The sequence below is a fragment of the Diceros bicornis genome, assembly GCF_020826845.1.
Source record: "Diceros bicornis minor isolate mBicDic1 chromosome 1 unlocalized genomic scaffold, mDicBic1.mat.cur SUPER_1_unloc_6, whole genome shotgun sequence".
Taxonomy (NCBI): Eukaryota; Metazoa; Chordata; class Mammalia; order Perissodactyla; family Rhinocerotidae; genus Diceros; species Diceros bicornis.
Window position 1 is genome coordinate 49,703 of NW_026690859.1, and position 288,358 is coordinate 338,060.

The following is a 288,358-nucleotide window of genomic DNA, read 5'->3' on the forward strand; positions in this document are numbered from 1 at the left end:
AAGGCCATCCGTGTCGGAGCCTCGGGGTCTTCCTTTGGAAGTGAGGTGGAGTCATTGCCCTTGCTGGGGTGAGGAGGCCTTGTGAATCAACGGGACATGCCAGCGCCAGTGTAAGGAAAGTGGGGAGAAAGAGAGGCTTCTGAGGTCCCTCACGCCCCTCCTGGAGCCCTCAGGTCCTGCTCCTTTGTGCCCTCGGCCCTGGTGGAACCACTACCTTGAAGACCCCAAAAAAGAAATGTGTGTGTTTTGCTTTCTGATTTCCTGCCTGGGGCTTCAAGGCTAGGACTGACCACCAGGGGTGTCCTGTGTCCACTCGTGCTCAGTGGAGCAAGTGGGGCAGGGAAGGGACGCCCAGGGCTCGTTCTGGGTGTTCCCCTGTCCAAGGCAACAGGCACTTTTGATTACTGGCATCCACGTCCACAATGGGAGCTGCTCAGAGGCGGGAGGGGACTCTGAGAGACTCTCATGATTCTGTCAGCTACTGTGGTGCCAGCACTCACCCTGAGCAGGGCCCATGTTAGTCCTGAGGGCAGTGCTGAAAGCACCCACATGGTCCCTGTCCTCCAGGAGCTCACAGCCTGGAGGTGGAAGGGACAAAATCATGAACAAATCCATGCGAAAAAGAAGAGAAGGTGCTACAGGACAATGAAGCAGCGTGCTGGAGGAGGGAGGGCCTGGAGCCCCTAGCTGGGTGTAAAGGCCCCCCCTGGGGACATTTGTGCCAAGAACAGAGGGACAAGAGGAACCAGCCCTGCATCTGTCTGCCAACAGCGTGCTGGGGGGAAGCTCAAAGGCACAGAGACTTGGAGGCAGAAGAGAATTTGACAAGAGAGGAGGTGAGAAAAGAGCCAGTGTGGCTAGAGTGAGCTGGGGAGGAGAGAAGTGAGGGAGATAGGATTGCAGGGCCAGACCCAGGCTTGGAAGGAGGTACTAGCTGTCTATGCTGGGTGACAGCATTAGCCTCACTTAGCACTTATGAGACCTATCATTGAGCATCTGAGAGTGTCTCTACCAGGGTCCAGGCTCAGGTCAGCTGGGAGGCTCCACGTCAAGGTCTAGCAGGAGGCTTGGGCTGTGTTCTCAACTCAAGCTCGATAGAGGCAGGAGCCATCTCGGAGATCATTCACAATTATGGGGGCAGTGGTAGGATTCAGTTTGCATGGAGGGTTTCAGGCCTTTTCTGTCTGTGGGCCTGGACCCTCTGCCAGTTCTTTGCATTAGGGGGTGCCATACAGAAGGAAGCTCATAATATCTGATCTGGCTTCTCCTGAATAGTGGATGAGAGAGACAGAAAGAGAGAGAGAAAGAGAGACAGAGACACACAGAGATAGAAAGATGGGTAGGAGAGACAAAGAGAGGAGACACAGACAGAGACAGGGAGACAGAGAGGAGAGACAAAGAGAGAGACAGAGAGACAGGGAGAGACCAAGAGAGATACAGACAGCCAGAGACACAGAGACAGGGAGACAGAGACAGAGAGACAGAGACAGAGAGATAGAATGAACACAGGAGAGACAGAACCAGGCAGAAGTCATAGACTTTTCGTTAAGCCGACCGTGAAGTGACATCCCATCACTCGGCCCTATTCTATTGGTTAGAAGCCAGCCGCAAAGTCCATTCTCATTGAGGAGCAGGGATTACATAGGTTGTGTGCCTAGTAAGTGGGAACACTGGGAGCCATTAGGGGGCTGCCCACCACATAGGCTGACATGACCGCCACTCAGGCACTTGGAACTGAGTCTAAACATAACAGGAGGCCCTGGAGGTTTGCGAGCCAGGAGATGATGTCTGAACGTCATTTCATTTCAACCCTCCCTAGGGACACTGGGAAACAGGCAAGAGGGGAAGTGCCTCTCCCAGACGCCCAGCAGACCCAAGCCTCTTTGCGTTGTAATCTCTGCTACAGACAGCCCTTTCTGTAATCCTTGCACTGCCAAGTCTGTGCAGGACCTACGTGTGGGAGCAGCCCACGGGATTCACAGACTCTGAAGGGACCTCTAGGTCTATTCACCTGATGACATCCCTAGGAAGTAGATGCTAGAATGACCCCCACTACACAGAGAGGGACATGAACACAGGAGAGACCCTGAGAGGAGAGGCCCTGAGAGGCGCAGGGTTGTCCAGGGTGACATCACTGGCAAGAAGCAGGAGCGGGACTGAATTCAACTCTGTGTCCTCAAAGCTGGGGCCCCGGTTGCGTCCAGACCTCCCCAGAGGCTGTGGGGTGGACTGTGTTGGTGTGACTGTGTCTGGACAGGGTATGGAGATGGAGAGTGAGCAGTCAGCAGCCCGGGGGGCCCTTAGGAAGGTCTTGTGTGAGGAGAAAGCTTAGGTAAGAGGATCCCAGGAAGTGACCTCACAGAGCCCAACAGACCTTGGAACCCTGGTAACTAGGCACCCACATCCTAAACACAGCCCCCAAGCGAGCTCACTTGTCTAACACTTGTCTAGAAGGAGCAACATATTTAGTTGCTGCTTCCCAATGACCAGGGGCCGGAGCCCCAGGAAAGCCCCCAAAGACTGATGCAGATGCTGGTGCCCCTCTCACGGCCGACAGCTCTTGCCGTTTACCCGGAGGGACGGAAAGGTAACACCGGGAGGCTCAAGGAAGGCCATTCCAAACCAGGCTACTACTGTGGTTCCATCTGGGCAGCCCTACATCCCCTCCCCATGTGTGCCTGGAAGGGCGGGTTCATGTGGGTAGACCACCGTGAGCAGGAGCAGGAGCAGTCGGTGAGGTGTTAGAAGCCTGGGGGTGTCGGTCAGGTTCAAAGCCCAGGTCAAGGCCGGCTGGGTGGGACGTGGAGTGTGGGGGTGGTGCCCTTCAGCCTGAGGTTTATCCCAAGCCCCTGAGGTGTAGGTCTTTCCTCAGGGGTAGAATACTGTGCAGACACAGGCGTGTGCCTGATCTGGGAGAATTAGGTCCAGAGGGCAGAAGCAGCAGCAAGGACAGCTGGGCAGGGCTCTGATGCCTCTGGGACGGAGCCAGTCACTGTCTTTGCAGAGCTCCAGACAGGAGACAGCGTGGAGCTAGTGGAAGGGGATATTCGATCCATCTCCCAGATGGAGGCGCCGGTGTCCCACAGGACTGAATCAGCAGCTACCGGGAGAGGGTCTGCAGTGACAGTGATAAAACATTCAGAGCCACCAGAGGACCCAGCTTCAATCCCGGGAGAAAAATTATATCCACCATGTCCTGCAGCAGACCAGGAGGCAGCTGAGGCCCCAGCGTCCATGCAGAGAGCGCCATCCTCTACCCAGGCTCCTGTAGGATACCAGGAGGCAGAAGAGGCCCAAACCTCTGTGCAGGGAGAGGCATCCCCTGCACAGCCTCTTTCAGGAGACGAGGAGGCAGCTGAGATCCCTGCCTCCGTGCTGGGACAGACATCTTCTGCACAGCCTCCTGCAGGAGACCAGGAGGCAGCTGAGGCCCAAGCCTCTGTGCAGGGAGACCGAAACCCTGCACAGTCTTCTGGACGAGAACGAGGGGCAGCTGAGGCCGCAGGCTCCGTGTAGGGAGAGCCAACCTCTGCACAGGCTCCTGCAGGAGAACAGGAGGCAGCTGAGGGCACAGCCTCTGTGCAGGGAGAGCCATCCCCTGCACAGTCTCCTGTAGGATACAGGGAGGCAGCTGAGGCCCCAGGCTCTGTGCAGGGAGAGCCATCCCCTGCACAGGCTCCTGTAGGAAAACAGGAGGCAGCTGAGGCCCCAGGCTCTGTGCAGGGAGAGCCATCCCCTGCACAGGCTCCTGTAGGAAAACAGGAGGCAGCTGAGGCCCCAGGCTCTGTGCAGGGAGAGCCATCCCCTGCACAGTCTCCTGCAGGAGACCAGGAGGCAGCTGAGACCCCAGCCTCTGTGCAGGGAGAGCCATCCCCTGCACAGGCACCTGCAGGAAACATTGATGCAGCTGAGGCCCCAGACTCTGTGCAGGGAGAGCCATCCCCTGCACAGGCTCCTGCAGGAAACATTGATGCAGCTGAGGCCCCAGCCTCCGTGAAATGAGAGCCATCCCCTGCACAGACAGCTGCAGGAGACAGGGAGGCAGCTGAGGCCAATCTCTGTGGCCTGGGAGCGCTGGCTCAGGAACCTCCCTCATTAGCACCTCCAGTCCCACCTGTTCCACCTGCTCCCTTACCACAAATTTCCTTCCCTACCCTGTTTATTGTATTTGTTTCCTTCCTGGTTCCTTTCATTGCTTTGTTTTTATTGTCTATATCTTTAATATTTAAAATAAATTTAACTTTCATCTTTTCACAATTTATTGTTTTTCATTTTAAATTGTACACCTCATGAGCATCAAGTACATTCACAATGCTGTGCATCCATCACCATTGTCTGGGTTCAGAATATTTCATTCTCCAAAAGGAAACCCTGTTCTAAAAGCACTCACTCCCCATTTCTCCCTCAGGCCCAGGCAACACCTAATCTGTTTTCTGTCACGTTTTTTTTTTTTTTTAATCTGTTCTGGATGTTTCCTATAAGTGAAATCATGCCATAGGTGGCCATTTGTGTCTGCCCACTCATTTTCACACGGCCTGGTAGGTTTTCCTTTCTGTTTTTATTTGAAATAGAATTTCTCTAATTTGATAGGAAAATCCCAGATGAGTCTAGATTTGATGTATCCAAGAAAGCCCTTTTGGTACATATGTGCATAATCTTGGGGTACAGACTGTTGTTCTAAGTGGGACACTAGGGCCAGAAGCCACACACGAAACGCGTTGCTCTTCGTGCGGAAAAAACAAAAACAAGAAAAGGGTTGAAAGCTGGAAAGACAAACCATAAACCGGAATGTATTCCTCATAACACAAGGCCAGGGAAAGGTTACGCATCCTTGTGGTCTAAAAAAACGCTCGAAAGTCAGTTTTAAAAAGAGATAAAGATCAAACACATTCTACGCCAACGAGAGGCGCTACACAGGGGCAGCCTGTGTCAGAGATGCGCGAGTTCCCAGAGGAGGAGACGGGCACACGGAGACACTGTGGAGACGGCACTGGTCCCCATCAGACGGGCAGGGTTCCAGTGTGGTGATGACAAGCCCTGGTGACAATGTGAGGAAGCAGAGGCCCCAGTAGACCCCTAGAGACAAGTGTGAAAGGACACTCCTCTCTGGAGACCAGCCTGCAGGACACATCGCTGTCCCCAGGGGCACGTCTGTGCTGGCGGTGCTGATCCCAGGACTTCATCCCACAGAAAATCCTGCCCAACTTTTCAAAGATGTATTTTCCAGACTATTCATCACAGCACTGGTTGCAATAGCAAGCAATTGGAAGGAACGCTACTGTCCATGGCGAGGCGATGGGATCCATCCGTCCCATCTGTAAGACCACTATGTGATATCAGCCGGGAGACACGCATCTATGAAAATGAATCTGTGTGTGAGAGAGAGACAGAGACAGACAGACAGAAAGAGAGAGACAGAGCCAGAGAGATACGTACCAAATCGTCAATGGGGTTCACCACTGGGGATGGGAATTGCCACTTGCTTCTCTTCTCCTTTAGGGGCCTGCGTGATGTTTCAACTTGATAGAATGTGCCTCTATTCCTCTTATAATTCTAACAAGATTAAAATCACATGGTTAATGTTATCCATTTATCACTCATCTTTGGACTGAAGTACATTATTTAGTTTTTCTTTGTAAAGGTTTTTATTACAAAGACAATGAACGTTTATTATAGTAAAAGAATGATTTCTAAGGGAATTAAGAATTAAGTGGAAACTGAGGAGTGCCCTTAATAGGCTGTGTTCACCGTTTCAGTCCTTTGCCTTTGTATGCACGTGTGTGTGCACGTGTGTGCATGTGCCCATTCAGCTATGTGCATCTGTATGCACATGGGTATGTCTATGTGCAAGTGTGTGTGGGTGTGCACTTTGTCTATCATGTGGGAAGGACTGCAGGGAGTGTGCTCTTCTGGAACCTGTTCCCCAGGGCTGGACCCTGGCCAGTCAATCCTCTTCCTCCTCTGCGTCGGCCTCAGAATTTCCTAAGAGCCTCTGCTGGGCAACACGGATCATTTCTGATTTTTCACTCCCGTCAGTGTGCTGAAAGGAACGCCTGCATCCATAAATCTCTACTTCTTTAGGACCGATCGCTAGAGGTGAAGATTCTGGCTCATAATGTAAACGCGATGTTAAGGTGTTGGTCACAGTCTCTGACACCCAAGGTCTCCCTCTACCCTGTGATCTTGTTTGGGAACAGGGAGTCCAGAGACCCTGAAGCAGAGACTTGAGGGAGGGAGGGAGAAGGAGGAGCAGCTAGGATGCAGGGGATGAAGGTACCTGGGGTGACCTGCCCAGCTGGAAGGCCCCGCTCCTGTTGCTTCTTTCCCTACCACTCCCCTCACCCCGGGCCCCGCTTGTACCACACCTGACTCAACTTTGGCCTTGCCCATGCCCCTCCTGCTCCCTAACTCACCTGAGCTGAGCAGCCTGGCCTGCCATCCAGGACAGATGATGATGAGAGTCTGGACACTCCTGCCTGCTCCCTCTCCCTCCAAGCAGAGAGCCCCATCCTCAGTAGGGAAAGCACATCTAGGGCAGTGCAGTGAGTCACAGGGACCTCCTTGAACATGCTCCCTCCAGGGGGAGTTCTCAGTTGCAACAGCAGGACTCACTTGAGCTTGTGTGAGCAGAAGTGACTTTGACAAGACACAGTGGAGGTGTCATAGAAGGTGCCAGAAGGTCAGAGCACAGGGCTGGAGGCCTTGGAGAAGGTCATTGTGCCCAAAGCACACCTCAGGGTCTTCCAGGAGTGATGGCTGCCTCAGACACTGTGCCAGCCCCAGCCCACATATCCAGCACATTCAGCCTCTGCGATGGAGGGGCCCTGCTCAGTGGGGACGAGTGAGAGAGCCCTGGTGACCTCGGAGAGGCACTGCCATTGGAGCCTCCGTTTCCTCACCTGTGAAGTGGGGTGGCAGCCGACCTTACATGGTGGTGTTAGACAAGTTCGCTGAGGCTGCACCTGGAGTGCCCTGCACCTTCTCAGATCTCAACATCTACTAGCTCTAATGAAGAGGAATCATGGGAGGAGAGATGGAGCTGGGTCCTGGATCCCCACCTGGCTGGCTGACTGCTGTGGGACGAGATGGGGTGGAGAAAGGCATTCCAGAGGAACAGCGGAGTCAGAGCAAGTAGGGCATGCCTGGTGGGAGATCAGAGTGGGCAGAAGCGAAGGGCCCCAGGGGGCTTTCAGTGGGGTGACATCAGCAGGAACAGCTCATGGTGATGAGCACCTACCGGGGCCTCTGTTCTCCTCTTGAGCTATCTCCTTGAATCCTCCCCACAACAACTTGGGGGAGGAGTAATTACTGTCTTCATTTCACTGATGAGAAAACTGAGGTTCAAAGAGAATTGCCCCCTCTGTGCCCTGCAGAGTGGCAGAGCTGGGATTTGAACCCAGTGCCTCTTAGGCCCCATGGGGCCTGCCTGAGAAGGGCTCCCCCATGCTGAGGGAGGGACCTCTTTTCCCTAAAGTTCTGAGAAATTTTGGTCCTGATGCCCAGAGAGACCTCACTCTGTGGGGGGATAGGCTGGTCCTTGGTACTGGGAGAGCCCACAGCGCCCACGGCTGCCATTCCCTGGTCACCATACCCAGCCCCAGGCAGACGGAGTGGCCCTGTCCCTTTAGTTCAGTGATGGCTGGAGGCCAGAAGGGTGCAGGCGCCAGGGAGGCCAGGACCCCTGAGCCCGAGGAGGCCGAAGTGCAGAACAGTGGTTTGGAATGATCCAAAGTCAGAGAAATAGGGGTCCTAGTCCCTGCTCAGCCTCTTTCTAGCTGCTGATGCAGGTGAGGCTCTCAGCCTCAGTTTCCCCTTCTGTAAAATGAGGAAATAACTTGGCCTCCTGATAGGCTGTTGGGGGACTTCCCTGAGGAATGGCTTGAGCATCTCTAGCCTGGTGCCTGGAGCGTGTTAAGAGCCCCCTGCCAGGCTGTCACAGTGGTCCTCCAGGGCACAGGGTCTGGGAAGTCCCTCCTCAGGTTCCCTTCCTGCTGCCCTGCTCCCGGGAACATTCAGCAATTTTTGAGGAGGAGCTGAAGAAGATCCAGGACCACACTGTGTTGAGGGTGACGGAGGCTCAGCTCTGGAAGGACAGCTGGACATGCTCCATGCCACCATCCAGGGCTTGTGCTCTGACCCCCTGTGAGCCCACCACAGATAAAGGCTCCTCTTGTGTGGATCCAGCTTCTGTGGTTTATTCACTTATTGCTTCATTCACCCAGTCATTCCTTCACTCATTCCTTCACTCACTCACTCCTGCACTCATCTACTCATTCATGTATTCGTTCATTGGTTCACTCACTCATTCAGCCAATACGATCTGGTCCCTGCCATGGGCTGAGCACTGTAACTTCACCAGTGAGTATGACCCAACGTGGTCCCTGCCCACCTGGAGCTCACATCCACTGTGTGACCTGAAAGAGGGCTGTCCCTCGGTTAGAAGTGGTGATGAGCACCAGGAATCCACTTCTGAAAGTAGAGGCCACCCATGCAAAGAGAAAAACGGAGAAAACTCATGCTTGGCATTTCATCGACAAAAAATAATAATTAAAAGTTAAGAAAAATGAAAATATCCTATATTTAACAAAATGTGGGTTCTAATCACAAATGTGCACTCATTCCTACAACCAATGAGAAGTAATCCAGATTGGACTGGGTATTTGTAACACATTTTTCCAGCCAATAATAGCATTTCAGTAAACCTGTTCCAGGGTCTCACGATTTTCCTAAGGCCTCTGTGATCCTCCAACACTTAAACCTTTCTCCTTGGAAGCCTCTGCCCTGTCACCCTCCTTGTCGAATGGCTCTTCCACTGTTCGGGGGCCTACCCTGCACGTCCACACTCGTCAGTGACTCTCCACGTTGTTTGGACAGGCTGCCCGCATTCCTCCCTCAGCCTCACGAGCTCCTGTTTCTTTGGCAAGGTTGGTGTTTTCACTGGGTGATCACCTGGCATCCTTCTTTGCAGCGGTTTGCATCTTCCCACGCTGTGTCTCCTCTGATGACTCTGGGAGGAAGGCCTTTAGTCCCCATCTTACAGATGAGGAAGCTCAAGTCCAGAAGGTTGGACGACCTGCTTCAAGTCACAGCCAGCGTGCAGCCTCGGCAGGGTTTGGGCCCAAAGCAGACAAGGATGTATGGCAAGTGGTTTGTTTGCAGGTGATGGAGGAGGCCCGAGGGAGGCCAAGGGGAAGGGAACATGGAGGAGGAGAGCCAGTGCGGTGGCTGATGAGGGAGCACTGAGGTGAGCATCCATCCTAGTCCTGTTAGGAGACGAGATCCCACCCAGACTGGCTCTGTCCCAGTGGGTGGAGGGTTTACCCCGGGGTCGTGAAGGCTTCTGTGCTACTGGCTGGCACAGGCTTGCAGGAGAGGAAGCTCCCGGTGCAGGAGAGAGCCCTCAGGCAGAGAGTGGATGCAGGTGCTCCAGGGGGACACTGTGGGCCTGCTGGGGACTGGCTCCCAGGGACTGCTGGGACTCAAGTGGGCTGAGGGAACTGAAGGGCAGCAGCAGCAATGTCTGCAGCGGGGGTCTGCACACATGTCCCACACTTATGCCCCCAGAAAGGCTGCTCTGCATGGCATTTCTCCACCCAGATGCGTAGTAGGCCCAAACCGCCACTCCACTCCACACTCCCAATTCTTTTCCACTCATCTCAGGTTACTAGAAATTCAGAATATTTTAGTTGCTGTTGGAACGCAGAGACTTTTGTTTGTCCTGCCCATGTTCTAACATTGCTGGCTTTTTAAAGCTCTCAGAGCTTTGACTCCAAAACAGCAAGATACTGAGGATCCCAGACAGCTTTCTGGAAGCAAGACTTTGTGCTTTGCAATACTGCCATCCCACCAGCTCTTCTCAAAATCCCTCCAGGACACAGACTCACAATCTTGGCTCCTCAGACTGCTGAAAGTATGCGCCTTCAGAAAGTGATCGGCATGGGACGGCAGGACACATTGAATGGTGGAGTGAGGAATTCAGCCAATCCTTTTCCCGGAAGCCATGATCACACCAGACGCACTGTCAGAAACAACCTCTGGGAAGAGAGCAAAGACATACAACCAACTGAGGAGCATTTGAAGCTGAGGGAAGAACAGTGAGTGTCGTGGTGTTTTTGCCCGGGGCAGGTCCCGTCCCCACCCCCTCAGAGTGACGGCCCTGTGAGCCATGCAAGCTTAAAGGGGGGTGGCTTCACTGTCAGAGGTGGCCCACTGATGTTGCCATGGGTGGACAAAGCCCAGCCCCTAAGCATTTCTGGAAACAGTAGCCATCTCAGTGGCAAGCTGACGTGGAAAGTCAACTTTGCAGCCGCCTGAGGTTGGATCTAGAAAAGAGCAGCGAATCAGCCAGGAAGGTGAGACGGACAACCACACAATGAGACAGACACAGTGGCCTTAATGGGCAGCACATAACCCCAGGGGCTCTGAAATATTGTGTGCTTGTGCAGGCCTGTGCCGAATCAGGAGAGACCAGGAAGATGGGCATTGTGGGGATGCTTAGAGAACTGCCACCAGCCTAGGCCTTGCCCCCAGGGGTTGCTGCCTCCCAGGAAGTCCAAGTTGACTGAGGGGACAATGCCCAGCCCTGTCGAAGGTCCCTGTCTACTCTGGGGTTCCCATGGAGAGAGGCCTTCCCACCTGCAAACTTCTCCCCAGGTCTTCTTCAGAGGCTGAAACGAGGTGCTCTCAGAGCAGAGAAGATGGTGAGCAGTGAGGAGAGGCTCCTGATGAGTTGGCCCACCTGGGGAAGGAAGCAAATGAGCTGGGACGGTAGACTGGTCCCTGCTTGCTCTGGCCTCAGCCCCCTCAGTGTACATCTCCATCCTGGAGGGGACAGGAGCCCAGGGTACCTGGGAGAGCACAACTGGGCCCTGACAAGCAACACTCCCAAGGAGGAGGATCTGAGCTCAACGTAGGATGAGCCCAGGTAGGAAGGGAGCCTTTCACCACCAGGACAATCGAGTCAAGGTCAGCATGCCCCTGCAGGGATGAACTCCCTGCCTGTTCTATACGTCCCTGTGGACCAATGACAGCTTAGGTATTGGCTTCTGACCAGCAGACCCAGCACAAGTTACAGGATGACCCTTCCCACATTCCACCACAGAGGCTGTCATTCTCTCTCACTCACTCTCTTGTGTTCCCTCGACCCTCTCCCATTGCTCCCCTCTCTCAGTCTGTCTGACCCCTGGACCTGGGGAAATACATGGATGTCCTGAGCTCCCCTATGCAGAGGCCCACACAGAAGAAACCAAGGGAGTGCCCTGGCCAACAGACAGAAAGGAGCCGGGCTGTCAGTGAAGCTGATCCTGACCGAGCCCACAGGAGTTAGCTTGACAGCACATCTCATCCTGGTCCAGGCTCAGTGGAGGCCACAGCCCCTACCTGGAAGACGCGATGAGCAGAGGCTCCAGCTCATTTGTGCAGGATTCCTGGTCCACAGAGATGGAGAGATAGCGAATATTTGCAGTTTAAAGATGCAGGGTGGAGAGCAGTGTTGTCAGAGAGGAGGAGACACCCCACACCATCTCCCAGTTCCCGGTTCTGGCCTGCCCTTCTCCCTCCTCTCCCCTCCAGGCTCTCTGCAGCCACAGTGCCCCCCTCTCTAACCTTCTCTGGCCAAACGCACTTCTGCCTGGGTGTCTCCACACCAGCAGTGCCTTCTCCCTGGCACGCTGATCACAGGTGAGTGCAGCGCTGGGTCCTCCTGTCATTCTGATCACAAAAATGTCACCTCAGTCAGGCCTTTCAGACCCTCCTACCCAGTGAGACCCCAGCCCTCCCTGAAGGACACTCTTTATTTTCATTCCAGTTCATGCTCTTCTCTTGCACGTGTCTCTGATTTTGTGCTTTTGTCCATCTGCCTCCAGACTGAGCTCCTGCTGGGCAGGGACCACTGGGTAGATTTCAGCACCACCCTTGGGCGGACCAGAGCTCCTGGCCCAGGGTGAGGGCTTAGCACGTAGCTGCTGAATGAACAAATAGGGGCATCTTGGATCCCTCCTTCCTACTTTTGCTCCACTCAGATGGTGAAGAGGAACACTAGTAATAGGAAGTGCAAGTGGGTCCCGAGGCAGGCGGAGGGTCAGCATGACTTCTGCATGACTCCTCCTTTTTCCAATTGCTCCAGCAAAGCTCAGTGGGCACCACTGACACAGGAGGATGCCACCTGATGGCCAGCACAGGAACTGCAGCCTCAGGCAGGGACAGCACAGCACAACATCAGGCAGGCATATATTTCTTGTGGAGAAATGCCTATCCAAATGCATTGCCCATTTTTCATTGTGCTATTTGTATTTTATTGTTGAGAGGTGAGAACGTATTATATATTCTCAATAGTAGACCCTTATCAGATATGTAAAGATCTGCAAACATGTTCTCCCATTTTGTGAGTCGTCTTTTCACTTTCTTTATCATTTCTTTCAACGCACTCAAGTTTTAATTTGATGAAGTTGAATTGATCTGTTTTCCCTTTGGTTGTTTTTTTTGTTGGGTGCCATAATTACAAAAACATTGGTTAATCCAGGGCCATGTTTTCTTCCAAGAGTTTTACAGTTTTAGGTCTTACATTTACATCTTTGATGGTAAGAAGATGTAACATTTTTGTATATGGTGTGAGGTAGAGGTTCACCTTTATTCTTTCACATGTGGATATCCACCTCTCCCAGCACTACTTGTTGAAAAGATTATTTCCTCCTCATTGTCTTGGCATCTCAAATAATTCTAGAACCTGTGGTTGTTGCAGGTGGTGTGACTTCAAGTTCCTTAGAATTATTCTTTACACGAAGGTTGCTTTTCTCTGGCCTTGTGGAGTTTCACCCACTGCATATGTAGACTGATCATTAGCGAAATAATCATATCAGGTATTTGGACTAGTTTTTTCTTTGCTTGTGGTGGGTATGTAAGTCCACACCCTGTTACTCCCTGATGGCTGGGTGGATCACATTGCACCATTGTTCTGGCCTGGATTATCGCTGTATCCTTCTAACTGGTTTCTCTGCCTCTATATTTGACCCACAATCTATCCCCAATGCACCAATTGGAGTGACCCTTTAAAACCAGATGTCACACCCTGACATTGTGAAATCTCTCCAGGTGCTCTCCATTTCTGTCAGGGGGAAAGTTCAAGTCCCTATGATGGACCTCAAGCCCCATACAGTTGGTCCCACACTCTCTCTGACATCACCTTTGGCCATCTTTGCCATCTTTGGCATCATCCCCTGTACCTCTGCCCTCTATTATGCTCCTGGTACATGCCAGGCACTCTCCCACCTGTAGACTTGCACTCTATGTTCCTTCCACTTGGAATCCTCTTCCACATGATGATTTCATGCCACATCTTCTTCACTATCTGTAATTCTGTGTTCAAATGTCATCTTGGTAAGGCTGTATTGACCATGTCATTTAAAATATAAGCTATCCTCTTGTCCTGACACTCCCTATCCAACTTGTTCCCCTTTCATTTTTCCCCTTAGCACTAACACCTTATAAAATAATATATAATGATAAGAATCAGTGTTCACTCAGGACAGGGAAACCAACCAATAGATTGAGCAGGGACAGTTTATATAATGAACAATTAACCATAAACCTTTAAAGGGAACTATAGAGAATAGCCCAGAATTACAGTAGAGTAGTTAAGAAAGAAACAAATTTGGGAGAGGACCCCCTCACCAAGGCTGCCTTCAGGCCTTGTTGGAGAAGGAATGATTGCAGCACAGGGACGGTGGAGAAGATTGTCATGTTTCCCAAGGCCAGTACCGGTCCCTGATCAGGGCAGAGCTCAGCAGGTAGGGAACAGCAGGCTGTGACTGGCAAACAGGAAAGCCCTGTCCCCTCCCAGGGGCAGGTAGGCTGAGGCTGGGATGCCTACTGGATTCACTGGGATTCCACTTGCAGGGGTGCCACTCATTCTCCTTATTAAGCCATTCAAGGGGATCCACTGAATCCACTGTGGATCACCCACTGTGGGTGAGTCCCTGTAAACACCCCTGAATTGTGCCACTGCTGGTTGTACTGCAGGAGAATTAGGCAATTTTTCTTTTTCTTTTTCTTTTTTTTCCCTGCTTGGAAAGATTTCCCCTGAGCTAACATCTGTTGCCAATCTGCCTCTCTTTTTTCTTCCTTCCCAAAGCTCCAGTACAAGGTTCTATATTCTACGTGTAAGTCCTTATAGTTCTTCTACATAAGCCACCGCAACAGCATAGTCAATGAGAGACGAGTGGTGTGGCTCGCGCCTGGGAACTGAACCTGGGATGCCGAAGCGGAGCGTGCCAAACTTTAACCGCTAGGCCATCAGGGGTTGCTCCAGGAAATTTTTCTAGAAAAAAATTGGAATCAAGATGTATAATTTATTTCTAAAAATTTCATAACATACTTTAAAACATGAAATGCTCAACATGTTTAAAAGCACTTTACCACTCAGTTTACCTTAACAAAGATATAGCAAACATTTTGAGAAATATACTTTCAACAGGAAAGTCCAATTGTAGCTTTATGCTTTTGTAGACCACTCCCAATAACATGGCTTAAAAAATATAACTGTAAGATTCTCTCAAGAAAATGTATTTCATTTCTATAAAAATCGTTCTTTACAGCGTCTCAATGTTTGTTTCCTACTGAGCTTCTCAATGTTCTTTAGGCTTAACAATATAGTAGAATCAAGCTCCTATAATCTAGCTTTTAATCCCGCAATGCAGAAAGCTCTATCTCAATGTCATCAATGACCTCTTAAATCACCGAATAATATTATTCCCATTTTATAAGTGCGAATACTAGGTTTTAAAGAAGTCAAGTTCATGCCCAATATTGTTTAGCTAGTAAGAGGCAGATCCTAGATATGACTGACTCCTGCTGTCTGATTCTAAAATCCATAAGCATAACCTCTAGGTATGCAGCCAAACATAACACTCTGTATTCTTGCAACAGAATGAATGCATTTGCTTTTTCCTTAATGTCTGTAACACGGTTCTTAACTATTCCAATACAGTGGTTTCTCCCTTTCTGTAAATTAGAGTGTTCTTCAAGTACCTTCCTTCCTCTCTGCTCTTCTCTATACATTCCCTCCACTCCCAGTGCTTGAATTCATTTAACAAGCATTTATTTTATTGAGTCCATACAATTCCAGACCCCATGGAAAAACAATGAAAAAAAACCAGCCCCTGGCCTTGAAGGATTTACAGACTACTAGGGGAGAAAGCCCTTTAAGCAAGTCCAATACTATTTTCAAAAATAAAACAAGTTTGAGTGTGCACAAACACAGAAGTCTTTCTATGCCACACAGCACGGGTTTTCAAGCCTTTTCTGAGGAGGACTACAGTTTTTTAAGAAATAGCGTTTAAAATTTCCAAAAGAGCATGCAAGACCTAGAACTTCCCTGATCCACTGTCCCCTTCCCACTACAAACCATGTTTTTTCTAAGACTCTTAAGAACATCGTTTGAAAACCACTATATTCTAACATCTTAATAGTTTTGCCTTTTATGCCTAGGTCTTTAGTCTACCTGGAATGGATATTTGTATATGGAGTAAAGTAGGGTTCCAATTTGAATTTTTTCCATACTGATATCTAATTGTCCCAGGACCACTTAAAGAAACGCCCCTCCTTTGCCCTCTGCTCTGTAAGAGAACTTCTATTAAAAGAAATCAAGTTTCTGGATACACGTGGAACTGGATTTGGCTTCTCTACTGTTTTCCACTGGTCTAACACTGTGCTAATACCAAAGTGCTTTAGTTACTATAGCTTTATGTATAATAAATCAGGATATCTCATAGATCAAGTCTTCTGACCTTGACCTGCTGCTTAAAAAATATCTTGGCTATTCTTAGTCCTTTGTATTTCCATATATATTTTAGAAAACACACGTAGTTTTCAGCTCTGTAATTTCCTGGCATACTGGTAAAATACCCACAAAACAAATCTATATCTGTGGTTCTCGACCAGGGCAATTTTAACACCCTCACCTCCCACCCCAGGGACATTCAGCAACGTCTGGAAACATTTTTGGTTGTCACAAAGTGGGGGGTAGGTACTACTGGCCTCTAGTGGGTTGAGGCCTGGGAGATGCTGTTAAGCATCCCACAGTGCACAGGACAGCTGCCACAACAAAGAATTATCCCATTCAAATTTTAATAGTGTCACTTTTGAGAAACCCTGTCCCAAATAAATCAAGGGGCAAATTTGCATGGGCCCATTAAAGGCCAGGGAACATCTACCAAAAACAATAATTTAGTTTTAGAAAAACTGAACTGCCATATGCCAAATGAGATTTACCCCAATTCATTAAAAAAATAAAATCATATTATTTGCATAGACCAAAAGGTTTATCTTCCTGTTCTCTACAGCAGGGACATTTGCAGGAAGCTTATTGGAGGGGTTAAGTCTTTAAAATACAACGTTATAAAGAAACAAGACATAGCCAGAAGATATTAAAAAAAAAAATTCATAAAAATCAGTAAGAAACAACCCAATAGAAATATGGGCAATCTGTATAGACAATTCACTAAAAGGAATATTCAAATGACCAATAAACATATATAAAGATTCTCAACCTCATTAGTCACCAGAGAAATACCAATTCAAACTCACAAGAACACCGTCCATGCACCAGAATGGCTAAAATTTTAGAATACTGGACATATCAAGTCTTAACAAGAATGCTGAACAAAGTAATTCCCGTATATTACTGGATGTAGTGAAGGGGTTGCATAAACTGGTTCAACCACTTTGGAAAATGTTGGCAGTCTCTACTATAGCTGGACATATCCATACACTATGACCAGCAATGCCATTCCTAGGGATATATCCAACAGAAAATACTTACCTATTTGCAAAAGAATGAACAAGAATGTTCATAAAAGCATTAAAAGCCTAAAGGAGAAACCATCCAAATGTCTAATAACTGCAGAACGGATTAATAAACTGTGATATGTTCATAGAAGGAAATAATATACCACAACAAGAACTACTACTATATGCAACAACACAAATGAATCCCCAAAATACAATGTTAAGCAAAAGTACGCAGACTCAAGAGTACAGATATCACTCCACTTCTATAAAGAGGCAAAACTCATCAATGGTGACAGAAGGGAGGAGAGCAATTACCTGCACAGAGAAAGGAGAGTGACTAGAAAAGAGCATGAGAAGGGGCTGTAGGGTGTTGGTAATGTCCTATTTTTATCTAGGTGGTAGATACACGAGTGTGTTTACTTTGTGAAAATTCATCAAGCTATATACTTAGGATTTGTATGCTTTTCTGTATTTAGCTTATATCTTATTAAAGAATTTGCTTAAAAATATAAAGAATACAACCCTGATTTACTGCATCTGATGCTTCAAGAGACTATTCTAAACAACCTAAACTCACAATGATGTTAAAATGCAAGTTGTGTATATATTGACAACTGATTTTTTACCAAGGCACAAAGGCAATGCAGTGGATAAAGGGTAGCCATTTCAATAAATGGTGCTGAACAATGAGATATCCATAGGCAAAATAAATGAACTTGGATCCATACCTGACACCATATACCAAAAATAACTCGAAATGGATTTTAGACCTAACGGTAAAACCTAAAACTATATTTGATAGAAAAACACTTGTATTCAAAATATATAAAGAACTCTCAAAACTTAACAATAAGAAAAAAAAAACAGGCAAAAGATTCGAACAGATATTTTATCAGAGAAGATATACAGATGGCTAATAAGCACACAAAAAGATGCTTAACATCATAAGTTACCAGGGAAATGCTGATTAAAACCACAATGAGATACAACACTACATGCCTATTAGAATGGCTGACAAGACTGACCATACCAAGTGTAAGCAAAGATGTAGAGAAATGGGAACTCTTGGACACTGCTGTTGGGAATGTAAAATGTTATAATGTATAAACAATTTGGGAAACAGTTTGGAAGTTTCTTAAAGAGTTAAACATGAGTGATCCACTCACTCCACTCTTAGGTATTTGCCCATAAAAAGGAAAGCACATGTCCATAACAAATACTTACATACAAATGTTCATAGCAGCTTTATTTGTAATAGCCCCAAACTAGAAACGACTCACATATACATCAACACGTGACTGGATAAACAATTTGTAGTATATCCACAGAGCAGAACATTACTCAGCAACACAAAGGAACAAACTGTTGATACACACAACATGGGTGAATTTCAAAAGAATTATGTTAAGTGACAGAAGCTAGACAAAATCAGTGTACAAATTGTCTGATTCCATTTATATAAACTCTCGAAAATGCAAACTAATCTATAGTGATAGAAAGCAAATCAGTGGTTATTTGGGAAGAGTAAGTCACAGAGGGGTGGGAAGGAGGGATAACAAAGGCGCATGAGGAAACTTTTGAAGGTAATGGATATGTTCACTATCTTGACACTGACTGAAAGTTTCATGGGGGTACACCTTATGGTGGAGGTCGTAACTTATCAAAGCATACCATTTAAATAAATGCAGTTTATTTTCTCAAGTATATTTCAATGAAGCTTTTCTAAAAATAATACAGGTTGTATATAAATATTGTAAACCAGAGTTCTTATAATTAGCTCAAAATCAACTCCATTCATTCACACAACAAATAGTTATCTAGCACCTACTATATGCCAAGCACTCTGCTAGGTTCCAGGGTTACAATGGTAAGCAAACTGACATGGTTCCTGACCTCATGGTGAACACAGTCTGCTAGGGGAAGCAGAGATTAATAAAAGATGCACACAGACACATGGATAATAAAAACTTCACAGACAAGTGCTGTCAAGGAGACAAACACAGTGAGATGACACAAAATAACAGGGAAGCCAAATCTGATCTAACGGAAAGGTCAGTATGGCTCCCTCAAAGAAGCGACATTTAAGCAACACCTAATGGAAGAGGAGGATAACAAGTTGAAGATGTAACTTTCCTCAGAAGAGACACTAACACAAGCAAAGGCTCTGAGGCAGAAGAAAGCATGACCCTTTGAAGGAATGGAAAGAAAGTCAAAAGGGCTAAGGGTCAAAACAGTGTAGACAACACTATTGGTCACCTCTCCAGTAACTATTCCATCTCCTCTTCCTCACTCCTAACAGAATCACACTTGGGTTCCAGCAGCCACCCTCCTCCACACATAGTCATGTGCTTTAGAGGAAGATGACTCCATTCTTGATTTTAGGAAGTGGATACTGTTGAGACTTAAGTCAGTCATGGCCACCTCTTTTCTCCCTGCCAGTGATTAGTTAAAGAATGGCATGAGTGAGAACAGGAAAAGAAGTTATTGCATGCGCTAAACAAGAGATGGTAGTTTGGAACAGGGAGTTGTCAATGGAGATAGAGATTTGCATGGAGAAATAAGGTAGAGCAACGTGTACAGGATGTCTCCTAGGTTTCTGGCTTAGGCAAATAACGATCAATCTTTTCCATATAGTCAAAGCCAGAGAAATATGTTTTAAAAATGAATAGTCTTATGTTAGTCTTAATATATTTCTCTTAAATAAACCTAATTAGAACTAGTCAAGGATCATACCTAAAACATATCTCATCCTCATGCAGGATACTGGCTTCAGAAGTTCATGCAAACTTATCAAGAATGAATGAGGCTAACTAGATTTTGTCTTACAATACTATTCAATGTTTTCTAAAATTCTAACCTATAATTAACAATCTTGCCTACAAATAACATCAATTTCTGAATATCATTTATTTTGCCTTGCCTGCTTCAAAAAATGTTTTAAGCTAGCAAAATGTCCAAATCAATTAAAAGCCAAGCCAAGAATAAAGTAGTCCAAGGATTTCTGACCACTCTTGTGTTCTCTAAAAATAATTCCAGAGAAATTAGATGGAGGTACCTAATCAATTATGCTCATCAAATTTATCAAATTAGGTCTCATAACAACAGTAATGAAGGTTCCTACTACAGATACCAACAGACCCAGGCAAAAATATAACCTACCTTGACAAGTTGATGAAGTGCCATTTCTTTCAGAAGGTGGTGTACTTGGACTACTGAAATGACGTGAAGTTCCTCGGTCCTCGCCATCGTTTGTAAAATTCTTTGAATGGCACGTACAACCACGTGACAATGGTACTTCAGCTTTTTCGCTTAAGCTTTCATCCGCTGGCTTCCCTAAAAGTGAAAGAACCTCTATTTATAATATTTCTAATTCAAAAAACATTAATCATCCTCTGCAGCTACAGTGAGCAACCACTCGAATTTGCCCAGGATTGGGAGGTTTCCCAGGCTGTAAGATTTTCAGTGCTAAACCTGGGAAAGTATCTGGCAAATCTGGACAAGTTGGTCACCCTATCTGTAGCATCAAATTAGGACAAGAGAGAAACACTTATGATGTCAGAGACATTTATAGAGAAATTATCATCAATTTGCATAACTTACAAAAAGATAATAGTCAAAAATTAATAATGTAATAAAGGCCCAACCACTTGAGTATTCGTTTATATTGAGACTTATTAAAATATCAAGCAGGGAGGATTAAAAGAAAGACCAAAAGTATATTCTTAGTTACTGCTATTTCTTTAAATGAATCATTCTGGATAAAAAGTACTTTATTATATTTTTTTCAAGTCCCAATAATCAAGCTGAATATATCAACCAAATATTTACCACGAAGAAGAGACTGTTGCCACGCTAAAGCAGCACAAAGTAAAACTAAGCTTTTCCCACTTTCTGTAGGGCTCTCCAACAAACAATGCTGCTTACTTTTTAATTCTCGGACAATCTATTGACACAAAAACAATAAAAAAAAATAAGTAAATAATTTACTTCATTAGGGTCTGTCTCCATCACAAGTACAAACACAACAAGAAGTAAGGTTGTACTTGAGGGAACATAGCAATAGCAGAAGGGAGAATTAGTATTTAGTTCAATCTAGACCTTATGCCTTTATCTTTCTCCCTAAAATTATGTTGGACTTAAAAGCATATAGGCATAAAAGAAATGAACAAAGCAATTTGTACCTTAATGATGCAAGCACCATCATTTCTGTAAAACTAGAGTACACTAATATCATGGATGAAAACTTAATGGAGGATACTGCTAGGGGGAGTGTAAATCGCTACAGCCACTTTGGACAGAAATTAACAATTTCTAGCAAAGTTGAAGATACCCAACACCAGGAAGTCCAGTCCTATGTATATATCCAAAACCTTTCCCACAGGAACATAAGGAAACATGCATAAGAAAGTTCATAGCAGCATTGTTTAGAATTGCAAAAGAATGTAAACCACTTAAATGTCTGTCAAAAGGAAAATGGATAAAAAAATTCTGGTATATTCATACAATGGACTACTACACAGCAATTAAAATAGATGAACAATCAATAAGGCTACTTCTTAAAAATAATGTTAAGCAACTAAAAACACTTCTGAACAAATATAGGTACAGTATCATATCATTGTACAAAGTTTAAAAACAGGTAAAGTAATGCTCTATATTGTTTACGGATACATACGTATGTAACAAAAGTATAACAACACGTCTAGGAAAGAAAAAGAATAAATTCAGCATACTAGTAATGTTACTTGCAAACAAGGTATAAAGTAAATATGGCAAAAGATTAAGATTGAACAACTCTGGAAAGTTGGCTTACTCGTTTGTCTATTAATTTTCTATATGATTGAAACATCTCAAAAAATATGGTGAGAAATATAGTATTCTGTGCAAAAGACAGTAAATACTTTGTAGAAGGTAGTAATTCCGTAAAGTAAATAGAAGTGCCAAATGAGCTGAGAATAGTTTTCAGAATATTCCCCTTTGCCTCCTAACCATATACAGTCTATAGCAATCAGGATTATTTTTTGAAAGGTTACATGTTCTTCCATGAACCCAGCAAATATTTTCAATCCATTTACTATCTGAGAAAATGAATGTAGTCACAGATTCAGTATACGTTATGAATTATCAGCATCTTTATCTTAATGAAGACTTAAGTATGAAAAATACTTGCAGAATTCATTATAGCAAGCTATGATGGACAAGCTTTACAAGGAAAGTTCATCTTGACCCCACCAACTGTACATTCAGACCATATTGAAGAGTCCTGCTTTCTTGTTTACTTAGATTCCTAACTGCAGCAGAAACGAAAATCAAGACTGAAACAATGCCATTCAAAGAAAACCAGATACCCAACTAGACTAGGACAGAAGTCTAGAAATAAAAAGGGGATTCCTAAATGTATAAACAAAACAAATGCAAGTAAAAAAATTTCCTAGTCTTAACCATCACAGTGGTTGAGAACATGTCTCAGAATCTGACAAATCCGGATTTGTATCCCTACTCTGCCAAAGCTGTGGACCAGGAGGTAGAAGTACGAGTTCTAGATCAGGTTCCCACAACTCAGATGTGTTTCCTTGATCATGTCTTCACTTCTCTAGACTAAGATCCTTATGTGTAATAATCCCTAATTGAAAAGCTGTTGTAAGGGAGAAAATGCCTTGGCACACAGTAGGTGCTTGATAATTCTGATTTAAAGGTCAGAAGGGTATAATGAAAAGAAGATGGGCTTTGGAGTAAAGCAAGCTTAAGTGTGAGTCCCACTGTGTGAATCACTGAACCTCAGTCTGTTTCTTCATCTGTGCAAAGGAGATAAGATTATCTACCTGATAGAGTTTTGACGAAAATTAGCCAGGCATTGAGTTAAGATTAAGTAAGGTAATGGATAGAACGTGCCTAAACTCCAGTATTTGACACAGAGGAGGTGATCTACTTTAATCCCCACCTCTTCTAAACCACCTATGCTTAATCTAGGATCCAGAGACGGAAGTCAGAGACTGTGCTCTCTTGCTATTGCGTGCAGAAGTCTTGGTACATGACTGCGTTTCTCTGAAGAGAAAGTCCGTGGATTTCTCATTCCCAGAACTATAGCCTAATAAAATAACTGAAAACAGAAGGGACAATGATATGCACTGTTATCAACTGAGGACTTCCTTGCAATAGTGGAAAAAAACGGCAAATTCGACCTGGGGATGGAGGGAAGGTTAAAGGGGTAATTCAACAGTTTATGAAGCCAATTATAGCCTGACCCCTAGCCTGTGTTCCAAAACAAGCTAAGAACCACTATTCTGAGGTATTTCCCGGTTCTAATATTCTGTGATTCTATCTGTGCAACTCTTGAGTAGAGATTTGGTGGACTCTAACCCCTTCACCCCAGCCAATAACGCAACGCCGGCTAGTTCCTCAGATACAGCCTAGAAATCCATCCCGCCCCCAAGTCACCGCAATCCCCCAGTGGATAAAGCACGAGCCCCCATCCGCCTCCCGCCATCGTCCCCGCCGCTACGAGTCAGCGGAGGGCCGAGGGGGCCCGGGGCCTCTCCCCTGGGGTCGGGACAGGCTCCCTCCGGCCTCCGCGTGTTCAGAAACCCGAGACCCGGGGACGAGGTCACCCCGACGGCACGCACGGCGGCCAGGCGAGAGCAGAAGGCTCTCTTCGGGCAGGCTGCGCGCCGCCCCAGGAGAGACAGGCTGGCCTGTTCTGAGGAAAACCAAGGCAGCGCTGCCTGGGCTCCAAGTCCCGGGAGAAAAGGAAATGGTATCTGCGAGCACACACTGTGGAGCCTGGCAGAGAGGAGAGGCCCCAAACCTCTCGCCTCCTCACCGGGCTGCCACTCCCTGGCTGAGCGCGGACTCTGGCTCCTCATCTGCTCCCTCCTCCGCTCTCTCCAGGCCTCCTGCAAGCGCTGTTGCGGACGAATTCCCGTCTCCCGCCCCCTCGACTCCCAGCACCCAATCACACGCCAGAGCAGAAACCAAGCAACCAATCCCAGCGTGAGGTTTGGGGGCGAGAACGCTGACCCCCGAGGGAAGCCTCCGCAATAAAAACCAACGCAAAGTATTTCGTGGTCCGGAGGCTAACGCTTGAAGAGGGAGGGACGTGAGCAGACCGCAGGGTTTAAAGGAAAACTCTTCTCCGTTTTGAGATTCTGAAACCGGCGACTTAACCCGTGCAATCGTTTCCTTGGAAACTCGCAGTCTCATTCTTCAGGTCTGTAGACCATCGAAAGGAAACCCTTTGAAGCCTTGCCGGGTTCTTCCCAGAGCGCCCGTCAGTGCCGCTCAGCACACGTTTCCGAACTTCATGGTGGCCCCGGTGTCACACAGACGGAGGCGGGAACTGCCAAACGCCTGAGCCCGGCCAGGCTACAAGGCTGGTTGACGAGTGGCCGCAGAACCTCAGGATGTTCCAGGCTTCCCCGGATAGCGAGTTCAACCAGAGCTGTAGAGCGCTCCCGCCCATGTCACTTCTGCTCCATCAAGGCTCATCCGCCTTCTGTCCCTCCTAAAACTGGGTTGTTATTCTTTGCCAGGAAGTACACTTCAGTTTCCTCAAAGGTAGGGAGTTAATCGTGATCTCTCCAAATTGTGATTTTGTCAATTTCTGAATAGCCTAAGCTTGGCTCCAATACTAGTGTCTCAAAAAAATAAAACGTGAGACAGTTTCTCAAGTTTGAGCACGTAGCTTGGGGAAAGGTTTGCTGCAGGGGGAGCAGCGGGAGGAGAGTGGATTTGTTTGCTTCCCTTTCAGTTGTACTGCATCTTCCCCAATTGCAAAATGTACAGTGCTAAAAATAAAATTCTACCTTTTAATTTAGTAATCTCAGGCTCAAAAATTTATCGTCAAAGAGTAATCCAAAAGAAAGAAAAATTAAAAATACTTAAATTGATAACATTGTCTATCGTAACCCTGAAAAAAGTCATCAACCTCCCAGTCTAGTAATAGCACCCTATATGGTTATGATACATCAGTTTGATCATTAGGAAGCCAATAAAATAATTATCAAAAGTAAACAACTTGCAAAAAAAATTTCATATAAAGTTAAATGAAAGAAAGCAGACTCCCTACTGGGTATTATGAATTCCATTATGTGAAAATATATATGCATAAGGAAAGATGGAAAGTATAAAAAATATAACTTACTGTTAAAACAGTGGGATGAAGGATAATTTATCAATACTTAAAAATATCTTCAAATTTTTATTCTGCTTTTACAATTTTTTTAAATATCAAATCGTTTAAGTAACAGCTCCAGGGAAACTGCTACGATTTTCGATTTTCCTCCGCTCAATTCCTAAGGCTCTCAACCGATTCTAGCCTTGTATGGCCATTTGACGTGTGTGGCGTTAACAGAAGTGGATACACATAGCCTCTGGAGCCAGACAGTCCTGGATTCCAGTCCCTTGAACTGTTCCTTTCAGGTGAACAGTAGTGAAAGAAAACAAAAAACTACAAGTTCATTTGATAAAGAATATGAATGTTTATAAACCAATATTCAAAATAGCTGCACACATCTGTTTTCACTTGAATAAAAAAATCACATTGTGACAAATTTTGTAAGCTTAACTTAAAATACATGAATATTAACATTTACTAATATAGTTACACATTTTGTTTACATCATCAACGAATGTGGTGAAAAACAGCATGTTGCTATTTAAACACAGCAGGTTTTGACCAGCCTTTGAAAACTGATCCAAGAATGTGCGCTGCATTTAGTTAGAAACCATTTATTTCAACCTTTTTTGAACTCCTAGAGGTTTCCTACTCACATAAAATATTCCAAAGCCTCAGTTTAAAATAAAATAAAACAAAACAAAAGAACACAGGACCGCTGTATTTAATCTTAGAAGACTACAAAACTGCCTTGTTTAAAAATATGAATATTCTTAAAGTATTTTTTAAGTGTATGCTTTTATTTTTCACATCGAAATTACTTGATTGAACATTAAGCATCTGATATCTCAGGGAAGGCCAGCCCAGTATCCTGTTTTTCAGAGCTGACTAGGTGTTTCTGATGCAATCTATGGACCAGCAGAGACCCATTTGACTAAAGAAGAAATAACTAATCATGTGTTCTCTAAACATTGCTGCATAATGGAATCAACTGGGGAATCTTAAAAAATAATACTAACGCCTGACTCCCAACCGCAGACATTCTGACTTAATTGGCATGGGTTACAATTGGGGATCAAGAGTTTTAACAGCTCTCCAGGTGATTTTAATGTGCAGCAAAATTGGGAGCCACCACAATGATGCAAGACACAATAGTGATCTAAATCACAATTAGCCACAAATGACAGATGCCTATAGAGGAGAACTCACTTTTAAAGAAGTTTCTCAAGTTGGAAATACATTATAGTTTCTCTCTGTTTCTTAAGATCAAATTTATGCTTTTTCTGAAAGTTATAATGACTCTTTAATTAGTAGTCTTCAGAGGGGATTTATATTGTTAAACACTCAACAATTTTTTTCAACCATTAAGTTTAGCTTATTGTATATAATCACTGCTATACACTTATCTATTACGTGTAACAATACACTGAAATTACCTTCTAGGCATCACGGTATTAAGAACCATCCATAGTTTATTGACTGAAGCATTCTCCACAGAACTCCTGAATTCAATAGCTGGTTCATATTGGATGTTAATATTTCTGCATATGGTATAAGTTCACTGGCAGAGAGTAGAGTCAAGCGTTCTAGAATCTGTATCATATCCAAATGTCTTACTGGGACAGCTGAAAATGCTAAAGGGGAAACTTAGCAGTCATAATCTAAATTCTATACAGCTTATCAAATAAGAAGTAACATTGCTCCATCAGACTACAGGCCAAACAAATCAAGAAAACAATGTTTCTCTAAATGTAAAACTTTCAATCCTAGCCATAGTTTTGACCATACTTAAAATAAGGTCCTTAAGAAAAATTCATTTAGGTGTACTTATTTCACAAAAAACAAAACATATCTCATTTAAGAAATCACATTAGTGACCCAAAGACAAGGTTCATTTCCTTGGTGATTCAGAAAGATTTTAAAATTTGATTGAAATATGAAAATATACCCAAGTATTGCCTTTGGTAGTCACATTCATTTGAAAGATTGGAATTTGTTGATATCTATAAGGGTGGCCCCCTTTATAGGTTATAAGCACTCAGCAGATTGCTGTTATTCAATAATATCAATCCTGTGCTCTTCAATAGAACAGACACTAACCACAACTGGCTGTTGAGCACTTGAAATGTAGCTAGTCCAAAATGAGATGTGCAGTAAGTATAAAATATACACTGGATTCCTAAGAGTTAGTATGGAACAACAGTAAAATATCTCATTAATCGTTTTTTATATCGAGCACCTGATGAAATAATATATTAGATATAATGGGTTAAATAATTATTAAAATTAATTTTGCCTTTCTTTTTACTTTAATGTGGCTATAGAAAGTTTCAAATTGTATGTTAAAATTATATGTCTGTCTTGCGTCTTATTTCTATTTGACAGTGGTGATTTAGAACACTATCCAGTAACCGCAAGTCCGTTGCTCTATTCCATGGCACTTATTTCTGACTTCTTTCTATCGACCTTTCACACAACCTGTTCAGTGATATAACGTAGGACCGATGAGGTAACAGATACAAGCATATCAGAAATAAATGATTAAAACTCCTTAAACTCAAAGAGAATTATTAAAATTATATTCACGAAAACATTATTATATCCCCAGGGAAATTCTGCATGATTTTAAGATTTCAATGATCCTAACATCTCTTTGCACTACTAAAGGGGAAAAAGGAGTATCAATCTACTACACCTTCTTGGAGTTGTTTAGGAGAGTGGTTTTTGGCATTATTAGTCAGGAGCATTTCCCTTAACAGGGCGTCAGTCCCTGTGATTTTTTCTTCACAGATCCAATCTTTCACAATGCATAAATAAGGGTAGTTAGTTACAAGGAGACATAGTAAAGCAGAATGCGACCCTTAAAAATTCACAGAAAGTCAGCTGGATTCTTCATTCTTAAACACAAAACTCATCTCTCTCCTCTCTCCCCCTCCCTTCTCCCTTTCACTATCAGCAATCCAAAGGAAGTTGCAATTCTTGTGCATGCATACGAGAGTTTGAGAACTTCTGTTACGTAGGTCAACCAGGGAATCTGCTTAGATAAAGATCCCCAAGTGATCTGATACAGGGAAGTTGGAAACTAGTACTTTTATCAAAAGTTCTCAAGCTTTCTTCCACTCTATCCCAACATAAATGTCTTTCATCAGGAAAAGTTGTTTAACATAGCCATAGTTCAAGAGTTGAGAGGGGGAGGAAAGAAAAAGAGGAAAAAAGAATGTCCATTTGGGGGAGATCATATATGATTTTAAAAAGGCCTCACTCAGAAATTCTGATGACTAGCGGTGTAGTGATTTGTATGCTCTGCTGCAGTGGCCCCAGGTTTGCAGGTTCGGATCCCGGGCACAGACCCACACACCACACATCAAGCCATGCTGTGGCAGCATTCCACATACAAAATAGAGGAAGATGGGCACAAATGTTAGTTCTGGGCCAATTTTCCTCAAGCAAAAAAAAGAGAGGAAGGTTGGCAAAGGATGTTAGCTCATGGCCGGTCTTCCTCACCAAAAAAATAAAAACTAAAAGAAATTCTGATAGGCTTCTATAGGAGAACATGTCCTCTCCTCCAACCTAGTTGACAATCATTGCTATACATGGGTAAAATTCAAGTTGCTCACTTTAAATACCTAAAAGTTCTCAGGCACTTTATGTATATTTTCTCATTTCACCCTAACATTCCTACAAGGTAAGCAATATTTTCTCCATTCTACTGTAAGGAAACAGGCTGAAAGACATTTATTAATATCCCAAAGTCGCACAGCTAATTATGTCAGCCAGTCGAAGCAGTACTGGTGATACCCACAAGAGGATGCATTTGTCTTCCTTCAAGAAGGGTTAAGGAAGCTCCAAAGGAATGGGAAATCTTCCTTTTTGTAAATCAAATGCTTGTTTCTAACCTTTTGCTTATACCATGGTTTGACCATTCGTGATTATTATTGTGTAATATCAATAATGAGAAAGTACATGATGATATTGTAAAAATGCCTGTTTAGATATATGAGATACCACTATGCCAAGTTCTTGGCACATAAATACTTAATATTTTTGTTACTATACTACTAGTATCATTATCAGAGTCATAAGTGTAGTAGTAATAATATTAGTAGCAACAATGGTACCTTAGATACAATCATCCACTTCTCATGCAACTTAAATCAAATCGTACCAGTGCTTAGTCCCAGTAGGGATGGTATCTGCTTCCTTTCTCATAGAAACTGCTTAAAATTGATGTTTCTGTTTGAAAAGACACTGTAACAATCAAAAGTGGTATAATTTTAAAGTTCAAAAGTCTCAATGCACAAGTATGTGTACAGTGAAGACTATCCCAGGGCCGGCACCGCAGCATAGTGGTTAAGTGCGTGCGCTCCGCTGCTGGCAGTCTGGGTTCGGATCCCGGATGCACACTGAGGCACCACTTCTCAGGCCGTGCTGTGGCAGCGTCCCACATAAAGTGGAGGAAGATGGACATGGATGTTAGCTCAGGGCCAGTCTTCCTCAGCAAAAAGAGGAGGATTGGCATGGATGTTAGCTCACGGCTGATCATCCTCACAAAAAAACAAAACAAAACAAAACAAAATTTCCAAAAACAGTCATACAAGTGACTGCTTACAATAATACAAATCAATCTACATTTCATAAGCTTTTCAATAAAACAGTTCCCAAATGCTGCCAAATACAACATAATTTATTTGCAATTAGATTATGCAAAGATACGAGTAAATAAATGAAGACACCTGGCTGAAGATGACCAAAGAAGGTTCATGTTCCTCCTTGAAACCAACCATAACACAGAAAGAAAAAGAAAATTCCAACGTCAAGGAAACAAACAAAAAAACCCACACTCAAATGTTATTAAAAAAAGGAAAATATTATAAAAAAAATTAAATTTCAAAAATATCACTATTTCTATGATAGTTTTACACTAAAACTATTATAGTAATTCTATGCTGTGGAATATTATAGAGCAATTAGAAACAATAAGGTAGATCCACATGTACTGTCATGAAAAGATTTCCAAGAAATATATTAAATCTCCAGACCAAAAGGAAAACGACAGGCACCCAGAAATCAACCCTGAAAGCACAGAAATGTATAACCTTAATGACAGAGAATTCAAAATAGCTATCATAAAAAAGTTCAATGAAATATAAGAAAACAGACAATTCAATGAAATCAGGAATTTTTTCACAAAAGAGATTGAAACTATAAAGAAAAATCTATCAGAAATCTTAGAGCAGTTAGTTAGTCTTCACTTAGTGCTTTTCGACATTTGATCAGTTTTAGAACAAATAGCAGGGTTCTTCCTATTGCACACTCTCTCTTTTTCCAGAGTGTGTGTGGCATGAGGGTGGAGGCTGCACGTGCAAGCTGGTCATGGGAAATGTCACTTCAGCACTGGTTTCTGGGCAGAACTGCAAGATTTAGGGTGGAGTTATTTCCTTCTTTCCTCCTTGTCTTCTGGGGTACCTCCTTCTCCCCACAGTCCCCCAGGTGGGCTCAAGCACCCAGGATGGCAGCTATGATGATGGGTGACCCGAGTTCACTTTTGGTTGGAGAGGCCTACAAAAGGCCAGCAGCAGCCTTTTGTAGGCCACAATTCACATGTGGTGCCTCAGAGAGTCTTTGGAGCCGCAGCAGCACAGAACATCTGATTTCGCTTGTTTTAGTCTCAGACAAACTGATACATGTGGTTTTGCAAGTAGTAGCATCAAAGGGAATTTGTCCTGCAGTTCTGAGTGTGCCCTGCCCTGCCTGGCTCTCGACTCTTCATTTTTCTTGCCACATCTGCGTCTGTGGGTGCCATCCACCTGTCTTTCTCAGCACCTGAAGCTCAACGAGAAGCGCACACTGGCCTTGCCTCCCTGGAGTCTTCAAGGGCGCCCTGCTCTATGATCACGTCCTTTGGGGCATTAGCTCTAAGCAGCCTATCCATGGTGGCTATCTGGCTGGTGGCTCACCCTGCCTGGATGCCAACCTGGTTTCCACCCTTCTCCTTGAGCGAGTAGTGGACACCCACCCCAGCCTGCAGAGACTCCTGCCTGGGCTCTGCCAGTGAGCCTGGGGACCACCACTGTGAGTTTTGCAGGAGGAAGAGAGGAAGATGTCCAAGTTCATACCCAACTATGTCTGGCCGTTAGTCCCTTCCAACCTCTTCAGATACTTAACCTGGTCATTTCCTGGGAAAGTAACAGGTTTGAAACATGATTCCAGGCCGATGCCCACACCAGGGAGCAGAAGAACAGAGTCTGTCCCCATTAGTCTTGTTACCAGAGGGGCAGGAGCTGGGCAGGGAGCAGGACAGAAGGAAAGACCAGTGCTGCTGCAGCTGCTGTACTTGTCCCTCTCCCACGTGTACCAGGTTTCCAAATGAGCCTGTGGGGCCAACACAGGCCACAGAGGAAAGGCTAGAGAGAAGCAAAATCCTTCTTGACTCTTCTTTTGGGTCCCCACGGGGCTCAGTGGAGGTCCAAATGCTTACCCCATTTCTAAGGAAGTGCTTTTGTGGGTCTTCAGACCTCCCCCCAGCTGATGGTCTCTGTCTTCAAGCCCCGGACAGAGGTGATGGTGCTCTGAGCTGACAGCTTGTGACAGCCCTTCAGGCCTGGCCTCTGAGGTACACTCTCATCGTAGGCAGAGTCCCCCTGAAGACAGCTCAGCCTGGATCTCCTCCCAGCATTCAAACCTGGTGCTTGGGAAGCATGCACAGCCTCACACAGCTCCCTGTGGCCTTGAGGACCTGGGAGTTGGCCAGTCTCTGCCTTTAGAGCCTTGGGACTGGTGTCGAGTACCAGTCTCTGTGAACTTTGAGCCCCAGGGATGCTCCACATGCCTCAGCTCAACCTCGCCCAGGGAAGACAGAGGCAGAATGCAGAGACACTGACAACTCACTCAAAACACAATCTCTCTTTTGGACTTCTGAACCCATAGGCAAGGTGGGACCCCAAAGCAGAGGAACCTCTCCTGGAAGGAGGAAACACACTACTGTGGTCTGGTAGCTTGACAACACAAGAGTTATCTGGAGGGGAGAAAAATGTGGAAAGATCAGATGAGAGTGACTAAAAGCTGGTGTCTAATGCACAGCTCATACACGTTTACAAAATTAACATGTCAGAACAAAAATAGCCTTGGTTCTCACAGCTCCTCGCCTCCTTCTGGGATTTACTTGCTGCTGTGGGATCCAGGTGACCATCCAGAGACCAAACGCAGCCCCGCAGGCTGTAGACATCAGACTGGAAAACCCTGCACCCTGGCATGGGAGGGCCACCGGGGGAAGATTTGAGCCCCTGGAGCCATTTAAAATTTAGGAGAAATCAGCCATGAAGACTTGGACACCATCCTCAATGGCAGTTCCTTGCCTTGGTCTGTGTGGATGCACGGTGAAGGTGGGTGCTCCTAGGCCCCACTGGGTGTCAGAGTCCCTGGCCCACACCAGGTGTTGTCCAGCCCGTCCCCAACACCTCCACTGGGCCTGATGAAAGAGGAGACCAGCAACCAGTGGGGTGCTTACCTGCTCCCCAAACCTGCTGGTCCAAGTTGCACTGCAGGGATTCCAAAAGAACAGAGGATGTTTTTGGGGGGAAAATAACATCTTCCATCTGTCATTCATTGCTCCTGACTAGACACATTTCATCTTTACAACTGAGACCAAATGGATGTTGAAGGAGTCCTGAGAGGAGAGGGGATGTTGGAGATGCATGACAGCTATTGCTGGGTTAGCCAGTGTCAGCAACACCAGAGCACCCTTCCTGTGACCCCATTCACTCCCATTCAGCTCTGGGCTCTCTGAAGTCCCAGGGAGCAGGGGCCAAGGTTGGGGCCTTAGGAGTCAGACGGGCCCGACCAGCTATGTGACCATGGGTCAAGTGCCTCCTGGATAGGGGGACTCAGGGAGACATAGTATGTGCCGATGTTCACCTATTATTATTCTTCTGATTGCTGTTGTCTTTCCCCACCCCAGACGAGACGCTGGGCTGGATTCACTGCACCTGCATCTATGGAGTGTCTGCCTGTGGCAGGTGCCAGAGGGGCAATGATGAAAAGGATGCTAAGGAATACTTTAGACCCATCGCAGGCACCACTCAGGAGGTGTGGGAAAGTAGAGGGTGGAGTTCTCAGGAATGGATTGAGTCTTTAGAATATTTGTCCCCAAATGTCCTTAAATAAGACAGACTTTTGGTGCTAACGTCCCGCATTATTAAAACAATATGACAAAATAACCCTGTAAGAATTGTGTTCACGGGTTTCCATATCTGAGGGTCTCATCTTGCAGGACCTTGATCGAGTGCCGGGCCTGAGAAATACAAGACTTGCTGCGAGTGGCTGAGGACCCAGATGCTAAGATGTGGGGCTCTGAGCCTGCTGGCTGGACAGGACACACTGCTAGCACGGGCTGTCTATGGGCATCCGATCCTTTCTTGACCTACTTGGTGTCAACGCCCATACTCTCTAGTTTTGGGGTGGGACTTTTTCTAGCAGTGACAACTTGGCCCTCAGCTTCAAAAAGTATGAACCAAAGCATATGCTTGCTTTTTGAAATGCTGGGGCCCAAGGCTCTGTGGCCGCCCCATTTGGCCGCACTCTTCATTCCCACACTGGAACATTCACGCTATGTCTGCAAGAACAAGCTACTCCCTACACATGCAGTACAGCAAAGCCTTTTTTCCAGGAACACACATGACATCCAGAGAGCTCATCATGGAGACACTGGGACCCCAAGGGGTTTGACAATGTAGAGTTCATCTTTCTTGCAGACACAACATTTCTATTTCTCCCTTTCTACTCCGGGCACCTTTTTTTGGTTTCTTACTCAGTTGGGTCCTTTGGGAAGTGACTGCTAAGCTGTGTAGGAGAGCGAGAGGGGTGTGGGGGCTGATGCCTGATATGAAGGAGAAGGAAGCCCAAAGAGGCAGGAGACCCTCCCAGGAGCCTCACTGGCCCAGCAGGGAGGTGGGAGCCATGGCTGCCCCTGGAGGAGCTTGCAGAGTGGAAAAGCCAGCCCAGTGCCCTCCTCCTCAAATCTCCCCATGTGCTCCATCCTGGGGCACTGCCCCTGGTGGCCTTCAGTCAGCTGCTGGTCTTGCAGCTCAGTGGCAAGCTCTCTTGTGAAGAGGCTCTGAGCGGTGCTCTGTGAGGACAACACAGCCCATCTGCCGTGTCATGTGTGCAGGTAAATGCCCCTGCTCACCTTTGGGGAGCAGATTCTCCGGGTCCAGGAAATGTCCCTCCTGAGGGGACACTCAGAAGAGGGAGGTCAGTGGTCAAACCACAGCCCCGACCTGCTGCAGCTGGTCCTGGGGCCAGTCTGACTGTCACTGCCTCCCCTCAGCTGTCCCTTCTCAATGCTACTCACCCTGAGTCTCCCTCATCTCAGTCATTCCCCGGGTGGGTGATGCCAGATTTCCTCCTGCTCACACGCTGGTCAAGAGGGCGGTGCATGTGCACTCATGGTCATTATGCCTAGGAGCAACTCGTCTGCACATACCAGCTGCCTGCCCACTGAAGTCTAGTTACGAAAGTGTTGGGAAGAACCATCTGGAGAAGGAGTCACGCTGGTCTCCTCCCAGAGGAACTCAGTTTGAGTCTGCCCAGCACTTCAAAGGCCCTGCCATCCAACTCAGCAGAAGTAAATGACCCACAGCCAAGAAGCTGGCCCTGTGGGGGCTCACTGACCTCAACCTTAACCTTGCTGGGGTCAGCCTTGAGGGGTCCCAGCCACAGGTGGGGGTTGTAAAGGCCACTAGGCCAGCTAAGGTCGCTGATCACTGCACTTTCGCTCCACATCAAGTTCAGAAACTCCACTCAACTCCTCCACTGTCCCTTCTGAGAGGCGCAGCCCCCGGCCACACCTCCTCCATCCACTGTCTCTATCCAGAATACTTTCATCATCCTATAAAGCTTCCTCATGCCTATTAGCGGTCACTTCTCACTCCTCCCTCCCTTCCCCACCCCCTGACAAACACTAATCTACTCCCTATCTCTATGGATTTGCTGACTCAGGACATTTCTTATAAACGGAATCCTACAATATGAAAATACCTAGCATGATGTTGTCAAGGTTCATCCATGTTATATGTGTGTGTCAGAACTTCATTCCTCTTTATGGCTGAATAATATTCTATTGCATGGAGAGACCACCTTTGGTTATCCATTCTTCCGTTGGTGGACAGTTGGGTTGTTCCCACCCTTTGGCTATTGTGAATAATGTTGCAATGAACATGCTCATTCATGGACTTGTCTGAGTCCCTGTCTCAATTCTTTGGATCATACAAGTTTTGTAGGCTCTCAATGCACCTTCCAGGAGTTTTCTCTTTCCCTTCACAAGCTGTACGTTTCATTGTCCTACTGTCTGACAGACCCAGTCCAAGGACACTAGAAAACTAGTTTTGCCATTGATCTCGAAGTGCAAGGGTCACAGGGCTGAATTTTTTCTTTATGAGCATCTGGACCAATGAGGGTAATTGACTACAAATACTAGAGGAAATTCTAGCTAATTTAAGCAGAAATAAACTACAAGGTGATGATCCTGTAGTTCACAGAATTTACAAATATCTGGACAATCGTCCTGGAGAATGTACAGGAAGCAGGGGGCAGTGGGACACCCCAGCCCCACCCTAGGAAGAGCCCAGTCAGTAGGCCACTTTGGGCCTTCAGACATGGGGCTGAGGCCACAGGTATCATTCTTTAGGATCTGCGCTGTGTTAACACAGCTCCCTGACAACACCTTGATTTCAGACACCTGGTCTCAGAACCGTGAGAGAATGTTTCTGTTATTTTAAACCACCAACATTGTGGTGATTTGTTACAACAGTCCTAAGAAACTTACACACACACACACACACACACACACACACACAGGCCAATCTCATGCTCAGGGGCAGTGCTCTCCACCTCAGGCTGAATCACAACCCATTGAAACGTCCACTTGAAGACTGGAGAACAACTCCTGCCCATGGTCCTGCAGGGGCTGGGCCAGGTATCTTCACATAGACACACCTCCTGTACCTTTTCTGTGCAGACCAGCCCTGCCTCCTTGTCTGCTGGACAACGGGACGCCTTCTTGACTCAGCTGAAGTGGTGCTGCTCAAATCACCAATTTCAACAGACTAGTGTGGTTTTTCTAATTCATGAGGGTTCCCTCTGGAGGCTCTGGGGAGGATCCATTTTCTCACCTTTTCCAGCCTCTAGAGGTCACTGCATCCCTTAGCTCCTGGGCTCTTCCTTCAACTTCAAGGCCGGCAGTGTCCAGCAGAGTCCTCCTCACATCATATCACTCTGACTCTGCCTCCGTCCTCACGTCTTCTCTCCTCTGACCCTCCTGCCGCCCTCTTCCACTTGTAAGAAATATGATTACTCTGGGCCCACCTGGACAATCGAGGATGGCTCCCATCTCAAGGTGAGCTGACCAGCCCCTTAATCCATGAGCCCTTTCATGTCTCTGCCTTGAAACCTAACATATTCACAGGTTCAGGCCCTTGACTGGATGGGAAGGGCATTGCATGCAGTGTTGTTAGAGAATCAGTGAGGATCCGTCTCTCTGACATGAACAATTCCAAGGGCCTCTGGGTGGGGCAGTGCACACAGAATGCAAATATACCTTCCTGCCTACAGCAGTCATGGATGGAGTCATTGGTGTGTGAAGAGCCATGAAAGGGGAACACAACTGGATGGCTGACCCTCCTCAGTAGCAGCTGGAAGACGTCTCAAAAAAGAGATCCCTGAGCTTTGTGGTGACCATATGCATGATGCACCCCAGCAGGGGTGTAGCATGGTTGGGGCTGGAGGGTTCACAGAAGGTTATGGGGCCTGGTAAAGTTGGATTCACCCACCCCTTGGAGCAAGAACTTGGTAGCAGTGGGAATGTTCTGGAGCCTTCCCCCTGCCATGCACTGGCACACACACATACACATGCACTCACACACAGACACATATGCAGCACAATATGCACACACAGAGACACATACACAACTCTGCACATGCACACACTCAGAAGACACACATGCACACATGCGTCTATGCACATACACGTGGATATGTGTGGGCACGAAAGACATATATGCACGTGTACACATGCTGCATACAAATAGAAAGAAACATGTGCACAAAGAGACGTGTACACAGGCATACCCACATGCACACAAACACACAAATGCACCCACACATGCACAGGAGCAAGATGATGCCATTTACATTTGGTAGAAAGTTCTGGGAGCAGAATGGAGGAGTAACGAGGGACAGGGAAAGCAGAGACCACTCAGGGTGTGTCAGTCAGTGTAGTCACCCCAGTACTCACAATACTGGAATGGGGGAAGGGCAGCAGTAATAGAGGGAGGAGGTGGATTAGGGGCGTGTGTGGGGCCAGCAGCCCTGGTGGTATGGGTAGCAGACATGAAGGTCAATGTGGTCTCCCAGGGTCACTGGGGTCACTGATGGGAATACAGAACACAGGAACCGGGGTATATTTGAGGGAAAGGAGATCAATTAAGCCTGCAAGGGGGTGAGGGGGCTGCAATGGGAGCCATGGGCATCCTGGTGGGGACATTTAGAGCAGGCTGGACACTTTGCTTGTAGTTCAAGAGGTCTGGTAGGAAACAGCGGGGTGGCGACATCAGCTCCAAGGTTGGAGTTGGAGCCTGGACTAGGACCAGCTCTCTCAGGGGAGCTTGGAGTGACGGAGGCTGGTCCAGGATCCTTGGGGCTGGGGCAGCAAAGACCATGGGAGTAGGGGGTACATACGAGGAAGCCATTGCTTTATCTTGCTAGCTCTTAATGCAGAGGTGTACTGCTTCCCATTCTGATAACATGCTCCCTTCCAGATAAGCTTTCTCAGAAGAAATCAAACCCAAGAGTAATGATGGCTAATTATGCAAAATTAAGAACATAAATTCACAGGATCCCCCCCCCCGAAATGATTTATTCACCACCTACATGGCAAAAATGAGGGGCCTTTATGAAGATGAGGGAGGGGCAGGATCCTGTCTCCAGGTCAGCCAAGGGCCAGACAGGTGAGCAGGGAGCAGGTGTAGGGTCCCCCACCCAGCCCTGCAGCTGTCCCTTGTGACTCCTGGACTGAGACTGCTCTTCGTGCTGTGAGCTGAGGGACCCAGTTTATTCCTACCCACACTGTGAAGGTCATTTGAGAGTCTCTGGGAGGGCTGGGCAGTGGGCATGTGTGTGTCCCAGGTCAGCCACCCGCACTGGGTTAGGGTCTCAGTCCTGTTGTTCAGAACCCCAGGTGGACTTGGGCCAGAATTTGCTCTCTTGTGTCTTTGATGGTGTCTCCCAGGCAGAGCGGGACATCTTCCTGCCCAGCAGGGGAGAGAGGAACTCAGTGAGGCCTTGGACAGATTTCCATCCACAATGGGTCCCTGCTAACCCCTTACTCCTGGTGAAGTTATAGCCAAGTCAGGTAGCCTTTCTAAGACATAGTTTCCTCAGAGGCCAAAGTCATGTTTTGGAAGAAACTTTGCATATTATAAGCCCATCTATAAATGTGCGGACTGTTGTCCTTATTATGTGTTTATATTTTGCAAGACTACTGCGCTGGGGTTGCCATTAAAAATCAAACACATTGTTACAAAACGTGTTTCCAACTTCAAAAATCCATGGTGCTGTTGGAACAATATTTGAGGTCTGCAAATGTCTAGGTGCCACCCAGTCCCTAGTCACTACCCTCCCACAGGGACCGTCACATCCTCACCTCTTTGTGAGCCCTCTGTGCCTCTTGTTGCTACTTATGTGACCTGGACATCCCTGACACTCAGGCCTGGGCTCCAGGAATCCCCAACTGTACAGTACAAGGTTCCTGCCCCCTGTCTGCCCACTTGCCTCCCTATGCCCACTGTCCCTCTCTGGGAGCTGGTCAACTTGCTGGCCTCAGTCTTGTCCACCCGGGCCTGAGGACCGAAGTTCCCCTCTCTTTGCCTTTTCCATCTTAAATTCCCATGTCTAGGTCCTCCCTCTCCCCTACCCCTGAAAAGACTGGTCTCATTCAGTCCTGAGAGTGGTCCTCAGCCTCTCAAGGAAAGTGAGTCCCAGCAGACCCAGGAGTGAGGTGGGAGCTGGTGCTGGGAAACCAGATCCTGGCGGTTGGTCACACCCAAACCCTGGGGAATATCATGCAATGTGTGCTCATCATCAGAATGAAACTGTACGTGATTTCAGGGGAAACGGTTTGGCAATAGTAATGGTTAGAGAACCTGAGGCCTTCAACGGTGTCAGGACAAAGGAAGGTCTGGACACATAATCATCATAATTTTCATCCCATGTTCCTCAATTAAATTAATGGTCGGATGGATGCTGGATGGATGGATGATGAATGGATGGATGAAAGGGTAGTTGATGCAAGGATAGTGAGTGGATGGGTGAATGGATGGATGGTTGGGTGCGTGGATGTGTGGTTTACAGTTGGATGGATGGATGAGGGATAGATGAATGGATGAATGAATGGTGGATGGATGGATTGTGGGTGGATGCATGATAGATGGATGGATAGATGGATTGATGGATACCTATGAGGCCAGGATTAATAAAGCACACATGGACACCTCTAAGGTAATAGGGTCTAAATTCACTTGACCATCACTGTGAGCTCCATGCACACTTGCTCCATCCTCTCCTCTTACTTGCTCACACCTTCCTTGATCTGGGTTGGGGGCATGTCCAGTTCTGAGAGGGATCCAATTCCTTTTACAGTTCTCCTCTCAAAGGGCCCATTAACTGCCCCTCCCCTTCAGGATCTGAGGGCCATGGCAGTCTTATGGAAATCTTACAGGACGTTTCCTATTAGTGTCAGCTTCCTCTGCTGATCAGACGGGAGGGTGGACCCAAGCTTGGGGACGCATGGCTGTTTGCCTCCCACAACTTCCTCAACTATTTAACCTCTCTTTCCCTATTTCATCCAACTTCACAGTCCATATTCCTTGAGCTATGGACATCTGCTCCGACGTTAGTCATTTTAGAGACATCTGGGCTCAATTCTTTCAGTCTTTTACATTATTCTGCCTAAAGCCCTTATTACAGACATCCCTTTATTCCAGCTTTGAGGAAAATGGTATAGAAAGCCCTGGGCTAGACCAATAACTTCAAGGAAAAGTGGCATCAGCCCTGCTGCCCTTCAGCTTCACAATGAACTTCATGGTCATTTGGAGTTCATGATGCACATCATGGGGGTGTTCTTCTCTCCCCTCCCACTTCCAAGCTCCCCAATCCTGAGCCTGGGGTCCTGGAAACAGGCCTCACCCCCCACTAGTGCTCTGCAGCCAGGCCGCAGCCTGCCAAGTTGATCCAACATCCTCTACATTATTAATGTGCTGGTTTATCTAGCAGACGCAACACAATAAAGATGGTGGTGATGGTAACGAACGTAATGGTGAGTCACCATCGTGTACTGAGAACTAATTCTGGGGTGGTTCTCTGAAAAATGCTTTACCCGCCTTACCTCATTCACATCTTGCAAAAGCCCTGTGCTGCGGGTACTTGAGGAAGGGGAGTCTTTGTACTTCTCATGTGAGCTAGAAATTCAATAGATTGATAGGTATTGGTGATCTCTGAGCCTGGAATATAAGCTTTGGACTGGCTTCTGTTGAGACAAGAAACAGAGGTCTCTTGTCTACAGGACAGGTGGGCAAATGGGCAAGGGGCAGACAGTACCGCTGTCATCCTGCTGTAGCCAGTGGGGCCCAGGTAGGCTCACCTGTCGGCTCAGCACTGTAAGTGGGATGGGCGGGGGCGATGGTCAGGATATTCCCCACAGTAGGCTGACAGCCTCTTCAGGATCCTGCTGGGCGGTGTCAGCAACATGAGCTTTATGAGTACTTAGAATAGGCCTGAGGGGGCAATTCTGAAAGTCTGTTAATGAGAGGCCAAAATTCCCATCCTTCAGGGGCAAGAGGAGATAGTCAGGAGTTTGAATGTTTCGTAGATCATTCTCTCTGCCCACCACACTTGCTGGGTGTTGTTTTATAACATCCTGGTCTCTGGAGACACAAAGAGAAATCAGATGGAGTCTTCAGCCCACCTTCACCGTCTCCTTGAGCAACAGATGGACAAGCTTGTCCCAAGAGGAATGACAGTCCTGCCACCTGCAGCCCGCAGCCTCATCATGCTTGAGATGGGAGGACTTCACCAAGGAGTGTGTTCCTGGCTGAGATTGGGGGAGGAGGAGTTTGCAAGATTCATTGGACAATCTCCTGACCATTGATTCTATGAGGCCACATTGGTACTTCCTGGGGACATTGGTGGGGGAGGTCATAGAGGTCCGTGAGCTCAGAAGATCATGGCAGTGGAGGATGATGAGAGGTGATGGAAGGGGTTACAGGATTGACCCTATACTTTAATTTTGTTTGAGTAAAGGTGGTGCAGAACCCCAGGCCAGGCAGGGGCTGGGACAAATGGATAGGCTAGTGGCGCTTCCCTGGGTTGGGGGAGGCGGGATGAGCGTTGAGTGAAGAATGAGGAGGGTGCCTTTTGGTTTCAACAGTCGGGGCTCACCCCCTGGAGACCTTGGGATGCTTCCATCACCAGAACAGGGCTCCAAGGTGGCTTTTGTTGTCCAGGAAGCCCAGCGGATGCAAAGTATTTAAAGTGCCCTTTGTGGAATCATCACCTCGAAATTCAAAACCTGTAAGTGGCCACTGGCTCAGCTGCATGGAGGGCCTGGGCTTCCAGGGGGCAGCATTTCTGCAGGAATGTGCCAGGTGACCACCTAGATTGTGACTTTGGATGAGGACTCATGTGATAGAGCCCCCTCGCCTGTCCCTTGAAAACCTCAGATCATCAACTAGGGAGACAGTTTTCCCGCTACTGCTCAGAGCCATCAGTCATCCCGGCCGGTCCCCACACACAGCTCGTGTTCTTTCCACACCATATCCACGAACCGACTTTCTCCAGTTTCCCAGAGCCCAGACACACTCTTTGCTGGGCAGCCCTCCACCTGTGAGCCTTTCTCACTGAAACTGGCCCCATCCCCAGGGACAGGACACCTGTGCTTCCCCTAACTCACAGAGTCATCACTCTCAGGGGACACGACACCATGCTGATACACTTCAATCATCTTCTCTTATTCCATCCAGAGACCCAGTAAATAAATTTGGGGTTCAGGTCAGCTGCTCCTAAGCTCCCTGCAGCATATGGGAGTACTTGTCAAAACAAGCCTCAGGGAGCCTTGACTGATGGCAGTGATCTGAGGCCGGCAGAGAGACCTGGGGTGGACAGCATCCCTGCCAGCGACCAGACATTTGTACTCTCTACTGCTGGGGATCTGAGCCTGCATCCCTCCTGACCTCGCAGCTCCCTGCACTGGGGCCTGCCCCACCCTGTTCTCCCTCCTTTAGACATTAAGACCCTCCGGAACTGCATGAACCCCAACAAGTCCAACATGACCCTAACCCATGTCGCTTCCAGGGTGGAGACCCATCATCAACAGCTGGTTTATCCTGGAGAGGGACCATGGCATCGTTTACTTCCAAGACAAGATGGATGAGTAACCAGGACATGCAGATGATGAAGCTCCTCACTGGGGGTCTCCACAGGGCAGGAGGGGCCTTAGAGGTAGTGGCGTGGCCACACAGAGTGGGCTGCCTACCTGGGCCAGCACATCTAGCAGCTGCACTGAGCCTGTGGGCCAAACTGCACCCTGTGCACTGATGGGGGAGTGTGTGTCTGTGTGTTCACCTGTGTGTGCACTTCGAGGTGTGGGTGTAAGGCCGCACTGTCTGTCTCTCCACCACCACTGTGTATCGACCCCTTTTGGTCACTCTGCATCCACCCAGATGATCTTTCTGACATCCTGGACCCTCAGGCCCTGTCCTCCGCCCACCTTCACTCAACCCCCACCACCCACTGCCCTGGCATCACTCTGCGCATTTAACTATCTCCACCATGACCAACACCCCCATTTATGGCCAGCCCACTCTACCCAGTACCCACCATTGTCTCTCCAGCCCACCCACTGGGGGTTCCCTCCTCTGATGGGTCCTCAGCCCACTGGGTCTCCGTCTGCCAACCTTGCTCCACGTTCGCTTTCCTTCCCCTATGTCACGTCCTTCCTTCCTCTGCACGCATTGAGCTCCAGGACAGCCCCACGCTCCTGTCCTGCAACTCAGTCCTGTTCGTTCCATGGTCCTGGCAAGGTGAAATGCACCCTGGGACCCAGCTCTGCACCTTCTCTGCACCTGCCCCAGCTGTGAGAGTGGCAGAGGCTGGTGCAGAGCGAGGGCTGGTCCCACCATCACATCATGATGGCAGACCACAAGGTCCCTTGGTACTGCCCACACCCCTCCCAGTGTCCCCACGTCACCTCACTCCTCCCCGCTCTAGGCGCATTTCACATGTCCCTTCTCTCCTCAGCATCCACCCCTGCTTCCCTGTGCAGGACAAACCTTTACCGCAAACAAGGCTGAGTGCACGGATTGTGCACACTGTAGTGTGCACGGCTCGGTGGAACAGGTTGTGGGTATGGTGTGCACACGTTGCCAGCTGGGAGAGGGCTGAGGTGCAGCTTCTGAGACTCAGACTCCCCCAGGGAGAGGTCAGGTCCCGGTGGCTGGGAAGGGCAGACACCCTGGAAGGGACAAGGGCCACACAAAGGGACTGTCCCCTCTCCAGGATGAACATCTCAGGGGGCTTCAGGTTCTAATGGGCCAGGCTAGGAAGATGGGACTCCACTCAGGAGGGGCTGGCGGCTGATTCAGGTGAGGGGGAAGAGAGTGTAAGGTCACTGGCTCTTGGAGGCCGGGCACTGACAGCTTGAGCCCCCTCCTCTTGGTGTGTTCCCCCTGCAAGCCATCAAATGCAAGTATGTCCCACATGGAGGGGCTTTAGCAGGGTGGACAGAGCACCCCTGAGCCCAGGGAGTTCCACAACATCCCATCCACAGAGGGCAATTCTCTGGTCTCCCGGTCCAAGGGTACCCTTTCATGTGGAGACTTCAGATAAGGGGACCACCCCAGGGGCCTCAGCCACTCAGGCGGCTCCTTGGCTCAGGTGGCTCCTGTCCCAAATAGAAAAAAGTACAATGAAGAAAATAGACAGGACCCATAATCCCACCACTATATCCACCTCCCCTAACTGCCAGGTCTGGTCCTTTGGGTTTGAGTGTGGATCAAACTGGGAAATTCGTTTTTGGCTTTTCATGGCATTTCCATCACCCTTCCGACTCTCCAATGTCCACGCTGGAAGGACTAACCAGCTAGAGAACACCCGGTTAGTTAACCTCCTGTATTTATAGAGTGGCAGGAACTGAGATGGGGAAGGAAGGAGGAGCCCCAGGTCTTTGACCCTTCCTCCTGCACCTCAGCCTCAGCTCTGCTCTGTCCCCGAACCCTCACCTGGAGCATGTGTCTTGACTGGATCCCTATCCTGCTCCTCCCTCCGCCACAGGCCATTGTCCACCAGCTCCCAGCCCAAAGAGTTAAGGATGACAAGAACAACTACAAGAGCCATTATTTATGGAGTTCTTGCGCTGTGCCAGCAAGGAGTTAATTATCTCACTGAGTAAGAGAGAGGTTCCAAAAGTAACCCATTTTACAAATGAAGAAACTGAAGCCCAGAGATTTAATCTCATGGCCAGGGTCTCTGAGGTAGGAAGAGGTTACATCCAGGATATAAATGTAGACACATAAGTCTGGAGTCTCGCACTAACACGTATGCTTTGGGACTAATCAGTAAAAAAGTTTATAATCATGAGATTGGATTTGCAAGTTGGAGCATAGCATACATACCAGCAAATACAGAAATCATACTTGCATTTATCCGTGAGTTATCCAAAGGGAACACAACCGCTAACCAGTACCCACAAAAAATAGAACATGACTAGCCCTCCAATGGCCCTCTTATGTGCCCCTCCCAGTTCACTGCCCTCTCTCCCCCAAGGGGAACAAATATTCTAACTTCTGAATTTGTTTTTCTTGTCTTTGAACTTTATTTAAATGGAATCATACAGAGTGTCTTCTTTGGTGTCTGGCTTCTTTCATTTTGCTTGTAAGATTCATCAATATTCTTGAATGTGGCTGTAGTTAATTTTTATTTCTGTATAGTATTCCACTATAAAACATATAACCCATTTTATTTATCCATTCCACTACGGATGCGGGATGAGTTGTCTACAATTTGATGATATGCCAATAAATGCTGCTCTGGACAACTTGTACATCTTTTGGTAAACATATGAACATATCTGTGTTGGGTATATACCTAAGTGTGGAATTGTTGGGTTATAGAGTATGTGTACGTCCACCTTTAGGAGATACTACCAAAGAGTTTCAAAGTGGATTAAACAGTTTGCACTCCAAGCTGTGTATAAAAGTTCCAGTTGCTCTGCATCTCCACCAACGCTTGGTGCCGTCAGAGGTTTGATTTTAACCGTGGTGGTGTATGTGTAGTGGTAGCTCATTGTGGTCTTAATTTGCATTTTCCTCCTGAGTAATAACGTGGAGCCCTTTTCCATTTCATTGTTCCCATTTGGTTATCGTTTTTTTCAAGTGCCTTGTAAAATTGGCCCTTTTTTTCTGGTGGATTGTCTGTAATATTTTTATAAATTTATGCGAGTTAGTTAAATATCCTAGATAAGAGTCTTGTGTCAGATAAATAAATGGCAAGTGTTTATCCCCTTTGTGCCTGCCTTTTTTCCTCTCTTAAAAGTTTCTTTTCACTGACAGTTCTCATTTTTAATAATTTCCTGTTTATCTTTTTGTTCCTTATGTTTACTATTCTTTGTGTTCTGTGAAACCTTTGCATGCCCCAAGATCTTGAGACTGTTTTCCTAAGGTACCTACTAGAGAAGTTCTTGTAAAAACCCCCGTTTAGATTTAAAATACACCTGGAATTGATTTTTGTTGGTACAGCCGCTATGGAAAATAGTGTTTCTCAAAGATTAAAGATCAGAGTTTTCTCAGAAGATTACAAATGGAACTCTCATGTGATGCAGCAATCCCACTACTGGGTACAGTTCCGAAGGAAATGAAATCAGTATCTTCAAGTGATATCTGCCCTCCCATGTTCACTGCAACACTTGTCACAATGTTACCGAACCAAAATGAGTTTCCTATTTGGGGAGTTGAAATCAAAGCCTTTAGCAGAAGTAGTTCTCACACAAAGTACAATTCATTTGCCGTAAATAAGGGGACCATAGGGAATCACTTCCAAAGCTGTGGCTCTCTCAGCAAGGGAAAACAAGTGCCTTTTATTTTTGGTAGGGAATAAATAGTCAAAAGGAAAGTTTCGTCATCACGTATAGAGGTGAGTACAAGCTATCCCAGTCGTAGTTTGAAAACATGCTTTCCCGTATATTTCATGTTATGCTAATAAGGCTTAAGCTCCTCCTGGGGTGGAGATCTTAACATTAAAATGAAGCAAAAGTAACTTTCGAGACTTCTTGGCCCATCTGTGCAGGCGTTGCTTTTGCAGTGGGGTTTGGACTGGTTCATGGTGGTTGGTGATTGCGTCTCTTAACGTAACTGAGAAACAACTTTGAGAAAGAGTTAAGGGGCCGGCCTGGTGGCATAGTGGTTGGGTTTTGGCGCACAGCTTCAACATCCTGGGGTTAGCAGGTTCGGATCCCTGGTGCCGACCTATGCACCACTCATCAAGCCATGCCGTGGCAGGCGTCCCACATATCAAACGGAGGAAGATGGGCACAGATGTTAGCTCTGGGCCAATCTTCCTCAGCATAAAGAGGAAGATTGGCAACAGATGCTAGGTCAGGGCTAATCTTCCTCACCAAAACAACAAAAAAGAGACAGTTAAGCGCTTTCGAAACTGCCTTTGAATTACTTGGGGCAGTTAGTTGGTGACAACAATAGCCAAGATATGGACACAACCTAAGTGTCTGCTGATGGATCAATGGATTAAGAAACATTACATGTATCTACAATTAAATAGTATCCAGCTTTAAATATGAGATAAATCCTGTCTTTTCTGGCAACACGGTTGAACTTGGAGAACATTAGGCTAAACAAAATAAGTCAGACACAGAAAGACAATCACTGCATGATCTTATTTACATGTGGAATCTAAAAACGTCAAACTCGTGGAAACAGAGAGTGGAATGTGGCTACCAGGGATGGAGGTTGGTGGTGCGAGGGGAATGGGAGATGTTGGTCAAAGGGTACAAACATTCATTATAACATGAGGATGTTCTCAAGATCTAATATAGAACCAGGTGACCAGAGTTAATAATAATGCATTTTATACTCAAGAGAATTGATCTTAAGAGTTCTTAGCATTAAGAAAAGGGGGAGTTATTACAGGAGGTGACGGAACTGTTTGTTAGCTTGATTGTGGTATTCATTTCACAATGTGTACATACATCAAATCATCACACTGTACACCTTCAATATATACAACTTTTCTTTGTTAATCATACCTCAATACAGCTGGAAAAATATTTGTGCTGACTTCAGAAAATGCTTACAAGTTAATGTGAATGAGGAAAACAAGAAGTGAAAGCACAAATGCAGCAGGGCCTGGGAGAAAACTTGCCAAATGTTACCCGTGGGTGATACTGGCCTAGAGCAAGTTAACTCGAGGGAAGCCGTGTTGTAACTTAGAGTAACCTCTGACTAGATCACTCAAGCTCTGTGTGTTTTACCTTGCACATAGCCTAGGAGATAAACAGCTCTGGGAAATACTCCTGGCTGACACACGTACCTCCCAAGAGTGATAGATGATAACTTTATTCTTTCGAGTTTCTTAGGAACATGACGACCTCCTCAGGAAGATCATCTATGCCGGCATCCATCATCAATGACAACTGAAAGACTTGGTGTGATGTCTCCAGTCGCCAATGCCAGATGGTCAATGTTCCTGAGCCCCCTCACAGCCCACTAGTCCCTATAGAACTGCCACAGATTATGTGCTTGTTTAAGATGGTCTCTGGGACATGAGTCCATCATCTTCCGATTTTGCTAGCTAATCGAGTAAATCCCTTTTCTGACCACCGACTCATCTTGTGATTGATTGGCTTCAAGGTTGCAGCGAGCAGAAGGAGCCTTTGCTCGGTTACACGGGCAGGGATTAGCAGCGATTATTAATTTCTTCTTTACACCTTTCTCAATTTCTCACGTTTTTTAAAAGCACATTCACTTCACCAGGAGAAAACCAACAGCAATTGTGAGTCACAACAAAAGGTGGAGAGATGAGAGTGTGCACCCCTAGCCCTACTGGTCCCAGGAGGGCTGGAGAGAGAACAGTGGGCAGTGCAGGCAGCCCTGAATCTGCTTGGCCCAGGGTCTCCTTCCCCAGAGCCTTTCAGGTGTCCACCAGGCCCCACCAGTGTGGCTACAGAGCTCCTGCTGCAGGTGGCCCCCATCAGGGTGAAGCCCTGCTGAGTGGTGGCCTCTGAGTGACCAGAAGGACCTGGTTTGTGATCTTGGTCACAGGTGGGCAGGACCAAGGAGGGTTGGTAGCTCAGTTGGAGAGGGGTGGTGGGAGCTGGACAGGGGCTGGGACAAAGTAGAGCTGGGGCCTGGGAGGGAGTCCCAGCAAAGGAACCAAGGGTTGGCTAAGGGGCAGGGCTATGTCTGAGAGATGCTGAGGAGCACAGGGGGGTCACTGGGGCTCAAGGAAGCTTCCCAGGGCTGACAATGACAAGAGTCTCCCTCAAGGTCACACAAGGCCCCTGACCCTGTGGCCTTCAACTCAGCTCCAAGGCCAAGGGTATCCTTTCTTAGAGAAGGTGAAAGGACCAGAGCACTCTGGGGCTCTAAGTGTTTCAAAGTCTTTATTAATATGCTCCAAGTGCAGAGTGCCCATGCCCTCAGGGACCAGTCACCTGTGCTGATTAGGAGCACCTTCTTTATCCCCAGTGATCAAGCGAGGTCAGAGCTAGAATATCCTTCTCCTGTCTTCCCAGGGGTTCTCACCTCGGAACCCTGGGTGTGGGTTGGGGGTGGCGACAATTCTTCAGTCTGTGGCATGTTCTGCCCCCTTAAATGACAGTGGTCTCCCCCGTTCATTGGCACAGCCCAAAGAGCCTCCACACATTTCCCAAAACCCGGGAGACACCACGCCGCCCAGGGCAGGGTGAGAACCTGGCCAAGCTCAGCAGGTAGAAACTCCAGGAACACTTTTCCTGACCCTGAGTTCCACACCAGGTGTACTTGCTAGCTGAAGGAGGGCATTGGTGACACTTTTTGCACCTCCAATTCCCCATATGACATGCGGACAATGCTGCTCTCAGGGTGGGGATTCTGTGCTGTTGAATGAGATCAGTGCACATGGAGCAGACAGTGCAGCGGTAGTTGTCAAGGTGAGTAGAATCAACACAGGGAGGGCAGATATGGAGACACGACTGCACTTGCCTCTCCAACTCTCCTAAGGATAAAATGTGGTAAAATTCATGCCTTCCCAATCATCTAAAATACCAGCGCCCACCTTGAGCCCCTATCCTGTCCTCCCCACAGCCCTGTGAACTCTACTCTGGGCCATTCATGGGACCAGGGAGTTCTGGGACTCAGGGCCAAGGTTTTCCCGGAGATTTCTCATCTGGGTGGTGGTTAGGGAGGTCCCCGCTCCCTTCTGCTCTGTGCTTGTTGCAGGACACCTGGGGCAGCCCTGAGCTGGACCATCAGTGATCTGAGGCACTGCTCAGTGATCTCCTTCACTCTGCTGGGCTGACAAGGGGACCTGCATCTGGCAAGCTCTGCCATCTGCGCAGAGGTGGAAATCCACGTCAGCAAAATGCCAGGGCTGCCAGTGCCATTCTCTTCTTCACGCCTCAGCTCTCCTGGGCACCACCATCTTGCATGACCTTTGCCCTCACTCCCCAGTGGAAGAGCCCATGGCAACGGTTCCTACTGTCTGAAGGCAAAGGCACTGAGGGCAGCCAATAGCTCAGGGAGGCCTGAGAACTGAGTCCTGTTGGTGTTGAGCATCTATGGGCCCTGGCTGGACAGACAGGTGCACGAGAGGACAATGGTGTTCCTGGGCCCCGCTGCCAAGAGACGGGGTGAGTCAGTGACTGGAGCCCCCACCTGGGCTCCCAGGTGTGTCTTTGCCTCTGTGCCTGTCCCTGGTGAGGAAAGCTCACACCCTCTGCACCACCCTCATAGCTAGCCCCTCCCTGCCACATCCCTGTACATTCCAGAGTGGTGAGAGCTCAAGGAGGGGAGAGTGAGGGACGGGGGAGCCCTGACCACCCCTTGTCCCTCACCCCCAATTAGAAACATGTGTTCTGGCTCAACCGTCAGCATGGCCTCCACTGGTTCCCAAGAAACCTCTTTCTCCCTCATCCCCCAACCCTAATCCATCAGAGAGATGTGCAGTAACACCTCTGCACCCCCTTCCTCCACGGGGGTCTCCAAAGCACCCCAGCAGGTGCTGCCCATGCCACTGCCCTCATCCCAGGGCACACATCTGAGCTGGAGAGGCATGCAGACCTCTCCTCCCCAAGATTCAAGGGGTCCAGAGCCCCCCAAGAATCAGCATTCTCCCCCTCCCACCAACTCCAGGCCACAGGCCCCTTGAGGGCAAGGAGGGAGCCAGGTGACCCAGAGCTGCCCACTGTGGCCTCTCCCACCAGGCAGCATGGCCTCGGGGACCAGTGTAGTGTCCAGAAGAAGACGAATGGTCTTGTGTGCCTTGTCCCCTATGAGGGGACAGAGGAGACCATGGAGGTCAGGAGAGAAGGCTCTGGGGAGATAGGAAGGGCCAGGCTCCCACCCCAAGCCAAGGCACCATTTGCCTGATAATCAAAGATGATCCGGCCCACCCACCTGGCAGCATTTCCATGGAAGAACTTTAGGAGTCCCACGGCCACCCTGGGCCGCCTTTCTGAGCCTCTGGATCTGGATGTGGGGACAACTAGGGCCCTTGCCGGCCCCAGCTAAGAGAGGGGCCTTGGGGAGCACCCACATGAGAGCAGAGGACTCCAGTCCTGTGACTGAGGAATTTTTGCTGCCACTGTCTGAGTGGACACTGGGCAGGGGTAGGAAGAAAATAACCCCAATATATCTGTGCCTACTGTATGCCAGGGCAGGGAGCAGCCAGTCACTGCTGTCACATCCATGGAGAAATGAAGTTGGTGTCGCTTCATGAGCGGAGCCTGGGGGAGGATGACAGAGTCTCCCAGCAGTGGAAAAAAATGAGCTTTGGCCTTTCAGGTTCCTGGATACTGTGCTGAGGGAGGGGCAGCAGTCCTCCATTCACAGAGGCCTCCTGGGAGGGGAGAAACCAGGATGGTGGACGGTGGTCGGCCCAGCAGAGGGCAGGCTTCCGAAGAGTGGCGGGGCTCTCCTGAGGGGAGTGGAGCGCGGCTGAAGGAGAGACCTTTTCCTACCTCTCAGACTTATCCAGATCTTTTCTTTCTTTCATTTTCAAATTAGAGGCAGCAAAAGGACAAGCTTAACTGTCTCTCATCCTCTTTCCATAACTTCAGCTTTGATGTCCACCCCTCCTATGATGCCTTCTCTTTCGGGAAGGTAAAGGCAGGAGCTGGTGGCTGAGGCAGCTTCTGTCCTTGAGTTAGGCGGCACCAGGAGCGACTGGAGTGGAGGTAGGAGCCGGCGGCCCGGCCCCTGGCATCTGTGGGCAGCCTGGTGGTGAGGGAGTTTGTGGCTCTTGCTTCAAGGTGATGGGAGGCTGTGAGAGTCAGGAGTGCAGGGTGGCCCCTGCCCTGGGGGCAGGACAGTGTTCTGTGGACGGCCACACGTGTGTTCATATACACACATGTATGTGTGAGCATGTGCCATGTCATCCACATTAGTGTGTGTGCGAGCACACGTGTGTAGAGCCCAAATCCTAGCTGAGGGACTGACCCATCCAGTATTTTGAGGCCTCGGTAGCATTCTTACCCGGGGGCTACATGTGGAGTTGATGGGGGTGTGTCAGGCCTTGCATGCAGGACTGCCCCAGCCCACTTGACTGTGTAATTCTGCTCTGTGGAGGGGGCAGAGGTGTCCCCAGTAGGGGCTCTGCTGTGCTCTGCGAGGCCTGGCAGTCCATGCAGCCCAAAGGGGCTAGACCTACTGAGCCGGCTCTTCAGAAGCATGCAGTCCTCAGGATACTGTTCATAGGGAGAGGTTTTGGGTGCTGGTTCCCCCTCGCCTACTGGGGCTCGTCCCTGAAGAGGGTCCAGCAAAGTTAGAGAAGGGGTGGGAAGGGGGTTTGAAAAAGAGGCCAAGTCGATGTCCCAAGTCACAGGCCAAGACCCTTGAGTCTCCCTGTCCCCGCCTCAGTTTACCTTTGCAGGAAATGGTCCAGGGAAGAACTGAGCAGGGTGGGTTCCATGCTGGGGTCGGGAAGTAAGAAACAAAATCCCACACCCCCCTCTTGCTCTATGCCAAGATCATTTCCATTATCCTGAGATGGGGTGAGTGGATGTTAGGGGTAGAGTGGAATTCTGGGGGGTCTTGCCATGCCCAGGACCTCGTCTTTGGGGGTCTGGCCCTCACCTGGCCTGCCCCAGGTCACCAGCTGTAGCAGTGGCACTTACATCTGTCCCAAGGTCTGGAGAGGGGAGAACCGGGCAACCTTACACCCTGGTGGGAACCCTCACGCTTTCTTTATTTCTTGAAGAAACACAAAACCCTCAAGATTCATGTACTGTGTGATGGAGAGAAACAAATACCAAATGTTCCCCCAAAAAGACAATGTATTTTGTATTTGTAAAGTGTTAATTAAAACGGAGAAAAATATGTTGGCTGAGGGCGTCTGATTTTGTGCTGCTCCAGGGCCACATCTCATCTCTTTCCTTCTCCATTCCATGGTCGAGGAACATGGTCAGGGGCTGGGAGGAAGGCAGAACAACCTTCCCGTCCACACCCAGCATCTGAGAGAGGGCACATCCCCAGAGCGAGAGGGGCTGTATTAGTTACCTGATGCAGGGTAACGAGTTGCCCCAAACGTAATGGATTAAAATGATTGTTTATGTGTCACCATTCCTGTAGGTTAGGAATTCGAGAGCAGTTTGAGCAGTTGGGTCAGGGTCCCTCAGGAGGCTGCGATCATCTCAAGTCCTGGCTTGGACAGCAGGATCTACTTCCCAGGTGGTTTATTCACAGGGCTGGAAAGTTGGGCTCAGCTGTTGGCAGGGAGCCTGTTCATCTCCACATTGGTCTCCCCATGGGGATGCTTGAGTGACCTCACAATACGGTGCCCGGCTTCCCCCAGAGCAAGGGATTCAAGGGCCAGTATAGGAGCCAAAATGGTTTTTTGGCCCCAAGTCTCAGAATCCACATGCCTCTGTCTCCACCATACTCTGTGAGCATACAGCACCGCTCTGATTTGACACAAGAGGAGAACACACAAGGGTGTGAAACCAAGAAGGCAAGATCACTGGGGCCATCTTGGAGACCGACTGCTATGCCCATCCATCCTCCCAAACATCTGGCTTAGGTGGGCCTGGGGGTCAGGGGGCCTGCGGAGCAAGACAGGGCCTTGCTGGTGTCAGGCAGAGGATCAGGGGCTGGATTCCGGGCCACAGGGCCTCTGGCCCAAGCCTGGAGCCCTACTGTGGATGTCACACCCCCAGGAAGGTCCGTGGTGCTAGAAGCCCAGGAGGTGATGCCTCCCAACAAGATACCACGGGGGCACGAGGGAGAGCTCCATGCCCAGCGTCCCTCCCTACAAGGGCTCTGGCATTTGGTTCCTGCCCTTTTGGCAGGTAGGTACTGGGGATGCCCAGGCAGGACAGAGGTCTTGGACCTTGGACATCCTTCACTAACCCTCTCTGACATTTTCCACGTAGGGCCGGTGTGACCAGGACAGGGCTGAAGACCTGAGCCTGCACTGAACCCCACCAACCTCCATCCCCACCCGCCTCACCCCCGCCCGCAGGACAAGCAGACTTGGTGTCTGAAGGGAGTGACAATGGGGTTGAAGCTCTCTCACCACCCTGAGCCCAAGAAAGTTCTGGATGCTGTGAATGCTTTCCCTTCTGGGGTCCTCAGACTACGCCCCCTCATTCCTTCAGAGACCCCATTGGAGCTAGGACATCCACAGAGACTCTTGATGTCCCCCAAACTCTCAAAAGTTACAAAGGCCTCCAGAGCCCGACCTCCATTTCCCACCACTCACTCACAGTTGCTGTCACTCGGACGGTGCTGGACCTTGTACCAGATGCTGGGGACCCCGAGGAATGAGGGGGTAGTTGTACCACATAGACAATACACTAAAACCACTGAACTGTACACTTTAAAATGGTCTTACGTTATGTAACCCACATGTCAATGTTTTAAATATATCGATGTCGTAGAAAAAGGAACAGGAATGGATGCTGGGTGTGAAGGATGGCCAAGGAGGTGCCACCCTGATGAACATGGGGGCACCGGGAGGGTCCTGATGTCCAGGGAGAACCTCGGAGAGCAGGCAGAACCTCTGAGGATCCTGTAGGGAACAGCCCTTGTTGTCTTCAGGGCAATTAATACTCGGTGTCTTGGACTCAAGATCACCGAGCGTGTCATGTATTACGTGGTAAAAGTGTCCAAACTTAAAAAATTAAATGAAGTCCCCAGTGATCCCACTCCTTAGGTATACACTCGAGAAAACTGAGAACACGTTCATACAGACACCTGTATGTGAATGATCCAAAAAAATAAAATGCTGGGCCAACATAAAACTCATACATGAAGTTCTGGCATTATTCATAATTGCCAAAAATTGGAACCACCCAAATGTCCACCAACTGTTGAATACAGTACAGCAAAACAATCAATCAGTAACCTCCCAGATGATTCTACCATACAGGCACGGTTGTGAGGCCCATGGTGAAGTGTAGAATCTGCCCAAAAGAATCCCCTCATGAACATGGCCTCCTTCGCCTGCTCTGGGGGCAGGCAGCCTCATCTTGATTTCCTAGTTTGAGGCCAGACTCATTAGAGGCAGCCTGCCGCCCGATGCACCAGCTGGAATGAATGAGTCCTTCTCACCACTGCATACCCTGCACCTGGAAACTCCTGGCGTACAGTCAGACAGGAACAGGGACCCAATCAGGCCTTTACTTCATCTTCAGTGTTCTCCCGCTGTAATGAGGGTGGATGACTTAGCTGTGGAACAACTTCAAGTCATGAGCCTGATCCTGTTCAGTTTCCGTCTCTGAGGGTGGACTCACATGAGGCATTTTTCTGCTGGGCACAGATTCCTGTGCACTTCTCTGGCAACAGCTGGCACCACCCTACCAGAGCGACAGCAAGACCAAGTCTCTCTGCTCCTCATGGGCAGCCCCCACACCAGCTACATCCCACTTGTTTGCCTCCCTAGCAAGACAATGGACTCCTGGTTCAAGGAGGTGACCACACTCTCAGGATTTTTCCTTTTAAACTTGACTGCTCAGCATGCCCTCAGTGTGGCCCCAAGAAAATCACAACGAGAGAGACTCCAAGCACTGTCTCCAGCTCAAGCTCAATCTGGGCTGTTCCGTGTGAAATATCAAGGTTTGTGTGGAAGAAAGGCTGGGTTTCTTGGTCGCCGCAGCATGAGCGCCTGAGGGTAGCTGGGTGATGCACCCTGGGAGAGAGAAGGCAAGTGTGGTCTCCTTGGGGGAGGGGATACATTCCTGGTGCTCAATCATGGGGCAGGGCAGGCCCCAGGAGAATGGAGGCCTCACAGAGCCACCCCAGTCCTGGGGGCCACCCCCAAGGCCATCTGAAGTGGTCTCTGGGAAGGTCAGGCAGCATGGTTAGGCGGAGGCACCTGAGCAGATCCCATGCAGCCCCTGCGGGGAGACCGGCCCTCAGAAGGTGTGAATAACTCTGCTGCTGGTCAGGAGGTGCTGGGACCTGAGTATAATGTGAGAGAGAACAGTGTAGATCTTCAGAAATGCAGCCCGAGTGTCTACCCTGTGCCAGGTGCTCAGCGAGACTGTCACCTGCACTGCCAAGTCAGAGCACTCTTCCTGCCGTGTGGTACTCAGCGTTTGACTGTGTCACATGAACACAGTGACTGCACAGTAGGTGTTTCCTGACCTCGTGAAAATGTGAGACAACCACATATTCAAGAAACAAGCTTGATCAGGACAGGACTCTCCTGTGTGAGTCAGGGGTGGAACTGACGAGAATGGCAGGCCAAGTGTTTTGGATTCACTGATGTCAGGTTCTGCCTGCCAGCAAGCAGGGCACCGTCCCCGCCAGAAATCATCGAGTGGCAGCCTGTACGCCCGGCATGTGGTCAGGGAACAGAAGACCGAGACCTAGGCCCCTGGGAACGACTATCCACTGAGGGAGACTGTGGTGGCCACCGTGTGATGAGAGTCCCTCCACCTTCTCAGGCCACACCTGCCACTTGAGCTCTGCACTGCCCTCCTCTACAGACCCCAATACATGCAGAAGTACAGAGCCTGAGTGTAAGAAGTCAGGACAGCCAGAGGACACATCGGAGTGGCCCGTGGTCACTGTATTCAGGGTGTCCTCACACACTCACTGAAGTGACAGGAGCCCGGAGCCTGCAGACAGACTTTTTGCAGGGACAAAAAGGATAAATTATAGCAACGAAGCTAGTGGTGTAGACAGTTTCTGTGTGTTTGGGCCTGCCGAGGTCACAGGGAACCAGGAGAGCCAGCGGCAGAGGGAAGACCCGATGGAAACAGCCCCTGAAACACCAAAGTGCCTCGAAACACTCTGCAGTGGGTTTTTGAAAGATAAATCCTTATTGTATTTAAATTATACATTTCTTTTGCATTTTTACAAGTGTTTTTTAAAAATGCTTTTCACAATTTCAAAAGACATTATTAAAATCCAGCCTGCAAAGGAAATACTTAGGCCTGTGTGTGCACACGGTCGCACGCGCACACACACGCTCTCTCCGCAGTCTTTCTCTGGAGGGAACATGAGAACCAGAACCGGTGGTGCCTCTGGGACAAGAGACGGGAGACTTAGTTTTCATAAGACACTTTGTACCAAGTACATATGTTCTGTGTTCAAAAATATCAATAGCTTTGTTTAGAAGATCTGACTTAGTAAACAGTAAGATAAACTACAATTTAAGACAGAACGCTTTAACTCTGAAATGAGCCTTTTGGTCTAATTGCATCCTCCCAGTTATGAAAACCATTATTTTTCACTTTGGTGGCTGCGGTAAGGCACTCTAAATATTAAATATCCTGCTTTCTTTTAAATGTGCTGTAAACCATTCCTCCAAACGGGCCTCTGCAAACAGCTCCTGGCATGCCAGCTTTGTAATTTCAAGATTTCCCCCTTGGAAGCCCCTCTGGGCCTAGTGGAGCCCAGCCTGTAGCTTCTGCCTCAGTGAGGTCCCGGGGGGCCTCTGTTTTCCTGCTCCACGTGCCCGTGGACAGCCTCTGACGAGGCCTTTTCCAGGGCACCCTGGGACTGGAACCCTTGGTCAGGCTGTCCCCTGCTTGCACAGGCTCTTCACTCACAGCCCCAGGAAGGAGCGCAGCACCAGGGAGCCTGCAGCCTGAGAAGCTGCTGCTTGGCGCTCGCTCTGGCTCCTCACCACTACGCGGTCTCTCCTGATGCCCTGGCAGAGGGTGCGCTGGGGCAGGAGGAGGCCAGCGGGGACCTGGGAGGGGAAGCAGTGCCCAGGGACCTGGTCCTGGCCCAGCCACACACTGGACACTGCTGCCACTTCAGGTAGTCTGCTCTGTGGGCACGCACTCACGCCCATCCAGTCCAGCCTTACGTTCCATGGCAAGTAACGGTCTTCCAGGCAACCGATTCCCAGGCACCCTCGGATGTTCTTGCCTCACACAAACAGCTCTCCTTTGTCTGTATAGAAAGGAAAAGGGTGGCTTGGCTGGGCTAGGCCAGGGGCAAGTCACCAAGAAGAGGAAGGGTCATGAGAATAGGCTTTCTAGAACCAGGTACAAACAGAGCCCAATGTTAAACTTCAATTTCTACCAGGTATTAACGCCTCCTTTTGAAAGGAAAGGTATACTATACCCAAACCAAAGACATGTGCAAGCCCCGAATGAAGGTGTGTCCTTCACATGGAGAAGAGCACATGCACAGAGCTGTAGGCCCAGGAGCCTCCTGGACACGGCCCACTCTGCTCGCTGCTTATGCACGCCCCTCACTAACAGTCATGGCCTACTTTGCTCGCCCCTTATGCACATCCCTCACCCACAGCCACATCCGACCACACCCTTCCCCCACACTTCCCGAAGTCTGAACACACTCCAGTCCTGGTCATGCCCTGATAGAGGGAGACCTCCATCTGTCATTCCTTGTCTGGGTTTCCACATCTCGGGAGCATTTGGTCAAGGGACACAGGGTGACTGGGCACCTCTTTGGGCCGGGTTGATGTCTGTGTGCTGAGAGCTGGGAGAGGACAGTGAGTGAACATGTATGGTTCCTGTCCTCATGGGGCAGGAGCTAGTCAAACAGTTAGAAAGAAACAAACGATCAAACCAATATATACGTGTTTACAAACAGTAAAAAGTGCCAGGAGGGACAAGAAAGGACAGAGTGCTCTAGAGGACAGTCCAGGAGAACAAATTTAGACTGGGCTCGAGAATGTCCACCTCCAGGATGGGACCCCAGACCTCCTGGGGCAGCCTCCCGCTACCCAGCCTTTAGATACCACTTCCATCCACATCAGCTCTAGGCATTCCTTACCACAGAGGCCCCATTTAACCACCTCCACCTGAGAAGCAGAAGAAGTAGACAAGACATGGAGAAGCCAGGACTAAAATAATCTGACTGATTAATAAGGAACCCCTTTGTTCCCATCTGCCAGACGCCCTCTGGTCTAACCACCACCCTGGGGCCTCCACCCTCAGATTTTACATATTTAACAGAACAATTCAGTCCGGCACCCAAAAGGTTAGCAGATCTCAGGGGAAACCAACCAAGTCCAACTCCCAGCTGACCACATGCAAACGCTGGGCACAGAAGGGGAGATACCCAAGCTCTGATGCTCCCCCTACTGAGGTCAGTCACGGCACTTGGAGGGTGGCTGTGGGGTCTTGGGGGAAATCTAGCAGGGGATTTCATTTTGGTGTGACCCAAAAGGTCCACATGGCATGACAGCAAACAGAAAACAGTGTACTCTAGTTGAATACTTTGCACATTTCATACGGATTTCCAAGGATGTGACTCTGCACAGTTTAAGCCATAGATCATTGATACCTCCAGACTGAGTCCATAATGACTCTCATTTTTTAAATCAAAATAGATTTAGAAGAGTCTGGCACCCTCAAGACATTAGCATATGGAAGTGCTGACTCCGAGTGACGGTGCTGAGGGATTACCCTGGTCATCACTATGACCAAGGGTGCTGTGCACACAGTCACCCCTCCACAGTCCACGCCACAGCCCATGTGTGTTACAGGCCCGAGATCTGAACATCAGAAGACAACTGAAGGGCAGTCAGGACTCTGGGTCGGGGGGCCATTGGATAGTCCTCACAGTAGCGTGGGGCCAGAGAACACAAACGAGGATGACCCAACTCATTGTCCCGGCCCAGACGCTTAAAGAGAAAACAATAACTCACCAGAGATGAGTAATTGAGATTTACAAATTAACATTCTTAGGTGCAAGGAAATAGCGAATTTACGTGAGGATCCCCACAAAATGAAATTAATTTTCTTCAGTCTTACCAGTCAGGTCAACTAAAGACTAGCAGACTGACCCGATAGTTACTGTGGTGGAACGGGAGAGGCAATGAAAGAAAGCGCATATCCGAGGGCGGGAGGCACTTGGGTGTCTGATGGCTTTGTAACTGGGCAAACCTTCAAGAACAGTTCCATTCCAGCCTTGGCTTTGATCATTCTCTCTCGGCACTTTGGAGAAATGAGGCATGTTTTCCTCCACAAAACCCCAGGGCATCTGACAAATCAGCGTCCTGCCGTCTCCCATTCCTGGGTCGGGTCAGGGTTTGGGCTAGGCCAGAAGTGGGATGAGTCCCACACTTTCATTTCCCAATGGCTCTCCTGGGGATTCACCAAACCTCTGCTGGGTTCCCCAACAACCCGACATCTCGAGGGTCGCCCCCCTACCACCGACTGGCGTCCTCTTGATAAAATTCGCTTTCACATGACCCCAACCACAAACCAAAGGAACCAAGAACAAAACTCCAGGATGAAAAAAGACACACAATATACAACTTCAAGCCAAACAACGTCTGGATGATCTTCTCTCTGTAATTATCCACGTGGGGTGATCCTCCACTGGATGGATGGACACTGAAAGCTGCCCACGGCTTGGGGTGAACCCAAGAGAGTGCAGTCGGCCCGTCACTGGGGCCACACGAGCTTGGCCACTTACTGGTATGGGGAGCAAAGCAGTTGAGTCCACAGCAAATGCGGGAAAACTGGACTTCTGGGTTGAACTCCATCAAGCTGAAGAGAGTGGGTGGAATCACTTCCGGAAGAGCAGTTTCCACTAGGTTTGGTCTTTTGCCAAGAATTCCGTAGCCTCAGACAAAAACATGTCCTTCTACATGACAGTAAAAACAGCGGTCAGTAAGTCAAACCAAGTGCAGCCCTCCTCACCAGAAATTCAAACTGCACCACTGAGATGCTTTAGATCCACAGGGATTGTTTTCTCCTCCTTGATTGGCAAAAACACATTAATGACATTTGGAAAAGAATCAGTTTATTTTCTCCTCTTTTAAATTCTTACTCTGGGCGTATGTCAAGCAAACTAACCAAGCTCAGAATATAAACTTCCCACACCTGGAGGGCAACCTGGAGGGGCCTAGTCAACAAACCACCCAGAAACCCCATGTGAACACAGGAGAGCCTCAGAAGGACAGTTGTCCCCCTACTAACAGCTCTAAGTTTCACACTGACCAGGAAAGCAAGCCAAGTACAAAACAACTTAGGGCCAGATGCCGAAAACCATCAGAAATGATGTTTTGCTTATTAAAAGTGGAATACCCATCAGTGATGCCAGATGTTTCATCCCAGGGGCAAGGACCTCAGTGTCGAAACCCTAAGGCTCTTCTCCCTCTGTCTCTGTTTCTTGGTGCAACCTCTCTGGAGAAGGCAGGGCCGGAGTCTCTGGCCCAGGCGACGGGAGGGGGAGAAAGCAGTTCCTTCTCCACTCCAGAGGTTTACTACAGAATTACTAAGCTCTGGGCTGGCTATTTGTCTACAGAGAAACCAGGGCTACTATCGTTCTGTCAAGAACGTCACCCTCACCCTCTATTAACTGAACTCACTCTAACTAGGTCTTCCCACAGCCACGTTCCCTCCCTCAGGCTGAGGTCTGTGCCTGTGAATCCAACAGACACCGACCCTTCGCCATCGACCCCTCTAGATCTTCCCAATGACCTGCCTGCAAGAGGCTCTCACCATTTCATACAGCACAGCCCGTGTACCTACAAGCCATGTGCTTAACGGACCCCACAACTGAGAAGGGCAAGTACCGGGGGACATTCACCCGAGTCACAGGAAGGGTCCATACTGAAAGGAAGACAAACCAGTGAGAAATTGGAAGGATTCTGGTGAATGGAAGGAGCAGATAAGTGCCAGGACATTCATTCACTCCACAAATATGTCCCAAACAGCAAACATAAGCTAAACATCTAACTGGTGATGGGAACATGAGGGGAAGGAAGAGACCCGGTCCCTCTCTCTGAGTTCAGTCTAGTGGAGGAGGCAGAGGTCAGCCAAAATTATAACCCAATTAATGTGTGCTGACTGCAAGGATGGCAGGACAGGGGCCTCTGTGAGGAAACTCAGGGAGCCTGAAGTAGTTCATGGGCAGGAGTGTTCAGGAGGCTTCATTCTATCCACGCAGTCTGAGGGATGAGTAGGAGTGTGGAGGGGAGGGGAGAGCACAGTATTCCACGTAGGGGAGACAGCACCTGCACAAGGAGGGAGCGGCCATGGCCCACTGAGGGAGTTTAAACAAGGGCCGAGTGGATGAAGCCAGGGGACGAAGGGGATAATTTGCAAGACGCCAGTGGGGAGCAGGGAGGGTAGATCATGCAGGATGCTGTAGATCACGGAAGGGTCTGGTCTTTATTCTAAGCACAATGCGTAGCTGGTAAGTGTTCCAAGTAAGGAGTAGACATGATTCCTAGAGGGGAACGTAAGTGGACATGGCAAACAGTGGAGAAGGAGCAGGTGGGGGACGAGCAGGGGTTCACTTTTAGACCCACTGAACTCACAGTGCTTAGAGATGGCCAAGGGCAAACGTCAAGTGGCACTGAGAGATGTCTGCACCTCCCAAGAGCAGGCTGGGCCTCAGCTGCCAGCTGGAGAGTCCTGAGCACACAGACGGTGACTGCAGCCACAGTGAAGGTGAGACTTTCTGAAGGAGAAGGCAGAGGAAAGGAGGCGAGCACAGTCCTGCCATGGGGACCTCCGACATGGGAGGTCCTGGCCCAGGAGCACAGCCAGGAAATGAGCCCAGAAGTAATGAGAAAGGAAGAGAGCCCTCAGAGAACCCTGTCACGGTGGCAAAAGGAAGACTGCTCTTCACCAAGATGCTCAACAAGTCATAGCCAATGTCAAACGCTGCTGAGAGATCAAGAAAGGGAAAGATTGGACAATGGTCTCCAGGTTCTTTATTATTGTTTTCAGCAACATGGAGGTCACCGTAACCCTAGCAAGAGCCACTCAGCAAACTGATAAGGGTGGAAGCTGAGTGGAACAGGCAGAGGAATGAGAAGGAGATGAGGAAATGGGGACAGTAAGTCAATGCAGCTGCTGAGAAGTCTGGCCTAGAAGTGGAGGCAGGAGGTGAAGCGAAGAGGTGGGACTTGGGGGAATGGGAGGATGTGGAGTGCTCCACACAGGGCCTCTTAAAGTGGAAGACACCTGAGTCATGTGTAAAGACTGATGGCGAGGGACGAGTAGAGAGGGAGACGCTGAAGTTGAGGGGAAGAAAGCCCAGCAGATGGAGTGAGGCTTCTGAGGAACGGGGGGGAGATGGGATCCAGGGCACAGAGAGAAGCATCAGCTTCAGTAGGAAGAGACACGCTTCCCCCACCGCTATAAAGGGAAGGGACCCAGGGCAGGGACAGGTAGAGGCAAGTGTGCAGGAGTCCGAGTGGGAGACTGAGGGCTTTCACAGCTGACGGCATCTGTTTCCTCTATGAAATAGGAGGCAGGTTCTTCTGCTGAGAGCAAGAGATAGGAGGGTCAGCGGTCTGGAGGATGAAGTGTGGCCAACTTAGCTTTCCAGCAGGATTTGATCTTGGTGCCTCTGCTGAGGGATAACTTTGGAAAGGCAGATTCTAAGTGCTTTGGAGAGACAGATTCTAAGTGCTTTGGTGAAGACAGCGGAACAACAACAGTCCATAAGTTGACTCAAAAGGAAAAGAGGGGTTTACTGATCCAGAAAGTGTACACTTAGGTGAGTGAGGCTGACAGAGCTAGTGCCTGGCCTCTGCTGCCTGGCTCGCAGAGAGCTTCTTTACCTAACTGTGCTCTGGCAAGTGTCACTGGAAAGAAATCACTGTTGTCAATGACAGGGGGAGGCTCAGGCCATAGTCAAGATCATGGTTGTGGCGGGCTACTTCTAAAATGGCCCCTAGTGATCCCCGTCTCCTGCTGTTCACACCCACGTGTACTCCCCACACTTGTATGGGGGCTGGACCTAGTGACTTGCTTCTCGCATGCAGAAGGCCAACAAAAGTGAAGGGAGGTCACTGCCCAGATTAAATGAGAGAACACCGGCTTCTGTCTCACTGGCACTCCGTCTTACCCTCTCATTTGGTCACTCTAACGGAGCCAGCTGCCATGTTGGGAGCTGCCACATGGAGAAGCCTACTTAGCAAGGAAACGAGGAAGGCTTGTCCAGCAACCATTTGCTGGACTACTACCAGCAAGGAATTGGGGCCCCTGCATCCTGCCAACAACCATCAGTGTGCTCCTGGAAGCAGAGCCTTCCCAGTGGAACCCTACGATGACTGCAGCCTTTGAGAGACTCAGAGCCAAAGACCCAGCTAAGCCCCCCAAGATGCCTCACCCACAAAATTCAAGTGGTACTTCTACCCACTGCTGCTGGCAGTATCATCTGGTAAAACTTCTGGAAAGCAATTTAACAACACATTCTGACAACAATAAAAATATCCTACTCCTTTGACACGCCTGGGATTTATCCTAGAGCAATAATCCAAACGAAAGAAAAAGTCACGTATGTACAAAAGATAAATGTCATGATATCTCCAATGGCTACTGCACTCCGCCTCCAAAGAAGTATGCCACCTGACAAGAGGGAAATGCTTACGTAATTATTTAATAAAATAGTTAAATGAATAATTAATTATGATGAATTAAATTGATGCTATATCATACAAATATTAAAAACTGTAACTGTGAAAATATTACCACCATGGAAAAATGCTTTATGTAAGTATAAATGATAAAACAAGCATATAAAACCACACCTATGGTGTGATTACTGTATACAAATGTGCACACGTGGGGCCCAGCCCGGTGGCAGAGTGGTTAATTGTGCACGCTCCTCCGTTGCGGCGACCCGGGACTCCCAGTTACGGATCCCGGGCGTGCACCGATGCACCACTTGTCAAGCCATGCTGTGGCGGCGTCCCATGTGGAGTAGAGGGAGATGGGCACAGATATTAGCCCAGGGGCAATCTTTGTTAGACAAAACAGGAGGATTGGGTTCGGATGGTAGCTCAGGGCGAAACTTTCTCATCAAAAAAAAAGAAAGAAAAGAAAAAAAGGGCCGGCCCCGTGGCTTAGCGCTTAAGTGCCTGCGCTCCGCTGCTGGCGGCCCGGGTTCGGATCCTGGGCACGCACCAACGCACCGCTTCTCCGGCCATGCTGAGGCCGCGTCCCACATACAGCAACTAGAAGGATCTGCAGCTATGGCATACAACTATCTACTGGGGCTTTGGAGGAAAAAAAAGTAGTGCACATATGAACGAGGACTGGAAGAAAACACTAAACAATGAACAAAGATGATTTCATGTGCTGGTAGGATTACTGAGGATTTCTAAAAGATTTAGTCTTATATTTAATGACCCTCCCTTCAGACCAATATCAGAAACAAAAAAGTTAAATATACGAGCTTGAGAAAATTTCTCAATCATTCCTCCCTGCATTAATCACATTCTTCTCAAATCAGTAAACATCAAGCTCCTTTTAGGGGACACTTGTTTTATATTTGAAAGCCTCACACGGTTTCCTGTCTCTGCTGAGAGAAAGGCTCACAGCTCCTCTGCTGAGGGTTGGCTCTAATCCTCTACCCAATCCTTTATCGGTTCCTTTCCATGGGAGCCAGGGGTGAGGGCACTGGGAAGGGACAAACAGAACAGTGGCGCCCCAGGAAGTGATAAGAGAGGTAACAGTCAAATGAAGGCAGGTGGTTCTAGCCCATGAAAGAACCACCGCTCACAGCTCCAGACTGCACCATCCCAAGGGGGTGTAAGGTCCACTACCTGTTTGCCCAGCTGCGCCCCAGCCACCAGAATAGAACTCTCCTTTATACGTTAGGAACAGACTATTGTCCTGACCACTGGCGACCTATCAGACAAACAGAGGGAAGGCTGATGAGAAGAAATCCTTGGAAGACCAGTGTCCTGCTCAAGGGACCCAAAGTACGGGAACATTCACTACTGCTCCTGAGACCCGAGGGGGCCGGATCCAGGCAGGCTGCACCACACAACCTCCACTTCTTATTCTTTCTGACTCCACTGCAGCCTGGTTTCTGCCTGCCCCTCCACTGACGTGGCTCTTGCTAAAGGAAAGGGCGAGATGTCCTAAGGAGAAGACCCAAGAGCTCCTCCATCCCAGTCCATCCCTGAGGAATCACTCCCTCCTCCACAAGCCTTTCTCTTCCCCATCCCTCTCTTCTGCCTCTCCAATAGCCTCCAATCTTGCTCCCTAGCTCAGCCTTACTCCTCACCCTTCAGTGTTGGAATCCTTCTCCAAGGTCAGTCTTCTGTCCTCTTCTCTCCTCCTCTTCACACTCCCCTGGGAGGTTGCATACGTTTCCAAGGCTTTCCCTGTCACCTGTACACTGTTATCTCCAATCCCGACAACTCTACTGATTTCCAGACCTGCTTTTCTAACTGCCTAATGAAAAGCACCGTTTACTAAATGCTTATTATGCCAGGCACTGTGCTAAGTCAATAACCAAGAACACCTAATAAGAAACCGAATCTCAGAGAAGGTTGGTAACTTGCCCAAAGTCATCCAGTTAATATGTGGGGAAGCAGGGACTTGAATTCGCATCCATGGGACTTTCAAGTCTGTGCAAGAAGCACTATACTCTACTGCATACTAAAAGCAATTTCACTCTCTACCTCCTCTTAGCTTCTCTCTCCCACTCAACCCAAGCCTCCCCTCCTCTAGGACTCCCGATCTAGGTTGAGAACATCAGCAGCCACTCATTTGCCAGTGGAGTCAGGCTCCACTCCCTCTAGCTCACTCCCTGGACCTCTTATCAAGCTCCAAATCTGGTCAATCCTCCTTACATGTCTCTCCACATGTCCCTTTTCCCCACACTTTCCCAAGTGGCCTTCATCACCTCCTCCCCCAACCTTAGAAAACCCTGCATCGCTCACTCTCCACCTGTCTTCCAGCCTATGCCACAGCACTCCCCTGTAAGCATACCAAACTCCAGCCACGCCACTTGCTCTCAGCAGTTAAGGTCTCCACCTGTCTCCTCCCCTCTGCCATGAAAACTTTGCTACCAGCCATCCCCAGTCTATCTGGTAAATTCCTCCGCCACCTCCTTCACGATGCCTTCTGTCCCTTCCATTCCACCCCCGGAAGACTTAACGACTCCCCTTTGCTACTCTTATAGCACTTTCTGTATGCATTCATTTATGTATTTAAGTATTGATTATAGCTATCTACCATGGGCCAGGAACTGCCTCAGGCATGGGAATAAATGGTGAACAACCTAAAGCCAGCCTGGAATATACACAGCGCCAGGACACACTCGGGTACAGTTAGTTTTTTCAATTGTCTCTCCCACTAGAGTGTTATCCCCCCCAAACCTTATTCAACTTGGTACCCCATGTTCCAGTACTGTACATCCTGGTCTACAGTAGCCAGGCAATCATTTGCATAAAAAAATTTATTAACTCAGAAAATCCCCCTAAGAAATGTCCCATCACCCCACCCAAGTTTCCCCCTTTCAAAAGTGCCCCAGGGTGCAGAATGATTGGCTCTCAGCCCACGCCTCTTACCTGGACCACCTGTCCTTCGAAGGCCTGCGTTCTGTGGACTTTGTGACTTCCGCTAATGGCTGAGGGCAATCTGGAGAGAATCAAGAGATATGTTCATGGTAAGCACTGTGGGGTTCTGGCCTCCCCTCTGTCATTCCTCACTGGCGGCCCCACACACACTCATAGTAACTGTTAGGGAAACTCTCTAGGTTAAAAAGAAGGCAGAGTTAGACTCAGGTGCAAAGGTAAAATAATACAAACTAAATGGCTTTGTGACTTTAATGTGCTGCCAGAGCTGAGAGTGGTGTTTAGACCAACGAGCATAACGCGAGGAACTAGAGAGAAATTTTTTTAAAGACCAACAGAAATATAACTGAAACAGAGGAATTTTTGAAGTTAATCAATTTGGCTAAAAATAAAGAAGGAATCCAAAGAAGGTCCAGGCATCCCAATCAATGTTCATGCGCCCTCCCTCCCACCAGGCTGATGCACGAATCTCCCCCTGAGATGGAACAACACCCTCCACAACTCTCCGGGGAGCGCTCACTGATCCTCTCAGGAATGAGGAACCTGGCTTTGTACGGCTCTATGGCTCTATCACATAGTAATCACTCCAGAGATGTTTAATGCTCAATACAACTTGAGGAGGGGTAGTCCTTGTGGGAACTCACCTGTAAAGTTCATTTTCCACCACCTTCCTTCCACATTGTCCATAATAGCTGTTGCCCAGGCTGAAGACTAAAGAATACCACCACCAATGAAATCAGTTCTACAGGTTCAGGGAATCTGAGGATGTCAGGACTGGAAAGGGGTCTGGAAAGCGGTCCTAGTCAAACTGCTCACCCAACTGCCACTGGGTTTACTTCTCCAATATTTCCAGCCAGTGCAGGCTCACCTCCAGGCATGCTGGGGTGCAGACATGCTGCAACAGGCTGGGCCGCCTGTACTTTCCCTCTGCTTCCTCTCTGGGCCCTCGTTCTGCCTCTCAGGAATTCCATGAGAGGTCAGCACCTCCTGTGATAGGCCTCAGCACCCCCCAGCCCTTCTGATTCCACAGAGCCATTCCTCCACCTGGTTGGAGTCGAGAAGTACGGGCGTGGGGTGAGGCCATGGTTTTGCCTTTACAGGAAGAAATGAGGCCCAGGAAAAAGCAGATGACCGAGGCAGGGCCTTGACCTGGCACCCCAGTCGGCCTTGGGCCACCAAGTCCAGACCACTGCTTCCAAAGAAGAGAAGCACCCGGCCAGCTGATTGCAAGTGGGGGATGGGAGGGAGACAACAGCTGAAGCCAAGACAAGAAGGGCAGCAATGGAACAGCTGCAGCTGGGTGGCGCCAGCCAGTCAGAGCCTGGAGGGAGGGCGGGGTCTTCACTGAGGACCCCCGAGGCCAGCCCTAGGCCCTGTTGGTCGCTCATGCACCCATGGCTTGTGCGGTGGTGTGGGGGGTTGAACCCAAGCCTGCAGGGCTGCCGGAGCGGCCAGAGGATGAAGGGCCCATGGGAGAGGTAGTCAAAGTGGGCAGGTGGCACCACCTTACTCTCCTCAAGTCCCTGGGGGAGAGAGAGGGAGAGACAGACAGAGACAGAGACAGAGAGAGAAATGCAGAGAGCAAGAGAGAGATCCTTGACCTCTGAGTCTCTGCCTCCACCGCTGGCTGGTGCCAACTCACAGGCCATCCCACTTCCACCCATCACCCTCACGATTTTCCCGGTGCCAGCCCCACCACAGAGAGGCCAGTTCCTGGTAGCATCTGTGCTGTCCCTTCCGGACCTGATCCCAGTGCAGGGGAAAAGGTTCAGAGAAGTCTTTACCTGTCCCTCTGCATGACAATAGACTTCCTCCCCTCTCCCATTCCACAGGCCCACCCACGACATCTACATTTGTCATTAGCTCGGGAGAGGATGCAAGATGAGAATCTCTGCTATCATGTGGGGAGACTCAGTTTCCCGTGTTTCCCCCATGGACACATGGTCTTCAGCTGGGTCTGATTTTCTCCAGACAACCTGTCTTGTTAAGGATTTGGCCAGCCATAAGAACCTGAAGGGAAAGGGCGGAGGGCGATTCTCTCTCTGCCCCTGACAGCCCTGAGCTGGGTCGGTCCCTGAGACCTGGCCAGGGGCAGCCCATCCACCGGCGCACTGTCCCAGGGCATCCAAGGGCAGGCTCGGCGCCAACCCCACACTGCTAGCTACTGCCACGACCATCGTCCTCCTTGGGAGGCCTGGGCAGGACAGAGACCCGGCTGTGGGAGGCCTCCAGATCTCAGGTCTGGCACATCGCTTGCCAGGCTGTTTCCTCCTCTGACAGGGGCCCAGCACATGCCCCAGGAGACTTGGCACCGATCCCCAGGGCTATATCCTCCAGAACTCGTCCCCTTGGAAGGGGCTTGGCCCAGGTGCCAGGTTCAGCTGGTTGGCCAGCCTCCTTTGGAGAAAGCAGGCAAGCTGAGTCAGGCTTGCAGTGGCCCTGGCGAGACACCTGGGACCTCAGGCAGAGGGCCTCCTGCATGCCTTTCATGGCAGATTTCTCCCCGGAGTCATGGCCTGTGCACTAGGAAGACCAGGCCTTCTTGAATCCAGGGAGGAGTCTGGGACCTGTGGCCAGAAGGGCTTGGCCAGTTAGGCCCTGGCCCCCAAGCCCTGCAGTGCCATCTGCCTGTCTCGGCACTTCTGACTCCACAGAGCCTTTCTTACACCTGGCCTGGCTGCAGTCACAAAGTGCAGGCGTGAGGAGAGGCCATGGCTTTGTCTTTCCAGGAAGAAATGAGCCCCTGGACGTAGCAGCTGGCCCAGGCAGAGCCTTGAGCTTGAAGCTCAGTACGCCTGTGGCCATCAGGGCCAGAGCAATGCTTCCAAGGAAGGGAAGCGGCCTTCAAGCTGAGTGGGAGTGGGGGATGGGAGGGAGACAACAGCTGAAGCCAAGTCAAGAAGGGCGGCGATGGAACAGCTGCAGCTGGGTGGCGCCAGCCGGTCAGATCCTGGAGGGAGGGCAGGGCATTCACTGAGCAACCCCAAGGCCAGCCCTAGGGTCCGGCAGTCGCGCATGCGCCCTTGGTTTGTGCGGAGGTGTGCGGGGTTGAACCCAAGCCCGCAGGGCTCCTGGAGCAGCCAGAGAAAGAAGGGCCCATGGGAGAGCTAGGCGAGATGGGCAGGTGTCGCCACCTTACTCTCCTCAGGTGCCCGAGGGAGAGAGACAGAGACAGAGACAGAGAGAGAGAGAGGGAAAGGCAGAGAGAGAGAAAGAGAAAGGCAGAGAAAGAGAGAGAGATCCCTGACCTCTGAGTCTCTGCCTCCACCCCTGGCTGGTGTCAACTCACATGCCATGCCACTTTCAGCCATCACCTCCACGCCTGCCCCGGGGCCAGCACCACCACAGAGAGGCCGGTTCCTGGTCACCTCTGTGCCGTCCCTTCTGGACCTGACCCCAGTGCCAGGGAAACGGGTTGGAGAAACCTTTATCTGTGTCTCTACATAACAATCATCTTCATCCCCTCTCCCATTCTACAGGCCCACACACGACATCAAACTTTGTCATTAGCTCAGGAGAGGATGCAAGTTGAGAATCTCTGCTATTGTGTGGATTGACTCAGTTTCCCGGGTTTCTCCCATGGACACATGTTCTTCAGCTGTGTCTGATTTTCTCCAGCCAAACTGTCTTGTTAAGGATTTGGCCAGCCCTAAGAACCTTCAGGGAAATGGCAGAGGGGGATTCTCTCTCCCCCTTTCCTCCCCCTCTCTCTCCCCCTCCCTTGCTCAGATATTTTCTCACAAAACAGACAGTTTTCTTATCTTCTTCCCTTCTCTCTCCTCACTCTCCAGGGCTCCTCTCTAATGCTTCATTTATTTATTTATTTATTTTTTAATTTTTGTTTATTGAAGTAACATTGGTTTACAACATTGTATAAATTTTAGGTGTATATTATTATGCTTCTATTTCTGCATAGATTACATCGTGTTCACTACTCAAATACCAATTACAAACCATCACCACTCCTTTCTAATCATTGGTTTGATTTCCTGCTTGACCAAACAGTTATTCATGAGAGTCTTTATTGGCTTATAAATTGTCTGATTTGTTTAAGATATGTTGGCAGTTAATGAACATTTTGCGTGCAAGTTGGTTAATGAACTGGATTTCAAATCTGCCTGTTCCTCTGATGAGCTACTGAGTCAGAATGTCTGTGGCTGGCCATTCATCTCTCTTCTGGTGGCTTCAGGAGTTGATTGCTACGTCGAAATTGCTTGCTGGACAAGGATAGTACCTAAATTTATAATAATATGCTTTCTTTGCTTTGGAGTAGGATGTTTGATATTTATATGCAGGCATGTGTGTGTGTATGCTCCAAACATATTTAATGATAAATCAAGATTAACAATATATATGATTCCTATATTGACATTTTTTGGACAACTACTGAGAAGTTAATTGAATACTCTTACTTTGGTTGTAGTTAGGTTCAATTTACTTCATATTTTTAAGATCCTTTTTTAAATATATGATACTACAATTGAACATATACATTTTGACTGCTAACCACCTTTTAGTCCCTAAATATTTTGCCTTCCGATATGTGTACCATTATACACATTCATATATAAAAGTTTCATATTAGTTGTGTCTTTACTTTTGTGAGCACGTGTATGGAATATCACTGACAATCCCCTTTCTTTCAACATCTATGTTCAGTGTTAGTTTCCTATGTCTTCGTGGAATGTAGAGTAACATACAATATTGAAAAAGTGATTTAAGTAACTTCAGTATAGTATAACTGCTATATGTAGCGTTATCTCTGTGGTTCTATTTTTAAATTTTGTACTTTGCTTTTTTTCTTTTTTCCTTGTTTTGCTCCATTTAAAGTAATTTTCCTTATTAAACTTTTCTCCACGATGTTGGATATATACATCTTTTTCACATTCTATTTTAGAATTTTTGTTTTCTGCTGAGGAAAATTGGCCCTGGGCTAACATCCATGACCATCTTCCTCTACTTTATATGGGACATCACCACAGCATGGCTTGATGAGTGGTGCAGAGGTCCGCACCCGGGATCCGAAGCCACAAACCCTAGATCACCAAAGCAGAATGTGCAAACTTAACCACTATGCCACCAGGCGGGCCCTTATTTTATAATATTTTTAATTTGAGAAATAAGAACCCAGAATCTGAAGTCTTGCCTCACTGCCTCCCCAATGTTAGGTGAAAAATTAATTAGTATTTTACTTCTTTTCTTTTTCTCCAAATCCAGTGTCTCTTTTCTCCTAATCCAGTATAGATTAAGCTCTTTGTTCAAGATGGTTTTAAATTTTATGCACATTCTTTAAAGTAGTTTGTGTTTTGCATTTTTTAAAAATCACATTAACACAAAATACTGAGACATTTGTTTTAATTTTTCAGTGTTCACTTCTTTGGTACGGTGCTTTTTTTTGAAACCCGTCAACCTGAAACTTGATTATGGATCTGAATTATCTGGAAGGCTTGTTAAAACACAGAAGGTTTGCTGTACCCCGCCCCAAACATTCTGATTCAGTAGGTCTTGGGGTGAGACTAGCATCTCCACATTGTGATTCAAAGCTCCTCTGCTTAACATTCCTTATTTTTTTCATTTCAGAGGCAGTAAAATCCGTATCTGAGTGTACAGGCTGTCCGTACCCAATCCTTTGATTTTTCACAGGTGTTATGCCACAATAATCTTCTTGTACTCCCAACACCACCTCAGAATTTGGAGGCCCCAACTGACACAAAAACATTCTTCATTTTTCCTCTGAAAGGGGTGCTTTATTTTCAAAATGTGACACAATCTGCAATAAGTTTAGTGTGGATGCTGTTCTCTGCTCTTTAGACATTGCAATTTACTTATACAACACCTGCACCATTCTTCCGTGTTCTCAGTATTTAAGGTTCTAACATTGGAAATACATGGGGGTTCTGCACATTCTGGACACTCTACCTTCTTCAAGTTTAATTGATCATATCACACCTGAACTAAGTTGAACTAAAGTTGGCCATATCATGGCTTGTCACATGATGATCAGGTATATGTGCAGTATGTGTGCACCTCACAGAAACAGAATGTTCCTGGAGTGTGCATCTCAATGATTCTTCTCCTAAAATTTGATTAAATATGTTCTAAATAGAGGTTCTTATTTTCAGTTAAATGTACCTAATCCATACATACATTACTGTAAAATTTTCTATATCTTAAACTTATTTTGTTGAATAACAATTATTTCTATATATATATATATATTTCTATACCCCCAAGCTCACAAGTTTGATGTTAAAATTTATCTTCTTTTCAAGTTAAAGAAAGAAATTTATTCACATAAAGAAATGCAAAGAAGTATCCAAAAGAATGAAATACTAGGAGTATGGAGGACTAGATACCTCAAAGGGGTTTCCCTCCACATAACACTATCTTCCATAAAATATAATGTTATTGCATTCTTGAGTTCACATGATGTAAGCCAAGTCTCAAAGGACAGAAGAAGGAAATTGTAAGCACTAGACAAATTTGGATTCACCCAGTGGTCAAAGGCCAGTATGATCCTCTAATGAAAGGATTTGTGTTTGAGTCACCAGTGACTTGAGGGAATGAATCTGGGAGTCACAGATTAGTTGTGAGTCACACAAAAAAGGCACTTAGCTTGGTGTCATCTCACATGGCTGTGAGAAGAAACCAGTGACATTCTTCTCTGGAGGAAAGAAGCTAAACTAAAGCCTTACTTTCTGTACACATTAAAATCAGACAAATATGAGCTCATAATCAGAGTTCTCTAAACAAATAAGGAATGCATGCCATTGTCGATAAGAGTCATAAGACATAAGAAAATTAAAAGTAAAACAATAGATTTAAACACTAAAACCTTCACTATTAGACTTACCAACTTCAAGATATAAAACAACTGTGTATAAAAAATGGAACAACAAAAAATTGAATAACAAAATCAAACAGGAGACTCTAGAAATGATATGACATATTTGGCAAAGGGCCTTATAGAACTTTAAGAGAGGAAAAATACATAACTGTTGAGTTTTATTTTATTTTTTTTTCATTTTTTTTTTTTGGGGAGGAGATCAGCCCTGAGCTAACATCCGCCAATCCTCCTCTGTTTTTTACTGAGGAAGACGGCCCTGGGCTAACATCTGTGCCTATCTTCCTCCACATTATATGGGACGCCGCCACATCATGGATTACCAAGCAGTGCGTCGGTGCGCGCCCGGGATCCGAACCAGCAAACCCAGGGCCGCCGCAGCGGAGCACGCGAACTTAACCGCTTGCGCCACCGGGCCGGCCCCCTGATGAGTTTTAAAACATCATAGATGGGTTCTACAACAGAAGAGAGAATAGAAAACCAAATTTGAATTCAGAAGCAAATAGAATGCAGCATAGAAAGACAAGGAACTAAAAAATATGAAAGATAATTTCGATATGGAGATGATGAGAGAAAGTAAAGAAAAAGGAGAAATAAAGTACTGTACAACAAAAAGAAGTGAGTCATGAGGGTAAAACTGAAAGTTAAAGGGTCTATAAATTTCTCAGGAGATGAGAAACTATATCCAATTCAGGCAATGTGGGCTGGTGGTAAAATAGAAGTAGAGAATATATCTCTCATCCAAATAGAGGAGATACAATAGAATATGGAAAACAAGTATAAATCAATAAATTTTAAAGGGAAATAACATAATAAAACTTATGGAAAAAATAGAAGGAAAACATATAGATAGTGGGAGCAAAAGAAGGATATAAATAATCACAACAAATGTAAATGGAATAAATTCTCCCGTTAAATACAGATTGTTAAATTTGAGGCGACAGTGATAAATTTAGCTGTATCTTGTTTACAAGACTTGCGAAAACTAAAAAACATGGAAAAGAAGAAATTCAAAACAGAATAGAAGATATAAAGATATGCTAGGAAAATATCAATCAAAAATCAACCCAGGGTAGCTATAATAATATGAGATAAAACAGATGAGGAAAAAAGCATCATTAGGAATTAAGTGGTTAATCCCCAATGGTATATAAGTTCAACTTAGCATGAAGATATAGTCGTTATACTACACACGATGTCACGTGAAGATAATATAGCCTCAACTAGGAAAGAAAGGAGGAGAAGGAAGAGGAGAAGAAGGAGACGACAAGAAGAAAAAGTCGGAGGAGGAGGAGGAAGTCCAGGGGAAGGAGACAGAGGAAGAGGAGAGGTAGACATAATATATCATCATAGTGAAGAATTTCAACTTTCCTCTGAGACAAAGAATAACATATATCTAATAATAGAGTATTTGAAAAACAAATTAGCAAGTTGGATTTAATGGATACACATCGAACCCTATACCCAACAAGTGAAGAACACCTATTCTTCACAGGGACACGGGGAGCATTAACAAGAAGTGAGCATGAACTAGGGTACTAATCAATCCTCAAATAATAGAAGACTTGAAATAAGTACAAGTGACTGCTCTATTTTATTCTTGATGCTATTACAAATCCCAGGCAATAGAAATGCAGAGAATTTTCTTTGGCTTAGGTGTTATTTGTGCTTAGAAAGTCTGTAGTAAATATGAAGACAATATGGGCTATCAGGAATAGGTACCGTTAAAGATGTTAATGATAAATTTTAATTTTATATTTTTAAAATAAGAAATGGATGAGAAACTTTTTAAACTTTACAATGCTCTCTCTCTTAGACTCCTAAGTGTTGCTAGTCCTTTCAGTCCTTCTTGATTCTTTCAATAGTTCCTGCCTGTTGATGATTCCTCCTTCATTGGCTCTCTGAAGTTCACCTTAGTTTCCTGGTTTTGATGGTGGCAGACGCACAGGTTTGAGGGGACAGAGGTTAAGCAATTTGATTGACAGCCTTCTGTTGCACCATTCTCATGGTGCACATGTCATGCGTCTATGCTTGTCACCTATCTTTCAGTTGCAATTATCCTTCCTCCCCAGGGCTTTCTCAAATATCATGCTAATATTGTTGATCTTCTAGGAAAGATTTAATGATGTGCTCATATAAACAAGCATTTTGGATCCTGAACCAAAGAGCTATTTACAAGTCTACTCTGAATGTGATCTGTTTTTTCATTCATTCTACTTACTTCTGTGTATTTAACCAGTTTCTTTCATGAGTGTGTAATTCAGTAAGGAAGTTCCACAGCTGGAGTCATGTTATTTTCTTTAGTTATAAATTCTAAGGCTTCAGGAGTGCCATCTGTTGCCACAGACATTCGAGTCAATAGCAAATTAATTTTAATAAAGTCATTGTATTGCATTTGAAGGAAATCATTTTGAGTATTTTCCCTAAGGATCCTTATCCCTCTATGCAGGTTTCAGTACAAGAACTAACAGTATGTTCTGTCCTTGGTTTTTGCCATTGAGGAAATCAACAGGAACCCTCATATCTTGCCCAACATGTCTCTGGGATTTGATCTCTATAATGCCCTGCCCAGTGAAAGGAGGACATTGGAAAGTTCCCTGATTTGGCTCTCAGGGTTTGGCAAGGACATCCCTAATTACGACTGCAGGAGAGAGACTAAGTCTCTAGCGGTCCTTACAGGAACCACCTGGGCAATTTCTGCCCAGATTGGAACACTGCTGGAACTGTACAAATTTCTACAGGTAAGACTGGGTGGGATGGTGAGAAATGAAACCACGTCTCCTTTGGTGCCATTCTCAGGGGCTTAAAAAGGAAGAGAGGAGGAGACTGGGTTTGTGCATCTCTCAAAAGATATGATCTCAAAGGATCCGTGTACAGAACCTCGATGGAGTATGACATTTCCTTTATTTGGAGTAGAGAGAAGGTTGAGGGGGAAGGAGACAAAGCAGTTTCCTGGAACTCTGACTGATCTTACGTTATAGAAAGCTCTCAGGGAGTGCAAAATGATTAGAAAATGAAATGAGTAATTGTCCCCTTCTACCACTCCAGGTGTTGGTGAACAGCCTTCAGGACTGAGAGTGTGATTTTTGTCAATCCCCTTCCTCATATTGCTTCCAATTGTCTTTTCCTTTTAGCTTACTTATGGTCCTTTTGATCTTACCCTGAATGACGATGAGCAGTTTCCATTTCTCTATTAGATGGCCCCCAGGGACACTTCTCTAGCCATTGGCATGGACTCTTTGCTGCTTCATTTCAGTTGGATCTGGGTGGGGCTGGTCATCTTGGAAGACAAGAAAGATGTTGAGTTTCTCTCAGACTTGAGAGGAGAAATGGACCGGAATGGAATCTGTGCAGCCTTTGTGGAAATGATTCCTGTGACTGAAAGTTCATATTACTCAAAGACACGGCCATACGGTTTGCAAGTAGAGGAAACAGAAGGGAATGTGGTTATCATTTATGGTGATGTCAACTCTCTCATAAGCTTGAGCTTTTCTACTTGGGAGTATTTAGTGATATGGAAAGTCTGGGTCACGACATCAGAGTGGGATTTTATCCACAGTGAGAGAGATTTCATCCTTGACTCATTCCATGGGACTCTCATTTTTTCACACCTCCGTAGTGAGGTCCCTGGTTTTGAAAATTTTATCCAGATAGTTAACCCTTCCAAATATCCAGAAGACATTTACCGCACTATGTTGTGGTTTCCCTTTATTCCTTGCACGATTTCTGAGTCTTACTGTAAAACACTGGAGAATTGTCCACCTAATGTCTCCTTAGGATGGCTGCGTTGGCAGATTTTTGACACAAGCATGACTGAATGGATTTACAGTATGTAAAATGCTGTGTATGCTGTGGCCTGGAACCTTCACAAGCTGCTTCTTCAACATACAGAATTGCAGCCTATAGAAGTGGGGAAGGTCTGGTGTTTTGTACCTGACAGGTAAAGTCTCTTTGACTTAACAGAATGTACACTCGTAAAAATGACTTTCTTATGGTTCCACAGGTGCTCAAACCAAGCAGTTAGGATTCTTTCTCCAAGAAAAGCACAAGAATTTCTATACTTGTTTCACTCTCTAGGAGGTATATCTAGTCCTGGGTAGTAAGTCATCTACAAGGAGGTTCTAGTGGCAACGAGGAAGTGAGCTATGAGTCAATATGAATGCTTTCTGTTACAAAGGATCCCAACATCCTGCATGCCTAACGTTTCAATAGGGAATATCTTGTCTTCTCCCATGAAGTTCCTCAATGACAAGAAGAAGAGAACTTGTCCTTTATGTGCCTATCTGGTGCTGAACATCATAGTGAATACTTTACATAAATGATCTCATTTAATTCTGTAACAACTTTAGGTATCGCTAACATCATTTTGCAGATTGATGGTCTGGGAAAATTCAGAGAGTGCATGAGCATGGCTAGATTGGACTTTGTACTCGAGATTTGTCTGAATCCTATCACCACTGATCATCTTGATATTCTTGTCTTTAGGCATTTTCTCTTGAAACTAACTGATATTTTAGAAACATTATGATATTGTAGTTCTCCATATGATTTCATTTGCTTTACTTCATTGGATACCTGTAATAAAGGTACTTTATGAAGCAAGGAATACAGACAATGAAAGGCTGTCCCCAATTCAGTGTTTTTCTCTTTAACACCCGGACCCACTTCACCACAGGATGTGTCTCATTTAGCTGCACCCCTTTCTGAGGAACATAGAATTTAACAATCCTGCTGGTGACTCAGTGAATTTGGCTGATGAAGGAAAATCAGATTCAGAGTAAACCATTCTAAACTTTGGGAATTTTCCAGAAGGTCTTGGACTTAAGGTGAAAGTAGGAGAATATTCCCAACATGCTCCACGTGGTCAAGAATTGTCTTTATCTGAGGAGGTGATTGAGTGGGACACGGGAATTACTGAGGTGGGTTGAACCCAATCACAATTACTTACACCACACATGAATAATCAAAATATTGTTGGAGTTTTTTGTCCCCTCAGAGCTTCATAAAGGGCCATATATGGGAATTTAACAATTCACTTCCAACTGAAGTAATTTTTTCATTTACCAACAATCCAAGATGGAAGCAAGACCTTCATAAGCAAAAGATTGCAAATTACTGAAGGTTCAGAAAGTGGTTAGTAATTTTCAGGAATAATTTTTTTTTTAAATTAAGTTATGTACATGTTTTCTAGAGATAATGATATTGCACACTTAGTACACTACAGTATAGTGTAAACATAACTTCTTTATGCACTAGGAAATCAAAAAATTGGTGTGACTCACTTTATTGCAATATTTGATTTATTGTGGTGCTCTGGAAACAAACCCACAGTATTTTTGAGGTGTACCAGTGTTTTATATCATACAATAAGCATGGCGTCCAACCAATGAATTGGATTTAGGTATTTCAAGATTAAGTTTGTTAAGGTCCAATACTCTAAAATACTCTAGTTACTGGAAAATTAGGTAAAAGTCACAGCAGTTACCAAGTGTTATCTGATTTTCTCCAAACTCCACACTCTGCATGCAGTGAGAGTTGCAGTCCGGGATTCAGGAAGAACCCTCAAGAGAGCAATGCTGCCTGTTGTTTTGCTTGCATTCCCAGCCCAGAGAATGTGATTTCCAATGAGATAAGTGAGTATATGCCTTGCAGTGACATTCTCCACTTCTATTTTTTTTTGAAAGGAAACTTTTGTCCTGAGCTAACTAACATCTGGTACCAATCTTGCTCTTTTATTATTGTCCTCAAAACTGTAGTACATGGCTGTATATCCTAGTTGTAAATCATTCTAGTTCTTCTATGTGAGCCGCCACTACAGCATGGCAATTCACAGAGAGATGGTGTGGTTCCATGACCAGGAAACCAACATGGACCACCGAAGTGGTGAGCACTGAACTTTCACCACTAGGCTATCAAAGCTGGCTCTCCACCTCTCCTTTGTATGCACCCTTCTCCCAAAGAAACGGAAAAGCTCTGATGAGGACTGCAGGGTCAAAATGTTGCCTTCCTTCATTTAGTAATTTAACTTTTATAGCCAATAATATTTCCTCCCAAAATGATACTCTCTCTCTCTACCTTGAACTAGCTTGCTTGTCTCATTTTAGCATCATTGCAGGCATTATCATCTCAAGGAAACCCTTTACGACCACTCCACAGTAACTCACTTAAATCTCTTTCATGGAATCTAACACATGGTTTTGTAAGTCCTTACTTTTCATCTTCTTTAAAGCTACATTTTGATCACATTGACAAATCCTTATCTTTCCAGTGTCTGGTGCTGTTCTTGGCACAGAGCAGGCGCTCAGAATGGTTGTGTTTGATTTAAGAAGTAAGTATTTCCATGGTGTACAATAAGCTTATGGTACAGCTCGGTTTCTGATCTCCTCGAGTTCACAGGTGAGTAGGGGAGACAACATGCAGTGATGTGAATTCAAGGTGGTGACATAGGGCTGCAATATAGGTACGCAGAGATCCATGGGATGAAATAAATGATAATATATATGTTTGTGGGGAGGGAAGTGTCATAGACTTCTTCATAAAGGCAGTAGCATTAGTATTATATCAGACTAATGAAGGTGGATTAAATTCTTGGTGGAATTCTTAGAAATGGCAGAAACTGGCAAATTAGCCCTGCATTTAATATTCTAGGGAGCTGAGAAAAGGTTCAACATGAGTAAAACACAGACAATGTGGGTTTGGGAGTTGGGTCATGAAGTAGAAGAGGGACAGATAACCATCACTGAAGATTTTTCATACAATAATTAACATCTTGGAATTACTCAGATTTATGATATTAAATGGTGCAATGCTGGAATCCCCTCAATGGTGGCATTATCTAATTTTATTTTTGTCATTGATATGAAGCTTAATTTCACAACATCTTTTGTATAATTTCAATTGTTTTGAAATGTACTGAGATTGATGATGTAGTCTGGTATATCGTCAATTTGGATAAAGCTTCCATGTGCACATTTGGCGTGTGGTAAGTTTGGGTATATATTCCACATGCACATCTAAAGAACCCTACATCCACTAACTTCAATTCCTACATGCTTGGAGATTAATAAAAACACTTGTAAACAACTGAGGATTAATGAGTAAACTATGATGGAAATTAGAATGTATTTCCAATTAAAAATACGATTCATCAAATCTTGTGGGGTGGAAGTAAATCTATCCTTAAAGAGAAATGTATAATCCTAGATTATATATATTTATATATTATTGTGTATATTTAAATAAAAAAAGGTTGAATTTCTAAGTTGTAAGTATTCATCACAAACTAGAAAAAGAGCAGAAAAGTAAACACAAGGAAAAGAGAAAACATAAAATGATAATTATTAGCGGAAGTCTTAACAAAATAAAAGACAAATATCAAAAGGATAAATAAAACTGAATTAGATTCTAATAAATGACAAATATGCTTAATAAAACCCTACTACTAGTGTTCAAAAAAAGAGAAAAATTGCAACAAAATAATACCAAGGCTGAAAAGGGAGTAATCTGTGCAGATCATATGGAAAATTTTTAACATAAAGAAAACATAAATAACATCATGTTGATACAATGAAAATTTAGAGGAAATTCACAAATTTCTAGGCAAATAAAAATTACCAAACTGCCTCAAGAAAAAATGAAATATCTGAATATTGCCATACCTATTACAGAAATTGAGACCATCCTTTAAAACATTTCTACAAAATTTTATTGTAAGCTATTTATTTGGTACAAAGCTGATGAATCGGCCCAAATATTCAAGAAAAAAATAATGTACATCTACTCAAACTCTTCCAGAGAATAGGAAATACTGAAGACTTTTTGACTCACTTTGAGAGACGAGATTAACATTGGTACCAAAATATAACAAAATCATTGCAGGAAAGGAAATTACAGGCCACTCTCTTTCTTGGATTAAATTCAATTATCCTAAAAAAAAAATCAAATCAAATCAAGGTTCCAAATCTAGCCATATTTTATAAGAAGGACATATCATGACCCAATTAGGTTCATGAGATGTAATTCAGCACACTAATCTCTGAAAAAAGAGAAATAATATTCTTAATAACTGTAAGAAAAACTAGTAAAATTAAACACCTATTACTATTTTAAAACAAACAACAACAACAGAAACAACACTTACCAAATCAGGAACAGAAGGAAACTCTCTTACTCCCATACACCGTATTCACAGAATGGAACTTTATGGTGCACTGTTGAAAGCAAGGATAAGAGAAAAATGTTCAACATCACTGCCTCTATAAGCCGTTATGCTGGAGGTCTTGCCTGATACTATATTGGCAGGAAAAGAGATAAAAGGAATAATTTACTTCAAGGGAAGAAGTAAAATTGATGTTATTTTCAGATGATATTATGGTATAAATGTAAAATCCATATAAATTAAGGTATTAACTGAGTTTATCGGTGGCTGAATACAAGGTTAATATAGAAAGTTTTGCTTCCATCTACCCGTCATAAGCATTCAAAATTTAAATTTTAAAAAATGACATTTACAACATCTTAATGTATGAAGTACCTAGAAATAACTTTAATGAGACTTTCAAAAGATTTCTGTCCATAAATTTATAGAACAGCATTTAGAAAAATGGAGGAAGACTGAAAGAAGTGGAGGGATAAATCAAATTCGTGATTGAACAGACTCAAAATTCTACAGATATCGAAACTGTCCAAATTAATCTACAGCTTCCACAAAATTGCAGCTAAAATGATGACCCGTTCTGTGGAAATTACAATTGATACAATTCTAATGGAAATGATAAAGGAAAAACTTAGCTAAGAAAATCTTGAAAACAATGAATAAATTGGGGGACTTACTCTACCTGACATCAAGTATTATAGCATCACAATAGAGGAGGTTCATCAAGAAAATAAACAAGAAAATCAACGGAACTAAATGGTAAGTTCAGATACAAGCTGCTCATATAGGGACTCACGTATAGACGTCTGATTTACAAGGAAACACTGAGGAGGAGTGGGAAAATGAAAGCCTTTTCAATAAACCATGTTGGGTAAATTAGCTGTCTTCATGAAGAAGACAATGACTCGCCAACCCTAACTCACACCATCCACAGAAAACATTATCAGGCAGATTGTAGTTCTAAACGTGAAAAGTGAGAGAATTTAAAGGGACATAAAGAGGAAGAAGCAATGCCCTTGTAGAAGGAAAAAGCATGTATTGATACCTGCAGGGATGAGTGGGCACGGAACAGATTCAGAACCACATGAAGATTTGGGAATCTTAAAAATCAGAGCAGAGGTGGTAGAGGTAGGCAAGACCAACGTTATACAGTCCTTTTGGTCTTCCCAAGAGTTTGTTGGATTTTTTAATGGAGGCTAAACATGATCCCACTTACATGTAGAAGTATCACTTGAGATGCAGGACAAGGGCAGGGAACCAGAGTAAAAGGATCTTATAATAACATAGGAGAGAAGTGACTATAATCTTAACAGAAGTGGTGGAAGTGAAATCAAGATGAAATGCTTTGGAGATCATTTTAGATGGTAGAAATGGTCTCATTTTGAAACTCCCGAGGAGTGAGGTCTATGACTTGGTCATCTCTGTTTCCCTAGAATGTAGCATATTATCTGGCTCATGGAGGTTTTCCAATAACTGCTTGCTCATTGAATGAGTAAATCTAGGCCATAGCTTACAAGAGTATAGCTCAGAGAGACAGGGAGGACATTTGGTTTTCTGCTGAGAAAAAAGTGTTTTCCTGAATATGCAAGATAAATACTGAGAAAGATAATAGCTTTGTTTACTTAAGCATAAATAAGATGGGCAGTATTAACTAGGAATGGTTCTCTGCAGAGCATTCTGTTATTTGGTGCCTAGAGCAACAAAGGAAGACAACTGGCTAAACTTACCCAATGCCTTCTCTGGGGGCATGCGAATGAGAGAGAATGACTGAACCTGGGCTGAGGACACTTTGCATCTCTCCCCAGACATGGATTAGTGTGTGAAGTGTCCAGATCATCAGTATGCCAACAGAGGGTGTGATTGCTGCCTCCAAAAAGCTGTGACATTTCTTGCTTATGAGGACCCCTTAGGGATGGCCCTTGCCTGCACAGCTCTGTGATTTTCTGTCCTCACAGTTGTGGTGCTGGGGGTCTTTGTGAAGCAACAAGACACTCCCATAGTCAAGGCCAATAATCAGACTCTCAGCTAGATCCTGCTTATCTCCCTCACCCTCTGCTTCCTCTGCTCCTTACTCTTCATTGGTCGTCCCAAGACAGCCACCTGCATTCTTCAACAAATCACATTTGGAGTTGTATTTACTGTGGCTGATTCCACTGTCTTTGCCAAAACTATGACTGTGGCTGTGGCCTTCAAGGTCACTGCACCAGGGAGAAGGACGAGGCAGTGGTTGGTGTCAGAGGAACCTAACTTCATCATTCCCATCTGCTCCTTTATCCAACTGAGTCTCTGTGGAATCTGGCTGGGAACCTCTCCTCCCTTCATTGACACAGATGCACACTCTGAACACGGCCAATTCTTCATCATGTGCAACAAGGGCTCGGTCACTGCTTTCTACTGTGTCCTGGGATACCTGGGCTCATTGGCCCTGGGCAGCTTCACTGTGGCTTTCCTGGCCCGGAACTTGCCTGACACCTTTAATGAAGCCAAGATCCTGACGTTCAGCATGCTGGTGTTCTGCAGTGTCTTGGTCACATTCCTCCCCGTCTACCACAGCATCAAGGGCAAGGTCACGGTGGCCGTGGATGTCTGCTCCATCTTCGCCTCCAGTGTGGGGCTATTTGGCTGCATCTTCGCTCCCAAGTGCTACGTTATTTTCCTAATGCCAGAGAGAAACACATCAAATGTGTTAACGAATAAAACACATTCAGTGAGAAAATAATCAAAATGTAAGTTATTTTCATAGGTCACAAGAAATTGCCTACACTTGAAAAATAAACTACCACATTTTTGCAGATCCACTTTAAGTACCAACTAAACTTACCTTACATCTCCACACTTAATTTTTTGCTTTACGTTTGTTTTGGCTTTGTACAATTTTCCTCGGGCATTCAAATGAACAAATACAAAAACACTCATACTAATTTTCCTCTAAAATTATGAGTGAAAGATTGCGAAAATGGCGACACATTAGTCTTCTCCCAATGTCTGTTTGGTCGTCGCATCCCACGTTGACTCTGGGTAGACTTGGCCTTGTAACTTGCTTTGGCCAATGGGACATTAACAAATGACATAAGCCAAGGCATGAAAAACACTTGCTCATTGTTGCTACTTGTCCTTCTCTGGCTGCCCTTGGGAAGCCTGAGGCAATCAATATGTGAATGAGTCTAGATAGACTGCACATCTTCATTACTCCAGGTGACTTCAAGTCAACAATCAGATATGTGAGTAAGGCCGTCCTAGACCAGCCAATCCCAGCTGAGCCACCAATAGGTCCAGATCAAAATAACTGCTCAGTTAGCCCAGAGAATCTTGAGAGAAAATAAACTGTTCTTATTTGTAGCCACCAAATTTTCAGTTGGTTTGCTATACAGCAGAAGCTAACTGATACATTATGCTACCATTTATATATGTCCTCTCATTATTTGTGTAATTATCACAGATTTCTATTTCTTTATCCAATATCATAGACTGGAATATTTTTCTCTAGATTAAGTCTCTGAAAGAAAATCAGAGACCATATCATGTTCCATTTTAATTTTTTTTCTTCCTCTTTTCAACCAGACATCTTTAAGCATATATATTAAGAATATCTTCACTAATTTTAATATTATGGATATTCTTCTATATTGTCATCCACCACTGTTATACGCGGGGGATTTTTACTTTTAATTTTAGCCCTTATAATCCATTTGGAATGATTTACTTGTGAATAATGTTAGTTGATGGTCCAGTGTTTTATTTTACAAATTGATATCTTTTAGTCTATAAAACAAACACTACATCATTTTAAAAGTTGATTTGAAGCACATGGAACCTGAATAATGTTTGGAAAATTGATATCTTTGAAACACTGTTTTCGATGACAAGTATAGAATATTTCTCCATTTAATCAGAGCTTTTACACGCTTTGTATCTCTTTATAATCTTCTTCACATAACTAATGTGTAGTTCCAATTATTTTAACTACTCATCTTAAATAATTCATTGCTCTTATGAATGATATAATTATTTACATGTTTAAACTAATTCTTGCTCATGTAACAGTATTTTTGATGTTTCATATAGGAATCTAGCTTCCTTATACATTACTGCACTTGTTTACCAGTTCTAAATTTTATAAGTTATGTCCCACTAAAGTAATAGATTTTCTCTTCTTCTCTAATATTATTTACCTCTTATTCATTTGATTCTCATTTTTTCATGACTGTGCTCTCCATTGCCACACTGAATCACAGTAGTGTTTGCCAGGAGCATTTTCCTCTTCTAAGGTTTACCGTAAACATCAGATAAATTCCTTGTCAGAGCAGAGCAGGCATCTAAGGGAGAAAAAGTAAAAATGTGAAGGGGAATCATTTCTGCCTGGAAATCAACAGACTTGCTTCACTTGGCTGTTTGGAGCTAGAGATCTTATGACAATGTGGCCAGCTGAGAATCAGAGGATCTTTCTCTAGTCCCAGGAATTAGTCTTGGTCAAATCCTTCAACATCTTTAGACCTCAGTTTCTTCCCCTGTAACATGAAGAGTTGGACGAGTCTTTTTGAGTCTTTTTGAGTGCATCACCCAGATGCACTTGACAAAGACCAGAGAGGATTTTTAGTTGTCTTCTTCTGCATCAACATTATTATCCATATCACCCCTTTTAGACATATCAAATGTCTACTTTCGCATGACACTGATAAAACAGGTTCCATACCAAATCGCTGTTCATTGGGATAACAAATCTATCGTTAATTGTGTAGAGGTAAGTATAGAGACGGGCCCTGCTGGAAACAGCAATCAACGGGCCAAAAAGTCTTGCTTTATTTTACAGCGAGGCTGTGGAAACACTCTCTAATACACCAGAATGCTTAAGTACTTAGAAAGTATGAAATAAATGGGAGTCTTGTATCCATGGTTACGAGCTAATAAGGATATGATTTTTAAAATTTTGTTAATGATGCCATTTGCCTGCTATGGGGCTGTTCTCTGGTGAGTAAACAGCAGACGTATTCAAGGCCACTTTCATTACTTTAATAAATATTTACTCAGTGCCTTCCACTTGCTGCACGATAGCAGTGATCTACCCTAAGAGCATTTATATTCTAGTAGGGTGACACAGACCATAAACAAAAAGAGAATCTTGAGGTGATCAATAAAGTTACATATACGTCAAACTTTTTTCGATCTGGACTATTATTCACCCTTTCCCTTCTTTGACTGTGTACCAGAAGTCTAATCATGGACTTGAAAACCCAGAAAGCATGGGTCCCAAGTTTCTTCTTGCAACACCCTTGTTTCAAAGAAATAGTGTTTATCATTTGAGACTATGTCTCTTTAAGACTCAGTTCCTATGAATCAGCATTATTTCATCACTTTCTTGAGAGGACCGATGATATTATGAAGGGGAAAAAAATATCATATGGGATTTATACTTGAAATGATGTTTCCACTCTAATTGTGTTATTTAATGCGGTGTGATTTGGGGAAAGTCAGTTACTCCTTCAGAGACAGTGGTAATAATACCCTGAAAAGCATTCCATAGAGATTAAATGAAACAAAGTATGAGAAACTGCTTTGTAAATTGCAAAGCAATCTATTTCAGCTCATTTTTTCTAATAATACTTTCATTTATCCAATCCTTTTTCACTCTAACAAACGTGCCTAGACTTTTATCATTTATTCAACAATAGTAATGGGTCAAAATGGTTGAATATTATAAATTTCATATGGTTCAACTTAATTAATAGTCCATCACAATATTTAATTTGGTTATAATTACAGTTAAATTTTTCATGATGCCTTATCATGTGCCAGGAACTTTCTAGGCATCTCACATGTATTCACTCATTTAATCCTCACAACAATGCCATGGAGACAATACTATTAACCTCTATTGTATGGATGAGGAACATTATAGGTTATATAACTGACCAACTCACACAGCTGGTACCCAGGCAGTCCACCTCCAAAATCTCTTTTAGGGATCCATTAGAGGTTGTGACGCTTACATTGTAAAAGGATCACCCTGGTTCCTGGTTGGCGAATGGATCAGAGGGGACTAAGGAAGAAAGCACATGGCTACTGAAATGATCCAGGCAAGCAATTCTGAATACAGGATTTTCTTCCTTTTTAAGGCTGAATAATATTCCATTGTATAGATGCCCCTGATTTTCTTCATCCTTTCACCCACGGGTGCACAATTAGGTAGTTTCCATCTCTTGGTTATTGTGAATAATATTGCAGTGCATTTTGTCAAATGATTTCCTGGCACTTAGTGAGTTTGAAAAAATTCTTATAAACATTAGTTACTGTAATGAATTACCTTTCTAAATGTCTAAAGTTTAAATATTTGTCATTCTACAGAAATACCTTGCCTAATCATGATTTGTGTCGTTATCAGTTCATGAATGATCTAAGATTTTTGTACAAAAAATTGTTATAATGGCTTTTATTGCATGTATTCAGGAACCTTGCATAATATGGGTATTCCTTGATTCTTGATTTTTAGTAGAGTTATCTAGTAAGCCTTTGGGATAGGAAGCATCTTCGTAGATGTGAGGCAGAGAGCAGAAAAATAATAAAGTGATTGTTATATTTAATTATATCAAAAGAAAACTGTCATTTTGCTAAATTGTTTTTACACAGCCTTTGCTTATTTGTAAGAGTGACACATATCATTTTATTAATGAAAAGAAAATTCAATAAACAATTTTAACATAAAACAATATCTATTGAGAACTTACATGAAAATTTTAGCAATATGCTGTCACCAATTTCCTCATCTGCAAAATGGAGATAGATAATACCATCTTCCTTATGGGTTTCTGTGAGAATACTCAAGAGTAATGTATGTAAAATGCTTATCAACATGTGGGTTGGAAAGTGATGCCCCATTCATTTTTCCACAGGGATGATGACAGCTTTTTTAATGCTTGAGGTCTGTAGTTTTCAAAATACGTTCTACTCTTGTAAAGTGAATCCTTTTTACAAATTCTTTGTAGAGTTAGATGATCCCTTTGGAATACAAATTCAGGCTTCCGTGTGTGTGCGGTTGTGTGTATGTATACGCACATCTCTCAAATAATCCTCCAAGGCCTATAATGAAAAGCTACTTCCCCACTCTTGACTCTGGTTCCAAAAACAACTTCTTTAATTTTCTGGTTGAAAATCTATATTTCTAAATTAGCTACTCATAGAGCTTTTTCATTGTTCAGCTTTTGACTATTTATAGTTTATTTCTTCTCTTAAAAAAATTAGCATGAAGAGTTCTTACATATGTTAAAAACACAATTCCCCTTGCCCAATATAACTATTTAATGAATTAGGATAAATCAAAATTCAATGTCTACTGTTTTATGACATCAGTGTTTACCATTTTATAGCATATGAATCTTATCCAGAGATGTGGTACGTCAGATAGTATGAATACATTTTCTTTCTCACTTTTTCCTTTGACTTTTTAAATGGTAAAATTCTCTTGTTTCTTTGTTGTCTTCCTGTGGATTCATCACTGGTTCATCTCCTTCCACTAGAAAAATTAAATCTCTTCTCATTATCTTCTGATGCAAGAGACAATTCATGGGCTTCAGGTTTTGCTTGGGGACATCCCTCTTGGGCTTGAACATATACACAGTCCCACATATAAACAGTATGTCTAGAAGGACAGAGGAGGAAAGGATGTTTATCCCTGTGCAAAATTACCGGGAGACAGTAGTAGAGTGAGAATATTTGAAGTTTTCCTATACGTGAACCTACGACGTAGGCCTCCCTCCCCCCAGATTTTTAAAATTAAAATAGCGTTATATCCTTATCTACTGGCTTGGAACAGCAAGTTGTAGAGAAATGTGAATATATGATCCAATTTTTTAACGAAATTAAGAACAGCAAATGCACAAAAAATTTAGAATTCTAAATATGGGCACATCATTCTATGAGGCTGTGTAAAGGTGGGGAAAGGAATGAAGAACAGCTGTTCAACATCCAGCTACCTGTACAGTGTAGGGGTCCACGGAAAGCCTCGCCTCCAGCCACGCCCCTGGAGCTGATTTCCTCCCCCTGTGAAGTCTGCCTGAATTATTCCAGCCACACCCCCGCCTCTTCCCGCCCCTGGAACTGGACTCAGCCCACAACATTGGGGCCTGCCTCCGCCCACAGCCTGGTCCTGGCTCATTGTCCTGCCTGCACCCTTATTCCCGCCCATAGAAGTGCCTTTCCAGCCTGCTGTCACTCACAGCCTTGTCCCCGCCCACAGCCCGCCCCTAGAACTGGTTCCCGCACACAGTCACGCCCCTAGATTTTGTCCCTGTCCCTGATGCTGACCCAGCCCGCTTTCCAGCTTCTCACTCACTCTAGAAACTAGACACTTCCCCCGAGGCTGGGGTGTGCAGCCTCGCCCCACCCGCCCCCTCAACCCGCAGCCCCCAAACGTTCGTCCTCCCCCAACGCCCGCCGGAGACTGGAACTGGAAGCGCTGGCGGCGCTGTGGATAGAGCCGGCGTTCTGAGCGGTGTGTTCCGTCTTCTCGGCGCGGACCGTATTCCCGTGGACGTTCGCCCTCAGCGGCCGGGGACAGCGAGCGGCGGGCGGTCCCGGCTCCAGTTGCGGTCCAGGGAGGGGCCTGGGCCACGGGCAGCCCCGTCAGGGCCTGGCGTCCCTCCGTCCTCCCGGAGCCCCATTTCCCCTGGGCTGTTTGCTCAGGGCCTCCGAGGATTCTGTTCCTCCTGGCTCCGGGCGCCGCCGTCCCCTTCTCAAAGTCCCCGTCACCGTCCTCCGTGTGATTTTGTCCCCAGGGGGCTTTAGCCGCTTCTGGAGGCGATGTTTGGGTTGTTACTAATGGGGGCGCTGCTGGAATCTAGAGGGAGTGGCAGGAATGCTGCTCAGCATTCTCCAGGGCCCAGGAAGGCACGACAGAGAATTATCCGGCCCCAAATGTCAGTTGCGCCAAGGTTGGAATTATGCCCCAGGGTCTGAAAATCTCCTGAGCCCTGAATGAAGTGTGGAAATTGTTGACAAGTCAGCAAGTCACTTACAGGGTCCCTAAATGACAAGCTTGTTTAAAGGGTCCAGAGTCACCAAAAAGTCTCTGTCCAGCCAAGTGAGTTGAGCGACTGAAGTGCACACAGTACGAAGCTGCTTTCTCCCATCTCAGGGAGCAGCAGGTGGCTGGATAGGAATCGGGAAAATCCAGCCACAGCCAATTGTTACAGTTAAATCAGTAAATACAAAAAAAGAAAAAAGAATGGGGTTGGCCCTTCCATCCAACACCCTATAAAAGGCCTCAAAAGCTTGTTTGCACTTTTTTTCCCCCCTCAGACATGAAAAGCATCCGTGGAGCTCAAGTTTGATGTGAAACCAGGCTCAGGGTCCACCTGTCCTTGCTGATCCATGGATTTCTGTGTGACCAGGTGAGTACCCTGTGGACCTGGTACCAACAGGTTCTGGCAGCCCCCACTTTGCAGAAGACCTGCTAATGAGCTTTCCTGGGCTCGGGTTGTCACCACCTGGAGTCACTGAGAGTGAAGGTATCTTGAGAAAAATTATTGATGTTTGATGGATGGAAAGATGGTAAGCTCTGTGTGGTTCTGTGTGGTAAATATTTCAGTAAGTACAGTTATATGCAAATAAAATCACATGAAACAAACGTAAATAACTGCGAATGTGTATTATAGCAGAAAATATAGATTTACTTGCATTGCATAATACTCAAAAGTCAGGATTTATATATAATATAAATACAGAAATGTTTTGAGTGTGTATGTAGTATTAGAAGACATCCCATGAAATATTAGCAGGGATACTCAGCAACATTCCTTAGACCCATTCAATTTGATTTCTAAAGTCCTATAAATCCTCCACAAAAATTTGAAATAAAGGAGCATTCAAGGAAAAAGATGATTTGAACTTCTTTGTATTAATAACAAATTTAAAATTGAATTTGCCAGTAGCCAGATACATTTTGAGCATTTTTTTCTTTATGACATTTCAAATCATTTGGAGGAGTACTAAGCAACACTGTAGATTGAAGGGAAGGGCGCTAGTCTCCAAAAAGCCTGTCCTCTCCACCTTGCCTCCTAAAGGGAATTAACTTTGTTTCTGAAACTTTTCTGAAATAATGGTCTGGTGATTCACGTTGCAGAGAATCTTGTTAAGTAATTTTGTATTTAGTTGTTGGCCTCTACTAATTGTGTGTGTATGTGTGTGTGCCTTTTTCATTCTAGCTTTCCTGTGATGTTCTTGAGGTGAATGTGTGCTTGTCATGCAATAGATAGTCTCTGAGTGTATAATTAATGGTGACCAACCATCCTCGTTTATTCAGGACAGTGGGGTTTTCCAGGACACAGGATGTTTAGTGTTCAAACCAGGGCAGTCCTAGACAAACCGGGATGGTTCCTCATCTCATGAGCCAGGCCCTGGGCCACATGCATGGGGACCTGGAGAACCAGAGAGACCTTGTCCCACCTCCATGGAATTTATATTGTATTTGGGAATTTGGATTTTAGACAGTTAATGATGAGAGTGATGTGAGAGTTTGGCACAAGGGGAATCAACCTGAGGGGGCAGAGATGCCCTCTTGAGAAAGACTGATATTTAGCTTGAGAGCTGGAGTTGGGACTGGATTTAGCTGGTCGGAGGGTTAGACTGGAGTGAGGGTGTGGGATTGTGTTCAAGAGAGCGTTTCAGGCAGAGGGACCGCATGAGGACACCCCTGAAGCAGAGAGCCTGGTGTGTCCATGAACTGAGAAGAAGGGTGGCTGAGCCGAGTCAACACAAGGGGAGGGGTGTGAGCCACACCAGCGAGGGGGGACAGGCAGGACCAGATCAGGGGTGACTTGGGACTCTGTTCTAAGACCAGTGGGAAGACTCTGGAGAGATGCGAGTAGAAGGATGATAAGATTAGTGTTTGGTCTAAGCATGTGGGTTAAAATGGACTTCATGGTTAAGAATGAAGACTTAATAGGCAAGATGGGAGGTGTTGGGAATAAGATTAGGAATAAGATGATTGTTCCCTAGGCCTGAGTGATGGCTGTGGAGTAAGAAATAAGTAGAAAGAAAAGACCATGGAGTGTAGAACCGAGAGAACATAAAAGTACTATCTTGCCAGCATGTATCAGATGGCACAGGGCACGGACTGTATTCGCTGCAGTCCGTGCAGACCTGCAGGCGCCCCCTCACCCAGGTCTGTGAGTTCACCCCTCTTTGCCACTCACAGGCCCACTCTCCACATCCTAAAAGAAGTCAGGCCTTACTTGTGAGAGGGTTGTCTCAAACGGGAGACAACTAGGAGAGCCCCTGCAGGCATCAGAGCAGCCCTTTCAACATCTCCATCACCTTCCTCCCTTCCACTCTCTCGCTTTACACACCCAGAATGACCCCTGCTCAGTAGTCCACATCCCCATGATCTTCCTCCCCCAGGGTTGAGAAGGGTGTGGCAGCCACTGTGGTGGACATCATCTGCACCTTCAACTCTGACCCCCGCAGTTCCCGGGCTGGACAGAGAGTGACTCTACTGGGAGCTGAGCCATGAGACTCAGCGTGTCACCCACCTGGGCTCCTTCACCCTGGACTGGGACAGCCTCTATGTCAGTGGTGAGGGGCTGTGCTACAGCCACGCTGTCTCTCCCAGTTTGAGTTCTGTGTTCCCTCCATTGCTCTAAAGTGAGCTATGATCCATCGGTCTATCCTCCTGTTCTGTGTTCAGTCTTCTCATCACTGTGTGATCACTGGGTCCAGCCACCTTCCATCTCATTGCCTTCCCCCTGAACACCCCTCCACTTATCCCCTCTGCTTTCCCCTCTGCTTTTCCCACAAAGGTCCCTACATCCTTCCTCTCCCTTAATGTTATATGTTCACCCCAACTCTTGCTCAGCTCCTTTCGCCTTCTCTCCACAGGTTACACCTATGTAGCCGTGGCCAGGACTACCAAAAGTGAGTATTCCTGGCCCTGATCTCCTGTGTCCCGTCAGCATTTGGGGTTTGGGAACACTTGTTCTCCTTCACCTGCTGTCCTTGGTGAGGGAAGGACCTGGAAGGGCCCTAATTCATCCCTTCTCTCCCTCCCGGGTTCTGGTGGAGAGTCCCAGCCCAGTGTGAGAAAGCCTTAGACACAGACATGTTCTCCACCACATTCTGACCCCACATGGTTTTCACTTTAATTCTCCTAAAGCCCCGCCCTTGGTCCTCTTTTTCCAGGTATCCCATCCATCTGCCCATTTTTCTGCCTATCTGTCTCTCCGAGTTCAGTCACTCTTGTTCACCTATCTCTCTCTCTTGGGCTCCTCTCATCCACAGGCTTGCTCATCCCTCTGCTCACATAGTCACCCGTCCCCTCACTCTCATTTATGCTTCACCTGTGAATGGTGGTCCTGAGACAGCCAGTGCTGGAGCCCGTGTGAGCCTGGGGTCTCCTCCCACTCTGTCCCTCCCTGATGACAGACTCATTCACAGCTCCCGAGCCGGCCAACACGTCCCTGCATACTTGATCACCACCTGTGCCACCAGAAGCCAACACAGGTATCTGGGGGCCCCTTTTCCTTCCGAAGGGAAGCTCTTTGGCCCCACTTCCCATGAGCCAGGTGTGATCCAGGAGCTGGGAAGCCAGGGTGTGAAATTCTGTATTTACAGCAATCATGCTGATCACAAAGATTATACCAACGATTCAGTCTAAGGCCAGCAATCAGAGAGCCCCTAGTCTTGTGAGATTAACACACTATTATAATACAATGTGGGATATTTCGGGGAGAGGCACCTGGCATAATTTGGAGGGGAAGAGCTTGCTAGAGAAAGTTTCACCAGAATGAAGTCTTTAAGAATGAGTAGGAGGGACCCTGGCAAATAGAGGATGAAGGGTTTTCCTGGCAGAGAGGATTCCATGAGCAAAGGCTCTGGCCAGAAACAACATGCCGTATGGGGAGAATTGAAATGAATTTGGGTTGCACGAAGCGTAATGTTTTCCCCGCAGTAGATGGATAAAATGAGACTGAAATCTCAGCAGGAGCCAGATTGAGTAGAGCCTTGAGTGCCAGGTCAAGAAGGTTGAACTAAACACTGAAGGCCATAGGGAGCCATGGGTGGTACTAGAGCAGTGGTGGCCCTAGTGAGGTATTCATTTCAGAACGATTCTTCTAGTAGTCCATGTAGAACATCCTTTAGACAGAGCATCCAGTGAGCCTGCTTGGGTGTTGGTCCGGGTGAAGGAAGTTAAGACCTGAGCTAGGACAGGGATGGAGAGAGGGAGTGTAGGTGAGGACCAGTGTGCAAGGTGAATGGGTGTTACTGGGAGGGAGGAGGAGCTGAGCAGATATGCTGGTTCTGACTTGGGTGACCACACAGGTGGGTGGTGGTGCCACTGGGATAGAAGACGACAGATTATAATGAGTGCAGGACTCTGGTCTGGTCTCAGGCCAGCTTTCAGAGATGGACATCGCTCTCCCTCTCATCTTGTGGCTTTGGGGCACAACCTGAAGACCCGCACAGTCAACGTCACTATCTCCACCCTCCGGTATTCATCACACATGAGCAACGGCTAGGCCACGTTCAACTTCACTGAGAGGGTCCTGCAGAGCCTGGTGAGACACTGGTCCCAGCAGCTCCTGGTGGGTTAAATCCCACCCAGCCCCTCCCCCAACCCCTGTCCCTCCTGCTCCTCTTACTCCTCCTTCCTCCCCAGCTGGATCATTGTTCAAGAAGAGAAGCCTGGGCCCCTTCTACTCAAGTTGCAGACTGGTCTCCCTCAGGTGAGACCCTCCCCTGAGCATTTGCCCCTAATGACCACTTTTGTGACCACCCCTCTCTGTCTCCCCACTGTCCTCCCATTTTGTCCTTCCTATTCTGGCCCCCAACCCCAGAGTTTTCAGGACCTCTCTCTAGAATCCCCACATCCCTCTCTCCCCATGCCTGAGAAGGATGTGGCAGCCACCTGTGTGGACGCTGTCTGCACCAACCACCCTGACCCCGTGGGCCACCATGCCTCTGTGCTGGGAGCCGAGTGTATCCACCTGTCTGCTCTTCCTCTCGGTGGCTCCAGGCTCTGCAGTGCAGAGTTTATCCATCAAGAGAGAGCACCAGCTACATTTCCGCATCATCAGCTGGAACCTCAGCAACTCTGAGCCCTCATCCTCGGAGTACACCACCCTGCTGAGAGACACCCAGGACCATGTTGGGTCTCCCTCTCCCGTCTCTCCTTGCCCTGAGGGCACCGTCATTCCTCCATCTGACTTTCATCTGTTATGTGATTGTTTCAACCCTTCACTTTCCCTGCATGTCTGGGTTCTCTCAGTGTCTAGAGGTGATGTCCTAGCTGCCTTCCCCATTTGTCACATGGGTAAACTGAAGCTCAGAAAGGGCAGTATTGTGCCTAAAGTCACACAGTGTGTTAGAGGCAGAGCAAGGATTTGAAGTCAGGTCTCCCTTGCCGCAAGGTCTGTGATCTTTCACTGGCTCTAGTGGCCCCCTGGGTCCACGGGAGACCTCCATCTCACCCACTCTCCCTAGCGTTTGTTCTAGGTCACCAAGCTCTACAGAGGCAGCCAGCTTTGAGACATATTCCACTCCTGCCTGGTCACCGACTTGATGTATGTTGAGGAGATTAGAAGCATTGGCTGAGTTGGTGGCTGATGACTCTGAGCTCCCGTGACACATCACTGATCTGGAAGTCACTTGCATCGTGCACATTCTCCCCCACATCCCTGTCAGCTAATCCTAACATCCCAGTCAGCTAATCCTAACATCCCCTTCCATAGGTTTTCGGGGGATGAGAAAAGCATTAAAATTTGGGGACACCAATCTCCAGCATCCTGCTCCTCCTCCTCTTCTGGAGACTTTCAACAAATATCAGCAGTCTAACTGTGCTCTCCAATAGTGGAGCCACTAACCACATGGGGCAATTTAAATTTTTTATACACCTATTAGGATACGATTCACATATTATGTGTGGAGAGGAGTGTATTTTTTAGGTTTTTCTATTTACAATATCTTCTCATCTGCAAAACAAATAGTTTTACCTATTCCCTTCCAATCTGGGTTACTTTTAGTCCTTTTTCTTGCCTAATTGCCCTCATTAGAACCTCTAGTACCTGTGATTAACATAAGAGATATGGGAAGACATCATTTTCTTGTCCCTGGTCTAAGGGGGAAATTTTCAGTCTTTCACTATTGAATATGGTGTTAGCCATGGGTTTTTCATCGATGCTGTTTATAGGTTGAGAAAGTTTTTTTCTATTCCTAATTTGTTGAGTGTTTTCTTTTTTAGACATGAAGGGCGTTGTATTTTGTGAAATTCTTTTCTGTATATGTGGTCGAGATTGCGTGGTATGGGCCCTTATTCTATTAATATTGTGTAATACATAGTCAAGTTTTTAGATATTAAGCCAACCCTTCAACTAGAGGTGAGAGATTAAGATGTTCTCAAGTCTTTTCTGGGCGTGCCACAGCCCTGAGCCCTTGTGGCCTTCTAGATGCCCGCAAATACACTGGAGCTTTTCAAAGCCCCCTGCGGACATCTCATTCCCCCAATATTTTTTCTTAGTTTTTGGCTCACCTCTTGCCTTCCTCAGCTGGTATCACTCCCTCAGGCAATTACAATAGAAAACAATTAGCCCTGAATATTTTTAGCAAGTGCCCTGGGAGCAGACTTTCCTCCCTGGGCAAGCTCTGACTCAAGTAACGTCAAGCCCTGAACATGGGGATTTTTCGGGGAGCTGCCAGACAGGTCAGCTAGTGACAGTTCGATGGGGATGGGTCTTTTCAGAGCTCCAAACCCATTATGGCTGCTTGGCTGCTGGTTGTCACAGCTACCATGGTTCTGAGACTGATGGTTTTCAAAGTTATAGAGGATATTGTGAGAGCAGGATGGGAATAGTGCAAGTTAATGCCACAAATTTTCCTCCCGTTATCAAGATTCCACCATGTTTCTTCACTAAACCCTCCTCAGATTCTTACAAGCCGTTGATTAATTTCCAGACTTCTGAAAAGTTGACTTTGACCATTTTTACCAGTGTTCTCATTGTTTTTATTCATTTCTGCATTTGCAGAAGTCCTTTCTCAAATGTTTCAAAAATGTTCTCCCTGTGGTTATTTATTTATAAATTAATTACTTAAAATTAAATTACATGAGAAATTCAATTCCTCACTCACACACACTAGCCACATTTTATTTGCTTGATAACAACATGGGGCTAATAATGAGTGTATTTGGTAGTGCAGACAAATGTTTACATTATTGTAGAAAGTTATCTTGGACAGGACCCAGAAACAGGGAATCTAGAATCAGGGTAGAATTCTAGACACCCTTGTTCATCCCTTGTGCCCTTCCACGTCTATCCCTCACAATATCCACACTGGAGTGGACTCCCTGTGTATCTTGCCGCCTTGGCACAGAAACTGGACATAGTTGCCATCTAGGAAGAATTCCTGCAGCTGACCAAGAATGGACCCAGATGCAGAACTTGACCCTGGACAGTAAGAGTGTCCTTGGGGATGGTAAGGCTCCCTGGTCATTGTGAAAGGAAGTGAGGTCTTTCTGGGGACTCTGGATGCCTGCGGCTGAGAGAGCATTGAACTGTCTCAGGCTGGCAGGAGGTGGGATAGTCCCCCAGTCTTTACCCACCATTGAGAGAGAGAAAAGGACACCAGTGTAATATAAGAGGCCGTCACCTTCTCCTAGACAGCTCTGTGACCTCAAGCTAGTCACCTCCCCTCTCTGGACTTTTGTTTCCTTATCTCCACACTGAAAGCCACTGGGCCAGATGGTCAATGAGGGCCTCCAGCTGTGTGTGAAACAGACTTACAGGATTGGAGGTCATGTGGTTTCTGATCCACAGGCTATAGTTTACCAAGTCCCGCTCTAGATGAGCAGCAATGCACTAGAACTTTCTGCGTTGGTGGAATGTTCTATATCTGTGGTCTCCAGTGCATAGTCACATGTGGAATTTGAGTACTCGAAGGATGTTATTGTGACTGGTCTTTATTGTTACTGATTTTTAATGTTACTGAGGTACTAGATTTTTTTATTTTATTTAACTAAAATTAATTTTAATTCAAAAAGAGACTTGTTGCTGCTCCATATCAGACAGCACACCTCTAAGAGTTTGTCTGGATAGAGGTACAAGTAGGGGGACCTGCACCCCTCCCCCCATGCCCACTGGGTGCTGTGTGTCTTACCCTCCTAGGGTTTATATTGTAGCTGGCAATAACAAGAATAGAGAATTGAAAATTATCATTTATTTGATGTGAAGAATCTCATACTTGGAGGCGGTAATCAGAGAAGACTTCCTGCAGGAAATTACATTGTAGGTTAATCCTAGAAAATGAATATTAAGCAAATAGATAAAGGAGAAGGGGATGATGTGTTTCCAGGCATGGAAGAACACTTTTGAGTGGGATTTTACAAATTTAGAGAGATCCCATAGGCTTGCCAACTGTGATGACCCATTCTCCCCCCGACCGTCATAAGAAAGTCCAGCCCAAATTCAGTCCTCTGTGCCCAGAGGTATGAAGTTGGTTTAATTTATTACACTTTTGTTCTGTGATAATGGTCTTGGATTTTGTAGCAAAGCGTGCTCACTTTTTAGAGATGGAAACTAAAATTGGGTGAAACATCATGATGTCTACTTGACTTTAATATCTCATTGAAAACATGGGATGAATCAAGGGTGGCAAGTGTTAATTTATAAATTGATGAAATATTGTTTTAATTGGATGGAATATACATTGTTAAATCTAGATGATGGATGTTTATGAGACTGTTCCCTTTATTTTTCTGTGTCTAAAAAGTTTTATTAAAAAGAGTGAAACACACTCACATGCATTCTCCATTTCATTCACTTCCAGAATATTCTCCCAATAGAGATGACACCTTGACTGAGAAGCCTGGTAAACCTGCAGGAAGCCCCAGCCCATGGTAGGGGATGAGTATGTTGATGCTGTGTCTCATCGAAGAGAACCGTGCGCACAGTGTCTTGGATGATGAAGAATTTTGGCGAACCCTTGTCAAGGAGGGTTGAGGCACAGTGGGGTCACCAGGAGCCCTTGGGCGATGACAGGACGTGGCTCACCCAACCACTTGTCTCCCCAGACCTCCCCTTCTGGGCCCTTATCCTCATCTGCTTGGCGGGACTACTGGTGCTCATCACAGGCCTGATCTGCTGTCTCCTGGTAAGCCATGACGTGTTGCTTGTCTTCTTCTTATTGCGTTGTAAGAGCTCTTTATATATTATAAATACACATCCTTTGCTAGGGATATGATTTGCAGATGTTTTCTCCCAGTCTGTGCATGGCTTGCCTTCTCCTTCACCACATGAGTCATTGGGGAAATGTAAGTGACAGTCATCATGAGATTCCACCACACTTGAGAATGGCTAAAATTAAAAAAACTGACTATAGCAAGTGTTGTTGAAGATGTCAAGTCACTGAAACTCTCATCGAGTGCTGGTGAAAAATAGCTTGGCTGCATATTTAATAATTACATACGTCTACCGAGCCATTCCTCTCCTAGGAATCCATCTAATGGAAATAAACACATATGTCTATACACAGACTTGTACACACATGTTGATAACAATCTATTTATAGTAGACAAAAACGGAAAACAACCCAAATGTCCATCTACTGGTGAACGGATACACAAAGTGTGGTATATTCCCACAGTGGAATACTATTCATTCATAAAAAGGAATGTATTTTTTTTTCTTTTTTAATTATTTTATTGAAATTATAATGGGTTTTACATTGTGTAATTTTGGGTGTTCATTATTATATGTGAATTTCTGTATAGACTGCATCGTGCTTACCACCAGTAGTCTGACTTTTATCCATACCATGCACATGTACCCCTTTAACCCTTTCACTCAACCCCCAGCCCCCTTCCCCTCTGGTAAGCACTAATCTGTTCTTTTTATCCCTGTGTATGTTTATCTTGTACATATGAGTGAAACCATGCATATTTCTTTGTCTGGCTTATTTCATTTAACATCATACCCTCAAGGTCTATCCAAATTGTTGCAAACAGGATGATCTTGTCTTTTTTTTCTGGCTGAGTAGTATTCCATTGTATATAATACATACCACATCTTCTTTATCCATTCATCTCTAGCAGGGCACTTGGGGTGCTTCCATGTCTTGGCTATTGTGAATAATGTCGCAGTGAACACAGGGGTGAGTAAATCTCTTTGAATTGTTGATTTCAATTTCTTTGAATAAATACCCAGTAGTGGGATAGCTGGAAGGTATGGTATTTCTATTTTTAACTTTTTGAGAAATCTCCATGCTGTTTTCCTTGGTGGCTGCACCAGTTTGCTTTCCCACCAGCAGTGTGTGAGGGTGCTCTTTTCTCCTTATCCTCTCCAACATTTGTTATTTTTTGTCTTGGGAGTTATAGCCATTCTGACAGGTGTAAGGTGATCTCTCAGTGTAGTTTTGATTTGAATATCTCTAATAATTAGTGATGTTATACATCTTTTCATGTGCCTGTTGGGCTTCTGTATATCTTCTTTGGAAAAATGTCTGTTCATATCTTCTACCCATTTTTAGATTGGATTATCATTTTTATTGTTGTTGGGTGTGTGAGTTGTTTATACATTTTGGAGATTAACCCCTTTTCAGATATGATTTGCAAATATTTTCTGTTAGTTCGTGGGTTGTCTTTTTGTTTTTGTTTTTTTTTTTTTGAGGAAGATCAGCCCTGAGTTAACATCCGTGCTAATCCTCCTCTTTTTTTCTGAGGAAGACCGGCTCTGAACTAACATCTATTGCTAATCCTCCTCCTTTTTTTTCCCCCAATGTCCCAGTTGATAGTTGTATGTCATACTTGCACATCCTTCTAGTTGCTGTATGTGGGACGTGGCCTCAGCTTGGCCAGATAAGCGGTGCATCTGTGCGCGTCTGGGATCCGAACCTGGACCGCCAGTAGTGGTGCTCGCGCACTTAACCACTAAGCCACAGGGCTGGCCATGTCTTTTGGTTTATTTCATCGTTTCCTTTGCCTTGCAGAAGCCTTTTAGTCTCATGTAGTCCCATTTGTATATTTTTTCTTTTCTTTCCCTTGCCTGAGTAGACACGGTATTGGGAAGGGTGCAGCTAAGACCGATGACAAAGACTGTACTGCGTATATTTTCTTCTAGGAGTTTTATGGTTTCAAGTGTTAGATTCAAGTCTTTTATCCATTTCAAGTTAATTTTTGTGTATGGTGGAAGATAATGATCTACTTTCATTCATTTGCATGTGGGTGTCCCGTTTTCCCAACAGCATTTATTGAAGAGACTTTCTTTTCTCCATTGTATGATCTTGGCTCCTTTGTCAGAGATTAACTGACCACAGATGTGTGTTATTTTTTCTGGGATTTCAGTTCTGCTCCATTGATCTATGAGTCTGTTTTTGTGCCAGTACCATGCCATTTTGATTACTTTAGCTATGTAATATATTTTCAAGTTAGGATTGTGATGCCTCCAGCATTGTTCTTTCTTCTCAGGATTTCTTTGGCTATTTTAGATCTTTTGTTATTCCATATATATTTTAGGATTCTGTGTTCTGTTTCTATGAAGAATGTCATTGGGATTCTGATTGGAATTGCTTTGAATCTGTAGATTACTTTAGGTAATATGGACATTTTAACTGTGTTTATTCTTCCAATCCATGTGCATGGAATATCTTCCCATTACTTCAGGTCATCATTGATTTCTTTCAATAAAGTCTTATAGTTTTCATTGTATAGTTCCTTAACCTCTTTGGTTAAATTTAACCCTAGACACTTTTTTCTTTTTGTTGCAATTGTAAATGAGATTGTATTCTTGAGTTCTCTTTCTGTTAGTTCATTATTAGTGTATAGAAATGCAACTTATTTTTGTAAGATGATTTTGTACGCTGTAACTTTGCTGTAGTTGTTGATTATTTCTAATAGTTTTCTGTTGGATTGTTTAGGGTTTTCTATATTTACAATCATGTCATCTGCAAACAGCAAGAGTTTCATTTCTTCCTTTCCAATTTGGATTCCTTTTATTTCTTTTTCCAGCCTAATTGCTCTGGCCAAAACCTCCAGTACTATGTTGAATGGGAGTGGCGAGAGTGGGCACATTTGTCTTCTTCCTGTTCTCAGAGGAATGGCTTTAAGTTTTTCGCCATTAAGTATGATGTTGGCTGTGGGTTTGTGATATATGGCCTTTATTGTGTTGGGGTACTTTCCTTCTATACCTATTTTATTGAGAGTTTTTGTCATAAATGGATGTTGGGTTTTGTCAAAACCTTTCTCTGTGTCTGTGGATAGGATCATGTGATTTTTATTCCTGATTTTATTAATGTGGTGCATCACATTGATTGATTTGCGGATGTTGAAGCATCCCTGCATCCCTGGTATAAATTCCAGTTGATCATGGTATATGATCCTTTTAATATATTGCTGTGTTCCATTTGGTGATATTTAGTTGAGGATTTTTGCATCTGTGTTCATCAGCGATATCGGCCTGTAATATTCCTTCTTTGTGCTGTCCTAGGCTGCTTTTGCTGTCAGGGTGATGTTGGCCTCATAGAATGTAGTAGGAAGTGTTCCATCTTCTTCAACACTTTGGAATAGTTTGAGAAGCATAGGTATTATATCTTGTTTGGATATTTGGTAGAATTCTCCAGAGAAGACATCTGGTCCTGGACTTTTGTTTTTTGGGAAGGTTTTTGATGACCATTTCGATCTCTTTACTTGTGGTTGGTCTGTTCACTTTCTCTATTTCTTCTTGAATCAGTTTTGCGAGGTTGTATGAATCTAATAATTTATCTATTTCTTTTAGGTTATGCAATTTGGTGGCATGTAAGTTGTTCAGTGTATTCTCTTATTGTCCTTTGGATTTCTGTGGTATCTGTTGTAATTTCTCCTCTTTCATTTCTAATTTTATGTCTTTGAGCCTTCTCTCTTTTTTTCTTAGTGAGTCTGGCTAAGGGTCTGTCAGTTTTGTTTCAATCTTCACAAAGAACCAGGTCTTTGTTTCACTGATCCTTTCTACTGTTTTTTTGGTCTCTATTTCATTTATTTCTGCTTTAATTTTTATTATTTCCCACCTTGTGCTGACTTTGGGCTTCATTTGTTCTTCATTTTCTGGTTCCATTAGGTGTATTTAAGGTTACTTATTTGGTATTTTTCTTGTTTGTTGAGATGCGCTTGTATTGCTATGAATTTCCTTCCTAGAACTGCTTTTGCTGCATCCCATAAGAGTTGTTTTGTTGTCTTTTCATTTTCATTTGTCTTCAGGTATTTTTTGATTTCTCCTTTGATTTGTTCGTTGATCCAATGGTTCTTCAGTCTTGTGTTCTTTAGTCTCCACATATTTGTAACTTCCCCATCTTTGTCTTGTAGTTGATTTCTAGTGTCATAGCATTGTTTTCAGAAAAGAAGCTTAATATGATTTCAATCTTAAATTTATTCAGGCTTGCCTTGTTTCACAACATATGGTCTATCTTTGAGAAGGTTCCATGTGCACTTAAGAAGAATGTGTATTCCGCTTTTTGGGGAGGGTATGCTCTCTATATATCAATTAAGTTCGTCTGCTCATATGTTTCATTTAATTCCACTATTGACTTGTTGCCTTTCTCTGCATGATCTCTCCATGGACGTAAGTGGGGTGTTCAGCTCCCCTGCTATTATTTTGTTGCTGTTAATTTCTCCCTTTAGGTCTATCAATAGTTGCTTTATATTGTTTTTTGCTTCTGTGTTAGGTGCATATATCTTTATAAGTGTTATGTCCTCTTGGTGGAAAGTCCCCTTTCAAATTATATACTGCCCCTCTTTGTCTCTCATAGTCTTTTTTATCTTGAAGTCTGCTTTGTCTGATATAAGTATGGAAACACCTACTTTCTTTTATTTGCCATTTGCTTGCAGTATTGTCTCCTATTCATTCATTCTGAGCATGTTTGTTTTTAGTGCTGAGATGTGTTTCCTGGAGGCAGCATATTGTTGGGTTTGTTTTCTAATCCACCCCACTACGCTGTGTCTGTTGATTTGGAGAATTCAATCGATTTACATTTAGAGGGATTATAGATACATGAGGGCTTAATCCCACCTAATCTATATTTCCATTTTTTCTCTTCCTTTGTGTTTCTGACTACCATTTCATTTTGGGGGTTTTCTGTGGAGGTTTTCTCTTTTTTTATGATCTATGGCTCTGCTCTGATTTTTTGTTTGCTTGTTACTGTGACGTTTGTATGACAATCTCATAGATGACATAGTCCATCTTCTGAGAGCCTCTTATCTCCATTAGCCTAAGCAGGTTCCATCCCTTTCCTCTTCTCCTTCTGAGTTATTGTTGTCACAAGTTATTCAATTTTGTGTTGTGCGTTTGTGACAAAGCTGAAGTGTTTATAGTTACTTTTGATGCTTTCCTTCCCTTCTTCTTTTAAGTTATAATTAAGTATTTGCTACCCTGTGGTGAAACAGAGCTGTAGCTTTCTGATTTTGTCTTTCTATTTATCTCTTTACTCAAAGCTTTGTAGATATTTCCCTTCTTTTTGTTTCGGGTATGAGGGTGTTCTTGATCATTGCTTGTATGGGAGATCTAGTGGCGCTGAACTCCCTCAGCCTTTGTTTATCTGGGAAAACTTTTATTTCTCCATTGTATCATAACGATCATTTCTCTGGATAGAGTATTCTTGGCTGAAAGTTTTTGTCTTTCAGTATTTTTAATATATCATTCCATTGTTTCCTTGCCTGTAAATGTTCTGCCAAGAAATATGCTGAAAGCCTGATATGTGTTCCTTTGTAGGTTATTTTCTTCTGTCTTGCTTCCCTTTATATTTTTTCTTTGTCATTGGCTTTTGCCAATTTTACTATTATGTGCTTTTGAGAAGGTCTTTTAACATTGATGTAATAAGGCGTTCTGTTGGTTTCATGTATTTGTAAGTCCGGTTCTTCCCCAGGTTCAGGAAGTTCTCAGCTATTATTTCTTTGAACAAGCTCTCTGCTCCTTTCTCCCTCTTTTCTCTCTCTGGGATACGTATAATTCTTAGGTTGTTTTTATAATTGACTCATATATTTCTCCAAGAATTCCTTCGTTTTTTAAAAATCTGAGTCCTCTCTCCTCATCCACTGGAAGCATTTCTATATTTCTATCTTCTAAATTACTAATTCTTTCATCCATAATATCAGCTCTGTTTTTTAAGGATTCTAGATTCATTTTTATCTCATTAATTATGTTCTTCATATCCATAATTTCTGCTTGTCTTTTTTTTTAAATAGTTTCAGTCTCCTTGATGAAGTATTCCTTTTCCTCATTAATTTTATTCCTGAGTTCATCGAACAGTCTGAACATTCTTGTAACATGGTGAGTTTCTTTAATGACAGTTATTTTGAATTCTCTGTCATTTAGATTGTAAATTTCTGTGACTTCAAGGTTCGTTTCTGGAGATTTGTCATTTGCTTCTGCTCTGAATTGTTACTGTAGTTTATTATTGTATTTGATGAACTAATCTTTTGCTTGCGTATTTGTGGTAGTATCAGGTCACAGATGCCACTTGCTACCGCTGTGGGGGAAGCATGAGCTGTGTTTCTGATCCCACTCCATATGCTGGAAGTTGCGTGGGTACAATGGCTGTTCCCATCCGCTGGGAAAGCATTCACACTGGGCTCAGAGCCCAGTTGTGAGACGGCAGCACTACTATGGGTATTTGTGCCATCTGGGAAAGCATTTGCGTGTGCGCATATATCTGCTGCTGCCTTTTCTTATTCTCATGCCAGCCTCTGTGCTTGGTGGGTGGGACTTCTTCACAGGTTCTGAGCATTGGCCAATCATTGGGACTGCAGTGGCATGGTGGGCTTTCCAATCATCCAGGAAAGCATTCATTTGAGGGTCCAGGGCTCCCGCCAACCCCTCTCAGAGTTGCACCAAGGCGCATTCCTACTTTTGGGGATGCAGCAGAACTATTGGCTCTCACGCCAACCTGGGAAGCACTCGGGTGTGTGCACAATGCTCCCAGGGAAGCATTGGGGATAAGAATGAATTCATAGTAAATGCGATGACAAGCATAAATCTCAAAATAATTATGCTGAGGGAACGAATCCAGTAAAAAATGAGTACATAGTATATGATCTCATTTATAAAAATCCTTGGAAAATACAGGAAAATCTATAGGGACATATACCAGATCACTGGTTGCCTGGGAATGAGAATGTGTTTGCAAACGGCAGGGAAGGAGGAATTAAAATGAACATGAGGAAAATTGGGGAGGATGGGCGTTCCTTTTCTTGATTGAGGTGATGGTTCCATAAGTTATAAACAAAATGTATCAAATTGTTCACTTTAAATGTATACAGTTTACTGTATGTCATTAATACCTCAATTAAGCTAGAACATGTAGGGGAAAGAGAGGGAGAGAGAGCCAAAAGAGGGAAAAGGAAAGGAAAAGAAGGACTGAGGGTGAAAATTAAGTGGACAAAAGGAAGAGGGCGACACAGGATGCACCAGGTCTCTGTGGCTTTGGCAGCTCCTTCCCCTGGAGTCTCCCATACTGGGCAGCTGACTGGACCATTCGAATGTGCTCTCCTCACCTCACAAGTCACTGTCTGCCAGCGGAAGAAGGAGGGCGACTATGAGCTCCTGAGACGATGCCTGGGCTATTACCTGCCTCATGGCGACCTACAGAAGCTGCGATGACTAGATATGACTAGATCTGAGGTCCCCTTTTCCCAGCTGTGGTCCAGAGGAGCTTGGCTGGAACACAACGCAACCATATTAGACGGACACAGGTTCCGAGCCTTTCTAGACTTGGCCTCTGACTGGCTCACAGGGGTCTAAGCTGAAAGGTTTCACCTTCCTTACGTCCTGAAAGTGACTTCAACTTCTGTACTGTGGTGTCACACCAGTTCATCCCTCAGGGACAACAGAATTGGTGAAACCAGCAGAGACGTTGCCATCATGTAAAATCGAATCCCCACTTCAATGCAAGGTTTCCAGTCTTAGGAAAATTTGGAACATCCCTCCCCTTCATTCTGTGCAGCCATCACACCCCTCTCGGTTCCTCCATATTCCTCCCGCACTGAAGCCCTGGCAATCTCAGGTTCCCATTTTCTGCTTCATTCTCTGCAGCTCTGATTCACCAGGACTTCCAGATCAATCTCCCTCAATGGCTCCTCTCCCCACTCATGGGTCCTCCATGACCAGAAACAGGCCAAGATGGGAGGAGTGGGTGAGACATGACTCTGCAGTCACCTTGCGCCTTTTGAGCTGAAATGACTAGATGTCTGGAAATCCTGAATCCCAGAGAAACACCAAGGCTCTGGGAAGAGAGTATCTGCTCTGGATGTAAAAGTGAATAATACTCAGCGGGAGAAATCTGAGGGAAAAGAAGGAGTCTTTTTTCATCTTTCTCTGTACAGAGTCCAACTAGCCTCACAGCAGAGGCTCCCCAACAAGCAGCCCAGAGCATCCCAGGCATGAGGCAGGCTGTGCTGTTCTGCAGTGGGTCTGTTGGAACAGATTACATTATCTGTACACACTGTGCAGATGACCACAGCTGAAGATACCCAAGGGCTGAGAATTACAGTCACAGTCATGGCACTCTCTCAGACTTTTTGTGTGTGAGCTTCACATTCTCAATATTAAGCAGTGCTTCTCTGAGAATGCACACTCTGAAGATTATAATGATTAATAATATTAGTATATTATTATACATTGCATACATTATACACTGTACATTATAATTATAAATTAATGTATAATTATTATACATTAATATATTATTATTATATATTACATTATTATAATACCATTATAATGGTTAATAATCGTTATCATTATTGACTATTTAATTTCTCCTAAGCAACATGACTGGCAAGCTCTGCGTGTATTATCTCAGTTACAGTCACAATATTTAGGGTTTTATTCCCATTTTAAGCTAAAGATGTGGAGGCTCAGAAATATTAAATAACTTGACAAAGAAGGAAAAAAATTACTACAAACCTAAATTAAATACCTATTCAAACTATGTGTCAAAGAAAGAAAGACATTTTCTGACTTACAAACAGACTCAAAGTTGACCTCCCACAGGCCTGCAGTGAAAGAACCGGTAAAGAATGTACATCAGGAAGAAGAAATGTGAACCCAAGAAACATAACAAGAGTCATGAGTAAAGGAAAAAACCGTCTGTCTAATTTAGTATTAGTTTTAAAACAAGACATTAAAAACACATTCGAACCAAAATTCCAGATGATTACCACATGGAAGAATAGAGGAGAGAAGATTTAGGTAAAAAATAACTCATTTTTTAGAGAAGATATAAATACTAAGATACTCTATTATTGTTTAACACATTGCTCTCAGAAACTGATAAATCTGTGGGACAAAAGTAAGTAATGATAAAGACGATTTGAAGAGTGCCACATACTCGATCAGACAAATAGACAAATCCCAACACACTGGTTTATTGTGAGACTTGTGTTGCTGAAAACAGTCGTTCTCCTGACAGCATGATACCGCAATGGCATATCCATTTTCATGAATCAAATTTCCAATGCATATAAATATAAAAAAATGGAAAATCCAGTATTTCATTGTATGCAACTAGTGATTCAACATGCAACAAATACCAGAAAAATAGAGACCCAGAAGTAGGTGTCTTTTTTGAGAAGACAGATATAACAGCTCTTTAGTGAAATGTTATGTTGGAATCTATTGCAATATTACACAAAAAGGACAATACATTTGGACTAGGTATGTTTTCTCTGTGACTGTGAGGGCAAAACTCTAAAGAATCCCCTGACTGTGATAACTCTCTGTTGCTCTTAAAATACAAATACATAACACTCAAGAAAGGAAAGGAAGAAAAGATCTCCTTTCTCTCCTCACCTGAAACTCAATCTCCCACCTCAAAAGGATCACTGTCTGTGTCTTCTCTGTCATGCAAAGGAATCAAAGAAAAGAAAAGTATTGGTATATATTAAAGTTTCAAGAGCGCAAAGCAAGAAAACCTAATGACCCCTGCAGAGGCATGATGTAGTGTGAGCTCCATGTCATCTGTCCCGTCTTGTCTTTTATCATCGTGTTTGTCGGGACGTCCTTCTTGGCCCCTCACTTTCCCTGCCTCGCTAACGAGTCTGTCTGCATCAGTCCTACCGCCAGTCTCTCTCTTGCCGTCTTCACTTTCTCTTCCTGTTTCCTGATATCTTCCTCAGTCACCAGAATTTGTTTGCAAAGGAGCTGTGGGATGTACAGACCAGCTCCTGGGATGGTCTCTGCTGAATCTGAAGACCAGGCAGGGGTGGGCATGGGACTGGAGTTTGGACCACCTCTGAGCACACCTGGCAGGGATGCACCTGTGCAACTAGGTGCAAGATTCAGCAGGGCTTTGGCAAGGTCCAAAGGACTTAACAGTTCTCCTGCACTCTGCAGGTCTGGAGACCTTGCAGTCTCTTCTGCCAGCAGAGTTGTTGGGGCTGCTCCAAGGTTTCCTCCCATGGATGGCACCTGACCTCATTGCCAGGATAGGATGTGATTCTAGTAACTGGCCTCTTGAATATGTAACTGGGCATCCTCAAAGGGATGGAGATGCTCAAACCTGGTTTCGGTTTGGATTGGTGTCCACAATCATGTCGCTTCTTCTGTGATGAATTGACCATCATACTTCTTTTCCTCTTACTCTATAAAAATAAATCGGGAATGTGGATCAGAGTGATAAATGAAGCCTGCCTTCCCAGGACAATTATGTCAGATGCCTTGTACTTCTACCCTCCCTCTCTCCCTGTGGGGATTAATCTGACCTGTGTCCTGGGACATCATCAAAGAGATTTGGGTCAAGAACAGAAAGCTCTAGGTCAAAACTCAGGACTACGGCAGGTCATTTCTTCTTCCCCATGTTGTTAGACACTTATGAGTATGACGTTATTCTCTTTTTGTCCTTGTCACTCTCAACAACAAAATCCCTAGTGCTCCCTGTCAGGACCCACGTTCCCCAGTCTTTTTCTAAATCCCAAATCATAGTATTCTTCTGTACTATATGACTATTCATTTGATTAACCCATTGACCAGTTGGTGTTCATAGCTCCATTAAAGCTTAAATCAGTAGTGAAATTATCATCCACCCCACTCCTAGTGACTCTTATTTCACAACTGTGAACATTAAATCTCAGTACAGAGAATGTGTGTCTGAAAAAACTCAACTTACAAATGGAGAATGTGTTGTAAGTGGGAAGTACACACTGGATTTATGAAACCCAGGAAAAAAATGTAAACTCTCTCATTATTAAGTTTTGTATAGACTGCACCCACATTGATGATATCTTGGTTATAGTGGGTTAAAATATACTATTGAAATTAGTTTCACTTGTTTGTTTTCATTTTTTAAAATGTGGCTACTAAGAAAAAAATTAAATTCTATAATATAGAGTGCTTAATGTTACTATTGGACAGTGCCGAGGAAGCCATCAGTGAAAATAAATACCAGAGAAAGTGGTTAGGGAAATTTTTTTCCCTAGAAAAGGCATCTACACTGGCCCACACTGCAAGATGCTGGAAAAACTGTCATACACACACACACACAGACACACACACACACACACAGAGACACTGACAGAATGAAATAAACCTATTCCTAGAGTCACCACTTCTCCCATGGCATGAGGTTGCACTCCTGCTTATTCCTAAGTGGACTAATATCAAGAAAGAAGGCAGAAGTCAAGGTAATTTACCAGTCAGGAAGATCTAAAACCAGAGACTAAAGCTCAAGATATGTGGTGAATTTCCTGTCCTGGCTTCTGTTATTAATTCAATATGTCAGGGAGACTTTTCCAAGGAGGGTTGTTTAAAACTCACTTTTTCTTTACTATGTCAAAATAGACAGGCTATGTAAAGTATAATTACTCTAGCCAATCAATGAAAAGGAGATGATAGAACACTACTGGATTAGAGAGTCAGGGAACAGCTGACATTGGGTTAATTTGGCCTTAATCAGGCTGATTCTGATTTCATGACCGTCATATTGATTGTATTATGCTAGAACCTACGAAACTTCCCAGCCTCCCTACTATTTAACTACCAAGGCCCACCAACCAGACCAGTCCTTGCTGACACATCTCCTGCCTCCATCCCTTCTGACAACAACTGGAGGATTTTCCCTAAATCCCACTCTGTCCCTGTGCTCTTCTACCTGCCCCAGGGCCAGGGAATCATTTTCTCCAAGGCTCAGGCTCTGTGCGTGCCCAGCTCTGAGGATGGCACCTCTCCCTCCAGTGATGACAAGGATCAGAGCGCAGACCTTGTGAGATGCAGCAATTGGACAAAGACTGGGGTATGCTGACAGAAAAGAACCTTTAGTGGGCACGGTTACCAGGGTCAAAAAAAGCCCCAGTTATTCCTCTAGGGAATGTGATGCAGGACAGAGCAGAAATGTCTGCGTGTGGTTCGGCTTGGGAATGCTTGTAGGGTGACAAAGGTGACGTTGGTAATGCATTCACCAATGTTGTTCACTCATTTACTCATTGTATGTCATGGAGTGCATTCTACATACATCCAGGCAACAGTATCAACCTCTGGGGCTCACAGGCAGTGTCAGAAGAATTTCTAATATATCGGCACAGCGCTGGCAATACACTAGGTGTTCCAAGCATTTTTCAAACATTAACTCCTTTAATACTCTCCATAATCCTACAAAGTAGGTATACTGATCATTATGCCAACTGAGTGATGAAGAAACTGAGGCACCAATCAGGTAAATAACGCAGTCAATACAAATATCTAGTAAGGGATTGAGCTGGAATATGGACATGAGGAGTTAGCTCCATACTCTGTGCTCTTAACCACGACATCTACTCTCTAAAGACTTCACATCATGAAAAAATTTGATAAGTTATTCATTTTCTTGGTGCATTAATTAGCCACACTATTTTATCTGTGTCTGAAAAATAGAATACCTGCGTAGAAACTACTGAACATACACACTCAAATTACATCTACCAATGTCCCCAGTCCCTGAAAATTAATACAGAGAACATTTCAGAATGTTTCTTGCCCAGGTTGGGAGGACTCTGAGGAAATCTCAGTGTTACTGTAAGAAACTGAGGACAAGCTGGGAGTGGGTCTCAGGGGAAAGGTGTCCTCAGGAGTCATGATTGAATGACAACATTGATGGGAGGGTCTCAGCAGTGACTGAATTCAGGATCTGGTGGTGTTTTAACCTGGTGCTTATCTTCTGGCTGTGGGTTTATGGTGATACAGCACAGGGAGAGGTGATGGTTCACTGTGTTATTGGGGAAACCAGACCCATGAAAGAGAGGGAATGACGGTTTCCTTAAACAATGGACTCGTGGTGGGAAAAATTTGGCCTGGAAGAGACAGTCGTGTCCCTGGTATAACCAGAGGAGTTGCCTCTGCTTCAGCCAAAGTAGATAGCCCTTCCTCATGCACTCATTTGATCTCAATGGGAGGAAGGAGGAGAAAATCATATAATGCTCTTCTGGATGTGAGATCTGTGATGGTAGAGACTGTGCTAAGAGGTTCTGAAAGGTCGCCTTGAAGCATTTCAGACCTTTGCCGTGACCAGAATGACAAGTGTAAGCACCCCTGCGTATGTCTCGGAACAGTTAGTGTGTCAAGAAGAAGGCTCCCTGGTGCAGAGACTCACACGAAGAAGTGAGTTTGACTAGAGAAGGTCAGAAATGTGGCCAGTGTGGCTGGAGGGAGCCTGAGAAGAGAGAGTGAGGGGAGAGAGGAGGGTGATCAGGCTGGATCCTGGGACATGGTGGACTGTTACTTTCTGTTCCTCTGTGACAACATTACTCCAAAACCTGCCACCTATACAGTACAAATATATAACATCTCATAATTTCTGTGAGCCAAGCATCTGGCATGGTTTAGCTGGGTGCCTCTGCCTCAAAGTTTCTGTGAAGCAGGGTTGTGGTCTCAACAGGGCTCAAATCGGGGGGGGATTCCCACCCAAGATCACTCACATGGGTTTTGTCATGTCCATTTGGACTGAAAGTCTGAGCTCCTGTCTGTCTGTTGGCTGGACACTCCCTCAGTTCTCTCCTATGGAGCCTCTACATAGTGCAACTGACAACATCAGCACTTGCATTCCCAGTTCTGGTGATTTGATAGAGAGCGAGAGTGAGAGAGAGAGAACGAGAGAGAGAGAGAGAGAGAGAGAGAGAGAGAGAGATGGAAACAGAAGGAGGGAGGTAAGTAGGGAGCCCAAGTAAGCCAGTAAGCAGGAAGTGACAGACGTTTTCTAATTAAAACTTGGAAGTGACACCCCATCACATTGGCTGTGTTCTGTTGTTCAGAAGCCAGATACTGACCACTTAGTGATGACAAAAGGATGTGCAGTTCAGGAGGCAGGGAGCATTGAGGCCATTGTGGAGGCTGCCCACCACATAGCCCAACGTGAGGCACTTGGGACTGATTCTGAGTAAAACAGGGGACCATGGAAGGGTTAATGCCAGTGGATCACAATGTCTGAATTTCCTCTAATTTCAACTCCTTCAGGATGCAAACCTGAAAATGAGGCCCAGAGGGGCAGTCACTTTCCCAAGATCACACATCTGGAACCCATAGAAGTTCTGACTGGTATTCTATGTGATGTCCTATTTCTTCTTTTACTTCCTCCATCTCTAAGTGTGTACATTAGACACATGTGACACCAGCCCACAGATGTTGTAAGTATTAACATATGGACCCTGACAAGGTCCCTAGGAAGCTGTTTTAAGCCCAATCCTCATTGTGCAGCTTGGGAGACTGGGAAGATCTTGAGAGGCACAGCAGCTTTTCCAGGACACAGAACTGGTAGGAGAAAAGAGGTCTGACTTCAGCTCTGTCTCCTCAAAGCTGGGCCCCTGGATCCACTCCCAAGGAGCTGTGGGGAGAGTGGTGATGGGTATTTGTGTACAGTGATGGAGATGACACGAGCAAGGAGGGAGAGCAGCCAACAGCCTAGAGGGGGCTTTGGGTGGGTCTGATTGAATGAAAGGGCCAAGTATTGGAACCTTGAAGAAGTGACCTCACTTCCTTGGTGACAGCCCCCAACAGAACTTAGAACTCTGGTTACCAGGCACCCACATTATAATCACAGCCTCCTGTCCAGTTCATTTGAGTGGAGACACTCGACACAGCAGGATGTTCTCATGTTGTCCCGCAACTTTCTGAAGCTCTGGCCCCCGGAAAGCCCAGAATGAGAGCATGTTAAGTCGCTTTAGACATTTGCTCAGCCCTCACCTCGAATGTCTGTGGCCTTTTGGCAGGAGGAACCATCAGGCATCAGTGTCAGCCAGGGCAGGTCACTCTAGGTCAGGCCAGAACTGTGATCCCAAAAGTACAGCCCCACACCCCTTGACACTCATTGTATGTGTGTGTGTGGGGGGGGGGAGGTGGAGTTAGGGAAGCTGGGGATGAGGAGGACACAGCCTGGGCAGGAGCAGGAAGCTAGATGATGGGAGTCGGGCAGTGTGTCATGTTCATACTCAAGATCTTGGTTGCAGGAGAGGAAGGTGAGTGCTGGGGACCAACCTCCTCTATCTGCATGTGAATCCCGGGCCCTCAAAGTGTCCTGGCATTCCTTCCCTGGTGGAGTCTATGCAGATTCCCCTCTGTGCCTGATCTGTGGGGGTGTTTCCCCCTGTGGCAAAGTTCAGGCAGGCCCCTGATCCCTCCTGGCCTGACTGCTGGGCACTGTCACTGCAGAGCTGCACCTAAGAGATGGTCAAGGAGCTGGTGGATGGTTTCCAGTTCACCCTCTCCCTGGAGAGAACACAAGTGCACAAGTCCATCAATGACCAAGGCTGCTCTGAGGGGAGTGTGGGTGCAGAGGTGTCTTCACACGCAGGACTCTGAGATGACGAAGACAGTGCTAGAATGCAGACTCAAATCTGAGAACCCCCTGGACTCCCCACCACCAGAATTTTCTCACTACAGTACCCCACAGTTCCACTCTCAAAGAAATCTGTACATCCACTCCTCCCCACCAGCTACACAGGAGGGTAGAAAATCACCTCAGTCCTCCTGGTGGTTCACTGTGATATCACTTACTGTATGTCCCTCCTCCTCTCCCCCAGTGTGAGGATGAGTTCACTGTGAATTTAAGTGAGGCCTGCAGGATGAGTGCTCTCCAGGCAGGCATGATGGAGAAGCTGACAGAGTCCATGGCACCAGATTTCGTGAGTAGGAACACGTTCAGCTTCACCAACTTCATGGTCAACTACTCGACCTAAGACACATCCCACCGGGTCCTGGACCAGCTGTTTACTAGGTGAGTAGCCACTCCCTCCTCAGCACAGTGGTGACTCTGCCCACTGCCAGCTGTGTACCTTGGGCAAATCCCCACATCTCTCTGAGCCTCAGTTTGTTCTTCAGAAAAGTTGGGGTAGAGAGGATAAATTTCATGGTGATTTTGTAGGGACTAATGGGGTCAGCAATGGCAGGTGCTTACCTGGTGCCTGGATCTGCAGAGAGGGCTGTGGACGTGCTGTGGTTGTCCATGGTGTTTATTTTTCTCTTCGCCATGAAAAGTAGTCTGCCTCACTGATCTCTAGGATGTGGCCTTTCTGAGTGTGGAAAAACACATGGAAAGCATCCTGTCAAGGAGTTGAGATTTCATCCAGCTGGTCCTGATCCTTTTCCTTGGGGTAGCCAATTAAGGATCTCTGGGGCAGCAGAGAGGCCCTAGGCCCACTCAAGTGTCTGGGATGGTCTGGCTGGATTTCATTCATTCAAGTGTGTAGATTAAGCATCTACTACATGCAGGACTTTTGGAGACACTTAGTAAAGTCAGTGAATGAAGGAGACACAATCGCTGTGCCTCAGTTGTTGTCTGAGAGACAGTGACATTAGACATCTTTCGCAGGTCCTGTCTTCCATGGTACATCCCAAGTGATGCCCTGATAGCCTCCTTTATAGCTGGAAGCATCTTCCCTTAGTCCAGCCATGAGGGCAGAGGACAGGACCATCTAAAAAAATGAGTGGTCTTTGGGTCCAGAAGAAGGGCTTCCTGTCTCTATAAAACAAGGTGTGGAGGGAGAGATGGGGGCTGTGGCTGGGGTGGGCCTGTCAGAACCTTGCTTCTCACACATCTTTTGATTCCCAAGGGAAGGCTGAGGTCTGGTGGCTTCCACTCCAGGAAGACAGGAGTCAAAGAGCTAAGGATAGGTGCCAGGACCGCTGGGAAACAGAGGGGTGGCTAGGCTGAGTTGTCTCCAAGAGACCCATTCCCATCACAGACCCATCTTACTCTGTCTCCTCTTCTCCATGTCCACCTCTTCTGACCACCACCTCCAGGCCCAAGACAGGAGGTCTGTGAGCAACCCGCTCAAAAAACGGCCTCTGCTCAATCCAGTTGCACAAGTACATGGATGGTTGGGCTGGGCTGTGTCCCGGCCCTTCAGGAGAAGAGTGTCAGCAGGAAGAGAGTCATGACAGGCTCTGTGTTCAACATGCTGGATGAGCAGGGGCTCATCGCCAGGATGGGTGGGGGCAGGCATTGTTGTCTTGTATGAGTAGTGTCGGGGGAAAGGCCAGGCCTCTGACTCTGTTGCCAAATTGCCTCCCCCAGTGCCATCTCTTCTCTGGTGGGAACTTGCCTGGACCCAGGGCAGGATTTTTGGGGACCCCTGCACTTTCACTGCTTCAGGATGAAGCTGACATGTCTGCATCTCAGCTTGCCTGGCTCGGAGCTGGGGGGCCACGCCTACATTTCTCCAGGTCCAGCTGGAGCATTCAAGACCCATTGGGGCAGATCTGCAAGGGGAGGAGACTGCAGTCTGGGAAGATGATTTGCAGGGTCTTCAAAGTCTAGTTTCCCTTAAAGGCAGTGGGGTCTTTCCTGGCTTTGACAGGGACCGGGGAAGTCAGCTACTTGGGTGACACTGTTTCTTTCTCCTGCTGCAGTACCATCTCCAGAGCTCCCTCCAGCTCCAGAGCCAGAACAAGGGCCAACTCAACGGATAGATCCAGCTCCAGCTCTAGTTCCACCACCTGTGCTAGAGCTGGAGCCAGTGTCACCTCCATCAGTCCCTCCAGGGCCAGAGCCACCACCAACATCAGCTCCAGCCCCAGTGCCAGCTCCTGAGCTGGAGCCAGCTGGACCATTGGCTCCAGGGAGAATCCTCACTCCACTTGGAGAGATAACAGCAGAGCCAGATCCAGCCCCAGAGCCTGCCTGTCCCTGGGATGTGACCAGAAAGCACCTGTTGAGGGAGGAGAAGCCTGATTTCTTGGAGTTCCCTCCCTGGCTGGTGGCAGAGCAGTTGACACTGATGGATGTGGTGAACAGCGGGGCTCTCAGGGCAGGTGGGGTCGGCCTTTGCTGTGCCATGAGCTGTCCCACACCTGCCATTTCCTGATCCAGAATCCCATGATCTCGGTCCAGCTTCCCTGCTTACTCTCATGTGACTTGAGCAGACTTCTTAACTCCCGAGCTTTGCTGTCCTCATGTGTACAGTAGAGATGGACACTGAGAGCAGCTGCCATGCACAGTGGCTGTGCAGATGGACGAGCTGAAGCAGAGAGGACGTTGGGCAGAGTCTGTGCTTTGGTGGGGGAGGGGAGCACACTGAAGTGCTGTCTCGTCCTGGGTAGTTCACTCATTTGCCAAGGAGGCCTCAACAGCCTCAGCACTAATTAGGCTCCTCATTTGTACATGACTACAAGGGAGACAAACAAAGTCCGTGGTTGTTGCTGCCTTGGAGAAATATGCACCTGAAAGAGGAGACAGACCCTAGGATGGTCAGAATGGGTGGGAGATGCCCCTAGAGATGGTCAAGCAGGAGCCGAGTTTCGGTGCTTGGAGGAAGTGAGACTGGGCAGCGAGCAAATGCCATTTCCCTGAGCCACAGTATCGTGTCCTGGGTCACCCTGTGCTGGGTGACCTCAGGGGACACAGGCAACACCCAGGGACTCCCACAAGCCTCAGGCCACATTCTCAGCTTCCTGAGCTCCAGCTCTGACCTCTGACCCGGCCTGGGACTGGGGAATGCGGACGTTGAGTGGGGCTGTGGCAGGGCTGGGTGACATTCCCTGTCCTGCCCAGGATCTCTTCAAGAAAGTGATGCCCCACGACTTCCTGGACTCCATCTGGTCCCAGTGTGACAACAGGGGTAATGAGCTCCTGACACCCACCATCGATGCCACAACGACCCACTTTAACTGAATGGTCGAATGTGTCGTCACCACCTGCATTGGGGACCCGAGTATGACGGTCCAGGACAGGGCCAGGGTGGTGGAGCTCTGAATCCAGATGGCCAGGGTAAGATGTGGGAGCCCCTGAGAGCCCCTCTCTGGAGTCGGGGGAACTGCCCCTTCTCCTTTCTCAGCTCTCATGTTTGAAGTCTGTGGTCTGAGCCTTTGCACAATCCTTAGGCCCCTCCTGCCAGTGCCTCGATGACTTGACTCCTGGTCCCAGTGGTGTGAAGCTCACCCCTTCCTGGGCTCCTTCCTTGGCTTGAGCTAAAATCCACCTCCTGGAAGTATTCCTCATCAGGTTCCAGCTGTGCCTTTCCCGTGTTCCCTGAGCCGCTGTCTCATCCAGGAGAGGAGACGTCAAAGAGGCAACAGATTCCAGAGGAAGCAGGGCTCCAGCTCCCCCTCACAGATCATTCTCTTCCCTTCCCCAGGAATGCCAAGGCCTGAGAAACCTTCCTCACTGCATGTGATCCTCTGGGCTCTGCAGGGCCCCTCCATTTAGCATTTAAAAGAGACATGGAGATGGGTGTCCAGGTGGGTAGGCCTCTCTCCATGCTAGCACCACCTGGGTGGACCAGACCCCACACAGGGCTGGCATTGCCCTTAAGTCAGTTGGGACCTCGTGGAAGACAGCAAACCCTGGCAATAGGGTCTGACCTGGTTGGAAGGCTTGGAGTCTTTCTGAAAACTTAGGCCAGTGGTTCTGCTTCAGGAATCAATTTCCCTAAGTGACAGATCCTGGCTTGAGCCAAATTGAAGATTTTCAAGTGTTTTCAGCAACAGAACTCTCTGTCTAAATGAAATTAAGACCGTTTAAAACACATCTGCTGAGAAGATAAGAAAATGGAGGTCCCAGGTGACAATAGGAGAGCCCCCTCCCCAGTCCCAGACACCTCAGGGCTCAGAGGACACAGTGAAAATGCTCATCCAGGCTGTCTGGATCTTCTGGGTTTTCAAACAAAAGGGATTTACCCTCAAACCACTCCACAGTGTCCCTTTCCTTTTTTCCCTCCTCAGGAAGAACTGGACAAAACTGAAAAAGTTGATAAAAACAAGCCAGCTGGAGAGCAGGAAGCTGCTCAAGGAGGTGAGTGGAGGCTGGAGATCTGGAAGGAGGGGAGGTGAGGTGGGGAGTGACCAGGCAGGATGTGCTTTGGGAAGTTTTTCAATTAAGGTTCCATGAGAAATAACGGTCTGTCTTGTCCAGCTTGACAGGAAGCATGGGGTGTGAGCTGCAGGGGCTCGTGGGGACTGTTTGGGGCAGGAGGCCTTGGTCACGGGATACAGTGGTGTCGCCTGGATTGTTCCAGGAGGTGAGGAGCTGGCAGAATGAGCAGGTCTCTGGCTTCCATGCGGACCCATCAGCTGGCCCTCTTCCTCCAGGCTGGTGTGTGGATAGAGTGGTTGGAGGTTCCTTTCTTCCTAAAGCAGCCCAGCCTGTCCTCAGGAAGCCAGGCCCCTGCTGCTCCTTCAGTCTTCACTGCACCTCGCAGGGGAGGGCACTCTGCCTGCCCCAGGGATGGGCACTGTGAGGTCACACAGGCCTTGTGGACACAGGGGCTGCCAAGCCTTGGGCCAAATGGTGGATCTGGGACAGAACTGTGTGCTCTCTGGGACTGTGCGATCTAGCCCTATAGTGGTCACTGCTGACAAACCAGTGAGTCTTGCCCGGTGCCTGGTTGACAAAGATACGTCCCAGATGGCAATGAGAATTATCGGGGAACCTACAGATCCTTAATGGACATTCCTGACAGGACATTAGAAGTTTCCAAGTAAAAAAGGATGCAAATGTCACCATTACACAACGCCATGGTCACCCCCTACACTGTCACTCAGATGTGGCACAAGGGGGTCCCCTTCCTGAGTGAATAAAGGAGGAATTCTGTGCAGGGTTCATCCTGAGGGGATCCTAGGGAGCTGAGGTCTTTGACATGGCCTCAGGTCCAGCCTGGTGTCAGAGAATCCCAGGGGGTTGGAAAACACAGAATCCACTTGGATAGGACCCCGAGACACCTTGTGCCTCCCAATCCATGGCTCAGGCTGACTGAGGACCTCAACACACCCCGAGAGTCCAGAGGACAGGACCTTGATCAGAGGTGTGTCTGGAGGAGGAGTGAAGACCAGGGGCCAGGCCCTTTGGCTGGGAGGTGGGGGTGGTCTCCTCTGTGGTCCCCTGAACAAGTCACTGCCTCTCTGTGGGCCTCGGTCTCCTCGTCGGGGAAATGGAGGGAGATGATCTGTGGTGCAGGCCTCACAAGGGTGATGAGGTACAAGGGGGAGAGGAATGTGCAGGAGCTTTGTACTCCTCCTCCTCGAGGGGGGAGGGGAGAGTACTGGTGACAGTCAGATGACACTGAGTCCTCAGGGGACCCTGGGAGGCATGGGAGTCCTCCTCACACTTTCTTGATGAGGAGATAGGCTTAGGGGCCTGGGCAGGCCTGAGAGCACAGAGGAGGGAGTGTTGGAGATGAGAGTGATCTAGAATCAGAGCACTCTGGAATGGGAGCAGCCATAGACACCAGATGTCCGGGGTCCAGGATCAGGGGCCTGGGAGACACGGGGAAGGGAGCATGGCCTCCCTGAGCCTGTGCTTGACCCTGCAGGAGGTGACCTCTGTGTTGGCCACCTTAGAGATGGATCCCCAGGGAGTCCTGGAGAGGCAGCAGCAGCAGGTGAGGGGGCCTGAGGAGGAGGGTGTCAGAGGAGGGGGTCTCTCTACTCACGGCTTGAGGCCTCCTTAAGAGAGGTGTCCCTCCTCCTCCAGCCCAGCTCCTGGAGCCCCAGAGCCTGAAATGCCTGCCCTGGCAGTGACCAGGAGGAGGCCTGGGAGGGCTGGGCCCAGGGTGAATTAGAGAGGGGAGGGGCAGGGAGCACATACCCCGGGATTTGCCAAAACCCGCCCCTAGGAGGTGACTGGGGAATTTGGGTGGTCCTGGAGGGGACAACTGAGGGGAGGCCGCTGAGGTTCCTAGGCTGCTCTCTGTGGGAGTCTGTGTTGGGCAGGAGGCTGGGGTGAATGGATTTGGGGGAGGGTCTATGGGGGCACCAGAGAGGTGGGACTCATCTCACCACTCCCACCCTGATTTCACAGGGTGTAGTCCCCTTCCTTGGCACGTTCCTCTATCACCTGAAGCTGCTGGACATTGGGATGGAGGATGATCTGGAAGTGAGTGAGCCTGGAGGTGTGGCTAGGGAGCAGGATCCTGAGGTTTGGGAGGCGAGAGCCCTGCACTGGGCCCTGAGCTCTCAGTACCTGGCAAACTTTCTCCCATAAGATCCCCATGGCAACCCCTGGGAGCTGGAGAGTCAGGCCCATCTTAGCAATGCGTGAATAGACGGCCCACGTAAGCCCCCCACCAGGCTCCCTGCGCTGGTGAAGCTCAGAGCTGCCTGCCTGCAGAGCTGCAGGAGGCTGTGTCTGAGCTGCACTCAGCCTCCCCCTCAGGCCCTGCCCCTGGGGGAGTGCCATCAGCCCCTGCAAGTGAGGAAGAACTTCTGTGGTCCAGCTGTCCCTTCTTCCCTGAGGCCTCAGTCCCCCCATCTGTCATCAGAGAGGGTGTGCTACATAAGGTCTCTGGCCTCAGCTGCCCTGTCCTTCCTGCTCTGGAGCCCAGAGCCTGGCACAGTGTCAAGTTCTCTTTGTGGAAGGTCTGACCTCTGCTGGGCCCTGACATTCCTGCAGCTTGAGAAGGGGTGGGATGGGGGTTGGTTATGGGCTTAGGGGGCTGTTTCTGATGGACATTGACTGTCTCCCTTCCAGGGAAATCGGGCCAACTTCCAGAAATGGTGTGAGGTGAGCAGCTGTGGGGAGGGTGGGGAAGTGGAAATCACAGACCTCCCCTAGCAAGACATTCTCTGGCCTCATCCCTTGGGTCAGATGCACAAAGCTGAGTATCCCATCACGTTGGTGGGTGCAGGGGGGGCTGGCATCAAGGACACCTTCCTGGATGAGGAACTAATTCCAGCCAACTGTGAGGACAGGCAAGTCCTGAATGGAGTGGAAAGGAAGGAGGGTTTTGGAGTGAGCACAGACCCCAGACCAGATCCTCAATCCGCACAAGTCCCTGGCAGGGTTCCCCACCCAAGCCCTGTCTGCATCCTGTCCTTCCTCCCAGAAATTCAAAGTCATCAGGAGGATCCAGCTGCTACAACAGGCTGCAAATGCGTATGACCTGGAGCCCAAAGAGCGAAATGGGGCCTTGTTCCAGGCCATGGAGCCCATCAGTGTCCATGAGAGGTGAGGGGGACAGGAGTTGGGTGAGGGCAGGGAAGACTCTCTCTGATGGCCAGCTCCAGAGCCTGTGGCCTGGCTCACTAATCAGCCTCAGAACTTGTAGCGTGGTGACCCATGGGGCACTGGGACTCAGCTGCTGGCAGGCTCTGGGAGGGGCACCTGAGGTGTGGCTCCTGGTAGCTCACAGGTCCACTCTGTCCTGTAGCTACTGGGTCTCCTGCCAGCTGGAGTCCGCACACCAGAAGGCGAGCAAAATGCGGTTCTTCAAGAGAAAGAGGAACAGGACATCCTCCAGTTTAGGGCCAAGTGAGTGTTGGGACCAGCAGCGACTCAATCCAAAAGCTCAGTACAGCTTCGGGCTAAGCATGGGCCTGGATCCCAGCTACACTTCTGACCAGGCCTGGGGCGGGCCGCTCCCCTCTCCTCTCTGGGATTCAGTTGCATCCTCTGAAATGGGTGATGCTAAATGATGCCTCCTGCATCAGGGACAAACGGGGTGCTGTTGATTGACTCAGCACATGGCACAGGGTTTGGATCAGAGTGCAAGGGGGCAGGGAGGTGTGCCATGAATCTCGGGGAGGTACCCTAAAATAGTCTGCTTCTTCTCTTCAGCCGCCATGCATTTGGCGATGAGCCGTCACACTCTGGAGACCTCAAGTGCAGCTCCTCCTGACCAGCAGGGACACTGGCGCCCTCGGGGTGTACTGGGCCAGCTCTTCCCACCCTGAGTGAACGAGGACATCCTAAGACTTTGCCTGGTTTCCCCTAAAGCCCCAGAGGGAGGGCACCACCCCCTCCAACTCCCTGACATCTGCACCCCAGCGACTGTCAACCCATTGGGGAGGAGTGATATTATTTCTTTACTAGTAAATGGTAGATTTGACTCTTACGTTATATCCTGTTTCTGTCACAGCCTGGGTGTTGTGGTGTGGTTATTTCACTTCTTATGCTCATGTAAATGAGACACAGAATCTCACTTTCCTCCTTGAATTAAGAACTTGTGTTTGGTCACAGCTTATTGTATGTGGCAGAAGGGATGAGGGCCAACCTCCTCCCTGGCTACTGAATGAAACCCTCACGTCCCCATTTTTCAGAGGACAGGTGCATATCTGTGTGGTTCACCTGGGCCAGGAGCAGAGACAGCCCCTCAGATCTCTCTGGATGTAGAGGTTGGAGAGACTTTCCCAAGCAGAGCAATAACCACTGAAATGTGGGTGTCTTTCAAATAGCACCTACCAGGACCATGTCCTTCCCCAGGACAGTGGCTGTCTTTCTACAGCTTTCCAGGAAGAAGGAATGTTTTTTGCTTCTCTTGTTGAGGTTTCTTTGATCAGATATTGGAACTTGCCAATTTCTAACCAGTCTCTGGATTTGCATCAACACTAAATGAGAAAAAAAATGTAAAAAGATAAAAGTTTGCATGTGTAACGGACAAGGACAGAGGAAGACCATGTGAAGATGGACTAAGGGCCCACAGGACATCCCCATCAGGCCGCCTCTAGGGCTCCCTATTCACCCTTCGCCTAGATTGGAATCCTCCTGGGATCCTGGCCCATGCTCTTGGAAGTCCTTTTCCCACTTGTTTCATATCCAGAGGGAAAGATTCATGATGCTGCTTTAAATCTACAACAGGACTTTGTTCCATAAACCTAACTGCTCCCAGTGAACTAGGATTTCCAAAATCCTTGCAATTCCTTGTATGGTTCTTTTTGGGCAGAAATTCCCTAGATGGCCCCCAGCCTCTCTGTCAGAAATATCATGGCCATTCCTCCCCGGCTGGGCCTGATGGATCAGGGGTAAGCTCTGGTTTGCCAGTACAATAGACCTTAATCCTGTCCACTGAATGACCCACTCTATCCCTTGCTGCCCTGGGTGACATCTGGGCGCATGTGATTCTGAGGTCCCTGGTCTCAGACAATCACTAGTTTACACACTCACTCGTGTTGTTACTGACTTGTCCCAAAGGGGCTGCTGGGCCTGAGGGCATAGAGCACATAGCCCCTGGGACGGCTGTGTTCTTTTCCCCAGTCTGTGCTGTGGTTATATGGATTTGTGTTACAGGGATGTGAAACTTTCCTGTTGGGAGTTTTGAAAGATGAGGCAGGAGAGGGGCAGGTATAGAAGTTGGTCCAGCAGGGGAATGCCACCAATCTTAGACACAACAGACACAACCTTACCAAATAAAATGCTGAAATGCTTCCCAGGTGGGTGGTTAACAGACACTGCTCAGAGCTCATGCTGAGAACCCATCCGATGACCTGGAGCTAAAGGGTTAGCACCCGGCATTTTGAACATCATGCCCTGGAAACACCCTGTAAGACAAGGGCCATTGTCTTGAATTCCTTAGTACTTCTTCCCCCTCCTTTCTGAAGGCTGCAAGTGTCACCCAGGGAGGCCTTTTCAGTTCAGTCAGAAGCAGAGTAGAAATCCTGGTTCCCACAACCCAGGTCCTTCCTTTCAGGGCACTGCCATCCAGGAAAGAAAGAATTCACACATCGGTGTAGACAACACAAACACACACACTCATATCCCACCCAAATCCCAAGATGTATGAACTACTAAGAGATTAAAAGTGACTTCAGAAACAGATCAACCAATTGCAAAAGAAGGGTTTCATTAAGATCCTGACTCAAATAAAATGTAAAACCAGGAAATAACCTTGACAAAACTGGGAGACTTTGGATACTGACTAGATAGTTGATTATCCGAATGACATTTTTATTTTTGTATGTGATGACGTTATTTTGTTTGTGTTCCAAAAATCCTTCATCTGTAAGAGAAACTGAAATATTTACAGCTGAAATGATGTGCTCTCAGCCATCTCCTCTGGTTAATTCTTGGGGTCTTGGTATGAAGATAATGAAAGCCAGATGGTATACGAGTTGACAATGTTTGAAGCAAGTAACAGGTTCACAGAGATTGATTTTTCTGTACTCTGAGTTTTAGAGATTTTTGAAAACCTTCAGAACACAATTTTGATAAAAACAGTATACTTGGTGTTCACATTACAATGTTACAAACTAAAACATCACAAATATAAAGGAATGCTTCTCCTTCCTGACCTAAGGAAGCTCTCTCTCAGTCTGGCTTCTGTGAATGACCTGATGATGCCACCAATTATTGACTTATCACATGTTTGTTGAGTAATTCCTATGTGCTCTGTGCTGTGTGCAAGGCAAACACATTTGCACGACTCTGGATCTAGTGTGGGAAGGAAGACAATGAGCCTGCTGCAGGGTTCTCTAAGTGGAAAATAATGCCCCCAGGGGGTATGCTCATTCTTGAGATTCCAAAATCAAAGCTACACAAATTTGCCAGGTAACAGATAAGAGATACTTAATTCATGATATAGAAATCACATATGTCTGAATTACCATGTGACAATGAAGAGAAAGATTGATGGATTTTATGTTATAATTAGATGCAAAATCATCACTCTGGCCCCTGGCTGAATGGTTAAGCTTGGCATGTTCTGCTTTGGTGACCCAGGTTCAGCTACTAGGCATGGACCTGCAATACTCATTAGCAGCCATGCCATGATGGTGACCCACGCAATAAGGAGAGGAAGATTGGCAACAAATGTTAGCTCAGTGTGAATCTTTCTCTGCAAAAAAAAAAAAATTAGATGCAAAATCATAATAAAAATGTATGTAATTGGATTTAATATACATTCAAAGACAAATCTCATTCTAGTAGATATCATCACTTCATTGAGCGTAAGTTCTAGAAAAAACAAATGTAAGTTCAAAACACTAATTCCTCAGCTTCAATTATCCTATCAATTTTAATATAAAAATGAGAAAATTCATGGTAAATAAAAATTGAAGTTTACCATGAAAGGTCAAGATCATGATGGACGTTACAAAGAGATGCTGTGAGAGTCAAGCCTGTCTCATGGGGAATTTCTCAACGGGACCACTCTCCTTTTCTTCAGCACCGATGTTGCTTTCCTCACTGTGTTTTCAGGATGCCTTTCTTGGCTCCTTGCTCTCTCTGCCTCCCCGGCAATCTCGTCTGTCCTCGAGACCACAGTCAGTCTCTCCCATGCTTTCCTTCACTTTCTGTGTCAGTCTCCTGATATCTCTAGAAGATGCCTGTTGTCTGCAGAGGGTCTATGAGCGACTCAGACCCATTCATGGACTCGTCTCTGACCAATAGTGACAGTGGCCCGGGTGGGCTCAGGGCTGGTGTGCAGATGCCTCAGCCCAGGCATGGTCCAGGGATTCACATGGACCAGCCTGTGTGACTGTTTCGAAGGTATTTGCGACTCCAAAGAACTTAAGAGTTCTCCTTCACTGCTGCAGGCCTGGAGTCCCTGCAGTCTACTGTATCCACAGACTTGCTGGGGCTTCTCCAAGGTCTCCTCCCACTGACTGCACCTGACCTCACCGCCGGATGAGAAGTTATTCCAGTAACTGGCCTCTGGAATATGCAGCTGCTTAGGCTTCAGGGTGCATAGATCTTCAGTTTTCTGAATGGTTTTAGTTTCATGGTCTTACTGTTTCCACTATGATGTCGGCGAATATTTTTGGAGCTTTCTCTTTCAAAACAAAATAAAATGTGAAATTTCAACAAAATGGAGGATGAAGATTACCATACATGGAGAATCTTCTCAGCTCACGTGGATATTCCACCCTCCTTCTCTCCCTGGACACATGTGTCTCAAATCACACTGTGCATCACAATCATTGGAGGGTTTTTAAATCTCAGATTGCTGGATCTCAACCCAAGTAGGTCTGGGGAAGGAATGGAGAATTTTCATTTCTAAGAGGTGATGTTGAACTGCTGGTACAGGGACAACATTTGGAGAAGAGGATTCAGTGGCATCATCAAGCTGATGTGAGACAAGGACAGAAACTCAAGGTCATTATCCAGTGTCAAATCCAGATCAACTTCCCTACGCCATCTTGCTTCAGGACGTTCCTCTCTTCCTCTCTCTGTCATGGTCAAATACACACATGCTGGTGCCCCACAGCCCACTGTTATTGGGACACAGAGTTCCAAGGACTCCAGTGCTCCTTTCAGGACCTCACCTCTAATGAAATTATTCACTACTCCATCCTTAGTCATTCATTTCCACACCCTGATCCTATCTTCACCCAAAATTCTCCTGCTCACAAATCAGTAATTCACAAACACCATATTCCCACCACAAATTTCCACATTTCCAGTTTTTACACAAAGAAATCCACTCTAAATAACCATTCTTCAATAAATTAGATTACTCCAGTAGGAATATCTTCACAAACCTCTCTTTCTTTTCTTCTCATAATCCTTTCTAGTAATCTCAGATTCACAGTCCGTCATTTCATTCATCCACTGACAATACTCCCAGATTCTTTATTGCCATCATATCCACCCTGCACACTTCAGATGATTTCAAATACCTGCCATGCCATGTTGACACTTGCACTGAACAGAGAATGCACCAAGAGCCTGTCGATCCCAACAGAGAATCACAGCAACTAATGGATCTATATGCATTACTCTAATGCTTCCTGAATGCTCTGCTTACTTCTTTCCATTTCTTGAGTTCCATAAATCTCTGTATTCTGACCTCCTCCATATTTCACAGATAAATTGTTAACCACCAGACAAGAACTATTTCACTCTCTAGTCATCAGATCTACAAATATTCCTCATAAGGAATTCATTTATCACACCTTTTCTGTTGTTATATCCAAAGAAATTGATTTTTTGGCTGAAATCACTCTGATTTTTATCTTATCCTTCCATTTCAATGACATTATGCCCTCAATATTTGTTGTGCTTTCCAGAAATTCCATACTGGAATCATCCCTCAAGTTTCAAATATGCACAAATCTCTACCATCTACAAACCAATCTCTCAGCCAGCATTCCTAATAGTCCTTAGCCTCCAGGACCCTCCTCTCCTCCTCCTGCCAGGGATCCATTTTGAAAAGGTCACATATATCCCAATGCCTCTGTTTTCACAGTGCCTACCCAATCCCATCCGCATTCTGTGGATGCTTCTCCTGCTAACCTCACAAGCCATGTCTCTTACTAATCCACTGGGGACTTCTCATGATTTTTCTGATATGCTCTGCAGTAGCACGTGACATTGCGAACTCCAATGTCCTTTTAAAAGCCGCTTTGTCCTTGGGATCCACCACCCTACACTGTCCTGCTCTTGCCTGTCTAAACTTCCCGAGCAACTTCCAGGCTTCTCTTTATGACCACCCCACAATGACTGATGCTTCAGATGTCAGCCCTGCTCTGACACCTGTTCCCCATCTGCACCCTCCTTCTGGGGCAACCCCATACATTTCCTTGTCTTCAAATACCACTAATAATCCAAACATGTCCAAAGAATCAGCAGAGACCTAACTCTGAACCCCAGACCCATTTATCTGCCTGCCCATTCACCACATCATTGATGACTCAACTCACAATGACCAGGTCCCAAGTTGAACAAGTCACTTACCCAAATAATTGGCTTCTCTCTCAGTGTCCCCAAACTCACTTTTTTTTGGTAATAACCTGTCTACCCCTGGGTGGCACTCTGGAAACCCTGCCACCCCACACTCACATATCAATGAACCATCGATCCACCCTTCTGAATCTACCTACAGGTCATCCACTTCTGATTTATTTCTACTCACCTTTCAGACCTCATACAAATTATCACTTCCACACAGTGAACAATCCTGCTCCAGTAACCTAAATTACAAAACTCCATTTTTCCTCTTTGTTGATTTTTTTCTATTTTAGTTATATGTGCATTATTATTTATTTCTTTCAAGATTTAGTTCTTTCTCACTAAATTAGATATTCCATGAAGACAAGACTAATGTGGATTTTCCAAATTTTCCCACAATAATGTTCACATATGGCTTTGCACACAAAAAGGGCTCACATATATTATGTGTACAATATATAAATTATATTCATATACATACAAAATTCAAACACTAAAACATTGCTTCATGAAACATTTTAAATCCGTCCACTTAACTACTCTTTCTTTTTCCCCGAGGAAGATCAGCCCTGAGCAAACAACCATGCTAATCCTCCTCTTTTTGCTGAGGAAGACTGGCTCTGAGCTAACATCTATTGCCAGACCTCCTCCCTTTTTTCCCCAAAGCCTCAGCAGATAGTTGTATGTCATAGTTGCACATCCTTCTAGTTGCTGTATATGGGACTCGGCCTCAGCATGGCTGGAGGAGCCCCCCTGGGTTTCCGAACCACAGTCGCCAGCAGCAGAGCACACACACTTAACCACTAAGCCAGGGGGCCGGCCACTCCACTTAACTACTCTTGTGCAAAGATACCACCTTTAGGTGGTACACTGCAATAAATTAGCAGGAGTAGCTTAAGATTCCAAATCCTTTATCCTCGTAATCCAATCATGAGAATCTAGTCACAATGATCTGTTTAAAATGCGAAAGTGATCAATTCATCTTAACTTTTAAATCCTCCATTTCTGTCTTCAGCACATATTTCTCCTTTTGTCTTATCATAATTATTAATATTACCCTTTTAATTCCCTGATATGTTCCAGTTTAGAGGGAAAACTATTTGGTCACTCTATTTTTAGAGCACTTACTACATGCAAAGCTCTGGTGTAAAACCTGTGATCTACAAAATAACTAAACAGACTCACTGCCCCTGTTTGATTTAGTCTCAGTGGGAGGAAAGAGATAATAAATGGCAAAGAAAGTATAACATGCCATGTAGAAATCATGCTGTGATGAACAATAAGGCAGAGAGTGAGAGTTTGAGCTTGAGCACATTTTCAAATATCTTGTGTGTGTGTGCAGGTGCTCATGCCTGCTGCCTGGATGTGATGAGTTGCTTCCTCCTGGGGATTGGGGGAGCCTCCTATGACTCAGGAAATTTCCTCCATGTGCACTTAATATGCACTTTGTTATCCATGTGTATTAGTCAGGATTCTCTAGAGAAATAGAACCATAGAATATATATAAACATATAGAAGTGGAGATTTATTGTAAGAATTGGCTCACAAGGTTATGGAGGTTGAGAAGTCCCATAATATGTCATCTGCAAGCTGGAGAACCAGAAAAAACAGGGATATAATTCAGTCAAATTCTGAAGGCCTGAGAACCAGGACCTCTGATGTCCAAGTGCAGGAAAAGATGGACATCCCAGGTCAGGAAGAGACAATGGATTCAGCCATTCTTTGCTTTTTGTTCTATTGAGCCCTCAACAGATTAGATGATGCCCACCCACACTAGTGAGGATGGGTTTGTTTATGTAGACCATGGAATCAAATGATAATGTGTTCCAGAACCATTCTCACAGACACACCCAGCAATAATGCTTCACAGCCTATCTGGGAACCCCTGAGTCTAATCAAGTTGACAGCTAAAATTAACCATCACATCATGGCTCTATCCAAACAAGACCAACAGAGATATCACAACGTGACCTATGTTATTTAAATTTTCCAGAACACATGTTAAAGTAAGTAAATACAAACAGAGGAAACCAGATTTTATAACATTTTTCTTTAACCCAAGAAATCTAAATATTATCATTTCAAAATGTAGTCCACATCAGTACAAATAACAAGATACTCAGGTTTTCTGCCCCCTCTGTCTTGCTGGTCAATTTTAATGAATACTGGCTCCTCATATATCTTAATATGATCCAATATATAATTTTCTCCCATCTATTTGAGCTTTATTGCATCAAAAGGAAATCATTTTCTCATTGTCAAACTGCTCTGTTATCTCTTTTTTTATAAATTAAAGTGAAATATTGTGTTTATGTTAGAACTGAAATTAGGAATTTAAGTAATTAAGAAGGAATTGATTCCAGCAAAGGCTGGTTTACTAAAATGGAAGACAGTTCAAGAGCAAATCTCCCAAGAAAACCATAGGCCAAATGACATTGGAAAATTCAGGGTAGAATTAGAAGACACATGGGGTGTGATTACAATGAGAGTGGAGAGAATGTGGGGAGGAATTGATATCAGAAGTGAAAATACACAAGCATGTTCCAAGTTGATGAAAGACATCAATCCACAGATTCAATTAATTCAACATTCCCTAAGCAGAGTGACTACACAGGAAGTATTAATGAACTAAACTATGGTCTAAAAACCAAAGTTAATGTAAAGTATTTTAGGGACAAGAGAGGCCAAATAAGCAAGAAAAAGGCCAATTGGTGATTCTAACTATAAAGAAAATAAGATAGACATCAACAGAGCAGCATTTTTAAAATGCTGAAAGAAATCTCATGTCAAATCAGAATTCTACACCCAGCAGCAATAGTGCCCCAAATAAAGATGTCCTAGAAAAACTTAAAGCGAAACTTTTCACTGTTAGCAGCCTTGAATTAGACAAAATACTGCAGTGAGTTATCACATCCAAAGGAAAATTAACCCAGCTTGAAAACTAGGAATGCAGGAAGGACTGAAGAGGAAAGGAAAGGATAATTTATAAATAAATATAAATGAATTTTATTTTGTGAAGTAATTCTAGAAATCTCTCATGGAGATTAAAATATACGTAGAATAAAATGTATGAAAACAGTAATACAAATGTCAGGAATGTTAAAAATAGAATTGAAAGTGTTGAAGGTATTAGCATTTGGGGGAGATGGTAAAAGTAATTATTCATATTAGACTTTATTAAGGATTCAGGATTTAACCATTAGTGCAATTAAAGATTTCTATATGATTCCAAGTAATAAGTTTATAGAGGAAATAATGGAATAATAAGAGTTAAATCAACATCAGTGAAGTAAAGAGAGTAAAGGAACATTAATTATTCAGGTCAAAGGGAAGGGAAAGTGTAAGACGGTTGAAATAATTACAAGTTTACTGGTAATTACACGAGATGTAAATGCACTAAATACTAATTTCTTGTTAATGGCTGTGTGATGTATTCTAGAGAATTGTTAATAAATATTTTGGACATTCTTTTATTGATAAACGTTTACACAGTCTCTATTTTTTCCTATTAAAACAAAAATGGTATGGACATTTTTGTACATATGAACTTCCATTCCCATTTTTACAAAGGTATCGTTAGTGGAAGAAAAAGGAAACATTAAAATGTTGATAGAAACCGCAAATACCACCTCCCTACACAATTGTATTAAATGTTTTCAAACCAACAGTAGCTGACAATGTCAATAACCCAACATTTTTTTTTAGGTATAAAGATTTAGGAATCTCTCAAATCCCATTGATAAGAGACAGGATGTCTGCCCTGGATTATCCACTGATTGGATTATCCACTCCCTTCCTCAATAAAAGGAGAATCAGAGACAGAAGTCCTTGCATTTTCCAGCATTCCACAGGCTGTCTGCACATCAAGAGTGGTGTGAGCAGGACAACTCTGAAGCCATGGAGGAACCTGCATCGGCCTGTTTTCCAAGCCAGCCTATTCTGGTGAGTGTGGAATCCATATGGACGGCAAGAGTGTCCGTTTGTACACTTTGTCCTTCTGTGAAATCTCTATAAGTGAGCAGACAGTAGCTCTTAAAACAAGAAGATACCTTATTGAAAGTTGTTTCCTTGGTGTTGAGGTTTGTTAAGTGATGTTCACGGTATTGTACTTTTCTGTATAGGGAGCTTTCTTGGGATAATAGGCCAAACATTTGTTTTGTGTTGTTTTTAACCAACGGCATCACTGGGAAGTGGACGTAGTATTCAGCCCTGCACTGTTTACGCTGTTCCCATCTCTGGAAAACATTTTACCCACAATGTGATTGGTCTTTTTTAAAAAATATTCAGATCTGTGCTCAAATATCACCTCATCAGTTAGTCCTTCCCTAATCTCTACATCATCTAATTGTAGGTGGGCCTGCCCCTGTGGCGTAGCAGTAAAGTGCTCACGCTCTGCTCCTGGCGGCCGGGTTCGGATCCCGGGTGTGCACCACGGCACCACTTGTCATGCCATGCTGGGGCAGCGTCCCATATAAAGTTGAGGAAGATGGGCACAGATGATAGTACAGGGCATGGATATTAGCTCAGGGCTAATCTTCCTCACAAGGTAAATAAATCAATGAAATAATTGTAGGTAATTTCTTTCCCCTTTCTCCCTCCTTACTCTTCTTCCTCCATCCCTCCCTCTGTCTCTCTATCTCTGGATCACGGTTTTTAGTACATAACTTGGCATATAATGGGTGTTCTATAAATGGGACGCACAAATGGTTTTCCCTCCAAAATTCCTTTGTGCTGCCCCTTTGTAGTCATCCCCCCTCTTACTCTTTGCTCCTGGAAACCAGTGATTTGTTGTCCTTCCTTACAGTTTTGCCTTTCCCCAAATGGCGTACAATGGAATCTATAATAAATGGCTTTTTGTCTCTGGCTTCTTTCACTTAGGAAAATGAATCTGATTTAAATTGAGGCATATGTTACACATAGCACAATGCATAGATCTTAGGTGTAGAACTCAATGCATCTTGACAATTGCATACACCCACGTAACCTATGTAACGTCTTTCAAGATATAAAACGTTCTCTTCACCCCATAAAGTTCCTCCATGTGCTTTCTTGGTCAATCCTTGCTCCTTCCTCACCCCTTCTCCACAATCTGAGCTTAGATGCAACCACTGTTCTGATTATTTTTCCTATCACAGGTTATTTTTTGAAAGATCTCAGAATTTGTACAAATAGAATCATACAATATTTACTTTTTTGTGTGTGTGGCTTATTTTGCTTACTATACTCCTACAATGGATTTTAATTAATTAACAATAAAAGATGAAACATATAATGTTTCCTATATACTGAGAGACTCATAAATGCTTTACATTTATTAGATGATTGATCCTTAATACAAGTCTGTGAGGTAGTCAATCTCATTGTTCTCATTATACAGATGAAGAAACTTTGGCATAAAATGTTTGTTACTTGCTTGAGGTAAACATCTCTAAAGGAGAGAACTGAGATTGGATATAAGAAGAGATTGAACTGTGATAAGTTATAAACGGAGAAAACAGTTGATCCCAAGGGGAGCTCTGGAACAGTGGTGGGCCTGCAATGGTGTCTCAAATTGAGGCAAAGGAATTGGGTCTTTGTACTTCCCCCCCATGCCATGAACCAGTCATTAGAAGTGGACTGCCATTGGGATTGGTCATAACCTTAAGTGTGGCCCTTTCCTTTTGCCCGTGGAAATTCCCAGATAGGTTGGCAGGATGAGCCCTTGGAAGACTTTCTTCAGCTACAAGCGGAAGTGACTTAGTCATGAAAGAAGAATCTAGAAAATATACCACTGTCTCCGTTATGGTCCACCACTTATGCCTCTCAGATGCACTTGCTTCTTAAAGTCAGTGCATTAGGATTCTGGTTGGTCATGTTAACCGGGGAAACTTACAAGAGGAAGATCAGTGGGACAAGTTAAGGACAGCTCTTGACTGCAACTTTTCCTGGTGCTGCAATTGATATTTACCATTCCACATCTCCTAATGTCCCATTTAGATTCCCCTCACCCTTGAAAGCACATCTGCTGGTCTGGGTGGTTTACCGGGAGGAGGATCCAGTTCCTAATCCCTGACTCATCTGAACACCTGGTCACCACGCCCTTCACAGGATACAGCTGTTACATTTAATTATTAAAATAATTGGGGAAAGAATATCAAAAGGCATCCCACCGGACTACCTGAATGCCAAATGTCTTCTTTACCCTCACTGTATAACAGAAGCCCCATATCCTCTGGATGAATTACTTGTGCCAGAGGCCATAGTGACTTCTTTCATTCTGTTGGCCTCATAAGCAGTAGTAAAGTTCAATGGGACTCTGTCTTTGTCTCCTGGTAGAAGTGTCCACCTCTGGGAACCAAGACCTGTTGGTTAATTATTGTTTGCAATTCTTCCCAAGAACCCCGTAACCCATCTTACATGAAAAACACTTGCAATGGCAACTATTTTAGACTACACATGGGAGTATCAATGCTTGGATTGCACCTAGGACAGTACAGTAGCTGTTGGGAGTCCTGGGCAGAGGTATGAAATTTCCACACAGGTGATTGACAAGAGTAGATTCTCAGGCAAAAAAGGGCTGCACAGTTCAGAATATCTTCCATTTGTCTCAATAGATCCACTTCTCTATTTGGCTGCACCCAGGAAAGTTAGTGAAGATGAACTATGTCAGCTGGCTTTCTTACCTTATGGCTTTTGGCTGGGTTTGGTGAATGGGGAGCCTAGACATGAAATCAGAAGGATGAAAGAGAGTGAGATCTGGTCCTGGCTATTTCTTGCAGGAGAACCTGGGGCTGGATGCTACCCCTGACCTCCTCTCAGCTCCTGGAATGCAATTTCCTCCTCTCTTCTTTCTAGAATTCGATAATTTTTCATTGTCCTTACCCCTTCAGGCTTAGGGGTGTTAATAGAGCCCTGCACTTACCATCTTACTGGGTACCAACGAGCTTTTCTGGTTTTCTTACATCCTGTCCACAACTCCGAGAAGCCCCTTTATGAAAACTCTACATGAATCTTCCTAGTCTCAGTGTGTCCTCTGTTTCCTGCTGAGATTACGACTGATATGCCAACTCATTGATAGCAGAAGGAAAAGACCTAATAGTGAACCATAAAACCCAACAAGATCAGGACTCATGTAGTCTCTGACTATATCATGTTCTACCACTCCCTCACTGTCCCCAACATGATCTACTCCAATCACACTGGCCTCTGTGTTGTGGAGCTTTGCATGACAAGACTGCTTTAGCCACACAAATTCCTAGGACTCACAGTCCCAACTCATTAAGGTCTCTGTTCAAGTTCCCCTTAACTAAGATTTTTTCCCTTCCTATTCTATATAAAATAGCAAGAACACATTCTCTCTTAACTGTCTTAAAATGCTTTCATTTTCTGCATAACACTTATAGTAACATGTTTTCTTGATTTTTCTATAGTCTGTCTTTCCCCTATTAGAACTTAAGTGCTCCAATAGCAAAAGTGGAGTTTCATTCATTGCTACAGACACCAGTGTCTCCAACAGTGCTTGGCATATAGAATGTGCTCAACAAATAGGCTGATGGTTAAGAGTGTCGACTGTCTGGGCTCAAATCCGGGCTCTACAATTTTCTAGCCAGAGAGCTCAGGCAAGTGACATGCCAGTTTTCTCATATCTAAAGTGGGGATGAAACTAGTACACACTTGTTAAGTTTATATTTAGTACTCCGTAAGTTAATATTCATAAGGCATTTAGAAGAGTGCCTGGTCTATCAGAAGAAATGTTTGATCATTTATTAGTGTATTGGAATACTTTGCTATGAAAAAATAAGGCCCCTTCATAAAAAGGAACAATTCACAAGAAAAGACCTAATCCTGTATCTACTTATTTACCTTACACCCAAATATATAAAGAAAAAATCACAGAATACTAAAAAAGAATTTGTTCATCTATAACCGTAGTGCAAGACTTCAATACACCTCTATTCCTAAATAAGTTTCAGAAAATAAATCTGAATGTGATACTGTATCCTGAAACAAAATGAGCTTGAGTTACTGGGAGTGTACTCTATAACCAACCGTAAGAGAATACACATTGCTTTTAAAGAAACGTGGGACACTTATAAAATGCTACTCTGATTCCTAGCGCCTTGGAGGGGAGCGCTGAGCCAATATATATTGCAAATAGAAATTAAAGAATAAAGATCATTAGAGACATGTGTCATACAATGACAAGGACTGGATCAACAACATTTACTACTGTGCAACAGAATGAAATCTAATGAGAGATGTGCAAGGCCTGTCCAAGTCAAAGTACAAATTACTATTGATAAATTAAAGAAAATATAATTAAATGGAGAGAAATACCAACTTCATGCATCGGTAGGATCACTTATTTAAAGACATCAATTCTCTCCCATTGATCTATAGATTCCAAATAATCTCAATCAAAATCTTGGCAGGATGATGGGTAGAAATTGATAATCTGATGATAAAATTTATAAAGAAATGAAGAGGAACAAGAATTTCCAAGGTGTTCTTAAGGAAGAAGTAATCTGGAGGGTATACACTGCCATGTATCAAGACTTACCAAAGCTACAGTAATTAACACTGCATGGCATTGTGATACAAAAGATGGAACTGAACATAGAGTCTATAAATAGGCATGCTGACATATGGAACTCTGATTTATGTCAAAGACAGCACTGCAGAGAAGTAGACAGAGGACAGTCCTTTTATCAGTAGTGCTCAACTATTTGGATGTTTGTAACAAAAAATGAAGCAAACCATCAGAAACTAAGAAAGATAGATAAGGCAGAGTCACTCCTTCTCATGACCCTCAAAAGGAGCAAACATTGTCAAAACTTTGATCTTGGACTTCTAGCCTCCATAACTGTGAGAAGATAAATTTCTGTTGTTTAAACCAAAAAAAAAAAAAAATGAAGCTGAACTCCTACTTCACAATGTACATAAAAGTCAATTCACAGTGGATTTTAGATGTAAAAGTAGAAGGTAAAACAACAAAACTTTAGAATATAGCAAATATATTCACTGTTTGAGGCAGAATTAAAAAACTCTTAAATGGAGTAAACACAAGATCCATGAAGAAAAGTATCAAGCATTTAAAAGTGAATAAAACAAAGAGGCTACAGTACAGGAGATCAGGAGAGAGATACACATGAGGTAGGAAGAATATGGAGAACTTAGAAAAAAGAAAACACTTAGAAAGTATTGTCCTAAGGATAGAGCAGTCAGCTGGGTCAAATGATGCTGTGTGGTGAAGTAAAATAAGGGTAAAAAATCACCACTGAATTGGGCATCATAGAAGCTGCTGATGTCCTTGACAAGAGCAGATTGAATGACATACTTGGACAGACGTGAGTGAAGTGATTTGAAAAGAATGGAAATTGAGGAAGAGGAATATTTGAATACTAACAACCCTTGCAAATGTTTGACTTGAAGATTAGCAGAGAAACGGCAAAAGAGCTATTGAGAGAAACATTCTGTCAAGGAGAGACAGACTTTAAATGGAAGATACTGGAACATGTAGTAATTAAGTGCTGGAGTCCTGGCATAGGACGTAGGTCTAAGGAATAGGTTAAGTGTAAATATATGTGAATTTAGACTTTATCCCCTGCCAAACTGATATGAACTGGATAATGGATATCTATTTCCTGAACTGTGCATGAGACCAGTTCTTCAGACAACGGTCAAATAGACCTAAGGGTGAGGTTGGCGATATAGGCTGTAAAGTACCCTTGAGGGTAACCCAAGGCATGGTCAATGACCTCCTCCTTCGGTATCACAGGAATGATGCTGGGCTGTTTTTGCTGATTGCAATACCAGCTCTATCTGATGCTGTGTTTTGATGGATGCAACACCTCTCAGTCAATTGCAAGAAACAGAATGTTTGCCTGGGAAAGAAAAAATCCAATCTCAGGATGAGGTAGTTCCCAGAGCCCTGCTGACCCCCAGCCCTGATGAAATCTCTGGCACCTGCAGTGGAAGATGTTGCCCAAACAGATTTTTCACCTTTGTCTTTACCAGGGCACAGCGTGTCAGGTGCAGACCCCAGGGCAGGGAGGACCCCAGGGCTCCTCACTGAGAGCAGTGACCAGTTAGGCCTGGACTGGTGGAGTGACAGCAAGAGGAGACCAGGAGCAACTCTGATCCACAGTCACATTGAGGGAAGATCTGAGCCAATATATATTGCTTCTGAAAATGCCCTAGTTCTGATCAATAACAATTCTTCTTTCTATGATCTTGAATGGCAGAGCACTTTTAGACACGTGTACCCTGTACAGGAGTAAAATTTCCCTGCAGAAGGCTACATTGCAGGTCTCCTTCCTGCTCTGATCCCCCAGTAACCACTGACCTGAGTACTTGCCTCAAACTGGTGAGTCAGCTGGGATGTTGTTTCTGCTTCTTCTGCCCCTCCTTGGGAAATTTCCACATTCCATGTGTATGATGAGTTATTCTGACGGCTTTGATTATATAAGGCCTAGTGTCTACAAGGAAGGGGACTTGGTGGTCAGTGGATTTTCTCCCTTCTATACATTAACCCAGGATTCAGTAATGCAACAGAAATTTCTTTGTGATTCGTCCAAGCAAAGATGTCACATTTTACCTGTAAGTTCATGTGTGTGTGTGAATCCCTCTGACAGTTATGAAAGTTGACTATAAAAGCTGTGTTGAGATTCTCCAGTAAACAATGAATCATCAGCTCCTTTCTTTTCCTTTAATAATTATTTGTGGTTTCCTTTCTTTTTCCCTTCTGGAATATTTTCCCCCCAAACAGAAGACAGAATTAAGCATCTTTTATTTTCTCCTGCCTTGGAATAATCTCCATTAGTGATTATTTTCTGAAAGCCTAAAGGAGGCAAGTTGCAGGCAAAAAAAACACCAAGATCCCACTGCGGTGATCCACATGCCATCCTGCACATGACCAACGATGTGGGAGGGGAGAGAATCCTTTGGCACACCATATCTTGACTAGAAGTTAGTGCTAAGAGCAAATCTCATCAAAGTATATAGATTATTCAAAAACGAACTTTTTATTGAGATGACATTTATTTTTCTTCAAAATGCATTTACTAAGTATCCTTTATGGTCTAAAATAATTTGGAATATTCTCTGAGAAAGATGTGTTTTTTTCAAGTTTTATACAGATGTAATTGACATTCATCACTGTATAAATTTAAGGTGTACATCATGATGGTTTGACTTATATATTTGGTAAAATGATTACCACAATAAGTTTAGTTAGCATCTATCATCTCATATCAATATAATAAAGAGAAAAAACAAAAAAAAAAGAAAGGAATATGTTTTTCCTTGTGATCAGAACTCAAGATTTACTCTGTTAACAACTTTCATACGTATCATACGGCAGTGTTAACTATAGTCGTGTACATTAGATCCCTAGTACTTATCAAACATCAAGTATTTAAAATATATATATATATACACACATATATATATAATGAAATTTTCTAGATGTCTTTTTATTAATTGCTAACATAATGATACTGTGGTCAGAGAATGCACTGTGTATAATTTCAATGTTCAAAGGCTTACTTGATGGCCCATTGTATTGTCAAATGTATGTATATTCTTTGGTGTTCAAAATAGACCAGCATTATTTACTCTTTTATGTAACTATCTGTTAAGCTTGTTTTCCATAACTTTGCATAATTTTCTGTCTCTAATTTGACCATTTCTAAGAGGTTGTGCTAAACCTCCAAATCTGGTTGTTCATGTATGTACTTATGCACATGGGTCTATAAATAGTAGCTTTTTTTCAGTTTGGGGAGAGATACATACATTCACTGTAAGTACTTGATCTTCTCTTCCTTTCACCACATATGGTCACCACCTTTGATATTTTACATTCTTTTTGATATGAAGTCTGATTTTATCAGATATTACCAAGGATATCCATGCTTTCTTTTGGTTTATATTTAAATGGAATAACATTTCTATCTACTTTAGTCTTTTCTGTGTTTTGCTTCAAGTATTGGAAAGAATGTAGTTATGTCCTGTGTTAGGTGGAACGAGCCCTCAAAGGTGACAAAGTCCTAATCCTTCGAATCTGTGACTATGTTACCTCACATAGAAAGGAGACTTGGCAAATGTGAAGAATCAAGGATTTTGAGAAGAGGAGATAATCCTGAATTATCTGGATGGGTGCAAAATAATCACAAGCGTCCTTACAAGTGAAAGGATAAGTCAAGAAAGTCAGAGTCAGAGAAGGAGTTATGACAACAAAAACAGGGATTGAAGTGATACGAGGCTATTACCTAGGAACGTGGGAAACCACTAGAAGCTAGAATGTGCAAGGAAATGGACACTTCCCTAGAGCCTCCAGAAGGAATACAGTCCTGCTGACACCTTGATTTTAGCCAGTGAGACTCATTTTATATTTCTGACCTCCCAAAGTACAAGATAATAGATTTGTGTTGTTTTAAGCCTCTAAATCTGTGGTAGATTCTCAGAGTAGCAATAGGAAATGAATACAAGTCCTCTTTTAATCCAATCGGAGTGTCTCTGGGTGACTCAGAATTACAGTATCCCAACATTTTGGTTTTTAAAGCTGTATTCACCAATGAAAATAATATTTTAATAGTAGAGTGACAAAAGCCTACGCTCTACTCTGCAATCATTGGAATTGCGTGTTGTAAATTATCAATTAAATTGTTTGAATATTAAAGTTGGATTCAACTTAGATGTGCAAGAGAGGAATCAAACCAAAGGTAATCTGTAAAGCTCACTGCCTATGATGGTTTTATAATCTGTAAATAATCATATGAAAAGCTGCAACTTTACCTTGTTCCTTGGACTCTGAATTGTTTTTACTCTTTTAGAAAACCATAGAGTCATAAATTGCCTTTCTCTTTATTTTCTCCCTAAGACTATCTCCTTATTTATTGTGGTGCAATTTCCCTGCTTCTGGTGAGATGTGTTTCCTAGCTCTGCGAGTCAGGCAGTTTTATAAAGGTATATTGCAAAAGTTTTGATGACACCATTCTATATTCGACTTGCCCTTCCTCCAAGCTTTTCTTATGCACTTCCCTGTCTTACCTAGTTTCTTTGTATGGAACATGATCTTTTGCTTCATCTCATTATACCGGCACTTGGCCATGACCAACCTCATGTTGCTGTCACAGCATGAAGTAGTGCTTGACTTGTAAACAAATATGTAAATTGGTCCTTTACCCTTAAGCACCCTTCCAACTAACTCATTTTAGGACATTGGTCTATCTCTTTTGAGTGCAGAGCGGTAGTGTTGGATCTTCCAAAGCTTTGGGAACACCATGTGCATGTGCTTTGGATTTCAAAGTCATGAAAAGACAATAATTGCTGTGGAATGAACAAGTTGCTTGAGTCAAAATGCCATGATTTCCCTCCTTTTTTTCCCATGGGAATTACTCCTGAAATGCATGACTTTATCTTATTTCTAATACTATGGCTTTGGTACAAGTTGAACTACAAAAACTATCGTTATGTCCTGGTCTTTGTTTTTGCCTTCAAGGAGATCAACAGGAGCCCTCAGCTGCTCCCCAAAGTGTCTCTGGGTTTCCATGTCTACAATTCTTTCCACAGTGATGTCAGCACCATGAGGTGGTCATTGGGTGGGGGCCAGAAGATCCCTAATGACACCTGCCAGGCACAAATCAAGGTTGTGGCTGTCACTGCAGGAACCACACCAGCATTCTCTGCCCAGATTGGGACACTGCTGGAGCTCTACAAATACCACTGGTATGAGCATGGTGGGGGGATGGATCTGGAGAGACTGAAGATCTCCTCCTTGGTAAAATTCTGTGACAACTCAAGTGGAAAAGAAGAAAGTGTGTTTGCATATCTCCCTAATAGGAAAATACCTACCACAGATAGTTCTTCATACGGTGGATTCATTATTTGGTGTGTGAAGCTGAGAAGAGATGAAGTAACCAGAGGCTAGCATCATTGGCTAAAGCATACCACCGTAGCTTCTGGAAATGTGGTTGCCCAAATTCTCTCAAAGGAGTGGAAGCTGGATATTCTGAAATAACCACACCTTAGTTATTTATCTTCTAGTTAGTAAAATTTTATATGTAAACATGTACTTAAAACTATTTTACTTGGTCAAAAGACCTGAACAGACATTTCTCCAAAGAAGATATACAGCTGGCCAACAGACACATGAAAAGATGTTCAAAATCATTAACTATCAGGGAAATGCAAATCAAAACTACAATGAGATATCACCTCACGCCTGTCAGAATGGCTATAATTAACAAGACAGGAAACAACATGTGTTGGAGAGGCTGTGGAAAGAAGGGAACTCTCATACACTGCTGGTGGGAGTGCAAACTGGTGTAGCCACTATGGAAAACAGTATGGAAATTCCTCAAAAATTTAAGGATAGAACTACCATATGATCCAGCTATTCCATTGCTGGATATTTATCCAAAGAACTTGAAAACACCAATACGTAAAGATACATGCACCCCTGTGTTCATTGCAGCTTTATTCACAATAGCCAAGACTTGGAAGCAACCTAAGGGCCCAACAAGGAATGAATGGATAAAAACGATATAGTATATATGCACAATGGAATACTACTCAGCCATAAGAAACAATGAAATCCAGGCATTTGTGACAACATGGATGAACATTGAGGGTATTAGGCAAAGTGAAATAAGTCAGAGGGAGAAGGTCAAATACCATATGATTTGACTCATTATGTAGTAGATAATAACAACAACAAACAAATACATAGAGACAGAGATTGGATTGGTGGTTACCAGAGGGGAAGGGGAAAGGGAGAATGGCGAAAGGGCTAATTCGGCACAAGTGTGTGGTGAAGGGTTGTAATTAGTATTTGGGTGGCAAACGTGATGTAATCTATGCAGAAATAAAAGTATAATGATGTACACCAAAAATTTATGCCATGTTATAAACCAATGTTACTGCAATAAACAAAAAAATTTAAAAAATGAAAAAAAATTTAAAAAAAATTTTAAACTCTTCAAATGATTTGCAAATAGTCACAAATTTAATCCTAATAAAAGGCAATGAAAAGGTACCATTATTATGGGAATTTTTAGAGATATAGAAACTAAGATGGATAGACGTTATGTAACCTTCTCAAGATCGTTAAGCTAGTCATATTAGAGTCAGCATTTGAACCCACGCAGTCTGGCTTCAAAGCCAAGCTTCCCCTCAATCACTTCTACCATCATATAATATTGCTTCATGTTCATAGAGTTATTGCCAAGAATTTAAGTTTAGCTACCTGATCATATGAATTCTGCTGAAATTCTGTTTATTTTGCTTCCAGAGAACTCAATACAGAAACTTTTTTCTCTTTTGATTCAGATCACCTATGGAGATATTGATCCTGTACTGAAAGGTAAGGACTACTTTTCCTCTCTATCAGATGGCTTCCAAGGACATATCTTTAGTTTTCAGAAGGGTCTCGCTGTTGATACATTTCGGCTGGACCTGGGTGGGAAATTTAGTGTCAGTTGATATAAAAAGTGAGCAGTTCCTCTGGGAACTTAGAAGAGAGGAGACTATGAACGGTGTCTGCCTGTGACCAAGACACCTGTGACCAAGAGGACATACACTTCAAAACATTGGACATTCATGGCCAGAATCATAGGCTCATCAGCCAATATGTTTACCATGTATGGTGACACAAGTATATTAATAAGTGTGAGCATTTCAGGAAAGTATTATTTAACCACTCAGATGGTGTGGATCACTACACCACAGTGGGATGCTTCTTTTTTTCCACTTCACACCTTTTTCATTCTTACCATGGCAGTCTTTCCTTTGCAAACCAGAACTTTGAGATATCTGGATTTAAACACTCTCTATGGACAGTTAACCCGTCTAAATACTCAGAAGACTTTCTCTTTACCAAATTATGGCTTGAAATTTTTAATCGCTCATTTGCAGGAACTAAATGTGGAAAATTTTGGAGTGTCCGCTCAATGCCTCCCTGGATTCTCTGCCAAAGGACAAATTAGACAGGACCATGTCTGGATCCAGCTACTACATCTATCATGCTGTGGATGTGGTGGCCTGAGCCCTCCATGAAATGCTTTTGATAAAAGCAGAAGTGGTGTCCATAATGGAATGCAGGTCAGCTCATGTTTCTCACTTAGCAGGTAAAATTTCTCCCTTAAATATGATTCCCATTGTTGTATTTTAGGATACGAGAGTTATTTCATTTGGGTATAGAATTGTAATAGTGACATTGCGACAGATCAGTGGTGATTGAACATAATAAATTGCTGTTGTTTCGTACAGGTTGCAAGTAAATCTCTAATGATTGTAGGGGCTATTTAGCAACAGTGTCAACTCTTTTAACTAAAAATAACCAATTAAAAACTTTCACTGTGAGAGGTAAGTTTTTAAGATAAGACTTAATGACAATTCATCCAAGGGAATTTAAAAATTCAGGGATTTTCAAAATCTAGTTCTGGCCCTAGCCTATGATAACTTAAATGCCACTGGGGAAAGGGCAATTTATTTGAACATTCCTGCATTTTTCTAGAAAGGCTACTGATAGTTAAATAAATATTTCTTCATTGAAATTTAAAATGACTTTTGGAAACAAGGAGATTGATCTCCTTTTTACAGATGAGAACCCCAATACTTTGAAATATATTTTAATTTCCCCAAAAACTTTTCAATTCTACTTAGATGAACCTAGACTTTTATAAATCCAAAACCTATGAATAATGTGTCTTGAAACTCTTGCTCTCAGGTACAAGGAAGTTAATGTGATATCAGATCTAAATACACACATTTATTGTGAATATATATTTATTTATGTATATATATAACCTTATATATATTTATGTATTATATAAATATTAGTTATACATTTATATATATATTATATCAATTATTGTCTGAATATTGTTTACTAGGAGCTTTCATCTTTTCTCTCTCATTTAATACAATATTTTGTTCAAGTTAGTAAGAAGCAAGCTATCTTTCTTTGTCTCTTCTTGAGTTCAAGGAAACTCCCTAGCACCCCTAAAGCAAACCTCATTGCTCAAGGTGCAGCTCAGGTTTAGCCCTACAGCATTCCCTGGACATGGAATCTTCAGGAATGGTTTAAACAAATCACCATGCGCTCTCTAAGGGCAGACAGGAATGCCTTCTTACTTAAGTATGCAAAATAGTAAACACGCCCCAAAATTGAACTTAATCAGAGGATTACTGATATAGAGGGGAAAAAATCTAATTGCTGGGCAACTCAGGAGCCCCACCCGTTCGTATATGAGTTTTCTGTCCTCAATTTCCATCCTCATTTCCTTTCCCAATTATGTCTCCCTTTCAGCTCCACCCATTCCTAAAAAACACCCAATTTAAAAACAGCACTGGAGCTCAAGTGTCACTGGCTGAGAAAAGAAACTCTGTGTCACAGCATGAAATTCTGAACTATATCATTTCCCAAAGGTCTTGGACTTCAGGTGAAAGTAAGGGAGTTTGTTCCCCAGGATCCACGTGGTCAAGGTTTCATCATACATGAGGAGCTGATAGACTGGGCCGTGGGATTCAAAAAGACTGCAGAAAAGTCAATCTTCGATTAATTCTTCATCTACATCAGAAGATAGAGACCGTATATGAAAATAATGGTGAAATTATTTAACTCATAACAAAATTCTCATTTATTGATATAATTTTTCTTACTGTCCAAGAGATATTGAAGGTACACTTTTTTAAAAAATAATTTTATTTATTTATTTATTTCCCCCCCAAAGCCCCAGTAGACAGTTGTATGTCATAGCTGCACATCCTTCTAGTTGCTGTACTTGGGACACGGCCTCAGCATGGGCGGAGAAGCGGTGCGTCGGTGCTCGCCAGGGATCCAAACCTGGGCCGCCAGCAGCGGAGCATGCGCACTTAACCACTAAGCCACAGGGCCAGCCTGAAAGGACACTTTTAATTAAGGAGATATTCCCAAATTTTGAAATGCTTTATATGCTACAGCAGGACAGTGAGGCTACCAATTTAATATGATGAGCTGATAAAAAATTGATGATTTAAATTCCCATTTAAGATGAAAAAGTGTCAATCTGATTTCTTGAAAATTTATTGCTCTGCATGCATTGTGCCTTGAAGACATAACAGGTGCTGACGACCAAGCCTTTTGATGACTTGTTGATACAATTACAATTGTCTTTGGTCATTTGCTTTTATTCCAGAAAACAAATTTTATTCTCTTTAACTAGAATCAAAAGAATTGACATTGAGTGTTTTTTTAATATTTCAATATTTTAATATTCCTTATATTTCCATCTCTTCATCCCACCTTTATACATTCTTGTAGAAAAATTCACCATCAGAAAATGATTCTTTTTGTTCTTTCAGGAACTACATTCTTCCTCACATCAGATTTCCCTTTAAAACTCAGTCTTGTAAGCCATCCCTCAAGATGCTATATTATATCATTCAAGCCTGTCCCTGTTTCCTTGGTGTATAATCTACCTGACATTAAATATATTACTAAATAAATTCAAAAATTACATATTGTACTAATCAAACAATTCTCATATAAATGTATTGTATGAATTAAAATATTATTTATTATTAAGGTAAAATCTGCTTATAGTTCAAAAAAGTGATCCAGGAATACCATATTCGGAATCACATTTGGCAATAACAAATATGATTCATGATCAGATGCCCCATTTTCCTTAAAAAAACCAGTGTCCTAGTCACTGAGATGGAAAATCTTTTAAATCAGTATGTATCTTCATGTTGGGAACTCTTGTCTGCAGATTGACCTTGATTTTATTTTGCTTTCCCTGGGTGCATCAATCATGTCAAATCTTAGAGGTGATCTTTAAGATAATTTTTGAGATAATTTAACCAATATTATCAGTTATTCAATATTATTAAATAATAAAATATTATCCAATTATATAGTATTGTTCAGTATTATCAATAATTTTCTTCTTTCAAACTCCCCCCTATGGGTGTAGGATGTTCCGTCAGCCAGGATTCAGGAAAATCTCTCAGGAAGAGAGCTACCTGCTGCTTTGACTGTGTATTGTGCCGAGAGAGAGAAATATGTAATCAGACAGGTATGAACTGACAAAATTACATAATTACAATCACTTTCTTTCAGCCCTTCTTTGTCTCCAAATAAAGTGTAAAGGGTCTGGGATTAACCAATAGAATCTCATTTCTTCTTTATTTTCTATTATTTCATTCACTCATTCAATACATTCATTTAGGTAATCAATACATCATTTCCATGTTGGGAGTTACCTTGATCTGGCTTCTTTATACTCACATTGTTAGGTTTTGCTGAAGCAGCTCTTCTCAAGGGAATACAGCTCTTAAACTACATGTTGTGTTAGGCAAACACTTAGAGATTCCGTAGCACCATATACTCATCTTGATCACAGAATAACACACATGGAATTATGATGGAATTAAGAGTGGGTGTCTTTAGGACATGCCTCCTATTCATATCTTTACACCCAAGGTGACGAGCACTATGCCTTAAACATAGTAGGTGTGCAAAAACCGGAACTAAAGATTCAATAAATGAATGGATATATTATATTATTATTACTCTAGTAGAAGATATAAACCATGAAGTGAGCATGCAAACTTGATAAGATAAAGGCCCTTCTTTCCAAGAAATCATAGTGAGGTACGTGTGAAAAAAGAATAACAGGGCAATTTGAAAAGTGTCATAATAAAGGTAGTTAGATGTTAGCAGAGTCAACAAGAGTAGATAGTCTTACTTGGATGAATCAGATAATTCTTCAGGGAAAGCTGATGTTTGAGTTGAGTTTTTAAAAACATGTGGGGATTTGTCAGTTCAAGATGAAGAGGGATTCTTGGCAATAGAAGTTTGGACATCAAGAATTATGCAAGATGAATAATTTCTGGCGACCTACCACCCAACATGGGCCTATATTTAACAATATTGTATTGTAGACTTGAAAATTTACTAGGAGGGTAGATTTATGTTAAGTGTTCCTACCTCAAAAGAAAAAAAGTATTTTAAAAAAGGAAGTTAAATTAAAAAAATAAAGAGGACAGGAGGAAGCATTTGGAGGTGATGAATAGGTTTAAGGACTTGATTGTAGTGATGGTTCCACGGGAGTATATTATCTCCAAACACATTAAGTTGTATACATTAAGTGTGTACAGCTTTTTGTATGTCAGTCATACCTCAATAAAGTGTTTTTAAAATGTTTTTATGTGGTATATTCAGACATATGGAATAAGACTAGTATGGCTGGAATGAGATGATAAAAGACTGATCATGGATGATGATGGAATAGGTAAATAATGAAAACAAAAAAGCCCATCATATTTAAAGTACAATATTCCAGTCTTACCAAACAAAATAGCAAACAATTCATATGTACTAATTACCAAAGTTATCTCTTTACATTGCTAAATGTTCTGTCCAGTAAAATAATGCATGAAATAACATATTACAGAAATAAATAATGGTCTGGTAGAGAGAGCATGTTTACAAATTATGTTTGTTGTTAGAATGCATCTGGCTATAAATTAAAAAGAAAACAAACTAGATGTGTCTTTTAAAAAATATTTATTATATCCCATAAAAAAGACCAGAGTAATTTACTATGATGATTCTTTGTGCCAGAAAAAATAAAAGCACAGTGTTTCATTACAAAGATGGAGAGGGAAATATGTGTCATTCTATTTGTTATTTACTTAATGAATGTTGTCATAAATATCACTTTTCAAAAAAAAAAAGTGAAACAATTAAAAAAAAAAGTCCAGAAATAGAATGACTCGAGGATTAGAGAATTCAGCAGCTCAAAACTATAATCAAGCAGAGATGATACTCTCATATTTTGTTCTATCATCTTTGGTTCTCAGCTTTGTCTACAGGCTGGGCTCCTTATGGTCTCAGAGGCTGAGCTGTTTAAAGTATTATATCATAGCAAGCGAACAGAAAGATGAAAAAGAGTGGGCATCTAGTCTATCTGAATTTGTAAGAGTCACTCAAAAACACATCCTCCCAGGGGGGCCAACTATAATTGATTTAGACTTCTCAACCTCCCCTCAATCACACGGCCTCATGGAAGAAGTTGAATGTCAAAGCACAACTGAGCTGCTGGTAGGAAGGGGACAGATGGGTCATGAATAGGTAACCGGTGGAATCTGCTTCCATGTTTACTTACATAATGCAAAAAATATTTTAAATTAGAATGCAAAAATATCTAATCAATTAGTGGGATCTAAAATAATGTAGCAGGCTGGACCTGTGGGGTAGTGGTTAAAATTCAGCATGCTCCACTTTGGTGGCCCGGGTCCATGGGTTCAAATCCCAGGCATAGACCTACACCACATATCAGCCACGCTGTGGTGGCCACTCGCATACAAAATGGGGAAGACTGGCACAGATGTTAGCTCAAGGCTAATCCTCCTCAATCAAAACATAAATAAATAAATGAATAAATAATTAACTAAATAAATAAAAGATGAAAATAATGTATCAATAATAAGGATTTTCCTACATATCAATAGTAAAGTGTTTGATAATGCAGTATGAAAGTCTCATTTCTCACTCTCAAAAACACAAAAATGTAATGCACAAAGTACATTAGTTAGAATGTGTTCAACTGAAAGTGATAGAGAAACTCACAGTGGCTTTAAATCATGATGTTTGTTATTTATGTTACAAGAATTTCAGAAATAGACAAATGCAAAGGTTTTTTTTTTTTCTATCAACCTTTTGATAATAAAGACTCAGGCTCTATATAACTTTTGCTTCAATATGCTTAGTGTGTGGTATTTTATTTTTACAATTGTCTGCCACTGCACAGCATCCACATGGGAAAGAAAGAGGAGTAGTCAGCTATAGCATCCTATTTGATGCACGTTTTATTTAGTGCAAGTAAGAGACTATACAATCAGATTGTCATTGATTTATGTCCATGGCTCATAACCCATAAGTGAGGTGGAACACACTCTGACAAAAATTAGCTTAGATCTGTCACAATTGGCTTAGGTCACTCAAAATTGGGATTCTAATAGCTAGGTATAATGGAGGAAGTGTACTGAGTAAGTAGTTACTGTATGTTATGCGAAGTATAGTTTTAATTTTGGCTAAAAATGTGTTTGAGAATTGCAAAAGAAAATGACAAAATTTAGCGCTATTAAATTTCCCAAATGGAATGTCTGAATATTACAAAAGTCTGTATTCTTGTCTAAATAATTTTTAACTTTAACGCAATTCAAACCACTTTACCGAAGGAAGTTACTTTGAAGGTTAAGAATTTTACTTCATTTTTTATGAAACAAAAATCGAGTTAGAAAAATCGAGAAACAAGATTTATATAGAAAAGTGATTCAAAAAGAAAAGCTGTAATTACAGTAATTGCATTGTTCTAATATTATTTGTAGAAATAGGAACGAGAAAAGAATGCCCACTTTCAACAATAAGAATGGCTGCTTCATGCTCCGAGGTCAGAGTTGAGTAGTTGTGGCAGGCCCACAAAGCCTAAAATATTTGTCCTCTGTCACTTTACAGGAAAAGTTTGCCAAATACAAATTCATAGCCCTGGGCGCAGCCCTTGAATGATGGCTGATGGGCATGCCTGCATATGTGTTGCAGCTGCCTCATCCTCAGCTGAGATGACTTGTTTCCATGTGTGCTTCTTGCCTCACAGTGCTCCCCAGAGCGATTGAGATCTAGGTGAGCACAGTGGTAAAGCACTTGATGTCCCTGATGCCCTGCCTTCCTTTCCCTGCCTCACTGGTGTGTTGCAAAGTCCCCACCACCTAAAATATTCGCCCCTAAACCCTCAAGTTTATGGACACATCCAACTAACACAGGACCCAAACTTGGAACTTTTGGAGGTGGATTGTCACTTACTTGAAGCTAAAAGCATTCTGACATAGGACGGGACTGTTTAATGTGAATATTATTAACGTAAGTGTCTGCAACATTGTGTCTCACAGTCAAATAAGGTGTGGGATATTCTTCTATATTCTCATCGACTACTGTTATACGTGGGGATTTTACTTTTAATTTTAGCTCTATAATCCATTTGGAATGATTTACTTGTGAATAATGTTAGTTTATGGTCCAGTGTTTTATTTTACAAATGGATATCTTTTAGTCTATAAAACAAAAACTGCATCATTTTAAAGGTTGATTTGAAGTATATGGAATCTGAATAATGTTTGGAAAACTATCTTTGAAACACTGTTTTCAGTCACAAGTATAGTATATCTCTCCATTTAATCTGAGCTTTTATATGCTTTGTATCTCTTTATAATCTTCTTCATATAACTAATGTGTAGTTCCAATTATTTTAACTACTCATCTTAAATAATTCATTGCTCTTAGGAATGGAATAATTACTTACATGTTTAAACTAATTCTTACTCATATAACAGTATTTTTGATGTTTCATATAGAAATTTAGCTTCCTTTCACATTATTGCACTTATTTATCAGTTCTAAACTTTATAATTTATGTCCCACTGAAATAATAGATTTTCTCTTCTTCTCTAATATTATTTACCTCTTATTCTGTTGATTCTCGTTTTTTCATGACTGGGCTCTCCAATATCACACTGAATCACAATAGTGTTTGCCAGGAGCATTTTCCTCTTCTTAAGTGTAGCGTAAATATCAGATAAATTCCTTGTCAGGGCAGAGCAGGCATCTAAGAGAGAGAAAGTAAAAACGTGAAGGGGAAACATTTCAAGCTGGAAATCAACAGACTTGCTTCTCTTGGCTGTTTGGAGCTGGAGATGTTATGCAATGTGGCCAGCTGAGAATCAGAGGATCTCTCTCTAGTCCCAGGAATTAGTCTTGGTCAAATCTCTCAACCTCTTTAGATCTCATTTTCTTCACCTGTAACATGAAGAGTTGGATGAGTCTCTTTGAGTTCTGAAATCCAGTGACTCCAAGATACCCTTCACCCAGATGCACTTGACAAAGACCAGAGAGAATTTTTAGTTGTCTTCTTCTGCATCAACATTATTATCCATATCACCACTTAAAGACATATCAAATGTCTACTTTTGCATGACACTGATAAAACAGGTTCCATACCAAATCGCTGTTTGTTGGGATAACAAATCTTTAGTTAATTGTTTAGAGGTAAGCATAGAGATGGGCCCTGCTGGAACCAGCAGTCAATGGGCCAGAAAGTCTTGCTTTATTTTACAACGAGGCTTTGGAAACATTCCCTAATACACCAGAATTATTCTGTACTTAGAAAGTATGAAATAAATGGGAGCCTTGAATCCATGGTTACGAGCTGATAAGGATATGATTTTTAAAATTTTGCTAATGATGTCATTTGCCTGCTATGAGGCTGTCCTCTGGTGACTAAAGAGCAGATGTATTCAAGGCCTCTTTCATTTCTTTAATAAATATTTACTCAGCGCCTGCCACTTGCTGCAAGATAGCATTGATCTGCTCTAAGAGCATTTATATTCTAGTAGGCTGTCACAGACCATAAACAAAAAGAGAATCTTGAGGTGATCAATAAAGTTACATATACGTTAGACTTTTTTCATTCTGGACTGTTATTCACCCTTTCCCTTCTTTTACTGTTTCCCAGAACTCTAAGCATGGACTTGAACAACCAGAAATCATGGGTCTCAAGTTTCTTCTCATAACACCCCTGTTTCAAAGACATAGTGTTGATCATCTGAGAGTATGTCTCCTTAAGACTAAGTTCCTAGGAATCAGCATTATTTCATCACTTTCTTGAGAGGATGGATGATATTATGAAGGGAAAACAAAATATCATATGGTATTTATACACGAAATGATGTTTCCACTCTAATTGTTTTATATAATGTGGTGTGATTTGGGACAAGTCAGTTACTCCTTCCGAGACAGTGGTAATAATACCCTGAAAAGCATTCTATAGAGATTAAATGAAACAAAGTATGAGAAACTGCTTTGTAAATTGCAAAGCAATCTATTTCATCTTATTTATTTTAATAACATTTTCATTTATCCAATCCTTTTTGACTCTACACAGCCTGCCTAGACTGAGCTTTATCATTTATTCAACAATGATAATGGATCAAATTGGTTGAGTATTAGAAATTTCATATGGTTCAACTTAATTAATAGGCCATCACAATATTTAATTTAGTTATAATTACAGTTAAATTTTTCATATTGCCTTACAATGTGCCAGGCACATTCTAGGCATCTGACATGTATTCACTCATTTAATGCTCACAACAATGCCATGGAGACAATACTATTAACCCCTATTGTATGGATGAGGAATATTAGAGGTTATATAATTGTCCAAGTTCACACAGCTGGTACCCAGGCTGTCTACCTCCAAAACCACTTTCAAGGATCCTCTAGCAGTCATGGAGCTTACATTGTAAAAGGATCACCCTGGTTCCTGGTGGGCGAATGGACCAGAGGGGACTAAGCAAGAAAGCACATGGCTACTGAAATGATCCAGGCAAGCAATTCTGAATACAGGATTTCCTTCCTTTTTAAGGCTGAATAATATTCCATTGTATAGATGCCTCAGATTTTCTTCATCCTTTCACCCATGGATGCACAATTAGGTAGTTTCCATCTCTTGGCTATTGTGAATAATGTTGCAGTGCATTTTGTCAAACGATTTCCTGGCACTTAGGGAGTTTGAAAAAATTCTTCTTATACACATTAGTTACTGTAATGAACTACATTTCTAAATGTCTAAAGTTTAAATATTCGTCATTCTACAGAAATACCTTGCCTAATCATGATTTGTGTTGTTATCAGTTCATGAATGATCTAAGATTTTTGTACAAAAATTTGTTATAATGGCTTTTTTTTCATGTATTCAGGAACCTGGCATAATATGGGTATTCCCTGATTCTTGATTTTTAGTTGAGTTTTCTAGTAAGACTTTAAGATAGAAAGTATCTTCCTAGATGTGAGGCAGAGTGCAGAAAAATTATAAAGTGATTGTTATATTTGATTATATCAAAAGGATATAAAACTGTCTCTTTGCTAAATTGTTTTTACACACCCTTTGCTTATTTGTAAGAATGGCACATATCGTTTTATTAATGAAAAGAGAATTCAATAAACACTTTTAACATAAAACAATATCTATTGAGAACTTATATGAAAATTTTAGCAATATGCTGTCACCAATTTCCTCATGTGCAAAATGGAGATAGATAATACCATCTTCCTTATGGGTTGCTGTGAACATACTCAAGAGTAATGTACGTAAAATGCTTATCACCATGTCGGTGGGAAAGTGATGCCCCATTCATTTTTCCACAGGGATGATGACAGCTTTTTTTACGCTTGAAGTCTGTAGTTTTCAAAATATGTTCTACTGTTGTAAAGTGAATCCTCTTTACAAACTCTTTGTAGAGTTAGATGATCCCTTTGGAATACAAATTCAGGCTCCCGTGTGTGTGTGTCTATACGCACATCTCTCAAATAATACTTCAAGCCTTATAATGGAAAGCTACCTTTCCCACTCTTGACTCTGGTTGCAAAAACAACTTCAATTTTCTGGTTGAAAATCTATATTTCTAAATTAGCTACTCATACAGCATTTTCATTTTTCAGCTTTTGACTATTTATACTTTCTTTCTTCTCCGAAACAATCAGCATGAAGAGTTCTTACATATGTGAAAAACATAATTCCCCTTGCCCAATATAACTATTTAATGAATTAGGATAAATCAAAATTCAATGTCTACTGTTTTATCACATAAATGTTTACCATTTTATAGCATATGAATCTTATCCAGAGATGTGCTACGTCAGATATTATGAATACATTTTCTGTCTCACTTTTTCCTTTGACCTTTTATATGGGAAAATTCTCTTGTTTCTTTGTTGTCTTCCTCTGGATTCATCACTGGTTCATCTCTTTCCACCCGAAATTTAAATCTCTTTCCAGTAACTTCTGACGCATGAGACAATTCATGGGCTTCAGTTTTTGCTTGGGGACATCCCTCTTGGGCTTGAACATATACACAGGCCCACATATGCACAGTATGTCTGGAAAGATAGAGGAGAAAAGGATGTTTATCTCTGTGCAAAAGGACTGGGAGACAGTGGTAGAGTGAGAATATTTTACTGACATTGCACCACTCTTTGAAGTTTTCCTATATGTGTATCTAGGACGTAGTGGCCTCTCTGCCCCCAGTTTTTAAAATTAAAATAGCGTTATATCCTGATCTCCTGGCTTGGGACAGCAAGGTGTAGAGAAATGTGAATATATGATCCAATATTTTAAAGAAATTAAGTAAAGCAAACCCACACAAAAAATTTATAATTTTAAATATGGACACATCATTCTATGAGTCTGTGTAAACGTGGGGAAAGGAATGAAGAAAAGCTGTTCAACATCCAGCTACCTGTACAGTCTAGGAGTCCACGGAAAGCCCCGCCTCCAGCCCTGCCCCTGGAGCTCATTTCCTCTCCCTGTGACGTCCACCTGACTTATTCCAGCCCCACCCCCGCCTCTTCCCACCCCTGAAACTGGTCTCCGCTCATAACTTTCGGGCCTAGCTCCGCCCACAGCCTGGTCCCCGCCCACACCCTTGTCCCTACTCACAGCCCCGCCCCTAGACCTGGTCCTGTCCCTGTTGCTGACCCAGCCCGCTGCCTGCCCTAGCACTCACTGTAGAAACTAGACACCTCCCTTAAGGTTGGGGTGCGCGGCCCTGCCCAGCCCCGCACGCCGCCTCGACCCGGAGCCCCCAAACGTCCGTCCTCCCCGAACTTCCGTCCTCCCCAAACGCCCGCCCGAGACCGGAAGCGGAAGCGTGGGCGGCGCCGTGGATGGAGCCGGGGGCTTCTTGGTGTGTTCCGTCTTCTAGGCGCGGATGGGATTCTCGTGGACGTTTGCCCTCAGGGGCGGACCTCCGTGAGCTGCGGGCGGTCCCAGCTCGGGTAGGGGTCCAGGGAGGCGCCTGGGCGGCGGGAAGCCCCGTCAGGGCCAGGCGTCTCTCTGTCCCCCCGCAGCTCCGTTTCCCCCGGTCTGTTCGCTCAGGGCCACCGAGGCTGCTGTTCCTCCTGGCTCCGCGTGCCGCCGTCCCCTCCTCAGAGTCCCCGTCACCGTCCTCCGTGTGATTTTGTCCCCAGGGGGCTTATCTGTGTCTGCAGGCGGTGTTTGTGTTGTTACAAATGGGGGCGCTCCTGGCGTCTAGAGGGGGAGGCAGGAATGCTGCTCAGCGTCCTCCAGGGCCCAGGACAGCCCGGCACAGAAATGTCAGGCCCCAGAGATCAGTGGTGCTGAGGTTGGGTAAACTGCTCCAGGGCCTGAAAATCTCCCGAGCCCTGAACGAAGTGTGGAAATTGTTGACAATTCAGTGAGTCACTTACAGGGTCCCTAAATGACAAGCTTGTTTAAAGGGTCCAGAGTCACCAAAACGTCTCTGTCCAGCCAAGTGAGTTGAGTGACTCAAGTGCACACAGCACGAATCTGCTTTCTCCCATCTCGGGGAGCAGGTGGCTGGATAGGAATCGGGAAAATCCAGTCACAGCCAACAGTTACAGTTAAATCAGTAAATACAAAAAAAGAAGAGTGAATGGGGTGGCCTTTCCATCCAACACCCTATAAAAGGCCTCAAAAGCTTGTTTGCGCTTTTTCCCCCCCTGAGACACAAGAAGCATCCGTGGACCTCAAGTTTGAGGTGAAACCAGGCTCAGGGTCCACCTGTCCTCGCTGATCCATGGACTTCTGTGTGACCAGGTGAGTACCCTGTGGACATGGTACTAAGAGGTTCCGGTAGCCTCCGCTGTGCAGAAGACCTGCCAGTGGGGTTTCCTGGGCTCGGGTTGTCACCACATGGACTCACTGAGAGGGAGGGTATCTTGAGAAAAAATATTGATGTTTGATGGATTATATTCAAGGGAAAGATGGTAAACTGTGTGTGGTTCTGTGTGGTAAATATTTCAGTAGGTACAGTTATATGCAAATAAGAACATATGAAACAAACATAAATAACTGCAAATGTAGATTATAGTGGAAAATATAGATTTACTTGCATTGCATAATGCTCAAAAGTCAGGATTTATATATATTATAAATACAAAAATGTTTTGCGTGTTTATGTAGTATTAGAAGACAGCCCATTAAATATTAGCAGGGATACTCAGCAACATTCTTTAGAACCATCATTTTGACTTCTAAAGTCCTATAAATCCTCCACAAAAATTTGAAATAGAGGAACATTCAGGGAAAAAGATGATTTGAACTTCTTTGTATTAAAAACAAATTTAAAATTGAATTTGCTAGTAGACAGATTCATTTTGAGCATTTTTTTCTTTATGACATTTCAAATCATTTGGAGGAATACTAAGCAACACTGTAGATTGAAGGGAAGGGCACTAGTCTCCAAAAAGACTGTTCTCACCACCTTGTCTTCTAAAGGGAATTAACTTTGTTTCTTGAAACTTTTCTAAAATAATGGTCTGGTGATTCACGTTGCAGAGAATCCTGTTAAGTAATTTTGTATTTACTTGTTGGCTTCTACTAATTTACTGTGTTTGTGCCTATTTCATTCTAGTTTTCTTGTCACGTTCTTGAGGAGAATGTGTGCTTCTCATGCAATAGGTAGTCTCTGAGTGTATAATTTATGGTGACCAACCATCCTCGTTTATTCAGGACAGAGGGGTTTTCCAGGACACAGGACGTTTAGTGTTCAAACCAGGGCAGTCCTTGACAAACCGGGATGGTTCCTCATCTCATGAGCCAGGCCTTGGGCCACATGCATAGGGACCTGGAGAACCAGAGAGACCTTGTCCCACCTCCATGGAATTTATATTGTATTTGGGAATTTGGATTTTAGACAGTTAATGATGAGAGTGATGTGGGAGTTTGGCACAAGTGGACTCAACCTGACGGGGCAGGGAAGCCCTCTTGAGAAGGACTGATATTTATCTTGAGAGCTAGAGTTGGGACTGGATTTAGCTAGTTGGAGGGTTAGACTGGAGTGAGGGTGTGGGAGTGTGTTCAAGAAAGTGTTTCAGGCAGAGGGACCCGCATGAGGACACCCCTGAAGCAGAGAGCCTGGTGTGTCCATGAACTGACAAGAGGGATGGCTAAGCTCAGTCAACACAGCAGGAGAGGTATGAGCCAGACCAGCGAGGGGGACAGACTGGACCCGGTCAGGCGTGTCTTGGGACTCTGTTCTAAGAACAGTGGGAAGACTCTGGAGAGATGCGAGTAGAAGGATGATGTAATTAGTGTTTGGTCTAAGCACGGGGGTTAAAATGGACATCATGGTTAAGAATGAAGACTTAAGAGGCAAGATGGGATATGCTGGGAATAAGATTAGGAATAAGATGATTGTTCCCTATGCCTGGCTGATGGCTCTGGAGCAAGAAATAAGTAGAAAGAAAAGACCTTGGAGTGTAGAACCAAGAGAACGTAACAGTACTTTCTTGCCTGCATGTGTCAGATGGCACAGGGCACTGACTGTGCTCCTCGCTGCTGTCCGTGCAGACCTGCAGGTGCCCCCTCACCCAGGTCTGTGTGCTCACCCCTCTTTGCCACTCACATGCCCCCCTCCACATCCTAAAGGAAGTCAGGCCTTACTTGTGAGGGGGTTGTCTCACACAGGAGACACCAAGGAGATCCCCTGCAGGCATCAGAGCAGCCCCTTCAGCATCTCCCTCAGCCTCCTCCCTTCCACTCTCTCGTCTTTCACACCCAGAAGGAGCCCTGCTCAGTATCCACATCCAAGTGTTCTTAATCCTCCCGGCTTGAGAAGGGTGGGGAAGCCACTGGGGTGGACATCATCTAGACCTTCCACTCTGATCCGCGCAGGTCCAGGGCTGGACAGAAAGTGACTCTACTGGGAGGTGAGCCATGAGACCCAGGGCGTCTCCCACTTGGGCTCCTTCACCCTGGAAGGGGACAGCCTCTACCTCAGTGGTGAGGGGCTGTGCTACAGCCATGCTGTCTCTCCCAGTTGGAGTTCTGTGTTGCCTCCTTTGCTCTAAAGTGAGCTATGATCCATCTCTCTATCCACCCGGTATGGGTTCAGACTTCTCATCACTGTGTGATCACTGGGTCCAGCCACCTTCCATCTCGTTGCCTCCCCCGTGAACAACCCTGCCCTCTTCCCCTCTGCTTTTCCCACAAAGGTCCCTACATCCTCCCTCTCCTTAATAATTTATGTTCACACCAACTCTTGCTCAGCTTCTCTTGCCTTCTCTCCACAGGTTACACCTATGGAGCCTTAGTCCCGACTACCAACAGTGAGTATTCCTGGCCCTGATCTCCTGGGTCCCGTCTGCATTTGGGGTTGGGGATAACATGTTCTCCTACACCTGTGGTTCTTGGTGAGGGAAGGACCTGGAAGGGCCCTAATTCATCCCTTTTCTCCCTCCTGGGTTCTGGTGGACAGTCCCAGCCCAGGGTGAGAAAGCCTTAGCAAGAGACATGTTCTCCACCACATTCTGACCCCACGAGGTTTTCACTTTAATTCTGCTAAAGCGCCGCCCTTGGTCCTCCTTTTCCAGGTATCCCATCCGTCTGTCCAGTTTTCTGCCCATTCATCTATCTCTCTTCCGAGTTCAGTCTCTCTTGTTCACCTATCTCTCTCTCTTGGGCTCCTCTCATCCACAGGCTTGCTCATCCCTCTACTCACACAGTCACCCGTCCCGTCACTCTCATTTATGCTTCATCTGTGAATGGTGGTCCTGGGACAGCCACTGCTGGAGCCCGGGTGAGCCTGGGGGATCCTCCCACACTATCCCTCCCTGAAGACTGCCCTTGCCACAACTCCCAAGCCAGCCACCACGTCCCTGCATACTTGATCATCACCTGTTCCACTAGAAGCCACCACAGGTATCGGGAGCCCCTTTTCCTACCCAAGAGAAGTTCTCCGGCCCCACTCCTCCACCAGCCAGTTGTGATCCAGGAGATGGGAAACCAGGGTGTGAAATTCTGGTTTTAGGGCAATCATGCTGATCACAAAGATTATACCAACGATTCAGTCTAAGGCCAGCCCTCAGAGAGCCCCTAGTCTTGTGAAAATAACACACCATTATAATACAATGTGGGATGATTCAGGGAGAGGCACCTGGCATAATTTGGAGGGGAAGAGCTTGCTAGAGAAAGATTCACCAGAATGGAGTCTTTAAGAAGGAATAGGAGGGACCCTGGCAAATAGAGGATGAAGGGTTTTCCTGGCAGAGTGGATTCCATGAGCAAAGGCTCCAGCCAGAAACAACATGCTGTAAGGGGAGAAATGAAACGAATTTGGTTTGCATGAAGCATGAAGTTTAAACCTCAGTAGATGGATAAAATGAGACTGAAAGGTCAGCAGGAGCCAGATTGAGTAGAGCCTTGAGTCCCAGGTCAAGAAGGTTGAACTAAACTATGAAGGCCATAGGGAGCCATGGGTGGTACTAGAACAGTGGTGGCACTAGTGAGGTATTCATTTCAGAAATATTCTTCTAGTGGTCCATGTAGAACATCCTTTAGACAGAGCATCCAGTGAGTCTGCTGGGGTGTTGATCCGGGTGAAGGAAGTTAAGACCTGAGCTGGGACAGGGATGGAATGTATGTGAGGACCAGTGTGCAAGGTGAATGGGTGTTACTGGGAGGGAGGAGGATCTGAGCTCATATGCTGGTTCTGACTTGAGTGACCACACAGGTGGGTGGTGGTGCCACTGTGAGAGAAGACGACAGATGATAATGAGTGCAGGACTCTGGTCTGGTCTCAGGCCAACTCTCAGTGATGGCCATCGCTCTCCCTCTCGTCTTGCAGCTTTGGGGCACAACCTGAAGATCCTCACAGTCACCTTCTCCATCTCCACCCACTGGTATTCATCAGACAGGAGCAATGGCTCAGCCACGTTCAACTCCATTGAAAGGGTCCTGCTGAGCCTGGTGAGACCCTGGTCCCAGCAGCTCCTGGTGGGTTAAATCCCACCCAGCCCCTCCCCTAACCCCTGTCCCTCCTGCTCATCCCCCTCCTCCTTCCTCCCCAGCTGGATCCTTGTTCAAGAGGAGCTTCCTGGCTCCCTTCTACTTGAATTGCAGACTGGTCTCCCTCAGGTGAGACCCTCCCCTGAGCATTTGCCCCTAATGACCACTTTTGTGACCACCCCTCTTTGTCTCCCCACTGTCCTCACATTTCCTCCTTCCAGTTCTAGCCCCCACCCCCAGAGGTTTCAGGACCTCTCTCTAGAGACCCCACATACCTCTCTCCCCAGGCCTGAGAAGGATGGGGCAGCCACCAGTGTGACACCGTCTGTACCCACCACCCTGATCCCGTGGGCTACCATGCCGCTGTGCTGGGAGCGGAGAGTCTCCACCTGTCTGCTCTTCCTCTCGGTGGCTCCAGGCTCTGCATCCCAGAGTTTATCCATCCAGAGAGAGCACCAGCTACATTTCCACATCATCGTCAAGAACCTCAACAACCTGGAGCACACATCCTCGGAGTACACCGCCCTGCCGAGAGACACTCAGGACCAGGTGGGGTCTCCCCTCTCCCGTCTCTCCTTGCCCTGAGGGCAGCGTCATTCCTCTGCCTGACTTACATCTGTTACGTGATTGTTTCAACCCTTCACTTTCCCTGCATGTCTGGGTTCTCTCAGTGTCCAGAGGTGATGTCCTAGCTGCCTTCCCCATTTCTCAAATGGGTAAACTAAAGCTCAGAAAGGGGAGTATTGTGCCTAGGGTCACACAGTGAGTTAGGGGCAGAGCCAGGATGTGAAGTCAGGTCTCCCTTGCCCCAAGGTCTGTGATCTTTCACTGGCTCCAGTGGTGCCCTGCATCCCCAGGAGTCCTCCATCTCACCCACTCTCCCTCGCATTTGTTCTAGGTCACCAAGCTCTACAGAGGCAGCCAGCTGTGAGACATAGTCCACTCCTGCCTGGTCACCGACTTCATGTAGTTTGAGGAGATTGGAAGCATTGGCTGAGCTAGTGGCTGATGACTCTGAGCTCAAGTGACACATCCTTGATCTGGAAGTCACTGATCTGGTGCCCATTCTACCCCACATCCTTGTCAGCTAATCCTACCATCTCCTTCCATACGTTTTTGGGGAATGAGAAAAGCATTAACATTTGGGGTCACCGCCCTCCAGCATCCTCCTCCTCCTCCTCTTCTGGAAACTTTCAACAAATATCAGCAGTCTAACTGTGTTCTCCAGTAGTAGAGCCACTAAGCACATGGGGCAATTTAAATTTTTTATACACCTATTAGGATATGGTTCACATATTGTGTGTGGGGAGGAGTGTATTTTTTAGGTTTTTCTATATACAATATCTTCTCATCTGCAAAACAAATAGTTTAACCTCTTCCCATCCAATCTGAGTTTCTTTTATTCCTTTTCCTTGCCTATTTACCCTCATTAGAACCTCTAGTACCTGTGATTAACATACGAGATAAGGGAAGACATCATTATCTTGTCCCTGGTCTTAGGGGGAAAGTTTCAGTCTTTCACCATTGAATATGGTGTTAGCCGTGGGTTTTTCATCGATGCTGTCTATAGGTTGAGAAAGTTTTCTTCTATTCCTAATTTGTTGAGTGTTTACTTTTTTTGACATGAAGGGCGTTGTATTTTGTCAAATTCTTTTCTGTATATGTGGTTGAGATTGCGTGGTATTGGCCCTTATTCTATTAATATGGTGCATTACATAATCCAGTTTTCAGATATTAAGCCAACACTTCAACTAGAGGTGAGATATTAAGATATTCTCAAGTCTTTCCTGGGCGCGCCACAGCCCTGAGCCCTTGTGGCCTTCTAGATGCTCGCAAATACACTGGAGCTTTTCAAAGGCCCCTGTGGACATCTCATTCTCTCAATTTTTCTTCTAAGATTCTGTCTCACCTCTTGCCTGCCTCAGCTGGTATCACTCCCTCAGGCAACTACAATAGAAAACAATTAGCGCTGATTGTTTTTACCAAGTGCCCTGGGGACGGACGTTCCTCCCTGGGCAAACTCTGAGTCAAGTAACTACAAGCCCTGAACATGGGGCTTTTTCAGGGAGCTGCCAGGCAGGTCAGCTAGTGACAGTTCGGTGGGGATGGGTCTTTTGAGAACTCCAAACCCATTATGGCTGCTGGGCTGCTGGATGTCTCAGCCACTATAGTTCTGAGAATGACGGTTTTCAAAGTTATGGAGGATATTGTGAGGGCAGGATGGGATAGTGCAAGTTATAGTGCCACAAAATTGGCTCCCTTTAGTAAGATTCCACCATGTTTCTTCATTAAACCCTCCTCAGATTCTTACAAGCCGTTGATTAATTTCTAGACTTCTGAAAAGTTGATTTTGAACATTTTTACCAGTGTTCTCATTGTTTTTATGCATTTCCAGAAGTCCTTACTCCAAAGTTTCAAAAATGTTCTCCCTGTGGTTATTTATTTATAAATTAATTACTTTAAATGAAATTATGTGAGAAATTCAGTTCCTCACTCACACCCACTAGCCACATTTTAAATGCTCGAAAACAACATGGGGCTAATAATGAGTGTATATGGTAGTGCAGACAAATGTTTATATTATTGTAGAAAGTTCTCTTGGACAGGACACAGAAGTGGGGAATCTAGAATCAGGGTATAATTCCAGACACCCTTGTTCATCCCTTGTGCCCTTCCAGGTCTGTCCCCTACAGTAACCACACTGGAGCAGACTCCCTGTGTACCCTGCCACCTTGGCACAGAGACTGGACAGAGTTTCCATCTATGAGGAATTCCTGCGGCTGACCAAGAATGGAGCCAGCTGCAGAACATGACCCTGGACAGGAAGAGTATCCTTGGGGATGATAAGGCTCCCTGGTCATTGGGAAAGAAAGTGAGGCCTTTCTGGGGACTCTGGATGCCTGGGGCTTAGAGAGCATTGAACTTTCTCAGGCTGGCAGGAGGTGGTCTAGTCCCCTCGTCTTTACCCACCATTGAGAGAGAGAAAAGGAAACCAGTGTAATATAGGAGGCCCTCACCTTCTCCTAGACAGCTCTGTGACCTAAAGCTAGTCACGTCCCCTCTCTGGATTTTTGTTTCCTTATCTCTGCACTAACAGCAACTGGGACAGATGATCAGTGAAGGTCTCCAGCTGTGTGTGAAGCAGACTCACAGGTTTGGGGGTGGATGTAGTTTCTGATCCACAGGCTATAAGTTTGCCAAGTCCCGCTCTAGATGATCACCAATGCTCTAGAACTTTCTGCAGTGGTGGAATGTTCTATATCTGTGCTCTCCAGTGCACAGCCGCTTGTGGCTGTTGAGTACTCAAAGGATGGTATTGTGACTGGTCTTTATTGTTACTGATTTTTAATGTTACTGAAGTACTAGAATTTTTATTTTATTTAACTAAAATTAATTTTAATTCAAAAAGAGACTTGTTGCTGCTGCATATCAGACAGCACACCTCTAAGTGGTTGTCTGGGTAGAGGTACAAGGAGGGGGACCTGCACCCCTCTCCCCATGCCCACTGGGTGCTGTGTGTCTTAGCCTCCTGGAGTTTATGTTGTAACTGGCAATAACAAGAATAGAGAATTGAAACTTATCAATTATTTGATGTGAACAATCTCATACTTGCATGTGGAAATTCAGAGAAGACTTCCTGCAGGAAATTACATTGTAGGTTAATCCTAGAAAATGAATATTAAGCAAATAGATAAAGGAGAAGGGGATGATGTGTTTCTAGGCACGGAAGAACACTTTTGAGTTGGATTTTACAAATTTAGAGAGATCCCATAGGCTTGCCAACTGTGATGACCCATTCTGCCCCCAGCTGTCCTAAGAAAGTCCAGCCCAAATTCAGTCCTCTGTGCCCAGAGGTATGAATTTGGTTTTATTTATTACATTTTCGTTCTGTGATAATGGTCTTGGATTTTGTAGCAAAGTATGCTCACTTTTTAGAGATGGAAACTAAAATGGTGTGAAACATCATGATGTCTACTTGACTTTAATATTTCATTGAAAACATGGGATGAATCAAGGGTGGCAAGTGTTAATAATTTGTACATTGATGCAATATTGTTTTAATTAGATGGAATGTACATTGTTAAATCTAGATGATGGATGTTTATGAGACTGTTCCCTTTATTTTTCTGTGTCTAAAAAGTTTTATTAAAAAGAGTGAAACACACTCACATGCATTCTCCATTTCATTCACTTCCAGAATATTCTCCCAACAGAGATGATGCCTTGACTGAGAAGCCTGGTAAACCTGCAGGAAGCCCCAGCCCATGGTAGGGGGCGAGTACCTTGATGCTGTGTCTCATCGAAGAGAACCATGTGAACAGGATTTTGGATGATGAGGAAAGTTGGCCAACCCTTGTCAAGGAGGGTTGAGGCACAGTGGGGTCACCAGGAGCCCTGGGACGATGACAGGACATGGCTTACCCCACCACATGTCTCCCCATACCTCCACTTCTGGGCCCTCATCTTCGTCTGCTTGGCGGGACTCCTGATGCTCATCACAGGCATGATCTGCTGTGTCTTGGTAAGACATGACATCTTGCTTGTCTTCTTATTATTGGGTTGTAAGAGCTCTTTATATATTATAAATACACATCATTTTCTAGGGATATGTTTTGCAGATGTTTTCTCCCAGTCTGTGCGTGGCTTGCCTTCTCCTTCACCAAATGAGTCATTGGGGAAATGTAAGTGACAGTCATCATGAGATTCCACCACACTTAAGTGTGGCTAAAATTAAAAAAACTGACTATAGAAAGTGTTGTTGAAGATGTCAAGTCACTGAAACTCTCATCGAGTGCTCTTGAAAAATAGCTTAGATGTGTCTTTAAAAATTACATACGTCTACTCAGCCATTCCTCTCCTTGGAATCCATCCAAGGGAAATAAACATATATGTCTATACACAGACTTGTACATACATGTTGATAACAACCTATTTATAGTACATAAAAATGGAAAACAACCCAAATGTCCAACTACTGGTGAACGGATACACAAAGTGTGGTATATCCACACAGTGGGATACTATTCAACCATAAAGAGGAATGAATTATTTTTTTTCTTTTTTAATTATTCTGTTGAAATTATAAAGGGTTTTAACATTGTGTAATTTCGGGTGTTCATTATTTTTTGTGAATTTCTGTATAGACTGCATTGTACTTACCAGCGGTAGTCTAACTTTTATCCATCACCATGCATATGTGCCCCTTTAACTCTTTCACTCAACACCCAGCCCCCTTCCCCTCTGGTAACCACTAATCTGTTCTCTTTATCCCTGGATATGTTTATCTTCTACATATGAGAGAAATAATGCTAAGTGTCTTTGTCTGGCTTATTTCGTTTATCATCATACCCTCAAGGTCCATCCAGGTTGTTGCAAACAGGGCGATCTTGTCTTTTTTTTCTGGCTGAGTAGTATTCCATTGTATATAATACATACCACATCTTCGTTATCTGTTCTTCTGTAGCAGGGCCCTTGGATTGCTTCCATGTCTTGGCCATTGTGAATAATGCCTCAGTGAACACAAGGGTGCATAAATCTCTTTGAATTGTTGATTTCAGTTTCTTTGGATAAATATCCAGTAGTGGGATAGCTGGAAGGTGTGGTATTTCTATTTTTAATTTTTTGAGAAATCTCCATACTGTTTTCCCTGGTGGCTGCACCAGTTTGCATTCCCACCAGCAGTGTGTGAGGGTGACCTTTTCTCCTTATCCTCTCCAACATTTGTTATTTTTTGTCTTGGGAGTTATAGCCATTCTGAGAAGTGTAAGGTGATCTCTCATTGTAGATTTGATTTGAATATCCCTAATAGTTAGTGATGTTATACATCTATTCATGTGTCTGTTGGCCTTCTGTATATCATCTTTGGAAAAATATCTGTTCATATCCTCTGCTCATTTTTAGATTGGATTATCTGTTTTTTTTGTTTTTGGGTTGTATGAGTTGTTTATATATTTTGGAGATTAACCACTTGTCAGATATATGATTTGCAAATATTTTCTCCCAGTTGGTGTGTTGTCATTTCGTTTTTTTTTTTTTTTTGTGAGGGAGATCAACCCTGAGCTAACATCTGTGTTAATCTTTCTCTTTTTTTCTGAGGGAGACCGGCTCTGAGCTAACATCTATTGCCAATCCTCCTCCTTTTTTTTTTTTTCCCACAAAGTCCCAGTTGATAGTTGTATGTCATAGTTGCACATTCTTCTTGTTGCTGTATGTGGGACATGTCCTCAGCATGGCCGGACAAGCGGTGCGTCTGTGCGCGTCCGGGATCCGAACCTTGGCCACCAGTACAAGTTCGCGTGCACTTAACCACGAAGCCACGGGCCCGGCCCTGTCTTTTCGTTTTGTTCATCGTTTCCTTTGCCTTGCAGAAGCCTTTTAGTCTCATGTAGTCCCATTTGTATATTTTTTCTTTTCTTTCCTTTGCCTGAGTAGACATGGTATTGGAAAAGATGCTGCTAAGACCGATGTCAAAGACTGTACTGCGTATATTTTCTTCTAGGAGTTTTATGGTTTCAAGTGTTAGAGTCAAGTCTTTTATCCATTTTGAGTTAATTTTTGTGTATGGTGGAAGATAATGATCTTCTTTCATTCTTTTGCATGTGGCTGTCCAGTTTTCCCAACACCATTTATTGAAGAGACTTTCCTTTCTTCATTGTATGATCTTGGCTCCTTTGTCAGAGGTTAACTGACCACAGATGTGTGGTTTTCTGTCTGGGCTTTCAGTTCTGTTCCATTGATCTATGAGTCTGCTTTTGTGCCACAACCATGCCATTTTGATTAGTATAGCTGTGTAATATATTTTCAAGTTAGGATTGTGATGCCTCCTACTTTGTTCTTTCTTCTCAGGATTGCTTTGCCTGTTCAAGGTCTTTTGTTATTCCACATATATTTTAGGATTCTGTGTTCTATTTCTATGAAGAATGTCATTGGGATTCTGATTGGGATTGCATTGAATCTGTAGATCACTTTAGGTAATATGGACATTTTAACTGTGTTTATTCTTCCAATCCATGTGCATGGAGTATCTTCCCATTACTTCAGTTCATCACTGATTTCTTTCAATAATGTGTTATAGTTTGCATTGTATAGGTCTTTAACCTCTTTGGTTAAATTTATCCCTAGACACTTTTTTCTTTTTGTTGCAATTGTAAATGGGATTGTATTCTTGAGTTCTCTTTCTGTTAGTTCATTATTAGAGTGTGGAAATGTAACTGATTTTTGTAAGTTGATTTTGTACGCTGCAACTTTGCTGTAGTTGTTGATTATTTCTAATAGTTTTCTGATGGATTCTCTAGGGTTTTCTATATTTACAATCATGTCATCTGCAAACAGCAAGAGTTTCATTTCTTACTTTCCAATTTGGATTCCTTTTATTTCTTTTTCCAGCCTATTTGCTCTGGCCAAAACCTCCAAGTACCATGTTGAATGGGAGTGGCGAGAGTGGGCACCTTTGTCTTCTTCCTATTCTCAGAGGAATGCCTTTAAGTTTTTCACCATTAAGTATGATGTGGGCTGTGGGTTTGTGATATATGGCCTTTGTGTATTGAGGTACGTTCCTCCTATACCCATTTTATTGAGAGTTTTTATCATAAATGGATGTTGGATCTTGTGAAATCCTTTCTCTGCATCTGTGGAGAGGATCATGTGATTTTTATTCCTCATTTTGTTAATGTGGTGTATCACACTGTTTCATTTGCAGATGTTGAATCATCCCTGCATCCCTGGTATAAATCCCACTTGATCATGGTATATAATCCTTTTAATATATCACTGTGTTCAATTTGCTGATATTTAGTTGAGGATTTTTCATCTGTGTTCATCAGCAATATTGGCCTGTAATATTCCTTCTTTGTGCTATCCTTGCCTGCTTTTGCTGTCATGGTGATGTTGGCCTCGTAGAATGAATTAGGAAGTGTTCCATCTTCTTCAACTGTTTGGAATAGTTTGAGAAGCATAGGTATTAAATTTTGTTTGAATATTTGGTAGAATTCTCCAGAGAAGACATCTGGTCCTGGACTTTTGTTATTTGGGAGATTTTTGATAATAATTTCGTTCTCTTTACATGTGACTGGTCTGTTCATTTTCTCTATTTCTTCTTGATTCAGTTTTTGGAGGTTGTGTGAATCTAAGAATTTATCTGTTTCTCTTAGGTTATCCAATTTGGTGGCATGTAAGTTGTTTAGTGTATTCTCTTCTTGTCCTTTAGATTTCTGTGGTATCTGTTGTAATTTCTCCTCTTTCATTTCAAATTTTATGTCATTGAGTCTTCTCTCTTGTTTTCTTAGTGAGTCTGGCTAAGGGTCTGTCAATTTTGTTTCAGTCTTCTCAAAGAACCAGCTCTTTGTTTCATTGATCCTTTCTACAGTTTTTTTAGTCTCTATTTCATTTATTTCTGCTCTAATTTTTATTATTTCTCTCATTCTGCTGACTTTGGGCTTCATTTATTCTTCATTTACTGGTTCTATTAGGTGTAGTTTAAGGTTACTTATTTGGTACTTCTCTTGTTTGTTGAGGTGTGCTTGTATTGCTATGAATTTCCTTCTTAGAACTGCTTTTCCTGCATCCCATAAGAGTTGTTTTGTTGTCTTTTCATTTTCATTTGTCTTCAGGTGTTTTTTGATTTCTCCTTTGATTTGTTCATTGATCCAATGGTTCTTCAGTCGTGTGTTCTTTAGTCTCCACATATTTGTGACTTCCCCATCTTTTTTCTTATAGTTCATTTCAATTGTTATAGAATTGTGGTCAGAAAAGAAGCTTGATATGATTTCAATCTTAATTTTATTCAGGCTTGCCTTGTTTCACAACATATGGTCTATCTTTGAGAATGTTCCATGTGCACATAAGAAGAATGTGTATTCTGCTATTTTGTGATGGTATGCTCTATGTATATCGATTAAGTTCATCTGATGATACGTTTCATTTAATTCCACTATTGACTTGTTGCCTTTTTCTGCATGATCTATCCCTGGATGTAAGTGGGGTGTTCAGCTCCACTCCTATTATTGTGTTTCAGTTAATTTCTCCCTTTGGATCTATTAAGGGTTGCTTTATATTCTTTTGTGCTGCTGTGTTAGGTACATATATTTTTATAAGTGTTATGTCCTCTTGGTGGAAAGTCCCCTTTCTCATTATATACTGCCCCTCCCTGTCTCTCATAGTCTTTTTTATCTAGAAGTCTGCTTTGTCTGATATAAGTATGACAACACCTACTTTCTTTTATTTGCCATTTGATTGGAGTATTTTCTCCCATCTCTTCATTCTGAGCCTGTTTGTTTTTAGAGCTGAGATGTGTTTCCTGGAGGCAGCATATTGTTGGGTCTTGTTTTCTAATCCACCCCACCACTCTGTGTCTGTTGATTGGAGAATTCAATCGATTTACATTTAGAGTGATTATTGATACTTGAGGGCTTAATCCCACCTAATCTATATTTTCATTGTTTTTCTTCCTTTGTGTTTCTGACTACCGTTTCTCTTTGGAGGTTTTCATGGAGGTTTTCTCTTTTTTTATGATCTATGGCTCTGCTCTGATTTTTTTGTTTGCTTGTTGCTGTGAGGTTTGTATGGAGATCTCATAGATGAGATAGTCCATTTTCTGATAGCCTCTTATCTCCATTAGCCTAAGCAGGTTCCATCCCTTTCCTCTTGTCCTTCTGAGTTGTTGTTGTCACAAGTTATTCATTTTTGTGTTGTGAGTTTGTGACTAAGTTGAAGTGTTTATAGTTACTATTGATGCTTTCCTTCCCTTCTTCTTTTAAGTTATAATTAAGTATTTGCTACCCTGTTGTGAAACAGAGCTGTAGCTTTCTGATTTTGTCTGTCTATTTATCTCTTTGCTCAAAGCTTTGTAGATATTTGCCTTCTTTTTATTTCGGGTATGAGGGTGTTCTTGATCATTGCTTGTATCTGAGATCTAGTGGTGTTGAACTCCCTCAGCCTTTGTTTATCTGGGAAAACTTTGATTTCTCCATTGTATCATTAGGATCATTTCACTGGATAGAGTATTCTTGGCTGAAAGTTTTTGCCTTTCAGTATTTTTGATATATCATTCTATTCTTTCCTTGCCTGTAAAGTTTCTGCCAAGAAATATGCTGAAAGCCTGATAGGTGTTCCTTTGTAGGTTATTTTCTTCTGTCTTGCTTCCCTTAATATTTTTTCTTTGTTATTGGTTTTTGCCAATTTTACTATTATATGCCTTGGAGAAGGTCTTTTAGCATTGATGTTATTAGTCGTTCTGTTGGCTTCATTTATTTGTAAGTCCGGTTCGTCCTCAGGTTTGGGAAGTTCTCAGCTATTATTTCTTTAAACAAGCTCTCTGCTCCTTTCTTCCTTCTTCTCCCTCTGGAATACGTATAATTCTTATGTTGCTTTTATAATTGAGTCGTATATTTCTACAAGAATTTCTTCCTTTTTTTCTTTTTTATCTCATTAATTATGTTCTTCACATCCAGTTTTTCTGCTTGTTTTTTTTTAATAGCTTCAGTCTCTTTGATGAAGTATTCCTTTTCCTCATTAATTTTATTCCTGAGTACATCGAACTGTCTGAACATTCCTGTAACTTGGTGAGTTTCTTTATGACAGTTATTTTGAACTCTGTCATTTAGATTGTAAATTTCTGTGACTTCAAGTTTCGTTTCTGGAGATTTGTCATTTCCTTCTGCCCTGAATTGTTATGGTAGTTTCTTATGGTGTTTGATGAACTAATCTTTTGCCTGTGTATTTGTGGTAGTATCAGGTCACAGATTCCACCTGCTACCGCTGTGGGGGAAGCATGAGCTGTGTTTTTGATCCCACCCCATATGCTGGAAGTTGTGTGGGTACAGTGGGTGTTTCCACTCGCTGGGAAAGCATTCCCACTGGGCTCACAGCTGCCGCCACATGGAGGCACGTACCCAGTTGTGAGACGGCAGCACTACTATGGGTATTTGTGCCATGTGGGAAAGCATTTGCATGTGCGCATATATCTGCTGCTGCCTTTTCTTATGCTCATGCCAGCCTCTGTGCTTGGTGGGTGGGGCTTCTTCATGGGTTCTGAGCATTGGCCAATCATTGGGACTGCAGTGGCATGGTGCTCTTTCCAACCATCCAGGAAAGCATTCATGGTCGGGTCCAGGGCTCCCGCCAACTCCTCCCAGAGTTGCACCAAGGCGCATTCCTACTTTTGGGGATGCAGCAGTACTATTGGCTCTCACACTAACATGGGAAGTGCTTGGGTGTGTGCACAGTGCTGCCAGGGAAGGGTTGGGATAGGAATGAATACATAATACATGCAATGACAAGCATAAATGTCAAAATAATTATGCTGAGTGAAAGAAGACAGTAAAAAATGAGTACATAGTATATGATCCCATTTATAAACATTTTAGGAAAATCTATAGGGACATATACCAGATCACTCATTGCCTGGGAATGGGAATGTGTTTTCAAACGGCAGGGAAAGAGGAATTAAAATAAGCATGAAGAAATTTGGGGAAGATAACGTTCCTTTTCTTGACTGTGGTGATGTTTCAATAAGTTATAATCAAAATGTATCAAATTGTTCACTTTAAATTTATGCAGTTTTCTGTATGTCATTAATACCTCAATTAAGCTACAACATGTAGGGGAAAGAGAGGGAGAGAGAGCTGAACGAGGGAAAAGGGAAGGAATAGAAGGACTGAGGGTGAAAATTAAGTGGACAAAAGGAAGAGGGAGACACAGGAGGCATCAAGTCTCTGGCTTTGGCATCTCCTTCCCCTGGAGTCTCCCATACTGGGCAGCTGACTGGACCATTCTGATGCACTCTCCTCACCTCACAAGTCACTGTCTGCCAGCAGGAGAAGGAGGGCGACTATGAGGTCCAGTGACGATGCCTAGGCTATTACCTGCCTCATGGCGACCTACGGAAGCTGTGATGACTAGATATGACTAGATCTGAGGTCCCTTTTTCCCATCTGGGGTCCAGAGAAGCTTGACTGGAACAGAACGAAACCACATTGGATGGACACAGGCTCCAAGACTTTCTCGACTTGGACCCTGACTGGCTCACAGGGGACTAAGCTGAAAGTTTTCACCTTCCTTAAGTCCTGAAAGTGACTGCAACTTCTGTCCTGCGGTGTCACACCAGTTCATCCCTCAGGGACACCAGAATTGGTGAAACCAGCACAGACATTGTTATCATGTAAAATGAATCCCCACTCTAGTGGAAGGAATCCCTTCTTAGGAAAATTTGGAACATCCCTCCCCTTCACTCTGTGCAGCCATCACACCCCTCTCGGTTCATCTATATTCCTCCCCCACTGAAGGCCTGGCAGTCTCAGGTTCCCCTTTTCTGCTTCATTCTCTGAAGCTCAGATTCACCAGGACTTCCAGATCAATCATCCTCAATGGCTCCTCTCCCCACTCATGTGTCCTCCGTGATGGGAAACAGGCTAAGATGGGAGAAGTGGGTGAGACATGACTCTGTAGTCACCTTGGGCCTTGGGATCTGAAATGACTAGGTGTCTGGGAAGCCTGAATCCCAGAGAAACACCAAGGCTCTAGGAAGAGTGTATCTGCTCTGGATGTAAAAGTGAATAAAACGCGGGGGGAGAAATCTGAGGGAAAAGAAAGAGTCTTTTTTCATCTTTCTCTGTACAGAGTCCAACTGGCCTCACAGCAGAGGATCCCCAACAAACAGCCCAGAGCATCGCAGGCATGAGGCAGGCTGCGCTGTTCTGCAGTGGGTCTGTGGGAACAGATTACATTATCTGTACAAACTGTGCAGACGACCACAGCTGAAGATACCCAAAGGCTGAGAATTAAAGTCACAGTCGTGGCACTTTCTCAGACATTTTGTGTGTGAGCTTCACATTCTCAATCTGAAGTAGTGATTCTCTGAGGATGCACACTATGAATATTCTAATGATTAATAATATTAATATATTATTGTTATACATCGCCTACATTATACATTATATACTGTACATTATAATTATAAATTAATGTATAATTATTATTATACATTAATATATTATTATATATTAACTATTATAATATCATTACAATGATTGATAATAGTTATCATTATTGACTAATTTCTTCTAAGCAACATGACTGGAAAGTTTTGCATGTATTATCTCAGTTACAGTCACAATTTTAGAGATTTATTCCCATTTTAAGCTAAAGATGTGGAGGCTCAGAAATATTAAATAACTTGACAAAGAAGGAAAAAAATTACTACAAACCTAAATTAAACACCTATTCAAACTATGTGTCAAAGAAAGAAAGACGTTTTCTGACTTACAAACAGACTCAAAGTTGACCTCCCACAGGCCTGCAGTGAAAGAACCGGTAAAGAATGTACATCAGGAAGAAGAAATGTGAACCCAGGAAAACATAACAGGAGTCATGAGGAAAGGAAAAAAAGTCTGTCTAATTTAGTATTAGTTTTAAAACAAGACATTAAAAACACATTTGAGCCAAAATTACAGATGATTACCTCATGGAAGAATAGAGGAGAGAAGATTTAGCCAAAAGATAACTCATTTTTTAGGGAAGATATAAATACTAAGATACTCTATTATTGTTTAACACATTGCTCTCAGAAACTGATAAATCTGTGGGACAAATGTAAGTAATGATAAAGACGATTTGAAGAGTGCAACATACTCGATCGGGCAAATAGAAATATCCCAACACACTGGCTTATTGTGAGAATTGTGATCCTGAAAACAGTAGTTCTCCTGAGAGCATCATACCACAATGGCATATCAATTTTCATGAATCAAATTTCCAACACATATAAATCTAAAAAAAGGGACAATCCAGTATTTCATTATATGCAACTGTGATTCACCATGCAACAAATACCAGAAAAAGAGACCCAGAAGTAGGTGTCTTTTTTGAGAAGACAGATATAACAACTCTTTAGTGATATATTATGTTGGGATCTATTGCAATATTACACAAAAAGGACAATCCATTTGGACTAGGTATGTTTTCTCTGTGACTGTGAGGGCAAAACTCTAAGGAATCCCCTGATTGTGATAACTCTTTGTCTTAAAATACAAAGAGATAACACTCAGGAAAGCAAAATGAGAGAACAAAATGAGAAGGAAAGATCTCCTTTCTCTCCTTACTTGAAACCCAATCTCTCACCTCCGAAAGATCACTGTCTGTATCTTCTCTGTCATGCAAAGAAATCAAAGAAAAGAAAATTATTGGTATATAATAAGTTTCAAGAGCTCAAAGCAAGAAGACATCAGGACCCTTGCAGAGGCATTAATGTAGTGTGAACTCCATGACATTTGTGCCGTCGTCTGTTTTCTTCATCGTGTTTGTCAGGATGTCCTTAATGGCCCCTCACTCTCCCTGCCTCGCTAGCGAGTGTGTCTGCATCAGTGCTACCGCCAGTCTGTGTCTTGCCGTCTTCACTTTCCCTTCCTGTTTCCTGATATCTTCCTCAGTCACCAGAAGACGTTTGCAAAGGAGCTGTGGGATGTACAGACCAGCTCCTGGGATCATCTCTGCCGAATCTGAAGACCAGGCATGGGTGGGCATGGGACTGGAGTTCAGAACACCTGCGAGCTCACCTGGCAGGGATACACCTGTGCTACTGGTGCAAGGTTGGGCAGGGCTTTGGCAAGGTCGAAAGCACTTAACAGTTCTCCTGTACTCTGTAGGCCTTGAGACCTTGCAGTCTCTTCTGCCAGCAGAGTTGTTGGGGCTGCTCCAATGTTTCCTCCCATTGATGGCATCTGACCTCATTGCCAGGATAGGATGTGATTCTAGTAACTGGCCTCTTGAATATGTAACTGTACATCCTCAAAGGTATGGAGATGCTCAAACCAGGATTTGGTTTATATTGCTTTCCACAATCATTTCACTTCCTCTGTGATGATTGGACCATCATACTTCTTTTCTTCTTACCCTATAAAAATAAATTGTGAAAGTGGATCAGAGTTGTAAATGAAGCCTGCCTTCCCAGGACAATGATGTCAGATGCCTTGTACTTCTACTCTCTCTCTCTCCCTGTGGGAATTAATCTGACCTGTGTCCTGGGACATCATCAAAGAAATTTGGGTCAAGAAAAGAAACCAAGAGTTCAAAACTCAGGACTACGGCAGGTCATTTCTTCCCCCCATGTTGTTATACACTTATGTGTATGACTTTATTCTCTTTTTGTCCTTGTCACTCTCAACAACAAAATCCTTGGAGCTCCCTGTCAGGACACACGGTCCCCAGTCTTTTTCTAAATCCCAAATCATGCCATTCTTCTATACTATATGACTATTCATTTGATTAACCCATTGAGAAGTTGGTGTTCATAGCTCTCTTAGAGCTTAAATCAGTAGTGAAATTATCATCCACCCCACTCCTAGTGACTCTTATTTGACAATTGTGAACATTAAATCTCAGTGCAGAGAAGTTATGTCTGAAAAAACTCAACTTACAAATGGAGATTGTACTGTAAGTGGGAAGTACACACTGGATTTATGAAACTCAGGAAAAAAATGTAAACTCTCTCATTATTAAGTTTTGTATAGACAGCACCCACATTGATAATATCTTGATTATATTGGGTTAAAATATACTATTAAAATTAGTTTCACCTGTTTGTTTTCATTTTTTAAAATGTGGCTACTAAAAAATATTTAAATTCCATAATATAGAGTGCTTAATGTTACTAGTGGACAGTGCTGGTGAAGCCATCAGTGAAAAGAAAGTCCGGAGAAAGTGATTAGGAAAAATTTTTCCCTAGAAAAGGAGTCTACAGTGGCCCACACTGCCAGATGCAGCAAAAAGTCTCATATACACACACACACACGCACACACACACACTGACAGAATGAAGCAAACCTCTTCCTAGAGTCCCACCACTTCTCACATGGTATGAGGTGGCACTCTTACTTAGTCCTAAGTGGACTAATCTCAAGAAAGAAGACAGAAGTCTAGGTAAATTACCAATTAGGAAGATCTAAAACCAGAGACTAAAGCTCAAGATAAGTGGTGAATTTCCTGTCGTGGCTTCTGTTATTAATTCAACATGTTAGGGAGTCTTTTCCAAAGAGGGTTGTTTTAATACTCACTTTTTCTTTGCTATGTAAAAATAGACAGGCTATGTAAAGAATAATTACTCTAGCCAATCAATGAAAAGGAGATGACAAAACACGAATACCCTTATTATAAGTCACTACTGGATTAGAGAGTCAGGGAACAGCTGACATTGGGTTAATTTGGCCTTAATTAAGCTGATTCTGATTTACTGACCGTCATATTGATTGTACTTTGCTAGAAGCTATGAAACTTCACAGCGCCCCTACTATTTAACCACCAAGGCCCACCAACTAGACCAGTCCTTGCTGACACATCCCCTGCCTCCATCCCTTCTGACAAGACCTGGAGGATTGTCCCCAAATCCCACTCTGTCCCTGCGCTCTTCTACCTGCCCCAGGGCCAGGGAATCATTTTCTCCAAGGCTCAGGCTCTGCGTGTGCCCAGCTCTGGGGATGGCACTTCTCCCTTCAGTGAAGACAAGGATCAGAGTGCAGACCCTGTGAGCTGCAGCAATTGGACAAAGACTGGGGTTTGCTGACAGAAAAGAACCTTTAGTGGGCACGGTTGCCAGGGTCCAAGAAACCGCAGTCGTTCCTCCAGGAACTGTGATACAGGACAGAGCAGGAATGTCTGTATGTGTTTTGGCTTGGGAATGCCTGTAGGATGACATAGGTGACATAGGTAATGCATTTGCCAATGTTGTTCACTCATTTATTCATCATATGTCATGGAGTGCTTTCTGCATACATCCAGGCAACTGTCTCACGCTCTGGGGCTCACAGGCAGTGTCAGAAGAATTTGTAAATTTCATTTCTAATATATAGGTACAGCACTGGTAATACACTAGGTGTTCCAAGCATTTTTCAAACATTAACTCCTGTAATACTCTCCATAAACCTACAAAATAGGTATGCTGACCATTATTGCCAACTGAGTGATGAAGAAACTGAGGCACCAATCAGGTAAATAACTCAGTCAATACAAATATCTTATAAGGGATTGAGATGGAATTTGGACGTGAGATGTTAGCTCCATAGTCTGTGATCTTAACCATGACATTTACTCTCTAAAGACTTCACATAATGAAAAAATTTGATCAGTTATCGATTTATTTGGTGCATTGAGTAGCCACACTATTTTATCTGTCTGAAAAATAGAATACGTGCATAGAAACTACTGTACATACACACTCAAATTACATCTACTATGTCCCCAGTCCCTTAAAATTAATAAAGAGAACATTTCAGAATGTTTCTTGCCCAGGTTGGGAGGACTCTGAGGAAATCTCAGTGTTGCTATAAGAAGCTGCGGACAGGCTGGGAGTGGGTCTCAGGGCAAAGGTGTCCTCAGGAGTCACGATTGAATGACAACATTGATGGGAGGGTCTCAGCATTGACTGAATTCAGGGTCTGGTGGTGTTTTAACCTGGCTCTTATCTTCTGGCTGTGGGTTTATGGTGATGCAGCACAGGGAGGGGGGATGGTTCACTGTGTTGTTGGGGAAACCAGACCTATGAAAGAGAGGGAATGATGATTTCCTTAAACAATGGACTCGTGGTGGGAAAAATTTGGCCTGGAAGAGACGGTCGTGTGCCTGCTATAACCAGAAAGAGTTGCCTCTGCTTCAGCCAAAGCAGACAGCCTTTCCTCATGCACTCATTTGATCTCAATGGGAGGAAGGAGGAGGAAATCATGTAATGCTCTTCTGGATGTGAGATCTGTGATGGTGGAGACTGTGCTAGGAGTTTCTGAAAGGCTGCCCTGAGGCATTTCAGACCTTTGCAGTGACCAGAATGACAAGTGTAAGCACTCCTGCCTATGTCTGGGAACAGTTACTGTGTCAAGGAGAAGGTTCCCTGGTGCAGAGACTCACAGGAAGAAGCGAGTTTGACCAGGGAAGGTCAGAAATGTGGCCAATGTGGCTGGAGGGAGCCTGAGAAGAGAGAGGAGTGGAGAGAGGAGGGTGATCAGGCTGGATCCTGGGACATGGTAGACTGTTACTTTCTCTTCCTCTGTGACAACATTACTCCAAATCCTGCCACCTACAAAGTACAAATATTTAACATCTCACAATTTCTGTTAGCCAAGCATCAGGCATGGCTTAGCTGGGTGCCTCTGCCTCAAAGTCTCTGTGAAGAAGGGGCTGTGGTCTCAACAGGCCTCAAATGGGGGAAGATTCCCACCCAAGATTACTCACATGGGTTTTGTCAGGATCCATTTGGACTAAGAGTCTGAGCTCCTGTCTGTCTGTTGGCTGGACACTCCTTCAGTTCTCTCCTATGGATCCTCTACATAGTGCAACTGAAAACATCAGCACTTGCTCTCTCAGTTCTGGTGATTTGATAGAGAGTGAGAGTGAGAGTAAGAGCGAGTGAGCGAGAGAGAGAGAGAGGGAGAGAGAGAGAGAGAGAGATGGAAACAGAAGGAGGAAGGTAAGTAGGGAACCTAAGTAAGCCAGTAATCGGGAAGTGACAGAGGTTTTGTAATTAAAACTTGGAAGTGACATTTCATCACCTTGGCTGTGTTCTGTTGTTCAGAAGCCAGATACTGACCACTTAGTGGTGACAGAAGGATGTGCACTCCAGGGGGCAGGGAGCATTGGGAACATTGTGGAGGCTCCCAACACATAGGCCAACATGAGCCTCTTGGGACTGATTCTGAGTAAAACAGGGCACCGTGGAAGGGTTAATGCCAATGGATCACATTGTCTGAATTTCCTCTAATTTCAAACCCTTCAGTATGCAGACCGGAAAATGAGGCTCAGAGCGGCAGTGACTCATCAAAGATCACAAATCTGGGACTTAGAGAAGTTCTGACTGGTATTCTATGTGATGTCCTACTCCTTGTACTTCCTCCATCTCTAAGTGTGTGCATTAGACACATGTGACACCAGCCCACAGGTGTTGTACTTATTATTACATATACACTTGACGAGGTCCCTAGGAAGCTGTTTTTAGCCCAATCCTCGTTGTGCGGCTTGGGAGACTGGGGAGATCTTGAGAGGCACAACAGCTTTTCCAGGACACAAAACTGGTAGGAAAAAAGAGGTCTGACCTCAGCTCTGTCTCCTCAAAGGTGGCGCCTGGATCCACTCCCAAGGAGCTGTGGGGAGGGTGGTGATGGGTATTTGTGTACAGTGATGGAGATTACATGGGCAAGGAGGGAGAGCAGCCAACAGACTAGTGGGGGCATTGGGTGGGTCTCATTGAAGGAAAGGGCTAAGTAATAGAACCTTGAAGAAGTGACGTCACTTCCTTGGTGACAGCATCCAACAGAACTTAGAACTCTGGTTACCAGGCACCCACATTGTAATCAGAGCCTCTTGTCCAGTTCATTTGAGTGGAGACACTCTACACAGCAGGAAGTTCTCGTGTTGTCCCGTGACTTTCCGAGGCTCTGGCCCCCGGAAAGCCAAGGAAGAGAGCCAGTTAAGTCGCTTTATACATTGGCTCAGCCCTCACCGCGAATGTGTGAGGCCTTTTGGCAGGAGTAACCATGAGGTAACAGTGTAGGCCAGGGCAGACCACTCTAGGTCAGGCCAGAACTGTGATCCCAAAAGGACAGCCCCACACCCCTTGACCCTCATTATGTGTGTGTGTGTGTGTGTGGGAGGTGGAGTTAGGGAAGGTGGGGATGAGGAGGACCCAGCCTGGGAAGGAGCAGGAATCTAGATGGTGGGAGTCGGGCAGTGTGTTATGTTCATTCTCAAGATCTTGGCTGCAGGAGAGGAAGGTGAGTGCTGGGGTCCAAGCTCCTCTATCCGCATGTGAATTCCAGGCCCTCAAGGTGTCCACACATTCCTTCCCTGGTGGAGTCTATGCAGATTCCCCTCTGTGCCTGATCTGTGGTGGGGTTTCCCACTGTGGCAAAGTCCAGGCAGACCCCTGATCCCTCCTGGCCTGACTGCTGGGCACTGTCACTGCAGAGCTGCACCCAGGAGATGGTCGAGGAGCTGGTGGATGTTTTCCAGTTTGCCATCTCCCTGGATTGGACACAGGTGCACCAGTCCATCAACGACCAGGGCTGCTCTGAGGTGAGTGTGGGTGCAGAGGGGTCTTCACACCCAGGACCCTGAGATGATCAAGGCAGTAGTAGAATCCAGACTCAAATATGAGATTCCCCTGGGACCCACTGCCCCAGAATTTTCTCGCTACAGTGGCCCACAGTCCCACTCCCAAAAGAATGTGGACATCCACTCCTCCCTAAAAGCTACACAGGAGGGTAGAGAGACACGTTATACCTCCTGGTGGTTCACCATGATGTCACTGACTGTATGTTCCTCCTCTCCCCCAGTGTGAGGATGAATCCACTGTGAATTTAAATGAAGCCTGCAGGATGCGTGGCCTCCAGGCAGGCATGATGGAGAAGCTGACAGAGTCCATTGCACCAGCTTTGCTGAGTAGGATCATCTCCAGCTTCACCACCTTCATGGTCAACTTCTCGGCCTCAGACACATCCCACCGGGTCCTGGACCAGCTGTTTACTAGGTGAGTAGCCACTCACCCCTCAGCACAGTGGTGACTCTGCCCACTGCCAGCTGTGTATCTTGGGCAAATCCCCACATCTCTCTGTGACTCAGTTTGCTCTTCTCAAAAGTTGAGGGGGAGGATAAATTTCATGGTGATCTTGTAGGGAATAATGGGATCAGCCATGGCAGGTGCTTGCCTGGTGCTTGGAACTGCAGAGAGGGCTGTGGACATGCTGCGGTTGGCCCCCGGCAGCACCGTGCTGGGTTGGTCCCTCAGAGCTGGCCAGGGACAGTCCATCCCCCGGTGCCTCACCCAGAGCATCGAAGGGCAGGCTCGGCGCCAGTCCCACCACACTCGCCACTGCCACGACCATCGTCCTCCCTCGGGAGGCCTGGGAAGGACAGGGACCCGGGTGTGGAAGGCCGCCAGATCTCAGGTCTGGCACACCGCTTGCCAGGCTGATTCTCCTCTGACGAGGGCCCAGCACACTCCCCAGGAGACTTGGCAGCTGTCCCCAGGGCTATGTCCTCCGGAACTCGTCCCCTTGGAAGGGGCCTGGCCCAGGTGCCAGGTTCGGCTGTTGGCCAGCCTCCTTGGGAGAAAACAGGCAAGCTGAATCAGGCTTGCAGTGCCCTGGGCGTGACACTTGTGACCTCAGGCAGAGGGCCTCACGCGTGCCCTTCATGGCAGATTTCTCCCCGGAGCTGTGGCCTGGGCCCTACAAAGGCCAGGCCTTCCTGACTCCAGGGAGGAGGCTGTGACCTGTCACCGGAAGGGCTTGACCAGTTTGGCCCTGGCTCTCTAGCCCTGTGGTGCCATCTGCCTGTCTCGGCACTTCTGACTCCACAGAGCCTTTCCTACGCCTGGCCTGGCTGCAGTCGCAAAGTGCAGGCGTGGGGTAAGGCCATGGCTTTTACTTTCCAGGAAGAAATGAGCCCCTGCATGAAGCAGCTGGCCCAGGCAGAGCCTTGAGCTTGAAGCCCAGTACGCCTGTGGCCATCAGGGGCAGAGCAATTCTTCCAAGGAAGGAAAGCGGCCTTCAAGATGAGTGGGGGTGGGGGAGGGGAGGGAGACAACAACTGAAGCCAAGTCCAGAAGGGTGGCGATGGAATAGCTGGAGCAGGATGGTGCCAGAGGTCCGCCCCCGCTGGTCCGAGCCTAGAGGTTGGGCGAGGCCTTCATTGAGGACCCCTGCGACCAACCCTAGGCCCCTGTACTCCTGCATGCACCCTTGACCTGTGTGGGGGTGTTGGGATTTGAAGCCAAGCCCGCAGGGCTCCCGGAGCGGCCAGAGAAAGAAGGGTCCATGGGGGATGTATGCGAGGTGGGCAGGGCACACCGCCTTCCTCTCCTCAGGTCCCCGAGGGGGAGAGAGAGAGAGAGAGAGAGAGGGAGAGAGAGAGAGATCCATGACCTCTGAGTCGCTGCCTCCACCGCTGGCTGGTGCCAACTCACACACTATCCCACTTGCACCTACCACACCCACGCATGCCCCGGGGCCAGCCCCACCACAGAGAGGCCGATTACTGGTCAACTCCATGCCTTACCTTCCAGACCTGACCCCATTGCTGTGGAAACTGTTCAGACAAGCCTTTACATGTCCCTCTGCATGACAATCGTCTCCCTCCCTTCTCCCATCCCACAGGCCCACCCACGACATCCACCTTTGTCATTAGCTCAGGAGAGGATGCAAGATGAGAGTCTCTGCCATTGGGTGGAGAGACTCAGTTTCCCGGGTTTCTCCCATGGACATATGTTCTTCAGCTGGGTCTGATTTGCGCCATTGAACCTGTCTTGTTAATGATTTGGCCAGCCATGAGAACCTGAAGGGAAATGACGGAGGGGCATTCTCTCTCTGCCCCCAACAACCCTTATCTGGGTCGGTCCCTCAGACCTGGCCAGGGGCAGCCCATCCCCCAGCGCCCTCTCCTGAGGCATCCAAGTGCAGGCTCAGCGCCCACCCCACCCCTCTCACCACTGCCAAGACCATCATCCTCCCTTGGGATTCCTGGGGAGGACAGGGACCTGGGTGTGGGAGGCCGCCTGATCTCTGGTCTGGCACACTGCTTGTCGGGCTGCTTCCTCCTCTGACGGGGCCCAGCACATGCCCCAGGAGACGTGGCAGACGTCCCCAGGACTATGGCCTCCGTAACTTGTCCCCTCGGAAGGGGCCTGGCACATGTGACAGGTTCGGCTTTTTGGCCAGACTCCTTTTGATAAAGCTGGCAATCAGAGCCAGGCTTTCAGTTGCCCTGGGCGTGACACTTGCGACCTCAGGCAGAGGGCCTCACGGGTGCCGTCCATCGTGGATTTCTCCCTAGAACCATGGCCTGGGCCCTAGGAAGGCCAGGCTTTCCCGACGCCAGAGAGGAGGCTGGGAACTGACCCAAGAAGGGCATGCCCGGTGTGACATAGGCTCTCAAATGCCTATGGGCTGCTGGCGCTGCACTTCCTGCTTTGCCATATGCCTGTCTCGGCCCTTTTGTCTCCACAGAGCCTTTCCTCCACCTCGCTGCAGTCGCCAAGTCTAGGTGTGATGTGAGGGCATGGCTTTGTCTTTCCAGAAAGAAATGAGCCCCAGGGCAAAGCAACTGGCCTAGGAAGAACCTTGAGCTCGAACCCCAGTCTGACTGTGGCCACCCTGGGCAGACCCACACTTCCAAGGAAGTGATGCGGCCTGCGATCTGTGAGGAAATGTGGGAGGTGAGGGAGACAGCAGCTGAAGCCAAGTCAAGAAGGGTGGAGTTCCTTCAGCTTCAGCTGGTAGTCACCGAGGGATGTCCCAGCCAGTCAGAACCTTGCGGGAGGATGGGGCCTTCACTGAGGACCCCTGAGGCCAGCCCTAGTCCCGGGTGGCCGAGCATGCACCCTTGGCCTGAGGTGAATGACCCCAAGCCCACATGGTTCCGAGATGCCAGAGAAAGAAGGGACCATGGGATAGGTAGGCGAGGTGGGTAGGGTGCCCCACCTTCCTCTCCTCAGGTCTCCGAGGGAGAAAAGAGAGAGAGAGACACAGAGAGAGTGAGAGAGAGAGAAAGAGAGATCCCTGACCTCTGAATCGCTGCCTCCACCATTGGTACCAACTCACACGCCATCCCGCTTCCACCTACCACCCCCACGCCTGCCCCGGGGCCAGCCCCACCACAGAGAAGCGGGTTTCTGGTCACCTCCGTGCTGTCCCTTCTGGACCTGACCCCGGTGCAGGGGAAACGGTTCCGACAAGACATTACATGTCCCTCTGCATGACAATTGTCTTCTTCCAGTCTTGACTTCCACATGCCCACCCCCAACATCCTCCTTTCTCATAAGCTCAGGAGAGGATGCAAGATGAGAATCTCTGCCTTTGTGTGGAGAGACTCATTTTCCCGGGTTTCTGCCATGCACTCATATTCTTCAGTTAGGTATGATTTTCTCTTGTGAACCTGTCTTGTTAACGGTTTGGCAAGGCATAAGAAACTTAAGGGAAAGGGCGGAGTGGGATTCTCTCTCTGGCCCCGACTGCCTCGAGCTGGGTCAGTCCCTCAGACCTCTCCAGGGGCAGCCCATCCCCAGGCGCCCTCTCCTGGGACATCCTGGGGCAGGCTAGCTGGCAGACCCTCCCCACTCGCCACTGCCACGACCATCGTCCTCCCTCATGAGGCCTGGGCAGGACAGGGTCCCGGGTGTGGGAGGCCTCCTGATCTCATGTCTGGCACACCCGTTGCCAGGCTGCTTTCTCCTCTGACGAGGCCCAGCACACGCCCCAGGAGACTTGGCAGCCGTCCCCAGGGTTATGTCCTCTTGACCTTGTTCCCTCTGGAAGTGGCCTGGCCCAGGTAGGATGTTTGGCTGGTTGTCCCACCTCCTTTGGAAAAAGCAGGTGAGCCGATCCAGCCATCCTGTCGCCCTCTGCCTGGCACCTCTGCACTCAAACAGAAGGCGTCACACGTGCCCTTCATCATGCTTTTCTCCCTAGAGCCATTTCCTGGGGTACTCTTAGTGTTATGTTAGTGTTATGTTTGGTTTCCGGTTACTGTCAGTTTTAGGGTTTGGTTTAGTTTTCGGGTTTGTGTTACGTTTATATTTAGGTATATGTTTCTGGTTAGGGTTAGGTTTATGGTTCTAGTTAGGGATAGGGTTATGATTCGCGTTAATGTTATGTTTGAGTTTAGGTTAGGGTTAGGGTTGAGGTTAGTGTTATGGTTGATTGCCAGGTTTGGGTTAGATTTCAGGTTAGTGTTAGGGTTCAGTTAGCATAGGGTTATCATCTGGTTAGTGTAAGTGTTATGGTTTCTGTTAGTATTGGGGTTACGGTTATGGTTAACATTAGGGTTATGGTTCTGGTTAGTGTTAGGATTTGGGTTTGGTACAGATTTGTTTTACGTGTAGGGTTAGTTTTAGAGTTTAGGGTTAGGCTTAGGGTTAGGGTCAGTGGTCAGGTTCAGTTTAGCATTTCAGTTAGTGTTAGGGTTCGAGTTAGATTTAGGGTTAGGGTTAGGTGTAGTGTTAGTATTAGTTTTCGGGTTAATGTCAGAGTCAGGGCTTGGTTTTGATATCACTTTAGGCTTAGAGTTGTGGTGGGTTAGGCTTAGGGTTAGTGTTAGGGTTCGGGTTCGGGTTCGGGTTCTTGTTAGGGTTAGGATTCAGGTTAGCATTCGGGTTAGTGTTAGGATTTGGGGTATGCTGAGGTTAGGGTTAGTATTCGGATTAGGGTTATTACTAGGTTTCGGGTTCGAAAAATGCTGAGCTTTAGCTTTAGGTTTCTTGTTAGGGTTAGGGCTAGGATTAGGGTTAGGGTTAGGGTTGGGTTTGGGTTAGGGTTAGGTTTACGTTTTGGTTTCCGATTAGGGTTATGGTTAGCGTTAGGGTTCGATTTAGATCTAGGATTAGGGTTAAGATTAGGGTTAGCGTTGGGTTTGGATTAGGGTTTGGGTTAGCATTAGGGTTAGAAATATGTTTATAGTTCAGGTTATGGTTAGGCTTAGCAATAGGGTTCAGGTTAGGGTAATGTTTAGTTTTAGTGTTAGGACTAGTGTTCGAGTCAGGGTTAGGCTTAGGGTTCAGTTTCATGTTCTGGTTAGGGTTAGGGTTAGAGTCAGGCTAAGATTAGGTTTAGGGTTAGGGTTACAGTTCAGGCTAGGATTGCTGATATGGTTAGGGTTAATTTTCATGTTAAGTTTAGGGTTAGGTTTAAGGTCAGGGTTGTTTTTGGGTTAGGGTTATGGCTAGCATTCGAGTTCATTTTCTGGTTAGGGTTAGGGTTATGTTTTGCTTTGTTAGGACGGTTAGGATTAGGGTTACTGTTAGGGTTATGTTAAGATTTAGGGTGAGGTTAGTGTTTGGATTAGGATTAGAGTTAAGGTTTGGGTTCTCAATGGTGTTAGTGTTAGGGTCGGATTAGACTTTGTGTTTGTGATAGTTTTAGGGTTAGGGTTAAGGTTCAGGTTAGAGTCTGGGTTAAGTTTGGGTTTCCGGTTGTTGTTAGAGTTCGGGTTAGCTTTTAGCTTAGGGTTAGGGCTGGGGTTCGGGTTAGTTTTGGATAAGGGATAGGGCTGGGTTCCGGTTGGGTTTGGGTTCGAGTTAGGGTTAGGTTTAGGATTCAGTTTCGGGTTACGGTTAGGGTTATTTTTCGTGTTAGACTTAACGTTATGGTTAGGGTTAGGGTTTGGGTTAGGGTTATTGTTAGGGTTAGGATTAGGTTTTGGCTTAGATTTCAAGATAGGGTTATGTTTTGGTTCGGGTTAAGGTTGGGGTTAGCGTTAGTTTTATTGTTAGGGTTAGTGTTTGGTTTAGGGTTATGGTTGGTGTTTGTTGTCGGTATCAGGTTAGGTTTATTATTAGGGTTCGGGTTAGTGTTTGAGTTAGTGTTAGGGTTTGGATTCGGGTTTGGGTTAGGGTTAGTGTTCACCTTAGGGTTAGGGTTAGTTTTAGGGGTAGGGTTGGGTTCTGGTTCGGTTTAGGTCTAGGGTTCTCTTTATGGTTAGGGTTCCGATTCATGTTCATATTAGGGTTAGGATTAAGGTTATTGTTAGGTTTAGCCTTAGCTTTATTTTGAAGTTTGCCTTCGGATTAGGGTAAGGTTTAGGTTTCGGGTCAGGATAAGATTAGGTTTATGTTTAGTGTCGGATTAGGTTTCGGGTTAGGGTTAAATTTGGGGCCGGTTTAGGGTTTGGGTTAGGGTTCGGCTTATGCTTAGGGCTAGGTTTAAGGTTAGGGTTGGGTTGGATTTGGTTTACTGTTAGTGTTCATGTTAGGGTTAGGGTTATGTTTAGTCTTAGAGTTAGTGTTCAGATTAGGGTTAGGGTTAGGGTTAAGGTTGGGGTAGGGTTAGTGTTAGGCTTAGGGCTAGGGCTGGGTTATGTTTAGGGCTAGGGCTAGGATTAATGTTATGGTTATTCTTAGAGTTAGATGAAGTGGTTTGTGTTTCAGTTAAGGTTAGGTTTAGCAGTAGGGATATGATTAGGAATAGGGCTAGTGTTTGTGTTAGGACTGGTTTATGGCTACAACAAGGGCTATATATAGGGTTAGGGTTGGATTACATGTAGGGTTATGGTGAGAGTTAGGAGTAGGTGTAGTGATAGTGTTAGTGTTGTGACAAGAGTGATCATTAAGGCTGGGCTTAGGGCTAAGTTTAGTTATTACATTTGGGGTTAGGTTTCTCTTTAGGTTTATAACTAGATTCATTTTTATGGTTTGGGACGGGGCGTGTTTTGAGGTTAGGGCTAGGGGTATGATTAAGGTTAGGTCTGACGTTAGTGTTGTGTGTGCCCTAGGGCAGGGACAATGGAAAGTGTAGGAACAGGCGTAGGGTTTGGGTTTGGGTGAAGACTAGGGTTACAGTTAAGGTTATGCTAGTGTTGGGGTTACTGTTAGGGCTAGGGCTAGGACTAGGTTTTAAGTCAGGTTTAGAGTTGGCTTAGGGTTACAGTTACAGTGAGTGTGCATATGATTCGGGTTAGGGCTAGGGGGAGTATTAGCGCTTGGGTAGGTTTAAGGTTAGAGCTAAAGTTGGGTTAGGATTCATGATACAAACCCCAACCCTAGCCCTAAAACTAATGTTAACATTAATCCGAACGTGAAGCCTGATTCTCACCATAGCCCTAACCCTAATCCTAACCATAGCCCTAGACGTAACCTTATCCCTAACCCTAACCCTAAATCTAAACCTACAATTACCCCTACACTAAACCTACGTTTACCATTAACCCAATACCTGACCCTTACCGCAACACAACTCCAACCCAAACACTAACAATAACAATAACAATAATTCAAGAATTAGCACTAAGCCTAAGCCTAGCCCTTTCCCTAACACGAACCATAGTCCTAGACTTAACTCTAAACCTGACACTAACCCTAGCCCTAACCCTAACCCTAACTGTAACCCTAACCCTAGATCTAGCCCTAACCCAACCTACAGCTGAAACTAATCCTAGTCCTAGCCCTAGCACTAAAACCCAGACCTTACACTAGCCATAACCCTAACTCTATTTCTAAACTTAGCCCTTGCCCAAACCTTAACCTTAACCCTAATGCTATGCTAACTCTAGTACACTAACTTTAAACACTATGGCTAACACTAAACTTAAATTTAATCCTAACAATAACCCTAAGACTAATACAACCCTAGCTCTAACCCTAACCCTAACCCTCACCGTAACTTTAACCCAAACCTTATCCTTATCCCTAATCTTAAATCCAAGCCTAATGCAACCTTAACCCCAAACCTACCCCTCCTTCTCTCTATAAAACTAACTCTAACCGTAACCAAAACCTCACCCTAACCCTATCCTTAAACCTGGGAACAGGTTTGTATAGGACAGGGAATCCAGAGTAGAGCTGAGCCAAATCATGTATAGCACCCATTCCTGGAAATAAATTCATACTCCATCTCCCTTCCTTTCAGCTAGTAAGGATCACATAATACCTAAAATACATTTGGCAGAGATTGCTGTTTGGAATCCTAAACCAAACAAGTACACAAACCCTAATCCGAACCCTAAGCCTAACCTTAACCCTAACCCTAACCGGAACCCAAAGCCTAAACCGAATGTAACCTTAACCCCAACCCTACCCCTCCTTCTCTCCATAAACTAACTCTAACCCTATTCAAACCCTAACCCTAACCCTAATCCAATCCGAAGCCTAAGCCTAACCCTACCCTTAACACTAATCATATGCAGAACCCTAATGCTAGCACAAACACTAATATTAACCATAACACTAAGACTAGACATCACCCATCCCTAATATTACCCCAACTTTAACCCTAAACCTAACCCTAACTGTGACCTTATCCCTACCCATACTCTTAACCCAAGCACTTAGCCTACCCCCACCCATAACCCTAACCATAATCCTACACTAATGTTACCCATAGCCTTAAAATAACGCTTAACCTAGACCTAATGCTAGCCCTAACCCTAAACCTGGCTCTAGCCCAAGCCCTATCCCTAATCTTAACCCTAAACCTAACACAAACTCTAGCCCTACCCTAGCCCAAACCCTAACCCTAGCCCTAAGCCAACACTTACCACTACCCCAGACACTAGTCATAGCCCTAAACCTAACCCTAACACTAACACTTAGTCTAACCCAACCATAACTCTAACCCTAATCCTGAACAGACTCTTAACACAAACTCTTGCCCTAACCCTAAGCCTATTCCTAACCCTAAGCCAAACCTAAACACTAAACATAATGGTAACCTGAACACTAAACGTACTCTTAAACCTAACCCTAACCCTAATATCAGCCCTAAGCCTAACCCAATTGCTAAGTCTAACACTAGGCTTAACCAAAATGCTAGCACTACACATAACACTAACCCTAAAGCTAGCACTAACCATAAACCTAACCCTAGCACTAGACTTAACCCTACACCTAACCATAGCACTGCACACAAGCCCTAACCCTAACACAAATCCAAGCCCCAGACCTGACCCTAAACTTAGCCCCAGACATGACCATATCCCTAATCCTAACCCAGCTCTAGGTCAAATTCTAAACCTACCATAACTATAGACCTAGGTTTAGCCCTAATGATAATCCTAGCCCTTTCCATAGCCCTGGCCCTAACGCTAACTCTAACAATATCACTATCCTTAAACTTAGTACTAACACTAAGGCTAACCTTAACCATAGCCCTAAACCCAACACTAGCCCTAGTCTTAACCCTAACACTAAGCCTAGACATAAGACTAGCCTTAACCCTAACCCTAGTCCTAATGCAAACAGTAAGCTTAGCTATAACTCTAATGCAGCACTAACCTTAACCGTAGATCTAAAACTACGCTAACACAAACCCTTATACTAACTCACCCTAACCGAGTCCTAAACCTATCCATAAATCTAGGCCTATTATCAGCCCTAACCTTAACCCTTGCCCTCAACTGAACTCTAACCCTAATGCTAACTCTAACACTAAACCTACCCCTAACTCTCACCATAACCATAACCCTAACCCTGACCCTAAACCTAAGCCAAACACTAACACAACACCTACGGCTACTACTACCCCACCCCTAAACTTAACCCAACACTAACCCTAACCCTACCCCTAACCAAACCTAACTCTAACCCTAACCCTAACCTGAACATTAATTCTCACCCTAGCTCTAGGCTTAACTTTATCTTTTACCCTAACCCTAATGCAACACTAACCCTAACACTACCCATACACCAACCCCTCCCCTAAACCTAAACCTAGCCAAACACCTCCCCCTACCCCTAACAATATCCGTAACACCAAGCATAACCCAACCCTAATGCTAACTCTAACACTAATCTTAGCCCAAGTTCTAATCCTAACCCTAGCCCTAGTTCTAACACTAACCATAACAGTAGTCATAACTCTAAATCTAGTCCTGTCCCTAGCCCTATCCTTAACCATTACACGAACACTAACCCTAACCCAAAACCTAACCATAACCATAACCCTAATCCAACCCCACCACTATCCTTACGCCTACCTCTAATCTTAAAACTTATGCTAACTGTAACTGGACCTTTTATGTAACCATAACACTAACCCTACCGCTGTGACGAACCCTAAACAAATGCCTAGCTCTAAACCTAACCATAGCCATAAACCTAAAACTAACACTAAACCTAGCCCTAACCCTCGCCATAGCCATAAACCTAACCCTAGCACTAACCCTAACCCTAACCCTAACCCTTACCCTAAACCTAAATCTACTTCTAACCATAACGCTAACTCTAACCTTGACCCAAGTCTTGAACTAACCCTAGCCCTAAACCCAGCCCCAACCCTAACCCTAATCCTTGTCCTCACCTGACCCCTAACACTGTCCCTTGCCTTAACATTAACCCTAATGTTATGCATAATCCTAAAATGAGCCCCAGCCCTAGACCTAACCTTAACTGTAACCCTAACCCTAAAACTGGGCCTAAAACTTAGCCCAACCCCGAACACTAACACTAACGCAGCCCTATGCCTAGTCCTAAATCTGACACTAAACCTAACAGTAAAACTGAACCTAACCCTAGTCTAAGCCCCAGACCAAGCCTTAGGCATAAACTTAAACCTAGACCTAACTCTAGCCCTGGCCCTAATGTTAATCTTAATACAATTGCCACAGCTAACCATATCACTACCCTTAACCTTAACTGTAACCCTACCCCATCCCTAAAACACTCTTTACCCAGAACCTAAGACTTAAGGTAACACGAACCCTAACACTAACCCAACCCTAAACCCAAACCTAACCGTAACCCTAACCCTAACCTTAAGCCTAACAATAACCCAATCTCTAATGATAACACTAAAACTAATCTTAAGCATAATCATAACCCTAAACTTACCCCTACACCTAACCCTAACCCTATGCCTAACTGTAACCATAACTCTAAATCTTAGCTAACCCCTACCCCTAAGTCTAACCCTAACCCTAACTCTAACGCTAACCCTAACACTAACCCTACACCTACCCCTAATACTACCCTGAACCTTAACATTAACTCTTTAACCCAACCACAAAACTAACGCCAACACTAATTCTAGCATTAACCCTAACCCAAACCCTTGCCCTAAACCTAGCACTAACCCTAACCCTAACCCTAGCCCTAACTGGAAAACCAGCCCTAGACCCAGCCTTAACCCTAACCCTAAACCTAAGACAAACCCAAACTCTAACCCTAATTGTACCCCAGACCTACCCCTAACCATAAACCTACCCTTAACCCTAACCGTGGCTCTAGAACATAATGCCAACTCTAACACTAGCCGTAAACCTAAATCTAACCCTAACTCTAAAACTAACCCTAACCCAATTCCTACAACAACCATTGGCCTTAACACGAACACTAACCCTAAACCTATCCCTACACCTACTCCTCCCCTAACCAATAACCTTAATCAAAACCCTAGCCCCTCCATAACCATAGGCAAAACTCGAATGCAACCCTAACCCCAACCCTACCACTAACCATGAAACTAACACTAACCCAAACTTAACCCCAACTCCATCCCTAATAATAACACTATTCCTAACACTAGCCATAATCCTAACCTTTGGCCCAGCTCTAATCCTAAACCTAGCCCTAGGCCTAAACTTACCCCTAACCCTAACGCTAACATTAACCCTAACACTATCCCTACACGTACCGCTCTGCTAAACCTAACCTTAAGCCAAGCCTAACACTAACCTTAACCCCAGTCCTAGCACTAACACAAACCCTAACCCTAAGCCTAACTCTATCCCTACACCTACACCTCCCCAAATCCTAATCCAAACCCTACCCCAACCCTAAGCTTAAACCTAACCCTAACGCAAGCTTAACCCCAAACATAACACTAACGTTAACCATAAAACTAACATTAACTCTGTACCAAACCTAACCTTAACCATAAACCTTACACTAACACTAATTCAAGTCCTGCACCTACACCTACTATTAACTCTAAACCTAACCATAATACAAAGTGATCCCTAACCCCACCCCTACCCCTACCCCTAAACCTAATGTGAACTCTAACCCAGCTCTACCCCTAACGCTACCCCTAACGTTAACCCTAACCCATTCATACCCCAACCTTAATCCTAGCCATAGCCCTAAACATAAAACCAACAACAGCCCTAGCCCTATAGTTGACCTAACACTAACCCTAGCCCTAAACCTAACACTAAACCTAACACTAACCATAGTCCTACCCTAACCATTGCACTAAAACTCCATCGCCACCCTGAGTCCTAACTCTCACCCTAACCCAATCGCAACCCAACCTCTACCCTAAACCTAACCCTAACCCTAACACTATCGCTCACAGTAACCATAACCCTAGCCGTAACCCTAAACCTAACACTAACTCCATCTGTAAGGTTAACGTTAACCATTGACTTAGACCTAACACTAACCCAGCCCTACACAGGAGATTAACCATAGTCCTAGTCCTAACCATAAACCCAGGTCTAGTCCTAGCCCTAAATCTAAACCTATCCTTAACCCTAGCCATGGCCCTTACCTTAACCCTAATATTAACACTATCCATAACCTTAGCACAAACACTAATGCTAACCCTGAACCCAACCAAAGAGTAAAAAGCCATCCCCATTCTCCACTATAAACCCAACCACATACCCCTAACACTAACCCCATCCTTAACCCTAAACCTAGCCCTAACCATGACCCTGCACTACACCTAACCCTAAAGCAAATCCTTACCCTACCATAACTCCTAATCTCACCTTAATTCTAGCCCTAGTCCTACCCCCACGCTAGTGCTAGACTAACACTAACACTAACACTAACCCTAACTCTAGCCCTAGCCCTAGCCTTACCTTGAAGCCTAACACTAGTCCTAACCCTAACACAAACCCTGACACTACCCTATGCCAAACTCTACACTTACACCTGACTCTAACCCTAACCATATCCCTAACCCTAACCCTCAACTCTAGCCCTAACCCAACACAAATCCTAGCCCTAGATGTGACCTTAAACTTAGCCCTAGCCCTAGCCATAACTCGAACCCTAACACTAACCCTACCTCTAACCCTAACTCTAATCATAAATCTAGACCTCCTCTTGTAAGTATTTATGCTCATGTTCTTAAGTGGCTTTAACTACACTGCAGTTCAATCTGTACTCAGGGTCTCACTAGCATATCATGATGACCAATATTGCTTAACACAGCTTGCCAGTATCTGATAGTAATATCTTCATATGAGAGGATTTAAAATTTCAGTAACCCTGGGAGAGTGTATCTATAACATCCACAAAACGAAAGTCCAGTATGTATAAAATTCCTTGCTTCTATCTGTATACGACTATCCTGATAATTGCCTTTATCAACATTGCAGTTAACTACCTTCAATCAGGAATTCTTCCCCATGTAAAGCAAGAAAGTTCTTGCTGACTTCTTCTTCCAAGTACTTTACAGGAGGATCTGCCTCTGAGAGCTTTTAAACTTTCCACTGCAGTGGGGCGAGTATTACTCTAACATCCATTCCATGAACCTACTCTGTGGTGAGAAACTCTTAAAGTTAACATTTTAGGATATGTTAAAGTGCCTTTTCCTTTTTGTAGCTCCTTGCCTGCACTGAGGCTCCCTTCCCAACCGAAAGACAACTCACCACTGTTCCAACAAGTTTGAAAGTATCTGTTAGGAACAAAGTCCTATGACAGCTTTCCAACTATCACTACAAGTGGTGCAGATGATCAATACCATCCATTCAATAAAAGTTGACTCTTCAGAGCAGCTCCTGCTTGTAGGTGTTTAGGATCATCTTGAGAAGAGTCTTTTAATTACTGCAGTTCAATCTGCATTCGGGGTCTGAGTAGCATATTATGATGAACACTATTGATTAACACAGGTGGCCAATATCATAGGTTACATCTTCATATGAGAGGTTTTTCAGTTTCACTGCAGCTAGAGGAGAGTATCTATAACATCCATAAAATGAAAGTCAAGTGTGGAGAAAATCTCATCCTTCCGTCTATATAGAATCTTCTTGCAAATTGCCTCTTCCCTCTTTACAGTTAATGACCTTCACTCAGGCTCTCTCTCCCAAGACATGCAATAAAATGTTTGCTGAACTCAGCATGCAAATAGCTCTGAAGAGGATTTTCCTCTGAGATCTATTAAACAATTCACTGCATCTGGGAAAGAATATCTCCAACATGAATTCCGTGAACATAGTCTGTGCAGAAAAAGTCCTCCTTTTAGGTATTAGGATCATATGGTAAATTGCCTTTTCCTCTTTGCTGTTTATTGCCTGCAATGATGTTTCCTTCACTATATAGAGACAAAACACCACTGCTCAACCAATTTTGCCAGTAGCTGTAAGGAACATCTTCGTATGAGAACTTTCAAAGTATTACTACAGGTTTTGCTGATTCTATTTAACATCCATTCCATTGAAGTTGAATCTTCAGAGAAACTCCTGATAGTAGCTGTTTAGGATCATCTTGAGAAGAGATATTTAATACACTACAGTTCAATCCACTTTCAGGCTCTCATGAACATATCATGACAAACATTATAGCTTAACACATGTGGCCTATATCTGTAAGTAACATCTTCATCTGAGATGTTTTAAATTTTCAGTACAGCTGGGAGAAGGTATCAATAACATCATTAAATGAAAGTGAAATATGCAGAAAATCTGTGGCTTGTCTCTTTATGGAATCAGCCTGCATATTGCCTTTAGATCACTGCAGTTAACGACCTTCGCTCAGGCTCTCTATCCCATGTAATAGAAGAAAGTGTTTCTTAACTCGCCTTGCAGGAATCTTTAAGGACGATCTTCCTCTGAGAGCTTGTAAACTTTTCACTGCGGCTAGGAGAACCTATTCATTACATCCATTCCATGTAAGTACTCTGTCGAGGAAAACACTTGTTTTTAGCTTCTTTGGATCGTATTGTCAATTGCATTCTCATCTTAGAATTTCATTGCCTGCCCTCAGGCTTCCTCCCCGATGTAAATAAAAAACACCACTGCTAAACCTACTCTGCCAGTAGCGATTAGGAACACCTTCCCATGAGAGTTTACACTTTTCACCACAGCTCAGAAAAAAGCTCTATCACATCCATTTAATGAAAGTACACCGTGAAGATAACTTCTGCTTATAACTGTTTAGGGTCATCTTCATAAGTGACTTCAAATACACTGCAGTTCAATCTGCGTTCAGGGTCTCACTAGCATGTCATGACGAACATTATTGCTTAACACAGGTGACGAATATCTGTTAGTAACATCCTCATTGGAGAGGTTTTAAAATTTCAGTACGGCTGGGAGACAGTATATGTAACATTCATAAAATGAAATTCCACTTTGGAGACAATCTCTTGTTTATATCTGTATAGGATTATCCTGAAAATTGTCTTTTACATCATTGCTGTTAACGACCTACACATAGGAATTCTCTCCTTGTAATGCCAGAAAGTTCTTGCTGAACTTGCTTGCAAGTATCTTTAAGGAGCACCTTACTCTGAGAGCTTTTAAACTTTCCATTGCAGCGGGGAGAGAATATCTATATCATCCATTCCATGAACATACTGTGTGGTGGAAAAGTCTTCCTTTTACTTTTTTGGATCACATAGTAAAGTGTCTTTTCCTCTTTGTAGTTCATGTCCTGCACTGAGGCTTCCTTCCCACAGGAAAGACAAAATACCACTGCTCAGTGAAGTTTACCAGTAACTCTTTGAAACACTCCTAGGAGAGCTTTCAAACTATCGCTACATGTGGTTCAATTTATCATTACCCTACATTCAACGAAAGTGGACTCTTCAGAGAAACTCTGCTTCCAGGTGTTTGGGATGTTCTTGAGAAGAGAATTTGACTACACTGCAGTTCAGTCTGCCTTCAGGTTCTGAGTAACGTATCATGATGAACACTATTGCTTATCACAGTTGGCCAATATCTGTAAGTAACATCTTCATATGAGTGGTTTTCAAATGTCAGTACAGCTGGCAAAGGGTATCTATAACATCCATCAAATGAAATTCAGGTGTGGAGAAAATCTTTTGCGTGCATCTGTATAGGACTATTCTGAAAATTGCCTTTTCCAACCTTGCAGTAAATAACCTTCATCCGTGCTCTTTCTCCCAAGTCAGGTAAAAAATGTTTGCTGAACTCAGCTTGGAAGTATCTTTAAGGAGGCTCTCCCTCTGAGAGCTTTTAAACTTTTCACTGCAGTGGGGAGCGAATATCTATAACATCCATTTCAGGAATGTACCCTTTGGAGAAAAATACTTTCTTTTAGCTTTTTAGGATCATATTGTAAAGTGCCTTTTCCTCTTTGTCGTTCATTGCCTGCACTGAGCCTCCCTTCCCAATGGAAATACAAAACACTCCTGCTCAATGACCTTTGCCAGTAGCCATCAGAGCATCTTCTTAGGAGAGCTTTCGAACGATCACTACAGGTGGTGCTGATTATTGTTATGATCAACTCAAAGAAAGTTGACGCTTCAGAGAAACTCCAGCTTGTGGCTGTTAAGGGTCATCTTGAGAAGAGACTTTTAATAGAATGCAGTTCAAACTCTTGTCAGGTTCCCACTAGCATCTCATGATGAATTATATTGCTTAAGACAGGTGGCCAATATCTGAAAGCAACATCTTCATCTTAGGGGTTTTAAATTTCAGTAGTGCTGGGAGAGAGTATGTATAACATCCATAATATGAAAGACAAGTTTGGTGAAAATCTCGTTCGTGTAACTGTGTACGTTCATCATGCAAATTGCCTTTTCCCTCATTGCATTTAATGCCCTGCACTCAGCTCTCTCTCCAAAGTAAAGCAAGAAAGAGTTTGTTGAACTCAGCTTGCAGGGTCCTTTAAGAAAGATCTTCTGAGAGCTTTTAAAATTTTCACTGCAGCTGGGAGGACTTATCTATAATACCCATTCCATGTAAGTACCATGTGGAAGAAAACAATTGCTTTTAGCTTCTTCAGATCATATAGGCAATTGCATTTTCATCTTTGCATTTCATTGCCTGCACTCACGTTTCCTCCCTGATTTAAAGAGACAACACTACTGCTAAAGCTAATCTGCCAGTAGCTGTTAGGAACACCTTCCTTTGAGAGTTTCAACATTTCAACACACCTCGGAAAGAAGCTTTACCAAATCCATTCAATGAAAATATACTGTGAAGAGAACCTCTTCTTGTACCTGCTTAGGATTATCTTCATGAATGACTTTAAACGCACTGCAGTTCAGCCTGCATTTAGGGTATCATTAGCATATCATGATGAACACTATTGCTTAACACAGGTTGCCAATAACTGTTAGTAACATCTTCATATGAGAGGTTTTAAATTTTCAGTACAGCTGGAGATAGTATCTATAACATCCATGAAATGAGAGTTCAGTGTGGAGAAAATCTCTTGGTTGTATCTGTATAGGAGTATCCTGAAAATTGCCTTTTCCACCATTGCAGTTAACGACTTTCACTTAGGAATTCACTCCCAGGTAAGGCAAGAAAGATCTTGCTGAACTCAGATGGCAAGTAGCTTTCAGCAGATCTGCGTCTGCAAGATTTTAAATTTTCCACTGCAGCTGGGACAGTATATCTATACCATACAATCCATGTAAGTACTCTGTGGAGGAACATACATCATTTTAGCTTATTAAGATCATCTTACAAAATGCCTTTCCATCTCTGCAGTTCATTGCCTACACTCTGGTCTCCTCCACAACATAAAGACAAAACACCACTGTAAACCTATTTTGCCAGTTGCTGCTAGGAGCACATTCCTATAAGATGTTAAAATTGTCACCACAACCGGGGAAGAAACTCTATCACATCCATTCAACGAAAGTACCGTGTGAAGAATATCTTTACGTGTTGCTGTTTAGAATCATATGCATGCGTGACATTAAAAACATTGTAGTTCAGTCTACCTTCAGGGTCTCACTAGCATATCATTATCAACAGTATTGTTAAACATAGGTTGCAAATATCTGTTAAGAATACCTTCATATGAGAGGTTTTAAAATTTCGGTACTGATGGGAGTATCTATAACGTCTATAAAATGAAAGATCATTGTAGAGAAAATTTCTTGCTAATATCAGTATAGGACTATCCTGAAAATTTCCTTTCCATCCTTGCAGTTAACAACATTCAGTTAGTAATTCTTTCCCTATTTAATGAAAGAAAGACCTTGCTGAACTCAGAGTGCAAGTAGCTTTCCGCAGGATCTGCCTCTGAGAACTTTTAAACTTTCCACCGCAGTTGGGACACAATATCCATAACATCCAGTATATGAACGTACGCTGTGCAGAAAAACTCTTCCTTGTAGATTTTTGGATGATGTGGTTCAGTACCTTTTCCTCTTTGCCGTTCATTGCCTGTACTGAGGCTGTCTTCCCAATGGAATGACAAAACACCACTAAGCAAACAAGTTTGTGCCTCAGCTCTCTTCCTTCCAACTCATAAGGATCACAAAGCTAAACCAGGTTTGGAACATATTGCCATGTCACTCCTTTAGATGGAATCTCATATTCCTTTGAGCAGGCACATTCTGATCCTGTCCAGAATGTTGAAGTCTAGGAATAAGTATGTATATGGGTGTTAATCATTACTAGATCTGAGCTAAACTGTCTATAACAACCATTCCAGGTAATACTTTTTGCCTCATCTCTCCTCCTTCAATCTCATAAGGATCACAAATATAAACCAAGTTTCATGCATCGTGCCATTTCAGGCCTTGAGAATGAATCTCACACTACTTTGAAGGCACTTTCTGATCCCTGCTTCTAAGTAGATGTCCAGGACAAGATTCTATATAAGTGGCAATCGTTACTACAACTGAACTATTCTTTGAATAATACCCAATCCCGAAAATAACTTCATGCCCAATCTATCTTCCTTCCAGCTCGTAATGAAGACCTTCCTCAAGCAAGTTGGGAACATATTGCCATTTCAGACCTTGAGAAGAAATCTCACATTCCTCTGAGACAGCATTTTCTGATCACAGCCTGCACGTAGACATCTAGGATCAAGTTTGTATGTGAGTGGCAATCACTAATAGAGCTGTGCTTCTCTCTTCCTTCCATCTCGTAAGGATCACAAACCTAAATCAGATTTCGAACATAATGTCATTTCAGGCCCTTGAGAACAAATCTCACACGCCTTTGAGAAAGCACTTTCTGATCCCGGCTTGTAAGTAAATGTCCAGTAACGAGTTTCTAAATGCGTGGCAATCATTACTACAGCTGAGCTAAACTATGTATAAGAACCATTCCTCAAAATAACATTCTACCCCATCTCTCTTTCTTCCAACTCTACAGGATTACATTCCTAAGCAAGGTTTTGAATATAATACCATGTCGGGCCTTGAGAATGAATCTCACGCTACCTTGAGAAGGAACTTTCTGATCCCAGCTTCTAAGTAGATCCCTAGAAACAAGTTTGTATATGAGTGGAATCATTACTACAACTGAGCTGAATTATGAATACACCTATTCCTGAAAATAACTTCGTGCCGGTCTCTCTTCCTTCCACATCATAAGGCCCACCTTCCTCAACCACGTTTGGAACATATTGCCATTTCCGGCCTTGAGAAGGAATCTCATATTCCTTTAAGAAGGCACTTTCTGATCACTGCTTCTTAGTATATGTCCAGGAACAAGATTCTATATAAGTGGCAATCGTTAGTACAACTGAACTTTTCTATGAATAACATCAATTCCTGGAAAAAAACTTCATGCTCAATCTCTCTTACTATCAGCTCATATGTACCACCTTCCTCGACCAAGTTAGGAACATATTGCTGTTTCAGGCCTTCAGAAGGAATATCACATTCCTTTGAGAAGTTGCTTTCTGATCCTGGGGTGATGTAGATGTCTAGGAACAAGTTTGTATATGAGTGGCAATCATTACTACACCTGAGTTAATCTATATAGAAAATTCATTCATGAAAATGTCATTTTGCCCAATCTCTCTTCCTTCCATCCAGTAAGGATCACAAACTTAAGCCAGGTTTGGGACATATTGCGATTTTGGGCCCTGAGAAGGAATGTCACATTCCTTTCCGAAGGCCTTCTGTGTTCCTGACCTGTATGTAGGGAACTTGTTCTGTGAACAAGTTTGCATATAGGTGGCAATCATGACGACAGGAGCTAAAGTATGTATAACAGCTATTCCCGGAAATCACTTTGTGCCTAATCTCTCTTCCTTTATCTCATCTGGATCAGCTTGCTCAACCATTGTTGGAACATCATTGTATTTTGGGCCTTGAGAAGGAACCTCATAGGGTCCAGCCCCATGGCGTAGTGGTTAAATGTGCACCCTCTGTTGCTGGTGGCCTGCATTCAGATACCGAGCACACACCGACACACAGTTTGTCAAGCCATATTGTGGTGGCATCCCACATAAAGTGGAGGAAGATTGGGATGGATGTTAGATCTGGGCCAGACTTCCTCAGCAAATAGAGGAGGATTGGCATGGATGTTAGCTCAGGGCTGATCTTCCTCACAAAGAAAAAAGAGAAGGAACCTCATATTCCTTGCAGAAGGAGCCTTCTTATCCCAGCTTCTAAGTAGAAGTTTTTTTGGCAATCATTACTACAGCTGAGCTAAACTGTGACTAACAGCCATTCCTGGAAATAACTTCATGCCCAAATTCTCTTCATTCCGGCTCGTAAGGACCACCCTCGTCAACCAGGTTTGGAACATAGTGCCCTCTCAGGCCTTTAGAAGGAATCTCACATTCTTTTTAGAACACACTCTCTGATGCCAACTTCTAAGTATATATCTAGGAACAAGTTTGTATAGACGTGACTGTCATTACTACAGCTGACAAACTTGGTATAACGCACATTCCTAGAAATCACATTGTGCCTAGTCTCTCTTCTTTAAATCTCGTAAGGATCACACACCTAAACCAGATTTGGACAATAATGCCATTTCAGTCCTTAAGAAGGAGTCTCACATTGCTTTCAGATGGAATCGTCTGATCCTGGTTTTTACGTCGATGTCTAGGAACAAGTTTGTATATGATTGGAAATCATTATTACAGTTGAGGTGAACTTCATATAACAACCATTCCTGCAAGTAACTTTGTGCCTAATCACTCTTCCTTCCATCTCATAAAGATCACAAACCTAAACCAGATTTCGAACATACTGTCATTTTGCACCTGCACAACAAAACTCACATTCCCTTGAGAAGGCTCTAAGTAGATGTCTAGGAAAACGTTGCTATATGAGTTTCAATAATTAGTAGAGGTGAGCTTTATTTTGTATAACACCCATTCCAGGAAATAACTTTGTGCCTTATCTCGCTTCCTTCAATCACGTAAGGATCACAACCCAAAACGAGGTTTGGTAAATAATGCCAATTCGGCCATTGAGAACGAATCTTACATTTCTTTGAGAAGGCAATTTCTGATACTGGCTTGTAAATAAATGTCTAGGAGTAAGTTTGAATATGAGTGGCAATCATTACTACAGCAGAGATGAAATATATATCACCTATTCTTGAAAATAACTTGGTGCCCAATCTCTCTTCCTCCCAGCTCATAAGCATCACCAACCTAAATATTTTGGAACATATTGGCATTCGGACCCTGCGAAGGTATCTCACATTCCTATGAGAAGGCACTTTCTAATCCCAACCTATATGTAGATATGCAGGAACAAGTTTGTAAATGAGTGACAATCATTATTAAAGCGGATTTAAAAGGTGTATAACACCTAATCCCTGAAACAATTTTGTGCATAATCTCTCTTCCTCCCATGTTGTAAGGATCACTTTTCTCACCGAGGAACATAATTTGGAAGATAATGCCATTTCTGGACCTGAGAATTAATCTCACATTCCTTTGAGAAGGAAATTTCTAATGCAGGCTTCTAAGTAGAAGTCCATGAGCAAGTTTGTATATGAGTGGCAATCTTCCTACAGCTTAGCAAAAGTATGTGTAACACCCATTCTTGGAAATAAATTTGTGCCTAACCTCTCTTCTTTCCATCTTGTAATGGTGAAAAACCTGAACCCAGTTTGGAGCATAATGCCATTTTGTGCCCTGAGAACTAATCTCATACTCCTTTGATAAGGCACTTTCTGAATCACCTTGCAAGTAACAGTCTAGGAACAAGTAGCTATATGAGTTGTAATCGTTACTACAACTGAGCTAACCTATGTATATCACCTGTTTCTAGACATGACTTCATGCCCAATCTCCCTTCCTTCCTGCTGCTACAGATCTCCTTCCAAAAGCAGGCTTGTAAACAGGGCCACGTAGGGCCTTGAGGCAGAATCACTCTCAAATGCCTTGGAGAACACAATTTCTTTTCCGGGTTTGAATGTAGATGGTATGAAACACCTTGGTATCTAACAGGCATTCATTACTAGAGCTGAATTGAACTATGTATTACAACCATTCCTGATAGTAACTTCATGTCCAATCTGTCTTCCTCCCAGCTCCCAAGGATCGCTTTCCCAAAGCAGGTTTTGCACAGGGCCATGTAGGGCCTTGAGAGAGAATCTGACGCACATGCCTTAGAGAAGGAACTTTCTTATCCCGGTTTGTAAGTAGATGGTAAGAAACATCTTTCTATCTGAGTGGCATCAATACTACAGCTGAGTTAAACTATGGATAACGCCAGTTCCTGGAACGAAGTTCAGGCCCAATATCCCTTCCTTCCGGTACATGAGGATCACCTTCCCAAGGAAGGTATGGAACGAGGACCATGTAGTGCCTTGAGACAATCTCACACACAAGCCATAGAGAGCACACTTAATGATAGCGGATTCTAAGTAGATGGTTAGGAACATGTTTGTGTCTGAGTGGCAAGAATTGCTACAGCTGAGCTAAACTAAGTATAACACCCATTCCTGGAAATGACTTAGTACCCAATCTCCCTTCTTTCCACCTGCTAAGGATCGCCTTCTCAAAGCAGTTTTGGAAACAGGACTGTGTATTGTCTTGTGACAGCATGTCACTCATAAGCCATTGAGAGCGTGTTTTCTCATACTACATTCTAAGTAGATGGCTAGAAGCATGTTTGTATCTGAGTGGCAGGCATTACTACAGCTGAGCTAAACTAAGTATAACTCCCATTCCTGGAAATTACTATGTGCCCAATCTCCCTCCTTCCAGCTCCAAAGGATCACTTTCCCAAAGCAGGTATGGAAACAGGGCCGTGTAGGGCCTTGACACAGGATCACTCTCAAATGCCTTAGAGAACGGAATTTCTTATCCTGGGTTGGAAATAGATGGTTAGAAACATCTTTGTTTGTGAGTGGCAATCATTACTACAGCTGAGTTAAACTATGTTTAAGACCCATTGCTGGAAACAACTTGGTGCCCAATCTCCCTTTCTCCCAGCTCCTAAAGATCGCCATCCAAAACCAGGTTGTACACAGGGCCATGGAGGGCCTTGAGAGAGGATTTCACACACATGTCTTAGGTAAGGCACTTTCTTATCTCGACTTGTAAGTAGTTGGAAAGGAACATCTTCCTATCTGAGTGGCAATCACTACTGAAGCTGAGTTAAACTATGTATAACACCCATTCCTGGAAAAAACTTCTTGCCACATATCCCTTCCTTCCAGTGTAAAAGGATCGCCTTGCCAAAGCAGGTTTACACAGGCCCATGAAGGGCCTTGAGAGACAATCTCACTCACATGATTTAGAGAAAGCACTTTCTTATCCTGGCTTGTATTTAGATGGTAAGAGACATCTTTGTATCTGAGTGGCAATCACTACTACAACTCGGATAAACTATGTATAGCACCCATTCCTGGAAGTAACTTCATGCCCCATCTCTTTTCCTTCCCACTCCTAAAGATCGCCTTCCCAAAAAGGTTTTGCACAGGCTCACATAGGGCCTTCAGAGAGAATCTCACTCACTTGCCTTAGACCGGGCACTTTCTTATCCTGGACAGTAAGTAGATGTTATGAAACATCTTTCTATCTTTGTGGCAATCACTACTAGAGCTGAGTGAAACGATGGATATCAGCCATTCCTGGAAGTAACTTCATACCCAGTCTCCTTTCCTTCCAGCTCCTAAGGATGGCCTTCCCAAAGAAAGTTGTGCACAGCACCATGTAGGGCCTTGAGACAGAATCTCAGTCAAATTCCTTAGAGAAGGCACTTTCTTATCCTGGCTTTGTGAGAAGATGGTAAGAAACATCTTGGTATCTGAGGGGCAATCACTACTACAGCTGATTTAAACTATGGATAACATCAATTCCTGGAAGTACCTTCATGCCCCATCTCCCTTCCTTCCACCTGCTAATGATCACGATCCCAAAGGACGTTTGGAAACAGGACCGTGGAGTTCCTAGGGACAGGAACACTCTCAAATTCCTTAGAGAACACACTTTCTTCTCTCGGTTTCTAAGTTGACAGAAAGAAACATCTTTGTATCCAAGTGTGAATCATTACCAGCTTTCGGGTTAAGGTTCGTGTTAGAGTTTGGGTTAGGGATCGGGTTAGGTTTAGGGTCAGGATTAGGATTCGGGTTAAAGTTAGGCTTATGGTTCATGTTAGGGTTTGTGTACTGGTTTGGTTTAGGTTTAGGGTTAGGGTTGGGGTTAGGGTTAGGGTTAGGGTCATCCTTAGGGTTAGGGTTAGCTTTCGGGTTAGGGTTAGGGTTAGTGTTAGGGTTATGGTTGGGTTCCACTTAGTGTTAGGGTCAGGGTGCAGGTTAAAGTTCAAGCTGGTTTATGGCTATGGTTACATTTAGGATTGGGGTTATGGTTAGGCTTAGGATTCTGGTTAGTGTTAGGGTCGGGTTAGGCTTTGGGTGAGGGTTAGAGTTAGGGTTTGGGATTGAGTTATGGTTAGGCTTAGGGTAAGTGTTACTGTTTGCTTAGAATTAGGGCTATCGTTGCCTTCCCGTTAGGGTTAACGTTCGGGTTATTGTTAGGGTTAGGGTTATGGTTCCGGTTAGAGTTTAGTTTAGGGTTAGTGTTAGGGTTAGGGTTGGCGTTAGGGTTAGGTTTAGGTTTCTGTTTAGGGTTGGAGTTAGGGTTCGTGTACTCTTTTGGTTTAGGTTTAGGGTTAGAGTTAGCCCTGAGGTCAGTGGTCAGGTTAGCTTTAGTTTAAGATTCATGCTGGGGTTCAGGTTAGGGTTAGGGTTAGGTTTAGTGGTGTGGTTAGTGTTAGAGTTAGAGTTAGTGTTCGCATTAGTGTTAGGGTTAGGGTTAGGGTTAGTGTTAGAAATCGGTTTAGGGTACGAGTTAGGGTTAGGGTTCGTGTTAGGATTAGGGTTAGGTTTAGGGCTATGGTTGGGTTCGTGTTAGGGTTAGGGATAGGGTTCGGGTTATGGTTAGGGGTCAGGTTTGGGTTCGGATTAGATTTAGCATTAGTGTTCACGTGAGGGCTAGGGTTCGGGTTCTGGTTAGTGTTAGCATTAGGGTTAGGTTTCAGGTTAGGATTAGGGTTAGGATTAGGATTAATGTTAAGTTTAGGCTTAAGTTTAGTATTATGGTTCGATTTCGGGTTACAGTTAGGGTTAGGATTCATGTTAGGGTAAGGGCTATGGTTTGGGTTAGCATTAAGTTTAGTTTTAGTGTTAGTATTTGGATTATGGTTATGGTTATGTTTCAGGTTTGGTTTAGGGTTAGCTTTAGCGTTAGGGTTCATGTTAGGGTTAGGATTATGGTTGCCTTCAGTTTAGGGTTGGAGTTGGGTTATGTATAGAGTTATGTTTAGTTTTCTGATTAATGTTACGATTAGGTTTCAGTTTCGGTTTAGGGTTAGCCTTAGCTTTAGGGTTCGGGTTAGTGCTAGGGTTAGGGTTAGGGTTGGATTCGGGTTAGGTTTAGGGTTAGAATTAGGGCTGGATTTAGGGTTATGGTTCGGTGTAGTGTTAGGTTTAAGGTTACGTTAAGGGTTGGGGTTAGGGTTAGGATTGGGTTTAGTGTTAGAGTTAGTGTTCAGGTTAGTGTTAGGGTTAGGGTTCAGCTTCAAGATCATGTTAGGTTTTGGGTTAGTGTCGAGCTAGGAGTCGGGTTAGGGTTAGGGTTACGGTTCAGGTTAGGATTTCTGGTAAATTTAGGGTTAATATTCGTGTTAGGATAATGGTTAGCTATAGGGTTAGCGTTGGGTTCATGTTAGGGTTAGATCTGAGGTTCAGGTTAGGTTTAGGTTTCAAGTTCTTGTTCGGGTTAGTGTTAGTGTTACGTTTCGGGTTATGTTTAGGGTTAGGATTAGGGTTACAGTTATTAGTGTTACATTTAGGGAGAGGTTAGTGTTCAGATTAGGGTTATGGTTAGGGTTCGGGTTCTGGATTGTGTTAGAGTTTCGGTTATTGTCAGGTTCGGCTTCGTGTCAGGGTTAGGTTTTGAGTTCAGTTTAGTTAACGGTTAGGATGAGGGTTAGGGTTAGAGTTTGGTTTCGGGCTACTATTAGTGTTGGGGCTGGGGTTAAGATTAGGCTTCGGTTTAGTGCTAGGGTTAGGGTTAGGGTTGGTTTGGGTTAAGGTTAGAGACTGTTAGGGTTATGGGTAGGACTGGGTTAGGGTTAGGGTTCGGGTTTGGGTTAGGATTAGGATTAGTGTTAGGGTTTGTGTTAGGGTTAGACTTCGGGTTCGCTCTGGGTTAGGGTTAGGGTTGGGTTGGGTTACAGATAGCATTAGGGTTCAAGTTTAGGTTAGGCTGAGTGTTCATTTAGGGTTATGGTTCGGATTAGGGTTAGGGTTGCTGTTAGAGTTCCAGTTATGGTTATGCTTAGGGTTAGGGCTAGGTTTACTCTTAGGCTTTGGTTGGGTTAGGGTTAGGGTTTGGGTTAGTGTTTGTGTCATGGTTAGTTTTCAGTTTCTGGTTAGGGTTAGGGATAGCTATAGTGTTCAGGTTAGTGTTAGGGCTAGAGTTCAGTTTAGGTTTGGTTTTGGGTTAAGGTTAGGGTTTATTAGGTTTATGTTTAGCGTTAAGTTTAGGTTTCGGGTGAGGATTAAGGTTAGGGTTAAGGTTAGTGTTAGGGTTAGGGTACAGGTTAGGTTTAGAGTCAGAGTAAGAGTTAGAGTAAGAGTTATGGTTAGTTTTATGATTCGACTTCAGGTTAGGGTTTTGATTAGGTTTCGCGTTAAGGTAAGCCTTACAGTTGGGTTAGGGTTAGGTATAAGGTTAAGTTTAGTTTTAGGGTTAGTGTTTGGATTAGCGTGAGGGTTCCATTTCAGGTTAGGGATTGGTTATGGTTAGGGTTAGGCTCGGGTTAGGCTTCAGGTTAGGATTAGGGTTAGGGTACGGGTTAAGTTTAGGGCTAGGGTTAGTGTTCCGGTACGAGTTAGTGTTAGGGTTAGGCCTAGGGTTAGTGTTAGAGTTGGTGCAGGTTCGGATTAGGGTTAGGGATATGGTTACTGTTAGGGTTATGTTTATGGTTATGGTTGGGTTCCGCTTAGGTTTAGGGTTAGGGTTCAGGTTAGGGTTAGGATTAGTCTTAGGGTTAGGGTTAGGGTTAGTGTTAGGGTTTAGGGTTTGGGTTGTGGTTAAAGCTAAGTTTAGGGGTCTGGTCAGTGTTAGGTTCAGGGCCAGCACCGGTTTTCTTTTGGCTTAAAGTTAGTCTTAGGGTTTAGGGTTAGTTTTATGATTAGTGTTAGGGTTATTGTTGGGCTACGGTTGGGGTTAGGCTTAGTTTTGGGGATCTAGGAAGTTTTAGGCTTAGGGTTGCTGTTCGGATTAGTGATAGGGTTACTGCTATGGTTTGGGTTATGGTTAGGCTAAGGTTTATGACTAGGTTTAGGGTTGGGTTAGATTAGGGTTAGGGTTAGGGTTAGGGTTATGTTTTGGGTTAGGGTTAGTGTTAGTTTTCAGGCTAGGGTTAGGCTTAGGGTTACTCTTAAGGTTAGGGTTAGTGCAACGGTTAGGGTTCGGTTTTGGCTTAGGGTTATGGTTAGGTGTAGGATTAGATTTAGTGGTCTGATTGGGGTTCTGGTTCCAGTTCGGGTTCGGGATTTGGGTTAGGGTTAGAGTTAGGGTAGGATTAGGCTTCTGGTTAGGGTTAGGGTTAGGGTTCGCGTTAGGATTAGGATTAGTGTTAGGGTTAGAGTTCGAGTTCGGGTTTGGGTTACATTTAATAGTAGAATGGCGTCATGCTTTGGGTTACAGTTACCATTTGTTTCAGGTTAGGTGTTGAATTAGGATTATGCTTAGGGTTAGAGTTCTGGTTAGGGTTAGGATTAGTGTTCGGGTTAGGGTTTAGTTGGGTTAGAGCTAGTGTTTTACTTTAGGTTTAGTGTTGATTTTAGGGTTAGGCTAAGGTTTCAGTTTAGAGTTATGTTAGGGTTCAGATTCGCGTTAGTAATTGGGTTCAAATGTGGTTTAGGGTTAGGTTTTGGGTTAGGGTTTAGGTTAGATTTCGGGTACCAGTTAGGGTTAGGGTTATGGTGCGGGTTAGTGTTAGGGTTAGGGTTTGAGTTAGGGTTAGGGTTAGCTTTAGTGTTAGGGTTCAGGTGGGTTAGCGTTAGCATTCTTGTTAGGGTTATTGGTAGGTAGAGTTTTAGGGTTGGGTTTGGGGTTAGGGTTAGGGTTCATGTTAAGTATACTGTTAGGATTAGGGTTCGCTTTCATGTTAGGATTAGGGTTGAGTTAGATTAATGGTTAGGATTAGGGTTATGCTTTAGGTTAGGTTTAGGGATAGGGTGAGTGTTAAGGTTAGGTTTCAGCTTCAAGTTACGTTTACTGTTAGATTCAGGGTTTGGTTTCAGGTTAGGGCTAGGGTTTGGTTCACGTTAGCGTTCTGGTTAGGCTTACGGTTTTGCTTAGGTTTAGATTTAGTGTTATAGTTAGTGTTCAGATTTGGGTTAAGGTTAGGGTTTGGGTTCGGGATCCAGTTAGGGTTAGGGTTAGGGTTAGGCTTCTTGTTAGCGTTAGCACTAGGGTTCAGGTTAGGTTTAGCATTACAATTAGGTTTAGGGTTAAAGTTATTGTTAGGTTTATGCCTCAGGTTATGGATAGGTTAATGATTCATGTTAATGTTATGGTTAGTGTTAGGGTTAGGTTTAGGGTTGGGATTAAGGTTAGGTTTATTGTTGGTGTTAGGTTTCTGGTTAGAGTTAGGGTTAGGATTCAGCTACATTTTAGGTTAGTGTTCGGATTCAGTTTAGGGTTAAGGTTATGATCAGGTTAGGGTTAAGGTTAGTGATACTGTTGGGGTTAGAGATAGCATTAGTTTTCTGTTTAGGGCAGGCATTACTATTCTGGTTAGTGTTAGTGTTAGGGTTAGGATTCAGTTTCAGTTTACAGTTAGGATTGCATTTGGGTTAGGTATTAGGGACAGGCTTAGTGTTCGGGTTAGCTTTATGGTTTGGGTTAGGTTTCCGGTTCAGTTTCGAGTTGGCATTCAGGCTCTAGTTATTGTTAGGATTAGGTTTTCGGTACCATTTAGACTTAGCATTCAGGCACGGGTTAGCATTACTGTTCTTTTTACACTAAGGGTGAGGGTTCTGTTAAAGGTTAGGGTTATCGCTAGAGGTCGGTTCAGTTTGGGGTTATAGGTAGGCCAGGTCAGTGTTAGCTTTATGCTATGTTTTGGGTTCTGTTTAGGGTTAGGGTTAGGTTTCAGGTTCAGTTTATATTTAGGGTTTTTTTCAGTTAGTGTTGTATTTAGGGTTAAGGTTCAGTTTAGGCTTAGTATTAGCATGCGGGTTAGTATTAGTGTTAGGTTTAGAGTTAGAGTTAGGGTTTGAGTTATGGATAAGGTTTGGGTTCGGGGTTCGGTTATGGTTAAAGTTAGGGTTAACCCTAACCTTGGGCACTTAGACGGCCAGGGCTTCACTACTCCAGAGAGGAGGCTGGGACCTGTCGCCTGAAGGGCACACCAAAGGTGGCCCCAGATCCTTAGGTCTCCGTCAAGCTGTGGTCAAACTCACTGCATTGCCATATGCCTGTCTCAGCACTTGTGACTCTACAGATGCTTTCCACTACCTGGGTGGAATTGAAAAGTGCGGGGCGGGAGTGGTGATGACATGGTTTGGTCATTCCAGGAAGAAATGAGACCCGGGACGAAGAAGCTGGCTGAGGCAGAGCCTTGACTTCACACTCCAGTCCGCCCTGGCAACCAGGGCCAGACTACCAATTCCAAATAAGGGAAGTGGCTGGCGAGCTGAGTGGGTGTTGGGGGATAGGAGGGAGACAACAGCTGAAGCCAAGTCAAGGAGGGCAGTGTTCCTTCTTCACCTGCACGTGGCAGGTGCGAGAGAGCACCCCAGTTGGTCAGAGACCAGCAGGCTGGTGAAGCGTTCAATGAGGACCCCCGAGGCCTGGTAGCTGTGCTTGCGCCATTGGCCTGACACATTGAACCCAAGCCCACAGGGGTCCCTGAGCGGCCAGAGAAAGATGGGCCCATGAGAGAGGTAGGCAAGGTGGGCAGGTAAAGTCCACATCTCTCCTCAGGTCCCTGAGGGAGAAAGAGAGACACAGAGAAACAGAGAGAGAGAGAGAGAGATCTGAACTATGAGTCACTGCCTCCACCACTGGTGCCAACTCACACACCATCCCACTTCCCCCCACCACCCCCATGTCAGCCCTGGGCCAGCCCCACCACAGAGAGGTTGGTTCCTTGTCATTTCCATGCTGTCCCTTCAGGACCTGATGCCAGAGCAAGGGAAAACTTTCAGACAAAGATTTCCATGTCCCTATCCATGAGAATGGTCTTCTTCCCCTCTCAAATCTGAAAACCTCACCCCCAACATCCTCCTTTATCTTGAACTGAAGATAGTATTGAAGTGGAGAACTCTGCCATTGTGTTGAGAGACTCAGTTTCCCTTGTTTCTCCCATCTACCCATGTTATTAAGCTTGAGGTTATTTTCTCCAGCTAACCTGTCCTATTAATGATTTGGCCAGCCAAAAGAAATTTAAGGGAAAGGATGGAAGGGGGTTCTCTCTCTGCCGCTGACAGCCCTGAGCTGAGTCCCTCCCTCAGACCTGGCCAGGGACAGCCCTTACACAGAGGACATCTCCCGGGGCATCCCAGGAAAGGATCACTGCCAGCCCCCACCGTCTCACCACTGTCAAGTCCATCGTCCTCCCTCGGGATGCCTGGGCAGTTCAGGGACCCGGGTATGGGAGGCAGATAGATCCCAGGTCTGACACACTGGTTGCAAGGCAGCTTCCACCTCTGACATTGCCCAGCACACACCTCAGAAAACTTGGCATCAAGCCCCAGGGCTCTTTCTTCTGGAACATGTCACCTTGGAAGGGGCCTGGCCGAGAAGTATGATCTGGCTGGTCAACCGGCCGACTTAGGACAAAACAGGCGAGCCGAGCCATCCTTCCACTTGCCCTGGGCTTGGCACTGGCGACCTCAGGAAGAGGGCCTCACTGGTGCCCTTCATTGTGGCTTTCTCCCCAGAGCCGTGTCCTGGGCACTAGGAAGGCCAGGCCCTCCCGACTCCAGAGAAGAGGCTGGGTCCTGTTGCCAGAAGGGCTTTCCCAGTGTGGCCCCGGCTCCCTGTGCCTGCGGCCTGCTGGGGCCACACTCACTGCTTTGCCATATGCCTGTTTCAGTTCTTCTGACTCCACCGAGCCTCTCCTCCACCTGGCTGGAGTCAACAAATGCAGGCGTGGGGTGGGGCCATGGTTTTGTTTTTCCAGGAAGAAATGAGGCCCGGCATGAATCATCTGGGCCAGGCAGAGCCTTGACCTCACACCCCAGTCTGCCTTTCGCTAACAGGGCCAGACCACCACTTCTAAAGAAGGGAAGCATACAGCGAGCTGAGTGAAAGTGGTCGAATGGGAGGGAGACAACAGCTGAAACCAAGTCAGAAATGGCGGTGTTCCTTCTTCCCCTTCACCTGGCTGGTGCAAAAGAGTGCCCCACCTGGATTGAGCCTCAGGAGTGGACGGGGTCTTCACTGTGGACCCCGAAGTCCCGACGGCTGTGCATGCGCCCTTGGCCTGAGTGGTTGAACTCAAGCCATAAGCCTCCTGGAGTGGCCAGACAAAGAAGGGCCCATGGGAGAGGTAGGTGAGGTGGGCAGTGTGTGCCTCCCCCCCCTCAGGTCCTCGACAAAGGGAGACACAGAGAGAGCCAGAGAGATAGAGAGAGAGATCCCTGACCTCTCTAGATTTCAGGTTAGAGTTAGGGTTCACTTTAGCTTCGGGGTGTGATCAGGGTATTGTTAGGTTTAGTGTTACCTTTGTGGTTGGGGTTAGAGTTAGCGTTAGGATTAGGGTTCTGGGTAGGGTTAGGGTTTGGGCTTGGTACAGGTTTGTTTTACATGTAGGGTTAGGTTTAGAATTTAGGGTTACATTTAGGGTTAGGATTAGGGTCCGTGGTCGGGTTCTGTTTAGTATTAGAGTTATTATTAGGTTTTAAGTAGAGTTAGGGTTAGTGTTAGGTTTAGTGTTAGTGTTAGTTTTCAGGTTAGTGTCAGGGTTAGTGTTTGGTTTCGATATTGGTTTAGGCTCAGGGTTATAGTCGGGCCAGTCTTCAGGTTAGGGTTCAGGTTAGGTTTATGTTTAGGGTTAGTATTTAGATTAGGGTTATGATTAGGTTTCGGGTTCGGGAAAGTCTTAGCTTAGCGTTAGGTTTCTTGTTAGGGGTAGAGTTAGAGTTAGGGATAGGTTTAGGTTTAGGTTTCAAGTTGGGTTCAGATTTTGGTTAGATTTAGGGTTAGGTTTTAGTTTCGGACTAGGGTTAGGGTTAACTTTAGGGTTCAATTCAGGGTTAGAGTTAGGGCTAGGGTTAGGGTTATGGTTGGGTTTGGATTAGGTTTCGGGTTAGGGTTAGTGTTAGCATTAGGGTTAGAATTATTGTTAGAGTTCTGGTTAGGGTTAGGGTTAGCAATAGGGTTCAGGTTAGTGTAAGGTTTAGTTTTAGTGTTAGGGCTAGTGTTCGACTTAGGTTTAGGGTTAGAGTTCAGTTTCAGGATCTGGTTAGAGTTAGGGTTAGAATAGGGCTAGGATTAGGGTTATAGTTAGGATTACGTTTCGGGTTAGGGCTTCTCATAGGGTTAGGTTTAATGTTCGTGTTATGTTTAGGGTTAGGTAACGTCAGGGTTGTTTTCGTGTTAGTGTTAGGGCTGGGTTTCGGGTTCATGTTCCAGATAGAGTTAGGGTTATGTTTTGCTTTTTTGTCATGGTTAGGATTTGGGTTCCTGTTAGGGTTATGTTAAGGTTTAGGGTGAGGTTATTGTTTGGCTTTGGGTTAGGGTCAGGGTTTGGTTTCTCAATGGGGTTAGCGTTACAGTTGGATTAGGCTTTGTGTGTGTGTTAGTTTTAGGGAAAGAGTTAAGGTTGGGTTTAGAGACAAGGTTGGGTTTGGGGTTCGGGTTCGGGTTAGGGTTATTGTTAGGGTTTGAGTTAGGTTTAAGCTTAAGTTTAGGGCTAGGTTTAGAGTTAGTTTTGGATTAGGGATAGGGCTGAGTTCAGGTTGGATTTGAGTTTGAGTTTGGGTTAGGTTCAGGATTTGAGTTCGGGTTAAGGTTAAGGTTAGTTTTCATGTTAGATTTAGCATTATGGTTACAGTTATGGATAATTTTCTGGTTAACGTTAGGGTTAGGGTTAGGTTTAGGCTTAAGGTTCAGGTTAGGTGTATGGTTAGAGTTAGTGTTCGGTTTAGGATCACAGTTAGATTGAGGGTTAGGGTTGGGTTCAGGTTAGGGTTAGGGTTAGCGTTATGTTTAGTGTTAGGTTTAGTGTTTGGTTTACGGTTATGGTTAGTGTTTGGTGTCAGTATCGGGTTAGGTTTACTGTTAGGGTTCAGGTTAGCGTTTGAGTTAGGGTTAGGTTTCGGGTTAGGGTTAGGGTTAGGGTTATGGTTAGTGTTCACCTTAAGGTTAGTTTTAGTTTTAGGGGTAGGGTTGGGTTCTGGTTCGGTGTAGGTGCAAGGTTCAGTTTAGGGTTACGGTTCCAGTTCATGTTCATCTAGGGTTAGGGTTAGGATTAGGGGTACTGTGAAATTTAGGCTTAGGTTTACTGTGAGGTTTGTCTTCGGTTAGAGTTAGGTTTAGGTTTTGGGTCGGGATAAGATTAGGTTTAAGGTTAGCGTCGAATTAGGTTTTGGGTTAGGAATACTTTTGTGGTCCGGGTTAGGGTTAGGCTTATGCTTAAGGCTAGGTTTAGGGTTAGGGTTGGGTTGGGTTAGGCTTACTTTTAGGGTTCATGTTAGGGTTAGGGTTATGTTTAGTCTTAGAGTTAGTGTTCAGATTAGGGTTAGAGTTAGCTTTCAGGTTCGCGTTAGGGTTAAGATTAGTGGTAGGGTTCTGGTTAGGGTTAGGACTAGGGTTCAGGTTAGAATTGGTTTCAGGTTAGGGTTAGGGTTAGGGTTCGGGTGAAGATTAGGGTTAGTGTTAGTGTTAGGGTTAAGGTTGATTTTATGGTTAGGATTAGGGTCAGGGAATGGTTACGGATTCAAGATTGGATTAAAGTTATGTTTAGGGTCTGGTTAATTTTAAGATTAGGGTTTGGGTTAAGGATTGGTTTAGGGGTAGTGTTAAGGTTAGGGTTATCGTTAAGGTTTGGGTTAGGGTTAGCATTGGTTGGCTTATGATTAGGGTTAGGGTTCATGTTAGCGTTTGTGTTAGGTTTAGGTTTAGGTTTAGTGTTCAGATTAGGGTTAGGTTTCGGGTTCAGGTTAGGGTCGGATTAGCAGTAGGGTTCGTGTTAGGGTAATGGCTAGGTTTCATGTTAGGGTTGGGTTTGGGTTAGGCTTAGGGTTCGGTTGAGCGTTATGGTTAGTGTTACGGTTAAGGTTAGGGTTGTGATTATGCTTAGGATTAGGTTTAGGATTCGGGTTAGGGCTAGGGTTAGGGTTCAGCTTAGGGTTAAGGTTAGAGTGTGGCTTTGTGTTAGGGCTAGTGTTCTGGTTAGGTTTAGGTTTAGGATCATGGTGAGGGTTCAGGTACAGTTTGTGGTTAACATTAGGTTTCAGGTTAGTGTAAAGTTTAGGGTTAGAATTAGGGTTAGGGCTAAGGTTAGTTTTAGGTTTGGGTTCGCTTAGGGTTAGCATTAGGGTTAGGGTTAGGTTTACGGTTAAGTTTTGGGTTCGGGTACGGGTTAGGCTGAGGGTTACTGCTAGGGTTTGGGTTATGGTTAGGCTTAGAGTTAAGGCTAGGTTTAGTTTTAGGGTTGGGTTGGGTTAGGGTAAGTGTTAAGGTTCTGGTTAGGTTTATGGTTAGTATTAGTGTTAGGTTTCAGGATAGTGTTAGGCTGAGGGTTACTGTTAGGTTTAGGGTTACGCTTATGTTTGGATTCCAGTTAGGTCTAAGGTTTGTGTTCAGGTTAGGGTTTGTTTGAAGTAGTGTCAGTGTTAGGGTTAGAGTTCAGGTTACAGTTAGGTTTAGGTTTCAGGTTAGCGTTAGGGTTGGGGTTGGGGTTAAGGCTAGGGTTATGGGTATGGTTAATGTTAGGGTTAGGGTACGGGCACCAGTTTTATTTAGGGTTAGTGTTAGTGTTTAGGGTTAGAGTAGGATTAGGGTTAGTGTTAAAGTAATGCTTATGGTTCAGGTTCAGGTTACGTTTAGCGTTAGGGTGGGGTTATGCTTTCGGTTATGTTTACAATTTGCTTTGGGTTAGGGTTAGGCTTAGGGATAGGGTTCATGTTAGGGTTAGGTCTAGTGGTCGGGTTAGGGGTTGGTTGGGTTTGGTCTAGGGTTTGGTTTAGGTTTAGGCTTAGTTCTAGGGTTAGAGTAAGTGTTCGAGTTAGGGTTAGATTAGGATTAGAGTTCTGGTTAGGGTTAGTATTTAGGTTTGGGTTCAGTTTAGGGTTAACATTCAGGTTATTGTTCGGGTTAGGGTTAGGGTACATGTTAGGCTTAGGGTTATGATGTGGGTTAGTGTTGTGGTTCGTGTTAGTGTTAGGGTTCATGTTCGAGTTTGTGTTATGGTTCGTGTTTGCATCAGGGATACAGTTCTGGTTAGGGTTTGGGTTAGGTTTAGTGTTTGGTTTTGGGTTGGGTTTAGGGTGCGGGTTACTGTTAGTTTTAGGGTTTGTGTTAGGGTTAGGGATAGATTTAGTGTTATGTTTAGGGTTAGTGCCATTGCTAATGTTAGTGCTAATGCTAGGGTTAGTTCTAGAGCTTGGTGAATGTTTACGGTTTGCTCTGGAGCTAGGGTTAGGGTCAGGTCTAGGACTGGTTTAGGGTTAGGTCCCAAGCAAGGAGTAGACTTGATGTTACAATTAGGGTTAGGGTTATTGTTGGTTAGGGCTAAGGTTAGGGTTAGGGTAAATGTTAGGTTTATGGCCTTTGCTAGGGTTATTGCTAATGTAAGGTTTAGATCTAGGGCTTGGTGAAGTTTCATGATTCCTTCTAGAGTCAGGGTTAGGGTCAGGTCTAGGACTGGTTTAGGGTTAGGTCCAGGGCAAAGAGTAGGCTTGGTGTTACAATTAAGGTTAGGCTTATTGTTGGTTACGGCTAATGTTAGTGTTAGGGTTAGTGTAAGGGTTAGGGTCATTGCTAGGGTTAATGTTAAGTTTAGGGTTATGTCTAAGGCTTGGTCAAGCATTAAGGTGTGGGCTAGGGCTAGCATTAGCATCAGGTCTAGGAAAATGTGAGGGTTAAGTTTAGGGTTAAGGTGAGGTTTAGGGTGAGGTTTACCCTTAGGGTTAGGGTTAGTGTTGCTTAGGGCTAGGGTATGGTTACTCTTAGGGCTAGGGTTGGGTTATGATTATATAGGGCTAGGATTAGTGTTATGGTTATTATTAGTGTTAGGGGAGGTTGTTTGAGTCAGGGATGGGGCTGGTTTTGAGATTATGGCTAGGGCTAGGATTAGGATTAAGTCTGACGTTAGTGTTGGGTGTGTCTTAGGGTTGAGACAATGGAAAGGGTAGTAGTAGGCATAGGGCTTTGGTTTGGATAAGGAGGAGGGTTAGAGTTAGTGTTATGCTAGTGTTAGGGTTACTGTTAGGGCTAGGCTTAGGACTAGGGTTAAAGTTAGGGTTAGAGTTGGCTTAGGGTTCCAGTTACACTGAGTGTTAGGGGTAGGCATACTATTAGGGTTAGTGCTAGGGCTAGTGTTAGGGTTTGCGATAAGCTTAGGCTTAGAGCTAAATTTGGGTTCATCCTAGCTAAAGTTGGGTTCATCCTAACCCTAAAAATAAATCTAGCCATAAACTTAAAGAGAAACCTAACCCTAAATATAATAATGAGACCTAGCCTTAATCTCAGCCCTAACGATATCTCTTGCCATAACACTAACCCTAACACTACCCCCACACCTAACCTTCACCCTAACCCTACACGTAACCCAAGTGTAACCCTAACTCTAACCATTGCTGTAGCCCTAAACCAGTCCTAACGCAAAACCTAGCCCTATTTCTAATCTTACACCTACCGTTAAACCTAAACTTAACCGAAACTCAAACCACCTCCCCTATCACTAATAATAACCATAACACTAATCCTAGCCCTATCTAATCATAACCCAACATTAGCTAATCATAACCCAGCCCTAGCCTTAAGAGTAACCCTAGCCTAGCCCTAAGCAACACTAACCCTGACCCAAACTGTAAACCTCACCCTAAACCTCACCTTAACCCTAAACTTAACCCTCACATTGTCCTAGACCTGATGCTAATGCTAGCCCTAGCCCACACCTTAACGCTTGACCAAGCCTTAGACATAACCCTAACCTTAACATTAACCCTAGCAATGGCCCTAACCCTTACACTAACCCTAACACTACCCTTAGCGGTGACCAACCATAAGCCTTGCCATAATTGTAACACCAAGCCGACTCTTTGCCCTTGACCTAACCCTAAACCAGTCTTAGACCTGACCCTAACCCTGGATCTAGAAGGAAACATAAACCTTCACCAATCCCTAGATCTAACCCTTACCTTAGCATTAACACTAGCAATGGCCATAACTTTAACATTTACCCTATCCCTAACCTTAGCCCTAACAAACAATAACCCTAACCCTAATTTTAACACCAAGCCAACTGCTTGTCCTGGACATAACCCAAAATCAGTCCTAGACCTGACCCTAACCCTGGCTCTAGAATGAACCATAAAATTTCACCAAGCCCTAGAACTAATCCTAACCTTAGCACTAACACTAGCAATGGCCCTAACCTTAAACATCACACTAAATCTGTCCCCAACCCTAACACAAAGCTTAAAACTAACATTAACACACACCTTAAGCCTAACACAAAACCCAATTCTAAAACTAACCCAAACCCTAACCAGAAATGTATCCCTGACCCGAACATGAAACTTAACTCTAACTCAAACATGAACCCTAACACTAACCCAAACCACAACACTAACCCACACTATAACCCTAAGCCTAACACGTACCCTAACCCTAACCCAAACACTAACCTGAATGCTAAGCCTAAACTGAACCAAAACCCAATACTAACACAAAGCCGAACAATAAGCTTAATCTAACCCTAACCCGAACACTTACTTTAACCCTAGAGCTAACCCTAAGCCTAAACCAAACCCTAGCCCTAACCCAACCAACCCCTAACCCAAGCACTAGCACTAACCCTAACAGTAACCTTCACCCTAACACTATCCTGAAACCTAACACTAATCCTAACCATAAGCCTTACCAGAACCCTAACCCTTACCCTAACCCAACCCACCCATAACCCTAAACCTAGCCTTAACTCTAAGCCTAATCATAAACCAAACCCTAGCAGTAACCCTAACCCTAACCCGAACCCAAACCCTAACTAAGTCTAAACCTAACCCGAACCCTAAACCGAACCTGAAACCTAACCCTAACCCTAATGTTAACACTAATCCAACCTAATCCTAACGCTAACCTTATCCCTAACCCTAATTCTAACCCTAAACTGTACACTAACATGAAACTTATCCTTAACCGTAACCCGTAACCTGAACCCTAACCATGATACTAACATTAAACTAACTAGAACACTAGGCGTAACACTAAGCTGCACTCTAAACTTAACCCTGAGCTGAACCTTAAACCTAGCTCTAACCCTAAACATAACCCTAACCCGAATCCAAAATCTAGCATAATCCCAATCCTAACCCTAACCCTAACCCTAACACTAATCCTAAACATAAGCCTAAACAAAACCCTAACCCTTACCCTAACCCAACCAAATCGTAACCCTAAAACTAGCCTTAACGCTAAGCCTAACCATAACCCAAACCCTAGCAGTAACCCTAACCCTAACCCGAAACCGAACCCTAAATCTAAACCTAACCAGAAGACTAAACCTAACCTTAACCCTAATGCTAACACTAATCCAACACAATCCTAAACCTAACCTTAGCCCTAACCGTAATTCTAACCCTAAACTGTGCACTAACATGAAACTTAACGTTAACTGTAACCCGTACCTGAACCCTAACCATGATACTAAGCCTAAACTTAACTAGAACACCAGCCTTAACACTAAGCCACACTCTAAACTTAACCCTAAGCTGAACCCTAAACCTAGCCCTAACCCTAAGCCTAACCTTAGCCCGAATCCTAAACCTAATCCTAAACATAAGCCCAACCCTAACTCTAACTCTAACACTAACATTAACACTCAAAAGAATCCTAACCCTAACCCAAATGCAACCCTAACTTAAAACCTAGCCATTACCCTAACACGAACCCTACCGCTAATCCTAACCCTAACCTGAACCCGAAAACTAACCCTGACATTAATATGAACAATAATTCGAAACCTAAACCTAACCCTAACACTAACGCTAACATGAACCCTAACTCTAACCATAAGCTAACCTAATCCTAACCCTAACCCAAACCTTAATGAGAACCATAACCCTAACCCAAAACTGAACCCTAAAACTAACACTACCCCTAAACCTAAGCTTAACCCAAAGCCTAACCCTAAAATTTACCCGACCCTAACCCTAACTTTAATTCATGTTTGAACCCGAAACCATACCCTAACCCTAATACTAACCATAACCTCAACCCTAACCCTATCCCTAACACTAAACATAACCTAAAACTGACACTAACCCAAACCCAGGTCCTAAACCTAACCAAACCCTACGGCTAATCCTAATCCTAACTCGAGCCTGAAAGCTAACCCTAACCCTAATCTGAACACTAACTCTAAGACTAAACATAACCCTAAGGCTAACATGAACCCTAACAGTAACCCTAACCCAACCCAACCATAACCCTAAACCTAGCCCTAAGCATAAGCCTAACCCTAACCCAAACCCTAAACCGAACCACAAAAGTAACTCTAACCCGAAGCATAATCTGACACTAAGCTTAAACCTAATCTTATCCCGACCCAAAACCAAAACCTAACCCTAATCCGAAGGCAAACCTCACAATAAACCTAAGCCTAACCCTCAGAGTAAGCCTAATCCTAACCTTAATTCTAACATGAACATGAACCGGAAAGCTAACCCTAAACCAAACCCTAGCCCTAAACCGAACCAGAACCCAACCCTACCCCTAAAACTAAGCCTAACCCTAAGGTGAACACTAACCCTAACCCTAAGCCTAACCATAACCCTAACTTAACCCTAACCTTGACGCTAACCCCACCCTTAACACTGTCTCTAAAACTAACACAAACCCAAAGTCTAATGCGACTGTAAACCTAACTCCATCGAGAACCCAAACCCTAACCCTAACCCAAACACTAATCTCACCCTAAACGTTAACATAACCCTAACAGTAACCCTAATCATAACCATGAAAAAAAAAACAAAACATAACCCTAACCCTATCTGGAACATGAACCCAAAACCTAGCCCTAACTCTAACCCAAAAACAACTTGAACTTTACCTAACTCTAAACATAGCAGGAAAATTAACCCTAACCCTACCATCAGCCCTAACATGAACCGTAACCCTAAATATAACCCTAATCCTAGCCCGACTCTAACCCTAACACTCACCTGATCCTGAAACATAACCCTAACTCGAAAACTAGCCCTAACACTAAAAATAACATTAACCTAACCTGAACCCTATTGCTAACCCTAACCCTAACCCGAACTCTAACCATAATTCTAACCCTAATGTTAACACTAACCCTAACTCTAACCGAAACACTAATCCAAACCCAACCATAAACCTAACCCTAACTCTAACCCTAAATCGAGCCCTAATGTTAACCCTAACCCTAACCCGAAACTAAAATCTAACACTAACCCTAACTATAATCTGAACTCAACCTTAACCCTAAACCTAACCTAGCCCTAACTCTAAACCTAACCCTAACAAGAAACCTAATGCTAAAGCTAAGACTTTCCCGAACCCGAAACCTAATCATAACCCTAATCCTTATACTAACCCTAAACTTAAACCTAACCTGAACCCTAACCTGAATCCTAACCATAACAAGAACCCTAACACTAACCTGAAGCCTAACCCGACCATAACCCTGAGCCTAAACCGATACCGAAACCAAACAATAACCCTGACCCTAACCCGAAAACTAACACTAACACTAACCCTAACTCTAACTTGAAACCTAATACTAACTCTAACACTAAACTGAACCCGACCACTGACCCTAATCCTAACCCTAACAGTAACCCTAAATTCTAAACCAAACCCTACATGTAAAACAAACGTGTACCAAGCCAAACCCTAACCCTACCCAGAAGCCTAATCCTAACGCTAACCCTAACCCTAACCCCAACGGTAATACTAACCCTAACAATAACCTGAGCATACCCCAAAGCTAAACGGAACCATAACTCTAAACTGAAATCTAGAGACGTCAGGGATCTCTCTCTCTCTCCATCTCTCTGGCTGTCACTGTGTCTCCCTCTCTCGGGGCCCTCAGGCGAGGAGGGGAGGCGCACCCTGCCCACCTTGCCTACCTCTCCCGTGGGCCATTCTTTGGCCTCTCCTGGAGCACTGCGGCTTGAGTTCAACCACTCAGGCCAAGGGCGCGTGCACAGCAGTTAGGCCACAGGGGTCCATAGTGAAGGCCCTGTCCACCAGTGAGGCTCAGACCAGGTGGGGCTCTTTTTTGCGTCTACCAGTTGAAGGTGAAAAAGGAACACCAGCCTTCTTGAATTGACTTCAGCTGTTGTCTCCCTCCCATCCGACCACTTTTACTCAGCTCGCCAGATGCTTCCCTTCTTTGGAAGTGGTGGTCTGACCCTGGTAGCCAAAGGCGGACTGGGTGTGAGGTCAAGGCTCTGCCTGGGCCAGCTGCTTCATGCTGGGCCTTATTTCTTCCTGGAAAGACAAAACCATGGCCTCACTCCACGCCTGCACTTGTCGACTCCAGCCAGGTGGAGGAGAGGCTCTGTGGAGTCAGAAGGAGCGAAACAGGAATATGGCAAAGCAGTGAGTGTGGCCCCAGCAGGCTGCAGGCCCAGGGAGCCGGGGCCACACTGGGAAAGCCCTTCTGGCAACAGGTCCCAGGATCTTCCCTGAGTCAGGCGGGCCTGGCCTTCCTAGTGCCCAGGCCATGGCTCTAGGGAGAAATCCACCATGAAGGGCACCAGTGAAGCCCTCTCCCTGAGTTGGCCTGTGCCAAGCCCAGGGCAACTAGAAGGATGGCTCGGCTCACCTGCTTTGTCCCAAGTCGACCGGCTGGCTGGCCAGCCCATACTCCTCGGCCAGGCCCCTTCCAAGGGGACAAGTTCTGGAGAAAAGAACCCTGGGGGCTGCTGCCAAGTATTCTGGGGTGTATGCTAGACACTGTCAGAGATGGAAGCGGCCTTGCAACTCGTGTGTCAGACCTGGGAATTCGCTGCCTCCCACACCCGGGTCCCTGAACTGCCTGGGCCTCCCAAGGGAGGATGATGGACTTGGCAGTGGCGAGAGGGTGGGGGCTGGCAGTAAGCATTTCCTGGGATGCTCTGGGAGATGGCCTCTGGATAAGGGCTCTCCCTGGCCAGGTCTGAGGGAGGGACCCAGCTCAGGGCTCTCAGTGGCAGAGAGAGAACTCCCTTCTGCCCTTTCCATGATATTTCTTATGGTTGGCCAAATCATTAACAGGACAGGTTAGCTGGAGAAAATAATCTCAAGCTTAATAACATGTATAGATGGGAGAAACAAGGGAAACTGAGTCTCTCAACACAATGGCAGAGATTCTCCTCTTCAATACTATCTTCAGTTCAAGACAAAGGAGGATGTTGGGGGTGAGGTTTTCAGATTTGAGAGGGGAAGAAGACCATTCTCATGGATAGGGACATGGAAACCTTTGAAAGTTTTCCCCTGCTCTGGCATCAGGTCCCGAAGGGACAGCATGCAAATGACAAGGAACCAAGCTCTCTGTGGTGGGGCTGGCACAGGGGAGGACATGGTGGTGGCAGGGGGAAGTGGGATGGTGTGTGAGTTGGCACCAGTGGTGGAGGCAGTGACTCATAGTTCAGAGATCTCTCTCTCTCTCTGTTTCTCTGTGTCTCTCTCTTTCTCCCTCAGGGACCTGAGGAGAGATGTGGACTCAACCTGCCCACCGTGTCTACCTCTCTCATGGGCCCATCTTTCTCTGGCCGCTCAGGGACCCCCTGCAGGCTTGGGTTAAATGTGTCAGGCCAAGGGCACAGGCACAGCCACAGGAACTCGAGGGTCCTCATTGCATGCTTCACCAGCCTGCTAGTCTCTGACAAACTGGGCCCTCTCTCGCACCTGCCACGTGCAGGTGAAGAAGGAACGCTGCCTTTCTTGACTTGGCTTCAGCTGTTGTCTCCCTCCTATCACCCCACACCCATTCAGCTCACCAGCTGCTTCCCTTCTTTGGAAGTGGTAGTCTGGCCCTGGTTGCCAAGGCGGACTGGGGTGCGAGGTCAAGGCTCTGCCTCAGCCAGCTTCTTCGTCCCGGGTCTCATTTCTTCCTGGAATGACCAAACAAATGGCCTCACCCCACGCCTGTACTTTTCAACTCCAGCCAGGTAGAGGAAAGCCAATGTAGAGTCACAAGTGCAGAGACAGGCATATGGCAAGGCAGTGAGTTTGGCCACAGCAAGACGGAAGCCTAAGGATCTGGGGTCACCCTTGGAGTGCCCTTCAGGCTACAGATCCCAGCCTCTTCTCTGCAATAGTGAAGCCCTGGTCCTCCAAGTGCCCAAGGTTGGGTTAACCCTAAACTTAACCGTAACCGAACCCCAAACCCAAACCCTATCCATAACTCAAACCCTAACCCTAACCCTAACCTAACACTAACACTAACCCACATGCTAACACTAAGCCTAAACTGAACCCTAAACCTAACTATAACCCTAACTGAAACAAAACCCTAAATCTAAACTGAACCTGAAACCTAACACTAACACTAAAGAAAGCCCAAACCATAGCCTAAACCTAACACTGACACGAACTACCCATAAATCCAAACTGAACCAAACTCTAATGATAACCCTAACCCTTACCAGAACCCCCACCATTAGCGTAAACAGAACAGTAACACTAACCCATGCCTGCATGCTAATTCTAAACGGTACCAAAACCTAAACCTAAGCATAACTAGAGCCTGAATGTTAACTCTAAACTGAAACAGAACCCTAACCCAAGCCATAAAGCTAATTTGAACACTAAGCCTGTCCCTAATACCTAACCCGAATGCAATCCTAACTGTAAACTGAAACTGAATCCTAACCATAACACTAACACTAACACGAATACTATGCCTTGCCCTAAACAGAACCCTAATGCTAACTCTAACCCCAACAGTAACACTAACCCTAACCCTAACCTGATCATATCAATAAACTTAAACTGAATCCGAACACTAACCTAAAATGTAGCTTAATCCTAACCCTAACCCTAACCAGAACCCTGACATCAACAATAAACCTAACCTTAATTCCAATCCTAACCCTAACACTAACCCTAACCATAACATTAACGTGAATCATTAACCTATCCATAACCTGAGCTGTAAACCTAACCATAAGTCTAACCCTAAACCTGACCATAATGCTAAACCTAACCTGAATCCTAGTTCTAACCCGAACAAGAAGCCTAACCCTCATCCTAAACCTAACCAGATCCCGAACCCGAACCCTAACCCTAATCTGAACACTAACTATAGCACTAAACCTATACCTAACCCAAACCATAGGCTTAACCAGAACCCTAACGCGAACCCAACCCTAGCCCTAACCCTGAACCCAAACCCAGAATCTAACACTAAATGTAACCTGAGACCGAACCCTAACCTTAACCCTAACCCTATCCTTAAACCTAACCTAAACCACAACAGGAACGCTAACACTAACCCACCTGAACACTAACAATAAAGATAACCTTAACCCAAACACTAAACAGAACCCTAACAAAACACTAACCCGCACCATAAACCTAACCATAACCGGTAACCTAAATCTAACGCACATCCTAATGCAACCTAACCCTAAACTGCATTCGAGCACAATTACTAACCAGAACCCGAACACTAACCTTAACATAACTCTAACCTGAACCCTAGCTTAACCCTAAACCTAACCATAAGCATAATGCAAACACTAGCTCTAACCCAACTAAACTCTAACCTGAACACTAATCCTAATCTAACCAGAACACTAACCCTAAACATAATGCTAACCTAAACTCTAACCTGAACCAAATGGTAACCTTAGGCCAAAGCATAACCCCATCTTACAGTTAAGTGTAACCCAAACCCGAACCCGAACTCTAACCCTAACACTAACCCTAATCCCAACGCGAACCCTAACCCTAACCCTAACCCTAATCCTACCCTAACTCTAAGCCTAACTCGAATAACAAGCACGAACTGGAAGCAGAACCCCAATCAGACCACTAACTCTAACCCTACACCTAACCATAACCCTAAGCCAAAACTGAACCCTAACCCTTGCACTAACTCTAACCTTAAGAGTAACCCAAAAACTAACCCTAACCCTAGCCTGAAAACTAACACTAACCCTAACCCAAAACATAACCCTAACCCTAACCCTAACCCTAATCTAACCCAACCCTAAACGTAGCCATAAACCTTAGCCTAACCATAACCCAAACCATAGCAGTAACGCTATCATTAATTCGAACCCCAACCTTAACCCTAAAACTTCCTAGATCCCCAAAACGAAGCCTAACCCCAACCCTAGCCCAAGCACTAACACTAACACTAATCATAAACCTAAACCTAAACCCTAAGACTAAATTTAAGCCTAAAGAAAACTGGTGCTGCCCCTAACCCTAACACTGACCAGAGCCCTAACCCTAGCTTTGACCACAACCCCAACCCTAAACCCTAACCTGAACCCTAACCCAGGCCCTAACCTGAACCCTAACACTAACACTAACCCGAACACTAACCTGAACTCTAACCTTAAAACTAACTGTAACCCAAACACAGCCTAGGCATAACCCTAACAGTAACCCTAACCCTAACCCTGTCCTGAAACCTAACACTAATCCTAACCCTAAACCTAACCCTAACCCTAACCTGAACCCTAACCCTAAACCTAACCGGAACCCAACCCTGACCATAAACCTGACCCTAAGAGTTACCATATCCCTAACCCTAACCCAAAGCTGCAGCCAACTCTAACACTAACCCTAGGCCTAACCCTAACACTAACTCGTACCGAAACACTAACCCTAACCCTAACCCTAATCTTAACCCGTATCCTAACCCTAATCCTAACCTGAAGCCTAACCCGACCCTAACCCTAAACATAATCAATCCCTAACCTGAAACCTAACCCTCACGCTAATCCAAACACTAAGCCTAAAACTAAACTTAACCTTATACCTAACCCTAACCCAACTGTAACGCTTATCCTAACACGAAACCTAATCCAAAGCCTAACCTGAAGTTGAATCATAAAACTAACCCTAACTCTTACTCTTACTCTTAGTCTAACTCTAAACCTAACTTGTACCCTAACCCTAACACAAACCCTAACTGTAACCTTAACCCTAACCTTAATCCTCACCTGAAACCTAAACTTAACGCTAAACATAAACCTAATCCGAACTCTAACCCTAACACAAAACGAAACCTAAACCGAACTCTAGTCCAACACTAACCTGAATACTATTGCTATCCCTAACAATAACCAGAAACTGAAACCTAACCATGACACAAACACTAACCCTAACCCTAACCCTAACCCAACCAAATCCTAAGAGTAAACCTAGCCCTAACCTTAAGCCTAACCCTAACTCGAACTCTAACAGCAACCCGAACACTAACCCAAACCATAACCCTAACACGAACACTAACCCTAACCTAAATTTGAACCCTAATGCTATCCGTAACCCAACACAACCCTAACCATAACCCTAGCGCTAACCTGAAGCCTAACCCTAACCCAAACCCTAACACTAACCCTAATCCTAACCCAAACCTGAACACTAATGCTAACACAGTCCTACCTCTAACCCTAACAATCTCTAACCCTAACCCAAACCAACCCTAACCCTAACCCTAGCACTAAACCAAAGCCTAATCCTAACCCCAACCCTAATAGTAACCAGAAACCAAACTCTAACCCTAACCCTAACCCTAACCGTTAACTAAACCGAACCCAAAACCTAACCCTGACACGAAGCCGAACCCGACAATAACTGAAATCCTAACACAATCCAGAACCCAAACCCTAACCATAACCCTAATCTGAACAGTAACCTCTCCCTAAATGTAACACTAACAATAACTGTAACCCTAATCCTAACCCTAAACATAACCCGAAACGTAGCACTAACACTAACCTGAACAAGAACTTGAAGCCTAAACCTAACCTGAACCCCAGATGTAACCCTAACCAGAACCCAACCTTAACCCTAGAGCTAACAATTATCCTAACACGAGTATTAACCCTAACACTATCAGAAACCCTAACCTGAACCGTAAACCTAACACTAACTCAACTCCTAGCCCGACACTAACCCAACCCTAAGATGAACTTGAAGCTGAACCCTAACCCTAACACTAACCTGAACACTAACTCTAACACTAAACCCAATCCTAACCCTAACCCCAACCCTTAACCTAACCTTAAACCTAACACTACACCGAACCATAAGCCTAAATCCAACCCTAACCCTAACCTAAACTGAACCCTAAAGCTAAGGCTAACCCTAAACCGAAAGTGAAACCTAATTGTAACATTAATCCGAACACTAAACATAACACTATACATAACCCAACCCCTAACCCTAAAGTGAAACGAATCGTAATCCTAACACTAACGTGAACCCTAAGGCTAAAGCTAACCCTAAACCAAACCTGAAACCTAACCATAACCCTAATCCAAATACTAATACTAAAACTAAAACTTAATGCTAACCCAAACCGTAGCCCTTACCGTAACATGAATCCTAACCCTAACTCTAACCCGAAATCGAACCATAATACTAACCTTAATCCTAAAATTAACATTAACCCTAACCCTAACCCTAATCCTAACCTGAAACTTAACACTAATGCTAACACTAACCCGAACCAGAACCGTAGCCCTAACGTGAACACTAACGCTAAATCTAATCCGAACACGAACCAGACCCCTAAGCGTATCCCGAACCCTATCGCTAACCCAAACACGAACCCAACCGTACCCCTAAACCTAACTCGAACTCTAACCCTAACTCGTAACGTAAACCGATCCCTAACCCTAACCCTAATCTGAAGACTGACCCGACCCTAACCCTAACACTAACACTAACTGTAACTCTAACACTAACCAGACCACTAAACGTAACCTTAACCTGAACCATAACACGAAGCTTAAACTAAAGCTAACCCGACCACTGACCTGAAGGCTAACTCTAACCCTAAACCTAAACCAAAACAGTACACGAACCCTAACTCCAACATAACCAGAACCCTAACCCTAATCCTAACCCCAAAACTAACCCTAAACTAAACCCTAACCTGAACCATAACCCTAACCCTAACAATAACCTGAATGTTAACCCTAATGGGAAGGCAACAATAACCCTAATTCTTAGCAACCAGTAACACTTACCCTAAGCCTAACCATAACTCAATCCTGAACCCTAACTCTAACCCTCACCCAAAGCCTAACCCGACACGAACACTAACCAGAATCCCAAGCTTAACTTTAATCCCAATCCTAAATGTAACCCTAACCATGAACCAGCCTGAACTCTAACCCGCAACCTGACCCTAACCTTAAGCGGAACCAACCTAACCCTAACACTAACCCTAACAGTAACCCTAACCCTAACCTGAACCCGAAAGCTAACTCTAAACCTAAGCCTGACCCTAACCCTAACCCTAGCCCTAACCCTAAACCTAAATCTCTAAATCATGTGAGTGAGATAGTCTCTCAAGGTCCTTCATTGGCCTGTGTAAACCTGCTTTGCCAAGGCGATCCTTATGTGCTGGAAGGAAGGGAGATCTGGCAAGATGTATTTTCCAGGAATGGGTGTTACATATAGTTTAACTCAGCTTCAGTAGTGATTGTCACTCAGATAGAAAGATATTTCTTTCCATCTGCTTACAAGCCGAGATAAGAAAGTGCCTTCCCTAAGACATGTGTGTGAAATCCTCTCTCAAGGCCCTCCATGGCACTGTGCACAAAGTGGTTTTGGATGGCGATCTTTAAGAGCTGGGAGTAAGGGAGATTGGGCACCAAGTTGTTTCCAGGAATGAGTCTTATACATAGTTCAACTCAGCTGTAGTAATGAATGCCTCTCAGATACCAAGGTGTTTCATACCGTCTACATTCAAACCCGGACAAGAAATTGTGTTCTCCAAGGCATTTGAGAGTGATCCTGCCCCAAGGCCCTACATGGCCCTGTTTACAAGCCTGCTTTTGGAAGGAGATCTGTAGCAGCTGGAAGGAAGGGAGATTGGGCATGAAGTTATGTCCAGAAACAGGTGCTATACATAGGTTAGTTCAGTTGTACTAACGATTACCACTCATATAGCTACTCGTTCCTAGACTGTTACTTACAAGGTGGTTCAGAAAGTGGCTTATCATGGAGTATGAGATTCGTTCTCAGGGCACAAAATGGCATTATGTTCCAAACCGGGTTCAGGTTTTTCACCGTTACAAGATGGAAAGAAGAGAGGTTAGGCACAAATTTATTTCCAGGAATGGGCGTTACACATACTTTTGCTAAGCTGTAGGAATGATTGCCACTCATATACAAACTTGTTTATGGACTTCTACTTAAAAGCCTGCATCAGAAATTTCCTTCTCAAAGGAATGTGAGATTAATTCTCAGGTTCAGAAATGGCATTATTTTTCAAATTATGTTCCTGGGTGAGCAAAGTGATCCTTACAACATGGGAGGAAGAGAGATTATGCACAAAGTTGTTTCAGGGATTAGGTGTTATACACCTTTTAACTCCACTTTAATAATGATTGTTATTCATTTACAAACTTGTTCCTGTATATCTACATATAGGCTGGGATTAGAAAGTGCCTTCTCATAGGAAAGTGAGATACTTTCTCAGGGTCTGAATGCCAATATGTTCCAAAATATTTAGGTTGGTGATGCTTACGAGCTGGAAGGAAGAGAGATTGGGCACCAAGTTATTTTCAAGAATAGGTGATATATATTTCATCTCTGCTGTAGTAATGATTACCACTCATATTCAAACTTGCTCCTAGACATTTACTTACAAGCCAGGATCAGAAATTGCCTTCTCAAAGAAATGTGAGATTCGTTCTCAATGGCCGAATTAGCATTATTTACCAAATCTCGTTTTGTGTTGTGATCCTTACGTGATTGAAGGAAGCGAGATAAGGCACAATGTTATTTCCGGGAATGGGTGTTATACAAAATAAAACTCACCACTACTAATGATTGAAACTCATATAGCAATGTTTTCCTAGACATCTACTTAGAAGCCAGGATTAGAAAGAGCCTTATCAAGGGAATGTGAGTTTTGTTGTCCAGGTGCAAAATGACAGTATCTTCGAAATCTGGTTTAGGTTTCTGATCTTTATGAGATGGAAGGAAGAGAGATTAGGCACAAAGTTACTTCCAGGAATGGGTGTTATGTGAAGTTCACCTCAACTGTAGTAATGATTTCCAAATCTTATAGTAACTTGTTCCTAGACATCTACGTAAAAGCCAGGATCAGAACATTCCTTCTGAAAGCAATGTGAGACTCCTTCTTAAGAACTGAAATGGCATTATTGTCCAAATCTGGTTTAGGTGTGTGATTCTTACGAGATGGAAGGAAGAGAAATTAGGCACAAAGTGATCCAGGATTGGGTGTTATACCAAGTTTGTCAGCTGTAGTAATGACAGTCACACCTATACAAACTTGTTCCTAGGTGTCTACTTAGAAGCTGGTATCAGAGAGTGTGTTCTCAGAAGATGTGAGATTCCTTATAATGCCTTAGAGGGCACTATGTTCCAAACCTGGTTGACGAGGGTGGTCCTTACGAGCCGGAATGAAGAGAGTTTGGGCATGAAGTTATTTCCAGGAATGCCTGTTAGTCACAGTTTAGCTCAGCTGTAGTAATGATTGGCAAACATATACAAACTTGTTCCTACACTTCTACTTAGAAGCCGGGATAAGAAGGCTCCATCTGAAAGGAATATGAGGTTCCTTCTCTTTTTTCTTTATGAGGAATATCAGCCCTGAGCTAACGTCCCTGCCAATCCTCTTCTATTTGCTGAGGAAGTCTGGCCCAGACCTAACATCCGTCCCAATCTTCCTCCACTTTATGTGGGATGCCACCACAGCATGGCCTGACAAGCGGTGTGTCGGTGTGTGCCCGGTATCTGAACACGGGCCACCAGCAACAGAGGGTGCACACTTAACCACTACGCCATGGGGCTGGACGCTATGAGGTTCCTTCTCAAGGCCCAAAATACCATGATGTTCCAACAATGGTTGAGCAAGCTGATCCAGATGAGATAAAGGAAGAGAGATTAGGCACAAAGTGATTTCCAGGAATGGCTGTTATACATAATTTAGCTCCTGTCATCATGATTGCCACTCATATGCAAACATGTTCATAGAAATTTACATACAGGTCGGGAACACAAAGGGCCTTCGCAAAGGAATGTGACATTCCTTCTCAGGGCCCAAAATCGCAATGTGCCCCAACCTGGCTTAGGTTTGTGATCCTTATTGGACGGAAGGAAGAAAGATTGGGCACAATGACATTTCCATGAATGAGTTTTCTACATAGATTAACTCAGGTGTAGTAATGATTTCCACTCATATACAAACTTGTTCCTAGACATCTACATAACCCCAGGATCAGAAAGTGACTTCTCAAAGGAATGTGATATTCCTTCTGAAGGCCTGAAACAGCAATATGTTCCAAACTTGGTCGAGGAAGGTGGTACTTACTAGCTGGAAGTAAGAGAGATTGAGCATGAAGTTTTTTTCCAGGAATTGATGTTATTCATAGAAGAGCTCAGTTGTACTAACGATTACCACTTATATAGAATCTTGTTCCTGGACATATACTTAGAAGCAGTGATCAGAAAGTGCCTTCTTAAAGAAATATGAGATTCCTTCTCAAGGCCTGAAATGGCAATATGTTCCAAACGTGGTTGAGGAAGGTGGGCCTTATGATCTGGAAGGAAGAGAGACCGGCACGAAGTTATTTTCAGGAATAGGTGTTATTCATAGTTCAGCTCAGTTGTAGTAATGATTCCACTCATATACAAACTTGTTTCTAGGGATCTACTTAGAAGCTGGGATCAGAAAGTTCCTTCTCAAGGTAACGTGAGATTCATTCTCAAGGCCCGACATGGTATTACATTCAAAACCTGGCTTAGGAATGTAATCCTGTAGAGCTGGAAGGAAGAGAGATGGAGTAGGAAGTTATTTTGAGGAATGGTTCTTATACATAGTTTAGCTCAGCTGTAGTAATGATTGCCACGCATTTAGAAACTCGTTACTAGACATTTACTTACAAGCCGGGATCAGAAAGTGCTTTCTCAAAGGCGTGTGAGATTTGTTCTCAAGGGCCTGAAATGACATTATGTTCGAAAGCTGATTTAGGTTTGTGATCCTTACGAGATGGAAGGAAGAGAGAAGCACAGCTCTATTAGTGATTGCCACTCACATACAAACTTGATCCTAGACGTCTACGTGCAGGCTGTGATCAGAAAATGCTGTCTCAAAGGAATGTGAGATTTCTTCTCAAGGTCTGAAATGGCAATATGTTCCCAACTTGCTTGAGGAAGGTCTTCATTACGAGCTGGAAGGAAGATAGATTTGGCATGAAGTTATTTTCAGAATTGGGTGTTATTCAAAGAATAGTTCAGTTGTAGTAACGATTGCCACTTATATAGAATCTTGTCCTGGACATCTACTTAGAAGCAGGGATCAGAAATTGCCTTCAAAGTAGTGTGAGATTCATTCTCAAGGCCTGAAATGGCACGATGCATGAAAATTGGTTTATATTTGTGATCCTTATGAGATTGAAGGAGGAGAGACGAGACAAAATGCTTTACCAGGAATGGTTGTTATAGACAGTTGAGCTCAGATCTAGTAATGATTAACACCCATATACATACTTATTCCTAGACTTCAACATTCTGGACAGGATCAGAATGTGTCTTCTCAAAGGAATATGAGATTCCATCTCAAGGAGTGACAAGGCAATATGTTCCAACCCTGGTTTAGCTTTGTGATCTTTATGAGTTGGAAGGAAGAGAGGTGAGGCACAATGTTATTTTCAGGAATGGGTATTATACACAGCTTAGCTCAGCTGTTGTAAAGCTTGCCACTCATTTACAAATTGTACCTAGACATCTACTTCCACTCTGGGATCAGAAAGTGCCTTCTCAAAGGAATGCGAGAATCCTTCTCAGGGCCCAATAAGGCAATATGGTCCAAAACTGGTTTAGTTTAGTGATGCTTAGTGCTAGAAGGAAGAGAGTTTTTACATGAAGTTATTTCGAGGAATGTGTATTACAAGTCATTTTATTCAGCTGTAGTACTGATTGATGCTCCAATATAAACTTGTTCCTAGACATCTACTTACCTGAAGTTATCAGTAAGTGTCTTCATAGAGGAATGTGAGATTTGCTCTCAACGACCAAAATAGCATTATGTTCTAAACCTGGTTTAGGAAGGTGATTCTCACGAACTGAAAGGAAGAGTGAGTGAGCACAAAAATACTTCCAGAGATGGATATTTTATACAGATGAGCTCAGTTGTAGTGGTGATTTCCACTCATATACTAACTTGTTCCTGGACATCTACTTACATGCTGGGACGTGAAAGTGCCTTCTCAAAGGAATTTGATATTCCCTCATAAGCCTCAAAAGAGCAATATATTCAAAACCTGTTTTAGGAATGTAAACATTCAGAGCTGGAAGGAAGAGAGATTTGGCATGAAGTTATTTCCAGAAATGGTTGTTTGCCAGAGGTTAGCTTAGCTGTATTAATGATTGCCGCTCATATACAAAGTCGTTTCTAGACATTTGCTTACAAGCCTGGGTCATAAAGTGCCCTCTCAAAGGAATAAGAGATTTAATCTCAAGGCCTGAAACTGCATTCTCTTATATACCTCTTTTAGGGTTCTGATCTTTATGAGATGGAAGGAAGAGATAGTGGGCATGAAGTTATTTCCAACAATGGGTGCTATACATAGTTCAGCTAAGTTCCAGTAATCATTAAAATTCAATTACTAACTTGTTCCTAGAGCTCTACTTAGAACCCAGGATCAGAAATTGTTTTCTCAAAGGAATGTGATAGCCCTTCTCAAGGCCTGAAATGGCAATATGTCCCCAACCTGGGTAAGAAAGGTGGAATTCATTTGCTGGAAGGAAGAGAGACAGGGCACGAAGTTATTTCCTTAGTTGTTACTGGCAAAAGTGCCTGAGCAGTGGTATTTTGTCTTTCCATTGAGAAGGCAGCCTCAGTGCAGGCAACGAACCAAAAGGAAGAAAAGACACTTTCCATTATGACCCTCAAAAACTAAATGGAAATGTTTTTCTCCACAGAGTATGTTCATTAGATGGATACTATAGATATTCTCTCCCAGCTGCAGTGGAAAGTTTAAAAGCTCTCAGTGGTAGTTGCTCCTTAAACCTACTTGCGAGAGATGTTAAGCAAGAACTTGCTGGCATTACATGGGAGAGAATTCTCTTTTTTCTGTGTGAGGAAGATCAGCCCTGAGGTAACATCCGATGCTGATCCTCCTCTTTTTTGCTGAGGAAGATTGGCCCTGAGATAACATCTATGCCCATCTTCTTCTACTTTATAAGGGACGCCACCATAGCATGTCCTGGCAAGCAGTGCCTTGGTGCGTGCCCAGGGTTGGGAAACTGAAAACCCCAGTCCACCAAAGTGGAGCGTGCACACGAAACTGTTTGCGCCACCGGGCAGGCCCCAGGGAGAAAATTCTTAACTAAATGTCGTTAACAGCAATGTTGGGAGAGGCAATTTTCAGGATAGTCCTCTACAGATGCAAGCAAGAATTTTGCTCCAGACTGACCTTTTCTTTTACAGATGCCATAGATGCTATCTCCCAGGTCTACTGAAATTTTAAAACCTCTCATATGAAGATGTTACTTACACTTATTGGGTACTTGTGTTAAACAAAAGTGTTCGTCATGATATGCTAGTGAGACCCTGAATGTAGTTTGAACTGCAGTGTATTCAAATTCTCAAGATGATCCTAAACAGCTACAAGGAGGAGTTTCTCTGAAGAGTCAACTGTCATCGAATGGATGGTAAGGATAATCTGCACCACCTGTAGTGATAGCTCTCCTTGTAAGATGATCCTGAAAACTACTGACAAACTTGGTTGCTTAGTGGTGTTTTGTCATTCCATTGGGAAGACAGCCTCAGTGTAGGCAATGAACGGCAAAGAGCATAAGATACTGAACCACATCGTCGAAAAATCTACATGGAAGAGTTTTTTTGCACAGGATACGTTCATGTACTGGATGTTATGGATATTGTGTCCCAGCTGCGGTGGAACGTTTAAAAGCTCTCAGAGGCAGATCCTGCGGAAAGCTACTTGCAATCTGAGTTCAGAAAGGTCTTTCTTTCATTAAAAAGGGAAAGAATTACTAAGTGAATGTTGTTAACTGCAAGGATGCAAAGGAAATTATCAGGATAGTCCTATACAGATATTAGGAAGAAATTTTCTCTACAATGAACTGTCATTTTATGGATGTTATAGATATTCCTATCTGTACTGAAATTTTAAAACCTCTCATATGAAGGTATTCTTAACAGATATTTGCAACCTGTGTTAAACAATGCTGTTGATAATGATATGCTAGTGAGACCCTGAAGGTAGACTGAACTACAATGTTTTTAATGTCACTCATGAATATGATTGTAAACAGCGACACATAAAGATATTCTTCACACGGTACTTTCGTTGAATGGATATGATAGAGTTTCTTCCCCGGTTGTGGTGACAATTTTAACATCCCATAGGAATCTGCTCCTAGCAGCAACTAGCAAAATAGGTTTACAGTGGTGTTCTGTCTTTACTTTGGGGAGGAGGCCTGAGTGCAGTCAGTGAACTGCAGAGATGAAAAGGCAATTTGCAAGATGATCTTAAAAAGCTTAAATTATGTATGTTCCTCCGCAGAGTACTTACATGGAATGTACGGTATATATATTCTGTCCCAGCTGCAGTGGAAAGTTTAAAAGCTCGCAGAGGCAGATCTGCTGAAAGACACTTGTCATCTGAGTTCAGCAAGATCTTTCTTGCCTTACCTGGGAGCGAATTCCTAATGCAGGTCGTTAACTGCAATGGTGGAAAAGGCAATTTTCAGGATACTGCTATACAGATACAACCAAGAGATTTTCTCCACACTGAACTCTCATTTTATGGATGTTATAGATACTGTCTCCAGCTGTACTGAAAATTTAAAACCTCTCATATGAAGATGTTACTAACAGATATTGGGAACCTGTGTTAAGCAATAGTGTTCATCATGATAAGCTAATGATACCCTAAATGCAGGCTGAACTGCAGTGCGTTTAAAGTCATTCATGAAGACAATCCTAAGCAGGTAGGAGAAGAGGTTATCTTCACGGTATAATTTCATTGAATGGATTTGATAGATCTTCTTTCCGAGGTGTGTTGATAAGCTGAAACTCTCATAGGAAGGTGTTCCTAACAGCTACTGGCAGAGTAGGTTTAGCAGTAGTGTTTTCCCTTTAAATCAGGGAGGAAACGTGAGTGAAGGCAATGAAATGCAAAGATGAAAATGCAATTGACAATATGATCTGAAGAAGCTAAAAGCAAGTGTTTTCCTCCACATGGTACTTACATGGAATGGATATTATAGATAAGTTCTCCCAGCTGCAGTGGAAATTTTAACAGCTCTCAGAGGAAGATCATTCTTAAGGGACCTTGCAAGCTGAGTTCAACAAAGGTTTTCTTGTTTTACTTTGGAAAGAGAGCTGAGTGAAGGCCATTAAATGCAATGAGGGAAAAGGCAATTTGCATGATGAACCTACCCATACACAAAAGAGATTTTTACGAAACTTGTCTTTCATATTATGGACGTTATAGATACGCTATCCCAGCAGTACTGAAGTTTTAAAACCTCGAAGATAAAGATGTTGCTTTCAGATATTGGCCACCTGTCTTAAACAATATAGTTCATCATGATATGCTAGTGGGACCCTGACTAGAGTTTGAACTGCAGTCTATTAAAAGTCTCTTCTCAAGATGGCCCTTAACAGCCACAAGCTGGAGTTTCTCTGAAGCGTCAACTTTCTTTGAGTTGATCATAACAATAATCTGCATCACCTGTAGTGATCGTTCGAAAGCTCTCCTAAGAAGATGATCTGATGGCTACTGGCAAATGTCATTGAGCAGGAGTGTTTTGTGTTTCCATTGGGAAGGGAGGCTCAGTGCAGGCAATGAACGACAAAAAGGAAAAGGCACTTTACAATATGATCCTAAAAAGCTAAAAGGAAGAATTTTTCTCCACAGGGTACCTTCAAGAATGGATGTTATTGATATTCGCTCCCCGCTGCAGTGAAAAGTTTAAAAGCTCTCAGAGGGAGAGCCTCCTTAAAGATACTTCCAAGCTGAGTTCAGCAAACATTTTTTACCTGACTTGGGAGAAAGAGCACGGATGAAGGTTATTTACTGCAACGTTGGAAAAGGCAATTTTCAGAATAGTCCTATACAGATACACGCCAAAGATTTTCTCCACACCTGAATTTCAATTGATGGATGTTATAAATACCCTTTGCCAGCTGTACTGACATTTGTAAACCACTCATATGAAGATGTTACTTACAGATATTGGCCAACTGTGATAAGCAATAGTGTTCATCATGATACGTTACTGAGAACCTGAAGGCAGACTGAACTGCAGTGTAGTCAAAGTCTCTTCCCAAGATGATGCCAAACAGCTGTAAGCAGAGTTTTTCTGAAGTGTCTGCTTTCGTTGAATGTAGGGTAATGATAAATTGAACCACATGTAGTGATAGTTTGAAAGCTCTCCTAGGAGTGTTTCAAAGAGTTACTGGTAAACTTCGTTGAGCAGTGGTATTTTGTCTTTCTTGTGGGAAGGAAACCTCAGTGCAGGACATGAACTACAAAGAGGAAAATGCACTTTACTATGTGATCCAAAAAACTAAAAGGAAGACTTTTCCACCACACAGTATGTTCATGGAATGGATGTTATAAATATTCTCTCCCAGCTACAATGGAAAGTTTAAAAGCTCTCAGAGGAAGGTGCTCTTTAAAGATACTTGCAAGCAAGTTCAGCAAGAACTTTCTGGCATTACAAGGAGAGAATTCCTATGTGTAGGTCGTTAACAGTAATGATGTAAAAGGCAATTTTTAGGATAATCCTACACAGATATAACAAGAGATTGTCTCCAAAGTGGAATTTCATTTTATGGATATTACATATACTTTCTCCCAGCCGTACTGAAATTTTAAAACCTCTCCAATGAGGATGTTACTAACAGATATTTGTCATCTGTGTTGAGCAATAGTGTTCATCATGACATGCTAGTGAGACCCTGAACGCAGATTGAACTGCAGTGTATTTGAAGTCATTTATGAAGATGACCCTAAACAGTTATAAGCAGAAGTTATCTTCACGGTGTACTTTCATTAAATGGATGTGATAGAGCTTTTTTCTGAGCTGTGGTGAAAAGTGTAAACTCTCATGGGAAGGTGTTCCTAATCGCTACTGGCAGAGTAGGTTTAGCAGTGGTGTTTTTTATTTACATCGGGGAGGAAGCCTGAGGGCAGGCAATGAAATTCTAAGATGAGAATGCAATTGACAATATGATCCAAAGAAGCTAAAAACAAGTGTTTTCCTCGACAGAGTACTTACATGGAATGGATGTAATGAATAGGTTCTCCTAGCTGCAGTGAAAAGTTTACAAGCTCTGAGAGGAAGATCATCCTTAAAGATTCCAACAAGGCAAGTTAAGAAACACTTTCTTGCATTACATGGGATAGAAAGCCTGAACGAAGGTCGTTAACTGCAGTGATCTAAAGGCAATATGCAGGCTGATCCCATAAAGAGACAAGCCACAAATTTTCTATATATTTCACTTTCATTTTATGGATGTTATAGATACCCTCTCCCAGCTGTACTGAAAATTTAAAACATCTCAGATGAAGATGTTACTTACAGATATAGGCCACATGTGTTAAGCTATAATGTTTGTCATGATATGTTCATGAGAGCCTGAAAGTGGATTGAACTGTAGTGTATTAAATATCTCTTCTCAAGATGATCCTAAACAGCTACCATCAGGAGTTTCTCTGAAGATTCAACTTGAATGGAATGGATGTTAATTATACTCAGCAAAATCTGTAGTAATACTTTGAAAGCTCTCATACGAAGATGTTCCTCACAGCTACTGGCAAAATTGGTTGAGCAGTGGTGTTTTGTCTCTATATAGTGAAGGAATCATCATTGCAGGCAATGAACAGCAAAGAGGAAAAGGCAATTTACCATATGATCCTAATACCTAAAAGGAGGACTTTTTCTACACAGAGTATGTTCACGGAATTCATGTTGGAGATATTCTCTCCCAGATGCAGTGAAATGTTTAATAGATCTCAGAGGAAAATCCTCCTCAGAGCTACTTGCATGCTGAGTTCAGCAAACATTTTCTTGCATGTCTTGGGAGAGAGAGCCTGAGTGAAGGTCGTTAACTGCAAAGAGGGAAAAGGCAATTTGCAAGATGATTCTATATAGATGCAAGGATGAGATTTTCTCCACATTTGACTTTCATTTTATGGATGTTATAGATACTCTCCTCTAGCTGCAGTGAAACTGAAAATCCTCTCATATGAAGATGTAACCTATGATATTGACCACCTGTGTTAATCAACAGTGTTCATCATAATATGCTACTCAGACCCCGAATGCAGATTGAACTGCAGTAATTAAAAGACTCTTCTCAAGATGATCCTAAACACCTACAAGCAGGAGCTGCTCTGAAGAGTCAACTTTTATTGAATGGATGGTAATGATCATCTGCACCACTTGTAGTGATAGTTGGAAAGCTGTCATAGGACGTTGTTCCTAACAGATACTTTCAAACTTGTTGGAACAGTGGTGAGTTGTCTTTCGGTTGGGAAGGGAGCCTCGGTGCAGGCAATGAGCGACAAAGATGAAAAGGCACTTTAACATATCCTAAAATGTTAACTTTAAGAGTTTCTCACCACAGAGTAGGTTCATGGAATGGATGTTAGAGTAATACTCGCCCCACTGCAGTGGAAAGTTTAAAAGCTCTCAGAGGCAGATCCTCCTGTAAAATACTTGGAAGAAGAAGTCAGCAAGAACTTTCTTGTTTTACATGGGGAAGAATTCCTGATTGAAGGTAGTTAACTGTAATGTTGATAAAGGCAATTATCAAGATAGTCGTATACAGATAGAAGCAAAAAATTTTATACATACTGGACTTTCGTTTTGTGGATGTTATAGATACACTCTCCCAGGGTTACTGAAATTTTAAATCCTCTCATATGAAGATATTACTATCAGATACTGGCAAGCTGTGTTAAGCAGAATTGGTCATCATGATATGCTAGTGAGACACTGAGTACAGACTGAACTGCAGTGTAGTTAAAGCCACTTAAGAACATGATCATAAACACTTACAAGAGGTGGTTTTCTTCATGGTGTACTTTCATTGAATGGATGTGATACAGCTTCTTTCCGAGCTGTGGTGAAAAGTGGAAACTCCCCTAGGAAGGTGTTCCCAACAGCCGCTTGCAATGTAGGTTTAGCAAAGGTGTTTTCTTTTATATCAGGTAGGAAACCTGTGTGCATGCAATCAACTGCAAAGATGAAAGGCACTTTACAATATGATCCTAAAAAGCTAAAAGGAAGTGTTTTCCTCCACAGAGAACTTACATGGAATGGATGTTACAGATATTCTCTTGCAGCTACAGTGCAAGTTTACAATCTCTCAAAGGAGGATCCTGCTTAAAGCTCCCTGCCAGCTCAGTTCAGCAAGTAGTTTCTTGCCTTACATAGGAGATAGAGCCTGAGTAACGGTCGTTAACTACAATGATGGAAAAGGCAATTTGCAGGAGGATCCTATAGACATACCAGCCAGAAGTTTCTGCACACTTGACTTTCATTTTATGAATTTTACAGATATTTTCTCCCAGCTGTAATGACAAGTTTAAAAGCCCTCCAAGGAAGGGCTGACTTACAGTTACAGGGCTGTTGGGTTCAGAACGGCTGTTCTTTCATTATATTTGAGAGAAAGCCTGAGTGCTGGCCATGAAGATCAATGATTGAAAAGTTCACTCATCAAGATGATCCTCAACAACTAAAATGAGTTTTTTTTCCCCCGTGTATGTTATTTCAATGGATGCTATAGATACTGTCTCCCAGCAGTAGTGAAAAGGATCAAAGCTCTCATTGGAAGATCTTACTTACAGCTAATGGCAACCTTTGCTCCATAAGAAGATTCTCTCCTATAATGTGAGAGAGAGACTGAGTAAATGTCGTGAGCTGCAATGTTTGAAAAAGCACTTTTCAATGCAGATGTTAAACAGGTACAAGCAAGAGTTTTTCTCCACACTGTGCTTTTCATATATACATGTTAGAGATATTCTCTTCCTTGTGTAGTGAAAAGTTTAAGCCCTCTCATAAGAATATGCTCCCTAACAGCTACTGGCCAACCAAGCTCAACGAGCACATTCTTTCGTTCCATGTAAGAGAAAGCCCGAATGAAAGACATAAATTGCAACCTTGAAAAGGGACTTTTCAAGACCATCATAAACAGATAAAAAAAGGAGTTTTTCTTCACATTGTACTTTCATTGAATGGATGTTACAGATATGCTGTACCAGTTGTAGTGAAAAGTATAAAAGCTCTCGTTAGAGTATGTTCCCTACAGCTATTGGCAAGTTGAATTCAGCAGAAGTGCTCTTTCAATACATTGGATAGAAACCTGAGTGTAGACTATTAACAGGTTGTGTGTGATATCAGTCATGTGTCCTTTGTGAGATTGCTCATTTATTTATGTGTGAAATCACACCCATTGTTATGAGTTACATCACATCAATAGGGTGACATCACTCCCACTGCTATCTGTGAGATCAGTGACATGTAAATTTTGACATCACTCCCATTGTGTGCATGTGATATCACACCCAATATTATGTGTGATGTGACACACTTGTTTATGGGTGACATCACAGTCCTTTGTGTGTACCAACATCCTCATTGTGTGTCACATCCCATCAATTGTGAGTGACATCAACCTTAATTGTCATATGATATCAAACCACTATTGTGTGTGGTGTCACTCCCAATATTATGTATGACATCACACCACTTGATTGTGACATCACTCAGATAGTGTGTTTGACATCACGCCAACAGAGTGTGACATCGCTCACATTTTGTGTGTGACATCATTCCAATCGTTATGTGTGACATCACACCCATTTTGAGACATCACACACTTTGAGCAGGATAAAACTAGGTTAGCCTCTCACATCTCACAAATTGTGTTATCACTCTCGTTGTGTGAGGGCAGTCATATTGTCAACTTTGATATGACATCCACAGTTTTGTATGAAATCACTCCCATGTTTCTGTGAAGTCTCTCACATTTTACTCTGACTTATAATCCTATTGTTTGTTTTATGTAACTCTCATTGTTATGTATGAATTCACACTCATTTTCCTTAGAGATACCACTCCAAGTGTCCATGATATCCCCAGGTTGGTGTGTACTTTCACACACTTTGTGTGTCTGACCTCACTCAATGTCTGTCTGACATCACACCAATGGTTTATGTGTGATAGTGCTCACATTTGTGTGTGAAAACACACCCATTGATATGTCTGACATCATTCACATTTTTGTGACATAATTCACAATTTTGTGTGACATCACACCTATTGTGTGTGTGACAACATTCACATATGTTGACATCACACCGATTGTGTGTGACGTCACTCGAATTTACCATATGAAATGGCTATTGTTAAGTGTCATGTCACTCCCAATATTTTGTGTGATGTCACATTAATTCTCGAGGACATCACTCTATTAGTGTTGTGACATCACTCCCATGGTGTTTCTGTGACTTCATTCATATATTTTGGGTGACATCTTTCTGTTATGTGTGACATCACGCCTGTTGTGTTGTAGGACATCAGACCAGTAGTGTGACATCACTCCCACATATGTTTGACGTCAGTCACATGTCCTTTGTGGTATTACTCACATGTTTATGTGTGACATCAGTCTTATTATGTGTGACATCACATCAATAGTGTGACATCACACCCGCTATGTATGACATAAGTGACATGTCCCTTGTGACATAATTCACATTTTAAAGAGTGACATCACTCCCATTGTGTGCATGTAATATCACTCCCACTATTTTGCGTGGCGTGACCACATGCTTCTTGGTGACATCACATCAATTGTTTGGGTGTGACAACACCCTCATTGTGTGTCACAACACAACATTTGTGTGTGACATTAACCTTAATTCCCGTATGATATACCAACCATTATTAAGCGTGGTGTCACTCCCAGTATTATGTATGACATCACACCAATTGAGTGTGGCATCACTCTGATAGTGTTTGACATCATTCCAATGGAGTGTGACGTGGTTCACATTTTGTGTCTGACATCACTGCAATCGTTATATGGGACATCACACCCATTTTGGGACATCACACAACATGAGTGTGCTAACAATAGGATAGACGGTCACATCTCTCAAATTGTGTAATATCACTCCCATTGTGTGTGATGGCAGTCATATTCTTAACTGTGATGTGACACCCACTGTTATGTATGAGGTCAGTTCCAGGTTTCTGTGAACTCTCTCACCTTTACTCTGACATATCGTACTGGTGTATTTTGTGTAACTCTCATTGCTATGTGTGAATATTCACTCATTTTCCTTAGAGACACCACTCCTGTTGTCTGTGACATCACCAGGTTGGTGTGAGCCTTCACATACATTGTGTGTCTGACATCACACCAATGGTTTACTTGTGACAGGGCTCACAGTTGTGATTGAAAACATACCCAATGATATGTGTGACACCATTCACTTTTTTGTGGCATAAGACAAGACACTTTTTCATGTATGACATCACACCTATTATGAGCGTGACAACATTCACAGATGTTGACATCACACCAATTGCGTGTGACATGAATGCAATTTAGCATATGAAATCACTATTGTTATGTGTGATGTTACTACAAATATTCTGTGTGACGTCACACTAATTCTTGAGGATATCACTCTAATACTGTTGTGCCCTCACTCTCATGGTGTTTCTGTGACTTCACTCATATATTTGGAGTGACATCTCTCTGTTATTTGAGACAACATGCCTGTTGTTTTTATGACATCACACCAATAGTGTGACATCACTGACACACATGTGTGACATCAGTCACGAGTCCTCTGCTGTATTACTCACCTGTTTCTCTGTGACATCACTCACATTATGTGTGACATCATATGAATTGTGTGACAGCACTCTCACTGCTATGTGTGACATCGTCATGTCCCTTTTGACACAACTCACCTTTTATAGTATGACATCACTCCCATTGTATGCATGAGATATCACACCCATTGTTATGCCTGACATGACACACACGGTTATGGGTGACATCACACCACTTGTGTGTATGACAACAACCTCATCTTTTGTCACATCACATCAATTGTGTGTGACATCAACCTTAATTAGGATATGATATCCCAACTGTCGTTATGTTGGTGTCACTCCCAGTATTACATATGACATCACACCAATTGAGTGTGGCATCACTCTGATAGTGTGTTTCACATCACTCCAACATCGTGCTTGCGACGTCATTCACATTTTGTGTTTGACATCACTGCAACTGTTATGTGTGACATCACCCCCTTTTTTGGACATCACACACCTTGATTGTGGTAACAGTAGGATAGCCAGTCACATCTCAAATATTGTGTGATATCACTCCCATTGCATGTGACGGCAGTCATATTATTCAGTGTTATTTGACATCCGCTCTTTTTTTTTTTAATTTTTTGTTTATTGCAGTAACATTAGTTTACAACATTGTAAAAATTTCAGGTGTACATCACTACACCTCCACTTCTGCAGATATTACATCATGTTCACCACCAAAACACCAACAAAAACCCATCACCACACACATGTACCGAACCACCCTTTCACCTTCCTCCCTCCCCCTCTACCCCCGGCAACCACCAATCTAATCTCTGTCCCTATGTGTTTGTTTATTGTTGTTATTATCTATTACTTAACAAAGGAAATCATACGGTATTTGACCTTCTCCCTCTGACTTATTTCACTTTGCATGATACTCTCAATGTCCATCCATGGTGTCACAAAGCGCTGGATTACATCATTTCTTATGGCTGAGTAGTATTCCATTGGGTATATATACCACAGCTTCTTTATCCATTCGTCCCTTGATGGGCACTTAGGTTGCTTCCAAGTCTTGGCTATTGTGAATAATGCTGCAATGAACACAGGGGTGCATGTACTTTTATAAATTGGTGTTTTCAATTTCTTTGGATAAATACCCAACAGTGGAATAGCTGGATCATATGGTAGTTCTAACCTTGATATTTGTGGAATCTCCATACAGTTTTCCATAGAGGCTGCACCAGTTTGCACTCCCACCAGCAGTGTATGAGAGTACCCTTCTCTCCACAGCCTCTCCAACACATGTTGTTTCCTATCTTGTTAATTATAGTCATTCTGACAGGCGTGAGGTGATATCTCATTGTAGTTTTGATTTGCATTTCCCTGATAGTGAGTGATTTTGAACATCTTTTCATGTGTCTGATCGTCATCTGTATGTCTTCTTTGGAGAAATGTCTGTTTAGGTCTTTTGCCCATTTTTTAATTGGGTTGGTAGTTTTTTTGTTGTTGAGATGCATGAGTTCTTTATATATTTTGGAGATTAAGCCCATATCAGATGTATGTTTTGCAAATATCTTCTCCCAATTTTTAGGTTGTCTTTTCGTTTTGCTGATGACTTCCTTTGCTGTGCAGAAGTTTTTTAGTTTGATGTAGTCCCATTTGTTTATTTTTTCTATTGTTTCTCTTGCCTGGTCAGACATGGTGTTTGAAAAGATGTTGCTAAGACCGATGTCGAAGAGCGTACTGCCTATGTTTTCTGCTAGAAGTTTCACAGTTTCAGGTCTTACATTCAAGTCTTTAATCCATTTGGAGTTAATTTTTGTGTATGGGGTAAGGTAAGCGTCTACATTCATTTTTTTGCATGTGGCTGTTCAGTTTTCCCAACACCATTTGTTGAAGAGACTTTCTTTTCCCCATTGTATGTTCTTGGCTCCTTTGTCAAAGATTAGCTGTCCATAGATGTGTGGGTTTATTTCTGTGTTTTCAATTCTATTCCATTGATCTGTGTGTCTGTTTTTGTGCCAGTACCATGCTGTTTTGGTTACTATAGCTTTGTAGTATATTTTGAAATCAGGGAGTGTGATACATCCAGCTTTGTTCTTTTTTCTCAGTATTCCTTTAGCTATTAGGGGTCTTTTGTTGTTCCACATAAATTTTAGGATTCTTTGTTCTATTTCTGTGAAAAATGTTGTTGGATCTTTGATAGGCATTGCATTGAATCTATAGATTGCTTAGGGAAGTATGGACATCTTAACTATGTTAAATCTTCCAATCCAAGAGGACGGAATATCTTTCCATTTCCTTGTGTCTACTTCAATTTCTTTCAGGAATATTTTATAGTTTTCGGTGTACAGATCTTTCACCTCTTTGGTTAAGTTTATTCCTAGGTATTTTATTCTTTTTGTTGCAATTGTAAATGGGATGGTATTCTTAATTTCTCTTTCTGCTACTTCGTTGTTAGTGTACAGAAATGCAACTGATTTTTGTATGTTGATTTTGTATCCTGCAACTTTACCATATTCGTTTATTACTTCTAAAAGTTTTCTGGTGGATTCTTTAGGGTTTTCTATATATAAAATCATGTCATCTGCAAATAGTGACAGTTTCACTTCTTCCTTTCCAATTTGGATCCCTTTTATTTCTTTCTCTTGCCTGATTGCTCTGGCTAGGACTTCCAGTACTATGTTCAATAGGAGTGGTGAGAGTGGGCATCCTTGTCTGGTTCCTGTTCTTAGAGGGATGGCTTTCAATTTTTCACCATTGAGGATGATATTAGCTGTGGGTTTGTCATATATTGTCTTTATTATGTTGAGGTACTTTCCTTCTATACCCATCTTATTCAGAGATTGTATCATAAATGGATGCTATATCTTGTCAAATGCTTTCTCTGCATTTATTGAGATGATCATGTGATTTTTATTCTTCATTTTATTAATGTGGTGTATTACGTTGATTGATTTGCTAATGTTAAACCATCCCTGCATACCTGGAATAAATCCCACTTGATCATGGTGTATAATCTTTTTAACGTATTGTTGTATGCGATTTGCTAGTATTTTGTTGAGGATTTTTGCATCGATGTTTATCAGTGATATTGGCCTGTAATTTTCTTTTTTTGTGTTGTCCTTGTCTGGTTTTGGTATCAAGGTAGTGTCAGCTTCGTAAAATGAGTTAGGAAGCTTCCCCCCCTCCTCAATTTTTTGGAGGAGTTTGGGAAGGATAGGTATTAAGTCTTCTTTGAATGTTTGGTAGAATTCATCAGGAAAGCCATCTGGTCCTGGACTTTTATTTTTGGGGAGGTTTTTGATTACTTTTTTGATCTTCTTACTGGTGATTGGTCTATTCAAATTCTCTACTTCTTCTTGTTCCAGTTTTGGAAGGTTGTATGATTCTAAGAATTTATCCATTTCTTCCAGATTGTCGAATTGGTTGACATATAGCTTTTCATAGTATTCTCTTATAATCTTTTGTATTTCTGAGGTGTCTGTTGTAACCTCTCCTCTCTCATTTCTGATTTTACTTATTTGTGCCTTCTCTCTTTTTTTCTTGATGAGTCTAGCTAAAGGTTTGTCAATTTTGTTGATCTTTTCAAAGAACCAGCTCTTGGTTTTATTAATTTCTTCGGTCTCTATTTCATTTATTTCTGCTCTGATTTTTATTATTTCCCTTCTTCTACTGATTTTGGGCTTTGTTTGTTCTTCTTTTTCCAATTCCTTCAGGTGCATTGTTAGATTGTTTATTTGAGATTTTTCGTGTTTGTTGAGATAGGCCTGTATCACTATAAACTTCCCTCTTATAACCGCTTTTGCTGTATCCCATAAATTCTGGCATGTAGTATTTTCATTTCCATTTGTCTCCAGGTATTTTTTGATTTCTTCTTTGATTTCTTCGTTCACCCAGTCATTGATCAGTAGCATTTTGTTTAATCTCCACGTATTTGTGGTTTTTCTGATTTTCTTCCTATTGTTGATTTCTCGTTTCATACCGTTGTGGTCAGAAAAGATGGTTGGTATTATTTCAATCTTCTTAAATTTATGGAGACTTGTTTTGTGGCCTAATATGTAATCAATCCTGGAGAATGTTCCATGTGCATTTGAAAAGAACGTGTATTCTTCGGTTTTTGGATTGAATGCTCTGTATATATCTACTAGGTCCATCTGTTCTAGTGTGTCGTTTAAGGCCAAAGTTTCCTTATTAATCTTCTGTTTGGATGATCTATCCGTTGGTGTAAGCGGAGTGTTAAAGTCCCCTACTATTATTGTGTTACTGTCTATTTCTCTTTTTATGTCTGGTAATAATCGCTTTATGTATTTAGGTGCACCTACATTGGGTGCGTAGATATTTACAAGTGTTATATCGTCTTGTTGGAGTGTTCCCTTGATCATTATGTAATGCCCTTCTTTGTCTCTTTTTAAAGTTTTTGTTTTAAAGTCTATTTTATCTGATATGAGTACTGCTACCCCAGCTTTCTTTTCATTGCCATTTGTGCGGAGTATCTTTTTCCATCCCTTCACTTTCAGTTTGTGAGTGTCTTTAGGTCTGAAGTGTGTCTCTTGTATGCAGCATATATATGGGTCTTGTTTTTTTATCCAGTCAGCCACCCTATGTCTTTTAGTTGGAGCATTTAGTCCATTGACATTTAAAGTCGTTATTTATAAGTATGTACTTACTGCCATTTTTTAACTTTTTTTTTTCTCAGTGTTTTAGTAGTCCTTCTCTATTCCTTTCTTCTTCTATACAGAATTGATGGTCACTTTAGTTGGACCTCTGTCTGAAAGCTGTACTCTTTAACTCCTCATCACTCCTTTTATGTTTTTGATACCATATCTAACCTCTTTTTTGTGCTTTTGTATCCATTACCCTCTTATCATGGAAATAGATACTTTTTCCTATTTGTGGTCTTCTCTTTTCCCCTTAAATCAGTCCCTTTAACATTTCTTGTAGCACTGGTTTCTTGGTGACAAACTCCTTTAATTTTTGCTTGTCTGGGAAATTTTTGATCTCTCCTTCCATTTTGAATGATAACCTTGCTGGGTAGAGTATCCTTGGCTGTAAGTTTTTTCCTTTTAGCAATTTAAATATATCGTGCCATTCTCTTCTAGCCTGTAAGGTTTCTGCTGAGAAGTCAGCTGATAGCCTTATAGGGTTTCCTTCGTAAGTAACTTGACATTCTCTTGCAGCTTTTAGGATTCTCTCTTTATCTTTCATTCTGGACATTTTGATTATGATGTGTCTTGGTGTGGGCCTCTTTGGGTTTATCTTGTTTGGGGCTCTCTGTGATTCCTGTACCTGGATGTCCGTTTCCTTCCTTAGGTTAGGGAAGTGTTCATCTATTATTTCTTGAAATAGATTCTCTGCCCCCTTGTCTCGCTCTACTCCTTCCAAGAGACCTATAACATGGAATTTAGTGCGCTTGATGTTGTTCCAGAGGTCCCTTAGACTGTCCTCACTCTTTTTAATTCTTTTCTCTTTTACTTGTTCACCTTGGGTAATTTCTTCTAGTCTTTCATCCAGCTCACAGATCCGTTCTTCTGTGTTCTCTACTCTGCTTTTGAGTCCCTCTAATGAATTTTTCATTTCCAGTATTGTATTCTTCATTTCTGATTGGTTCTTTTTTATATCTTCCATTTCTTTGTTGACATTCTCACTGAGTTCATCTATTCTTCTCCCCAGATCAGTGAGCATCCTTAACACTCTTAATTTGAACTCTCTGTCGGGTAGGTTGCTCATTTCTGTTTTACTTAATTCCTTATCTGGGGTTTTGTCCTGTTCCCTTACTTGGAATATATTCTTTTGCCTCCTCATTTTGCCTCTTTCCCTATGCTTGTGTCTACGTATTGAGTATGTCAGCTACGTCTCCTGTTCTTGGATAGGTAACCTTATGTAAGTGATGGCTTAGGAGACCTGCCTTGTGCTTACCTCAGTTCTCAATGTTCCAGGGGTCACCACTATGTGGGCTACGCGTGTCCTTCTGTTGTGGCCTGTTTGCTCTCCCTGTATTCACCCAGGGAGGCCAAGTTATGCTCCTGGACAGCTGTTGTAATGCTGAGCTGCTTGTAGTTGTTGTGGGCCCTTCAGTCTCTTTATGAGGTGTGGGGAGCCCCAGCACAGTTGGCTGCAAGTTCTAATACCACATTTGTGTTGCAGTATTTCTTTTAAGTGAGTAGGCCCCCAGCATGGCAGATTGTTAGGCTCAGGGCCTTACATTTGCTGTAAGCCTCTAGCGTGTTAGGTCTCTTGTCAGCTCTCTGAGGATTGCAGCTGTGTGGGGCTGGCCTCAGGCACAGGAGCACCCAATTGCCTCAGGCTTTGGAAGGTGGGGCAAACTCCCATGTGGGTCTTTGAGAAGCACAAGTCTTCTGCAACTGACAAGCTCTGCTGCCCACAGGTCAACACACACAGTCAACACAGTCCTGCCCCGTGTGCGCACCCCGACCTCCCCAAGTGGACCCAGTCTCTCCACGGCGGGAGCCCCACACACTCCACCACTGCCCCACACTATCCACCGGCTCCTTGTGCACACCCTGCCCCCCTAAAGTGGGCTCAGTTGCCAGGCTGCAGAGAATCCAGTCACCAATCTATGCAGGCCCACAAGTTGCCTGAGGGCTTGTTGTTGGGTGGGGCCAGTCTCTAGGGTGGGCTGCCTGCCCTGGCTGAGCTGGATTAAATTGGTGCTCTAGCGGGTGGGGCTGACCCTGGGCTAGCAGGTCCCAGGGACACTCCAATTGCATCTGTGTCAGCACGCCCACACCAGGCCACAACAATGGCCGCCACCAATGTTCCAGTCCCTGGAGAGGTCTCACCCCTCGTCAAGATGCACTCAGGTCCTATTAGGTGAGTCTCTTTTCACCACAGCACTGTGCACTTTTCTTTCTGGTGATTTTAGGATGCTTTCTGAAATGGGTGAGTTTGTGCATGGGCCCTTTAAGAGCCGGTTTTAGTTTCTTTGTGAACCGGGTTTTCTGGGGGTGCTCCCCAAGGTTTTAGTAGCAGGCACATTCAGATATTATGCCACTGGTCTCGATTGTGCTGGGTCAGGATTACGATTAGATTTAGTGCTAGGTTTAGGTCTAGGGCTACTGTTATCTCTAGACTTAGAGTTAGGGCTAGTGTTAGGTCTAGAGCTAAGGTTAGACCCTGTGTTCTGGCTAGGGTTACAGTTATGGTTAGGGCTTGGTCTAGGTCTAAGTCTAGCATTAGGGCTAGGGTTAGAGTTAGGTTGAGGGCTTTGGTTAATGTTAAGTTTATGTTTAGGGTTAGTCCTAGTGTTGGGGTCAAGGTTAGGGTTCTTGTTAGTGTTCAGGTTCAAGTTTATGTTCAGGTTAGGGTTTGAGTTCGTGTTTGGTTTCTGATTTGGTGAGGTTTAGGGTTAGGCTTATAGGTTAGGGTCAGTTTTAGGGTTAGAGTGAGGGTTAAAGTTAGGATTAGGATTAAGTCTGTGCTATGGTTAGGGTTAGGTTACAGATTAGGGTTAGGATTAGCGTTATGTTAGTGATAGCGCTAGGGTTAGGGTTAGGTTTATAGATAGAATTTGGGTTAGCATTAGGATTAATACTCCATTTAGGGTTAGGGTTACACATAGTGGTAGGTGATGGTTTCGGGCTACAGTTCGGTTTAGTGTTAGTGTTATGGTTAGGGCTAGATTGAGCATTACTGTTAGTGCCATGGTTCGGGTTAGGGCTAGGGTTAGGGTTAGAGTTAAGTCTAGGTCTAGCGTTATGGTTAGGGATATGGCTAAGATCATGGTTCCGTTTAGGGTCATGGTTTGTGTTAGACTTAGTGGCAGGGGTACTGTTAGGTTTAGGGTTAAAGATTGGGTTATTGGTTGGGAATGGGAGAGATCGGTTTAGGGTCATGGTTAGGGTAAGGATTAGCATTAGTGTTGTGGCTACAGTTAGGGATAAGTTTAGTGTTAGAATTAGGGTTAGTACCAGGGATCGGGTTAGGACTGGGGTTAGACTTAGGGCTAAGGATATGTCTGTGGTTAGGGTTAGTGTTAAGGCTAGTGTAAAGGTCCGGTCTAGGGCTGGGTTAGAATTAGGTCTAGGACAAGTGGTAAGGTTAGCGTTACACTTAAGGTTAGGGTTTGGCATAGGGCTAGGTTTAGGTTTAGGGTTGTTTGAGGCTTAGGTTTGGGATATGGGTAGCGCTTTTGGTTGTGGTTGGAGATAGGATTATTGTTAGGGTTTGGGGTTGGGTTAGGAACAGAGTTCTGGTTAGTCTTAGGGCTCGGCTTAGGGCTAGGGCTAGGGCTAGGGTTAGGGTTATGCTTGGGGTAGGTTTAGTGTTTGGGTGAGGGTCAGGTGTATGGTTAGCGTTAGGATTAGGTTTTGGGAAAGGCTTAGGTTTAGGTCTAGGGTTAGTGCTAAGTTTAGGTTTAGGGTTAGAGTTCGGTTAGGTTTATGGCTATGGTTAGTGTTAGGTTGCTGGTAGGGCTAGGGCTGTGGCTGGCTTTAGGCTTATGGCTATGGCTTGGATTAGGGTTAGTGTTAGGGTTAATGTTGCGTGCGTTAGAGTTTGGGTTATGGGTAGGGTGAGGGTTAACTTTAGAGTTATGTGTAAAGTTAGGTTTTTATTTAGGGTAAGCATGGGGCTGGCCCCATGGCTTAGCAGTTAAGTGCACAGGATCCGCTGTTGGCAACCCAGCTTTGGATCCCAGGTGCACACCGACACACCGCATCTCCGGCCATTCTGACGCCGCATCCCATGTACAGCAAGTAGAAGGATGTGCAGCTATAACATACAACTATCTAATGAGGCTTTGGGGGAAAAAAATAGGGTAAGCGTTAAAGTGACGGGTAGGAGTAGCGGTAGAGTTAGGGGTAAGTTTAGAGTTGGGTCACAGTGAGGGTTATGGTTGGGGTAGTGTTAGGGTTTGATTTAGGGCTACTGTTAGTGTTAGCATTAAGGTTAGGGCTAGGGCTAGGGTTAAGGCTAGAGTTAGGCTTAGGGTTAGGGTTGGCGTTAGTGTTAAGGCTAGTGTTAGTCATAGGGTTAGGGGTAGGGTTAAGGTTAGCACTAGGTCTAGGGCTAAGGCTAGTGTTAGTGTTAGTTCTAGGGCTAGGTCTAGGGTTACTGTTAGGGTTAGAGTATGGGTTAGGGCTAGGCATAGGGTTATGGTGAGGGTTAGGGTAAGGCTATGTTTAAGGTCAGGGTTAGGTTTAGAGCTATATTTATGTCCGTGGTTTGGTTAGGGTTAGGACTAGGGCTTGTGTTGGGGTTAGGGCTAGGGCTATCATTAGGTCATGGTTATCATTAGGGTTAGGGCTACTGTTGGGTTAGAGTTAGGGTTAGGGTTGTGGTTAGGGTCAGGTCTACGGCTAGGGTAGAAGTTAAGCCTATGGCTAGGGTTATGGTTAGGTTTATGGTTACGGTTATGGTTAGTGGTAGGTCTCGGGTTAGGCTCAGGTCTCTGTCTAGTGTTTGGGTTAGCCCTAGGTCTATGTCTAGGTTTAGTGTCAGGGTTAGGTTTAGGGTTAGGACTAGAGCTATGTTTAGGTTTACGTTTAGGGGAAGGGTTAGAGTTACAACTAGGGTTAGGATAGGGTTAGAGTTAGGGCTAGAGTTAGGGTTCGATCTATGGTTATGGCTAAGGTTATGGGTGTGTTAGGTTTAGATTTAGTGCTAGATTTACGGGGAGGTCTAGCGTTAGGGTTACTGTTAGGACAAGGGTTAGGGTTAGGGCTAGGTTTAGGCCTTGGATTAGCCTTAGGTTTAACCTTAGGGTTTGGGTTAGGTTTATAGCTACAGTTAGGGTTAAGTCTAGAGTTAGTGCTACAGTTAGGGTTAGGGCTAGGGCTGGTCTTCGGTTTAGGGTTAGGGCTAGAGTTCGGATTACAGTAGGGTTAGGGTTAGTTTTGGGCTAGGGTTAGGACTAGAGCTAAAGCTAGGGCTATCATTAGGGTTACGACTAAGTTAGGGATAGTGTTAAGGCTAGGGCTATGCTTAGGATAAAGGCTAGGGTTAGGATTAATGTTATGGTTATGGTTAGGGATTGTTTAGCTTTTCAGTTAAAAGTAGGGCTAGAGGTAGCATAAGGGTTAGGTTAGAATTAAGACTAGTGTAGTGGTAAGTGTTGGGTTAGGGTTAGAGTTAGAGGAGTGGTAGGCTTAGGGGTAGGGTGAGGGTTGGGTTAGGGTTAGCTTTACGATGAGTGTTAGGGCTGGTTGTAGCATGAGAGTTAGCGTTAAGGCTAGAGTGAGGGTTAGGGCTAGGATTACGCTGAGGGCTAGAGTTGGGCCTAGCATTAGGAGTAGGATTAAGAGTAGGGCTAGGATTAGGGTTATGGTTAGCATTATGGGTAGGGGCAATTTTAGGGCTACAGCTAGGGTTAATGGTAGGTTAGGGTTACATTTAAGGTTAGGGTTTGGGTTAGGTGTAGGCTTAGGTTTAGTGTCAGGTTTAGGGCTAATATCATGGTTAAAAGTAAGATTAGGACTAGGGTTTGCACATGGGCTAGTGTTAACATTAGGGTTAGGGCTAGGATTAGGGCAGAGTTAACATTAGGGCTAGGGTTAGTGTTGGGTGATGGTTATTGTTGTGTGACGGTTAGTGTTAGCGTTAGGGTCACCTCTAGGCTAGGGTTGGGGTTAGGCCTAGAGCTAGAGTTAGACTTAGGATTAGTTTTATGTTTAGGGTTAGTCCTAGAGCTAGGGTTAGGTTTACTTTTAGTGGTAGAGTTAGTATTAGAGGTAAGTTTAGTTTAGGGGCAGGGCTAGGACAATTGCTGGGGCTCGGTTTTTGTTAGGGGTAGAGTTATGTTTAGTGTGTGGGATCAAACTAAGGTTAGGGCTGTGGCTTAGACTGGGGTAAGTGTTAGGGTCAAGGTTAGCCTATGGCTGAGTTAGAGTTAGGGTTAATGTTAGGCTTATGGGAATGGGTAGGGTTGGGGTTAGATATGATTTAAGGTTATGTTTAGAGGTAGTTTTAGGGTTAGGGTTAGTGATAGGGCTAGTGTTAGGGTTATGGTTAGAGCCAGAAACTATGGACACGGTTAGGGTTAACATTAGTGCTAGGACTAGATCTAGATTTATTATTAGGGTTAGAGTTAGGGTTAGAGCTAGGGTTAGTGTTAGAGTTCGAGTTATGGCTAGGGCTAGGGCTAAGTTTAGGGTCAGATTTAGGGTTAGGATTTGTGTTGGGTAGGGCTAGCGTTGAGGGTTAGGCTTAGGGATATGGTTAGAGTTAGAGTCAGGTGTAAGGGTAGAATTTGGCATAGGGTAGTGTTAGGGTTTGTGTTATGGTTAGGACTAGTGTTAAGCTTAAAGGTAGGGCTAGGTCTAGGGCTAGATTTAGGGTTAGTGTTAGGGTTAGTGTTAGGTCTAGCACTAGCGTGAGGGTAGGGCTAGGGCTAGAATTAAGGTAAGATTAGGAGTTATGGTAGGGTAAGGATTTGCTTTAGGGTTAAGTGTAGTGCAGGGTCACAGTTACGGCTAGTTTTAGGGTTAAGGGTAGGGTTAGTGTTAGGGGTATGGGGATGGGTTTATAGTGGGTAATGGGGATGGCTTTTTAGTGTTTGGTTTGGTTCAGGGTTAGCATTAGTGTTTGTGCTATGGTTATGGATAGTGTTAATGTTAGGGTTAATGTTAGGGCCATGGCTATGGTTAAGTATAGGTCTAGATTTATGGCTAGGGCTAGGCCTGAGTTTAGGTTTAGGACTAGGACTATGGTTAATTTCATGTGTATGGCTGGGTTAGTGTTAGGTCTAGGGCAATGTTTAACATTAACTTTACAGATGAGGTTAGTGTTAGGGTCAGGGTTACAGCTAGGGTTATGGTTACTGTGAGCGATAGTGTTAGGGTTAGGGTTAGGTTTAGGGTTGAGGTTGGGTTGGGGTTGGGTTAATGTGAGAGTTAGGGCTCAGGGTGGCGATGGAGTGTTAGTACAATGGTTAGGGTAGGACTATTGTTAGTGCTAGGTTTAGTGTTAAGTTTAGGGCTAGGGTTAGTTCTAGGTCAGGTTTAGGGCTAGGGCTGTTGTTGGTTTTATGTTTAGGGCTATGGCTAGGATTAAGGTTGGGATATGAATGGGTTAGGATTAACGTTAGGGGTAGCGTTAGGGGTAGAGCTGGGTTAGAGTTTGCGTTAGGTTTAGGGGTAGGGGTAGGGGTAGGGGTGGGGCTAGGGGTCGGTTTGTGTTATGGTTAGGTTTAGAGTTAATAGTAGGTATAGGTGCAGGACTTGGATTAGTGTTAGGGTAAGGTTTATGGTTAAGGTTAGGTTTGGTACAGAGTTAATGTTAGTTTTATTGTTAACGTTAGGGTTATGTTTGGCGTTAAGCTTGCTTTAGGGCTAGGTTTAAGCTTAGGGTTGGGGTAGGGTTTGGATTAGGATTTGGGGAGGTGTGTAGGTGTAGGGGTAGAGTTAGGCCTAGGGTTAATGTTTGTGTTAGTGCTAGAACTGGGGTTCGGGTTAGTGTTAGGCTTGGCTTAAGGTTGGGTTTAGCAGAGCGGTACGTGTAGGGATAGTGTTAGGGTTAGTGTTAGCATTATGGTTAGGGGTAAGTTTAAGGCTAGGGCTAGGTTTAGAGTTAGGGCTAGGGCTAAGGTTAGGATTACGGCTAGTGTTAGGAATAGTGTTATTATTAGGGATGGAGTTGGGGTTAAGTTTGGGTTAGGGTTAGCTTTAGTTTTATAGTTAGTGGTAGACTTGGGGTTAGGGTTGCATTCGAGTTTGGCCTATGGTTATGGAGGGGCTAGGGTTTCGGTTAGGGTTATGATTAGGGGAGGAATAGGTGTAGGGATAGGTTTAGGGTTAGTGTTCGTGTTAAGGCCAATGGTTGTTGTAGGAATTGAGTTAGGGTTAGTTTTAGAGTTAGGGTTTGCTTTAGGTTTACGGCTAGTGTTAGAGTTGGCTTTAGGGTCTAGAGCCACGGTTAGGGTTAAGGGTAGTTTATGCTTAGGGGTAGGTCTGGGGTACAATTAGGGTTAGTGTTTGGCTTTGTCTTAGGTTTAGGGTTAGGGTTAAGGCTGGGTCTAGGGCTGGTTCTAGGGTTAGGGCTAGGGTTAGGGTTAGGGTTAGTGCTAGGTTTAGGGCAAGGGTTTGGGTTAGGGCTAATGCTAGGATTAGTGTTGGGGTTCGGTTTGTGGTTGGGTTAAAGAGTTAATGTTAGTGTTCAGGGTAGTATTAGGGGTAAGCATAGGGCTAGGGTTAGGGCTAACGTTATGATTAGGGTTAGGGTTAGACTTAGGAGTAGGGGTTATCTAAGATTTAGGGTTATGGTTACAGTTAGGCATAGGGTTAGGTTTAGGTGTAGTGGTAGGTTTAGAGTTATGATTATTCTTAAGATTAGTGTTAGTGTTATCACTAGGGATTGGGTTATTGTTAGGGTTAGGGTTAGGGTTAGGGTTACGGTTAGGTTTGTGTTTAGGGTTGGGTTAGTGTTAGGGTTCGTGTTACCTTAAGTCTTAGGGTCTGGCTAAATAGTGTTTTAGGGATAGAGGTAGGGTTACAGTTAAGGTTAGGGGTAGTGATACGATTAGCTGTGGGAATTGCATTAGCGTTACTATTACGGCCAGGGCTAGAGTTAGGTCTATGCTTAAGTTTATGGCTAGGGTTTGGTCTAGGTCTTAGACTAGGGTTAGGTTCAGTTTTACTGTTAGGTTTAGTGTCAGATTCAAGACTAAGCATAGGGCTGCGTTTAGTGTTAGTGTTCGGGGTTGGGCTAAGTTTTAGGCCCAGTTTTAGGGTTAGGGTTACAGTTAGAGTTAGGTCTAGGGCTGGGGCTTGTGTTATGATTATGGATAACATTAGGGTTAGTGTTAAGGCTAGGGATAGTGTTAGGGGTCAGGTGAGGACAATGATTAGGGTTAGGGCTGGGGCTGGGTTTAGGGCTAAGGTTAGTTCAAGACTTGGGTCAAGGTTAGTGTTAGGGTTATGGTTAGAAGTAGATTTAGGTTTAGGGTAATGATTATGGTTAGGGTTCGGGTTAGGGCTAGGGTTGTATTTGTGTTAGGGTTATTGTTAGGATTAGAGTTAAATTTAGTGTTAGCCTTAGTGTTTAGAGTTAGTGTACTAGAGTTAGCATAGTGTTAGGGTTACGATTAAGGTTTGGGCAAGAGCTAGGTTTAGACATAGAGTTAGGGTTATGGCTAGTGTAAGGTCTGGGTTTAGGGCTAGGGCAAGGATTAGTTTCAGCTGTAGGTTGGGTTAGGGCTAGATCTAGGGCAAGGGTTAGGGTTAGGGTTACAGTTAGGGTTAGGTTTATGGCTAGAGCTAGTGCCAGGGTTAGGGTTATGTCTAGGACTAGAGTTGGTGTTAGGGATAGGGCTAGGCTTAGGCTTAGTGCTAATTGTTGAATTATTGTTATTGTTACTGTTAGTGTTTGGGTTGGTGTTGTGTTGCGCTAAGTGTCAGGTATAGGGTTAGTGGTAGGCCTAGGTTTAGTGTAGGGGAAATTGTAGGTTTAGATTTAGGGTTAGGGTTAGGTATAAGGCTATGTCTAGGGCTATGGTTAGGGTTAGGGTTAGGTTTAGGTCTATGATGAGAATTAGGCTTAACGTTCGGATTAATGTTAACATTAGTTTTAGGGCTAGGGTTGGAGTTTGTATCATGAACCCTAACCCAACTTTAGCTCTAACCCTAAACCTACCCCAAGCCCTAAAACTCCCCCTAGCCTTAACCCTAATCATATGCCTACCCCTAACACTCACTGTAACTGTAACGCTAAGCCAACTCTAACCCTAACTTAAAACCTAGTCCTAGCTCTAGCCCTAACAGTAACCCTAAAGCTAGCATAACCTTAACTCTAACCCTAGTCTTAACCCAAACCAAAACCCTACGCCTATTCCTACACTTTCCATTGTCCCACCCTAAGACACACACAACACTAACGTCAGACCTAACCCTAATCATACACCTAGCTCTAACCTCAAAACTGCCCCATCCCAAACCATAAAAATAAATCTAGTGATTAACCTAAAAAGAAACCTAACCCTAAATGTAATAACTAAACTTAGCCCTAAGCTCAGCCCTAACGATAACTCTTGCCATAACACAAACCCTGTCACTACACCTACTCCTAACTCTCACCCTAACCCTACATGTAATCCAACCCTAACCTTATCCCTTTCCCTTGCTGTAGCCCTAAACCAGTCCTAACACAAACACTAATCTTATTCCTAATCCTACCCCTACTGCTAAACCTAACCTTAATGGAAACACAAACCACATCATCTAACTCTAAGAATAACCATAACACTAATCCTAGCCCTAGCCCTAAACATAACCCAGCTCAGGCCCTAACCCTCACCCTAACCCTGCCCCTAACCCTAAAGCTAGTCCTAACCCTAACCCGAACCTTACCACTAATCCTAACCCTAACCTGAACCTGAAACCTAACCCTAATCTGAACAATAACTCTAAGACTAAACATAACTCTAACTCTAACATGAACCCTAACAGTAAACCTAATCCAACCCAACCCTAACCTTAAACCTAGCCCTAAGCATAAGCTGAACCCTAACCCAAACCCTAAACCGGGCCCCAAATTTAACCCTAACGCGAAACTTAATCCGACACTAAACCTAAACCTAAACTTATCCCGACCTGAAACCTAAACTTTACCCTAATCCAAAGGCAAACCTCAAAATAAGGCTAAGCCTAAACTTCATAATAACCTTAATACTAAACCTAACATGAACACGAATCGGAACCCTAACCTAAACAGAAATCTAGCCCTAAACCGACCCAGAACCCAACCCTACCCCTAAAACTAACCCTAACCCTAAGGTGAACACTAAACCTAACCCGAACCCGAACCAGAACCCGAATCCAAACCCTAACCCTAACTCAAACGCTAACCCTAACCCTAACAATAAACCTAACCTGATACCGACACCAAACACTAACCATAACCTTAATCCAAACACTAACCTCACCCTAAACCTTAACATAACCCTAACGGTAACCCTAATCCTAACCGTCCCAACAAAGCAAAACATAACTCTAACCCTAACCACAAAATGAACTCGAACCCTAGCCATAATCCTTACCCGAAAACAACCCTGACCTTAAACCTAAACCTAAACTTAACATGAAAATTAAACCTAACCCTATCAGCAAACCTAGCCCAACTGTAACCCTAACCCTAAACCTAATCTTAGTGCGACTCTAACCCTAAGCCTAACCAGAACATGAACCTGAACCCTAAGCCTAACCCTAACTCTAACACTAGCGCTAACACTAAAACTAAACATTACCCTAACCCGAACACTACTGCTAACCCTAACCTTAACCTGAACTCTAAACATAATTCTAACCCTAATGCTAACCCTAACCCTAATCCAAACCCAACACTAACCTTAACCATAACCCTAACCCTAGACCTAAATCCAACCCTAACCCTAACCATAACCCTAATCGGAAACCGAAACTTAAACCTAACCCTAACCCTCACCCGAACCCAACCCAAAGCCTAACCCTAACCCTAGCCCTAACCCTAACCTTAAGCCTAACAAGAATCCTAACGCTAAACCTAAGCCTTTTTCGAACCGAAACCTAATAATAACCCTAATCCGAATACTAACCCTAACCTCAGCCTAACCCAAAGCCTAACACTAACGTGAAGGCTAACCTGAACCCTATCCCTAACAAGAACCCTAACCCGAACCCGAAACCTAACACTAACCCAAAGACTAACCCAACCACAACCCTAAGTCTAAACCGATATCAAAACCAAGCCCTGACCCTGACATTAACCCGAAAACTAACACTAACACTACACCTAACCATAACCCTAAATCTAACTTGAACCCTAACACTAACCCCAATGCTAAACTGAACCTGACCACAGACCTTAACCCTAAGCATAACCCTAAACTCTAACACTAACCCTACACGTAAAACAAACCTGTACCAAACCCAAACCCTAACCCTAACCAGAACCATAACCCTAATGCTAACCATAACCCTAACCCGAAAAGTAACAGAAACCCTAACACTTACACTAACCAGATGATAACGCTATGCTAACTGAACCTTAACCCTAACCTGAAATCTAACCCAAACCTGGCAACCAACCATAACACTAACCTAAACTCAAACATACTATTAAACAGAATCATAACCCTATCCCTAACCAGAACCATAAACCTAACCCTAACCAAAAACATATACCTAAATGTAAATCTAACACTAACCTGAAAACGAAACCTAACCCTAAAACTGACAGTAAACGGAAACCAAACATAACAGTAACGTAAGACTAAGAGTACCCCAGGAAATGGCTCTGGGGAGAAAAGCATGACGAAGGGCACGTGTGAGGCCTTATGTCTGAGTACAAAGGTGCCAGGCAGAGGGCAAGAGGATGGCTGGCTCGGGTCGCTGGCTTTCTCCAAAGGAGGCTGGACAACCAGCCGAACATGCTACCTGGGCCAGGCCACTTCCAAGGGGACAAGTTCCCGAGGACATAGCCCTGGGGACGGCCGTCAAGTCTCCTGGGGGTTGTGCTGGGCCACGTCAGAGGAGGAAGCAGCCAGGCAACTGGTGTGCCAGAGGTGACATCAGGCGGCCTCCCACACCCAGGTCCCTGTCATGCCCAGGCCTCCCAAGGGAGGACGATGGTCATGGCAGTGGCGAGTGGGGTGGGGCTGCCATCTAGCCTGTCCCGGGATGACCAGGGAGAGGGCGCCTGGAGATGGGCTGCCCCTGGCCAGGTCTGAGGGACCGACCCAGCTTGGGGCAATCCGGGCCAGAAAGAGAATCCACCTCTGCCCTTTCCCTGCAGGATCTTAGGGCTGGCTAAATCCTTAACAAGACAGGCTGTCTGGAGAAAATCAGACCCAGTTGAAGAACATGTGTCCATGGGAGAAACAAGGGAAACTGAGTCTCTCCACACACTGGCAGAGATTCTCATCTTGCATACTCTCCTGAGGTAATGACAAAGGTGGATGTCGTGGGTGGGCCTATGGGAAGGGAGAGGGGAGGAAGATGATTGTCATGCCAAGGGACATGTAAAGGCTTGTCTGAACCATTTCCCCTGCACTGGGGTCAGGTCCGGAAGGGCCGGCACAGAGCTGACCAGGAACCGGCCTCTCTGTGGTGTGGCTGGCCCCGGGGCGGGCATGGGTGTGGTGATTGGAAGTGGGATGGCGTGTGAGTTGGAAGGACTCAGTAGAGGCAGCGACTCAGAGGTCAGGGGTCTCTCTCTCTCTCCCTCTCAGTCTCTCTCTCTCTCTCTCCCTCGGGGACATGAGGAGAGTAAGGTGCTGTGCCCTGCCCACCTCGCTTACTTCTCCCATGGTCCCTTCTTTCTCTGACCTTTCCGGAATCCCTGTGGGCTTGGGTTCAACCCCCCACAACCCCGCACAGGTTAAGGGCGCATGCGCGACCGCCAGGGCCTAGAGTTTGCCTCTGGGTCCTCAGTGAAGGCCCCGCCCTCCAGCCAGGATCTGACAGGCTGGCGCCACCCAGCTGCAGCTGTTCCATCGCCACCCTTCTGGACTTGGCTTCAGCTGTTGTCTGCTTCCCCTCCCCCACTCCCACTCAGCCTGAAGGCAGCTTCCCTTCCTTGGAAACATTGTTCTCGTCCTGATGGCCCCAGGCATACTGGGCTTCAAGGTCAAGGCTCTCCCTGGGCCAGCTGCCTCATCCCGGGTCTCATTTCTTCCTGAAAAGACAAAGCCGTGGCCTCACCACATGCCTTCACTTTGCGACTGCAGCCAGGCCAGTTGTAGGAAAGGCTCTGTGGAGTCTGAAGAGCCGTGACTGGCATATCGCACCCCAGGGCTAGGGAGCCACAGCCATATTAGGCTAGTCCTTCCCATGACATGTCCCTGCCTCCTCTGTGGAGTCAGGAAGGCCTGGCCTTCCTAGTGCTCAGGCCATGGTCTGGCGAGAAATCCACCATGGAGGGCAGGTGTGAGGCCCTGTGCCTGAGGGCGTATGTGCCATGCCCAGGGCGACAGGAAGGCTGGCGCAGATCGCCTGCTTTTTTCAAAAGAGGCTGGCCTATTCGCTCATCCTCCTGCTCCAGGCCCATTTCGTGGTGGACCAGTTTTGAAGGAAAGAGCCTTGGTGCCTGCCACCAAGTTTTTTTGGGTGTGTTCTCACCCCCTTCAGAGGAGGAAGCCACTTGGCAACTGCTGTGCCACACCTTGGGTGTTTTAGCCTCCCTCAGGCTGGTCCCTGCCATGCCCATGCCTACCTGCATGGAGGGACTACTAAGGTCTTAGCAGTTGCCAGTGGAGATAGTCGTTAAAGACTTAACTTGGTGTTGTAGTAAAAGAACATAACATAACAGCATTGAGCTTGGGCTCTGTCATTTATGAGCTGTGTAAACTGGATGAGTTTTCTAGACACTGTACCCAGTCTCTTCATCTATATAATTGTGAAAAGACCAAGATCTACTATGTCGGGATATTTTGAGGATTATGTGTGTTAATGTATGTTCAATCACAGAATTAACATTCAGAGTGTAGTGCCTGGCTCAGTAGAAGTGTTTGCTGCTGTTATTATAATTATCATTATTTCATGTCCTTCACTTCCTCGTGAGCTCCCTGTAAAACTAACCATGATCCATGGTGTCAACTGTTTTATTCCAGGTTCCTGCTTAATGGCCTGCAGAGGGAGCCTCGGGCTCATAACCTTCTATTTTTATCCCAGTCTCTGGAGGGATGCGTTTGCCTCTTTCTTCTTTGCACTGAGGCACTGAATGGGGTCCCACACCCAACCCTGCATGTACTCCTTTTAATATCCCATGCTATTGAAACACTGTTTAGTGTTTACTTGGTGGCATATACTCCCTGACATTCAACAACGCACGGGACATAGGATTTAGGAAACATTGTTCCATGTAGGGCTCTGATTTTATCATAACACAGAATACAGTTGATCAAGGGCCAAGGTAGAGTTCCTTATTGCAAAAATCTTCAGAGATGAGGGTGTTCTAATGTGATACCACCTGAAAATAAAGCCAGCACATAAAAGCAGATGTAGTTTTAAAAGGAAAAGCACACAACTGAAAGAATTGATCCAATTAAATACACTATTCTATTTGTTTATGTATCAAATTACTGATAGGTAATAAGCAGGTGTACAGATACTAGAATTATCAATTTCATAGAGAATTATTATAACAGTTGTTCATATCTTGTGTTTAACATCATTTATTAGGGTAATATTTTCATCTTTACTTTTCGTTGTGTCTCTATCTTTCTCAACTTTTCCAAGAAATATATTTGTATTATCTTCTAAAATTTTAGGGAAAGTTAAAAAAAGTTATGAAACATTTGAAGTTGTTGATTTTGTATATTGGAGGAGGACTAGATTGCAAATGAATTAGTGATAATTAGAGTTTTATTTTTGTAAAAGATGGTAGTTGGAATTGATACCAGGTTGTTTGTAACCTAGTTTTTACTTCATTATTTGATGTAGTTTCTAAAATGCCAGAACTGATAATTTTAAATATAATAACTTGTCTCATTTTAAAATATGTGTTCTTGGAGAGGGTGACTGAGGTAAGTAGACAATAATTTACTGTAGTGACATGTTTTTCTCCAATTAATCTGTTATAAACCCAAGAGCCATTTAGCAGTCTTTTGTCCAAATGACCTAATGGCACTTTCTTGACTTTTCTTGCTGTGACTCTAGCAATCTGGGGTCACACCACCCTCTCGCTCCTAGTCATGCTTTCAGTTGTAAGAGTAACATTATCAATAATATGGTGACAAATTTTTTCACAGTCTACAATTTACTAAAATATATATATCAATTGCAAATTTTGATAACATAATTGTTAAGGAATGAACAATTTGCAGTGCACTTAACAGCTGATTGCTACACATTATTGTGTACTGACATCATGGTTAAAACCATTATTTGCAACATGTGGCCCATTTCAATTTTATTTTAAAGGAAAGGGTTCAATGACTTTTTTCTTTTTGAAGAAGAAAGACTTGCATTTCCATCTTAGAAAATTGAGAACTGGTTTTTAGCCCTTTTTCTTGTCTTCAGCTCTTCTTTATATTGGTTACTAATTCACATGTCCAGTTACGTCATAATCATGGTGCTATCTCCTCTGCCTTTTTCATGGCTCTCACATTAATTTATCCATAATCCATTCTGTGAAAGAGATTTATCTCCACCTTCATATATTGAGGAAGGAACCTACCCTCCTTTATGTGAACTTGGAAAGAAAGGCCACGGTGACGCCTTAGTGCCCCTCCCCAGCAGTGAGCTGCAGATGGGCTGCAGATTCCTGTGAATCTTTTGCTCACCTCCTGGCTCCCTACATACTTGGCATTATCTGCACGGAGAAGTCTATAGAAGCTGGCTGAAGGATAAGACTGGCTAGAAAGGACATCAACAAACAGTGTGCTCCAAAATTTGTTGGCCAGAAACATTAATAAGAAGAAAATCTTTCTGTTTATCTTGTTTTCTCTTTATCTTCTCTCTCTTCATTTTCCTTTACTTATATGGTATAAACCCTATCCAACCCCCATGGTGTTTTTTTTTTTTTTCTCAAAGCCCCAGTACATTGCTTTATATCTTAGTTGTAGGTCAACCTATGGTGGTTCTTTTGCCTGGAGTCCCGCGGCATTTTACTCATATATCTTTCAATCAAAGTATTTATATAGTGTAATTTATCTGTTTATACATATCTGTCTTCCTTGCAGACCCCCAACATCTCAAGACATTTGGCCGCATAATGTATACTTAAGTATTTGAGTGAATCAATGAATATCTCTTGTTGAATAAGATCTAAATAAATACAATACGTACTCAGCATATGAATGCAAGCATTTGAGAGAGAGTTTTGTGTCTGCTGAAGCAGGCTGTGGACCAATTTAGGAGTTCAGTGCCAAGGTTACTCAATAGATTGAGACAAAATGAAAGAGATAATTAACTTTAGTTTTAAAATTCATGGAGAACAGGAGCAGGATATCTAGGTGTGAATCAGCACTTGATCATTCATGTTGCATCTTTGGAAAATCCAGTCCTCTATTTTTCTATGAAAATGTGACAGGCTAAGAGAGTGAACAGAGGACTGGTTTTTAGAAAGGCAATTTTGTCGCAGGAAATCCTTGAGGAAAATATATGGAAAGAGAGCTGGTAGAAACATGGCAGAAACTTTTTGTGTAGAAATCCTAAAAATTGAGTTCACATGCTGGCTGAAAGATTTGTAACTCAACATTTCTCCAATATAGGTTAGAGCAAATTTTAAATATCTAGGTATACAAAAGGAATACAAAGGAACATAGATCAAACTGAAAGGAGTTTAGGATAGAACAAAGAAATGAAGCTAAGGTAAACCAGCACACTAAAATGTGTTTCAGAAGGACCTGCAGTTTTTAAAGGTAGTTGGAAATTTATCACTCTGCTTTAAAGTAGAAAGGGAAAGGGGAACAATTCTCTATCATTTCATGTCCATGAGATTAAAAACTACAGTCTGTCAGAGAAGCAAAACTTGTCTGGCCTCTAATGTCCAAAAAAGTGTTTTGAATCATGCCTAATGAAAGAGAGTCTGTGTGATGTAATGCAAATACAGTGTCATCAACTCATTTCCAAGTTTATTACAAACACTTTAGCACACGTTTAATTGAGGTAATGCAGAATTCTATAAGGGGCCAAGGAAGAGGCTGATAGCATTCTCTCTTTCAGCTTCTCAGTTTACCAAGGGAGAAAATGTTCTTGAACAGATTGACCATGTCTCCTAAAGACAGTGCTCATTTTCAATTTTTCTTTTTATAAACTCATCTTGCATTTCCCCTTACATATGCAAGCTACAGCGTGTGTGTAGACATCCTTCATTGGCAATGAGGAGCAGATCCATACTATTAAATAATCAAATAAGCGGAACATACGGTTGGTGCCTTTTAGGAAAATTACAGGTTTAAGCCCACCTTCATTGGTGGGAGGACATGGCATACCCAAATTAAAATATCTACCATTTATTATGCAGCTAATCATGTCATGCTATTTAAATGAAGATTAATGAATACTTCTTCTATAAAATTGATTATATTTTAGTCAAACTGATGTATAATTTTATATAAGTGCATTTTTACTTAAAATGTAAAACTCTTTAGAGTCTGCTTCATTCAGTTTTAGAGGCATATTTTGTATATTTTGGTGTGATTTTATTATCTTTCATAGCAGAGAAGCACATCCTACTCTTTTTCTTGCTGCCCTCTCTCTACAAGATAAAACTCATCCAAGTTTATTTTGCTTCATAAGGCATAGGCTTACTTTGTGATGAAAAGGAGATCATTTCTGAAACATATTTGGAACTGTAGGGAGCCCAAAATTTTAGACTATGCTCAGAATTTTGTGAGGTAACTTCAAAAAAGATGGAACACTTAACGTTTGCCAGGAAAGTTTTCTGCTACTTTGCTTAACAGTAGTTTTTTTTTTTTAAACAGTTTAGTTTCTTAATTCTTTGGAAGGATGAGTGAAGGAGTTGGCAGGTTTAAATGTACCCCTCATAGAGCTCTCTCTGGGTTACTCTTTCAAAATAACCATCCCAGTTGATGAATATTTAATGGGGACTCTGTCAGTCCCAGAGCTGAGAGAGGCAGTTCTCAAATCTCCAGCAGGTCCTGGGAGAGGAGAGCGCTGGTAACCATTGCCATCCAAGTTTGGATGAGGCATGGTCTTTTTCAGGATGTTAGAACTGAGTAGAGTTCTCAGATGCAGCTCAGTGACTCTAGACCTGAGCCCTGCTCAGAAACCAGTTGACTTGTCATTCACTCTGAGCCTGGTGTCTTCCCTCTGCTCGTGCCCCTTTCTGCCATTTCTCATGCTTTTCCTGACTCTCTCTCTTTCCTACACCTTCTTTCTTCTTTTTGCTCTTTTTCTTACTTTTACTCTCTATTATATTCCTTCTCCTTATCATTTTTTTCTGTCTCTTATTGTTCTCATGCATTTACTTTTTATTTTCTAGTACAATTACTCTGTACATCACTTTCATCTTAAAATCTTGACCCTCTACAACTCCTATACTTCAGCTAGTGATGTTTTTTAAAGATTTTATCTATTTTTTATTTTTTCCCCCCAAAGCCCCAGTAGATAGTTGTATGTCACAGCTGCACATCCTTCCAGTTGCTGCACGTGGGATGCGGCCCCAGCATGGCCAGTGAAGCAGTGCGTTGGTGCACGCCTAGGATCAGAACCCGGGCCGACAGCAGTGGAGCGTGCGCACTTAACTGCTAAGCCACGGGGCAGGCCCTCAGCTAGCTATTTTGAAGAGATTATTTTGATAAATTTATCTTAAATGTTATAACATGCTGATTCAAGGAAATAAAAACTATCACAAATGGGATGGGGATGAAGAGTGAATTCAGTTCAGGTAGACATGGAATTAGACAGAGGGAAACTGAGAGGTGTTCAAAATATTTCCTGATACATCTTTGTAGTTCATTGTTGTGGTAAACTGCACAGAGTCTTATTTACTTCTGGAGCCTAGGTGTTTGCTCCTTGGGGCAGCTCATCAGACCTCGGCCTATAGAAAAGAAGCTAGGAAATATTGCATGCATTTCTAATGTGAAGAACTGTTAGTGTTCCACCAGGAGACACCTTGGGCTCTTCCCTGAACTATCTGAATAGAAAAAGAGGAAGAGAATCTTTTCTCCATCTGCACAAAACCAGGACCTTATCTTAAGTTTGAGAGGATTTAAGATGACTGAAAACAAAAGTGTTCCCGAGTTTGGATTTGCTTTGACAAGAAATATTGGCTGGCTTTGATGTTAAAGGTCTTTATACAAAATTGACTACCTCTAATGCTAAGTTCAGAGTGGAGATTTGTCAGTATAAGAGAGAAGATTTCCTTTTTGATTAAGTCACTGAAATACAGTATTTGGGAGAATGGTTGTATTTGAAGGCGACTTGTTCATATTATGTTGCCACAGTGACATCTGTTGGTAAGTGACTGCTTCATGCTATTCTCGATGATTTCTGTTTGAAAAACATACTGAGCTTGATAAATAAATGGCAAACAATAGGATATAATGGAACACATGAGGAAGCCATTTGGGGTAAAGCTAATTCAGCCTGAATTTGTTTTTCCAAAATGGTCTGTCGCCTGCACTGTGTATCTGCTTTGCCATGTCCCAAAGAGAAGAGAAAATGCCCTTAAGATAAGAATGTAACTTACCCCTCACTGGCATTTCCTTAAGGAGAAGCATTTCTCCCTAGGCTAAGATTTGATTGCTGCAGTCATCCTGTGATCACCCAACTCCAGACAACAGACGTGACACCAGCCATGCCCATCGAGACAGCAGATCTGCTCCCCCGCTGGGTCCATCAATAGCTGTTCTGGCAGGGCAATATGGAAGGGCTGATCTAGTGGCTATTGTGAAAGGGACATTGCAATCACTTGTGATACATCCTCTTTGATGGTATATAACCACTCTGTACACCCCACTTCTTCGGTGCCCTTCCTTCCTTAGAGAAGGAAAGCCACAGTCCATGGTCCTCAAAAGTTGGCTCATAATAAACTCACCCCAATTTTGATTTATAAATTGATTATGGATTATTTACATCGACAAGATGATGTGCAGGAAGTAGTAAAGGCACAGTGGTACCCGTGTTGCCTGATATAAAATCTTTCCTCCCTCTTTCCCTTCCCAGGATGCTCACTCTTCATGGTGGCACCTACTTCCATGATGTGGTCATTCTTCTGATCACTCCTTTCATTCCCTCTTACAATTACTCAACAAATATTTGAACACCTACTGTATGCCAGGCTTGGGATACATTAAGGAAAAAATTTTCTACAAAATCTCTGTCTTCACAGAACTTGTTTTTGTTGGCTAAGTGAGATAATGGATCAGTAGGCAGACAAGTGAATTACATAGTCTATCGTGTGATGATCTGTGTCAAGAAGAAGGTAAGTGACAGGCAATGGGGAGAGCTAGAGAGTTAGTGGGTTGCTACTTAGTTAGAGAGCACAGGGAGGCTGGAGCAAGACCCAGAGGGAAGGGACAGAGCAGGATGACATGCAGATATCTCAGGGGTGCAGAGATGCTGTGGAGGAACTGTGACTCGGATGTAGTTGGGCAGCAAGAAGCCAGTGTGGCTGGAGCACAGTGAGCAAGAGGGGAAAGGCAGAGAAGGTTTGAGATGCCGGGGATGGTGAGCAGATGAAAGAAGGCCCCTGGCTCCATCAAAACTGTGCTGTAAGTGAAATGAAAACTTTCAATGTCATTTAACTATACATTATACATTTTAAGTAGTAAATACATTTTGTTTTTCTATAGTCTTGTCAAGTACATCAACTAAAATGCTGTTGAATTCAGAATGTCTAAATTATCCCCAGGAGTGACTGCTGTATCTTGTCAGGCGTCTGGTCTGCACAGCAGTCGGGGTTGGGAGTGATGTGACAGTCAGGAGACGAACTCTACTCTTCAGGTTGTGTTATGTTTCATCTGTAAAATGTGGAGGACGGAAAAGATGAGTGGTTTTCAGACTCTGATCCATGGAGCACTGGATATTCCTGAAGGCTGTTGACTTTTGTTTGTTTGTTTTTGTGAGGAAGATCGGTCCTGAGCTAACATCTATCACTCCTCCTCTTTTTGCTGAGAAAGACTGGTCCTGAACTAACATCCATGCACATCTTCCTCCACTTTATATAGGATGTCACCACACCATGGCCTGACAAGCTGTACGTTGGTGCGCGCCCAGGATCCGAACCGGCGAACCCTGGGCCGCTTCAGCAGAGCGCGTGCACTTAACTGCTTGCCCCACCCAGCTGGCCCTGAAGCCTCTTTGTTTTTTTCCTTATGTTTATAAACTTTGATGCAAGCTTCACGTAGAAGAAAGTGTCCCCTAGCTTTAAAAAGATTCCTGGACTTGGTCCTCACTTAGGTTTTCCAGTATGAAGAATTTGCAGTCTCACAGACTCCCAAAGGACAGACTTCCAAGGGATCAAGATCCCTTTTTTCCCAGTGTCTATTGTGACAGTGCTCATTGTCTCTCATTCAAACCAGAAGGTGATTTGTCAATAGTGAGATATAGCATTTGAGAACCCATCCTTCAAGATGGCTGAGTTGTCGTCCATCATTTTACAGACTTATTCTAAGTGAATTATATAAAAAGTGAATGTCTCAGCAGATACTTTCTGACACAAAATAGAAACTAGGTATTGAGAAAAGTAATTATGATTGATGTCTGTCTATAAGGGCAGAGGGCTAGTCCAATTTCAAAAGTAATTAATGGCATGAGTGTTAGTCACTGTACATATTAAATATATTGAAAAGTATTCATGTTCTCATAACACAGAATTATAACTGGAAGATAAACTGGATGTTTTTGGTACTTATGCTTAAAGATGTATTTTATTTAGTTTTGTTTTCTGATTGAGGACATGATAAAATTTATTTTTTAATATATTGACTATCTTCTTCCTTTCCAACCTAGAATCTCAATCTGCTATTTTGGAAACTCTGAAAAATATGTTCAGATGCAGTTCAACAGGTAAGAAAATCTTGTTAGGATGTCAAATCCTTTTCTCTCTTATTTTCATAAAAATGTGACAGACTCTCATTTATCTTCCTGTCTTCCCATCTGACTAGGCCATCTTGTTTCTCTAAGCCTGCAGGGGAATGCAGTCAGTTGGAAGGGGATGTTTTCTTCCACTTAGACTTTGCAGAGAAAATCAGCCTTGAAGAGGAACTGAGCACATGCTTTTCAGAAGCTGCATCATTCTGTACCCAGCCAGAGCATTGGGCCTGACAACAGCTGGATCCAGCAGAAAACTGGACACTCTTGGAGATGTCATAAGGAGATGTGCCTGGCTGGACTAATAGTCACATGGATACGAGTTTTAAAATATCTCTCAGAGCTTTTCCAAAATCAAATAATATTCTTAAGTTGCTGTAGTAGATGAAACATTAGTGAGTGTCTTTATAATTTCCACAGAAGCTTTTTTTTATTACTAAAGAAACCAAATTTCATATCTTTTTTCTTGTTACCAAAATAGACTTACTATTAAAAAAAAGAAACCTGCAAGAAAGGAAACACTCATATGGAATAGAAATTGTGGGTAGCAATTGTTACTTTTTTATATAAAATCATCTGTATTATTTATTTACACTTTCTCCCAACTGTGCTTTTGAAAATAACTTAGTATTAGAAATTACCAGTAAGAAGAGGGGGTGCTCCCTTGAGTGTGGTCCAGTAGAAGTCAAGTGACTCAGACCTGAGTTCTAGGCCCAAGTCTGTTTCTGGTTAGTGTGTGACAACGTACTTAGGCTCTCTGGAACGTAGTATTCCTTTCTGTAAAATTAAAGAATTTGATGATTTTTGAGAACATTCTCAAATATTAAATGAATTCTCTTATAAAAAGTAGAAAGATCCTTCTCAAACTTATAAATTATCAAAAATTTTTTGTGACCTTTCACGTACCAAGAACAACTGATGTCCCTTCAATTATATTGATTGAATATAAAGATCATAAAAGTATATATTTGGTAATCTAATAAATGAATTAGCATTAAAATGAGCCAGGAAAAAATTTATGATCAATCAAGATATTACATTATGAAAGTATTACTGTTTGTTACAGTATATAAAATTATGACTCTAAAATAGTATCTTTTTGCTGTCTGTAAGTTTATATTGTTACTCATATATCACTATTAACCCTATTATGTTTTACAAGTAATAAAATGTTTTGAAACGAAAAAACAATAAAACAGCAGCCCTGCATTACACATGAAAGTTGTGCTCCCCCTGGAGGGAAAATGAGGATACAACATTGGTCGAGTACTTCATTTTGTAATCCAGTGGTGCCTTTCAAAAATATAGCTATTATTGTAAGAGTAAAGATATTCTTAAGAATAGGGCCACAAAACAGGTTTTCCAACTTCTTTTTGTCAGAGCTGAGACCTACATCAGGCTGGGGCACTTGAAGAGGCATGGGGGACTCAGCTGAGGGTGGTTTAATTACTGTGAGATGATTAGCCAATAGCAAATAAGACGGAGAAAGATTAAAAAGAGGTAAAGGGAAATAAAGTTGGAAATAATTAAGAAAAATAGTGCCTTCAAAATAGCCTCTCATTATTTTTATAGCTTTTTATTTATTTTATTTTTTTTTTTGAGGCATGACTAGGATAGTATGTTAGATTTTTCTAAACCCTTATCTCCAGGTCATATATTACTGAGTTCTTCATTATAAATGATAATGCCAAAGAAAACCTGAACAAAAGTATTCTGTACTATCCACGAGGACAAAATATGTACAACATTGCTCTATATATTAAGAGTCCAGCTGTAATCAAGATATATATTCATGTGTGTAAAATTATAATGATTTTCTAATTTTCTCGGACTGTGAAACATGGTAAAATATACAGTAATAAGCAGGAAACCTGAAAAACTAGGTGATTTAAAACACCTGATGTTACAGCTAGACCATTCAAGGGTGAAATCAATTTAAATTTCACACCTTCTCCTTTCCTTGTAGCCAGTGAAGTGTCTGGAAAACAGAAAACATGTAAAATTAATTGAGAGTTGACAGTATTTGGAGGCAGTTGAGGTTAAGCACACAACAATGATGTCCCTTACTTCAGGAGCCATTGAATTTTTGTCATAAGTTTACTTTATACACAGTTTCTCTTCTTCGATTATTTCTGTATGTTTCTTAGAAGAGAGACAGGGAAGGAGAATTAACTATCAATCTACTGTGCACCGGTTCCTTTACTGTATTACCTTATGCAATTCTTACAGTAATCCTTTAATGTAACTGTTATAATTCATATTTGATAAAGAAAACCATGTTTACAAAATTGATCAAGGGTAAGAGGGAATATCTGAACATCAGTCCGTTTGGCTTATGCCTCATATTCTCTTCATTGTGATAAAAATGGTGCTTCAACATGGGTACTCACCATCTGGCTATTTAATACTGGCTCCTGCAAACAGCATTGGATGAGATGAGATAAGAAGTTATTTCCAAAGATATTCTATTATATTTAACCTGTACTATTTATGAGTCAGATGTCAAGACATGTTTTAGAGGCATAGAGAGCAACTGATTTGTTCACCTACACATTATTCAGGTTTACTATAACTTTCGTGAGCCACATCGTGTCAACTTTGTGTCAACTTTACCAACTTTAGAGCTTCACTGTTCTTTTTGAAAAAACTCAGATTATCACTTTTCGTGTCAAACACCTTGCTGTTTTCTTCTTATTCACTAGATGACAGTTCTGTATCTCTGTAAATTACCACTGCAGCAGGAAATGAGAGGTCTTAAGCCAGTTTGCTCTGCACAAATGATGGACATAGGAGGACTTCTGCTCCATCAAGGCTGCCTGTATTTTTCCGTGGATGTAACGGGGATGTCCAGGACTGCTTAGTCAGCGGCACGAAGCAGAGTCAGAAAGCATCCTCTAAATTCTTCTTCAGATGTGAGTTCAGGCACCTGTCCCCTCACCTGAACACACTGGAGTTTATTGAATGTGTTCTGACTCTTACTCTCTCCCTGTAGTTAATAAGTCTGGGAGCTCCATACCCCTAGATAAAACACAGGACTTATAAAGCCTTTTCTCAACTAAACGGAGTTGAGGGCTATGGTGTTGCCCGAGAGTCTGATTCTTAAAGAAAATGCAGCTGGTGCTCAGGCGGAAGGAAAGAGTGTCAGCCACTCCTGGAGGGATTTTATTGATGCTCCCATGGAATGAGCAAGTTTAAAACAAAACCACATTGCTTAAACCTCACTAACTGATTGTTTTATTTTCAAGTAATATGCTCTGAAATCTGCTATGTCTAAAAAACCATTTCAGGCCGGCCCCATGGCTTAGTGGTTAAGTGCGCGCGCTCTGCTGATGGCGGCCCAGGTTCGGATCCCGGGATCGCACTGACGCACCGCTTCTCCTGCCGTGCTGAGGCCGTGTCCCACGTACAGCATCTAGAAGGATGTGTAATTATGACAGACAACTATCTATTGGGGCTTTGGTGGAAAAATAAATAAATAAAATCTTTAAAAAATAAATAAATAAAAAAATAAAAAAAAATTTCATAAAACTTAAACTTCTGATTTTTATTCTCTGGTATTTGAAATTATTATTGAGACTGTAAATGCTTTAACATTCTACAATATACAAATAGGCAAATATCAATTATGCTTTCTAAAATAGTTTGCTCCCATGTTAAAGATTAATATATGGTAGCAAAACTGGTTACCATCCAGTTTTTAACTCATTTTTTGCTTTTGAAATTACACATAAAATTTGTGTTTTGAAGTATTTTCCTAAAATTAAACAACTTTCTGGTATAAATCTACTAGATGAAAGGTAAGTAAAATGAAATTTGATCTTAAAAACTCGAGCTTTGTGTAAGAATTGATAATATCAGACAGTTGTAAGTTGGGTCTCTCCACAATATGATACTTGTTAATTGTGAATAGCCACATCTATTACAAAGTGCTGAAAAATAAAAAGAAATTGATCAATATCAACACTCTCTTACCCCACATGTTGTACAGTTTATAAGCAAATAAATTTTCAAAGGTCAGAAAAATGTTTATGATTTCAGATAACTGTTAAAATACTATCTCATTCCAGTTTTAACCTCATTTGAAATGGACTGAAAACACTTCTCTTAGGATTTTGCTCTGATCTGTGCCCCCAGGTCCCCTCAATGCCTCATTTGATTGTAAAGTTATCTGAGGAATTGAACATTCTTTTCCATTTGTTCTCTTTAAGGTATCTGTGATAGTGTTTTTTATGAAACGACCACTTGGTACAATTTATTATTAGTTTCAGAAACATGCTTATTTAGAAACAAATTAAGAAAACAGATGTGAAGAATGTGGGGTCACCTAGCTGATGGTGTTCGAGGGATTCCTCATGTGAGTCTTGGCATAGAAAAGTTCAAAGGGTAAAGCAGCATTGGTCAGATCAAAAGTGTGGGGTGAACATAATTCTGAAGGAATAATGATGGAGACGTAAAAACAAGAAACCTCTTGAATTGCGTTGGAAGTTAGACACATCAAAGAGCTGGGAAAAAACATTGTTTAATGTAAGTTCTTTCTAAACTCTAAGGCAAAAAGTAACATGAATTGACATGGTAATTATAAGCCACAAAACAACAATTCAAAAGACAAGTAAACAACTAAAGTAGAAACCAGAGTGAGAAAAACAGAGGTTAAAGGAGAGATGGAAAGAGATGGTTGGGGTCAGAAAATATGGCTTAGTCATCCTTGAGGTCTCCCTCAGACTCTGATCATTCCTAGTGTTCAGTAAACACTTTGACCCCATGAGCCTGGGGAGGAGCAAAGTGACACGTGGTTGGGAGGGGAGATAATGCAATGATACCCTTGTGGAGGCACTGACATTGAAAATCAGTGACATTTTACAAAGGTGTTTATCATAATATATTAAGGATTATTCTGGTAAGTTAAGGATTTTTCTGGAATGCACGTTTTCATTTTATGGAAACTCCAATAAGCCCAGTGAAAGATTTAGACATTTCAGCTTTAGAAATAAAGACAGGGGCCAGCCCCATGGTGCAGCGGTTAAGTGAACGCACTCCAGTACGGTGGCCTCAGGGTCACAGGTTCAGATCCCGGGCGCGCACAGACACATCGCTTGTCAAGCCATGTTGTGGCGGCATCCCATATAAAGTAGAGGAAGATGGGCACAGTTGTTAGACCAGGGCTAATCTTCCTCAGCAAAAAGAGGAGGATTGGCATCGAAAGTTATCTCAGGGATGATCTTCCTCACACAAAAAAAGAAAGAAACAAAGCCAGAATGGGAAATTTTTTCTGTCAGTTTTAACAATGAAAACCAGTTAGCATTTGGAAATCAGTTGCATTTCGAGATGAGAATGTGAAGAAAGAATTAGATGTCACGTGTTGTTTTTCCTTTTCTCTGAGGCAGTAAGGCTTGCAGGGGAGATGAAATTCCATCTTTGTTCTATTGAGATTGAGAAGGTGTAAAATTCATTTGTGCTGGGCAACACTGTTGACCTGTGGAGAAAAACAAATGGTTTAAACAGCTGATCTAAAGGAATAACTGAGCTCATAAAAGTTCTTAGTTTATAAAGGGTGCCTCTACTTCATTCAACTTTACTGGATATCCATTGACCTATATGTGCAAGGTATTTGTGGTAGGTATTGAAGGAAATACAAAGAATTATTACGTTCCAAGCTCCTCCACATACATGACATGGTTTGCAAGATGTAACTTGATTCTGCCAAGGTATTTAGTGTATGTTGAATTACAGAACCTGAAAAAAATGGCAATGTTATTGAGAAATTGTAATTAAAGACAGCTTCTTAGGAGTGATGGACTAGATCAAGTCCTCAAAGGGACCACTTTTGGGCAAGTGGAGGGAAGAAAGAGTGAGGATTTCAGATGGGGGAAGAGAGGAAATGTACAGAAGTGGAAAGAAACATGGCATTTGGGCATGGGGGTGGGGAGGCCATGACAGGCACAGTCTTCCCGTGACTGAGAGGAAGCTCAGTTTCCTCCTGCAGAAGCCCAGCACTTCTTCCCACCTACTGGCCTCCTCCACCTGCCGACCCCACGTCTGAGTCAAGGCCTATGTTATCTGGATCGCTGCCTAGTCTCCCAACAGGTCCCTTTACTTCCAGTCCTAATTTCTTCTAATCTTTCCTCCACCATGCCTCTAGAGTCACATTCTAGAATCCAAATTTGCTTAAATCTGATATCTGCTTTGACTCCTTCAATGACTGTTCAGAGTAGCCTAGAGAGCATTCAGACTCCTGAGCTGGACACGCAGGCTTTCCCTTGCTGTCCTCATCTTTACCCTCATCACCCACTCTGTCCTACATGTTTGCTTTGTTCCAGCCTTAAAAATACCACCCATTTTCTGAAAGATTTAGCATCTTCTATATCTGTCTTTTTATATGTGCTTCTTCTGTCCTCCTACCCCGTTTTTTAATCAACTTAATTCCTATTTCTTAATCTAAACTCATGTCAAATGTTCCTTTCTCTTGGAGACTTTTCCTGAGAGGTCTCCATGTAGAGACCCATTTTGATGTCCCCACTCTGGGACCCTGTACTTATCTACTTTTCCATAACTGTTGTTTTATTCATGTCTCATTGACAGTGAGCTCCTTAAAGCTGAGACGATCCTTCTTCTTCATAAATAAATGGCCAGCAATAGGATATATTGGAGCATATGAGGAAGCCAGTTGGTGTAAAACTAATTGGGCCTGACACTGCTTTTTTTTTCCCCCAAAAGGGGCCTGTAGCCTCTGTTCATCCATTGTATATCCGCTCTAAGCAATTAACATGTCCCAAAGACAAAAGCAATGCCCTTAATGTGTAAATGCAACTTCCCCCTCATTGGCATTTCCTTAAGTATAATCACTTCTTCCTAGGCTAGAATTTGATTGCTGTGCTCATCCTGTGACCACCCAACTCGAGACAACAGCTACGCCCATGGAGACAGCAGACCTGATACCCACTGTGTCCGTCAATGGAGGTGCTGACAGGTCAAGGTTGCGGCTATTGTAAAAGGGACATTGCAATCACATGTGGTCCATGCTCTTTGATGGTATATAACCACGCTGTACACCCCACTTCTTTGGAATGCGCCATTTCCTTGTGAAAGGACTCTCCTGGGCTATATGGTCCTCAAAGATTGGCTCATAGTAAACTCACCCCAAGTTGGAATTATAGATTTTTTATGGATTATTTGCGTTGACATTCTATTTGTCCCTCCAGTGTCTGAACACAGTACCTGGCACCTTTGGGGCACTCAGAAAATGTTTGATGAGTGAATAAGTATGTGGGAGACCACACTGGCTGGAGCAGAAGGGGTATTTTGGGGAGTGGTAGAAAATTCGCTCACGTTCCTACCATAGTGGTTGAGGCTGTGGGATTTGGACCAGTGTGTCTCGGCACCAATCTCAGTTATCCCACTTTTAACTGGAGAAGCTGTGCAAAGTATTTAGTCTCTGAACCTTGGTTTCCTCATCTTATAAAATGGGGCTACTGAGAACTCCTGTCTCATAGGGTTTTAGTGAGATTTAAATGCATTAACTTATGTATTTAGAAGAGCTCCTGGTGCATAGTAGGCATTAACATGTTAGCTGTTGTGTTATCATTATTGCCCTTATATCTTAACAATACTCTGGTTTTGAAAAGATGTTTTCATAATATAGTTGATCCTCATTATTTGTGGATTCTGTGTCTGCACACTTGCCTACTAGCCAAAATGTACTGGCAGCCCCCAAATCAACACTCACAGGCCTTTCATGTCCATTTGCAGATAAGCGCAAAGTGGTGAAAAATTTGATTCACTCAAAGTGCACGTTCCCAGCTGAGGGGAACAAGGTGACGCTCTGCCGTCTTGTTTCAACCCATGCTGTAAACAAATGTCCTTCTTGCAGTCTATTTAGTGCCTCATCTGTTATCTTTTTGTGCCTTGTGTTGGTGACTCGGCTGTTTAATATGTTCCCCATGTGCAGTGCTGCAATGCTGCCTGGTGTTCCTCAGGGTAAAAGGCTGTGACATGCCTTTACAGAGAAAGTATTTGTGTTCGACAAGCTTCCTTCAGACACGAGGTACAGTGCTGTTAGTTTAAATTCAATGTTAATATATCCACACTATATATTAAATAAGGTGACTTTAAAGAGAAACACACAAAGAAAAAGGTTATGTATTGATCAGTTGAAGAAAATGTGACTAAGGTTTGCAGGAACATAATCCTGCATTTCCTGTAGGAGCAGTGGGTCATATTCACTGATTCAGTGTTCACAGTGACTTTGTAGAATGTCACACTGTGCATAGCGAGAACTGACTGTATCTTATGTAATTTTCACATACTCCTTTATAACAGGCAGGGTAGGGAACAGGGTGTCCACATTCTGCGGGCTATTACAGACCTTATGAGCCAAGTAGAGAATTTAAAATGTCTTGTGTTCAGCATAAGAGCCATGAGTTTTTGAGCAAAGAAGATCTATGATGAACTGATGTTTAAGGAAAAATTACCTGGCAAGAGACTGTAGTTTTGAGAGGAAGAGGGAGAACTGAGCCAGAAAGAAGGACCAGCTGTTAAACTCTCCAAGTATTCCCATTGCTTGGTGAGGAGATTCGGAGCTAAGGAGCTGATGTGATAAAGGAAAAGTAGCAGCCAAGGGATGAAATAATGGATTTGGTAACCATATATAGGGTGTAAGTTAGGCTGTGGTTCTCAAAGTGGCGTCCCTGGACCAGCAGTATCAGCATCACCTTGGATCTGGGACAAAATGCAAATTGTCAGGTGCTGCCACAGACCTGCTGAACTGGAAATTCTCGGGTGGGGCCTGGCAATCTGGGTTTCAACAAGGCCTCCAGGTGCTTCTGGTGCCCATCAAGTTTAAGAGCCAATGAATAGAAAAATGATTCCAACACGTCACCATGCCCAGGTAAGCCACAGGGCAGGGAGGTGGTATTTGTTTGCAGGATATGACACATTTTAAATTTTAGGAAAAAGTAATTCAGTGTCTGTTTCATCGGGAGGACTCCAGAGATGCCATTTTAGCTCTCTGCATGTGAAGCTCTTTTTTCCACAATATGTTCTCCTTTAGAGAGCCCTTAATAAATTATTTACCACTTACCACATGTTCTGAGAGTCCCTTATTTCTTGAAATCTCCTTCCAGACGTCAAAATGTACTTTATTTTTGTGTTCAATCTCCACTCTTTAAAATCTGGAATTCTCTTTCTATAAGATCATGTATCGCACATGCAGCCTTACTGTCACTTTGGAATGCCATTGGTTTCTTCCAAAAGCGTAGAATGTTTTAGAATTCAGAACCTGATGAATAGAGAATTTATATGCTTCTGTAGGATTCATATTTTTTAGATGTCTAGAGGTTTCCCAACTTGGAAATAATGGGCCTTAAGATTTAGCAGATCTTGAAAATATGAATATAGTAGAAAGTGAATTCCATCTGTAATATTAACATTTACAAAATAAATGATCACATTGTTAACGTACCAATAAGCACTTTCTATATTCTAGGCTCCGAAAATATCTTGCTTACATAGTAAACCTGATAAAGTTTCAAAGATGAGACAATTAACTTTTCAGCAAAAGCTTTTTACATGAGTGTATCTTGGCTTCCTTTTTGACAGTTTTAGCCTTAATGTCACAGCAATGTTTTCTTTTTCTGGGAATCAGATAATCTTCTATTTGGTGAACACTTTAATTTTTAATGGTCACTTGTATTTTGTGATATGCACGTGTTCAAATAATCTATAAGAACTTACCATTACCACCCACATATAAGATTGTACAGGAATGGAAGAATTTTGGCTGACTTACTGTATATAATTGTTCAGCCAAAGCAGATGGCAGACTCTACTACAAACAATGATTTAGGGGTTTGAAGCAGTATCTTTAAATACAAATAATCTCAAAAACGCTCATATATATAGTATATTACTTACAGTGTTAACTAACCAAAATAGTTAAATTTGTTATCTTTCCTCCCTTTATAAGGATGTACCCATTATATAGGTTCTGTACAAAGCTGCGAAGATCACTTTTTTCCTTTTCAAAATTTATTTATTTTAATTTTTAATAGTGAGAACCTTAGTGTTGGGTAAATTGCTGCACAATTACTGGAAATGCTGAGAGTCTTTTGAAAAAGTGTAGAAGTCTAAAGATAATGAAAAGTACATTTCTCCAATGTCAAGTCCTTTGAGCTTCTGTCTAGTTGTACTCTGAAGAGATGGAAGATTAAGTACCAGCACAAGACACAAGGAAACAGGATGCCAACTTGAGGGCTTCACATGGACCACAGAGTGCCTGGCAGACACTTGGAGATTGAATCTGGGCTTTGTCCATGGCTGGGCCCAGAGAGGAGGATTTTGCTTAAATGATCAGAGAATAGACCACCTTTTTTCTGGATAATAAGTAATATTTACCATGTAAATTTCTTTATAAATCTCTGAATAAAATAAAATTATAACCCGTATAGAAATCAAGTCTTACTGACAAACCCCACAGCCTTCTTTAGAGAGCTCAACAGAAAATGTTTGAGCTGACTGTGAATTGGTCTTCTCTGAAAGCCAACCAGCCCTTCATTGATAGCCCTAGATAAGGAAGGCCAGATACAATACTTTGAAGATGTTTAGCTGAATTCAGAACCAAAAATCCTACCCCCAGTTGGCTTCTCTGTGAGAATAGATGGCCAGCCTTATTTCACAGGCTGGGCAGTTGAGGTTTCAGATGAGCTTAATTGCTCTGTTACACAGGGATGGAAAAGGAGGAATGTGACATTGATTCAGTGCTCAGATTTTGCAGGTAAAGATAGGTTCATAGAGGGGAATAAAGATTTCAGCAAATTGGTTTTTTGTTCTCTACAGTGGAAGTAATTTAAGAAACAGATAGTCTCTCACTCCAACTCTCTTCCCTGTTATCTATCTGTAATATCGCTGTAAAAATTCTCTCTTTAAAGATTTCAGTCTTGGGCCAGACCCGTGGCTTAGTGGTTAAGTGCGTGCGGTCCGCTACTTGCAGCCCGGCTTCGGATTCCGGGTGCACACGGATCCACCGCTTCTCCGGCCATGCTGAGGCTGCGTCCCACATACAGCAATTAGAAGGATGTGTAAATATAACATACAACTATCTATTGGGGCATTGAGGAAAAAAAGTAGGAAGAATGGCAATAGATCTTAGCTCACAGCCAGTCTTCCTCAGCAAAAAGAGGAGGAATAGCATGGATATTAGCTCAGGGCTGATCTTCCTGATACACACAAACAAAAAGAAATTCAGTCTTTTCTCCTTGCAGTCTGTTTATTACCATCTTTACGAATGCTTTGATTTCACCATCTTCTTGGCACCACAACGGTAACCATTGAGATGTTATTATAGATTCAGTGTTGAAATTTTATCATCTTATTTCTATTGGTTCTGCCATTTCTTAGTTTTAGTTCCTACTGCTTCTTACGCTTGAAAATATTTGAAGCTTATAGTGTGTATCAATTCCTTATTTTCTCAACTTTTTATTATCTAAGTGCCCTCAACTATCACTTTTTTTAAAAAAAGTAGTGAAATACATAACAGAACAATACACTGTAATAAATTGACCAATTATAAAATTAAGTTCAACCTGAAATCCCTCCCCACTTAACAGAGACCATCTTTCATAATTCACCATGCTTTTGCTTGGGCAGGATCAGTTTATCAATGATTTTTGGATATTTTAAACCACACGAGATGAATACAATATAAGGTAAAATTTTTAGTCTTGCAGAAGTTGTAGAATTTACTGATGGTTAGAGAAGTTGATGGCGGAGAACCTGAATCATATGACAAGTAGTTGATTAATTAGCACCTGACAGAGTTTGTTAATTTGTTAAAGATGATGATAAGACATACATGTTGAAAAGATAACTTTGCATATCAGAGTATTGTCAGAGGTCACTGGGAAAATTCATAATATTCTCAATACTACAAAAATGACCATTTTTTCATAAAAGATGTCATACATGATGGCATCACATACTTATGTCAGAAAATTTACAATGAAGAAAATTAACACTTGAGTTATTTTAATTCTAACAATTTGTTCATGCTTACTATTAGGTTAAAAACAATTTTTAGGAATAAAGTGATAAATGATGTACTTGCTTAATTTTTAATTTTTTAGGAGAAGTCTTTTTCACATTTTAAAAAAATATTTATTTGTATTTATTTTATGTTGAATTTATTCCTAGGCCCAAAGACTTTTTTTTAATTAACTAACACCAATTCTTTTCAAACTCTTTCAAAAAGTTGAAGAGGAGAGAATACTTCTAAAGTCATCCTATGGGGTTACTACTACCCTGATATCTAAGCCAAAGACACTAAGAGAAAGGAAGACTACAGGTCAATACCTTTCATGAATATTGATACAGAAATCCTCAATAAAATAGTAACAAAGCAAATTCAGCAGCATAGTAAAAGGATTATACATCATTTTGAAGTGGGATTTATTCCTGGAATACAAGGATGTTTCAATATATGAAAATGAATCCATGTAATTAACCACATTAACAGAATGAAGGAAAAAAATTGATCATCTCAATGGATGTAGAAAAGGCGTTTGACAAAACTAAACATGCTTTCATGTTAAAAACACTAAAAAACCCTCAGAGTAAAAGGCAGCTACTTCAACATAATAAAAGCCATGTACAGAAATCCACAGAGAACATCGTATTCAAGGGTGAAAGACTGAACTCTTTCTATCTAAGATCAGGAGAAAGGCAAGAAGGCCCACTTTCACCACTTCTATTCAACATGGTATTAGAAGTTCTAGCCAAAGCAATTAGATAAGAAAAAGAAAGAAATAGCATTCCAATTGGAAAGGAAGAAGTAATATTATATTTGTTTACACATAATATCTTATATGTTGAAACCCCTAAAAATTACACAAAAAAATTTTAGAAGTAATAAATTATGCAGAGTAGTGGCACACAAAATTAACCTGCAAAAATTAGTTGTTCCTCTATACATTTTAATAACAAGTGATCTGAAAAAGTAATTTAAAAACTTTACATTTTTATTTACAATAGCATCAAAAAGAGTAAAATACTTAAGAATCAACTTACTCATGGAGGTAAAAATTCCAATGATTTTTTTGCAAAATTAGAAAAATCTATCCTAAAATTCATATGGACTCTCAAAGGACCCTGAATAGCCATAACAATCTAGAAAAAGAAGAACAAAGTTAGAGAACACACACTTCCTGATTTCAAAACTTACTACAAAGTAATCAAAACAGTGCGATACAGGCATAAGTACACGCAATGTACTAATGAAATATTATAGAGAGCCCTGAAATAAACCTTTGCATATATGGTCAAATGATTTTTGACAAGGGTGCAAAGATCATTCATTGGAAAAAGGATAAGTTTTTCAA